The sequence below is a fragment of the Chrysemys picta genome, chromosome 7 (genome assembly GCF_011386835.1).
Source record: "Chrysemys picta bellii isolate R12L10 chromosome 7, ASM1138683v2, whole genome shotgun sequence".
Taxonomy (NCBI): domain Eukaryota; kingdom Metazoa; phylum Chordata; order Testudines; family Emydidae; genus Chrysemys; species Chrysemys picta.
Genome location: NC_088797.1, coordinates 41,939,010 through 42,227,367, shown reverse-complemented (window position 1 = coordinate 42,227,367; position 288,358 = coordinate 41,939,010). Strand labels below are relative to the sequence as shown.

General features: G+C 41.9%; 3 protein-coding genes and 1 non-coding gene across 8 annotated transcripts; 3 read left to right on the top strand and 1 right to left on the bottom strand.

Moving 5' to 3' along the window:
• Window positions 1-45,913: 45,913 nt before the first annotated feature.
• Window positions 45,914-77,448, bottom strand: LOC135972628 (myb/SANT-like DNA-binding domain-containing protein 2). 2 transcript variants are annotated; one of them, XM_065551257.1, is made up of 2 exons: window positions 47,453-49,902; window positions 45,914-46,460 (listed from the first exon to the last, which is right to left on the bottom strand). In XM_065551257.1, the coding sequence occupies exons 1-2, from the start codon at window positions 48,027-48,029 to the stop codon at window positions 46,231-46,233; spliced, it is 807 nt and encodes a 268-aa protein (XP_065407329.1). In that variant the 5' UTR covers window positions 48,030-49,902; the 3' UTR covers window positions 45,914-46,230. The 2 variants fall into 2 exon arrangements, 1 of the variants encoding a protein (XP_065407329.1); XR_010589105.1 differs by lacking the exon at window positions 47,453-49,902 and adding an exon at window positions 77,339-77,448 and having other exon boundaries at window positions 46,322-46,460.
• IARS1 (isoleucyl-tRNA synthetase 1) lies at window positions 50,780-287,927 on the top strand. Of its 4 annotated transcripts, none has more exons than XM_065551253.1 (35): window positions 50,780-51,351; window positions 92,242-92,333; window positions 99,336-99,462; window positions 100,251-100,407; window positions 101,792-101,911; window positions 103,294-103,376; window positions 117,405-117,522; window positions 127,460-127,607; window positions 133,039-133,126; window positions 134,664-134,724; window positions 138,919-139,014; window positions 143,794-143,916; window positions 145,271-145,362; window positions 163,251-163,349; window positions 188,533-188,659; window positions 193,586-193,659; window positions 194,450-194,644; window positions 202,982-203,068; window positions 203,860-203,943; window positions 212,905-213,052; window positions 219,718-219,838; window positions 232,113-232,204; window positions 232,606-232,683; window positions 233,060-233,181; window positions 237,456-237,558; window positions 237,762-237,845; window positions 245,704-245,878; window positions 246,840-246,952; window positions 247,694-247,789; window positions 249,709-249,885; window positions 266,696-266,807; window positions 273,676-273,801; window positions 279,692-279,835; window positions 280,939-281,091; window positions 287,334-287,927. In XM_065551253.1, exons 3-35 carry the CDS (start codon window positions 99,344-99,346, stop codon window positions 287,414-287,416), a joined length of 3,798 nt encoding a protein of 1,265 aa, XP_065407325.1. In that variant the 5' UTR covers window positions 50,780-51,351; window positions 92,242-92,333; window positions 99,336-99,343; the 3' UTR covers window positions 287,417-287,927. The 4 variants fall into 4 exon arrangements, with proteins under 4 accessions (XP_065407325.1, XP_065407324.1, XP_065407327.1 ...); XM_065551252.1 differs by lacking the exon at window positions 50,780-51,351 and adding an exon at window positions 87,372-87,578; XM_065551255.1 differs by lacking the exon at window positions 50,780-51,351 and adding an exon at window positions 87,441-87,578 and having other exon boundaries at window positions 127,460-127,611; window positions 133,043-133,126.
• On the top strand, window positions 95,413-95,547 carry LOC112059184 (small nucleolar RNA SNORA84). Its single transcript, XR_002888438.1, has one exon. It is a non-coding gene; the product is annotated as a small nucleolar RNA SNORA84 (small nucleolar RNA).
• Window positions 121,139-123,259, top strand: LOC135972626 (uncharacterized). Its single transcript, XM_065551256.1, has 2 exons — window positions 121,139-121,719; window positions 122,641-123,259. The coding sequence occupies exons 1-2, from the start codon at window positions 121,173-121,175 to the stop codon at window positions 123,102-123,104; spliced, it is 1,011 nt and encodes a 336-aa protein (XP_065407328.1). The 5' UTR covers window positions 121,139-121,172; the 3' UTR covers window positions 123,105-123,259.
• Window positions 287,928-288,358: the final 431 nt, after the last annotated feature.

Below are 288,358 nucleotides of genomic sequence, written 5' to 3'. Positions count from 1 at the left end.
CTGACCTGGGGGGAAATTCCTTTTCAACCCCACAATCATTTAGCCCCGAGTCTGTGAGCAAGGAACTTCCAGTCAAGCACCTGAGAGAGAGAATGCTCAGTACTTAGTTTTCAAGCAAACATATTAGAAGAATACTAGAATAGGGGTCGGCAACGTTTGGCACGCGGCTCGCCAGGGTAAGCACCCTGGCGGGCTGGGCCAGTTTATTTACCTGCTGACGCAGCAGGTTTGGCCGATCGCGGCCCCCACTCGCCGCAGTTCGCTGTCCCGGGCCAATAGGGGCCGAACCTGCCGCATCAGCAGGTAAATAAACTGGCCCGGCCTGCCAGGGTGCTTACCCTGGCGAGCCACATGCCAAACGTTGCCGACCCCTGTACTAGAATATTAGAATAATAGACTGTCTTTTGGAATAATAGATGTGTAGGCCTGGAAGGGACCTCATGAGCTTATCTAGTCCATCTCACTGAGGTAGGACCAAGCATGCCTAGACCATCCTTGACTAGTACAATGCCAGAGGCATTCTTACTGCTTTATTTGAAGAACTGACAGACCTTTGCCATGTGGTGTTGAATGAGACATCACAAGGGGAGCGATGACATTGGGCAACAGGTGAGGGAATATTACATACGTACAGTTGAGGTTGCTTGTTCCACTAGGTATCCATCGTTCGCTGTTTTTTAAACAATTACTACATTTTAATTAAGTCAAATTAAGAATTTTTTTCTAACTACAGCCCCCCAGACACTCTGAAAAGTGGTCTGAAAGTCAAGATGGATTCTTTCCAGGTCTGCATCTTCACCAATAATAAATACTCTGCAGTGAGAATATAACCATACTCTGCAAAACTAACAGAAATTAAGTTGAAGTAAAAACTCTCCTTGTCACCATTATAAGCAGAGATGACTGTACATAGACTGAAGATGTCATAGACATGTTTTTCTGACCATAAGTGCATTGGTGGGGGGGATGGGGGAGTCATTGTTTATATTAAAAGTTCATCTGAGTCCATGTTCATTATAAAACATAACCCAAAAATTCAACTTAATTAACCCCTACTTAAGTCCCAAAGGAAAGAATTACCTCAACAGAGTTAAAATAGTCTTTAAAAGAACCGTAGGTTTGTCATCTTACTTTAGACTGAAAGACATGTTGCTGCAAAGGGAAATGTCAGTGCAACAACACAATAAAGAACAAATTGAACCTTTAGTATTTAAGGAGTGAAGTCAAGGGCATTGTGCCCTCAAGCTATGATAAACTACACAAAAAAGCAACACAAATTTAAAAAGCAAGCCGACAGCATCTAACAGTTCTGCAAAGCATATGTGGCAAAGGAAAGATCTGCTTCTACTAGTACTATAAAACTAAGTTACACTTCAGTGTTTTATAGAAGACAAGCAAATTGGGAAATAAGATATTTTTCTACCAACATTTTTGATGCTATCAAATTTAGCTATATTACTTTCATACTCTTTTTCTGAACATAAGCCTCTCGAACTGAGAGGTGACATCCATGTGTGTCATATTTCTGTCTGTAGTGACAGTTAGGAGAGTTACAGTAAATCAGCATTCCTCCTGCATAGACTCTGCGCAATTTTTGGTACTCAAAACAAAATCCCTGGTAACTCTGTTATAGCTACTTAAGGCCCCGTTGTCTTTGCTTTTTAAACTGACTGCAGGGTGAACCTCCTTCTGTGGTGTGGCAGGGATGGGTATAAAGTTGCAGGGGGAGATAATCCAAGGCATAAATGGCAGTTAGGCACCTAACTTATTGACATCCAACAGGAATAAGATATCTGCCATTTCTGCCTTTTCACTAATTTGCTTTTATTCTCTGTATTCATGCACTTAAAAACAGTGTTTCAAAATTAATTTCACAATTTAAAACCACTCCACTGTGTCTTGGAAGAAACAGGCTTCTCTCCAACACATCTCTCATATTCATAGCTTTGGCTGCACAGCATCCGCCATCTGCTAAACTCTAGTAAAACTTTCCACTAATCACACGGGGCTAAATCCTGCATCAAACAGTGACATTTAAGTGAGAGTTTTACCTGTGTAAGGACTTCAAAATTGAGTCCATTGTAATCAAAGATTTGTGACCTAATACAACTTAGATTTACCAGGGAAAATAATGTACATAAAGAACAAAACTTTTTTTTTTTTTTGGAGGTCTAAAATAACAAGATGGAGGAACTATCGGACTGTGGGGAGGCAACTGTGGCACCAGCACTGAAGGCAGAGAGCTTGTTTCTTTTCCTCTATTCTCCATGACCTCTCCCAGACCCAGAAATGCCCAGCTAGTGTGGACTGACTGAGAATGGAGATGAGTGAGTGCCGCTGGCTGCCTCAGGGTCTGGCAGGCGTGTGAGAAGGACAGAGTGGGGGAAAGAATAGCAGGCCTCAAGGGAGTGCAGGGTGAAAGGCTGAGGAAAATAAAATGGGAGGGAGACAGGCACTCAAAAGGGAAACATGTGAAGAGACAGAATGGAAGGGGGGGGGGGGGGCAGAGGAAGAAGGCTCCCCTTGAGTCCAAGCCCCATTTTGTTCTTGTGCAGGCTTGTGGGTCATTCCAGGGTCAATTAAGATCAGGCTTTCCACATCTGGATAATCTACATTCACAAAAAGCATGATCATCCACTTGAGACATTCCCTATACTTTAGAATTACATTTATGATTGTTGATATAGCCAATATTCTCTCTAGCATACATGAAGGTAGGGGCCTAAGCTCACTTGCTTTGAATAATGTGCGGCTTGATGGTAAAGATTCTGAGTCATTGCTCTGAATTATGTTACTGCTTTCTCCCCAAAAGAGAGTGGCTGAGTGGGCAGACCCTTCTTTCCTGATGTTTGTATAGACCATGTGTGTGTTTATGGCTAATCCGATTAAAAACCAGGAGTTGGGCTCCACCTCTTTGTTGACAATGCAATACAGTACTAGGACATTACTGTACTACAAAGTTACTGTACTTTGGGTAAGAATTTATCTAGTAATAATTATATTAAAAAGGGGTGTGGGAGGACAGTGACAAACATTTACTACGGCACCTAGTGTCCTCTAGGACAGCTGGGCCCACTGTTTTCAATAGAACTACTCACAATAGTGAGCATTTCAGTCCAGAGTATGTGTTTTTATGGTCATGCCCTTAGCTTAGTACATGTCCCTGCCCTTAAGAACTTTTATTTGAAGGCTCCCATCCAGCAAACAGATCAGGATGGAGGATACCTGCAGAGAACCCTATTGACGTCAGTGGGGCTGTTTGTAAGTGCAAGCATCTGTGCCATGCTGGATAACTTGAAGTTAGAAGAGAAATTCTTGGAAGGAATGAGGGTTAATAGGTGATTTGAGAGAGGATTTCATTTTCTGTTGGAGTGTCATATCTACTAGTTTCTGTTGGTTTACAGGAAAGAATATAGTATCAGAGGGGTAGCCGTGTTAGTCTGGATCTGTAAAAAGCAACAGAGGGTCCTGTGGCACCTTTAAGACTAACAGATGTATTGGAGCATAAGCTTTCGTGGGTGAATGCCCACTTCGTCAGAAGCATGTACATGGACATTCACTCATGAAAGCTTATGCTCCAATACATCTGTTAGTCTTAAAGGTGCCACAAGACCCTCTGTTGCTTTTTAGGAAAGAATATAAAATCCAGTGGCACTCTTTTTCCCTGTAAATGCAGATGTTTATATACAGATCTGCATGAAAGTGATTGCTGAGCACAAAATGGCTGCCCTAACACCCAACTCATTAAGTTGTTTAGGTGTTTGAGATATTTCAGGTGTGAAGTGTGCTGTACAGAGCCACATACTATTAAAATCTGGTAACAGGAAAAAAGCCTGACCTAGCAAGGGTTAATGACCCATTGGATGTAGGATTTGGCTTATTTTAAAATGAAGAAAAGGGCACAATTCAACATCTTAAACCACATCTTGTATTTTTCACATGATAGTTTGTCATACTTGAGCATTACAGACATGGCCCACGGATGTTCAGAGGCTTTATTTGGACACTTTCCCCTTTGTTATAATACTTCTTCCCTCCTCTTTTCTTTTGATCATGTAGTTCCTTTTGCATTATTTTGTAAGTCAAATATATACTGTATTACATGTGTTCACTTGTTTAGATATGCGAACTTCAGATGTTTCATTAGAAACACCTCTTCTTTGTCAATATTAAGATATCAATCTTTTGTTTTTCTCTTCCTGCGAAGTTGGAAGCATTTTACTTGATGGGAAGTTGGTGGGGTGATGTACCAATGTCTCCCTCATGATGGCACCATGGAGCAGTTTTCACCGTAGGAACTGTGATGCAGAAGGAAAACAGATGTCGAGAAAGCAGCAACCAGACTGGAAAAGCAGGAGGGGGGTGGGAGGTAGCCACCAAACTGCTAGAAATAGTGAGCCTAGTATGATGCAGTACGCCATCAGCATTTCCAGCCATAAATTCCAACTCCTAAAGCCAGTTGTTGTTGTTGATTTCTCAATTTTTGCCAGTCCCTGCAGGGATCAGACTGGAAATATGGAGGCACTAGCTTGAAAAGATTCAGCTATGAGTGTTTCAGAGCTGCTGTGCATAAGCATCTCTGTGCCTGGAGCCATCTAACACCATCTTGAGGATTTAACATGTTTTCAAGCAGCCTGTTTGAGTTTCACTTTTAAATTGGCTTTATTGCATCTGAGCTCTGTGCACAAAGACAAATAAGCAATAGGCTAAATTTACAAGATTTCTATATTATTCCCTAAACCTGAGTCTAGTGACTATAAGTCAGGCAGTTAATGATAATAAAACTATGAAAACATTACAATAAAATCCTCCCACTATTAGTTCAGTCCACGTGATTTGTTGTACAGTCCCTAGGTTTTAAGCGCTGTAGTGGAAGATGGGGAAAGGAAAAAACAAAACAGGGTAGGAGGTAGCATGTGACAGCTGAAGAGGGAGGGTCCAATTCTTGCTTGGACATAGGTTCCAGCTCCATGTTATATAATAGTATTTTAAATCCCCCCACCTCCCATATCCCCACCCGTCCCTCACACACATTCTAAAGGACTTATAAATGAAGTGTCATTGTAAAATCAGTTGAGAGCATACCATCTTAGGAACTGTCTCATTATCTGTCTACAGAAGCTGCCAATATTCTCCTTTGGAAAGAAAGATTTTTTTTTTAAACTTGATATTTCAGTACTGCAAATTTATCAACGTGCAGTTTAAATAACCAACAAATTCAAAAGAATTTTATAACTATGACACTAGTAAATACATTATCCTCAGCAAAAATCCTCAGTGTGGTACAGTGGCTTGTACTAAGAAGGAAGATGACAGCTGTAGTTTTGTCATCCTAGAAAGGCTGTTGTTTTACTCTGTACTAAGAGAGCCTTCTGAAAGTGAGAAAAGTGAGGTTAGTCATTGTCAATTTTCTCAAATTGTCATTAGGGGGCTATTGCCATTCACTATGAAATTGTGTATCTTCACACTACAACACATCCAGTGTGATGCAACTTACTGATAAGTTCCACCAGGAGACTTCAGCTTTGTCTTTTCTGCGAAAAAAGGTGTTTTTTAATACGTTAACTAGCATGTTAAAATCTTAACATAGACCAAGGCAGTTGAAGTTTTAATGTGTTAGCTGGTCGATTTTAAACCCTGTGCTCATCCTTGGATTTTATCTCAAACAGTTAGTATGTTTGAACTGCAACTACCGCATCTACACTAGAATTTTAACACACGAGAGAGCCTTTTTCTAGTATAGAAATGGTCTTTATGGGCAGTAGAAACACTGAGAATGGCAACGTAAAGGCAAGAACTGGGGAGATATCTAGATATCTATTAAAAGAGACGAGAAAAGAAAAAAATGCATTTGTAGAATTACCCAAAATCTGTTACCTAAATTAAGCCCCTTGAGAAATTCTGTAAGGATGTGGAATGAGTGAGGAAGGTGCCAATTTCTGTTCAAAGGCTGCAGTCACACAAGGGCAGCTATGTTTTATGTTATTTTCACACAGGTTTTAAAATTTGCTTGCCAACCAAAACGCTGGCACAGAGACAGAACTCCAGCTCCCAGATTTTCCTGCCTCATTTGTAACAGCACCAACAAATTAAACACAAACTGCCCTTTGGAGCAAAACAGAATTGATTTGTTGCTTCCCACTGCCAGAAAAAAAGTTTGGCTAGAAGAAAGGCAGGCGGCTCAAGGGGCTTGTATTTGTTTTCTGAACTTCCTTCCCTTCTTACTGATGGCTGGTGTGTCACTAACTCCCCTCCTTTTTCCATTGGGTTCTGCATTTGCAGCTCATGGCCTGGCTTTGTGACAATTCAAGCACTTCCTTTTCCTCACACCCCCTGATCAGCCAATCAGGTGTACAGAACTAGCATTTGTCAGCTGCCTTAGAACCCAGTTTTACACATGCAGTGCCCTTGTTTATCTTCAGGATGTTGTACTTAAGCAACTCATCATGCTTGCACCAGAGTTCAGTGAAGGAAACCAATAGTGTTAAATCTCTGTTAAATCAGCTTAGATCGTAATGGTGCTAGAGTGAATGCAGAATGGCTTGAAAATCAATACGGGTGGCAAGTTTTGGAGCACAACATCCTGGTGGATAGGTTATACTAAATGATTTATTTGTAAGAACAGGAGCCAAGTGATTTCCACTCCTACGAGCAAATAACTTCAATTATTTCTGTTTCCTGGCATGTTATGTTTAGTAACTTCAAGCCATGGCATGTATCTTCTCCTCCTCTATATATTTGTGGTTTGCATTTTCTGTTACTAGTTATTTTATGAACCAGTATAGCTGAGGCTGCAGCTGCTAAACCTTTTGTGTGCAGCTTCCTTCTAGCCCCCGCCCCCCAAGAATTCCTCTAGTCAATCACCACCTTGGCAAGTTTTGGAATATCTCTGTTCTATAGAAATTAATTTCCCCCGTGGCCACAGTCAGACTATTTATAATGGTGAGTACTGGGATAATAAATCAGTATCAATCCCACATGCTGTAGTTTAGCAGAGGATTGGTTGCATTTTATCATTATTATTTCCATTAATGCTGCATGATTTTTAAAGTGTCCTGCTCAATTTCATACAGTTTCAAAATCTATTTATTTTTGCTGGAGTGATATTCTTTATCAAAACTTTTTAAGGTTCGGATAAATAATCTTCCCTCTGGTCTCAAAAGGCTTCCAGCTTCTGCAGGATTTTATTTGTGGAAATCAGCAGGTCTGACTATCTATCTTGCAATTAGCAGGCCTTCCTAGTGGTTAAGTGGGTAACAGTGCAGCTGTAGATTCTTCTTGATCTGCTGAACCCTAGTAGGGTTGCTGGGTGTTCGGTTTTCGACCAGAACACAAGGTCTAAAAGGGACACTGGCAGCCCTGGTGTGCACCGCTGACCGAGTCATTAAAAGTCCAGTCAGCGGCACAGTGGGGCTAAGGCAGGCTCCCTGCCTGCCGTGGCGCTGCATGGCTCCCGGAAGCAGCGGCATGTTCCACCTACGGCTCCTACGCGTAGGGGCAGCCAGGGGGCTCCGCACGCTGTCCCCGCCCCAAGCGCCGGCTCCGCAACTCCCATTGGCTGAGATCCATGGCCAGTGGGAGCTGCGGAGGCGGTGCCTGTGGACGGGGCAGTGCACAGAGCCACCTGACCATGCCTCCACGTAGGAGCCGGAGGGGGGGACATGCCGCTGCTTCCGGGAGCTGCCTGAGGTAAGTGCTGCCTGGAGTCTGTGCCCCTGACGCCCTCCCAGGCCCCAACCCCCTGCCCCAGCCCTGATCCCCCTCCTGGCCTCCAAACCCCTCAGTCCCAACCCGGAGCACCCTCCTGCACCCTGAACCCCTCATCCCCAGTCCCCCCCCCAGAGTCTGCATCCGCAGCCAGAGCCCTCACCCCTCCCACCCCAACCCTCTGCCCGGAGCTCCCTCCTGCACTCTGAAATCCCTCATTTCTGACCCCACCCTGGAACCTGCATGACCAGCCCAGAGCCTATACCCATTCCAACACCCCAAATCCTGGCCTCAGCCCAGAGCCCCCTCCCATACGCCAAACCCTTCGGCTCCACTCCCCAGCCTGGGAATATTAAAGCTACTTTCCACCATTATAGCCCCTCTATGATACATCTTCCACAGATGTTTCTCTTCTCATCTGGTCCAGTATCTGTAAAGCACCATCACAGTGACAACTATATTACTATGAAAGAAGATGAAGCCACTCCTAGACAAATAGCTTAGGGAGAAATATGTATTGTCAGAGGGGCTGGAACAAGACTATGGAGAGAGGATTTTTTTTTATTATTATTAGTAAAGAAAATCCTTTCATACCACTGAGGACCTGTTAAGGTTCTAGAAGAAGGAATAAGATAGACTCATAAACTTTAAGGCCAGAAGGGACCATCATGATCATCTAGTCTGACATCCTGCACGTTGCAGACCACAGAATCCACTCCTGTAATAGACCCATAACCTCTGGCTGAGTTACTGAAGTCCTCAAATCATGATTTAAAGACTTCAAGTTACTGACAATCCATTCTTTACTCTAGTTCAGGGATCTCAAACAGGCAGCCTGTGGAGTTATTTCCTGTGGCCCGCCATAGGCGCTGACTCCACCGGCAGCCAAGCTCCCCAGGACCCCCTCCCCTACTCCCCCTCCCCCCCACAAGCGCACCAGGTCCCCGCTCCTCCATCTATCTCCCAGCACTTCCTGCCGCCAAACAGCTGTTTGGCAGCGCTTAGGATTTTCCAGGAGGGAGAGGGGAGGAGCGGGGACATAGCGTGCTCAGGGGAAGAGGCAGAGAAGAGTCGGGGCCGGGGTGGGGATTTGGGGAAGGGGTTGGAATAGGGGCAGGGACGGTGCAGAGTTGGGGGGGGAGCTTTGGGGAAGGGGTTGGAAGAGGTGGGGAAGAGGCGGGGCCTCATGGACTTTACAAGCAGTCTAAGGTATGAAGTTCAGCATGTATGATTCTTTGCTGTGAGTAGTTGGGAAGAATGTTTGTTAAAAGTGGCAACGTATTTTGTATGAATAGTTACTTTAAAAAGTTCCTACCGTTACAGCTATGTTGATAGACTGTTAGTGTAGATCATCATCAGTGTTACTGACCACATAAGGAATAGTAGCAGGTGTTTATATTTTATTAAAACCCCTCTTCGCATTACAGTTTTAACAAAGTTAATACATTGACTTTTAATAGCATACTATATTACTCTTCATTTTTTTCATTTTTGACTGTTGTATGAAAAAGTTTCAGTGATGTGGCCCTCGGGCCAATGTACTAGTTCTCATGTGGCCCTCGTGGTGATTTGAGTTTGAGATCCCTGGTCTAGTTTAAATCTGTGCACGACCTGTTCCCCATTCTGCAGAGAAAGGCGGAAAAACCCCAATATCTCTGCCAATCTGACCTGGGGGGAAATTTCTTCCTGACCCCGAATATGGTAGTCAGTTGGACCCTGAGCAAGATGCTGAGACAGAGTGAAGAAGTTGGTTGAAGGGAAGGTAGAAAGGAAACCAGGTTTGAATAAGATTCCATAGTTTGAGGAGGATTATCTGAAAGTTCTGTAGTGTGCACCGCACTATCATTTGTGCCATTTTACTGAGAAGAACCTTGTGTGATGTCTGAGTCTCCCATACAGGGCCAGCTCCAGGTTTTATGCTGTCCCAAGCAAAAAAAAAAAAACAGGTGGGTGCGGAGTGCTGCCGCGGAAGCAAAAAAAAAAAAAAAAAAAAAAAAAAAGGAGGGGGGGCGGAGTGCCACCGCCGAAGCAAACAAAAACAAAAAAAAGTGGGGGGGAGGGGGGGAGTGCCGCCCCAAAGGGCCAGAATGCCACCCCTTGAAAGGTGCCGCCCCGAGCACATGCTTGGGGCGCTGGTGCCTGGAGCCGGCCCTACTCCCATACGATATTTTATGTTAACGTGAATTATAAACTGAAGCTTTTTCCCTTTCTTTAACACAGATGGTACCTCTTAAACTTTTTTTTACCAGATCAAAGTAACTAAGAAGCAAGTAGAAAAAAAGTACAAAGAGGCATGTTTTCAATGCGGTTATTAATGCAGGTTGAAGGGGTAGGGAAATATTAGGATAAGGCATTTAGCAGACTGAATGATAGCTGTTTCTGCCAGTACTGAACATACTGTAGTGCATTGTGAGCATATCAATCCTAAGGTTAATGTTTAATTGGGTAACCTATTTATTTTACTTTCAAGTTGTACCAGAATATATAAACCCTCTCACAGTCAAGGACCTACAGGCTAGGAACAGGTAGCTTTACCATTTGTTTTAGGAATATGATATTATTTTATCATATTCAAGGCTATATCAATAGGCATAATGCCCTTAAAGACTGCAAGCAGCTGAATGAAGATCATTTACAAAAACAATTTTAAAGACAAAAACAAGCTTCAAAGTCCTTCAAGAAATGTAGATAAACAGCTGATCCTTATATGCTGCCTATTACCCAAACATTCAACCTATTGATTAAACAATATATACATTACAAATGCCATCTTTGGGGTAAAGGGAAACAGGTTTAACTCATACATATCGCTTTAGTCAGGAAGTAAAAGTTTTTTTCTAGCTGAAGCTACACGATTTAGTTGGTTTAGTCTGTTTTTTTTTTTTCCAGTTAGGCAGAGTTTAATCAATAGGAATTTGGCCAGGATACCTATTCCTGTGGAAGATGCCATGAGATCCTGTCAGGACCTCCATTTTACACTTCATTGTTAGAATAGCATCTTCAGTAACACAGTATCCTCTAACATTCTGCCAGGGTAGTGGTTCAGAATTAGGCTGAAATAGGCCATTGTTTGAACTTACACTCTTCGAACTAGGATGCACCAAGCCATGTCTTGTACCTTTGCAGAGGGAGGCTTCCATTTATTTGGATTTAGCCCTTGCAAAGCAAGGATATTTTTATTTACTTTTCTGTTTACACTCCGCTTAGGCATTCAGAATCCTTTCCTGCTCCAACATTAACTTAAACTTTTATTTCTGCAAAATTTCCTTCCTAGCACAGGTCTCTGGGTGATTTTTCAGCTCATCTACCCTGAAAACTGGCTATAGCTAGGTTTTTGTGTGGCTCAGATTATATTTTTCCCTTAAGGATTTATGCTTACATTTGATCAAAATACTTCCAAATGGAGAAAGCACTAAAAATACATACACATATTTTTTCAGGGACTAACCTGCACCATCTAGTTCCACAATTATTGCTATATTCTGCTCACAGAACCATATGGATTCCACTGGTTTCAAAGGGAGTCTCATGTACATGCAAGGGCAGAATTTGGCCCATCTAAAACACTATAGTATTATACAATAATGGCCCCTGACACTGTAACTTAGAATAGGGTTATTGAAGATTCAGTTTGGCAGTCCTTATCCAATTATAATTCCCAAGTAGAGTTAGCTCAGTGAGGAATTTTGCCTAAGTAAGGACTGCAGAATTTGGACTAGTAGCAGCATTATTGAATGGAGAGTTTGTGTTTTATTTGCACATGCAATTTCTTATTTTGTTGTTCTATATATGTTTTTTTTTTCCCATGCATACTGGGTGCATCTTTCATATACTTGCTTTGTGTCGTGGGCCCCGGTGACTAAGCTACTTACTGGCAGGCAGGTTACTACTCTTTTTAGGTTAAGGGCTGTGTGGAGAGTCTTTCCTTTGACTGCAACAGGATTGAGCCCTCAGTGCTGAGATCTTGATTCAATCCCCACTCATGACTGATATCTGTATACATGCAATCATTGGTTGTCATACATACATTATGTTCCCACCTTTGAAAATTGACTCCCTAATGCTGTTATGTTTGAAGTGTGGTGATTGATCATATTTATCCAGACATCCTTATTCATTTATTCCCTGGTTTCCATGTAGTTTGTGTCACATTGTCCAGGCTTAGTCACATGAATGTTTTCCTCATGTCAGATCAAAATACACCAGTGACTCTCATGACCCTTCTGAAGGTTCATATAAACAGCCTCAGACATCTGTATTTCTCTTGATATACATTTAGGCCTCTTATTGGATCTTTATGTTGTTTGTCCAACATTCAGACACTCTGAGGGTAGGTCTACACTTACCCGGTAGTTCGGCGGCGAGCGATCGAACTTCTGGGTTCGACTTATCGCGTCTTGTCTGGACGTGATAAGTCGAACCCGGAAGTGCTCACCGTCGACTGCGGTACTCCAGCTAGATGAGAGGAGTACCGCGGAGTCGATGGGGGAGCCTGCCTGCCGCGTGTGGACCGAAGTAAGTTCGAACTAAGGTACTTTGAACTTCAGCTACGTTATTCACGTAGCTGAAGTTGCGTACCTTAGTTCGAATTAGGGGGTTAGTGTAGACCTGGCCTGAGTCTTACTTGATTAGGAGCAGAAGAGGAAGTGTGTTAGGTTTTCCATTTCATAGCTGAACCAACAGCAATGTGTCCCCTCCCCTCGCTAGCCAAGGCATACCCTTGACTTTCCGCAAATATACTAACAGAATAGGGGAAGCAGCAGCAATGTCAGGCACTCAGGTAACAATTGTACCAGTGCCAGTTTTACTATGTGTGTGTCACATGAAATAGGGAGAGCTGATTTCATAAAAGAGTCATTGAAGTGCATTTGCTAAGCTTCTTGCCTGTGTTTTGTCTGCTTGTTAATTTCAATTCAGAATGCTTTGAAATAGTCTTTTCTTGGCCCTGTCTTCTTTCTTTCCCTCTTCCAGTGATCAAGCAGCTTCAAAAGAATTTTATCTGATAATACATCAGCAGGTATTTGAAATGTATTCTTCTGTTGCTCTGGAAACAAGAACTAAAGCAAGATAACTTTGAATGGTTTGACATAAAAGGTCCATACTTCAAGGGTTTTGCTTATACGTAGATAGAGCTTGAATTAATATATTAATGTGTTTTCAGGCAAATCTGTTAGATAAAAACATTTCTAAAAATCAAGGAAGGAAACTAGTCACTGGGTAGTTCAAATCAAGTAGAGTTTGCCACACTGCTGCTTTGTACAACAGAAAGGAAATATGCATTTTAGTTAGCTAGGACGTGTGTGATTATTAGGTACTGCACAGAGACTGAGTTTGTCTGTGTAGCAACAGCTTTTCCAACCAATCAGCATAGACAAGTTAAAGTTGGAAGCGTTTGTCTCACTTCCTTTTCCCCTTATAATCTGCCTATTTTTGTCCCCTCCTCCACTTCAACCTCAAGGAAATTAATTATGGTTAGAGTGTGTTTTATGCTATAGAATTTAAGCATCATATAGAAAGAGCAGTCAACAATTCAAGCCAAACTGGTTTAGTCTTTCAGTTGTGGCCCATGATGTTTGCAAGGTGTAAGATTGTGTGTGACTTACCCCTCCTGCCCTAAATTCCTATGCCCTGGAAGCTGCAGGAGTCAGCAAAGTAAGTACCTAGAATTTCATGCATGCATGTTTGTCAGAGGAGGTAGTGGATGAAGGTTTTGCTGTCCCTCATTGCAGCTTCCCACTCTTCCTGATTTAACAAGGCTACAGTTAGGGGAGAGACAGCCTCACCCCTCTATTGCAGCCTATTGAATCAGGAAATGTGGGAATTTATGTGCCACAAGAACAAACTAATGCCTCACACCATATGACAGTGGAGCATGAGCAGTGAACATAACACTAGCTTTAGTGGGGTGCCCCAACCACGGGGGCTCCTGAGTTCGGAGGGTTAGTGCAGTTGGCCCTCACAGTAATCCTTGCATTGGAAGGAAGTGAGGCAACCTAGGAAGTGAGTAATGCAAGTTCTAAATGTTTGTATTGGGAAATTGTCTGTTCTTAGTGTCACCTGCCTTGTACTCAGGGATCACAGACAGTCATATGCACTCGAGAAGGTGACTGGGGGAGCCCTGAGTCCCTTTACCGAACCACATTAGTTCTCAGACAGAGATAAAGTGACCCTTAGTTTCTAAAAAAATGTTTTCAGTTGCTCTCAAAAATTAACCACATACACCCCTTCACTCCACCCCCACCTTAACTGTCAGAATCATTTGACAAGGCAGGGAGAGCTAAGCAGCAGGTAGCAACTCTGTTGATTCTTTGTTTCAGTAACAAAGTCCAACCTTGAGTAATAGCAGTTGACTTTTCAGAGAAGATCTCCATGTTATCTCTTGAAACAGACAAGTTGTTAAATAGACACTCCCTGTATGCTGCCCGTGTAACATGACCTGCTGTTTTTGGCAAGGGTTTCAGTTCAAGTTTGAGATCTCTTGCCCCACATACCCATTTGCATTTGTTTTTAAAAAGTGATCTGCCCCAGAGATTAAAATGGCAGCTTGCTGCTCAGCCAGCCAGGCTTCAAAGTGTGTGAGAATATCATGGTTGTGACTGAGGGCATGTCTACACTACGAAATTAGGTCGAATTTATAGAAGCCGGTTTTATAGAAATCGGTTTTATACAGCCGATTGTGTGTGTCCCCACATAAAATGCTCTAAGTGCATGAAGTCGGCGGACTGCGTCCACAGTACCAAGCCTAGCGTCGACTTCCGGAGCGTTGCACTATGGGTAGCTATCCCACAGTTCCCGCAGTCTCCGCCGCCCATTGGAATTCTAGGTTGAGATCCCAATGCCTGAATGATGCAAAACAGTGTCGCGGGGGGTTCTGGGTACATGTCATCAGGCCTCTCCCCCTCCGTCAGAGCAACGGCAGACAATCGATTCGCGCCTTTTTACCTGGGTTACCTGTGCAGACAACATACCACGCCAAGCATGGAGCCCGCTCAGCTCAGCTGAGCTCACCATCACCATATGTCCTCTGGGTGCCGGCAGACGTGGTACTGCATTGCCACACAGCAGCAGCTAATTGCCTTTTGGCAGTAGACGGTGCAGTATGACTGGTAGCCTTCATCGGCGATCTGGGTGCTGGCAGACGTGGGGCTGGCAGACGTGGGGCTGCATTGCACTCAACAGCAGCCCCTTGCCTTTTGGTAGAAGATGGTATATTATGACTGGTATCCGTCATCATCGTACTGCAGTGGCTGTCAATCATGGGCACCTGGGCAGACATGCTCAGTCTATCGAACTGTCTTGACGATGATGGCTATCAGTCGTAGTATGCTATTTTCTGCCAGGCACCCAGTATTTTCTGCCAAGCACCCAGAAGATGCCGAGGGCTATCAGTCTTGCTGCACCGTCGTCTGCCAGCTTAAGATGTAAAAAATAGATTTGTTCTTTATTCATTTGCTTCCCCTCCCTCCGTGAAATCAACAGCCTGCTAAACCCAGGGTTTTGAGTTCAATCTTTGGGGGGGGCATTCTGTGTGACAGTTGTTGGTGTTTCTCCCTGATGCACAGCCACCATTGTTGATTTTAATTCCCTGTACCTGTAAGCCATGTCATCACTTGCCCCTCCCTCCCTTCCTCCCTCCGTCCGTCAGATACTAGTTTCGTGCCTTTTTTCAGACCAGACGCCATAGCACTGGGATCATGGAGCCCGCTCAGATCACCGCGGCAATTATGAGCACTATGAACACCACGCGCATTGTCCTGGAGTATTTGCAGAGCCAGAACATGCCAAAGCAAAACCAGGACCAGCCGAGGAGGCGATTGCAGCACGGCAACGAGAGTGATGAGGAAATTAATATGGACATAGACCTCTCACAAAGTACAGGCCCCAGCAATGTGCAAATCATGGTGTTACTGGGGCAGGTTCATGCCGTGGAACGCCGATTCTGGGCCCGGGAAACAAGCACAGACTGGTGGGACCGCATCGTGCTGCAGGTGTGGGACGATTCCCAGTGGCTGCGAAACTTTCACATGTGTAAGGGCACTTTCATGGAACTTTGTGACTTGCTTTCCCCTGCCCTGAAGCGCCAGAATACCAGGATGAGAGCAGCCCTCACAGTTGAGAAGCGAGTGGCGATAGCCCTGTGGAAGCTTGCAACGCCAGACAGCTACCGGTCAGTCGGGAATCAATTTGAGTATAGTGTGCTGCTCCTGATTTGTTTGTGAGAAGTGAACATTCCCCTTCGCTAAAGAGCATGTTAACTGAAGGTTATGAGCAATGTTTCTGGTGTTTAATTTTCTTTAATGTTCTATTCAAATATGCTGTAGTAAGTCCTTTTGTTAATTTCACTCAGTAATATGGGATGTTGTATCACTCTTTCAAAATTTCAATAGAATGAGTAGCCTTTTTTTAAATGCAAATGGAATTAATCTTTCGTTGCTATCATCGTGGTAAAGGACAGGCAAGTAGATTTTTTTACCTGGGCTGGCATGTGACATTTTTGCAAGGCTGCATTTATAGACACATTATTTCAAGCAAGGAAATAGGCTGGCTTGCATTAGTGACCTGTAATTCAGCATGATTGTTGTTGAGAATACCATCTCACATTTCCTTCATGCCATACAGTTCTCAATAATCAGCAAGGCCGCTAGGTGAAGATGAAAAGATATAACCACATGTGATATTACTAATATGCATGAAGCCACACAGTACTAATGAAAAGGAAAACAGCCATTTTATATCCACAGTGAACATTACATCCACAGATGTTGTAAGCCAGACAAAATGCTATTAGTCCAAATGAACAATAATGTGAACTGAGTATCAGAGGCTGCAACATAACATAATATGCCAGGTTTTACTCTGTTACTTTAAGCGAGGTGCACTCTAAGCAATTATTAATCTAGCATCCAGACTTTACATCATGGGGTCTGTAATATTTTACTGGCATTTGACCGATGGGCTCATCAGTGATTGAAGATTAGATCTTTCAGTGTTTACAAACTGAAGTAGCTAACTCCACCGTGCAGAAAAGGTCACTGTCTGTCATATCTCCTGCTCTGGCTGCAGTGTGTCTGTTTTTTTTGTTGTTTTTTTTCCAAAGGAAAGCCAGTTCTGCCAAGTGACTCTTAAAGGAAGGTTGTTTTTAGCATTTTATTGTTTTGATTATTGCAGGTAACTGATGTTAGATTTTAAAAACTAGCACTAAAACCTCACCTGAGTTGTCTAGATGATCCAGCAATAGCATTTATTCTCTTGTATAGGGACCAGTCTCCTCCTCCCTGCGCCAACAGCACTTTGGCAAAAACATATACAGTTCTGGGATGGGTAAAGCTTTTGCTGCACGAGTATTCACCCTTCGGGATGACCACAATCTGCTCTCTCTGTAAAAAAGTGTAGTATGGTGGTCAGACAGAAACAGTCGTTAGTGCGAGAGAAACATGTTGGTACAGAGATCTAGAGCAGTGGTCTCCAAACTTTTTTGATCGCACACCCCTATCAGTAAAAAAATTTTGAGCACGCACCCCCTGCCACAACGAAGCACACATACACACACACACAAAAAAAGTGCCGCTCGGACTCTTGCCTGAATTGCCGAATTGATCTAGAGATCCACCCTGAAAACAGATCAGAGTGTAATATCCATGAGACCTGGGGATCTGGAATATTTGCCTGCTCTCACATACCCTCTGGGCAAGTGTCTCCCACTTCTCTGTACTGGGGTTCCCATTCACCCATTTATCTTTCTCTATTAGAAACCTAGAACCATTCTTTGAAGGGGGGAAATTTTTGTCTCTCCAAACATAAACCTCTTCTTGTCTTTTGGGGGCTCTAGTTCCTGATTCCCCAGAAAGCCCTATTGTGACAGGGTGCTAAGCAGAAAACTGCTTAGCCACTCCTCTGTCACTCCAGCTACAATTAGGGGAAGTGAATTGGAGCTGGGTAGATCACCTGGCCCTGATTGGGGAAGCTGGAACAGCTGCTGCCTCATCAGACTGGGGCTGGATAAGCCAGGAGAGGAGCTGGGGGTGGGGTGGGGGATGGATGGATGCGCCCTCTCTCCTGCTGGTGGACTGTAAGAAGGGGACTATGTGTATGGTGGAAAGGGGGTGGGAACACAACCTGTAAATAAAAGCACCAGGTGAGCACTGCACCAAGGCCTCTATGTGACTTTCTCAGCCCAGCAGGGGCAGAAGCCAGGAGGGCCCTGCAAAGACCCCATTATTCCTATCTTTTTGGGGGGGTCTCCCCACCACCTCCATCCCCAATATGAATGTTAGCCACACTGCTGTTCCAACAATCCTTGTCCCCTGCTGATGGGCATCTTACTTCTCCACAAGGAAGTGGAGTTTTCAGCCAAAAAAAGCCACCCCCCCCTCCCAAAAAAATTCCTTTATAAAAAAATCAGACAATTTATCCATCCTGTGCCTCATTGAGGGTCAGCCAGCAAAAATGTTGCAGGTGTGTTTTAACTGGCTAGAAGATATACTGTTGTGTTTGATCTCCAGACTCCACTAGATTCCTCCCCAGGCAACCATGTCAGCCACACAGAAGCACCCTAAAGCAGAATGTGTTAGTAGACCAAGTTTTGGAAAACAGAGGAGGAGACCAGTCAGAGTCGTGACACTGGGCCAGTTCTCCAACATCCTCCTGTGACCCTCTCTGCCCTGAAGAGCAGAGACAGAAGAAAGGAAGAACAGCAGCAGGAGGATCCACACACGGATTGGCAAAGGACAGTTACCTGTTCCGTAACTGGCGTTCTTTGAGATGTGTTGCTCAGGTGTATTCCACAGTAGGTGTGCGTACTCGCCATGTGCACCGGTGCCGGAAGCTTTTCCCTTAGCAGTACCCGTAGTGGGAGAGCCCCGCTGTGACCCCTGGAGTGGCGCCTCTATATCATGCTATAAAGGGGGCTGCGCGCTCCCCCATCCTCAGTTCCTTCTTGCCAGACAACTCCGACAGAGGGGAAGGAGGGCGGGATGTGGAATACACCTGAACAACACATCTCGAAGAACGCCAGTTACGGAACAGGTAACTGTCCTTTCTTCTTCGAGTGATTGCTCATGTGTATTCCACAGTAGGTGACTCCAAGCTATACGGGATGGAGGTGGGTAGGAGTTTAAGGGTTACCAGGGTGGAGCACCGCCCTACCAAACCCGGCGTCATCCCATGTTTGGGAGACGCTCGCATAGTGCGATGAAAAGGTGTGAACAGAGGACCATGTAGCAGCCCTACAGATGTCCTGAATAGGGACATGAGCCACGTACGCAGCTGACGAGGCCTGAGCTCTCGTCGAATGAGCCTTCACTATAAGAGGCGGGGGAACCCCTGCCAGGTGGTAACGTGTGTATGCACGAGGTGATCCAGCGGGAGATCCGCTGGGTGGAAATCGGTTGCCGCCTCATGTGCTCGGCCGATGCAATGAAAAGCTGAGGGGATTTCCGGAATGGCCTGGTCCGGTCTAGGTAAAATGTCAGCGCTCTACGCACATCTAGCATGTGCAAGCGTCGTTCCACATTGGACAGAGGACTGGGAGGAAAATGTCCTGATCAAAAAGTCGAGACTATCTTTGGCAGAAAAGCCGGGTGCGGGCAGAGCTGGACCTTATGCCTATGGAAGACTGTATATGGGGGTTCAGAGGTCAGAGCCCTAAGCTCTGAGACCCGGCGAGCTGAGGTGATAGCCACCAGGAACGCCACTTCCCAAGATAAGTGGGACCAGGAACACATGGCCAAGGGCTCAAAGTGGGGACCCATGAGGCGGGAGAGGACTAGGTTCAGGTCCCAGAGCGGGACCGGGGGTCTGGCGTAAGGGAATGCCTGATCCAGCCCTTTTAAAAACCGGGATGTCATGTGGTGGGAAAACACCGAGTGGCCCTGCATCGGGGGGTGGAAGGCCGAAATGGCCGCAAGGCGTACCCTGACTGAAGAGGGCGCCAGCCCTTGGGTCCTAAGGTACAGGAGGTAATTGAGGATGAGTTGGATAGATGCAGAGGAGGGGGAGGAGCCCCCTCCCTCGCCCATGTGGAGAACCGATACCATTTGGCCAGGTAGGTTCGTCGTGTGGACGGTTTCCTGCTCTCAAGCAGAACCTGTCTAACATCCTCAGAATACCTCCCCTTCTCCTTGTTTAACCATGGAGCAGCCACGCTGTCAAGTGAAGCGCAGTCAGATTGGGGTGGAGGAGACATCCTCCCTCCTGGGAGAGGAGGTCCGGTTGAAGCAGCAGCCTGCATTGGGGAGGGGCACTAAAAGTTGCAGGAGGGTCCCATACCAGTGTTGACGGGCCCAATCCGGGGCTATCAGGATAATCGGCGCCGTGTCTGCCTTCACCTGCTGTAGGACCTTGCCTATCGGGGAAGGGCGGAAAGATGTAGAACATGTGGCCCGACCATGGAATTAGGAACGTGTCCGATATTGCCCCTTCGCCCTCTCCCACCCTGGAGCAGAACCAAGGGCAGAGGCAATTCTGGACGGTGGCAAAAAGATCTACCTGGGGAGTGCCCCTCTCCAGGAAGAGCCTTTTGGCCACCTCTCAGTGTAGAGACCACTCGTGCTGTTGGGAGAAAACCCTGCTTAAGTGATCCCCGAGCGTATTGCGCTTGCTGGGCAGGTGAAAAGCCCTCAGAAGGATGTTGTGGGCTATACTGAACTCCCACAGAAGCTGGGCTTCCTGGCACAAGGCCACGGAACGTGTGCCCCCTGGCCTGTTGATATAATACATTGCGGTCGTATTGTCCGTGAGGACTCTGACCACCTTTCCCCCTAGGTGCCGGCAGAAAGCCACGCACGCCAGGCGCACCGCCCTGAGCTCCCTGACATTTATGTGTAGGGACAATTCCGAGGGTGACCATCTGTCCTGGGTTTTGAAGCTCCCCACATGGCCTCCAACACCAGATCTAGTGAGGGTGGGGTCTCCTGGAAGGGGATACCGTGAAGCATGTTGCTCGGGAGGGACCACCATTGCAGGTTGGCCACTACACTGGGTGGCAATGTGACGACCTTGTCCAGGCCGTCCCTGGACTGGGAGTACTGGGAGGCCAGCCAGAGTTGGAGGGGCCTCATCCTGAGCCTGGCGTGTCGCACCACTGAGGTGCATGCTGTCATATGGCCTAGGATTTGAAGACACACCCGTGCCGTCGTCACAGGGAAGGCCATGACCGAGGCAATGAGACCTTTGAGCGTCTCAAACCTGTCCTGGAGGAGGGAGGCCGTGGCCCCACCGAGTCTAACAGCGCCCCTATAAAGTTTATGCGCTGAACCGGGACTAACGTGGACTTGTCCTTGTTTACCACTAGGCCTAGACTCATGCAGATATCTAGCAGGAATTTCATTTGCGCCTGCACCTGGGACCGAGACCTGCCCTTGAGCAGCCAATCGTCCAGGTAGGAGAAGATCTGCAATCCGTTCCTCCTGAGGTGGGCTGCCACTACCGCCATGCATTTGATAAAACCCTGGGGGCCGTGGAAAGGCCAAAGGGAAGGACCGTAAACTGATAGTGGTCTCTCCCTACCAGTAAGTGGAGAAAGCGCCTGTGGCCCTCGAAAATATGGATATGGAAATACACATCCTGGAGGTCCAAGGCTGCGAACCAATCCCCCGGGTCTAGGGATGGAGCAATAGAGGCCAGGGATACCATACGGAATTTGCAGCGGACCAGAAACTGGTTGAGATTCCGCAGGTCGAGGATGGGCCTGAGCCCACCTTTTGCCTTCGGGATCATGAAATACCGGGAGTAAAACCCTTTGCCCTGGAATTCGTGAGGTACCCTCTCCACCGCGCCCAGGGTGAGGAGGCGCGTCATCTCCTGATTTAGAAGGAGGGCGTGCTCCGGGTCTCCGGGGACATTGCGGGACGGAGGATGGCGGGGTGCGGGTGAATCGAACTGCAGCATGTACCCCTGGAGATGGTACTGAGGACCCACCGGTCTGACATTATACGGGACCATTGCACTCGGAAGGCAGATAAATGGTTGCCAAAAACCAACTTTATTAACTAGGGAGCTTCCCTGGCAACAGGCCCAGTGGCCCCCCGCAAAGAGTCAAAAACACCTTTTCCCCTGCCTCTTGCCCTTCAAGGGGCCAGGGCGTGGGGCCGAATGGGACTGGTGCTGTGACCTGCGCCTCTGGTCCCTAGGCCTCATAGGCGGGGGCTCGTATCTGCCCTTATGGGGGGAGCCAAGGGCTGCGGCCTGGGTTTGTCCTTGACTGGCGGGACATACAGGCCAAGAGTCTGCAGGGTGGTGCGGGAGTCCTTCATCCCGTGCAGACGAGTGTCCGTTTGGTCCGCAAACAGGGCCTTTCCGTCAAAGGGCAGGTCCTGCATGAGGGACTGGGATTCCACGGACAGCCCCGACAGCAAGAGCCCGTCGCATGGAGATAGCCGAGGCCATCGAACGAGCCGCTGTGTTGGCTGCATCCAACGCTGCCTGGAGCACCGCTTTCACCGCTACCGCACCTTCGTCGACTACAGCCTTGAATTCCTTCCTGTCCTTTTCTTGGAGGGAAAGCTCAAATTTCGGCAGAGACCCCCCACAAGTTAAAATCATAGCTGCTCAAGAGTGCTTGATGGTTTGCCACCCTGAGCTGGAAACTCGCAGAAGAATAAACTTTTTTCCCAAAAGTGTCTAGTCTCCTGGTGTCTTTATCCTTGGGGGTGGGTGCGGGCTGGCCGTGCCTTTCACGATGGTTGACGGACTCCACGACCAGTGAGTTCGGGGCAGGATGAGTATACAAGTACTCATGCCCCTTCGTTGGCATGAAGTACTTCTGCTCTGCCTTCTTAGAAATGGGCAGAAGAGAGGCAGGGGTTTGCCAGAGCCCGACAGAAATATTGGCTACCCCTTGGTGAAGTGGCAGGGCCACACGGCCTGGTGCCGAAGAGGACAGGACATTAAACAAAGTGTCCAGCGGCTCCTCCATCTCCTCAGCCTGGAGCTGGAGATTTGCAGCTATGCATCGGAGAAGCTCTTGATGAGCCTTAAAATGCTCCTGAGACGGAGGGGGGTGGCGCCGCTATGGGCTCGTCCGGTGCTGACGAGACGACCGGTACCGCCCCTAGGGCGTCGGGTGGTACCATCGGGTCGCACTCTGCGTCTGGGTCCGGGCTTGGTGCCGGTGGTTCGGTACCCGAGGACTGCTCTCGGTGCCACAACGGGGATGCCAAGTGGACCTGGGACGCCCCAGCCACTGAATGGGGCCTCGCCGGTGTGGGCGCTTGGGGCCACGGTGCCCACTGGCACCACTGTCTTTGCCAGAGTGCCCCTTGCCACTGGGCCGTCTGAGGTCCTAGGAGAGCTGCTTGCTCTTGAGGGACAATGCGGCCCGGGGAAGCACAGCTGGGAGCCGAGGCCGAAGTTACCGAGGAGTGCACGGTGCCGTACGAGCGGCTGGACCGGTCCCCACCATGTCAGTTCCGACCGCGGGATTTGGACCTCGACAACAAGGAGATGTACATGTTGGAGGATCTATGTCTGGAATCCCTTCGGTGACCGTGGCTACGACGCCTCGGTGCCGGTGCCGATAGGGATGCACTCCGAGTTTGGCGCGCCATGGTATGAGCGGCGGTGCCGATGGCGTAGAGATCTGCTATTACTCTGAGTGGAAGAGGAGCGTCGATGCTTTCTGTCCCAGCGCCTGCGACCCCTCTGGGCAGAGGAAGACTCCAGAGACTCGCTCTCAGGTGACCCAGTCAACGGAGTAGAGATCTGCCACAGGCTATGGGAAGGCCCCTCAGATTGAGCCTGGAAATCAACCTCCGACCTGGCAGGGGAGGGTTGGTGAGCGCCCAGTGGCGGCTTCCCTCGGGACTGGGGCCTGACTCGGGCGGCACGCCCGGCACCGGCAGGATGAGGATATCACACGCTGCCTGAGCTGCCTCCGGCATCCTCAACACCGGAGAGGCACACGCGGACAGGGCCGGACTACTCCGCTCAACGCGAGTCAGAGGTCTGGGTCCCGAGAGGGATCGTGGGCTGCCCAACTCAGGTCCGGCCTCACCCCTGTCCTTGTCTCGGCGCCGCTTGGTCTTGCCTTGTTTCTTAGTGGGAGAGCGGTGCCAACTGGTGGATGGGGCTTCGCTCCACACCAAGGATGCAGTGCCTGGCGCTGGGTTGGGTCGGCGCGCCGGTGCCGGGGCCAATGCCAACTCCATAAGCAGGGCCCAGAGTCGGCTATCTCGTTCACGCTTAGTCCGGGGCTTGAACGACTTACAAATTTTGCAGCGCTCACTTCTGCGAGCCTCACCCACACAGCGAAGACACTGAGAGTGTGGATCGCTTATGGGCATGGAATTGCGACAGGAGTCACACGACTTGAAGCCTGGGGCTCGGGGCAGGCCCCGAGCCAGGCCACTAACTATAGAAAACTATTTACGGTCGAAGATCATACTACTAAGGATAGATGCTATAGCAATGCTGGAGCACAAAGTTCCGACTACCTTCACTGGCGGCAAAAAGGAACTGAGGGTCGGGGGAGCGCGCAGCCCCCATTATGGCATGATATAGAGATGCCACTCCAGGGGCCGCAGCGGGGCTCCCCCACTACGGGTACTGCTAAGGGAAAAACTTCCGGCACTGGTGCACGTGGCGAGCATGCACACCTACTGTGGAATACACATGAGCAATCACTCGAAGAAGAACAATAATGCCCTCAGACAAATATGGAGGGCTAATTGCCAACATTTAACTGACTAGAGATGAGCAGCAGGAACAGAAATGCCAATAGCAACAGACACTATTCAGGAGAGATCTCAGAGTAGGGAGCATCAAGGAGAACTCTTGGGTGCTCGTAGGGATAACCATCTTGACCTAAAACTGGAGCAAGCAGCAGTGAAGTTGGAGCTTTAAAAGTAATTATATATTTTGATACCCCAGTCACATGAAACTTGGAATGACTGGAGCAGCTGGAATCTCAACATAAGAATATAAATTAGTAATCTTTACAACAACTAAACAAACAGTAAGAGAGAGTGGAGGCTGGTAAATTGAAGCATGGTTTCTCACATATACTTTGGTAGATTAATCTTTTAACCCATTTGTCATTGCTCTTAATTCCCCTTCTCTGCTTTAAATTTCAGAGAGATCTTTTTAAAAACCTCCCTTTCACTTTCCCCTCACCTAGTTTTTAGCTGTCCTGCCTCTTGTTTGTGTGCCAAGCACTGCCCTGAACTGCCACTGCAGATATCCCCTCCATTGTTTCATTGACAGAAAGGGGGTTTTTGGATCAGCTGCAGAAAGAAGGGAGTGGTTTCACAAGTGGTCTCTTCATTGTGTTTGTTAATGTCAGCCTAAGGTGGTAGTACACAATGCTGCTCCATATCATTGGTTTAGATGAAAATGAGAGAATCCATAAGAAGCTGTTATCTCACTACCCACTCTGAGACAAGGCTTTCTGCCCTAACATAACAATATGAGTGCATCATACACCCAGTTTCATTCAATCTCATTCTAATAATCTTCATTAACAATTATTTGGACTTCCATTGAACTATGGTAGAGTAGGTGTGTGGCAATTATACAAAAAGGGCCATATTTTTGGAGTTTAATGTATCCACTGTACACACACACACATCATATATAATTTGAAAGCTATGTATGTTTGGATGAGGAATGATATGGAGCTATAAAGTGGTGACATAAGCCTGTAGGCACAATGAAATAATGGTACCCAAAAGAAGAAAATGTCAGTTTTTTGCTCTGTTCCAGAAAGACTGCAACGTGACTATGACCACAGTTTTTATTAAGTTAATTTCAACACCTAAATGTGGTGTTTACTAGTGAAAGCTACCAAACAACAATGAATTAAAAGATTTTTATTAGTTTTGCATGGGCAAGTTTTTCCTCCCAGAAATTATGAAGCTGTTTAGTGCAGGGCAAAAATGGCAAATATAAACATTTTGTAATATAATATGAAATGTTTTCAAATTGCATATTCTTATTGTCAAAGTATCTCACAAATGATTATAATAGTTTTCTATATTTTCAATTGAAATTTGTTGATCAGATAGTCTCACTCTGCACGAGTAGCAGTAGAGTGTGTACCACGGTGTATACTGCATAGTGGATAGATATAAATGTATGTGAATTTCTAATGTAATGCTTCTCCATTTGTAAGCTTTTGTACATACAATGTGGCATCTAGTCTGCCTGGTAGAAGGTTTTAATTTGTAATTGCCTATGCATGCAGTACTAGCCTTAAAAATATTCTAGAAAGTAGTTTAATTCAGTGACACTTATGCACGGGTCAGTATTAGTGTTAGAGATGACAATACACAGTTTCATATTATGAATAGGCAAAAGCTATGATAGAAGTAGCCTAACAAGAAGTAGTGAAGACAAAGTACACAAACAAGTCATTGCTTCTGCACTGAAGAGGGATGAAGAGCATGTTACAGCTCTTTCCAACCATGGCATCAACAGGATGACAAATCCATTTGACCGTGAGTCACATCCAGAGGTGCTTATGAACATATCTGCTGGACTGCATGTAACATCAGACGTACAAGAGTCTCTACTGACAGCAGCAGATGATGGTAATGAACAAATGGAGAGGTTTGTGAGAGGGGCACTTTATTTGTGGACATGGTCAAGAAGACAAAATTTAAATCTGGCAAGGCAGGGACTATCAATCCAGAAATTGTTTTCCGCAGACCCCTGTTCTTAGCAAGATTCAGAGGTGATGTTTCAATGGCAACTGTTCTTATTCACCCAGGTAGGACCTGTAACTATGTCCCTCTGCCATGCTGATGGAACAATGGGAAGAACAGACAAAACTGAATTAGGGCATCAGCTGAAAGCTCAAGCTGAAAAACTCCATAAGCTAAGAGCACACAACAAAGAAAGCAGAGAATACATCAGAGATGCCATGGCTGTCTGTGAAGATATAAGGAAACCATTCCACTGAAGTCAGAGACTGGCAGCTACCTGGCTGGCTGATTAGACCTGCCCCCTGCACCTGGGAAAAGCCCTACAGGCTTAACTGGCTGATCCTCATAAAAGGAGGAGCAAGAAATGAAGTGATTGGGGGGCTGCGTTACCTCCCAGAAGCTGGAGCAATTGCTTGGAGGAACTGCTCCAAGAAACATGGAGTCATTAAACTAACAGAAATGAATGCAAATATTTCAAGTGATCATTTTAACATGTTCATGGTGTGGTTGTTTATTCCCATCTCTATGGTAACGGCACCACTTGACAGCTCCATATCATACTTCATCTTAAAGTAGATATAATAAGCTTTCATATGTGTGTGTTTAGAAAGGGTACATTAAGTCAACCGCATCAGTGGTTTCTGCCACTCACCTAGCATATTGCTTATTAAAGTTTTTTTAAATACTTCCTCCCCGCCCAATATTGCCAAACCTAAGCAGCCAGAAATCATTATCAGGCCCTAATAAATAATGAAATTGATTTTAAAACAATGATTTAATAAATAAAATTTGGGGTCCTTAGATTAATAGATTAGATTTTTCCTTCTGGAGTTCAAGCTTTTCTCTGAAACATTTTTAATGGAAAGCTGAGATTCTCATGTAGTCATATGATTCTCGGAGCTAGGACTTTAAAGAAACCACTACATCAGAGTTGGCAACACTGCACTGGGTGCTCAGCACTTTGGAAAATTGGGCCACTTATTTAGGTGCTTAAATATGTTCTTGGGGAAGCCTTCCTTTCCCTTTCTTGGAGACTACTCCTATGCATTTATGTTTGTGGTTTCCTGTTTCACAGTTTATTGAGATCACTCAACGGTGGTTAATCTGGTGTCCGGTGTCACTGCATTCCGCTTTTTCCTGGCAGTGCAGCGGAGAGACAGCTGCAGAAAGACAAGCTAAGAGTTAGCTTCTACACACACTGGAGCCCTCTTTCACATCCAAAACAGTCACAGCCTCTGAAAAGATGTCAAGGTACAGTTATGGGGAGCACTGAGCTATCTTATCTAAAAACAGCCACAGATAATTTAAGTGGCTAACTTTAGTTAAAGAAACATGTTGTTAAAAATAGTTTTCTAAAGTTCCAGAAGTGCAGATAGCAGGGATAAGCAGCCACACCGATCAGGATATTATCCATCAGTTACAAACATTTTATAAAATCAGTGTGACACTTAAAGAAATGCAATTACCTGTATTATATACTCAATGTGTTAGGTGACTGAAGGGACGTGACCTTTGTCCTTGTGTCTTTCACATGTACTCTTGTGTGTTTATATAGGATGGCCACTTACACTTGCTTGTCTGGGTTTAGTCCCTTGGGCTCACCTGTCCACAGTGCCTGGGCATACAATACAAAGTTTTCCCCTTGATTCTGCCTTTAAATGATTTTACCACTGGTGATGCAGCACCTTTTTTACCACACAAATCTGATCCCATAACAGATATCCAGTATGTAAGGGCTTATTTCAGTGGGTTCATTTACCCTGTATTTCATACAGGGGTATTTATAATGTTGCTTTGTTTATGATTCCAGAAATCAGAGGACATAACACATTATGTGTCTTAAAAATGCCCTGCCTTAGCTGGCTTGCATATGGGCTATGAATACAGACAAGTAGCAAACTGCAGTTATTGCAAGGGAGGAGAGCGTAACAGACAGAGCAGCTTTTGAGCAGAGGGCCTCTGTTCAGGGAATACCTCAACAGGGCTATTTTGTGTGTGACATTTAACTTTATCAGAGAAGTTTGCAGGTGCAGTCTGAAACAGCAAATATATTAATGCTCTCCAAATCTAGCCTTCAGCTGAAATTTAAATTGAACAATAAATTAAAGCCTTGATCCTGCAGCCTTTATTTAAGGAAGGTCTTAAAAGGTATAAATGAGGCAAAATTTGACCCACTTTCTCTAATTGAAAGCAACTCATCCTTTAGATTTTTTTTTTAAATTTAAACCCCACCAGTTTATTTGACATTCACTTTACGTTATTTGTTAGTCACAATAGCCATAAATCCTGCTGTCCCATGTCCTCCCCTTGTGTGTGTGTGTGTGGTTTGTAAGGTCTGTCAGAAATAGGCAAACTAATTCCCAAAGATGTTCGTTTCTACTCCTTTGATCCAGACCACAAGTGTGGATCGAGCATTCCATCATATTCTGCCATTGCATTAGGGATGTACCAAATATCCAAGTCCATACTGTGTGTGTTAATGTTATGCGTCACATATGTAGCGTCAAGCCAAAAGGAAGCACTTTGTGAAACATGCTGTGGTAGCAAAACATAAGAAAGGGAAACCTGTATTCTGGTCATTGTCTTTTTTTAATTGTGAGGGGAATTAGGAAATAATTCTATTACTTGGATTTGACATCGGTGTGATTAACACCAAATACCAGCACTTGGTGTGTTAGCAGATTAAAAAAAATTTTGATCATCAAGTTTACCTTTGAAAGTATACCATTTCTGAAAGAGGGTTGCATTGTTGTCTAGGCAATGACCAATAATTAGGAGAGAGAGGGTAGAAGAGTCAGAGGACATGTTCATGTATACTAACAGACATTGCTCTATAAGTCTTGGTTATAAAAATGTTAAAATTAAAACCTGTTAGCTCGCACAGATCAACAAACATCTGTACATGGTTATGATCTTATCTGGCAAGCTATATTAGAAAATATACTTGCAAAACCTCTCATTTTAGACTGATGCTTTGTTTTAACTTTATTTTAAAGGCCAATTTCCTCTTTTTTGAGGTAGTAGCCTAAAAGAATAAGCACTGTCCTAATTCTCTTTAAGCCCTATCATCTATGAGAAATAGTTTCTGATCAGCTGGGACTAATGATTTCCTGCAGGGCTATGAAAGTATTTAGAGGGGGTTATGCCCTCCAAAGACAGTAATTTAAACACCCAGATACCTGTGTATTGCAGCATTTCAGTCTGAATTATCCAGTGAAGAATATGAAATCTTAAAGCTTTCACACTACAGTGTCATCAGCTGAAACATGCACCAAGAATTCACCTAAGGCTCTTCTAAGGATTTTGTAAAATAACTACTGTGTTTAGCTCTAGCTAAGTCTCCCTAGGCAAAATAAATTCCTTCAGTCCTCTGCAAACTTGCTGAAAACCACGCCTCATATAGCAATGTATACCATTTGTCAAAATGTCTTCTGTGCTGTTGAAAGCTTCATCTTTTGGATAAGAGAGAAAATCGAACACCTGTCCATATGTGGTCATTAAAAATCCCGTGGCACTTTTTGTAGGACTTAGAGAGATGTTATACTGGTGTCCAGGACAAATTGTTAGCCACTTCTGACCTAATTTCCCTTTGCATTTTGAATTGGATATGATTTTCCTCTTCACTTTCTGTCCTACATTTTTTATGTAGTGTTGCTGCATAATGTTGAACAGTTTAAATGTTTCCTATTGCACAGGTAGCTGTATTTTAGAGATTATTGAAATTATTTCTGTATACATACAGAGGTGTATAATTCTGACCCTTCTGAAATCCAGTAGGAATGTTGCCATTGAAATCACTGGGAGCAGCCCTGGATCCATAATTTGTGAGGTGGTTTGAAAGCCCTTGGGATGGCATGTGCTATAGAAATGCTAGTTGTCGTCACCCCCCCCCCCCCCAAAAGGGAATGGGAAAAGCAGAGGGCAAGCTGAGAAAGTAAGAGGGGGCAAAAAAAGGGGGGGGGGGGAGAAGATTGTTTTTTTAGATTTTAGTATATGAGACAGTCACCAACTATTTCTTCATTATTTTGTTACTTGCATGCAATACCATGTACACAGTAGAGCAGTGATAGCTCTTATACATGGTTGTCATCAAGACACCATTCTATGCCAACAAAGGAAAAGGGATTTTTTCCACCTGAAAACTGTACTACCGAGCTATGTGATAGACTGCCTCCTCCCCCTCCATCTCACCCGCCTCTCTTGGTAGTGTATACCACTGTTTTAAAGTATAGTCATATGACAAAAATAAATCTCTTCCATGATTCTGGTATCCTTGAATCCTGATGGCATCAAGCAGTAGTAGCTAAAATGGTTCTGATACCAGTGTACACAAGGTGTCTCTCTCAGGAAGCAGTTTCAGGTATGTGTGTGTGAGACCTATTTTGTTTTGGCTGGTTTTGTTTAAGGATATGCTATTTTCCTTACCCTTATTAAATGCTGTCTACACAAGATATTTTTCTGAAAAGCTTTCCACCAGTGGTATCAGCAGGAGCCACCAGCATTTTATTTTCTCCACAGTGTTGTATGGGGGGCTTTGAGTAGTGTTAGACCATATGGCTAAAACACGAGAGGCTGTGCAAACACTAGCACTACCCCATAGGCAACATGTAGTATAGCTGCCCCAGTGTTAGCCAAGGTGGGAAGCAATTTTTTTTAGAAAGAAGGCTAGGGTGCAGACAGCCTAACTTGATGACTAATTGCAACCTTGCTTGCTGTTCCTAAAATGTTTCTTACTCTGTCCTGTCTCCTTTGTGGTGTTCCTCTTGTTCAGTTAAAAAAAAGCTATATTTAGAAAGCTATACTAAATAACTTACTGTTATAAGAAACCCATTACAACAGCAAGCAAATTAATGGATTAAGCACAATACAAAACCTCTTTTAATTACCTTTCTGCACCTGCTTGCAATGTATTAGTCTGAATTGTGAACTGTGCATTTATTTGTTTTAGTCTCACCCTTTGTATATTTTTTTTTACAGATTTTGTAATATGAATATTTAGTCTAACAACTTCCTACAGATCTCAATGCGTGAGGAATAGAGTGTGGTAAACTAATACTGTAGATCAGCGGTTCTCAACCAGGGGTCCGGGGCTCCCTGGGTGGCTGTGAGCACGTTTCAGGGGGTCTGCCAAACAGGGCCAGCATTACACTCGCTGGATCCCAGGGCAGAAAGCTGAAGCCCCACTGCATGGGGCTGAAGTCTGGGGCCTTGAGCCCTGCCACCTGTGGTGGAAGCCAAAGCCTGAGCAATGTAGCTTTGCGGAGGCCCCTATGGCATGGGGCCACGGGCAGTTGCCCTGCTTGGTACCTCCTAATGCTGGCCCTGGCTTTTACATACAGAAAAACAGTTGTTGTGACACAGGTGGGCCATGGAGTTTTTATAGCATGTTGGGGGGTGAGGGGAGGTGGAGGGGCAGGTCCTCAGAAAGAAAAAGGTTGAGAATCCCTATTGTATGTGGTGGTTACTGTAGAGCAATATCCTAAAACTCTGCTTTGTTTCATGTTTTAAGCTCATAACGGAAAATGGAATTATTAGGTAACTAGTGGGAGAAAGTGAAAAGCTAGTGACATGAGATTAATTAAAGAGAGAATATGGAAAGAGCCTATGCAAACCACAAAAATGTAAGAATGTATCTTATGTCCTGCTTTGAGCAGGGGGTTGGACTAGATGACCTCCTGAGGTCCCTTCCAACCCTGACATTCTATAATCTATGATATTCTGCCTTGAGTGCAGGGGACTGGACTAGATGACCTCTCGAGGTCCCTTCCAGTTCTATTATTCTATGATTCTATGTCCTAAGCTTATGTTGTTACTCCAGTTATGCATGGACAAACTTGATTTGCGTAATTCCAAACCTACTGGAATAGTGTGGGTTGGAAATTTGACTGTATCTCTAATGTTCTCAGTAGGAGAAACTCCGGGAAAAAAGAAGTGGAGAGAAAGCAAAATAAAATATACTAATTGATGTAATCTGTGTATTTATTCCATATAGCATATACCTGGAACCCATTGTGCCAACCTAGCTCTTGGGAAGGGTCTTGTCCATAATACATAGCACAGACTTCTCGTTTGGTATGAAACCCCTTTTAATTTAAATGAATTTTCCATTTAAAAACAGAGATGCTTAAAGCAAAGGAAAAAATATTATGAATTCAAATTAGTTTTTTGCAAACTCTTGAACCCTCTCCCCCCCCACAAATATATTTTGAAGGCCTGACACACCTTTTAACTCCATGAGGCTCAGCCATCCCCAATCCCAGTATTTAAACCAATACTAAATTGCAACAACAAGAAAGGAGAAGCTTCTATGTCTCGTTCCATATTTATTTATTTAGGTAATTCTTTAAGTTTCCTTTGCTTTTCTTAAGTAAAACAAGCTACTTTGCAGGTACTATAAACAGTGATAGTTCCATAAAGAATCAACCCTTCTATTCTGGAACCGTGGTTTCTAGAGTTGATCAGATGGAATATAGCTTTACTTCTACACTTCTTTACTTCTACACTATAGCTTTACTTCTACTTTTCGACACTACAAAATTATATTGACCTAAGTTAGGTTGACCTACAGTCACTGCAGTAATTATAGTACTGAGGTGGTTCACGTCCACTCTACATCCTCTCTGTCGGTGGTGCACATCCTCACCAGGAGCACTTCCACCGACTTCACTGTGTGGGGCACTGACAGCTGGAGCCCCCTCCTTTCCCCCCTGGGGCTGGGGCTCCAGCTGTGCGCCCTGCGCGGGGCTGACAGCCAAAAGGTGATGTAAGTAACGCAGCATCTACACAGACACTCCATTCCCCTAACTACATCGACCTAAGCGTTATGCCTCTCGCAGAAGTGGAGTTATTAGGTCGGTGTTGTGGGTGATTTACATCAGTGGGAGCAACCTAACTCTGTTGGGTAGACCAAGAGTAGATGTAAACAGTCAAAAAGAGGGGCCTTATAACAGCATCAGACATACAAATGTAAATCCTTCATCTACCGTAGTGATTTAAATGCAAAAGGTTACAGGACTTTTGGAAGAGGCTTACTCTTACAAAAGGTGTTCTTTACTATATAAGAGAAAGGACAGCTCATTGCCTTCTGTCACACAGGATGGAATTTACTTAATTAAAAAATAACCTTATATGTCTAGTTAAAGTTTAACTCTGAAAAATGGTAATGCTTGAGTACAACGGGACTACTCAAAGGTATAAGGGTAGTTAGGTATGTGTTTGCAGAATACATTACAATCAATTTATTAGACATGAGTCTGGAGTTACCAGTATTTTATGGTCAACGGAGATATATTTTGTAGTGGTTACAATCCTGTTTTACCCTAGTTACATTCTTAAGATATATTCAGGTTTTTTAAATTTTTAACAAAAGTATGCAACCCCTTATTTAGAAACTTAGGCCTGGTCCACACTAACCCCCCATTTCGAACTAAGGTACGCAAATTCAGCTATGTTAATAACGTAGCTGAATTCGAAGTACCTTAGTTCGAACTTACCGTGGGTCCAGACGCGGCAGGCAGGCTCCTCTCGCCGAGCTGGAGTACCGGCGTCGACGGCGAGCACTTCTGGGATCGATCTGGGATCGATTTATTGCATCTAGACAAGACGTGATAAATCGATCCCAGAAGATCGATTGCTTACCGCAGGACCCCGAGGTAAGTGTAGACCTACCCTTAAAATACGTATGTTCAACATGTTTAAAATGCTAACTCTAACTCATCACAAGCCTTTAGCTTATCCTTCCCAATCACTATAAGAGGAATCTGCTTTTCCTTCTCTTCCAAAGAGTGGGAGGAATGAGTGAGAACAACCACTGAGCTGCACTATTGGTAATTTTATAACACAAGGGAAGATTTAGAGCTTAATCCTGCTCCCACTGAAGATAATGGAAGCAAAAACAGGCTCTTATTCTGTGTACTGGCTGCATGTACACTACATTAATATATTGGGTAAGATAGTGATAGTGAGGCCTTAAGTGATTACCTGCATTAGAGTTTGGAGCTTGGAGGGAGCTCTGCAACAGAAATGACTCCCAGAGCAATTAGGACGGTTTAGTCTTATTTTACTTCCTCATACTTCAGCAATACAAACTCACTGTGCAAAAACAAGACAGAACAAAGCTGGATTGAGAAATACATGTTGTGGGGATATATTTTGTATAAATTTCAGGATATGCAGCATTTTGAAATGGATGCCTCAAAAGTGCAGCAGTGCATTTTAAAAAAGCCATGTCAAGTCAGGGAAAACAAACAGCCACATTCAAAATGTAAACATTTAATACCTGTCAGAGCTGGTCTGAAGCTCTAGAGAGAGAAATCTGTGGCCCACACCCTTTTGGGAAACAGATTAAACAGAGCTCTGTAGAAATGTAATAAGATTGAATAGAGATTACTGTACCTACTGAATTGACAGTCATATCCTTTCTACAATTTTTTGAAATTCCAATGGAATTTGGTAGGGATTAAACCAGTAGGGCTCTGTAAAATAACATTGCATAGAGATTACTTTACCAACAGAGTTTAATAGAAAATAACTTCATGTAGTTTTTAAAAACCAGTGATTGATATTTTTTCTATATTTTCTATATTTTTGAACAGCCCACAGAAATGAATAAAAAATTCTCTCAATTCTATACAACTTTTCCATTACGTAAGGCCGTGCAGCATTTCAATGTTAATTTCATTCTCAGAGAGGGCATCAGGATGTAAGGAGATTATGTAAGAGACGGTTCTTTGCCATATCCCTTGGTAGTTGACAGTAAGATACAAAGGAGAAGGCTGCGCCGGTGAGTGCAGGCCCAGCCCTGCTGCAGTCCTCAGGGGAGTAGGGGAGGGGCTGGGGCAGAGCAGGGGCGGGAAGAAGCGGGGATGGGGTGGAGCAGGGGCAGAGCAGGGCAGGGGCTTTGGGGAAGGGGTGGAGTGGGGGTGAGAAGAGGCAGGGCTGGGGCTGGAGCAGCATGCAGCTGCGCAGGGCACCAGGAAATTTGATGCCCCAAATTTCCTGGTGCCCTACGCAGCTGTGTACTTTATGTATGGGTAGTGTCGTCCCTGGGTCCATGCTTCGGTCAGAGATAGCAATGACAAGGCTTGCATGGGTTCATGGGATTTCTAAAAAAAGCGCAAAAATTATGGGCTAGAGATGACATTATGGGATGGAGATAGTTTCATGCTGGAAAGTTGACCCCTTGCTCCCATTCACCCCTGCACGACTCATTTCTATCTAACCAGGGATTGCCAAAACATTCCAAAAGACAATGCACTCGATGGTGGTAGGTTGCACCTGGGGATACTTACCCATGGTGCACCACACTGTGCATGAACATAAGCACTACTGCTGAGTACAGGCAGCGCTGATGCAATATGCCAAGTGTGCATGCGTACAAATGATAGACTAACTGTGGCAGCTTTATGCCAAGGTAACTTGTGTCGACCAAAGTTTGTAGTGTATACATGGCCTTCGTGGTTTCAGTTCATAGCTTAGTAGATGGGGAAGAAGGATGGTGTAGTGCTGATTAATATTGTCTCATTGGTGCTTGTGCTGTGCTTCTCTGTCTTTTTCTTGATCCACCTGTGGTCTGCTGTCTTATTCTTAGATTGTAAACTCTTTGGAGCAGCAAGGACCATCTTTTTGTTCTGAATTTGTATAGCACCTAACACAATGGGGGTCTACGACTGGGGCTTCTATGTAATTAAAACAAATAATAGTGGATAGAACACTAGACTGGTACTCTGATCAGGGTTCAAATCCTGGGTCAGCCATATACTTCCTGTATTCCTTTGGACAAGTCATTTAAAATACCCAGTGCCTCAGTTCTCCATCTGTAAAATGAGGATAATACTTATCTTCATTACCAAGGTGTTCTGAGCATAAACATTAACAGTTGTGAGATGTGATGATGATGATGAGGGCCATAGACCTGTCTAGATAGATAGGGGTCCACATCCCAAAAGTCACCCCCATAATGGATAACTAACTACCTAGCTGTAGCAGAGGACAGAGTGGTCTGGAGACTGGGCTCCCCACTCTCCCCAGCAGTCAAGATCAAGAGAGAAGTATTGAGTAAACTTTCACTACCATTGCCTATACTGTATCTAGTCCATCGGAATCAGAACTCCAATATCTAAAACTATTAATCTTATACCAGCCCCAAATTCACAAAATAATAAATAGACGTTTATGATGAGTCCAGGAATTTTGTATGGCTGTAAAACAGGAAGGTTATATGTTGAGCTAGAGGGCATGCTGCAAAGCCTGTCTTTTTGGACTGACATTTGGAAAGAACAGAAGCGTATGGGTTGTGAAGAAGGTTGTGGAGACTTCAGGGATGGGGATGTTAGATACGCTTTCTTCAGATGGGCTCTGTTTTGTGGGATCTGGTGTTTTTCTAGAGTTTTTTTAATGGTTATTTCTGTCATTACTTGTATTTTTAATATTTTGTCAGGGTGCCTAGATCCTGGGATAAGTCTTTTTATGAAAATAGATGGATGAATAAATAACATAACATAAATAACAGGAAACATAACATAGCAGGAAAAATGTATTTCCAAAGCCAAGATTTGGGCAGATGTTGGCCTTATATTGAAGAAGTTGTTGATGATTTTGTTTAGTTTTTGTTAGTTACACTTGCATGTCCCTGAGGAACTGGATATTGGACTGAAGGAGACAAGTTTCAGTTGTACACCAGGGATGAGAAGGAGATGGGAACCCAGATGTAAACAGGCCAGAGGAATGGATCTGCTCAATGCAGCATGCTTGAAACTCTGTAGCATTTGTTTAAAAATACCTGATTTTAGAATAACGTATTTGCACTATTCTGTGCTTCTTCACTAATGCATTAGAAGCTTAAAAAAAAGGAAATTATCAGAACAAATGGAAATGGAAATGGCATTAGGAAGGATATGTTATCTGTACCTGCTTCAGAACCAAGATTTATATTATATTCAGACTCAAATGGAAGAAGTGAGAAGTGCAAGATACAAGTCTGTACCTTGTCTTAAGAACTAAGGGTAGGTCTTTGCCATGAAGACAGAACAAGGACAATCTAAATTATTCTCATTGAAACTGCAGGTTATAACCGTGGCAGCTTTATGCCAAGGTAACTTGTGTTGACCAAAGTTTGTAGTGTATACATGGCCTTCGGGGGGGGAGGGGGGAGAGATTACTTAACCATAATGAAGGTTATACTGTCAGCATTTTGCTTCTGAATCCTGTGTATTCAGATGAAAATGCAAGAAACATTTTTTTGATTGTGTGTTAATGTACAATTTGCTCTGTCTACAGTAGGGGGTTTAAAACATGTTAGTTAAAATGTATTAGTTAATAAATAAAATACACCATTTAGCCTACTGTGGACAGGTGTTCACTTTTGGACAATACTCACAAGAACACTTTATAATTCCAGAAACAGACAGAAAGGAAAGCTCTTATAAATATATAACATAATCGACTTAATTGTCAGTCACTTAAACAGGACACTTGGGATGTTTGCTGGAGAATGGGTTTAAATACTGCTAACCTGTAAGGTTAATTGGCATGGGTTTTTTCCTAATTACCCTCTTATCTAGCACAATTGCTTAGCTAGATTTTCTCCATCTGCAGATATGTGCCAAGAAACACAGATTCAACTGTATGTCCCTATTAAATTTGGTATTACAGATGGGTGATTGCTGACAAATTCACAGCTGGAATCTTGGCATGCCATGGATTAGAAAAGTCCTTTGTTTAAATGTGTGTGTTCTAATGAAAATTTACAATATTTTGGCCAAAGGGCTTAATTTAATATAAACAGGTTCTTTGATGTAGTGATGCAGCACTTATTACTGGGTACAAACAGTAACAATATAGTCTATTTAGCACTGACTTCCAGTGCAGCCTAGCAATATCCTGCTGTGACTATGATTATTAGTAGCAGGCAGATAAAGTTCCTTGCTTTGTTACAATGAATGAAAAACAATCCAGGTAGAGATCTCCTTCCTTCACTGCCCTACTGGAAAAAGCCAAAGGATGGGGACAAGAGGGGCCAGAAAAATTAAATTAAACAATGCAAAGCTCCCTGGCCCACATTTCCATAGAAGCAGCTGGGGTTTTTTTTGAGACGGGGTGTGGACTCCCAACTCCTGGATCCTATGTGTGGCAGCTGAGGATTCTGCCTCCCTGCGCCACTGCAGCACACTTCCTTCTGTTGTTTTACTTTATTAAAAACTGGGAGGTTCTCTTATTACCCATTTGAGAGTGACGCTTTGTAAAATACCAAGCTAGTGTGTACAGTATAAATACTTCCTCTTTAATATCCATGTGATAGTAATTCTGCATACAAAAAAGCCCCCATACTGTATTTTCCTAAATCCCCAAAGAGGGTAAGGATCTGATAAGCCACTCTCTTGGTTCCTCAAACATTAATTCTACTCTGTTTTTCCCTTCACTTTCCCCATCATCCAGGCTTCACCCATTAAAACATTATGAATTCTTATTTATACTCTGCCAAGTCAGATGTTGTTCTTTAAAGACAAAATACAGAGACAAAATACAACAGGAATTGGTACAATAAAAGATATTACCTCACCTACCTTGTCTCTTTAGTATCCTGGGACCAACAGGGCTACAACAACACTGCATAGTCAGTAATAACTCATTTAACCCATTTCCATCAGTCTACTGAATTTCTTTAGACTGCAAATCTGTGATCCAGTACACTCTAACTCCATAGATAATGACCAAAGCTAATTATTCAAATGCCTTCTAGCTGACTGTCAAGACATAGAATTTGAAGGGTCCTAGAAATTTCTATGGCCAAATTCAAAATGTTACCAATTAAGACCAAGATTGGGTCCTGTCTGTAGCTCATAGAACTACTGGTTTGGTAGCATATCATTCTGGCTAATCCCCATCCCCATCCCATAGGCAAAGTTTCCATGATTGATCTGTTGTCCTGTGGGGCAAAAAGTAACACTAGGACTTGTTATCATGTATTTTTAAACATCCTGAAAACTGGCCTTGCAACCTGTAGGCTGGACCAGACAAAAAAGGGTAGTACTGCAAACTTTGGAAAAGGTAGGAATCCTAAATGATGGGTCAGCGAGGTATCCAAGGATATTTATTGTATTAATCTGCTTTCTTTAACTTGTTTATATTCACACAAGTTAATTTCTAAAGTCCTGTCCCAGCATGCAGTGGGCCCAATATACAACTTGGGATGGAAATTTAGGAAGGGCTCTCCCATCGATGTCTGTACTCCACCTTCCCAAGAGACGGAAGCTATGTCAATGGGAGAGTCTATGTAACTGAACTAGCGTAACTTAGATCAACGTACAGCGCTAGTATAGCCTAGCTCTAAGTCTTGTGCTGACCAGAAAGCTTTAATAAACTTTTCTGTTTCAGATGGTGGTTATGCTGCTGTTTTAACTCATTGTTAACCTATTAGGTTTCACAAATCCTCCCACTTAGCTGACCAAACACAGGAAAATGTCTATGACACCAAAGGATCCATGGCTGCCAATAGAATTAATTAATAGAGCAATAATTAGGCAAATAGTAGTGTCCAAATGGTCCCAGTAGAAAAATGTTGCATTGTTTGTGATGAGCCATGCCTGTTACATTACCATAAAGGCTAGGCAAATAAGGAAGGATCTCAGTGGGGTGCCAACTTGGGCCTGAAGCAGAGACAATAGAAAGGTTTTAAATTGTCCAGCCTTGTTATCATCATTGAGTCATGGCAGCAGCCTGAGTATCCGCTTAAAAGCCTCTCTTGATCGGATGAGCCATTCACATTGAAATAGGTAGAAGAGGCAGACAAATTCAGTTCAGAGCTAATTATAGAGGCACTGATGTGTGTATGAAACAGACTTAGAATAGTCTGTTATACCAAACCGATAACCAAATACAAAGCGGTACAGAAGCTAAGCCTTTTTTAAAAGCTCTCAGTTGACTTCAACCGTTCATTGGTTTAAATAATAATACAAGTTTTATAGACTGCATTATCCATACTTTCCATGTTAATGTTTATAATATGATGGCACAGAGGAAAACCCACCTAGAGATATCTTATCTCAGTTTTTTAAAATGCTTAATAAGCTATAAACCTGCTTTCAGATTAAACCTAAAATGGGTAGAAACACCAACTTTTTCAAGATATATGATAGAGAGGTATAAATGCAGATCCCTAAGAAAGTGCTCAGCTTTGATTTTTGCAATACTATTTTACAGGGACTAGAGCTGACCCTAAGTAGCGTTATTCCCTTTTTCTCTTACCTCTTCAAAACCCATTTTCCTAAACACCCCGGTTGAGATTCTCTGGGTATGGGATGTATTAGTGGGTAGGGATAGTACCGTAGAAGAGTTTGTCTCTGTGGCATCATCAATTGGCAAAACTATAGTGGCCCCTTTAGTAGTGATTCCTGTTAGTTCCTGCTCTGTGATTCAAACCCCAGAGGAGAGATAAGATGGGAGGGCCTGGAGACACTGCTGCACCTAGGTATATTCATGGTTGGAGGGTCTGGTCCCTGCTCTCCATGGAGGCTAACTCGAGCCATCATGACTATATGATATCTTGGGAGCTTGGAGCTTTTCCAATATTAGCCTTCCTGTAGTATTTCCATGGGATATTTCTGGCCCTGAGTTTGTAATGGAATGGCAACCAGTGTGTAGTAGTTTTACACTAGGGATAGCTGTACAACATAGACCTGATTCTCCTCTCTCATACAGTGGTGTAAATCAGGAGGAATTTCACTGAAGACAATGGAGTCACATCAATGTGAGAATACTCATACTCAAAGAATCTAGCAGTGAGTGAACATTTTGTGGTATAGTAAGAACTGTATGTATAAGACCTGATTTTAAAGTGTTTCGTGTCTGCTTAATTGCCACTTACTCACAGTTGCTACTGTAATGGGAAACTAGTAAGCTAATTTAAAACTTCAGCAGCTATTGCCAATGGCGCAAAACGGGTACATAAATGGAAAGTACCTCTTATGGCAAATAGAGATGTGGAAGTGTTACGTGGATACCTCTGCCTTTCCATGGAAAAAGGCACAATCTGCCTTTAGAGGATATGGATTATTCCAATGTAAACCTGAAACCTTTTCCTCCTTATCAGCGTGATACAGTCGTGTCAAACCCTCCCTTTTTTCTCACCATCTTATTTTTGGCATTTGGTCACATTCTGTTGGTCAGTAGTAGGAACAGTCAGGAGACTGGATGGTTCAAGTGGGATATATTGAGCCTTATACCTTGAGTTTTAAGTGTAGGTCATGTTCTTCAGCAGCATATAGTGAATTGAGTTGATGGGTCTTAGCCCAGCTCCTTGTAGACAGATGCTCACATCCCAAAACACCATTACAATTGGCAGTGTCAACAGAGAGAGCATAGACTAACTAGGCATAGAGGTAGAATTACCCTCTCACCACTAGAGATGCAAACCCTTCAGGCCAGGCTGGAGTACATTGGCAAGGCAATGCTGCAGAAGCTTACAATGCTGCTTCCTGTCCTGATCCAGATAACAGCCAAAAGAGGAGCTTGGTTTCAAGGGCTGTCCACGTTAGGGTGATGGGAAGTTGAGTGAGATGGAGGATACCACGCTCTCAAGAAATACATTAACTTTTTTTTAATGCATTCTTCCTGTGACAATGTTGGTGATCAGGTTGGAAACTAGTCTCTTCCATTCCTCTCTGCCTTTTGCTGCTGCTTCCATCTGCTCTTTGATGTTGAGAATGCCTCCCTGCTAAAAGTCCTTTGTGAGTTTTCTCTTGGGTGCCCTTGTTTCCTCACACCAGTTGATTTTCATGTAGGAGTCTGTGTGTTGGCATTCGGAAAACATGTCCCAAATATGTTGAATGCTTCCTTCTGATTCAGGTGGAAGCAAGCTGTTGGTTGGTGATTTCTCAGATCTCTTTGTTGGTAATGAAGTTTTTCCAACCAATGTCCAGAATCTTTAATAGACACAGTTGTGTTAATTTAGATGGAATAAAGGTGTTAACATGACCCTGTCACTGTCATCATTAGTACTGTGATTAATACAATGGCAAACACATTATAAAAAATCCTTTAAACCTTTTACTAACGAAACAGGAATAAAAGAAAAACAATTAAAGCATTTGAAATGTAAAATATTAAGTAAGGGTTTCATTTTAACAACATTCCTTGTTCCCTTTCCTTTTAGTCGGAGGGAGTCTGTAGAAGGAAAATTCCCCTTGTTTGATGGTCTTTTAAATGGCAATAATTGTCCTTTTCGGGAAAAGAAAAGTGGTTAGTTGAAATGGGCTGGAGCAGTCATTGCTGCTGCTGTTAAAGTTTCTTCCTGCTTCCTAGAAGAAAAAACAAGACAAACAAGACACAAAAGGGGAAGGCAAACAATAAAAAATGAAGCTTCTGTCTCTAGTGTTGACTCAGGGTATGTCTACACTACGAGAGTATTTCGATTGTACTTAAATCGAATATGTGGAATCGATATTACAAAGTCGAACGTGTGTATCCACACTAAGGACAGTAATTCGACTTTGTGAGTCCACACTAATGGGGCAAGCGTCGACATTGGAAGCGGGCAGCTATCCCACAGTTCCCGCAGTCCCCGCTGCCCATTGGAATTCTGAGTCGAGCGCCCAGTGCCTGCTGGGGAAAAAAATGTGTTGAGGGTGGTTTTGGGTAACTGTCGTCATCCAACCGTCACTCCCACCCTCCCTCCCTGAAAGCGCCGGCGGGCAATCAGTTCGCGCACTTTTCTGGTGAGTGACAGCGCGGACGCCACAGCACTGCGAGCATGGATCCCTCTGTGACTATCGCTGCAGTTATGGCCGTTGTCAACACCTCGCAGCTTATCATCCACCTTTTCCAGAGGCAGATGCTGAGAAATCGGGAGAGGAGGCTACGGCAGCGCGCTGAGGACATGAAGTCTGAGAGTGGCACAGATCTCTCGCAAAGCACGGGACCCCACGCAGTGAACATCATGGTCACAATGGGTCATGTTGATGCTGTGGAATGGCGATTCTGGGCCCGGGAAACAAGCACGGACTGGTGGGTAGGGTTACCATACGTCCGTTTTTTCCCGGACATGTCCGGCTTTTCCCGGACATGTCCGGCTTTTCGGCAATCAAACCCCCGTCCGGGGGGAATTGCCAAAAAACTGAACATGTCCGGGAAAATGCCGGCCAGGCACTTCCCCTCCCGCGGCGGCTCTGCTCCTCCCCTGACTCTTCGGCTCTGTTTAAGAGCCGAGCTGCCCGAGCGCTATAGGCTTCAGGCAGCCCCCTTGCCTCCGGACCCCAGCCGCTGGCTGGGCACTTCCCCTCCCGGGCTCCAGCGGCGCAGGGTCCGGAGGCATGGGGGCTGCCCGAAGCCGGTAGCGCTCGGGCAGCTCAGCTCTTAAACAGAGCCGAAGAGTCAGGGGAGGAGCAAAGCCTCCGGCCGTGGCGGCTCTGCTCCTCCCCTGACTCTTCGGCTCTGTTTAAGAGCCGAGCGCTACGGGCTTTGGGCAGCCCCCATACCTCCGGACCCTGCGCCGCCGGACCCCGGGAGGGGAAGTGCCCAGCCAGGGGCGCAGGGTCCGGAGGCATAGGGGCTGCCCGAAGCCCAAGCGCTACTGGCTTCACAGTTTGCCGGGCAGCCTCCAGACCCTGCGCCCCCGGCTGGGCGCTTCCCCTCCCGGGCTCCAGCTGCACTGGGGAAGCGCCGGCCGGGGGCGCAGGGTCTGGAGGCTGCCCTGCAAACCGTGAAGCTGGTAGCGCTCGGGCAGCCCTTTTCGCGTGGCTGGGAGGGAGGAGGGGGCGGAGTTAGGGTGGGGTTGGGGCGGGGAAGGGGCAGAGTTGGGGTGGGGCTGGGGTGGGAAATGGGTGGGGCCAGGGCCCTGTGGAGGGTCCTCTTTTTTATTTGTTAAATATGGTAACCCTACTGGTGGGACCGCATAGTGCTGCAGGTGTGGGATGAATCACAGTGGCTGCAAAACTTTCGTATGCGGAAGGGAACTTTCCTGGAACTTTGTGAGTTGCTGTCCCCTGCCCTGAAGCGCAAGGACACCCGGATGCGAGCAGCCCTGACTGTCCAGAAGCGAGTGGCAATAGCCCTCTGGAAGCTTGCAACGCCAGACAGCTACCGGTTAGTCGCAAATCGCTTTGGCATCGGGAAATCTACCGTGGGGGTTGCTGTGATGCAAGTAGACAACGCAATCGTTGAGCTACTGCTGTCAAAGGTAGTGACCCTTGGAAACGTCCAGGTCATCATAGATGGCTTCGCCGCGATGGGATTCCCAAACTGCGGTGGGGCTATAGATGGAACTCACATCCCTATCCTGGGACCGGACCACCAGGCCAGCCAGTACATTAACCGAAAGGGCTACTTTTCAATGGTGCTGCAAGCACTGGTGGACCATAGGGGACGTTTTACCAACATCAACATAGGATGGCCGGGCAAGGTTCATGACGCTCGTGTTTTCAGGAACTCTGGTCTGTTTAGACGGCTGCAGGAAGGTATTTACTTCCTGGACCACAAAATAACTTTGGGGGATGTGGAGATGCCTATAGTGATCCTTGGGGACCCAGCCTACCCGCTAATGCCCTGGCTCATGAAGCCCTATATAGGCACCCTGGACAGTGAAAAAGAACTCTTCAACTACCGGCTAAGCAAGTGCAGAATGGTGGTGGAGTGTGCTTTTGGACGTCTCAAGGGGAGATGGAGAAGCTTACTGACTCGCTCTGATCTCAGCGAAACCAATATCCCCATTGTTATTGCAGCTTGCTGTGTGCTCAACAATCTGTGTGAGAGCAAGGGGGAGACCTTTATGACGGGGTGGGAGGTTGAGGTGAATAGCCTGGCTGCTGATTACGCCCAGCCAGACAGCCGTGCGATTAGAAGAGCCCAGCGGGACGCGCTGTGCATCCGGGAGGCTTTGAAAGCTAGGTTCCTCAGTGAGCAGGGTAACCTGTGACTATTAAGTTTGTTTAAAGAGAAGCTGAACCTGCCCCCGTTTCTTTACCCACTTACTGTTGACTATCCTCTCCAGCTACATACCCCGTTCACCCCCTTCCAACACACGTTTAAAAATAAAAGACATGGAACTTTGTTAATGGACACCGTTTTCTTTATTACACATTTCACGGTAAAGTGTTGAAAGTGGGACACAGATTGTGGTGGGGAACGGGCGTAGTGATGGGAAGAACGCTTCTAAACTGGAGGAATGACAGGCTTCTGCTCCTAGAGAGGTCCGCAGTGGTGGACTGGTTGTTTCAACGGAGCCTGCCACCCCTCCTTTTCGGGACTCTGTGTGTGGGGGCTATGTGACTTTGTGGCGGGGGAGGGCGGTTACAGATCCCCTGCTGCGTGGCCCTGTGATCCAGGACAAGGACTGTTGCATAAGATATCTATCTGCCCTCCCCCGCCACAAAGTCACATGCCCCCCCCCCACAGAACATGAAAACCACCTCCCAGACTGACCAGTGTGCCTAGTGACTGCAATGTGTGTGTGACCTTCTGCTGCACCTACCCCCGTGTCTGTACCCTGGCAAAGGTGACTATCCTCTTCAATTACCAACCCCCTTCCCTCCCTTCAAACACACTCCTCTAAAAGAACATGATGGATACAGTAATTAACAGAAACATATCTTTTATTAACAACTACACACTTAGGGGATGAAACTGGGACGGGGGCTTGGGTGAGGCAGGAAGGAAAGGACTTATCAGATTTTTGGGAATGAGAGCCTTCTGCTACTTGAGCAGTCTGCAGGGGTGGAGTGACAGTTTTCACGGCACCTGCCGCCCCTCCTTCTTGGGACTTTGGGTGAGGGGGGTATGGGACTTTGTGGCGGGGGATGGTGGTTAGAGATAGACTGCAGCGGGGCTCTGTCCTCCTGCCTCCGGTCCTGCAGAACATCCACAAGGCGCCGGAGCGTGTCCGTTTGCTCCCTCATTAGTCCAAGCAGCGTTTGAGTCGCCTGCTGGTCTTCCTGCCGCCACCTCTCTTCCCGTTCGCTGTGTGCTCGCTGGTATTGCGACATGTTCTCCCTCCACTGGGTCTGCTGTGCTGACTCGGCTCGGGAGCAGCCCATAAGTTCTGAGAACATGTCGTCCCGTGTCCTTTTCTTTCTACGCCTAATCTGCGCCAGCCTCTGTGAGGGGGATGGCAGGGTAGGATGGCAGCTGTGGGATGGGAAAAAGGGAGTGAATTCCTCACAAAGATAATTTTTGGTGAACAAATGAACATAGTCTTTCTCTGTGAACAAGACCATGCACAGCACCTATCACATGCGCACTCAGGACAAGGTCGAATTTTCAGCCTTCGCATTCAGTGCCTGGGGTCTTGCAGTGGAGATCAGACAAGCGGGGCAGGACAGCGGAATTCGGGTAGCAGGCTGACATGGTAAGCCATAGACTTTTGGCTGCTTAAAACTTAAATTATAGCTGTGCCCTCCTTTCAAGTTAAAAGCAATGCTCCTATCGTTGGCCAGTTCCTGCTGCCGGCAATCCGGCAAGCATGAAGTCTGCCCCTGTCCCACCCCCTCGTGGCTGTCCCCGGGAAAGATCCCTGTCTGCTGCCCCTCTCCCGCCTCCACCGCGTGGCTGTAAACCGCTGGTGAGAGTTCTGTAAAGGAACAGGCAGGCAGTCCCAATAGTAACATTCTCCTAATTCTAAGCAGGTCACCATGAGCGACATCACTCTGCTGAGAATTTCGGAGACCGACAAAGAACGCATGCTGCGTGAAAGCCAGCAAAAACCAGGGCCGTATGCCGCCATGCTCTGCAAGGCAATGATCCCAGAGTACTTGATGATAGCCTGGCAAGGAAAAGTTTCCTACTACCGAGGACACAATAAGGCCGCTCTCCCCAGGAACCTCATGCAAAGGCTTTCCAATTACCTTCAGGAGAGCTTCGTGGAGATGTCCCATGAGGATTTCAGCTCTATCCCCGTACATATAGACCTTCTATTCCAGTAGCTGCACTGGCAAGGACTAAAAAGTTGAGTGCCTAGGGCAAACTAATCATGATAAACCGGACATTGTTAGATTCTTTTGCAGTAGTTGCACTGCCAAGGACTAAAACGATAAGCGCCCAGGGCAAACAAATCATGAAAAACCCACTGATAATATTCCTGTTCTGTTCAAAATAAATGTTTACATGTTTAAAACACTTACCGACTGATCCTTCCCCTGATTCAGGGTCCGGGTTAATGCCTGGGGACGGTTGGTAGGGGATCTCTGTGAGGGTGATGAAGAGATCCTGGCTGTCTGGGAAATCAGCGTTGTAAGCGCTGTTGACTGCCTCCTCCTCCTCCTCACCTTCCTCATCTTCCCTGTCCGCTAACATCTCAGAGGAAGCGGCCGTCGACAATATCCCATCCTCAGAGTCCACAGTCAGTGGTGGGGTAGTGGTGGCGGCCGCACCTAGAATGGAATGCAGTGCCTCGTAGAAACGGCATGTCTGGGGCTGGGATCCGGAGCGTCCGTTTGACTCTTTGGTCTTCTGGTACGCTTGTCTCAGCTCCTTGATTTTCACGCGGCACTGCGTTGCATCCCGGCTGTATCCTCTCTCTGTCATGGCTTTTGAGATCTTCTCGTAGATTTCTGCATTCCGTCTTTTCGATCGCAGCTCCGAGAGCACGGACTCATCACCCCATACAGCGATCAGATCCAAGACTTCCCGATCGGTCCATGCTGGGGCCCTCTTTCTATTTTGAGATTGCATGGTCACCTCTGCTGGAGAACTCTGCATCGTTGCCAGTGTTGCTGAGCTCACCACGATGTCCAAACAGGAAATGAGATTCAAACTGCCCAGACAGGAAAAGGAATTCAAATTTTCCCGGGGCTTTCCCTGTGTGGCTGGTCAGAGCATCAGAGCTCAGACTGCTGTCCAGAGCGTCAACAGAGTGGTGCACTGTGGGATAGCTCCCGGAGCTATTAGCGTCAATTTCCATCCACACCTACCCTAATTTGACATGGCCATGTCGAATTTAGCGCTACTCCCCTCGTTGGGGAGGAGTACAGAAATCGAATTTGAGACCTCTATGTCAAACTAAATAGCTTCGTTGTGTGGACGGGTGCAGGGTTAATTCGATTTAACGCTGCTAAATTCGACATAACCTCCTAGTGTAGACCAGGCCTCACTTGCAACCTCACTGCTGGAAATACACAGGCATAGCACATGGTCCTTTCAGCCACTCTGAGACCTGGCAAACTTGTAATCAGTATCAGACTGCTTAGGCCTGCCTTTATGGCAACCGGCTTATAGCAATATAGTAAAATATGCAGTCTTGGTGGGCTAAGCCAGGCTCTTATTAGACAGAAGAAAGAAGGAGAGAAATAGGAACAGGAAGAAATAAAGTGGGGAAGGAATACATTGCCAGGCAGCTCTGGCGGAGCCTTCCCAAAAGTGGGGGGGGGGGATCCAGGACCCCCACCCCTTCCACCCAAGGCCCTGCCCCCAGCTAAGCCAGAAGCTGGAGCAGGCCGGGAGCTACGGACCGTCTACCAGTCTGGGATGGGGCGGGGGGGCCGAGAGCAGCCCTGGGCTTGTGTCCGTGCCCTGTGGGCCCTCTGCCCGGGGCAGGTGGGGGGTTTGCAGCTCCCCACAGCTGCCCATATGGCTCTTGCCCCATTCCCTGGCTGGAGCCGGGTTGGGATCTCAGAGCCACAGCCCAGCCATGGTAAGAGCTGCGGAGCCTCCACCTGCCCTTGGCGGGGACATGGGCCAGGGGTTGCTCTCGGCCCTTCCACCCCTGGCCCTTCCACAGTGTGGCGCCCTCCATTGCCTGGGCTCCCTGGCCTGGTTCCAGCTGCCGGCCTGGCCTTGGGGGAAAGAGGAGGGGCAGGGGTAGGGGGGGCCTGTCGCCCACAGCAAAAACAGGCAAGTCCACTTTCAAAAAGTGGGAGAGCCATGGCAACCCTATCTCACAACCCAGCTGATGTTCAGGATTTAGCTGAAGCCAGGGGAAGAACTGGTGTTTCTGGGTCTCTCTCTCTCTCTCTCTCTCTCTGTCCCAGTCTGGTTAGGACATCTCTCAGGATCCAGGACAAAGAAGGCACAATAGTGTCACACTGGATCATGGGGTTCCTGGAAATGGTGGGGTGGCAGCCATGATGGTGAAGCTCACACCTTCCCTTTTTCTTGTCTTTCAGCCAGCTAGGGTTGCAGTAGCCAACTTTTCCCCTAAAAGTCATTTTTTAAGTACCCCAAAAAGAAGTGATGGGCGTAATAGCCCATCTTCTTATTATTTTGTCCATCGTTTAGGCCTAATTGCCAGCACACCAGTTTGGGTTCATTAATGACTGGTTCCACATTTCTCTGGTTTACCAGGCCTGAGTTTTACACAGTTCTTAAGTTATATTAGTTGGCTTTTTTGTTTAAGCTAATCTAGTCTTTTTTTGTTTTCCTTTTGCACCTTTACCCATTAATGCTTACTGGTATTGTTTATTGTGACACTTTATAAACTTTCTTACAGTTAAGCTTACAATTCAGGTATACTTGTAGGCCCAATTGTTACAACAGCACTTATTTTCAAGGGCGTCTAATTTTTCTTAACACTGTTTTGGTAGATCTCCAGCTTTCACAGATGTATACTAGCAAAAAAAAAAAAAAAAAAAAAAAATGGCCAAAAAGATTAGGAGGGGGATGGAAGCAAAGCTCAGATATTTTGGAAATAAAAGTTATTCATGGTGACATTAGTGGTAAGCTTATGAGGCCATGTCTACACTACAAAATTGTGTTGACCTAACTTACGTCAGCACACAGCGACTGTAGTTATAAAATCGCTTGTGTGTGCGTATGCTTGGCGATGCTCAGCCTCACCAGGAGTGCTTGTATCGATCGTTTTGTCAGTGTGGGGCATTGTGGGATGGGTCCTGAAAGCCACTGACACTGCATCAGCCTAATTATATCAACTGTGACTCTGCACCGCTCAGGGAGGTAGTGTTACTAAATCAGCATAGAGAGGCATTTACGTCAATGGGAGCCAAATTTAAGTGAAGACACTTCCACAGCTAGATTGACGAAAGACCGCTTACTACTTAACTTGCAGTGTAGACCAGGCCTCTGTTTGTGAACCAAAGTAACATGATGTAGGAGGTTCTGAAGAGCTGTATTAGTCAGCACCAAGAGAAGACACTACTTCAAAATATGTTATGAAAAAAATCTTCCTCACCATGTGAAGTCCTGTAAGTGGAGTATGGAGATTAATTGGTTTTGACCAAGATCACATACATAGAGGAACCAGGAATACAATTCACATCTCTTGACTCCCTGTCCTGTTCCTTAACTATATGGCTCTTCTTGAGGGATAAGGCTCTGGACTTAATGGTGCACTGTTCCATATGCATAACATGACTTTTAAATCCAGGACTGTGATGGGGCACCTGCTCCACACTGGGATCTCCCAGGGGTTAATGGAGCCCTAGGGAGGCTGCGCAGGAGGCAGCCAATCACAGAAGGGCTTATAGGAGCAGCCAATCAGGGTCGGGCAGGCCCATATAAGAACAAATGCAGTACAGAGCAGCTTCAGTCATTCCCTGGAGCTTAAGAAGGGAGGTGGATGGGTTGCGTTGCAGGCTGAAGGCAGCAAGCACCCTGGACAGAGCAGTGCTGCAGGCAGAGACCTGGGGAGCTAAAGGCAGCTCCTGGTGTGCTGCAGGGAGCTGGAGGCTGAGGCCCTGAGGCAAGGGCAAAGAGAGTGCTGGGGCCATGGGGAAGTGGCCCAGGGAAATCTACTGAGGAGTCAGAGGCGGGGTGTCGCAGGCAGCGGCCATCTACAGGGTCCTTGGGCCAGGACCTGGAGTAGTGGGCGGGCCTGGGTCCCTCTCCCCCTCCCAACCCCCACTTGCCACTGAGGAAGTGGCTGGACTAAGGGACTGTGACATTCCCCCGGAAGGGGGGAGCACAGAGTGTGGCACAGCTGGGGGCTGTGTCATTGAAGAGGATGCTGCGGTCTTGGGAGTGACATGGGTCCCTGGAACAAAAGTGATGATGGCGAGACATCACCAGAAGAGGGTGCACTGACATACAGAACTAATCCCCAGGACAGCCAGCAGGAGGTGTCGCAGTGGTGAGTCGAACCCCATCACAAGGACATTAGCTGAAGGTTGTGTGTGTTCAAAAAAGTAATCTGAAATACTAAGGAACTATGACAACTAAGGAAACTATGTTTTTGGTATGTTAGGATTTTACCATGTGGTAACTTGGTCTCCCAGCTCAGCTTTTATAGCATAGATGAAGCCATACAGGGCCGTCCTTACCCATATGCAAAGTAAGCAGCTGCGTAGGGCACCAGGAAATTTTGGGCACCAAATTTCCTGGTGCCCTATGCAGCTGCATGCTGCTCCAGCCCCTGCTCCGCCTCTTCCCCTTGGCCCCCACCCCTGCTCCACCCCAGCCCCACCCCCACTCCACCCATTCCCCAAAGCCCCTGCCCTTGCTCCGCCCCCACCCCGCCTCTTCCTGCCCCTGCTCTGCCCCAGCCCTGCCCCCACTCCCCTGAGGACTGCAGCAGGGGTCGGGCCTGCACTCATCAGCGGAAATAAGTGGAGCAACCCAGCCCCAACCTGCTCTGGTCTGCTGGCTTGTGCTGGGGGGCGGTTCCCCCCTGCCCCCCCAAGCCAGCCCCTCCTCCCGCGGAGGCCTTAACACTTTCACACTTATAGCTAATCCACTTTGCTGGCACTTTAAGGGGCCTTATTCCCACCGCCATCCCCAACCTCCCAGCATACAAGTAACTCCCAATGAATTCAGTAGAAGTTACTTGTCTCCTGCTGGAGGAGAATTCTGGCCTCAGGTATTGACTAAATATTACTAATAGTAAAAATGTAGTGGTGGTGACATTTTTTCTTTTTCTGTTTTCCCGGCATTTATTCCACTACTTCCTTGACAAAGTAGTTTCAGACTCTCAGTGTATTGCAAACATCTACATCAGAAAGTAGTTTGGTTCAAATTTCTGTTCTCTGTGCACATACTGCAGTAGGTCCTGGACAGTCGTGCAGCCCTAAAAATAGATCAGTGCTCATGCCAAATTGTGTGTCAGACTCTATCTTTCTCTGTTACAGATGATGGAAGTGTTGTGTTATGCATTTAAACCATGCCCAGCAGAGGTTACATTTGGGCGTATGATTATCTTTGCCTATTTAGTATTTGAAAGTAAAGCACAGCTATCATTGAAATATCAAAATTATTTAAATTGAACCTTCCTTACCTCTAAAATTGATTACACAAATATCTATTCTGTAGTCCCAGTAGCAATTAATTGTGCTATTCAATATAAATTAATTTAACACAAATTAGCTCATTTAATAAGAGACTTTTTATTATAAATAAAAATGAGCTAGTTTGAGCAGCCATTTTTAAATGCATATTTGTCAGAGAAACATTGGATTTTGCTGTACCAGATCATATCATTCGCTCAGCTAGTCTGGTATTATGATGCCAAAAATAGCCAGTACCGGTTACTGCATCCACCTTTCCTTTGTCACTCCACCCTTACATAAATCAGCACGTCAACTGTGAAATGTTGTGCGTGGGATGGAGTGATTAGTGATTAATTCCTGATTACTGTAGTTATCATTTTACTTTGTGAGGAATAAATCAAGAAAAAATAGTTAGTGTAAGCATCAGTTTATTCTCAGAAGGAAACATTTTCCTGCCCAGATCTGTTTCTAAGGCTAGGTCTACACTGGGGGGGGGGAACGATTTAAGATACGTAAATTCAGCTACGCGAATAGCGTAGCTGAATTCGACGTATCCGAGCTGACTTACCCCACTGTGAGGACAGCAGCAAATCGACCGCTGTGGCTCCCCCATCGACGGAGCTTACTCCTACCTGGGCTGGTGGAGTACGTGCGTCGATTCGGGGATCAATTGTCGTGTCCCAACGAGACGCAATAATTCGATCCCCGAGAGATCGATTTCTACCCGCCGATCCAGGCAGGTAGTGAAGATAAGCCCTTAGTCTCCACCTTGAGCTATCAGCTTCCTAACACTCCCAGTTATTTTCACTCCACTGAGATGTGGCAAAGAGCTGAATGGCCAGGCCAATCCATAATGGGAGTGGTACAGACAACTGCTGTGCAAACCTCTAAGATACAAGCTTTTTATAGTTTATTTAATAAATACTCCTCCATCAACAATCCTCTGCCAAAAAACAAAACAACAACAACAAAAAACAGTGTAGGATTTTGGGAAACACAGACAAAGGAAAGCCTCAGGCATAAAGGGACAAAGTCAGCCCTGACATGTGCAGACACAGCTCCTATTCATTTCAGTGGGAGTTGCATTTGTGCCAAGGTTGAATTTGGTTCAAAGTGTTGTTGTATGGAGGTGGAAGCACTAGTGCAGGCCTGCTTTGTTCAGGGTTAGACTATAGAGTAGTGGTTAAGCCTGTTCTTGGTTTACACTAATGCTTCTATCAGAGTTTTTGCGTGGATGAATACTAAACTAGCTGTAGGAGAACTGGTAACAATTCTCAATGTGACAGTGTTGCCAACTCTTGCAATTTTTATTTCAAGGCTAGTGATTTTGAGATGTTTTACCTGTCCCATGAAAATGCAATGAAAAGCTACCAACTCATTAATTTTCTCTTATTCAAAATGGCCACCATGTCTATTTACTGGCAATTAGGCTGAAGCCAGCAAGATGGCTGCTATTTCCCTATGTTCAATGTAGCAGCCCTACCATTTCCAGCTGTTTTCAGTGAGACCAAAGCCCTACCCGCAGGCAGGGCTGCCTTTAAGCCAATTTGGCCAATTCCCTGGAATGGGGCCCGGTGCCTAAGAGGGCCCCGCAACGTCCGGGGCTGCCCGCGGAGTGGGGGGGGGGGGAAAAAAAAGCCGCATCCTGCTTCTCCCCCCTCCCTCCAGCGCTTGCGCCGCCGAACAGCTGATCAGCAAAGGCCTGGGAGGGAGGAGTGAGGAGGAGGAATGCGGTGTGCTTGGGGAAGACGCGGGGCCAGGGCGGGGATTTGGGGAGGGATCCAATGGGGCAGTGAGGGGGCGGGGCTGAGGGCGGGGCCAGGGTGGGGATTTGGGGAGGGATCCAATGGGGCAGGGAGGGAGCGGAGTCGGGGCAGAGTTGGGGCGGGGGAGGGCACAAGACAATTTGCATCCCGGCGTGGGGCCCCGCACCTGTTAAGGCCGGCCTTGCCCACAGGCCAGACGGCTGCCACTGTGTGGTTGCAGGGCTAGACAAGACACTATTAGGAAACAGACTTTGAGGAGCACTGGAGACACTGAAGGTGGATGCGGAAACTGAGGCTATGTCTACACTAGCACTTTTGTCGGTATAACTTATGTCACTCATGGATGAGAAAAAAACATCCCTCTGAGCGACATAAGTTACACTGACAGAAGTGCCAGTTTGGACAGCGCTATATCCATAGCTACCGCCACTCATTGGAGGTGGGTTAATTATGGCATAGAGCAGCTGCATGAGTGATCTTAAAGTGGCACAGCTGCATCGGTACAGTTGTGTCACTGTAAGCTCGCTGGTGTAGACATGGCCTAAGAGGGGAAGCAGGAAGTTGATATAAGGGTTGCAGGGGAATGGGAGGGCAGGGAGATGTGCAGGGCAGGAGGAGACTAAGGAGAATGGTAGGGTTGCCAACTTTCTAATTGCACAAAACCGAACACCCTAGCCCTGCCCCTTCCCTGAGGCCCCACCTCCTGCCCCATACCTTCCCTGAGGCCCTGCCCCCACTCACTACATTACCCCTCCCTTGGTGGCTCACTTTCCCCCATCCTCACTCACTTTCACTGGGCTGGGGCAGGGGGTTGGGGTGCCGGAGGGGGTGAGGGCTCTAACCCAGAGTGCGGGCTCCGGGGTGGGGCCAGAAATGCAGGGTTCAGGGTGCAGGACGGGGCTCTGGGTTGGGGCAGGGGGTTGGGGCTCGGGGTTGGGGCAGAGGCTTACCTCGGGGACTTCCGGTCAGTGGCGCAGCAGGGCTAAGGCAGGCTCCCCACCTGCCCTGGCTCTGTACTGTTCCCAGGAAGTGGCCAGCAGGTCAGGCTCCTAGGCAGTGGGAGGAGGGAAGACGAGGAGGCTCCACACACTGTTCTCGCCTGCAGGCACTGCCCCCCATCTCCCATTGGCCACAGTTCCCTGCCAATGGAAGTACGGAGCCAGTGCTCGGGGCGGGGGCAGCGCGCAGAGCTGTGCGGCCCCCCTGTCTAGGAGCCGGACCTGCTGGCCACTTCTGGGGCACAGCACGGTGCCAGGACAGGTAGAGACTAGCCTGCCTTAGCCCTGCAGCACCGCCGACCAGACTTTTAACAGCCCAGATGGCAGTGCTGACCGGAGCCGCCAGGTTCCGTTTTCGACCAGGCATTCCGGTCAAGTGATCTCTCTCACTCTCTCTCTCTCTCGCCATCCATCACCACCCTCTGACAGACAGAGGACACCATTCCTTACCCATCCTGGCTAATAGCCATTAATGGACTTAATCTCCATGAATTTATCCAGTTCTCTTTTAAACCCTGTTATAGTCCTAGCCTTCACAACTTCCTTAGGCAAGGAGTTCCACAAGTTGACTGTGTGCTGTGTGAAGAAGAACTTCCTTTTATTTGTTTTAAACCTGCTGCCCATTAATTTCATTTGGTGGTCCCTAGTTCTTATATTATGGGAACAAGTAAATAACTTTTCCTTATTCACTTTGGTCAAAAACCAGACACCTGGCAACCCTAGAGAATGGAGTAACATGAGAAGCTGGAAGAAGAGTGAAGTGGCGCAGAAGGAGACTAAGGGGGTCCAGAGGATAATGATGGAGTGGGAAATGAAGAGGGATAGAATGGCAGTGACCCCAACCTGAGGGTGATAGAAAGAGGAATCCCTTGCAAGCGCCATTGGGAAGGACACATTTTTGCATGTGTATTTGAGGCTGGATTTTGACCCTTAGAAGCTCATGCAGACAGCCACTGGGCTTTAGGCTCCTAAGTGCCTAAATCACTGTTGGAAATTAAACCCAGGCTCCTAACTCAGTTAGGTGTTGCACCACCAAGTGCGGCAACGCCTAAATACCCTTACAAATGTGGGACTTAGGTGTTTTCAGGGCCACCCCGGGGGCGGGGGGAAGTGGGGCAATTTGCCTCAGGCCCAGGGGCCCCCACGAGAATATAGTATTCTATAGTATTGCAACTTTTTTTTATGGAAGGGGCCCCCAAAATTGCTTTGCCTCAGGCCCCCTGAATCCTCTGGGCAGCCCTGGGTATTTTCCCCCCTAAAGCTTCAAAAACCTGATGGTAAATAAGAAAACCCAGACATTTATTATTTTTGAAAAATCTCATGATTTTTGAAAGCACAGAGCTGGCAATACTGCATGCATCCCTAAGGAGAAGCACCATATGCTCCCTTGCCTGGCAGAGTGGCGTGCACAACAGTGCCTGGCTGCACTGACCACTGGCAAGGTGGGGTAGTTTCATGGCTCCATCTCCTCCCTGACCCTTTTGGAGTGCCTTGCCTCCAAGGTGGTGTTAGCAGGGAATAATCTCTAGACTCAAGAAAACATTCATTGCTCCTTCCATGCCTATGCAAGGGCCAGCTGAAACTCTGGCCCGGTATGTGTGATTCAGGAATATACAGCACGTGCCTGATACTAAAAGGCATACACCAAGATGTTGCATATATGGATTCTTTCTGATCTATCAGGATACATGAAGGCATTTTAGTATGCTGTAAAAACAGTACCTCTACTGTTGCACTGTTTGGCAAATCTTTGAGAATATTTGTGGATGAGATTTTCATACCCATGCTCTGCCAAATGTATGCAGTGTTTAAAGCAGGGGTGGGCAAACTTTTTGGCCCAAGGGACACATCTGGAAATAGAAATTGTATTGCAGGCCATGAATGCTCACAAAATTGGGGTTGGGCTGTGAGAGGGGGTGAGGGCTCTGGTTGGGGGTGCGGGCTCTGGGGTGGGGCCAGAAATGAGGAGTTCAGGGTGTGGGAGGGGGCTTCGGGCTGGGGCAGAGGAGTGGGGTGCAGGAAGGGGTGCAGGCTACAGCTGGGGGTATGGGGCTGGGGATGAGGGGTTTGGGGTGCAGGAGGGTGCTCTGGGCTGGGATTGAGGGGTTCAGAGGGCGGGAGGGGGATCAGGGCTGGGGCAGGGGATTGGGGCATGGGGAGAGGCTCAGAGGTGCAGGCTCAGGGCGGTGCTTACCTCAAGCGGCTCCTGGAAGCAGTGGCATCTCCCTTCTCCGGCTCCTATGCAGCGGCGTGGCCAGGCGGCTCTACATGCTGCTCTGTCTGCAGGCACTGCCCTTGCAGCTCCCATTGGCTGTGGTTCCCGGCCAATGGGAGCTGCGGAGGTGGCGCTTGGGGTGGGGGCAACATGCAGAGTGGAGCCCTCTGGCTGCATAGGAGCTGGAGGGGGGCCATGCCGCTGCTTCCGGGAGCCGCGTAGAGCAGCCCACGACCCTGCTCCCCGGCTGGAGCGGGGCAAGCCCCAGAACCCGCTCCCCAGCGGGAGCTCAAGGAACAGATTAAAATGGCTGGCGGGCTGGATCTGGCCTGCGGGCCATAATTTGCCCACCCCTGGTTTAAAGGTTACCTGCCAAGGGGGAAAAATGGGTTTGTGCCTTTTTTTCTTTATGACAAACAGAGAAGACCCAAAGGGTATTCCTTAAGGCTTTTTTCTGCTTCTTTTTTTCTTAGAAATATCAGATATGTGAAGTCTTGATCAACGGAAATGTATACTGGGAATTTTCTCAGCCCTTAAGTCAAGGGGTAAGAGTGGCAAAGAGATATTTTCTCACTATGTGTACTATTTAATTTACACAAAAACAAACAAACAAAACTAAGGAACAGTCTGAATAAAAAACATTCCCTCATTTAATCAAGTGTCAAATTCTTGATACTTGTGAGGTCATAATCCTACTAAAGCCTTACCTGTGCTAGTTTTCCATGCTAGTACAGCTACATCAATGTAGCTGCACTAATGCAAATGTAAGGTAATGCAAGGCGTAAAGTGTTCCTTAGTTTTTTCATGGCTGACACCAGTGCAGTAATCTGTGCTAGGAGTTTGCACTCCTCTGGCAGCATAAGTGCAAACAACCAAACCAAAATAAAAAAACAAACCAACCCAAACAAAAAACCCAGCATAAGCACATTACACATTTAGATCTTATTGACTAAGGAATTAAGTCTTGTCTGTGCTGTTTTTGGTTTTGTTTTATTTTCAAAATAGCTCCTTCAGGCTTCATAACCCCATTTTTAGCTCCCAAGAGTGGGGGGCGGACAGAGGTAAGGGGGCTGAGGCTGAGGCTGGGGTTGGGGCTGGCAGCAGGGCCAGATGCAGAGCTGCGGCTAGGCTGCAGTTGGGGGCTGAGGCTGGGCGGAGCCGGGCATGGAGCTGGGGGCGGGGCTGGAGCACAACTGGGAGTGGGGCTGGGTGGCGCTCCCACCCCACCCCCTGTGGGGACTGGCCTGGGCCCCACTGCATCTCCTCAAATGATCCTCCCTGCTGCTGGTGGGGGGGCTGCACCCAGGGCTGGCTCTAGGTTTTTTGCTGCCCCAAGCAAAAAAATTTTGGGGGTCAGGGTTGTGGGGGATGGGGTCGGGGGGTGCCCGGCTTAGAGGGGCTGGGCTCAGAGCAGAAAAATTTTGGGGGTCAGGGCTGTGGGGGATGGGGTCGGGGGTGTCCCGGTCCCTTACCATGCCGCTTATCCCTCTCCCAAACATCGCTGCAGCCGCCTGGTGTCTCCAGCGGGGCCTGAGTTCCTGCCGCTCGGCCGCAGCTTGCAGCCCCGTCCCCTTACCGGCTGAGATGCCGGGGGATGGGGGAAGACGGAGGCGGGGGGAGCCTTGGATATACCCGGAGCCTGGGGCAAATTGCCCCACTTGCCCCCCCCCCGGGCGGCCCTGACTCTGGGAGCCCCTCGCCTCCACCGCAGCCCGGGCTCGGCTCCAGGAGGCGCCGCTTCTCTCCCTCAGCGCTCCTCACACATTCTGGGAGCCCCTCTCACGGCCGCTGCAGCCCGGGCTGTGGCAGTGGCTAGAGGGGCTCCTGGAGTGTGTGAGGAGCGGCGGGGGTGGAAGGGAAGGGAAGACTCGGCGCGGCAGGGGCAGCAGGACCCCATCTGCCTCCCTGCATTCCGGGCGCCGCTTCCCTTCCCGCCCCCCCTGCTCCTCACACACTCCGGGAGCCCCTCTAGCCCCTCTAGCTGCTGCGCCGAGTCTCCCCAGGGCAGCGCTGTACAGGGCGCCGCCGGGCTGGGCAGGGGGCGCGGATCCCAGCTCCCGCTGGCAGGGCGAGTGGCTGGGCCAGGGCTGGCTCCCGGCAATGCCGCCCCAAGCAAAAAAATAAAAAATAAAAATAAAAAAGGGGGGCTGGAGTGCCGCCTCTTAGAAAGTGCCGCCCCAAGCACGTGCTTGGAGGGCTGGTGCCTAGAGCTGGCCCTGGCTGCACCCCACAGTTCGGGGACCTCTGATCTATCTACATTAAACTGAAATTGTGAAATCTAAGCAGCATAATAGTTGTCATGTTTTATGGCTAACAGGAAGTTTTGTCTGTAATGTTTGTCCATGCTTTTCATATCCTATTTATGACTTTTACATTTACAAATTTCACACTATAGATTTGAACAATATGCAGATGTGGAATTTACTTGGAATTTTGGTGGGGGTGAGGAAAGGGATCTGAATTCCTATTTTTCACCTGACCTTTAGCAACCTGAGATTCATGATCCTCTGGCACCACCTTGGTTAGAAGAAGAATCATCCTAGAGTAATCGTGTATCTGGTCTCACATACCTGATTCACTTCTGCCCCCATTCCAGGCTTAGGGCCGGGAGTTGCAGAAAAAACTATCCTGGGCCCTGTCTATATTATTAAAATTAACACGGGTGTAACTAGTACATTTATTACTTCCGTGAAACCCCCTGAGGTAGACATGCTGCACTGAAATAAAGTGGGAGTTAAACTGGTGTGGCCTACTCTAGTGATTCAGACCAGGTCTAGAATTAAAAAAAAAAAGTTTAAGATTTTGTTACCTACCATGTTTTACCTAATATTTTTGAACACTAGTGGAGACAGCTTTTAACACTTCTAAAGATGTATAAACTGGTCATGGTCAACTTTAGGCTCTTTTTTTATATTTTTTAGAATTGAAGGCTTTTTGTTCTCAGTGAAGAATATTTTTAGGAACAAGGTGAGGTTTGATTGATAGAGCTAGTTATTTAAGTATTTGTCCTTAAGTCATAATTCATTATTGGTCTAGTTAAAATTTAATAACTAGGGCTGCCAAGCAATTAATTTTTTCCGCAATTAATCATGCTGTTAACAATAAAATACCGTTTATTTTAAATATTTTTGGATGTTTACTACATTTTCAAATATATTAATTTCAATTACAACTCAGAATACAAAATGTATGGTGCTCACTTTATATTTATTTTTTTTACAAACATTTGCACTGTAAAAAACAAATTGTATTCTTCAGTTCACCTAATACAAGTACTGTAGTGCAATCTCTTTATCATGAAAGTTGAATTTACAAATGTAGAATTATGTACAAAAAAACCTGCATTCAAAAATAAAACAATGTAAAACTTTAGAGCCTACAAGTCTATTCAGTGCTACTTCTTAGTCAGCCAATCACTCAGACAAACAAGGTTGGTTACAATTTGCAGAAGATAATGCTGCCTGCTTCTTGTTTACAATGTCACCTGAAAGTGAGAACACGCGTTTGCATGGCACTGCAAGATATTTACGTGCCAGATGTGCTAAAGATTCATATGTCCCTTCATGCTTCAACCACCATTCCAGAGCACATGCTTCCATGCTGATGATGGGTTCTGCTTGATAATGATCCAAAGCAGTGCAGACTGACGCATGTTCATTTTCATCATCTGAGTCAGATGCCACCAGCAAAAGATTGATTTTTCTTTTTTGGTGGTGCGGGTATTGTAGTTTCCACATTGGAGTGTTGCTCCTTTAAGACTTCTAAAAGCATGCACAGTCAAATTTAATTGACACTTTTTTTTAACGAGCATCATCAGCATGGAAGCATGTTCTCTGGAATAGTGGCCGAAGCATGAAGAGGCATACGAATGTTTAGCATATCTGGCATGTAAATATCTTGCAATGCCAGCTACAAAAGTGCCATGTGAACACCCATTCTCACTTTCAGGTGACATTGTAAATAAGAAGTAGGCAGCAGTATCTCCCGTCAATGTAAACAAACTTGTTTGTTAGCGACTGGCAGAATAAGAAGTAGGACTGAGTGGACTTGTAGGCTCTAAAGTTTTGCACTGTTTTGTTTTTGAGTGCAGTTATGTAACCAAAAAAAATCTGCATGTGTAAGTTACTTTCTCGATAAAGCAATTGTACTTCAGTACTGTATGAGATGTATTGAAAAATACCATTTCTTTTGTTTATCATTTTACAGTGCACATATTTGTAATCAAAAATAATATAAAATGAGCACTGTGCACTTTGTAGTCTGTATTGTAATTGAAATCAATATTGAAAATGAAGGGAAACATTCAAAATATTTAATACATTTAAATTGGTATTCTATTGTTATAAGTGTGATGAATCGCAATTTTTTTTGAGTTAATTGCGTGAAATTAACTGCGATTAATTGACAGCCCTAGAAATAACTAATGAGATACTGATGTCCTAACATTTCCCATTGGAATAATAGCACTGTTCAAATTAAGTGGGTTTTTAAATGTTATACGTGTATATCGCCTTAATTTTTTGAGAGTAGGAGTAGAAGGAATTTAACTTAGTCTATATAAATTAAAAACAAATTAATAATTTGATATTAATGCAGCAGCAACATATGGTTTTTCATAAGGTTGAATTTTAATAGTACTGTAGATATAAAGGAAGTCCTTTTTAATATAAACTACATTGTAACATCGTGTGTTTCAATAAAATTCTAAATTTGAATTTTTTTTGATCAATCCATAGGCCATTGATTCGTTCAGAAAGTTTTGAAATTCATAAAATGTTGTGGTACTTGCATTTTTAAAATTACTACTTTAAGCTAAATATTTATTACATTTCTTGCACAATGAGATTGTGCTGATGTTGTTACCTTAATTTGGGTGGGAAGTGTTGAACTTTTTTGCTGAGATGATTTGAGTGATTACAAGTAATATTTCTGCATTTATAATGGATTGAATATAGTAGTAGTGTATTCTTTTGTCCCTCTCCTTTTCTTCTTGCAATTTGAATTAATGCTTAAGGAAGCTGAAGCTCTGCTCACTTTTTGATATTACCAAGTCCATTCTCCCTGCCTGGACTGAGCAGGTCCCCAACCATCCCTGTATAGTGGCAGGCAAGGACAGTGAAGTTTGCAAGCCACAATTGAGCCCTTAATGTTGTTTTAGCGTATCATCGTTGATGTAGGGATCAGTCTTTGCTCTCATTTTGCCACTGAATACAATGGGTGCATAGGGTTCGTATTAGGCATATAGATATTTTACAATGAACTCCCAGTTATAGTTTTTACCAAATTCCACGTTCTTGTGATATTTTTAATTGGCATTCAAAATGGTGAAGCCCATAACGTCTTCTGTTCAAAAACAAAATCATGTTCAGGAGCTCTATAATAAAGCTCATGTGTGCTTGGAACCTGAATATTTAAAAAAAAATAGTAATGCAGTGGCATTGAAAAACGGGAATGAGGAAGTGAGACTGGAAATTTAAACAACTTGCCATCTTTAATGTCTTTCTCACCAACTAACAAATTTGATTTTCTGATCATATTAAATACTAAAATAATCAAACCAGTTATCAAGAGGAAGAATATCAGAGCAAAATGCATGTCCTAGTAAAAGTACAATGATTAAAGACTGAAACAAGCTGAAACTTGTCTATTCAGACTCAAAAGTGCCTGTATGCATGCTACATCTTATAAAACTTGTCAGTAGTTTTGTGCTTTACCTTAACATTTTGCCTCTAAATTTGTGTATGAGAGGAGGAAAATTGGGAAGAGGCACAACAACTAGGTAATGAAACATACTGAAATAATGTGGTCAAGAAGTTTGTGAATGTGGGTGGGATTGCTGGCTAGTAGTCAGATTAGTGATTTTATGAGGTAAGAACTCCTGGTTTCTATTCCCAGTTTTGCCAGTGATTCACTGTGTAACTTGCTGAATTTCAGCCTGTAAAGTACTTTCAAACCTTAAGATTAAAGGTTATTTGTGGTAGCCTAGCACCCACTATATGCTGGGGGAAATCCAACAGAAGCACATGGTTTGGACAGAGACATCCCTTAAAGGAGGATCTATTAACGGGGAGTCTCTGTCTTAGTAAAGAGGAAAGGATAGAAGTTGATAAAGTACATATAGGAACTGAAGAGTAACAGTCAAATGAAAGACTCCCCTTCAATTATATCACATGAAGGCAGACAGCTAAAAAGTGACAAATTTTGTAAGTGCTTGTATACAAATGCTAGAAGTCTAAATACTAAGATGGGTAAATTTGAGCGCCTAGTATTAAATGAGGATATTGATATAATAGGCACCACAGAAACTTGGTGGAACAATTATAACACTGGTCTACAATTTTTGAGAAGTCTTCTGCTTCAGAGATAAAATGTGCTATTTATTATGTATTTTGATGTTCTGAATTCAAATATGACAATTAAAACAACTGGCTACTGTTTCTAAGATATTTACGTTTTTACATTTTATGTCTATGTATATTGTGTAGATAGAGTTTTAATCATAAATTGTAAACCTAGCTCTTTTCATGTGTTTCTGGTTGCTTTCCATGATAATATTTCACCTGTCCTGTTTATGTAACACTTTAAAAATCAGCAAAAGGGTTATATAAATAAAATTTATTATGAAACAAAAGGCAAAAAACTATTATGTACATAGTTTAGTCCTATTCAGTGTCTACTCGGCGCTTCTTGGCTTGTCTGTTGTATTCATTAAATGGAGCATCTCTTGTCACTGTCCAGCAATAGTCTGCAAGCACTGATGGGCTCCATTTGCCCTGCATTGGGGCAATGTCCTGGTGAAATCGCTCGCCGTGCTCATCGCTCACTGCTCCGCAGTTCGGTGGAAAAAAATCTAGATGAGAGTGCAAAAAATGTATCTTTAGTGACATGTTGCAACCAAGGCTTTTGTATGCCTTGAGGAGGTTTTCCACCAACAACCTGTAGTTGTCTGCCTTGTTGTTTCCGAGAAAATGTATTGCCACTAACTGGAAGGCTTTCCATGCCGTCTTTTCCTTGCCACGCAGTGCATGGTCAAATGCATCATCTCGAAGAAGTTCATGAATCTGAGGACCAACAAAGACACCTTCCTTTATCTTAGCTTCACTTAACCATGGAAATTTTCCACGGAGGTACTTGAAAGCTGCTTGTGTTTTGTCTATGGCCTTGACAAAGTTCTTCATCAGACCCAGCTTGATGTGTAAGGGTGGTAACAAAATCTTCCTTGATTCAACAAGTGGTGGATGCTGAACACTTTTCCTCCCAGGCTCCAAGGACTGTCGGAGTGACCAAGCTTTCTTGATGTAGTGGGAATCTCTTGCACGACTATCCCATTCGCAGAGAAAACAGCAGTACTTTGTGTATCCAGTCTGCAGACCAAGCAAGAGAGCAACAACCTTCAAATTGCCACAAAGTTGCCACTGATGTTGGTGTGACAATGCGGTTCTGGCGGAACCTGAGTGCCAACTCAGGACAAATTGCTCAAACAGGGCAGTTACAGCCCAAGGCTGGGGTTTTTTCCACCTCTAAGGCAAACCAAACCAGCCAGACTAGGAGGACTTCGGTCTCACCCCACTGGCTAACCGCAAGTCTCACAAGCAATCTCCTTAGACACTCCAGTTTCCCAGTATTCCCACCAGTGCTACTCGTTATGGGGACAAATGGTTATGAAAACCAATACCCCAGTAAAAGAAAAAGGTTCTCCTGATCCCAAAGGACCAAGCCCCAGACCCAGGTCAATATACAAATCAGATCTTACCCACAAATCACGCTGTTGCCAATCCTTTAGAATCTAAAATCTAAAGGTTTATTCATAAAAGGAAAAAGATAGAGATGAGAGTTAGAATTGGTTAAATGGAATCAATTACATACAGTAATGGCAAAGTTCTTGGTTCAGGCTTGCAGCAGCGATGGAATAAACTGCAGGTTCAAATCAAGTCTCTGGAATACATCCCGCGCTGGGATGGGTCCTCAGTCCTTTGTTCAAAGCTTCAGCTTGTAGCAAAGTTCCTCCAGAGGTATGAAGCAGGATTGAAGACCAGATGGAGATGAGGCATCAGCCTTATATAGTCTTTTTTCAGGTGTAAGAACACCTTTGTTCTCACTGTGGAAAATTACAGCAAAATGGAGTCTGGAGTCACATGGGCAAGTTCCTGCATATTTTGCTGAGTCTCAAGGCATATTTGCCTTCTCTCAGTGGGTCCATTGTATAGCTGATGGTCCTTAATGGGCCATCAAGCAGGCTAGGCAGAGCTAACACCAGTTTGTCTGGGATGTCACCCAGCAGCATAGCATAAGTTTGAAATACAGACAGTATAGAGCCAATATTTATAACTTCAACTACAAAATTGGTACACACATATAGACAGCATAATCATAACCAGTAAACCATAACCTTGTCTTAGACACCCCATTTGACCCCCTTTATACAAGATTTGGGTGCCACTACAGGACCTTGGTTGCAACAATGATCTATATGGTCCCAGATTATATCAATAACGTCACAGTTGGTCATAGTTTATGCACCTCAAAAGTTGTTTCATGTTGTCATAGGTTTCCTTCATATGGAATGCATGACCAACTGGAATTGATGGCAAAACATTGCCATTATGCAGTAAAACAGCTTTAAGACTTGTCTTCGATGAATCAATGAACAGTCTCCACTCATCTGGATCGTGAACGATGTTGAGGGCTGCCATCACACCATCGATGTTGTTGCAGGCTACAAGATCACCTTCCATGAAGAAGAATGGGACAAGATCCTTTTGACGGTCATGGAAACCCTAACATCACCTGCCAGGAGATTCCACTGCTGTAGTCTGGAGCCCAACAGCTCTGCCTTACTCTTGGATAGTTCCAAATCCCTGACAAGGTCATTCAGTTCACCTTGTGTTATGAGGTGTGGTTCAGAGGAGGAGGATGGGAGAAAATGTGGGTCCTGTGACATTGATGGTTCAGGACCAGAAGTTTCATCCTCTTCCTCTTCCTCTTCCTCGTCTGATTCAAGTGAGAATGATTCTGGTGCATCAGGAACCGGCAGTCCTTCTCCGTGGGGTACTGGGCGAATAGCTGATGGAATGTTTGGATAATGCACAGTCCACTTTTTCTTCTTTGACACACCTTTCCCAACTGGAGGCACCATGCAGAAGTAACAATTGCTGGTATGATCTGTTGGCTCTCTCCAAATCATTGGCACTGCAAAAGGCATAGATTTCCTTTTCCTGTTCAACCACTGGTGAAGATTTGTTGCACAAGTGTTGCAGCATATGTGTGGGGCCTACCTCTTGTCCTGATCTCCAATTTTGCAGCCAAAATAAAGGTAATAGGCTTTTTTAACCATAGTGGTTATACTGCGCTTTTGTGATGCAAAAGTCACTTCACCACAAACATAGCAGAAGTTATCTGCACTGTTCACACCAGTACGAGGCATCTCTGCTCACTTTGGCTCAACAGAAATGTGTCCCTTTGCAAAATCAAACACTGACAAATAAGAGAGCATGACATGGTTTGATTTCTAGAGCTGATATAGGGCAATTTGTTCAGCAGAGTGATGTAAGCTTCATTATGATTACATCATCCATGACTTCTAGGAATAACATGATGCAATTCATATCATGTATGACGCAATACCAGCTTCAGATTGCATCATTCATTGTTTTGCCTAAAAAGCAAGTACTGTCCAAACCCAGTCATAGATTTATTCATTGATCCAGTCAAAGATGTATTTTAGTCATTTCTGGTTTAAATTGAGATCCCTTCCCTTTATAACTCACTTATCCTCCGCCATTCCCAAGTCAAGGGTCGTATATACTGACCCAATAGCTTAATCTTGATGCTTAAAATTGTTGATTGGCTCTAGTTTTCATTTTCGTTCTCAGTGACCCAGAATTAGTAAAGTTTGACTACATTTATTTCAGAAGCATTTTGGCTGTAGAGCAGTGTAATCAATGGGACACAGTAAAACCAGGGTACCAAATATATAGGACAGAGTAGATCGTGCTGGTGGGAGAGTGGCACTATATATGAAAGAAAGCATAAAGTCAAATAAAGTACAAATTGTAAATGAATCTAACAGTACCACAGAATCTCTATGGACAGAAATTCCATGCTTAAATAATAAGAATATAGCAGTAAGAATATACTACCGATCACCTGACCAAGATGGTGATTGTGAAATGCTCTAGGGAATTAAAGGGGCTATAGAAATAGAAAACTTGATACTAACTGGGGATTACAACTATCCCCATATTGACTGGGTACATATCACCTCAGAATGGGATGCAGAGATAAAGTTTCTAGACATCATAATGAACTGCTTCTTGGAGCAGCTAGTCCTGGAATCCACAAGGAGAGAGGCAATTCTTGTTTTAGTCTTTAAGTGGAGCACAGAATTTGGTCCAAGAAGTGAATATAGCTGAACTGCTTGTTAATAGTGACCATATTATAATTAAATTTAACATACTTGTCTCAGGATGTGAGGGGTGGGTGGGAAATACCAAAGAAGCCAACAACAGTAGAATGTAATTTCAGAAAGGGGAACTACCCAGAAATGAGGAAGCTAGTTAAACAGAAATTTAAAAGGAACAGTCAAAAGAACAGGGCCGGCTCTAGATTTCTTGCTGCCCCAAGCAAAAAAATTTTTGGCTGCCCTCCACCCCAGCCCTGGGCTCTCCCCCCCCCCCCCCCCCCAACTGCACCCTCCTGCTGCCCCAGCCCTGGGTCACTGGTAACTCGCTCCCAGGGCGGGTCATTCAGCAGGAATTTTGGATGTGCACAGAACACAGACCGGATTGGTTCCCATATGGTTACAGAACTGCAGTAAAGTGGAACAATTTTCAGCTTGTGTGACTGGAGGATATCTGGATGCATATTATAAGACTGTCCTAGACTCATAGACTTTAAGGTCAGAAGGGACCATTATGATCATCTAGTCTGACCTCCCGCATGATGCAGGCCACAAAGCCGTCCCAACCCTTTCCCTTGACTCTGCTGTTGAAGTCCCCAAATCCTGTGGTTTAGAGACTTCAAGTAGCAGAGAATCCTCCAGCTAGTGACCCCTGCCCCTTGCTGCGGAGGAAGGCGAAAAACCTCCAGGGCCTCTGCCAATCTACCCTGGAGGAAAATTCCTTCCCAACCCCAAATATGGCGATCAGTAGAACCCCGAGCATGTAGGCAAGATTCTCCAGCCAGACCCTCATTGGCCATTGATACTATTTACCAGCGATGGCACACTGTTCATTTGACTAAAATCATGTTATCCCATTAAACCATTCCCTCCATAAACTTATCTAGCTTAATCTTAAAACCAGACAGGTCCTTCGCCCCCACCGTTCCCCTCGGAAGGCTGTTCGAATATTTCACCCCTCTGATGGTCAGAAACCTTCGTCTAATTTCAAGCCTAAACTTCCCCACGGCCAGTTTATATCCATTCGTTCTCATGTCCACATTAGTACTGAGCTGAAATAATTCCTCTCCCTCCCTGGTATTTATTCCTCTAATATATTTAAAGAGAGCAATCATATCCCTCCTCAGCCTTCGTTTGCTTAGGCTAAACAACCCGAGCTCCTTGAGTCTCCTTTCATACGACAGGTTTTCCATTCCTCTGATCATCCTAGTGGCCCTTCTCTGTACCCGTTCAAGTTTGAGTTCATCTTTTTTAAACATTGGAGACCAGAACTGCACACAGTACTCCAAATGAGGTCTCACCAGTGCCTTGTACAACGGAAGCAGCACCTCCTTATCCCTACTAGATATACCTTGCCTAATGCATCCCAAGACCGCATTGGCTTTTTTCACCACCACGTCACATTGTCAACTCATAGTCATCCTGCGGTCTTACCAGGACTCCGAGGTCTTTTTCCTCCTCCATTACTTCTAACTGATGCGTCCCCAGCTTGTAACTAAAATTGTTGTTAGTCATCCCTAAGTGCATCACCTTACACTTTTCACTATTAAATGTCATCCTATTTCTGTTACTCCAACTTACAAGGTCATTCAAGTCTCCCTGCAGAATATCCCGATCCTCCTCCGAATTGGCAATACCTCCCAACTTTGTATCATCCGCAAACTTTATCAGCCCACTCCTACAATTGGTTCCGAGGTCAGTAATAAATAGATTAAATAAAATCGGTCCCAAAACCGAACCTTGAGGAACTCCACTGGTGACCTCCCTCCAACCTGACAGTTCACCTTTCAGTACGACCCGCTGCAGTCTCCCCATTAACCAGTTCCTTATCCACCTCTGGATTTTCATATCGATCCCCATCTTTTCCAATTTAACCAATAATTGCTCGTGCGGTACAGTATCAAACGCTTTACTGAAATCAAGGTATATTAGGTCCACCGCATTTCCCTTATCTAATATGTCTGTTACTTTCTCAAAGAAGGAGATCAGATTGGTTTGGCACGATCTGCCCTTGGTAAAACCATGTCGTAATTTGTCGCAATTGCTATTGACCTCAAAGTCCTTAACTAATTTCTCCTTCAGAATTTTCTGCAGGACCTTGCACACTACAGATGTTAAACTGACAGGCCTGTAGTTACCCGGGTCACTTTTTTTCCCTTTCTTGAAAATAGGAACCACATTAGCTATTCTCCAGTCCAACGGTACCACCCCCGAGTTTAAAGATTCATTAAAAATTATTGCTAAGGGGCCTGCTATTTCTCGCGCCAGTTCCTTCAATATTCTTGGATGAAGATCATCCGATCCGCCCGACTTAGTCCCGTTAAGGTGTTCAAGTTTGGTTTCTACCTCGGATATGGTAATCCCCCCCTCCTGTATCCCCCTCTGTCACACTGCCAATATTCCTAATCCCGTCATTGGCCTCATTGAACACCGATGCAAAATATTCATTTAGATATTGTGCCATGCCTAGATTATCCTTAATCTCTACTCCAGCTATAGTCTTCAGCGGTCCCACTTCTTCTTTCTTTGCTTTCTTCCTATTTATATGGCTATAAAACCTCTTACTATAGCTTTTAATTCCCCTCGCAAGGTCCAACTCTACACGGCTTTTGGCCTTTCTCACTCCATCTCTACATGCTCTGACCTCAATAAGGTAAGTTTCCTTACTGATCCCTCCCCTCTTCCACTCTTTGTATGCTTTCTGTTAATATGTTTGCCCAATCCACTTCCCTTACCAGTCCTCTTAATTTATTAAAATTAGCCTTTTTAAAATTGTAAACCCTAGTCTTTGATTTAATTCTGTTAATCCTTCCATTTAGTTTAAACCAAATTAGCTCATGATCACTGGAGCCAAGGTTGTCCCCTACAACCATTTCCTCAACGAGGTCCTCACTACTCACCAAAACCAAATCCAAAATGGCCTCCCCCCTCGTTGGTTCAGCTACTACTTGGTGATCTGTTGGCTCTCTCCAAATCATTGGCACTGCATAAATGAGGAAAAGTTGAGGTGCCTTTATTATTCTTTTGTTCCATTCTTTGTTTCTATGGGGAATGCACTATCTATCACGGTCTTCCTTTTAAACAAATAAAACTAAAACTTAAAAAAAAAGAAGCAATTCCAGTCCTAATAACCACTGGGAAGCATTTCTTGCTCAATTTATTCTACTTTTTCTACAGCAAGTTACAGTGGATCAGTATATTTGATTTGGGGGAAATGAAGTAACAGCTGCCCAAATTGAGCTTGAGCACTCCTGAATTTTGAGGGTGTTCAAATCTGTAAGGCAGGTGCTAGATTCCCTTTCTGAATATTAGCTATATCTGGAGAGGAAAAGTCAATTTCTGCTTCCATGGCTCAGAAGTGGAAATCCTCCTAAGTGCCTGGCACTGTATCTAAAGCTGCCCAGGTCCAGAGCCTCCCCTCCCTTACTTTTCATTTTAAATTCTAGTGGGATCCACATACCTCCCTTGCTAGGCTTCAGATAGAGAGGTTCACTGTCCATTTAGTCCCCCCCAATTCCTTCTTTGGGGGAGAGCCCAGGGCTGGGGCAGCAGGAGGGTGCAGGTGGGGGCCAGAGCTGGGGCGGCAGGGGGTTCCATACTCCTTTCCCACACCCTTTTCTGTTGCTAGTGGGAAATGTAGTTCTTTCCCTGCTCCAGGGCTGGCTCTATAGGCAGGGAGCTAACCAAGGAACTACAGCTCCCAGGGCACCCTGTTGGTTCTCAGCTCCCATGCTGGATTCTTGCGCCCCTTGCAAATCTGCCGCCCCAAGCAACTGCTTGCTTTGCTGGTGCCTAGAGCCGGCCCTGCAAAAGAATAAAATGCCTGCAAGCTGCATGGAAACTTTTTAAAAACACCATAATAAAGGCTCAGATTAAATGTATACCCCAAATTAAAAAGAATAGTAAGAGGACCAAAAAAATGCCACAATGTCTAAACAAGAAAGTAGAAGAAGCAGTTAGAGACAAAAAGGCATCCTTTAGAAATTGGAAGTGAAATCCTACTGAGGAAAATAGAAAGGAGCATAAACTTTGGCAAGTCAATTATAAAAAGTATAATTAGGCAGGCAAAAAAAAAAAAAAAGAGTTTGAGTCTTTTGCTAGTTGCTCTTCAAATTAACAGCAATTTCTTTTTTAAGCACATCAGAAGCAAGAAGCCTGCCAAACAATTATTGGGGCCACTGGACGATCGAGGTGCCAAAGGAGCACTCAAGGAAGACAAGGCGTTTGTGGAGAAGCTAAATTAATTCTTTGGAGGCAGCAGGTTTAAAGAAAAATAAGAAAGTACTTCTTCACACAAAGCACAGTCAACCTGTATAACTTATTACCAAAGAATGTTGTGAAGGCCAAAACTATAACCGGATTAAAAAAAGAATTAGGTCCATTAATGACTATTAGCCAAAATGGTCAGGGATGCAACTCCATACTCTGGTGTTCCTAGGCCTCTGACTGTCAGAAGCTGGGAGTGGATGATGGGGGATGAACCACTTGATGATTACCTGTTCTGCTCATTTCCTCTGAAGCACCTGGCACTGGCCACTGTTGGAAGACAAGGTACGATATTGGGGTGACCCAGTATGGCCATTTTTATGTTTCTTATGTAGGTACTTTCTAAACACACCAGAAGTATAGTCCCTGCTTCCAGCAACTAAAGACAGACCAGAAAAAAGGTTTGAAGAAAAACAGGCAATTTACAAACAAGTCAGCTCAATTCAGTGCAAGTGGATAGGTTTAGAGGACATACTAAGGAGGTCACTGAGGATGTAACCAGCATGGGGAACTGCCTGAAAGAAGGCATGAAGGTGATTGTGTAAGAAACTGAGAAGGCTATGTGGAAAGATGATATCTAATTTAAAGCATTGTTATTAGTTTTGTTATTTAGCTGTTTATTTTTACTCCTGCCTGGAGCTGATGTTTGGAATCAGTGATTAAGAGATAAGAATAGTGACAGAGGTGATAAGATGAAAAGCAAGCTCCCACTTAAGATTTGAAATTTCAAATTAGAATTGGAATGGATCCTACATGGCATGTTCCATTGATTAGTGATGGGAACACAGAGAGCCTCTTTTATTAATGTGAATCCACCTCTGTAATTCTGGCAGGCAATATGTGGCCTGTAATTATTTCTTTACACTGTTCTACTAATTTGCATTCCAATTATACTTTGTTTTCAATAGATAAAAACTGCAATATGAAACATAAATATAATTTACATTGATTGTTTTGCCACCCTATAAAACAATAATAGAGCAAACCTTCATGTAAATATTACTAGTGAGCTTTCATCATACCATTTAAATGTCAAGTCGGAAAAATCAGACATCAAATCATTCGTTTGAACATGTAGCTGCAGTTCTGGATTAGCCAATAAAATATAAACTTTCTGAAGATCAAGTCTATTCATGCCACTAGTTTCTTTTGATGCACATTGCAGCTTGATTTGTCTACACTAGAGATTTGCATAGGTGCAACTACAATGGTGACTGACCACTCATGTTTGAAGGGGGACAAATGTCCACTGTAGGCAAGGTCTTATTGCAAACCTCCCATTACCAGTTAGACCTGTGCTTTGGATCAAGAGGTTGACTGTATATGAGCCTTAACTTACAGCCACAGCCCATGCTTCATGTAAAAAAAAAAAATCAAGTAATTTTGGCGCTCCTGAAATTAGACAGCCCACCTTTGGGGAAAGACAAAGAGATTCCATTACCATAAATCATACTTTACAGAGCTACAGCTGATGTGTTAAGATTCTAAAAGAATTTACTTAGTTTTATTTTACCTAGTAAATATGATGGTAAAAAATAGCCCCAAACTGTTTCCAAGTACAGGAAGGTGCCATTCACGAACAGACAAACCCTGAACTTCAAATGTCTCCCAGTGAATCTATGAACAAATAGACTGTGATAGATTATGTATGCATGTGCTAAGGTGTTGAACAACTATATTCATAATACTGGAACAAACATAAAGAGTGCAGACATTGTCTTCAATATATATTTTTAAATTTTCTAAATGCTTTTTTCCTATAGTTCAGTGGGAGTTTACCCTAAGTTTAGAGGTACAGGATCAATGCCAAAAAAATAAAATAAAATAAAAAAGTATATTTTTTGTGGTTTGTAAGGATAGGGCTATACACAACACCCCCCTAACAAACCCACTCCTGGAAAACTGAAATAACTTTTCTCATTTGCTAGGTATCTACATTTTTTAAGTGTGCAGAGATCCTTAAAGTATCTTTCTAGGCATTTCTATCACCTTAGTATCTAGCAGAGTAGGACTAAAAGCCTGCTATCAAGCACTTAAGGCAGGCATGATAATACTTTAATTATATAGAGTACAAAAAATTACACTGTGGTGCTAACGTTATTCAGTAGCTCATGCCCAATGTGCCACTTTGCCGTGATTGCCCTCTTTAAAATGAAGGGGATAATAAAAAGCTTCAGAATCAGGCTACACTGTTTACCTTTGCTGCTGTGTTTCTACTGAACATTCTTGCCTGCGCACTGAGCCTTGCACTGAGCTGTGCAATGCCAAGGAAGAACTCAGGAAAAGCTTTCCAAACCTCCTGGAGTTTTGATCTCCAGTAACATGTAGAATTGATTAATCTCATTTTTCTCCTCTTCCCCCACCAAAAATTTGTAGATGCCTCCGTCTTCCATGTTATTCTTGTAGAAGGCCAGCTCTGCTTCTTGTTTTCTTAACTTCTAACTGTACTGTTAATTAAACATTTTATCCTTAAGGAGCCAGAAAACAAGATGTGGGCTGGTGTGTGGGTAAAAATTTCCTTTTTTGTGTTTAGATGTAAAAAGGGTCTAGACAAGCAATATTTATTAATCATAAAAATCCAGTACTCTTTCTGTTTAGAGTCCCCATTTGCTGCTGGTGCTTATTATATTTTTAATAGCTGCAAATGGACTGGGGTATGAGAGATCCTCTGTGTGACATGTGGGCTCGTCTTTTCTCTGTCGTATTAAAATATGTCTCACATCTATTCCCCTGTGTGAGAATGGGGAAGAGGGGATGTGTAGACATTCATTCCTCCCTACTATTCATGGCTGGAATCTGAGAGTGCAAAGATATCTATTGCTTTATTTTCCCCGCCCCCATGTTACCCATCAATCCTGCTCCCCCGGCTCATGATATAAGTAAGATCAATAATGTTTCTGGTCTGGTTTTGTGGTTCACTCTCACAGTAAAATGCCTGTTCACCATTTCACATTCAGTATGATTAAGGCTACGAGTCTGTCATGGAGTCTGTGATTTTTTTTTTTTTTTGGTGACCTCCACAACTTCAGGGCTTTGAGTGTCAGTCCTAGGTGATGGAAATAGGGTTGTCAGCGGGTGGCAGGGTGAGCCCTGGGTGGCGAAGGTTTACCACCTGGCCTGTATTTGACTGACCTGGCCATTTTTTTAAATGGATTTGCCAGTTGCTAGAAAAATAATTTAATCTGCTGGGTTTTTTTATGTGGCTCTCAAGATTTGCATTATCACAATACACTTGGATATCTAATGTTAAAAGTTTCTGTGTCCAGCTAAATATGGGCAGTGTTCCCACTTCTGCAGTTTAAGTAAGAAAATGATGTCATCAGTCTTATCTGTATGTGTTCTTTCTCTAACTACTATAAGTGGCTGTTGAAGCGCAGGCTGTGGAGTTGCCTTGTGGTTGGGGTGCCGTCAGACTTGCCTTGTGTGTGGGGGGTGGGTGCCTTTTTTTTTTTTCCATTTCAAAGGTGGTAACTCTAGATCGGTGGGGCTCTCACTGTCAGCCCCTCTCCTGGGCAGCAGGATGAGCCTTGAGCAGTGGGGATCCAGCTGTCAGCTCCCTCCACCCGGCTGGCAGGGCTTGGGCTGTCAGTCCATCCTGGGCAGCGGGGCTTGGTCTGTCATCTCCCACTGGTGGCATGCTGGGGCAGGAGGGTTGAGGTTTGGGAGGGGGTGGGGGTTCTGGGCTGGGGGGTGGGGCTGAGGGGTTTGGAGTGTGGGAGGGAGCTCCAGGCTGGGCCAGGGAGTAAGGGTGCAGGAGGGGGGTGCAGGCTCTGGGAGGGAGTTTGGGTTTGGGAGGGACTCAGAGCTGAAGCCTGGGACAGGGAGTTGGGGTGGGGGAGAGTGTGAGGGGTGCAGGCTGTGGGAGGGAGTTTTGGTGCAGGAGGGGGCTCAAGGCTGGGGTGCAGGAGGGGGGTTAGGGTGCAAGTTCCAGCTAGGCAGGGTGGCTCCCAGAAACGGCGGCATGTCCGACAGTGGCTCCTAGTCTCAGGGGTGGTCAGGCAACTGTACACCGCCCCTGCCTGCAGGCACCACCCCTGCAGCTCCCATTGGCCATGGTTCCCCGTTCCCGGCCAATGAGAGCTGAGGAGTGGGTGCTTGGGGCGGGAGCAGCGCGTGGAGACTCCCTGGCTGTGCCTCCAATGAGGGGTTGCAGGGACATGCCGGCCATTTCTGGGAGCAGCACGGAGCCAGGGCCGGTAGGGAGCCTGCCTTAGCCCTGTTGCGCCGCTGGACTTTTAGCAGACTAAAATCTCCCGGATTGGCTTCAGTAGCCTCTGGGAGATAAAGCCCAATCCTGGGAAACTCCCAGCCAAACTGGGAGGGTTGGCAACGCTACAGGCAGTGGGGCTTGGGTTGCTAGTCCGCCCTGGGCAGCGGGGCTTTGGCTGTCAGCTCCCCCCCACCCCGGCGGCAGAGCTCAGGGTGTCAGTCTGCCCTAGGGTGACCTGATGACGGGAAGAAAATATTGGGACACGTTGGGGGGTGCCCGCTGGCAGAGCAAAAAAAAAAAAAAAAGCCGAGTCCTACCCTGGCTGAGCAAAAAGGTGGCGAGGCTCAGGTTGCCAGTCTGCCCTAGGCAGCTGGGCTCTAGCTAGCAGCTTCCCCCTCCAGGCAGTGGGGCTCAGGCTACCAGCTCCCCCACCCCCTCCTAGCGGCAGGGTGAGCTGTGGGGGGTGGGGCTCAGGCCATAGCTGGCAACTTTTCCCGGCACCAGTGGGTGCTCACGTCCCCCTGCCCCACCCCCATTCCAACCGCTTCACCAAAGTCCCCATCCCAACTCTGCCCCCTCCCTGCTCCTATTGGATCCCTCCCCAAATCCCCACCCCAGCCCCACCTCTTCCCAGCACGTGCCCCTGCAAAACTTTCGCAGCGCAAGGGCTGGGAGCCAGGGGGAAAAGGTGGGCACGCAGCATGCTCAGGGGAAGAGGTGGAGCGGCGGCAGAGGTGAGCTGGGGCGGGGCGCTCTCTGCACCCACCAATTTTTCCCTATGGGTCCTCCAGCCCCGGCGGACCCACGGAGTCGGCACCTGTGGCTCAGGCTGTCAGTCTGTCCTTGGCAGTGGACCGTGGGCTTTTAGCTCTCCCCCCACCAACGGCGGGATAAAGCCCTTGGTGGCAGGGGTCAGGCCGTCAGTCCATCCTGGGCAGCAGGGCTTAGGCTGTGATCCCCCCCCACACTTTTACTAAAAATAACCGTGACAAAATCTTAACCTTAAGTATGATGAATGCGATTATTGTAGCCGTGCTCATATTCCCATGTACTCTGTAACCTCCAGAGGCTCCCTCTTGGTGGCTACCAGGCAAGATCCTCCCGCACTGAGGCCCGCCCCTTGCACTGAACTGGGAGCGGATTACGTCCGTCCTCTGTCCCATCCCACCTCTATCTCTTCGCTGAAGCAAGCCAAGGAGTGTGTTTTGTGCCACTGCTGTCAACAGCAGAAACAACCCGCTGCTGCGGTGGCTTCTCGGATTTTGCGCAAAACCGGCGCCCCCCCATCCTCCCCGCCGCCCTTGCACTAGACGCGCTCCTCCGCCCTTCTTCCTTCCGCTAGGCGCACACTCCGCACAGCTACGCAGGAGCCACCCTCCTCCCACAGACACATTTTCCCAGATAGAGCACAAACACTTCGCACAGTCGATTTGTTTTAATCTACAAAAGTTCCTTTTATTTACAATCCGGAGCGTGTTTTTTGTTTTTAAATATAAAATGACCTGGCCCCCCTTGACAACAACGCAAAAGGGTGGCGGTAAAATAAATAAAGCGCTCCCACAAACAAGGCCTAGTATGTAATCCCATATCCCTTTCTCCCGGGGGACAAAATGCCGCGCCACCTCCTCCCCTCCCCGGGCTGCAGAGTTCAAATGCCAGTAGATGGACTTAACGTTTGGAAAACCATTTTACTCTTGAGAATCCACATACCCAGCCCGACCGGATCCAGCTGTGCCCCGGAGATACGATCGCCCCCATAACCCAGCCAAGTATAAAACGCAAGGGGAGGAAGGAGGTAATTGTATCAAATAAATAGGTCCCCTCCAATTCAGGCAATCCTGCTACAGAACTCGTGGAAGTCCCTCTCCATGAATGTCTCGCTCTCGATCACATCGTCCTCGGAGGGGAAGTACTGCAAGCTCTCCTCCTGGTGCACGTCCGCTAAGCCGCCACCGAAAAACCGCAGCTGCTGCTGCGAAGAGGGCTCAGAGTCAGTGGCGGCCGAGGAAGCGGGCGGAGACCAGGAGGAGGAGCGAGAGTCCTCGGCAAAATCCATCAGCGCCCCTCGGGAGTTCTCTAGCACTCCCAGGTAAGAGTCCATATCCAGCGGGTTCATCTCACTGTCCGACCCGCCGCTCTCGGTGCCCACCGAGTCTGACCGCAGGTGCATGAGCTGGTACTTCTCCCGCATCAGGAACTGGTTGGTGTTGCGGGGGGCCCGCATGCCCGGGGCTCGCTTGCCCATCATGTTGACGGGGCGCAGAGAGAGCAGCACTCTGGGGCGGGTGGGCCGGTAGCACCGCTGGGAAGCCCTGCAATGCTGCTGCTGCTGGTGGTAATGGGCGCGCGTCCTACTGCCCAAAAGCTTCCTGGAGAAGGTGGGGGTCCTTCCACGCCAGCTATGGTGCCAGCGAGCTCTGCTGCAGCCCCTCCGGGGCGCTCCCTCCTTCAGCTGCTGCTGGTAGGCCTCCGGGACCTCTTCCTCCTTCCCAGCCCTGGCAGGCTCCCAGGGGGCACCCCTGGCTCCTGTGCCACACGTGATCAGCTCTTCTCTTCTCAACATAGTAACCCTCTCACATACTCTTTGCAGCCCTGGACAGCTGCCAACCACCACCAAAGAAGCAAATTCAATGTCGTCGGCGTCTTCTTGGCGTTTTCCCCCCTTCTGGGTTGGCTTGTTCGTTGCTGGTTTGTAAAGCACTGCGGTTTCCCCCCAGCCGAAGGGGCTTTCCTGCTGCCTCTACCTTTTCACAATCCGCTCTGTTTTTTTCTTGACCAGAGCCCTTTTACAGTGCATAGCCTGGCTGAGCTGCTGCAGGCTGGGGGGCAGCTTGACCACCTTTAGGCTGCTGCCTAGAAGAGATTATCTCGCCTCCTTCTGTAGCAGATTGTTATCCCGGTGCAAACGGCCACAGAATAACAACTGCCTAGGACAGTGGGTGTGTTTGACAAAAGGAGAAGGGGAGAGAAGCAGGGAGGTCGCGTCGGACGCTCTTTGTCGCTGAGACTATCTAGTTGCACAGCCCCGAGAAAACAAACACACACCACCCTCCGGATTTTGCCTGCTGACTCTTTTTAGTACTTCTCCAGTCCACACCCCCTTATGTACAGGACATGGAGCAGTCCAAAAGCAGCCACTGTGGAGGGGGTGTGTGCATCAACGAATATTTTTTCCTTCCAAACCCTTGCATCGACATGCAAAACCAACATGCTGCATGCCAGGCAAGGAGGAACGCATCGCCATGGGGTGTCAGTGCTGTTTTTTGCTTCTCCCCCTACATTTGTTGCATTTACACAATATTGGTTTGGCCCAACTCCAGGCGAGTTATTCTGTGTGACTTCCATGCACAACCCTCGCCTACACTCGGATTTTTTTGCGCAGCTCCACCCCGAGCTTGCCTAGATTGCAGCGTGTACGTAAAGTGCTTAACGGCCGGTGGAAGCACAAACAAGCGCTTGCTAAGAGGAAAACAGGGGTGGTGCCTGGGCAAGTGAATCCCTACGAACTGGCAGGAGAGACAGTTAGCAGGGGATCCCTGGGTCTAGCTGCACACTGCAGCTGTGTTTGCAAATGATTGATATGCTGGAGGTGCAGTGTGTGTGAACTCTTTTCAGCCTTCCCCACCCCTTGTAACTCCTTGCATGTCCGGTCTGGGTGGCACACCAGCAATAATTGGAGATAGGAGAAGCGGCCATCCTGCCACTGACAGCTGAGAAAATAGGGGTGGGGTGGGTGATTGATCGTGGGCATTTTAGCTGTAGGTTCCGGTTTGTTTTTATTGGTGGGCGTCCAAGACGTCCCCCTTCCCCCAACATCAGCTGTTTGGACTCTGGCAAATCCCTACATATAGCTCACTGAAGCTATTCATTCTCTTCTCCCCCGAACCATTCTAACAAATCCTGCGCGTTTTACATCTCAAAAAAAGGCAAATGGTTTTTAAAAATATCCCGAGGGCAAGTCTGTCTAACATCCTCTAGCGGGCACGGTTCGGAGTTTGGCTTAATAGCTGTAGAGAAATGATCAGGAAGACCCTTCCTCATTTCGAAAGGTCCAGGATAAAATTGTTTGCATATTCGCGTTTACACAAAGAACACGAAGACAAGATTGATCTCGTTCACGAAACGGCAATAGCAAGGGGAGTATGGTGGGAGTGAAGGGAGGAGTTGCAGGGGCCTGGTGCAGCACTGTCCATACACATTCAATTTCTATTTGACTACAAGGGGGCGGAGTGGAGGACTGGGGAGGATCCGTTCGCAAGGGACGTGCTGGACTTGTTCTACAGCCTTGTTTACAGCCATCAGGTTTAGCCACCCCCCTGCGCTCCCCCTTGGCCTCTAGGCAGACACACACAGACACCCTCCCCCCTTCTCATCGGCTTTTGGGGAGGAGGAGGAGGATTTAAGGGCTGTGTAAACAAACTGTCACCTCAAGAACTCTGCTGGAGTGTTCAAATAGTTAACTATTTGCATGTTGTTCCTTAATGCAGTTTAGTAACCTAGTGTATTAATTAAAATACTTATAGATTATGCCAGATGGATCTGCCACTAGCTAGAGTGAGCAAAATGTTTCCATTAGCCTTGTTTGCACCTTTTGGCCACCTTTTTAATTGGTTTGTCACGTAGATATTACTGGCCTGATTTTTAGGGAGTGCTGAGCATCTATTTACTTCAGGAGGAGTAGTGGGTGTTTAACATTTGAAAATCAGGTCACTTAATTTAGGAGCTTAAATATGCATTTAGATGCTTAATTTTAGGCACATACATTTGCAAGCCTTGGGCTTTGTATTTATGAGTAGATTTTTGCCTTTATTTAGACAACTTCAAACAGCCATGTGATTGTTGGAGCATTTTGAACTTTAGTACCAGAGTGTGGCGTAAGGGCTGTTTAAACAGTTAGCATTTAACTTTGTCTTCTGACACATTGACAGTGACTTCTCTACTCTCCCCAGTCTTGAAGACACATTACTTACCACAAAAATAACTACCATGTACTCAGTTCAGCAGTCAAAATAATTTTCATTAGCATGTGGGCATGAATAAGCACAGCAAGATTGGGGTGCTTATATATGTTGACTGTAGCTGTGGTAAGGGGAAAGAGGAGGGAGAGAAAGATAAACAGAGAGAGAATGAACAAGGGCAAGCCAAAGGTACTTGTGGGAGAAGAAATGGAGTTGAGCAACAGGAGTAGAAGGTGAGGACAGAATTGACCAGACATATGCTATGTTCTATCGAAGATGACAAATATAATTTATTAATATTGCTTGAATACATATTTTAACTAGTAATTTGTTTTAAAATTCTTTTAGAACAGGAGCTAATAAAGTTAACTTAAGCAGTTATGTTAAAGTAATGTTTGTCAACTGTGAGTTAAAGAAACTAGGACTGTCGATTAGTCAGTTAACTCAACTCAAATAAATCATAATTAAAAAATTAATCTTAATTAATCACATTGTTAAACAATAGAACACCAACTGAAATATATTAAATATCTTTGGATGTTTTTCTACATTTTCAAAAATAGTGATTTCTATTACAACACAGAATGTACAGTGCTCACATTTTTTTATTATTCTGTGTTGTAACAGAAATCACTATTTTTGAAAATGTAGAAAAACATCCAAAAATATTTAAGTTGCATTCTATTATTGTTTAACTGCACAATTAATTTTTTTAATCACTTGACAGTCCTAAAAGAAACCCATTTCTAAAGGCATACACCATTTAGAAGAGAAAACTAACGTAAGTAAAAGTCATATTTGGTCATATTTATCTAAAAATGCAACTTCTGTAATTACACACTTAAGTCAGAGAAGAATGTTATGGTAACATTTAGGCTTTATTGATTTTCTAAAAGTTCACTTATTACATGTTTCAGAGTAGCAGCCGTGTTAGTCTGTATCCGCAAAAAGAACAGGAGTACTTGTGGCACCTTAGAGACTAACAAATTTATTAGAGCATAAGCTTTCGTGGACTACAGCCCTCTTCTTCGGATGCATAACGTGGGCTGTAGTCCACGAAAGCTTATGCTCTAATAAATTTGTTAGTCTCTAAGGTGCCACAAGTACTCCTGTTCTTATTACATGTGTGTCTGGTCACATGTGTGTTTTAAAAAATAAAATTAGTTCATGGATAGCATTTGAAGAGGGACTAAATCCAGATTACCTTTCCTAAGTGAATAGTCCCACTAAAGTCAATGAATCTATCTGAATGAGCGAAGGAAGAATGATTTTGCCCAATCTCTTTAAAGCAGGGGTGGGCAAACTTTTTGACCCAAGGGCCATATTGGGGTTGCAAAACTGTATGGAGGGCCAGGTAGGGAAGGCTGTGCCTCCCCAAACAGCCTGGCCCCCACCCCCTATCCGCCCCCTCCCACTTCCCGCCTCCTGACTGCCCCCCTCAGAACTTCCGACCCATCCAACCCCCCTGCTCCTTGTCCCCTAACCACCCCCTCCCAGGACCCCCCGCCCCAACCGCCCCCCAGGACTCCACCCCCTATCCAGCCCCCCTGCTCCCAGTTCCCTGACTGCCCTGACCCCTATCCATACCCCCATCCTCTGACAGGCCCCCGGGGACCCCATGCCTATCCAACCCCCCCATTCCCAGTCTCCTGACCCCATCCACACCCCTGCCCCCTGACAGGCCCCCCAGGACCCCACACTTATGCAGCCTCCCTGTTCCCCGTCCCCTGACTGCTCCCCCCAAACCTCCGCCCCATCCAACTGCCCCCTGCTCTCTGTCCCCTGACTTCCCCCCGGGACCCTCCACCTCTTATCCAACCTCCCGGCCCCAGCCCCCTTACCATGCCGCTCAGAGCAGCATGTCTGGCAGCCGCGCCGTCCAGCCAGAGCTAGACACATTGCCGTTCTGCTCTGCAGGAGCGCGCCGCTCTGCTGCCCAGAGCGCCGCCCGTGTGGTTGTGTGGCTGCATGGGAGTGAGCAAGCGGGATGGGGCCGGGGGCGAGCCTCCCTGGCCAGGAGCTCAAGGGCCGGACAGGACAGTTCCGCGGGCTGCTTTAAAGCATTGCACAGATGTTATCTAACTAGTTATTTCAACAAGTACAATAAGTATTGTAAGTGTATATCACTCTAATTTTCCTCAGATAAGGAAGCTGATGCACAGAGATAAAATGCTTTCCTGAGGCCAAACACAATTCAGTTAGAGGGTGAGGATAACTAAAAAGTCTGTGCCTCAATCACGTACTCATGCATTCCTCCGAACGGTCCGTCTTCTCAGTTGGTTGACAAATGTAAAATATAATAGATAAAGTAGATTTGACCTCAGCTTTCAAATTCAAGGCAGAAGAGACCCACCATCACTGCCTCAGGCAAAAACTTGCCTGAACTGATGGGCTTTGCACCAGGCCCTGAATGTCGAACAACTCAGGCTTTGTTAGATAAATAGAAAAACAAATTTCAGAGAGAAAGGGCCATTGATCAAAACTTCCTATTCCTAGTCTCAAATCTAGGGAACAAAAGTGAAAGAGAATGTAAACATGTTGGTGATAGTTGAAAACAGCTTGATTTCACATTTAAGGGCACATAGGTACGCACAATCATTAACAGCCTTACAAAGCATTATGTAGTCATTCCCTCATCATTGTGGAGATATAGTGCTTCCTAGTGGTTTTTAAAACATTAGCAATGTGCCCTGCTGCAAATGAGTTTTGAGTATATGTTTCTGTTGTATAGGTATTAAATGTGTAAATAAAGAGCACTTTCCGCTTTTTTTTCTCTTTAGTGCAACATTTTAACATACTTCACAATCAGTGGATGATGCCAATATTATAACATTCGTTGGTGGGTGGAGAGGAGTGGTGAATATTTAGATAGAGAAATTACAATTCTCAACAGTATTAAAAACCAAAAACTCTAGTTAGATAGATGGAGCCTGAGGTAGGGGTGGGAACTGGAATACAGCGAAAGAGAAGTTAGTGGTAACCCGGAAGGGAGCTGGAAGTAGCTGAATCATAGTCACTATAACTGTAACATAGTCAGCTGAAACTAAGGGACAGGTCAAGTGGATTTGGCAGGGTAGATTGTCAGGAACAGAGTTGAGGGAGGAAAGGGTAGAGTGGGTGCAATCTGGGAGAAGTGGGCTAGGGAACTGAGAGAGAGACCACCAGGCCAAGAAGGAGCAGCCCACAAAGAGATGGAATATAGGGCTGTGATAGGTAATGTAAGGTGGCATGGAGTTGGAAGGATGGCCAGGAATAGTGGAGAAGAAGGGTTGCTGTGGTTGCACCGCCGCCAGCAGCAGCGCAGACGTAAGGGTAGCAGTACCACAACCCCCTCTATAGTAACCATGTGACCCCCCCAACTCCTTTTTGGGTCAGGACCCCTACAATTACAGCACCATGAAATTTCAGATTTAAATAGCTGAAATCATGACATTTACAATTTTTAAAACCCTATGCCCATGAAATTGACCAAAATGGACTGTGAATTTGGTAGGGCCCTATTTATTATATATAGTGGAGCAGTAATTTCTTACATAGTCATTGACACCAACAATGAACAATGCAGAAGTAATCCCAATATAGCACAGAACTAATTGCACAGGTAGCTAGCAGCAATTTACTACAGGAAACATTTTAATAATTAGCCTCCTCAATATTATAAAGCTAATGAAATCCAATGTAGTATTTCAAATGTTAGTGTCTGTATTGCTTTGTTGTGAGCTATAAGGACAAGATTGTGGATCTTAACAACAAAAATCACCAAGAGGCCATATTAAACACTTTTACCCTTACATTTACTTGGTTCTTCTTTACAAATTCTAACAATTGCAATGTGCTTGCCTCACAGTTACTAGCTCAGGGATCAGCAGCCTGTCAGAAGTGGTGGGTCGAGTCTTCATTTATTCACTCTGATTTAAGGTTTCATGTGCTAGTAATACATTTTAACATTTTTAGAAGGTCTCTTTCTATAAGTCTATAATATATAACTAAACTATTGTATGTAAAGTAAATAAGGTTTTAAAAATGTTTAAGAAGCTTCATTTAAAATTAAATTAAAATGCAGAGCCGTCCGGACCGGTGGCCAGGACCCGGGCAGTGTGAGTGCCACTGAAAAACAGCTCACATGCCGCCTTTGGCATGCATGCCATAGATTGCCTACCCCTGTAGTAGCTTAACTACATCTCTGACCCCTCCTGGTCTATTTGAGTATAACGTCTCAGGCCTCAGGCTGTCACTTCTATCTTGGGTGCAATTGCATGACTTTCCCACTGTCAGGGTGGGCAGTGTGGGTTGAAGTTCCCTAGTACAAACTGTGATTACTTCAGCAGACATCACTTGGCAAAGACCATGTAGGGTGTTCCTTTCAAGAGCAATGACAGAGGTATATACAGTGACCAGACAGCCTCTTTAAAGCAATATTAATTTTTTTAGAACAAAGCATTTCTGAGAAAATATTTTTTAAAATAATAACAGACTATAGTTATATCTACTTTTCCCTAAGGCTTAATATTCCCTGGAACTAGGAAGGCCCAACTTCTTCAGAGAGACTGACTACCTATAGTCTCTCTATATCAGCTTATCTCCCTAGATAGCTTCTGACAAGCGACCCTCTAGCTCCCCAGAGAACTGCTTTTTATATGGTTTCAGAGTGGTAGCTGTGTTAGTCTGTATCAGCAAAAAGAACGAGGAGTAGTTGTGGCACCTTAGAGACTAACACATTTATTTGAGCATAAGCTTTCGTAGGCAAAAACCACTTCATCAGATGCACGTCTGATGAAGTGGTTTTTAGTCCACGAAAGCTTATGCTTAAATAAATGTGTTTAGTCTCTAAGGTGTCACAAGTACTCCTCATTCTTTTTGCTTTTTAACTGTTCCTTTGATCTCCAGGTCCTAGCTCTTGCGATTTGTCAGAGACAGGATCCTTGAAACTAACAGCTTGCCACATTATCTTTCTAGTGAGTGCTGGTAAGTCCTCACTTAGATCTGTTGTGTTGCTTTCCTATTTGTTCCTCCCATGGACCCCTATTAAGTTAGATCAATTCAATCAAACAGGCAATTCTAATAACACACCATACAGTAAGGATATCTCACCAACCAATATATTTTCAGTGTGAATACAATTATTGCACCTCATTTTTAGATTATTCCTAGGACTATTTCATCACAACTCACCACTGAAAAAACTGTTCATGCTTCACCCATTTGCCAATTATTTGGTGGCTTTGAGGAGTGCTGATCTCCATTCACCTAGTATCAATACTGAGAAAAATAAAATTAAGAGGCACTCTTGTAGGTAATCTTAAGAAACCCCCAAAGTCACAAGTGATTTGCATGCAGGCAGGGAAGCTAGGGAAACTTCCACTCTAAATCGGCATTCAGAGACTCAACATCCAGTTTTCCAAATAAGGCTTGTATTTTATTGTATTCTGTATTTCTGTGGCTTGTATGACCATTTGCTAAATAGCAAGCCTGGCTAAGAAACTGGTTCTTGCACACACTCCTTGTGCTCTAGGCAGGCCAATTCAGTGTACGTATAGGAGTCATTAAAAACAAACAAACAAACAACAGGATGGAGAGAACAAAATTCGGATGAAAAGTACAGCAACGAGCAAAACAACCCAGATAGATTGGAGAGGGGGCGGAGGGAAGAAGGGAAGCAGAGAAGGATGGAAATAAATTGCCACTATATCGTATACCTCGGGTGCCTCTTATGCCAGCCTAACTTTTGCGGGTACACACTGTGTGTGTGCGGGGGGCCTGTCCCCCGTGCAGAGCAGAGCCCTCTGCTGAATTAGACCTGTCGTTTAAAATGGAATCCGTGTCTGAAGCTGCGGAGCGCGCGGTTTGCAGATGCAGAGAGCCCCAGCCTGCAAATGCTCAAACTCAGCGCCGCTGCGCCGAACCCACGCGCGGTGTGTCAGAGCTGGGGCTGTCAACACGACTCGGGTGCAGCACCGAACAACAGCCTATTTCCTCCTGTCTCGCGTGGGGCCTCCCAGGAAACGCCCCTACAAAACCCAGGCGTGGTTCCAAGGCCACTTACGTCACTTCTGCACTCCTTCCTTTTCCTCGCCCTATCTCTTCAGTCTTCACATCCCCCATGATTTACAGTTACCAAGAGATCCGCTTGGCCAATCAGAGGCTGCCTTGTTGCGGCCTGTGTATGGAGCGCGGTGATTGGCTACAGCAGGCAGGCGTGTCCCTTTGCTTCCTGTCATGCTTTCTTTTGGTTGCATCAGTTCTAGCCGGCTGGTTGCCGGGGCAGTGGAGGGCGAGGTGACTGGTGAGTGCAGGGAGCTGGGCGAGTTACCCGGAGGTGGGGTGGAGCGGCGCTGTGCAGGGGGGCTCAGCTGCCCATTCACTCGCAGGGATTTGGTGCAGTGATCCCCCCCCAGTGGTACAGGCTGTTGGGGTGGGGACTGAGCATGAGGGAGGTTGTGTCTGGGAGGTGAGGGGAGCGCTGGGCCTTAGCAGTGACTGGAGGGAGGGGTGTGCGTGTGGGAGGGGACGTGCTAGCCCTTGAGGGCTTAACGGGTTGCTTGGGCCCCACGCAGGACCCTGTAGGGGAGGATGTGAGTGCCTGGCTCTTAAGAGGTTCTTGGTTTGTGGTAGTAACGGAAGGAAGATTGGGCAGGGGTATGTCTGAGCCCAGTTCTTGAGGGGGTAGATGATTAACTCCAAAGCAGACTGTGAAGAGTTACAGAGGGCTCTCACAAACCTGGGTGATAGGGCAACAAAATGGCAGCTGAAATTCAATGTTGATAAATGCAAAGTAATGCATATCGGAAAACATAATTCCAAATATATATGTTAAATGATGGGGTTTAAATTCTCTGTTATCACTCAACAGAGAAATCATGGAGTTATCCTGGATAGTTTTCTGAAAACATCTGCTCAATGTGCTGCAACAATAAATAAATAACAAAAAAGCTAACAAAATCTTAGGAGCCAATAGGAAAAGGATAGATAATAAGACAGAAAATATCATAATGCTACTATATAAATCTATGGTACACCCATCCATCACCTTGAATACTGCACACATTTCTCGTCACCCCATCTCAAAAAAGATATATTAGAAATGGAAAAGATTTAAAAAAGCAACAAAAATGATTAAGGGTATAAAACAGCTTCTGTATGAGAAGAGACCAAAAAGACTGGAACTATTCCGCTTTGAAAAGAGATGACTAAGGAGGGCTATGATAGAGGTCTATAAAATCGTGAATGGTGTGGAGAAAGTGAATAAGGAAATGTTATTTACTCCTTCACATAACCCAAGAACCTGGGGTCATCCAATAAAATTAATATGCAGTGGGTTTAAAACAAACAAGGGGAAGTATTGCACACAGTCAACTTGTGGAACTTGTTGCCAGGGGATGAGGTGAAGGTCAGAACTATAACTGGATTCAAAAAAGAATTACAGTCCTTCATGCAGGATAGGTCCATTAATGGCTATTATCCAAGATGTCCAGGATACAAGTCCATGCTCTGGTTGTTCCTAAGCCTCTTACTGACAGGTGCTAGGACTGGACGACAGGGGATGGTTCACTTGATTGCCCTCTTCTGTTTGTTCTCCTTTGAAGCAGCTGGCATTAGCTACTGTCAGAAGACAGGATACGGGGCTAGATGGACCATTGGTCTGACCCAGTATGGCCGTTCTTATGTTCTTAACCTTTATCCCCGAGAGTAAAGGGAAACTGCTAATAATGAATACAGTAGTCCAAATATTGCATTATAAGGAAACATGCATTGGTAATAACTTTTAAGTTATTAAAACTAATATTTTAGAAAGTCCAATTTTGTCCTTATAATTGCTACTTGCTTTATATGTTTCTCTCAGCTTGGAAAGTGAAAATCAATGAAGCCAGTTTCATGGCTTTTATGATCAGTTTCTTTTTGAGGTTCCCAAAACTGCAATGTTCAAGTGGCAAACAATGCACGGATGGTAAAGATATCTGTTTAATATATGGGAATTTTAAATTGTCAATGCCTTTTTAATTTTAGAAATATGAGATCTTAATATTCCTCATTTTTTACTAACCTTCCATGGATTTGATATTGATTCTTTACTCACTGGTATTTTTAAAGATCTGTAGAATGTAGTTACCTGTTTCCTTTGATCTGGAATAAGCATCTTTAAGAATGGCCATACTGGGTCAGACCAAAGGTCCATCTAGCCCAGTATCCTGTCTTCCGACAGTGGACAATGCCAGGTACCCCAGAGGGAATGAACAGAACAGGTAATCATCAAGTGATCCATCTTTCTTTCCCATTCCCAGCTTCTGGCAAAGAGAGATTAGGGGTACCATTTCTGCCCATCCTGGCTAATAGCTATTGATGGACCCATCCTCCATGAATTTATCTAGTTCTTTTTTTAGCCCTGTTATAGTCTTGGCCTTCACGAGATCCTCTGACAAGGAGTTCCACAGGCTGATTGTGTGTTGTGTGAAGAAATACTACTTTTTGTTTGTTTTAAACCTGCTGCCTATTAATTTCATTTGGTGACCCCTAGTTCTTGTATTATGAGAGAGAGTAAATAACACTTCTCCACACCAATCATGATTTTATAGATTTACCTCAATATATGCCCCCCTTGGTTGTCTCTTTTCCAAGCTTAAAAAGTCCCAGTCTTATTAATTTCTCCTCATATGGCAGATGCTCCATACCCTAAGCATTTTTGTTTGGCCCTTTTCGGAACCTTTTCCAATTCCAATATATCTTTTTTTGAGATGGGGTGACCACATCTGCATGCAGTATTCAAGATGTGGGCATACCAAGGATTTAAATAGAGGCAATATGATATTTTCTGTCTTATTATCTATCCCTTTCTTAATGATTCCCAACATTCTGTTTGCTTTTTTGACTGCTGCTGTACATTGAGTAGTTGTTTTCAGAGAACTATCCACAATGACTCCAAGATCTTTCTTGAGTGGTAACAGATAATTTAGACCCTATAATTTTATACATATAGTTGGGATTTTTACTACTTTTTTTTTGTTGGTGAGATGACATGAGGCTATTGTCAGGTGATGGAGGCTCTTTTACCATGTATCAGGAATAGCAATATCATAAGAACTATAGCATTAACCAAATCTTGGCCATTGTTTTTTATCTGTTAGATGGAGTGACTTGCAGTCACTGCAGAGCTGTCAGTCCCTTCAATGAAGGATCTCTCTTGGTTTTGTTTGTTTGATCAAGTTAATATAAAGAGAGAAAAATTTGCAATGGTAGTTGTAGGATGAAGAGATAAATTTAAGTAACTCTATGCAGGGATTTGTAGATAGGTAGGTGTAAACTTTATACATTTCTTTAACAGTTTGGCCTTTATCATAGGACCAATTAAAGAAATACTATGTGTTCTGAGGCATTTCAACATTATTTCTGGAAGGAATGTGGCTATAGTATTTTAGACAAGTTGCATCTTGTGTGATGTCTTACTGGGATGAAATCAAGTGCTTTTTTTTGTTCTTCCCTTTCTGGGTTCTGCTATAAATCTCTGCTTGCATTTCAGTCATTTTCCCAGATTGGGATTCAAAAACTCACTTTAATCATAATAAGTTTAAATCCCTAATTGGTAGAGAGAAAACACAGAGAGTGCTATTTTAGGTATAGCTTGCTGTAGGAAAATTGGGATCCCTAATTTCACTCCTGCAGTTTTACCAGGAGTTGCATTGTTATAAGCTTTAGACAAGGTTTAGGCATATGTACCACCACATGATCTACCTCTGCTCTAAGTAGGGTGAAAAGGTCCACATCCTATACTACAGTCTCCACCATTGCTATCACCAGCCAAGCTGTTTTGAGGAAGGATTGTTTTCAAATTTTTCCTAGTGTGGGTGCAACCTAAATATGTTGGAGTATCACACAGAGTTTCTGGGTGGCTATCTGGAAAGTTCTAGTGCGGGAAGAAAAATCATTTATGGAAAACTTTCTATAAGGTTAATCTTGAATTAGCAGCTATGTGATGAGTTGTGTACAATGCTACTTAGAATGGAACAGAATAACTCATCCAGAAGAGATGGGTTTTATGGTCTAAGCATAAGATTTTAAATACATGCTGGAACTGCATGTTGAGAGCCTGGTATGGGGCTGGCTGAGTCCTTCATTTTGATGAAACAGATACATTGTGTTATTGTTTTATTCTCCACGTGACCCTTTAGTGTAAGACATTTAAAAGCAAGTTGGCTGTGTGGCAATCAAAGATCCTATGATATCCTTTGCTGTTGGACAAATTCCCTCTCCACATGCACATGGTAAATTGTGCTGTTCACAGGTTGTCCACCTGGCTCTTACCCTAAGTTCTAGCAGTGGTGGATTTTCAGTGTTGAGATGTAGTAGTATTTCATTTGCTTAACTCCGAGAATGTGCTCAGCACTGTGATTCAAAGAGTTTTCAGCCTAAAAGATTTTTTTTTTAAAGTAATTTACTCATATGTCAATCTTCAGGAGGTGTTTGTATAAGAGGAAGGTGGAGATTTGAACTAGCCTGGGGAGGGAATTTCATACATGCGGAATCAGGCATGGAATAGAGAGTGGGAGAAGATGAATAGAGCATGAATGATCACATCATGACATAGGAAGGTGATGTGGAACTTGACTCCAAGATAGCTGAAGTCAGTGGGAATCTTTGGATCAGACCTATAGTTAGGGTTCTATAGGACTTTAGAAACTAACTGATACTTTATGTACATTTTTATCACTATTCTGATTGTAATATTTTACTTTTTCCTCATTTTAAATACTTTGGGTTGCAGCTATGGCAAAAAGTGATCTGTAATTTTTTTTTAGTTCACAACCCACACAATGACTGAAATATGTTAAATCCACCATGCTAAATTATTTGAATTGTATTAATTTATGGTATAATTAAATTATTGATTTATTTTAAATAGAATTTTAGTAGGCTCCTGATTTTAATGCTTACGTCATTGTATTTCCCTGTTCTAGGTACAAAGGCTGCTATTTGTCTGTTAGCTGTAGCACCATCAGTACAGATTGAAGAACGCCATTTCCACTGAATGTTGTCTCCTTTTAAAAAAGTATGTTAAAAATTTATTTCCTAGTAGTATGTTTACTGAATAGTAACAAATTAAATGTAATAGCACTAAATAGTGAAGTAAAGAAGACATAAGAGAGACAGCCAAATCATAGTACTTGTACAAATGTGTATATATATATATATATATATATGGCAAAATCTTATTTCTTTCTTAAAAGAAATAGCTTAGTGTTTCGTTTTGTGTGGAAATGTTGTTGTCTCACCAAAAGTAGGTATAGAAAGATTTCCACAATAAAATACTCTCTCATCACTAGCAAAAAACAATAATTTTTGCCTGCAAAGTTACATCAGTAGACTCAGAAAGTAATCATGTCGTTTTTGTTGCTTTGTGTATATCTTTTTGGTTGCTTGGGGTTTTCTGTCCTGAGCTATTTTATCGTATTGATGCCTGACTTGTATTGGAGATTGATGGCATTTTAACTATATCTCTTTTTACTTATATGATTTTAGCAGCATCAGTAGTGGGTGTCAGGTTAAGTTCTTCACTTACGGTGCAAGGTTTCCTCTTGGTATCAGTTCTGAAAGATCCAGTGTATACTGCTTTTTAAAACATTTTTGGAGACGGAAGTAACCTTTTGAAAAGAACTTCTCGTTTAGGAAGTCAGTTAAACTCTGAAAAATTCAGCTTACTTGGTTTCATGCTTTCATGCCAGCAGAATGATAGATCTTAAAAACAGAAACTGTTTTGACCAGTAAATGTAGAGCCAAAATCCATACAGCTTTTATCATCATTCTGGTTAAGACCCTTGTTACAGACCCCTGGGGTACAACCTGGACCTTTGGGACCACTGTTCCCCCTTAACTCTCCAGTCTGGGCTGGGCTGTCCCTTAAAATGCTATGTTAGTGACAAGCAGCAAACTCCTCCAGGTTTTGTGATCACTCAGCCAACAGCATGTGGAGACACTCCCAGCCAAATTGCATGAATGTTCTCGAAGCATCTCATGAACTGCACACAGGGAGAGACCAGCAAACTCCCCCCTCTCGCCCCCTGACCCAGCCTCGCACCTCAGAAATGTACCATATCACACTGCTCAAGACCTTCTCTTGAACAATGCAAACTCATTAATTAGTTCACCACTTCATCAAAAGATAGTGGACATGTACCAGCCTTTGTATTCTGAGCAGATACCCCAAGCACTTAGGACAAACTCACTGTTTAAGGTTAAACATCAAAATAACTTTATTAACTACAGAAAGATAGATTATAAGTGGTAGGCAGAGAGGTCGAGGTTGGTTATATAAGAAATGCAAGATAAAATTACAGTCTAAGTCCTAAACTTTATCAGACTAAGCAAGATTTGAATCAAGCAGTTTTTCTCACCCTCCTGGATGTTGCAGGCTGCTTACAGTTCTTAGTACACAGGCTGAATTCCCTTTTCAGCCTGGGACCAATCTCCCCAGTTCAAAGTCTTTTTCTTCCCAAAGTTCTTGTTGCCTTCAGACTAGGTGGGAGAGGAGAGCGGTCAAGTGGTGATGACATTGCCTGTTCATTTTAAACTCTCTTCCAGGTGCTGGAAAGATCCTTGCTGGTCATGGGAGCTAGACAGCCCCCATTGTGTTCTCTCAGGGGTTTTTGGGAGGGGCCCACTGGGAAAGTAGATTGTCCTTAGTGGCCAAAAATAAAACAATGTAAAACTTTAGAAACTACATGTCCACTTGGTCCTACTTCAGCCAATTGCTCAGACAAACAAGTTTGGTGACAGTTTGCAGGAGATAATACTGCCCACGTCTTGTTTACAATATCACTTGAAAGTGAGAACAGGCGTTTGCATGGCACTGTTGTAGCCAGCATCGCAAGATATTTATGTGCCAGGTGCTCTAAAGGTTCATATGTCCCTTCATGCTTCAACCACCATTCCAGAAGACAGGCGTCCATGCTGATGACGGGTTCTGCTTGATAACGATCCAAAGCAAAGAGGACCGACGCATGTTCGTTTTCATCATCTGAGTCGGATGCCACCAGCAGAAGGTTGATTTGCTTTTTTGGTGGTTTGAGTTCTGTAGTTTCCACATCAGAGTGTTGCTCTTTTGAAAGCATGCTCCTCACCTCGTCCCTCTCAGATTTTGGAAGATACTTCAGATTCTTAAACCTTGGGTCAAGTGCTGTATCTATCCTTAGAAATCTCACATTGGTACCCTCTTTGCGTTTTGTCAAATCTGCTGTGAAAGTGTTCTTAAAATGAACATGTGCTGCGTCATCATCCGAGACTGCTATAATATGAAATATATGGCAGAATGCAGGTAAAACAGAACAGGAGACATACAGTTCTCCCCCAAGGAGTTCAGTCACAAATTTAATTAATTAATGCATTTTTTTTTTTTAACAAGCATCATCAGCATGGAAGCATGTCATCTGGAATGATGGCCGAAGCATGAAGGGACTTATGAATATTTAGCATATCTGTCATGTAAATACCTTGCAACGCTGGCTACAAAAGTGCCATGCGAACGCCTGTTCTCACTTTCCGGTGACATTGTAAATAAGAAGCAGTCAGCAGTATCTCCTGTAAAAGTAAACAATCTTATTTGTCTTAGCGATTGGCTGAACAAGAAGTAGGACTGAATGGACTTGTAGGTGCTAAAGTTTACATTGTTGTTTTTGGGTGCAGCTACGTGTAAAAAAATATCTAATTTGTAAGTTACACTTTCATGATAGAGATTGCACTACAGTACTTGTATGAGGTGAATTGAAAAATACTATTTATTTTGTTATTTTTACAGTGCAAATATTTGTAATAAAAATAATAAAGTGAGCACTGTACACTTTGTATTCTGTGTTGTAACAGAAATCAATATTTTTGAACATGTAGAAAAACATCCACAAATATTTAGTACATTTCAATTGGTATTCTATTGTTTAACAGTGCGATTAATCGCAATTAATTTTTTGTCCTGCAAATTGAGAAAACGGACCTGTAATGAGGAGTTACTATATCACTGATCTTGCCCATTAAATGGTTTTTCTACACAGCTCTGAAACATTAGACTTCCATCAATTCAGGTAAAATACCTTTGTGCTGTTAAAAATAGAAAGTCTCTGCTATGCAGGTGAATGTGTGCCCTGTGGTTACTGGAAACTGTTGTGTTGGTACAGTGCTCCAGTTAGTAAAAATGGGCCAAAAGTAATACTGTGGTTTATGCATGGAGTCTGTGATATCTTAGCAGCCTCCATAGCCCGATTACAGTTACATTTTATTAGTATCTTGTGAACAAAAGACGTTTAAAATATTTACTATAGTGAGTCATGAGGAATTGATGACTTCATTCAGAGAAGATCACCATGGTAGATACTGAGTAAACTTATAGTTTTTAAAGACTGGGTTTCCTGGTGTTAGCAATGAGTGCAGATGCCTAGTGTGTTTGTATTTGCTGCCAATGAGAGGAACCATTGTGTTTGAGAGAGCGTGTGTAGCGGTTAAAGCAGAAGGCTTTGCATTTGGGAAATATTGGGTTTTATTTTCACTTCAGCCACTAAATGGCTGTGTGACCTTGGGGCTGTGAGGAAAACATAGATGATCCGTTCCTCCAATAGTGACATGGAGCTAATTAATGTTTGTAAAGCACTCCAGCATCCTAGGGTGGAAACTGCTGCAGAAGTGTGAAGTATTGTTATTTATATTAATTAAGTCTTAACGTCTAGGCCAGAGGTTCTCACAACAATTTTTTTAGTGGCCTCAAAGTGTGGCCACGAACTCTTGCTGATAACTTCTCAGACAATTTTTCATAAAATACTTTAGAAAAAAACAAATAAATATGCACATATATATGTTCACATCATAGTAATTTATTTATGTAGGGTTGTTTTTTTTTTCAGACTCAGTAATAAAAATAACGTACAGTTGTCTCTATTCTTTAGTGGACCTAAACAGAATAGAAACACAAATAAGGTGCTCTGCAGCCTTCTTGTATTTTTTTATTATTGTTTCTCTTGCTTTTTTTGGCTGCATTTTTTAGACTTGCTAGCTAGTAAGTCTGCTGCTGTGAAAAGTCATATTTGTATGTTTGTTAATATCATTTTCCACAGCAGCAGACTTGTTAGCTAGCTGGGAAGCAGTAAAAAGTGATATTAACAAATATACAAATATCACTTTTCGCAGTAGACTTACTTAGCCCTGGCAAGCTGGGGAATAAATTAAGCCTTGGATGGGGAGGTAGGTAGGGAGGCAGCAGTGGCAATGAGAGGGCTGGTGAGCCCAGGGATTGAGTCCTGTGGCCGAGGGATGGAGCCCAGCGCTGAGTAGCCAAAGCCCTGTGGTCATAGCCCGTGGCAGGCGCACGCAGCCAGAGCCTGCTGCCCGCCACACTAGGGCTGAAGTCAAGACGCCTGAGCCCCACCGCCCTGGGAAGGTGGGCAACTCACACCAGCTGTCTGCTTCTCCGGTGTTTGTGGCTCCAAAGGGGGAGCAAGGCTCAACCGCTCCTAGCAGCCCCAGAGGAGGGGCTGCTGCTTTGCTCCTCCTTTCCCCAAATCACCACTCAAGATACTGTGGCCACAAGAAAAGCCTCTGGTGGCCGCATGCGGCCACGGTTGCTGCATTTGAGAAATGCTGATCTAGGGTTATTGCTAGCCTTGTTAGAATACAGAAAAACATTGCCTTGTTCAAGGCTCCTTATAATCTTCATCTAGTGGTTTCCCTGGTGAGCTATGTACCAGAAGATGACTTTGTGCTACAGCAATAACCAGGGTTAAATTGTGGCATTAAGCCATGTACTGGAGATGGCACAGAGTTGTGCTGTCCCAAGAGACATTTTTCTCTAAGGAGGTACTACACCAGGGTTCTATGGATCTTTGTCAGTTGTCAACTGGCTGGCCAATTGGCTGGCCTTGTTGGGGCGTGGACCTGCCTCCTTCATATGTCCTTTGCACAGAAAAACACTTTCATCATCTCCAGCTCCATGGAATCTTTGCACTCTGAGCACAAGGACTCCCTTTATGTGTCATTGGGTGCTTTAACTCCCTCCAACATTTGCACAGGGGTCAGACACAGTCTGGCCCCAAACATGTGAAAGATATGTGGCATATCTCCTCATAAAAGGGCCATGTATTTCTGAGGAAACATGATTATTATAGAGGAAAAAGAGCCACCCTTAGTGTTACGAATATAGTTCAAATCAGGGATTGAAAAAGTCACCTTCCACCTCACTTAGGTGAGTGGTGCTTGGATGTGTTTTGAGAATGATGGGTGGACAGGCTAAGCTGTCATTTTCTGCAGCATTTAAACTTTCACATTTTAAAAAAATGAAGCTTCTGGATTTTATAGCTGTAAAAACCCTTTTGATCATGAATTGATGCTGTCTTCCTGAGTAGTGCTTCTGATGTTTCTCATTGCTGGTACTTGACAAGACTAAATACAATTAACAAGGCTCTGTCTTTTCAGTTCTGTGATTCACAAACCTGGGGCAACAATGAAAACAAATACTCTGACTGTTTCATTTTTGCTGTGGTTTGGGAAACCCAGAGCAGTAGCAGCAGATATTGGAATTATTTGGGGGTGAGGTGGGGAGAGGACTAAAAGAATAGAGACAGGTGAAAAAGGGAAGAAGCTTTCATCTATCTCCGTAGCCACTTAAGCAGGCAGGATTTCTCCTGAATATCCCTGTGTCATTGGTACCAATATGTTCCATAAGCACGGGTTCCACCCCAGCACTCACTACAAATTTATGTAGATGTTTTGTGAAATCTTTTGTGTTCAGACCTGAATGTCTCAGTCACATACTCATGTATTTCTAATGGTCAAATATTTTAGCACTATTGCATCTCCACATGCTGGAGAAATCTTGTTTGTAAGTGAGAAATAATTGTCCTTGTAGTGAGTCATTGACTCAGTCAGAATTAGAGTACAGCTTTGGGCTCTGACTTTTACACTTGGGTGTTTTTTAGTTCTTCAGGGAATTGCCAGGAATAAGCAAGAATGGGCTGTTGGCTGAAAACTTTGGCTTGATTTTTTCTGTGAGCAGAGAACTCCACCTCTGAAAATTAGGCGAACAGGTTGATTAGAATTTGTCAGAGTCATTCACCAATTCCCAAGGTGCATAGTGGAGGTCTTACCTCCAAATAATGGGGAGCAAAAGGAGAAAAGTAATGAACAAGGGCAGGAAGATGTTACTGAACAGTTATGGTTGCAAAGGCAGATAGAAATTGTTGCTCTCCACTTTTCTTTCTTACCACTGATCTAATTCCCTGTCTCCTTGTCCAGACCCTTCCATCCTCAGCCTTCACCACACATCTATTGTACTCTCTTTTACATTGCTTGCCATGTTAGTTTAAATGCTGATTTGGGAGCCAGCTCAGATCTCTAAATTTAAAGTGTTGAATTTGATCTGCTTTTTGATGCTGGGGAGAATCACAACCTGACTAAAGAGGGAAAGCACAATTTTGTAAGTTTTGCATGGAAGTGTTCCTTCAAATCTGGAAGAAAATTTGAAAAGGCATTTAGTTTTAAGTAGCCAAGGAAACTCAGTGGAAAATCAACAATGAACATAACCAAGAGTAAATGGAGAACCACTTCCTCATACTATTGTATCACCATGAAACATGAAAATACTTCATAGTGTATTTAGAACAGACTGCTACCTTAGTGACTACAGGCAAGCCTCATCTTGCGCGCATGTAACATGTGAATTCAGCTTTGTGCGGTCGGCAAAAAAAAAAAAAAAAAAAGAGAAAAATAACAATTTAAATACTGTACCTGTAGTGCGGGCGATTCCGCCCACCATTACACTCAATGGAATTTTGACTATACACGATTTTTGCTTTACATGCTGGCAGCGGAACTTAACCCCAGCGTAAGATGGGACTCGCCTGTATTTTGAAACAAGATCCTAAGCTGTGATCAAGAATCATACTGTGATATGGTCGTATATACCATGAGATGCTTTTCTAATGGCATAGTGTACTGTATTGAGAAGCTATTTATCCTTGCTTATTCTGTCTTGAAAATCAAAACTCATTTTCTACATGATATTATTTGATCCTTATAGGGGAAAGAATGGTTCAGCAAGTTGCAGAAAACATAAATTTTCCTCAGGAGGAAGAGAAGATACTGAATCTCTGGAACACGCTTGATTGTTTTCAGGAATGCCTGAAACAGTCAAAAAACAGACCAAGGTAAAAAGCGGCATAAAAGATACAGCTAGTATGCATGAAAATAAAGAGCTTATTTACCTGTAGCTCTTCTCCCTTCTGCTTGTTCACTCATACTACAGCTGATGCCTTCTTTTAGAACTCTGTCTAAGCCAGCACCACTTTCCATGTTATTACTTTTTCTTTTTTCTTCCTGAAGGTGTGTGTGTTTATTTTTTTTATATATATATATATATATATATATATATATATATATATATATATATATATATATATAAAAAAAATGGAGAGAGGAGAAGAGGGAGAAAAAACAAACAAAAACAACAACAACACGGACAGAGTTCACATCAGTTTTTAGCTCTGGTGTTGGTATTGTAGAACCCTCAGAGTTATAAACACCACAGATACGAACTGACCAGTCAACCACATACTCATTTGGAACCAGAAGTACACAATTGAGCAGCAGCAGAGACAAAAAAAATTACAGTACGTTACTGTTAATTTTTTTTAGTAGTTTACATTTAAGAGAGAGAGAGCAGCATTTTTCATCTGTATAGTAAAGTTTCAAAGCTGTATTAAATCAATGTTCAGTTGTAAACTTTTGAAAGAACAACCATAATGTTTTGTTCAGAGTTATGAACATTTCAGAGTTGTAAACAACCTCCATTCCTAAGGTGCTCATAACTATGAGGTTCTACTATACAACTTGTGGAGCCATATAAGCAGGAGCAGCACAAGCACAGAGGAATGGTCTTCCTGTTTTGTGAGGGCTGATTTTGAACTAATAATTTATATTGCCTATTGTTTCACAGATTTACTTTCTATGATGGCCCTCCATTTGCAACTGGGCTTCCACACTATGGCCACATTCTTGCAGGAACCATTAAAGATGTAGTAACCAGATTTGCTCACCAGAGTGGCTTTTATGTTGACAGAAGATTTGGATGGGATTGTCATGGTTTACCTGTGGTACGTGCAATAAGTGATCCTGCAGATATTTTTGCTATCTTGATCTTTGAATATGGTTATCTGTGCATCTGGATAATTTGTTACGTCCTCTTCCCTGCCCTCCTCTATTAACCCCCCAGAATTCCTCTAAAACAGCAGTCCCCAAACTTTTGAGGGTCTTGTCGCCCTTCCCCCTCCCCGCCTCTCTGGAGCTGGGCCTGGGAGCGGGGCCATGGCTGGAGGGCGTGGAGACGTGGACCGGGATAAGGGGGCTGCAGCTGGGGTAGGGGCTGGGGCTGGGAGCTAGGCCACAGTCAGGGGCAGGAGCAGAGCTGCAGCTGGGCTGCGGTGGGGGCTGTCAGCCGGGCCCACGGCCAGGTGCAGCTCCGCTCCTGGCCTTTCCCCCAGCCTTAGCCCAGGGCCGGGAACAGAGCCATGGCCGAGGCTGGGGCCAGGAGCGCGCAGGCCTGGGAGCCAGGAATGTGGCTGGGGTTGGGACTTGGAGCAGAGCTGGGGGTGGCGAGGGGCTGGATGGCGCTCCCTCCCTGCCCCTGTAGGGGATGGCCCAGGCCCTACCGTGCTCCCCCCACATGGTCCTCCATGCCACCGCAGCGGGGTGCATGCCCCACTTTGGAGACCTCTGCTCTAAAACCTTGATGGAAACCTCCGTTTGAGTCCTTTTTTCTTTTGTTACCCATGAGGATTTGGTTAGCTTGGGAGCCCGTCAGTCACTTATAATGGGGCTGAATGTTCTGCTTTGTTCGTGACTTTTACATTATGCTGAAATATCTAAATTCCCCTCCTTGTGTAGTGGTTTTGAATTGTCCATGAAAAGGTGCTATAGGAATCCCTTTTGGTTCTATCATCTCCTTTGTACATGGAGTACCTTTGCATGGTATGTATTTTTTGTTTGGCCCCTGCATCCCAAATTTGATCCTGGGAAACTGAATGAGTAATCCCTAGTAATAACTTTAGTGGACTAGCATGTCATTTAGAAATTTGGAATGTTCCAAAGCAAATGATTCAATAAACTGTAAATTTGCTGTGCAAAGTACAGGTAGCTATGCAAGCCTATTGTTAGTAGTTACCATGCAAAGGATGACCGTTTATTGACTGACTGACCGCCCTTATTTCTGAAGGACAGATTCATCCATTACTGGTGTTATTGTGTATGTGAGTACAGATAATGGTTGTGGGAGGAGAAAACCTTGTACGTGCGAAATAGGAGCTCAAATATACATGCTTTTTTGCATGAGAAACTTGCACATGCAGATTTGAGTCTGGGGCTTTGGATGCATTGTATAGGGCTGGGACAAAAATTAACTAACTGGAAAATCCTGAAGATTTCGCACTGCAATATGTATTGACTCTTTTCCCCCCCCCCCCCCCCCCTCCTCCTCTCTAGGAGTATGAAATTGACAAAACACTAGGAATCAAAGGGCCAGAGGATGTGGCCAAAATGGGTATTGCAGAATATAACAATCAGTGCAGGGGGATTGTGATGAGATACTCTACCGAATGGAGGGTAAGTAGAATGTCAGTATTAACTCTGCCTGTGTGTCTAAAATTGCATGCAATTCTTATGCAATTCAGTAGGACATGGTGGAACTACTTTTGCTGCGCCTGAGGAAAAATAGAGCAGAGCTAACAGTGTTCATCTATGACAGCAGCACTCCCAACTCTGCCTTCGGAGATAAAGTACTTAAGCTGCCAGAGTCCCTACTACCCAGGAGGTGGGTCCTGGCATCTGCATTTCAGAACGAGTCATAAGGAATTGAGGCAAGGGATTGTGAAATTGCATGGCATTGTCTTGATGACGCACTATTAAATCGCAATGTCTGGATGTTACTGTGTGGTGACATTAAAGGGAATTTAGAGAGAGCAAACTCTCAAATTGAGATCCACTGTTTCAATGTGAATAAAAGTTGAATCTGAAAAGGACTAAGATTTTAACTTCGATAAAACATTGACCAAGAACATTGTGCGTACATCACAAATTTTGGTCAGTTTGTACCCACAAAACTTGTCAGCATTTTTTGTGCATGTAGCTTGATTGTGAATCTTTATAGATGTGCATCTACTTTATTCCAGGAATACATGTAGTTTGACTCTTACTGTACCAACATATATCAATATCAGGAAAGGTCTATCCTGTTTTTGGTCATGTTGCAAAGTTGGCAGATTGCATAGCTACCCAACCAACAAAAGGATATCACTTATCAAAGTGAAGCATAATGTTCATGTAATTTACTCATTAATTGACTTATGTGCTCTGTGTGAGTAGATATGAAACAAAGACTTGTCAGAGTCCTTGTGGCTTTAGCAATGTGGCTTCCAAGTATAGGGAGGCCAGAGGAGGCAGCTGGTCCTGAAATAATTTTGTACAGTGCCTACACAATGGCTTTTCCAGCTCTGATTTAGATAAATGTTTAGAGCTCTCCGACTATAACTCTGTAGAAATGGAGAGAACTGTGAAGTTCTGTTCTTCTCCCCATTTTGACTGTCGCCATAGCAGATACATGGTTATAATCAAAAACAAAACTAGTGCAGGCAAAGCCAAGTTTCTGGTGAATCATTTGGCAGTATGCTGAGCAAAGGTCTGACCCACCAGCTTCAATACACTCTCAATCTCCAAGTTTAGTTGCAGTGAGTAGATACTTTTATATTGCATGGCTTTGAATTTAAGGAAAGGCCTGTATTCATGACCTTTCCTTAGCATACTCCATGCTAGATAAAGTGCTCTACCCTGAACCATTGTCAGGCTTGACTGTTTTGTGGGCTTGGTTCACTGATAAGGGTAGAACATGTTGCTTTTTAAACAAGCTATTACAAAGAGATAAATCTGGGAAATGTACTATGATCTTTGTTTTAAGCTGCCTTTAAAGCTGTATGTTCATATTTTAACAGATTAGCATTACCAGACTGGGACGCTGGATTGACTTTGACAATGACTATAAAACTCTATATCCTGAGTTCATGGAGACTGTCTGGTAAGTAGTCTTAGCATTCTGTTGATGCTGTTCGAAATTATCTCTCTTTTGAAATGCTCTGGTTATTAAAATTGTATAGTGAGATGTGTGTTTTCATAAAGAAGCATATTTCCTACATTTCTCAAGAGATTTTCGTTTACACTACTGAGTCAGAAGTATGGAAAATGGGCCAGTTTAAGCATCTCCCCTATTATTTCTCTTGGAGCTTATTTCCATATACAATGTGAAAATGTGTCCGGCAAGAGACTTAATTATCTGCCTGCTCTTTGTTCACTTGAATCGAGTTTCTGAAAGAAAAATATAAAGTGGATATTAATAGAAGAAGTGGTCATTGCTAGTCTGGCCCTGAAGTCTCATCCCTGATCTACTCCATTCAAACTTAGTAGGTCTGCAGAATGACCTTGAAGATTTTCTATTGTCTCCTTAGGGTGACCAGATGACACAACTGAAATATCGGGACACGGGGAGGAGGGAAAAAAATGGCGGCGGGGGGGGGGGGGGGGGAAGCCGGAGCGCCCCCTCCCCCCACGCCTCGTCTCCACCTTCCCCCACGCAATCCCCTCAGAGTGGTGGCAGCAGGGGCTTTCACAGTCAGGGTCTGAGGCAAGGCTTTTGCAGCCCCGCTCACACCTGACCTGTCCCTCCGCGTGGGTTCAAGCTCCAGCCATGCACTGGGGAATGGAGCGCAGTGGCAGTGGAGGCTCTGCGCGATTTTACAGCGCACGCTGTGCGGGGCCCGAGAGCCTGCGTGCACCGAGCTGGCTTATGCCCACTCAGGTCCCGGCCGCTTTCGCCCCAGGGCCGGGGCGCACATGGTGGATGTGAAGCCCCGAGGAACCGCAACCCCACTCCCACCCATGGGCGCGTAGGGAGCCAGTTCTCCAGGCTGGACCCGGGGCTGACCCGCTGTAGGTACCGCCCTGCCCTCCTGCCTGCACTCACCCCACCGTCCCCGGGCCTCCTCCCTCCAGCGCTTGCCTGGTAGGGAGGAGGAATGTGTTGTGCTTGGGGAAGAGGCAGGGATTTGGGGAGGGGTCCAATGTGGCAGTGAGTGGTCGGGGCCAGAACGGGGATTTGGGGAGCTATCCAATGGGGGAAGGAGGGAGGCGAGCCGGAGCAGAGGGCAAAAATTGCTTGTTTGTCCAGTGTCCCGACCAAACATTGCTCGGCACGCGGGACAAACAAGCAAATATCGGGACAGTCCCGATAAAATCGGGACGTCTGGTCACCCTATGTCTCTTTAACAAGTAAGGGTATCTAGCCCAGAAAAAAATTCCCTTCTTGATGTTTTCAAGAGGATGAACAATTCAAACTCTGGATAGCTGTAGCTAAAACACTTTTGCTAGGTTGAATTCAGATGCTGGGAATCTAGTTCTCTTGCATTTTGTTTTTGTGGCTCTGGGGTTTGGCAGCTTCTTGTGACTTCCCTGGAAAATCACTAGGATGACTCATCAGCCCTCTGGTGGAATGCCAAGGGTAGTTACTAGATTTCTGAAGGAGAGAAAAAAGCTATTACTTCACCTGCTTTGTCTCTCTAAGGAGAGTAATCCTGCATGGCTGTGGATTCCCGAATTCAGCTAACACGGTGGACAAAATCATATTGGCCTTCAGGTGTTAAACTCATAAGTGGATTTAGATAGCTAAGTTTAAACTTAGCTCTGAGGCTCATTATGAATGATGATGTATTACATTTCTCATGGGTTTTTATAGAATTTTTCTGTTGTCTTTTAGTGTTTTCTCTTGCATGGAAAAAGTAAAACCTATTTAGAGTCAAATTAAATGGGTAAAATAAATTGCAGATTACTAATTTCTGCTTTGACTTTAAGAATGAACCACAGCTAATCCTCTTGAGGTGTTCTGACCTGACTGTGGGAGGAAAATATGTCTCCTATGTCCTACAGGACGAGATGCCAGTATGTTAATATTGGTAACAAATGCACTGTCTCGCTGTCCCTAGTCCTTCAGTTAAATACACTAAGGATTTTTGGCATTAGTTTCTACCTATTTCAGTGACTCTTCTCTTCCATCTGTTCCCAAGACACAAGATCCTGGAGTCTGATCAAACAGCATTTCTAACAGTTACCCATGGTGTGATTGATAGATTGGCGATCCCTCGATTCGAGGATGATCTCTACCATGGATTTACATACGGGTCCTGAGATGACTCAGGAGTCTGATCCTGGAACTGCAAATCAACCTGCAGTAGGTACAGACATTTTGTGGCAGGCCAGAGGCCTGCTGAGACAAAGTTTTATTTCTTTTTCCTTCCTCCTCTCTCTCTTTTCAGCTTCGAGGGCAAGGCGCTTCTCCTCGAAGCAGGCCACTGCCTGATGGAGGATATGGAGCCATTGTTCTTCCCAGCTTGATATCCACATCAGTTTTCTTTAAAATACACTGAAAATGTATCTTTATAGCGTTTTCTCTGACCACCACGGGATCTCTGACTGGGGTGAGCTGAGAGTAGAGGATTTGTTTTGGGAGGTGAGAGTCTGGCATCCACACACAATGTCCAGCCCAGCGAAGTTGGTGCATGAGGATCATTGCTTCAATGCTGGTGACATTGACTTCAGCGATAATGCTGCTGTTAGTGCGGCATTCTTGCCACTTGACACAAAGGATCTTCCGGAAGCATAGTTGGGGATCTCTCTCCAAACTCTTGAGGTGCTGTCGATAGGTCACCCAAGTTTCGCATCCAGAGAGGAGTGTTGGAATAACAGTTGTCTTATAGACGTTGGTGTCCTGCTGCAGGTCATGGTCTGTGAAACGCGTTGGAGCAATTTCCCAAAAAAAGCACTTGCACACTGGATCCTGTGCTGGATCTCTGTCGATCTTTGCATTTTCAGAAAGTTGGCTACTGAAGTAATAAAAGTACTCAACTGTCTCCAAAATCTGGTCCTCGATGGTGATTTGTGGTGGGTCATATGCAAGTCCTGAAGCAGGTTGATAGAGCACATTAGTCTTCTCAATATTGAGTGAGAGTCCTAGGCTTTGGTAAGCTTGTGCAAGAAAATCCAGTATGGACTGAAGGCCATTCTCTGTGTGCACAAGGATGACACAGTCATCAGCATACTGAAGGTCAGTAATGGACGTCCTGAAGACTTTAGACTTCGAGCGGAGACGTTGAAGATTAAAGAGTTGCCCATCCATTCTGTATTGAATGTACACTCCATTGGGGAGAAGATATTTAATGAGGACCCCTCCTCCCCATAGCTGGTCCAAATGGCAGGGCACAGGGGTTTGTGATAGACAAGGAGGCAGGAGAGGTGATCAGGTTGGGTCTCCAAATTTGAGTGTCTTAGATGAATTTCTGTTCCGAAGTGTGTATGCTAGTGAATTGTGAACTAGTGTCCAGATTTAGGACAAAGCAGAACACTGAGGCCTCGAACGTGAACATTAACATTTCTCAGTGCAAATAACATGATTCTAATGATTTGTTTCTATCCCTTTGGGTCTGCTATCACAGCATTTCAGCATTTGTCCATGTTAAATCTGTGGCTTCCTTTCTGCATTTTAACAGAGCTGTCATGGCCCCGGGGTAGTGAGTGGGGGAAGCAGGGCTGAGGCAGGGAGAATTTTATTAGAGATGGGCTTAGCTGAATGGCTGGATAGTAACCTGAATATTAAAAAAACGGGACCACATCATGCCATTGATTCAGTCCATTGATTTAATCTAGGAGTTCTGTAGTGGTGCAAATACGGCAGTATGGTCCGGTATGCTGTACCAGTCAGCTATTTATAGCCAATACACCGTACTGGAAAGACACAGGAGGAACAGAACGCCGGCAGCTCCTTCGGTGCAGCTGTTCTGCCCCCAGCCCATCCACGCAGCTGCATCTAGTGATTCCTGTCTGGGGTCTGTAGGCAGCCCCACTGGGGGAGCTGTCGGCATGGGGCTGCCCAACGTTCTGCTCCTTTTGCCGCTGCGGTTCCTGGGAGAGCCTGCAGCTCAGGGCTCTCTTGGGAACCACAGTGGCGAAAGGAGCAGAACACCATGCCGGCAGCTCCTCTGGCGCGGCTGTTCCGCCCCTAGCTTCGCACCCCCAACCTGTGTCCTCCAGCAGGGCTGCGTGACAGACCCCGGACAGGACGCATAAGATGTAGCTGTGTGAAAGGGCTGGGGGCAGTACAGCCATGCTGGAGGGGCGACAATGCATCCTTGCTTAACCCCAGTTTTAATGATGAAAGGTTCCATCTCAAGGCCATTTCAGAGAACTGTGGCAGTCATCTGATCATGGAGAAGCCTTAGGACCTTGATAAATTTTGGATGGCAGCCAAATCTGGCCAGCACCTTCTACAGGGCTTCACCAAGTTTTTTGGCACGCAACGAAGATCATGTCGGTTAGCCCGAGGGATGATTTAAAACCACACCGAGATTCTGGCAATATTTCCTCAGCAAGGGGAAGTAATCGGTTTAAGAGGATACCGGCAAGAATTTTCCCTGCTGTAGATGGCAAGGCAGTGCCTTGATAGTTTCCACACTCCGACTTATCTCCTTTCTTAAAGATTGTAACAATATTAGGGTTTCTCAGTCTTCGGGAATCTTCTCCTTATACCAGATATGAAGAAAAAGTTTGTGGAGCTTCCCTACCAGTTCTTCACCTCCAAACTTGTAGACTTCAGCTGGTATGCCATCTGGCCTTGCTGCCTTGTTGTTCTTAGTTTGCATAATAGCTCACGTTACTTATTCAAGGGTACGGGGGGCGGGAGGGGTAAGCAAGAGATTCTCTTTCATGTTGAGGTATAGATTTGATACGGACATCAGAGACAGTTGACTCATGGCTCAGGAGTAGCTCAAAATGCTCCTTCCATCTGGCTTTGTTGCCTTCGCTGTCCTTAAAATACATTGACCTGTCTTGGGCTTAGAGTGGTGTGGGAGCATGGGCCGTAAATGGCCCTTATTGCCTGAAAGAAACTCCTCATGTCATGTTTATCAGCATAAAGCTCAATCTCCTTGGCATTTTCTCGACACCACTTATTTTTGATGCCACAGATTTTCCTTTGGGCTTCAGCCTTGAATTGCTTGTATGAGTCTTTCTTCTGCTGGTGTGATATGTCATTTTGCCACATACAATGAGCTTTTCTTTTCTGGTCCAGCAGGCCCGGAGTCTTAGCATCGTTCTCATCAAACTAATCTTGGTGATGGCTGGTGACATAGCCAATGGACTCAGCACGTGCCAAGAGAATGGCAGTCTTTAATCCCTTCCAGAGATTTTTTTTTTATCATCATCAGCTGTAGGCATAGCGGCAAACTTTTCTTGAAGACACTGCTGAAGTTTCTCCCGAGTCACTATATCTTCAAGGGACTTGACGTTGAATTTCTTTCGTACTGATTTTGCCTGCTTGCAATGCCTTGAGGTGATCTGGAAATTCATGCTTGAGCTAACAGGGCAATGGTTTGTCCAACAGTCATCAGTTCTATGCATGGCCCTCATGATGCAGACATCCTTCTGATCTCGAGCTCTAACAATAACCTAGTCAAGAAGGTGCCAATGCCAGGAGAGTGGGTGTCTCCAGGTGTTCTTATACTTCACACTGTGTCTAGAGAGGGTGGTTGTGATGAGCAGGCCATATTCTATGCATTTGCTCAGGAGGAGGATGCCACTGGAGTTAGCCTTTCCTACTCCTTCTTTTCCGATTCCAGAGATCTGACTCCCATGGTGTACTGTAGTAGTGGAAGCCTAGAAACCACCTGTAAGCATTAAAACAAACGTAGGTCCCAGTGGTAACTGGTGAATGAGCATTCAAATACTCTGCACATTTGTTATAGGTTAGGGCTGTGGTTCTCAACCACAGGTCTTCCGGGGGGTATATCGACTCATCTAGATATTTGCTTAGTTTTACAATAGGCTACATAAAAAGCACTAGCGAAGTCAGTACAAACTAAAATTTCATACAATAACTTGTTTATACTGCTCTCTCTCTATATAAATTGAAATGTAAGTATAATACTTATATTACAGTTGATTTATTTTATAATTGTATGGTAAAATTGAGAAAGTAAGCAATTTTTCAGTAATAGTGTGCTGTGACACTTTTGTATTTTTATATATTTTATTTTTACTTTTTTGTAAGCAAGTAGTTTTTGAGTGAGGTGAAACTCGGGGGTATGAAAGACAAATCAGACACCTGAAAGGCGAACAATGGTCTGGAAAGGTTGAGAGTGACTGGGATAGGTCATACTTGCTGAAACTGTGTGTAAGCCAAGCATAATTTTTGCTGGAATTGTCTTATCTTGTAGTGGGGGCTTGAATGCTGTGTTATATCTGTGGTAGGGAAGTATCTACTGACCTTGTCCTGCAGTGGCTGAATTTATTAAATATTACACGTGACATAAACCTTTAGAGCATGCTGTCTCTGTCCTTGCCTAGGAACAAATATTATATCTGTGGTTAAAGAACCAATTTATTTAAAATCTGGCTCCATTCTTCCTACTGAGAAAAGGCAGTTAGGCTTTCTTTCTGTGACTGAATAGTTCTAAATTAGCCTATTTCACTTTGATTCCTATGTCAGGGTTCCCTCCCCACTCTGAACTCTGGGGTACAGATTGGGGACCCCCATGAAAGACCCCCTAAGCTTATTTCTACCAACTTAGGTAAAAAACTTCCCCAAGGCACAAGTTCTTCCTTGTCCTTGGATGGTATCGCTGCCACCACCAAGTGAGTTAGACAAAGATTCAGGAAAAGGACCACTTGGATATTTCCCCAAAATACCCCCAAGTCCCTTCACCCCCTTTCCTGGGGAGGCTTGAAAATAATATACCAACCAAATAGGTAAACAAGGTGAGCACAGACCAGACCCTTGGGGTTTTAGGACACTAAAAACTAATCAGGTTCTTAAAAGCAGAACTTTATTACAAAGAAAAAAGTAAAAGCAGCACCTCTGTAAAATCAGGATGTAAGGTAATTTTACAGGGTAATAAGATTTAAAACACAGAGGATTCCCCTCTAGGCAAAACTTCAAAGTTACAAAAAACAGGAATAAACCTCCCTCTTAGCATAGGAAAAATTCACAAGCTAAAACAAAAGATAATCTAACACATTTCCTTGCTATTACTTACTATTTGTAATCTTGGATGCTTATTTCAGGGAGGATTTTAGGAGATGTGTTTTTCCTTCCCTGGTCTTTCTCTGTCCCGGGGAGAACAACAGAGAGAGCAAAAACAAAACCTCTCTCTCGCTCTCTCTCCCCTCCCCCTTACTTTCAAATCGGGGCGGGGGGGGGTAATATCTTCTTCCCTTATTGGTTCTTTTTGTCAGGTGCCAACCAGGTTATTTGAGCTTCTTAGCCCCTTACAGTAAAGGAGGGATTTTATGCTACCCTTAGCTGTAGTTTGACAGGCTATAATTCTGTTATCTCCTATAACAATACATACATGTTTCAAAGAGAGATTCTAGTAAAATTCCTTCTGCTGCTAGCAGATGTGGAATGGAAAGTTAGGGGAGAGACTCTAAAAGAACTGGAGGGGAAGGGGAGCTGGTTCCAAACACAATCCGTGTCAAATACAAACCCTGTAAATTTCAGGTGTGCCAGCTGTATGTAAATTTCTCTTTTCTTCCGTGTATCCCATACAGGGGTGGATGAATGGTTTCTCTACACCATTAATGGGGGGGGAGGGGGAGGGTTGTGTCTTGGTCACTTTTCTAAGCATTGTCTTGATTCAAGAGAAGGACAGAAAAGCATTTCATGAAGAGATGGAGGTTTAGTATGAAACATGTTAATTGATTTTAAGCACATTTCCTCTGAGCTACATTAAATAGAAGACTGTTTTCTGCAAAATAGTCTTTAGGGACTCGAGCCTTCTTTTAAAAATAAACTAACTCCCTCCAAAAACAACAACAACAACAACAAAATCATTTCCCTTCCCCCCCCCCCCCCAACCCTTTAGTTGTGGCTTTACTTAGTCCTTGTATGGATGAGGAATGGATGAGATCTGCTGGAACCACATGCGGGTAGAGTTGCTTTATACAGCTTTGTTAATGCTTTCCATTCTGATCTTATAGTGGAGGCTGTTTTACAGTTGTGAATCCCTCTCTGAACTTATAATACTAGATGTGCCAAACTGAATAGTCCATTTAAGATTGAATATCCTTTAGACGCAAATTGGGGTGAGTCCCCAAACTGATTTTCATTTGCAAACCAGGCAGGATTTTGTGTCCAGGTCTGCATGAGTGGAAGGCTAGTGTTTGAAGCATTGCACCAACTAATGTCCCTGGTCATGCTATCTTTATATAAATAAAGGCCCTTAATGAAATGTCTGTTCTGTGCTTGACAAAATTTTGTGTTTGTATTGGCATTTCATGCTGCTTGGTGGTGATGGTGGCGGCAGATGACTATTTGTTAAAGGTGAAACAGGCATTTCCAGTTGGGTGACTTTTACCCTTGAACAGAACTTCATCTTTTTTAATATTAAAGACTGAGATGCTTTGGCAGAATCTTTAAAGGACTCATAGGTGTTACTGTTCAGTAGTATTACTTAAATATTAGTTTTGTGCTCTGTTAAGAGAGTTCTGTGAGGGTTTCTGATGAGAAGGTACAGTCAGACCTCTAAGTCTTTTTTAAAAATACTTTTATTCATACTTGTGTGGAATTCTTAGGTTTGTTTCTTTCAGTGCAAGGTTGATTCAGGAGGTAACTGTATTTATTGCCTAAAATAGTGCTGAGAGCACACCATCCTGAGCTATTGAAACAAGTGCTGGCATACAGCATACTTTATCTTCTGACCCAAACAGAGCTGCATTGAGTCAAAGTGAAAACAATTGGTACCCCCTTACATTTTACTGACCTGAGAGACCTGCAGGAAGTGTCTCAGAAAGGGGTAACCGTGATAGACATACATGTGCCAATGAAAGACAGTATGGATTTTTAACACAACTATTGGTGTACCTTTCCAGATAGTGCTGTGGTCAGTTGAGTCCTGGATCTTAAACAGAATTTTCCCTGGTAAATGGGTAAAGGTCTGAAATAAACTTGAGTTGAGGAAATAGTACTCTGCTCATAGCTGAGAGATTTGGTGTCATGTTGAGAAGTGTTAACAGAAAAAATAACTTAATTGTTTCACTTATTATAACAATCAAAGATCAGAATGGTTGCTAGGACGACATAATGTGCCATTGTCTATTCTCCGCTGGCTTATAAGAATGGAGGCAGTATGAAAATTAGAAATAGAGAAATATCCCGATACACCTGTTTGACCCCACCCTATTTATCAGCAAGGATTTTAAGTGTGTTTGTGGCTCTTATATTAAAATCTGTTTTGGATTCCAACATGTCCTGATCTTTTCTTAAATATCAGAAGTAGGATATATTTTGCGGCCTGTTGACCTTGAATGTTTCTCAATGTTTATGTGGATCGGCGCTTTTTTTTCAAATAGTCGTCTAATAGCACCATCTAGAGTCTAATTCTGAAACCTTCAGTCCTGAATATGGCTGAATTTAAAAACAGTCTATAGTAGTGCTTCTCAAAGTCAGGCTGCCGCTTGTTCAGGGAAAGCCCCTGGCAGTCCGGGCCGGTTTGTTTACCTGCCGCATCCGCAGGTTCGACTGATCGCAGCTCCCGCTGGCTGCGGTTCGCCGCTCCAGGCCAATGGGAGCTGTGGGAAGGGCAGCCAGCACATCCCTCGACCTGTGCCGCTTCCCGCAGCCCCCATTGGCGTGGAGCGGCGAACCGCGGCCAGTGGGAGCCGCGATCGACCGAACCTGCGGACACAGCAGGTAAACAAACCGGCCCGGACCTCCAGGGGCTTTCCCTGAACAAACGGCGGACCAGCTGTGAGAAGCACTGGTCTATGGGCATGTCAACATGAGCACTTAGTTTGTGGTAAGCTGGGCTGTAAATCTACTCTGCACTAGCCTGCTCCAAACTAAATGTCTGTGTAGACCCTGATGCTGCACTCTAAAAGACTTTTCTTAAAAAAAAAAAAAAAAAAAAGCCCTAATCATCCCGAGTTGCTTTTTCTATGGCTAATGACAGTACTGGACTCCTTGCCTAAACCTTATTTTTTAATCCTGTTTAAAGCAACAAGGACTTGCCTGTTAAAGAACTGCAACCCCCCCCCCCCCCATGGCTATAATGTTGGCTTGTGATGATTTTGAGAGTCTTGTTTCCCAAACTACCTTGAATAGTGGAAGGGATTGCTTTCCCTTTCTTGAGAGCAAAGAATCCTAAATGGTTTCAGATCTCTGACTCCTGATCCAGAATAGGAAAGATGCTAAACCTGCAACTAGATAAATCCCTAAAGCAATGGGCTTGAGAATAATTCCACAAGGACCTTTTAGATATTAGACTCCCCGTCAGAGTGGTCCACTGAGCTACTTCCCTGTCATGTGGGGTGTAAGTGTGTATGCAGGACAACTTCTTTGCATCTGGGAGGTATGTTGAAGGATGTACTGAGTGGTAGGTGGCCTGCTGGTTGTTTGAGAATTGGGGAAATCTTTGCTTTCAGGATAACAGGCTTCAGGCTCCTCTGAAGCACAGATCTGTGACCGTTTTCTTGGTACCCAGATTAAGGTTAAATGTGATCTCAACTGCCCAAAACTATGGTGCCAAACCCCATTGTGGGTTGTGCTTTGTGATGTGTTGTGAGGGTGGATTGTTATTTTTTTTTGTTTGTTTTTTTTTTATTTGTGAATATAGTGCTTATCAGAATATGGGGCTCAGGGCCAGATCCCAAGAGGTGCTCAGCACCTGCAAATCCCATTGTTTGGTAGGAGTTCAATGTGTCTTTTGAGAATTAGGTCATCAGTTTGCAGATGCTTAAGATGGCAATCAGAAGTGTGGTTTCACCTGTCTAATGTTGTTTATAGAGTGAAATTCAAGGGAATAGATTTTTCTGTTTTAAATATTACGTGAGTGTGTAACCTATTTCCTTTGCACACAGAAGTGACCTGTGGCGCAAGAAGTTTCTGCATGCTTCCCAGTAGTATTGCTGACCTTCCAGAAAGGGCTGCTGTTTCTCTATGCCAGGATCACAAGCCTAATGCCTCTTTCAGACTACCCATCAAATATATCTTGCTTAATTTAGGCACATAAAGATGAATTAAAGGACTGTCCACTTGCAAGTAGTAACTGGCTTTTATTTATTTTTTAGATCTAAGCAAAACTGCTGATGCTTAGTGTGCTGGTTTGGGGTAGGGAATGCTGCTAGCAACAAAAGTTACATCCTGTCTATTTTGTTGTCTCCTAGTGACTGATACTTTATTGATAGAAAGACAGTTATGTGTAGCTCAGAGATGACAAATATATTTTTGTCATGGTAACACAGGCAGTTTCATCAAGCAACAATCTGTTTTTATGACTCTATAGCAGCGGCTCTCAAACTTTTTTTACTGGTGACCCTTTTCACACAGCAAGTCTGAGTGCGACCCCCCTCCCTCTTATAAATTAAAAACGCTTCTAAATATATTTAACACCATTATAAATGCTGGAGGCAAAGCGGGGTTTGGGGTGGAGGTTGACAGATCGTGACCCCCCCATGTAATAACCTCATGACCCTCTGAGGGGTCCTGACCCCCAGTTTGAGAACCTCTGCCCTATAGTGTAGTCTGCTCTGAATACAAATGACTATATCCTTTGACAATGGAAATTTAAAAACAATTTTTTAGTGTGAGATGTAGTAACCTCTGTTTAGAGGTCTCTGAATGGGAATGCATTTTGAAAGCTAAATAGTGTCTACCTGGTAGTGAAAAAAATTGAAGCTTTTAAACTGCAGTTGAATAAAATTACAACAAGAGGAGGCTGTTCATTTGTATTTTAATTTTGTAGCTCCACCTAGTGGTCCCCCTTCTCTGATTTTTTTTGTTAAGGTTACAAGTACATCTAAGCAGTCATTAAATGTTCATAGATGTGGCACTGAACTGTTTTCCTCTGTGGGATTAGTAAGCTATATCTCTTTAGGAAAAAAATAAAAAATAAATTGGACATCTTTTGTGTATCTATCTATCTATAATATTCTAATCAACACTTTTCAGAAGGCAAATACAAGAATATTGAAGAATAAATCCAAAATCAGTGACTTATCACAACTAAGTCATTTAATATAGCTTAAGTTGATAAAACATAAAATGAAAATTTATACTTTTGCTCAGTTGCAACAGAGCTTTCCTAGTTAGAATACTGAAATACCTATGCTTGAAAATGCATATAAATAAAAAATTTATCTCACTACATTTTGGCTACATTATTGCTTGAATGATTGGTAGCTTTAAATTAAGTCCTAGCAATGATGCTCTTTTTATAAACTTAGCAGGTATATCTCCTTTCTTAGGAGTAATGATCAAATTGTAAAAGGAATGCATAGAACAAAACATAAAGGTAGCCATGTCAAGGTGGTCAACTATTTGGCTTTCTCACATTCAGAGCACCTTTATTCCAGACCAGAATTATATGTACTTGGTCAGGGGAAAGAATGTGTCTCATAATGTGCACTTGAATAGTTCTTTGAATTGGGGTGAGAGTGGAGGAATATATGCCTAGGGATCAAATTCTGTGTGGGTAAATAGTACTACTCTTCAGCTCCTTCTAGAAACTGAGCCCTACCAATTTGAGAAGGCACGGTCAATGGATTGTGCAGATGTTCATGATAAGATCCTGCAAGCTTTGCTCAACTCCTCGTTTTTTTGCTCCCCTTGGTTGTGGCTGGATACCCCTCCGGGCTTCTGAGACTTGATTCCTCTTGGTGGTGCTTAGATGCTGCACTTTGCTCCCTGGAGTCGATTAAAGTCCTCACTGAACTTTTGGTCTACAACTGTTGGGTCATGGATGACACTTTCAGTAGATTGTGCAGATCTTCATAATGTGGTCTCTAATTTCTCCTTTCTGCAATGTAGTAGTTGACATTTCTGATTATTAGGTTATCATTAGGCTTCATTGTCAATAGGCCAGTTCATATCTCTCAGTGCTGTTGATTCAGGCTGCAGACTGATAACACTGTAGCTGTTGGAATTGATTTCCCATGTTGAATGGTTATCCTAAACATAAGAGCAAAAGATCTTTGTTTAAATGAATGCATAGATTCTGAAGCACAAAATGATGGCGTCCAGAAAAAAGGACCAATTGCCAAAACAGCGTGACCCAGTGCAGTTTGGTCTCATAAACATACTATTTAACAAGACGGCTCTGTGTTTGCTTGCATGTTAATAAGATGTTCATCTGGAAGGAAACACTGAAAATGTTAACAATGCTTTGAAAACGTAGCTTGGGTGGGAGAGTTCAAGAGTTTTTAAAGTCAGTAGCGATTGCTGAATAGTCTGATCATCCAACTACAAAATAACTAGACTCCCCAGGACCACAGGGCCAGATGCTGGTGTGATAATTTGAGCCCTTGGAAAACTGTGTCACTGAATATGCAAGTCTCTTGAATGAGGCTTTACAAATAAAGGTGTACAGTGTAGACAGTGAAGATCTTTGCCTACTATTTGAAGAGCCATCATTCACCTGGGTTGCCAAAAATCCACTATTTTCTCCCCTGCCAATGATGCATGGTGCCATACATATAGCTGGTGAAGCAAGGGTCTTTTGGGATGGAAAGTGTTATACAATGCTTCATGAATGTAACTCATGGAATCACAAAACTTCTTGTTCTCTAAACAAACCTAGTTGCCTAGATGTGGCCTCTTGAGGAAAGCATTTTGTGTTAATCACTGAAATTTAAGTTTTATGGTCCCCAAGCAAGCAGTTGGGGAAAGATTCAACTGTTACAGTGATTTATATCCCATCTGAATATTGCCATGTGTTGTGCGTGCAAGGCAGAGCTGGCAGGATGACCCAAAGCTGAATCTAACTGAAAGAATATTCACAATAAAAATGTCATAATGGCATTAAGTATTTATATTGTTTCAAGATACGACTTGTATATGTATGTGCAGATGCTTTGAGTTCTGGTGTTTCAAGTAGTAAATATTGTCTGTATTTTGAAAATTATTTGAACTTTTCAGAATACCTTCCCTACTGCATCATAATCCTACACTACAGCTGCCTTTAGTTTGAATCTTAAACTATTAAGTTATTATATGTTCCTTATTTACTTTTAGGTGGGTTTTCAAACAGCTGTACAACAAAGGACTGGTTTACAGAGGCGTTAAGGTTATGCCTTTCTCCACAGCATGTAACACTCCTCTTTCGAATTTTGAGGCTCACCAGAACTACAAGGTATATCATTGTCTATATGTATGTATAATAATCTGACCCCTGTAACTGCTCTGTCACATTGGAGTGAGTGTCTGTTTTGGACCGGAAAGCTTTAATACTTCAGTTGGGTGGAATGTAGGCTTATCGACATACTCAAAACTGATAGAATAGTGCTAGTAAAGAGCTGGCCTAGTCATGTATATGTCCTGCTATGATTTTTTCCTGACCGTTCCTTTGGTCATTATTTGTTGCCCCTTTCACCATTCTCACAGTTTTTGATCTGGGAAATTGCTCCACTCTTCCTCACACATTTTTGTGTACCTCACTGTGTTGGGTTTCTACAGTGAATATTTTACACTGCACCTTTCCTGCTCACCTCAGCAGAGGATTCCCTGTATATTGAATCTGATCTTCTGGGGAGCTCTAGCTGGCAGCTCAGCAGCCACACCTGTAACTTATCAAAGTTAGCAGATGAGTTGTGGGAGGAGAATTGAATTCTGTGATCTGAGATCCAGTATTGCAGCTTAAATACCACTTGTTGCTCCTCTGCCTTCTCTTGTGCCATTAGTAAAGCTACTCCTTAGCCCTTGCTTCAGGAAATGAAAGAAGGAAATGGAATCATGAACTTCTGCAATGAAGCAGGATATTATTAGTACAGTAACTCCTCACTTAAAGTCGTCCTGGTTAACGTTGTATCGTTGTTACGTTGCTGATCAATTAGGGAACATGCTTATTTAAAGTTGTGCAGTGCTTCCTTCTAAAGTCATTTGGCAACCGCCTGCTTTGTCCACTGCTTGCAGGAAGAGCAGCCCGTCGCAGCTAGCTGGTGGGGGCTTGTAACCAGGGTGGACTGGCAGCCCCCCTATTAGCTCCCCCTAAGTTCCCTGTGCTGCAGCTGCCCAGCAGGCTATCAATTGCCGGCAGTTCAGCTGTCCCTCCCCCCACTGCCATGTGCTGCTCCCACCCTCTGTCTTGGAGCTGCTCCCAGAGACTCCTGCTTGCTGTGCGGGGGGGGGGGGGGGGGAGGGGCGGGCTAATGTCAGGGTGTCCCCCTCCCCCTGCTCCTGCACCCCGCTTACCCCTTCTCCATATAGAGCAGGGAGGGGACACCAACCTACGAGACACAGAGCTTGGTGCAGCAGCTGCTGTCTCCACTTCCTGATCCACTTAAAAAGACAATGCACTTAAGAGTGGGTCAGCTTACTTAAAGGGGCAGTGTGCATCTCTCGCTCGCTCTCTTTCTCTGTCTCCCCCACACACAAGATGTGTGTCTGTCTCTGTCTGCTATGCTGTCTCCTGTCCCTCCTGTTCGTGCTGCCTTGTGTGAGAGGCTACATTAACAACAATGTGTTAACCTTTGAGGGCTCAGCTGAGTGGTAGTTCACCATTTAGCAGGAAGGCATTCCCTGGGAAATATCCTTCCCTCTTCCACCCTCTAACTTCACCACCTCAAACAAGCTTCACAATCATCATAGCTGTGAACAGTATTAAATTGTTTGTTTAAAATGTATACTGTGTGTATATCTATATAATATATAGTTTTTTGTCTGGTGAAAAAGAATTTCCCTAGAACCTAACTCCCCCCCCCCCCCCCCATTTACATTAATTCTTATGGAGAAATTGGATTCGCTTAACATCGTTTCGCTTAAAGTTGCATTTTTCAGGAACATAACTACAACGTTAAGCGAGGAGTTACTGTATAGTATAAAACCCCATTTTAATGTGTAACAGAAACTATAAGTGTGCTTAGAGGAAGCCCCCATGTAGCAAACTTTCACAATTGAAAAATAAATAAAATTTCAGTCATTTTGTGTCTGAGTAAAGAAAAGTATATTGTAAAGGAAACTGAGATAACGCAAACAGAGAAATACTAAGCAATTATTTCATTTGTAAATGTAACATGATTCATCTTTCAAAATGCCAGGATTTTGTTGAGTTGCTTGGCATGTTTAGTACTTTGTGAAACATTAGAACAAGCTGGTTAGAAACATCATAGTCTTTGTCTAACAATTTGTAGAGACTAAATTTTATTGCTAGCATAGTCTTCACTGGGTATTGCTCATAATCTAAGCATTACATAACTGTTTGAGTCTGACTGTTGCCGCCCCAGCTGCTTATAGAAAGAATTCCTTCTGAAGCAGCCCTTAGCTGTGACTTAAATAGCTCCCATTCCATAATGGAATTACCTATTCTGAGCTGTGTTGCTGGAGAGGAGCCAGGGATGCTTTCAGTGCACAAATGGCAATGTGACCTAATCTGTTTGAGTGTTCCTGGTTTATGCATATGATGTTAATTTGTTAGGTGTTGTAAAAATGCCCTAAGAAAGCTTTTTAATGCTGCTTGGAGCTTTTCGCTTTGGAAAGCCTTGCATATTTTGCTAAATTTAATGATTTCATAGCACACAAACTAGAGAGAGACTGTACAGTACACCAAAGGATCAGCTTTCTTGCCATGGATGTGGTATCCTTTATGGGTGGAATGCAGGAGCCAATTATTTAGGAGGGAAAGTGAAGAATAAATTGTTCATTTGAAACTCCAGAGAGATTTTAGGCAGGCAGAAGAACATTGCCCATTTACCTTTTTGTCAGGGACTTTACAGATAACACACTTCTCTTGCAAACAAAAGAGGTCGTATCTTCAGGTTTTCATATTTCATGTACCAGGCGGCACCTCTAACGTTACAGGGCCAACTAGTACCATGTTGCAGTGGGGGCTGTTGTTTCACCAACAATTCAGAAAGAAAAGTGCTGTCTACTTACTTGAACAACTTCAGATATCCATCTAGGTTTCACCTGAAGGTTTTTTATTAGAGCACTGACCTTTCCAACCCTTTTTAGTCTGCTATCTATTTAGATCAGAGCACTAATTTGAAGACTTGTGCTTACTAAATATTCAATGTATATGTAGTATTTGTTTGCCAAGTCGTGCAAGCATTAAGTTATTCACACAATACCCTTGTGAAGTAGGTAGGAAAGATAAATGGATGCAGTTTGAGGTTTATAAAGATAATCAAACTCCACATTAAAAATCTATCATGGAGCCTGATAATGCTGTTACTTTTAGTTACAAAAATACCAAACTTGTTCTTTAGTTCTATAACAAAAATGTTACCATTCCTGCAGGCTGCCATTAGGTAACAAGCTCACAGAGCTATAGTAGGTCTGTATTGCCACTTAGATTCTAGCCATAAAACTGATGTTACTTCAAAAGATGTGGGGTTTGAGTAACACTTGCTTTTTAAATTTTGCCTGTTGGAAATATTCCTTACACAACTATGCAAAATGTTAATCCTGTAAGGCCTGGTCTACACTACGAGTTTAGGTCGACTTTAGCAGCGTTAAATCGAATTAAGCCTGGACACGTCCACACGACGAAGTCCTTTTTTTTACTTAAAGGGCCCTTTAAACCGGTTTCTTTACTCCACCTCCGACGAGGGGAAAATCGGCCTTTGCGGGTCAGATTTGGGGTAGTGTGGACGGAATTCGACGTTATTGGCCTCCAGGAGCTATCCCACAGTGCTTCATTGTGACTGCTCTGGACAGTGCTCTCAACTCAGATGCACTGACCAGGTAGACAGGAAAAGCCCCGTGAACTTTTGAATTTCATTTCCTGTTTGCCCAGCATGGAGAGCACAGGTGACCACGCAGAGCTCATCAGCACAGGTAACCGTGATGGAGTCCCAGGATCGCAAAAGAGTTCCAGCATGGACTGAACGGGAGGTACGGGATCTGCTCGCCATATGGGGAGACGAATCAGTGCTAGCTGAACTCCGTAGCAGTAAACGAAATGGCAAAATAGTAGAAAAAGTCTCAAAGGCCATGAAGGGCAGAGGCCATAACAGGGACGCACAGCAGTGCCGCGTGAAAATTAAGGAACTAAGGCAAGCCTACCACAAAGCCAGAGAGGCAAATGGAAGGTCTGGGGCAGAGCCGCAAACATGCCGCTTCTACGCGGAGCTGCATGCCATTCTATGGGGTGCAGCCACCACTACCCCAACTGTGTGCTTTGACTCCATCAATGGAGAATCACGCAACAGGGAAGCGGGTTCTGGGTACGTGGAAGATGATGATGATGAAGACAATGAAGATAGCTCACAGCAAGGAAGCGGAGAAACCGGTTTCCCCAACAGCCAGGATATGTTTATCACCCTGGACCCTGTAACCCTCGAACTCACCCAAGGCGTGCTCCCAGACCCTGAGGGCACACAAGGGACCTCTGGTGAGTGTTCCTTTGTAAATATTACACATGGTTTAAAAGCAAGCGTGTTTAATGATTAATTTGCCCTGGCAATTGCAGCCAGAACAGCTGCTGGAAAAGTCTGTTAACATGTATGGGGATGGAGCGGAAATCCTCCAGGGACATCTCCAGAAAGATCTCCTTCATGTACTCCCGTAGCCCTTGCAAAAGGTTTCTGGGGAGGGCTGCCTTATCCTGTCCGCCATGGTAGGACACTTTACCACGCCAGGCCAGTAGCACGTAGTCTGGAATCATTGCATAACAAAGCATTGTAGCGTATGATCCCGGTGTTTGCTGGCATGCAGACAACATCCATTCCTTATCTCTCTTTGTTATCCTCAGGAGAGTGATATCCTTCACGGTCACCTGGTTGAAATGGGGTGATTTTATTAAGGGGACATTCAGAGGTGCCCGTTCCTGCTCAGCTGAACAGAAATGTTCCCCGCTGTTAGCCACGCGGTGGGGGGGGGAGGGGTGAAGTGATCATCCCAGAGAATTGGGTGTGTGGGGGGAAGGTAATTGGGTTTGTGCTGCATGTTAACCCAGAAACCGCAGCCCCTCCTTTTACATTGCAAACCCATTTTAAATGGCCAACCCAACGGGTTCTTGGTTTGGGAAATGAGAGCGCTGCTGTTTGAAACCATTCCCACATGTTATGAAGGTTAAAAAAGCCAAAAGACTGTGGCTTACCATGGCTGCCTGTAAGCCGAATTCTGTTGCCTGGCACTGCATGAGTGATCTCTCACACCGAACCGGCAGGCCCTCAATATAAGAGGAAAAATGTGACTTTATAACGAAAGCACATGTACTGTGTAATGTGAACAGCAAAATTTAACGTGAAAGAGTGTACCCATTGTTCTCTAAAATGTCTTTTTTAATTACCTCTCCCTTCTCCTCCACCAGCTGCAAATGTTTCTCCTTTGCAGAGGCTAGTGAAGATTAGAAGGAGAAAACTGCGGACTCAGGATGATATGTTCTCGGAGCTCCAGATGTCCTCCCACGCTGACAGAGCACAGCAGAATGCGTTGGGGCAGTCAATGTCAGAATGCAAACAAGCACAATATGAACGAGAGGAGAGGTGGCAGGCTGAATCGCGGGCTGAAGAGAGCAAGTGGCGGGCTGAAGAGGATAGGTGGTGTCAGCTTGCAGACAGAAGGCAAGAGTCGATGCTCCGGCTGCTGGAGCATCAAACTGAAATGCTCCAGTGTATGGTTGAGCTGCAGGAAAGGCAGCAGGAGCAGAGACCGCCGCTACAGCCCCTGTGTAACCAACAGTCCTCCTCTCCAAGTTCCATAGCCTCTTCACCCAGACGCCCAAGAACACGGTGGGGGGGGCCTCTGGCCACCCAGCCACTCCACCCCAGATGATTGCCCAAGCATCAGAAGGCTGGCCTTCAATAAGTGTTAAAGTTTTCAACTGCAGTGTGTCCTTGTCCTTCCCTCCTCCCTCACCCCTCCTGGGCTACCTTGGCAGTTATCCCCCTAGTTGTGTGATGAATTAATAAAGAATGCATGAATGTGAAGTAACAATGACTTTATTGCCTCTGCGAGCGGTGCTCGAAGGGGGGAGAGGAGGGTGGTTAGTTTACAGGGAAGTAAAATGAACCGGGGTCGGGGGGCGGAGGGTTCATCAAGGAGAAACAAACAGAAGTTTCACACCGTAGCCTGGCCAGTCACAAAACTGGTTTTCAAAGCTTCTTTGATGCGCACCACGCCCTCCTGTACTCTTCTAACCGCCCTGGTGTCTGGCTGCGTGTAATCAGCGGCCAGGCGATTTGCCTCAACCTCCCACCCCGCCATAAATATTTCCCCCTTACTTTCACAGATATTGTGGCACAAGCAGCAATAACAATTGGAATATTGGCTTCACTGAGGTCTATCCGAGTCAGTAAACTGCGCCAGCGCGCTTTTAAATGTCCAAATGCACATTCCACCACCATTTGGCACTTGCTCAGCCTATAGTTGAACAGGTCCTGACTACTGTCCAGGCTGCCTGTGTACGGCTTCATGAGCCATGGCATTAAGGGGTAGGCTGGGTCCCCAAGGATAACGATAGGCATTTCAACATCCCCAATGGTTATTTTCTGGTCCAGGAAGAAAGTCCCTTCCTCCAGCTTTTGAAACAGACCAGAGTTCCTGAAGACACGAGCGTCATGTACCTTTCCCGGCCATCCCACATTGATGTTAGTGAAACGTCCCTTGTGATCCACCAGGGCTTGCAGCAGCATTGAAAAGTACCCCTTGCGGTTTATGTACTCGGTGGCTTGGTGCTCCGGTGACAAGATAGGGATATGGGTTCAGTCTATCGCCCCACCACAGTTTCGGAATCCCAATGCAGCAAAGCCATCCACTATGACCTGCACGTTTCCCAGAGTCACTACCCTTGATATCAGCAGGTCTTTGCTTGCGTTGGCTACTTGGATCACAGCAGCCCCCACGGTAGATTTGCCCACTCCAAATTGATTCCCGACTGACCGGTAGCTGTCTGGCGTTGCAAGCTTCCACAGGGCTATCGCCACTCGCTTCTCAACTGTGAGGGCTGCTCTCATCCTGGTATTCTGGCGCTTCAGGACAGGGGAAAGCAAGTCACAAAATTCCATGTAAGTGCCCTTACGCATGCGAAAGTTTCGCAGCCACTGGGAATCGTCCCACACCTGCAACGCGATGCGGTCCCACTAGTCTGTGCTTGTTTCCCGGGCCCAGAATCGGCGTTCCATGGCATGAACCTGCCCCAGTAACACCATGATTTGCACATTGCTGGGGCCTGTACTTTGTGAGAGGTCTATGTCCATGTCAATTTCCTCATCACTCTCGTCGCCTCGCTGCAATCGCCTCCTCGCCTGGTTTTGCTTTGGCATGTTCTGGCTCTGCATATACTCCAGGACAATGCGCGTGGTGTTCATAGTGCTCATAATTGCCGCAGTGATCTGAGCGGGCTCCATGATCCCAGTGCTATGGCGTCTGGACTGAAAAAAGGTGTGAAACTATTGTCTGACGGAGGGAGGGAGGGGCGAGTGAGGACATGGCTTACAGGTACGGGGAATTAAAATCAACAAAGGTGGCTGTGCATCAGGGAGAAACACAAACAGCTGTCACACAGCATGGCCCCCCCCAAAGATTGAACTCAAAACCCTGGGTTTAGCAGGCCGTTGATTTCTCGGAGGGAGGGGGAAGCAAATGAATACAGAACAAATCTGGTCCATCTATTTTTCACATCTTAAGCTGGCAGCAGACAGTGCAGCATGACTGATAGCCATCGGCAGCTTCTGGGTGCTTGGCAGAAGATACTGTACTACGACTGCTAGCCATCATCGTCAAGACAGTTCAATAGGACTGCCGCCAGGACTTAGTCTCCAGGAGACAAAACATGTCTGCCCAGGTGCCTCTGATTGAATTCCCTGAGGAATACACCGATGACGGATACTAGTCGTAATACACCATCCACTGCCAAAAGGCAAGGAACTGCTGCTGTGTAGCAATGCAGCCCCACGTCTGCCAGCACCCAGATAGCCAATGACGGCTACCAGTCATACTGCACCGTCTACTGCCAAAAGGCAATGAGCTGCTGCTGTGTAGCAATGCAGTACCAAGTCTGCCGGCACCCAGATGACATATGGTGACGGTGAGCTGAGCTGAGCGGACTCCATGCTTGCCGTGGTATGTTGTCTGCACAGGTAACCCAGGTAAAAAGGCGCGAATCGATTGTCTGCCGTTGCTCTGATGGAGGGGGAGGGCCCTGACGGCATGTGCCCAGAACCCCCCGCGACACTGTTTTTGCATCATCAGGCATTGGGATCTCAACCCAGAATTCCAGTGGGCGGCGGAGACTGCGGGAACTGTGGGATAGCTACCCATAGTGCAACGCTCCGGAAGTCGACGCTAGGCTTGGTACTGTGGACGCAGTCCGCCGACTTAATGCACTTAGAGCATTTTATGTGGGGACACATGCAATCGGCTGTATACAACTGATTTCTATAAAACCGGCTTCTATAAATTCGACCTAATTTTGTAGTGTAGACATACCCTAAGACTCTGGACTCTTCATCAGGGCATAACTTCATTTAAAGTCTTCCACAGTCCAATAGTATTGATAATACAGAAACTATAACTTGTGCAAGTGCTTCACTCTCTCCAGTGGTGTGAGGAGGTTTTAATTCTCACCGGTATGCATAGGCAAGTCATGGGATGGACACAAAGGGGGGCATGAGCTAAAGGGGGGGGGGCACGTGACACTCTCCCCCTCCCCCATTTGACCCCTCCCAGCCTGGGGCCCCCACGCTCTCCCCGTCCCCTCCCCATCCCATGTTACCTGGGGGCCAGGTGGGGGAGCTCTGTCCTTCCGCTGCACCAGATACTGATTTCGGACCCACAGGGCTCTCCCGGGAACTGCAGCGGCCAAAAGAGCAGAACATGGGGCCGCATGGTGGCGCCACGCAAGCAGATCCGGGCTGTACTGCCCCAGCCCTTCCATGCAGCTGTGTCTCTTGCCTGGGGTCTGTACATCCTCACCAGAGGACAGGGCTAGGGGAGGGGCTGAGGGCAGTACTGTTACAGCTGCGCCAGAGAAGCTGCCGGCACGGGGCACTGGCTACTGGGAGTGGCAACCCCACATTCTGCTCCTTTCACCGCTGCGATTCCCGGGAGTGCCCTGCGGTTCTGAAACTGTCTTTCCAGTACGGTGTACTGGCAATAAATATCTTAATGGTATGCTGTATCTGACTGTACCTGCTTACTTGCACCACTGACTCTCTCTAATGTGTCTGAGACAATGTCTCTTAGGGCTTGTCTATACTTACGCGCTGGTTCGGCGGCAGGCAATCGAACTTCTGGGTTTGATTTATCGCGTCTTGTCTGGACGCGATAAATCGAACTCAGAAGTGCTCCCTGTCGACTCCGGTAATCTTGCTCGCCGCGAGGAGTACGTGGAGTCGACGGGGGAGCCTGCCTGCCGGGTCTGGACCGCGGTAAGTTCGAACTAAGGTACGTCGACTTCAGCTACGTTATTCACGTAGCTGAAGTTGCGTACCTTAGTTCGATTTGGGGGTTTAGTGTAGACCAAGCCTTAGAGTAACACTGATATTAATAATACAAAGGGATTCCTTTGACTTGATTGAAGGCAGGACTCTTGGAGGCTGAGGTAGAAAACCATCTGTCAGTTGTGCAGTATGTTTTAAACATCCATGTACCCCTATGTTTAAGAACATATAGTTTATGTGCCTTGGTTAAAAATAGTTGCCTGCCAGGAGAAAATTTTCTCAAGTGATAGCTTGTCCTCCCAACTCCTGGTCCCCTAGGACAAACTAGGTGAATGTTGAACTCCAGATATCAGCAGCTGAAAAATTATTAAACTATGAAGGAAACCTTTAACCAGTTATGATCTTGGATTATTTTTTTATAATCTTAGGTTGGGATTATCAAAGGCATCTGAAGGAGGCAGGCACCCAACTCTCAGCCTTTAGAAATAAACTCTGACTATGTTGAGGCAGTTGTGTCCCTCGTGATTTGGTCAAGTAGTCTACACGGGGGAGGTGGAGAGACATGCTTAAATTGGTTCTCATCTGCATTCATTCTTACTGAGTTTTTTGACAAGCCAGATTGCAGGGCACTAAAGGAACCAGGTAACTGAGTGACAACAGCTGTCACTGCTTTTCCTTGGAGTGTGTGTTCTCGCCAACTATCAAGAAACCTTTCATATCCGTCTCCCTATCTCTATTTCATTTAAGGATGTTCAAGATCCTTCGGTGATTGTGAGCTTCCCATTGGATGAAGATGAAAACGTCTCTCTTGTTGCTTGGACAACTACCCCCTGGACCCTGCCTAGTAACTTGGCCCTCTGTGTTAACCCAGAATTGCAATATGTGAAACTAAAAGGCAAGTGCTAACTTGATATGAAATACAGTGAAAATGTAGTTCCATTGAACTCATGCATGTGTATGGCAGTTTCTGTGATAGACAATTCTGTTTGACTTTCAACATGTAGCATTTCACTGGAGTTGACTGTATACTGTTCTGAAGGAGGAGTCCAATTTACCGTGTTGCTAAAATCTCCATTCATTTTGTACTCTTTTATTGTATCGTAGCTTTATTACATGAGTACTAAAGGACTTGTGGTTACATACTAAATGCTCATACTACACTACTACATAGTGAGCAACAGCGGGTATGCAATATGGGTGTTAGTTATCTCACCAGTAAATCCCCCATCATTCCCCAAAGAGTCTCACACCAAGTGATCCTAACTCTTTCCTTGTCTGACAATTTCTCTGCTTTGCCCCATTTCCCAACCATTTCAGACCAAACTGTCTCATTGCCTTTGGTGAGGAGAATCAGAATGTATTAGGCTAGTTCAAGTCAGTGTGTAAGGTAGCCTGTTCCTCAAGGGCCCCTGATACATTCGGAGACGCACTGCAGCACGTTCCTATGGTTGAAAAGGTGGGTAGGATGTATGAACAAAATAGATTTATACCCACGTATAACAGGTGGGTAGGATGTATGAACAAAATAGATTTACTTTACTTGCTACTTCTCCCACCATCTTTCAGAACTTTACAGCTCCAGCTTCTCAGCAGCCAGAGGAATGTTATCTTCATCCTTTGTTCCTCGTATCATTTTCAGAAAGGAATTTTTTTAACTGAGTATCGTGCAATATCCATACAAGAAATGCAGTTCCTCCTAATGATTCCCTTGTTCTGATAAGTTTAATCTAATGTATATTTTAATATTTATTGTAGTTAGACTATGTAATACACTAAGATCATGTTCACTGACTTGAACGTAAGCAGTCAGTTTTGCTTTGAACTTTTCAGATTTTATAAAACTGCTGACCTTTTCTAAATTTGCAGCATACATAACCAAATACAGTGATTCAGATTATCTCTGGCATTTTTTTAATGCAGATGAAATGGCACAGTTAGTTTTCACTTTAATATAGATTTTAAAATGTAATTTATGCATGCCTAAGGTAGTGGCACATGTAAAACACTGGGAGACAAATCAACCGTTTCTTAAGACACACAGGCTTTTGGATAAATTCATATTTGTTCATTAAGTCTTCATTCCTGAGCACTTCCTCAAGTATTAAGACGCACAATCATCTTGAAACCTATGCAGCTCAAAAAGAGTTAAGCGTAGTTTCAGGCATAACACCTACCTTCTACCAGTTATTTTGCAATCACATTTCCCTATTGTCTAAACTTCTTTCTCACCTGTTGCTTACTGACTATACTGGAGGAATAGTGACACTGACTACACGTAATGTGCTGTCAAATGCACTAAGTATGCTAGAAAAAAGTCCCCCCCCCCAACATTTTTAAACTGAAACGTTTTAAATTGTTGCTGCCTCTAAGCCCTTTGAACAGCTGTATGTACAAAATTAATTTAACTCAAGGATCACATTGTCCCCAGAGGATGTATGGCATTTAACTCATTCTTCAGGAACATCTAGTTCGGGAAATATTGGTTCATCATTATAACTAGAAACCAAGCAAACTTGTCCTCAGTTAGAATAGTCTTCTACGGAATATTATAAACAAACAACTGTTTGGAACTTAAATTCCTAAAATGAATGAGCACTAGAAAAACATTTGGCTTTCAGATGCCATTTTTTCCTCAGACTGTTCTTAAAGCACATCTAGCTGAACATGGCCACAGCCTCTCCCATAGTGGCAAAACATTGGTTGATCTTCAAGAGTAGGTGCTTACTGCTAGTTTCTTCCAAGTGCAGGACTTCTAGGATTTCCACAGGCCTCTTCAAATTAATAAATTAATTTAGGTGAAGGCAACATGGCCTACTAGATAGGGCAGGTACTGGACTGGGAGTCAGACTTGTTTTCTATTCCTGGCTCTGCTACTGATCTTTTGTTTGACTGTGGAAAAATCACCTTTGTGTTTGTATCCCCATCTGTGAAATGGGAATAAAGATACTTATGTTCCTTTTATAAAGTATTGTGATATTTCGGGATGAAAAGTGCTATATAAGAGCTTAATATTATTTATGGAAAAAAATCTCATTGCCTCCTGCATGGCAGCATCATGGCTGATTTTGGTGTTGGATAATAATTAATCCAGTACAGAGTAGTAGACCTCTGCTAATTTGGGGAGAATCCTAAATTGATTGGCAAACTATAACTACACCTTTAAAGGTAGCTGGGGTGAGGAAGAATAGCGATCTGCTTTAGTAGTGAAAATATTCCATGTTGATATAAGGGTATGGGAGTTAGTGGTGGGGTGGTGGGGAGGAATGACGCTATTCTTGATAAAGGTTCAACTTCGATTATCTAAAGCAGGGGTCTCAAACACGCGGCCCTTGGGCCGCATTATTTCCTGTGGCCCGTCAAGCTCCCCTTCTCCCCCCACCCCGGGAGTTATTTCCTGCAGCCTGCCAAGCTCCCCTCCCCCCAGTGCGCCGCGTCCCTGCTCCCCCGCCTACATCCCTGCGCTTCAGGCTTTCCAGGAGGGAGGGGGGAGGAGCAGGGATGCAGCATGCTCAAGGGAGGAGGCAGAGAAGAGGCGAGGCTGTGGTGGGGCTTTGGGAAGGGGTTGGAATAGGGGCAGGGAGGGGATGGAGTTGGGGCGGGGACAGAGTTGGGGCAGGGACTTTGGGAAAGGGGTTGGAATGGGGGAGGGAAGAAGCAGGGCGGGGTGGGGCCTCATGGAAGGGGTGGAGTGGGGGCAGAGACGGGGGCAGAGTGGGGAGCTTTAACAGAAGTACTTCTAAAAGTAAATGAGTGTTTTGTCCTTTGAGTGAGGTGCATTACTGAGTGTTTATATTTTATTAAAACCCCCTCGGAAATGACTTCATTGAAAAAAAGAACACTCATGGAAGAAAAGAGTTTTCCAAGACAAATGGGAGAATTTATATTTTTTCACAGAGGTAAAAGATAAAATTCAATGCCTCATTTGTCAGCAAATGATTGCTGTTCCCAAGGAGTATAACGTGCGTTAGCACTACGACATGATGCACCATGAAAAATATGATGTATTCACTGGAAAAATCCGAGAGGAAAAACTTTGGCAGCATTTGCCAAGCAAAGAAATTTCTTTTCGGAGATTAACAAGTCTAGCGAAGATTCAGTAAGAGCAAGTTTTGTGATAAGCGAAATGATAGCTAAATCATCGCTGCCTTTTACAGAAGGCCTATTCGTAAGAGAATGCCTTGTGAAGGCCAGCGAAATTTTATGTCCTGATAGGGAGAAAGTTTTTGAAGGCATAAGCTTGTCTGCCAATACAGTTGCCTGCAGGATAATGGATTTAGCAGATAATGTGCAAAAACAATTAATTCAAATGGCAAAAGACTGCAAAGCATTTTCAATTGCTCTTCATGAGAGTACAGATGTATCAGATACCGCACATTGTGCAGTGTTCATTAAAGATGTGGATTGCAATTTGAATATAACTGAAGAATTGCTAGACTTAGTGCCACTGAAGGGACGTGACATATTTCAAGGACTGGAAGAGTGCATTGAAAAAGCTGCGCTGCCATGGAACAAACTCATATCTTTTTGGCTACGGACGGTGCCCCATCAATGTGCTCTGAAAACATTGTTGTGGTTGGATTATTGAAGACCAAACTGAACAGTCTCAATATACCAGGAATTAGCTTCACCAGTATACATTGCATTTTGCACCAAGAAGCCCTGTGTAGTCTACAGTGTCTTCAAATGAAGGAAGTTATGGATGTAGTTGTTAAAACTGTTAATTTTATACGTCCATGAGAGCTGAATCACAGACAGTTCACTTCTCCATATTCACTGTCCATACTTGCTAGAAAAGAACTTCTGTATCACACTCAAGTTAGATGGCTGAGTCATGGAAATGTTTTGAAGTGTTTTTTGCACTTAGGGAGGAGATTGATTCCTTCATGAAAATGAAAAACAAGGAGGCTCCACAGTTTGCTGATTCCACTTTTATCTGCAACCATGCTTTTCTAACAGATGTAACTGATCACCTGAATGCACTGAACTTGAAGCTTCAGGGTAGAAAACAGGTGATAACACAGATATGACAATGTTAAGTCATTCAAAGTCAAGCTTACTTTTTGGGAGAAACAGTTGACTACTGGCAATTTGGTCCATTTCTCGACTCTGAATTCCTTAGGAAAAGCTGAACCCAAATGCTTGAAAGAATATGCAGATATCATTTGTAACTTACACAAACAGTTTGATGCGTGGTTTAAAGATTTCAAGGCACTTGAACCATATTTTCAACTTCTTTCCACAGCTTCAGTGTGATACCATTTTTAAGCAGAAGTATACAGAGGTTGGAATTCTGGAATTCTACCGGTTTCTTTTACAAGAAAGATTTCCCATGTTATTCTCTGCTTCCGCAAGGGTAATGCCAATGTTTGGAAGTACAGATACAGATATATATATAGATATATATGAACATGAACAGTTTTTTTTTTTCTTCCATGAAGATTAACAAATCTGTGATAAGTTCAAGGCTCACTGATGAACATTTGAAAGCAACACTGAGATTGGTTTAGTCTCAGGATATCAAACCTAATATTGATGCTTGGCTTGATGCAAAACGCTGCCAGCTAAGTGGCCAAAAATGAAATGACTGTCAAAATTAGCACTGACTTTTCGCATTACAGTTTTAAAAAAGGTAATACATTGACTTTTAATAGCATACTACATTATTCTTTTTTTTTTTCATTTTTGACTATAGGTTTTTATCGTTGTATGAAAAGGTTTCAGTGATGCGGCCCTCGGGCCAATGTACTAGTCCTCATGTACCCCTCGTGGTGATTTGAGTTTGAGATCCCTGATCTAAAGCTTCCCATTTACCTTCATTTTTTTTTTAAATCCAAGAAAAAAGGAGCTAAGAGTAATTTCATGTTGTTGTTCTAATAAATCTCAGAAATGCAGCAAAATGGGATAGTGTGTGATTGTTATGTAAAGCATTGACCCACTAATTCTTGCAGCTCCTGTTTAATTTATTATAGTTTAGCTAAGTGTTTTGCCCTCAGTTTTACCTGGCCGGGCTGCTCCTATCTGGTTGCCTTCCCTTGCCAGAAAGAACGGTGGAAAAACTATCTGTTAAGGCAACCATGGCATTTCAATGCAAAGGCTGCTAAAAGTCAGTTGAGTGGGTCAGATCCTGAAAGCATCAGCTCTGCAATCCGGGGAGTTTGTGATAATGCTGATGTCAAGAGGGTGTTTTCTAAATTTTAGCTCTTTGCACAGAATTATTCTGGGTAGTTTTAGACCTGCTGTCTTATTGCTCTTATGTAAAATGGGAACTTTTGTAATGGTGCAAAAGTAGAGTGTTCATTTATGTTTTTTTTTTTTTTTCCTTTTAGATAGTGCCACAGGGAAGATTTATATTTTGATGGAAGCCAGGCTGGTAGCACTGTACAAATCTGAAAGTGAATATGTGATACTTGACAGGCAAGTACATGAATTATTGCACGCTTTTGAACTTCCATTTTTTTATAAATAAGTAATGAACTGCTGCAAGAAGTTAGATAACTGCAGAATCCAAGACTGCCTTCTTAGGAGAGTGGTTTAACACATGAGTGCCTTTTTATGTACATCCTGCTACAGCCTGTCAAGGGGTTTGAGATCTGTCGCTGCAAATTAGGCTTGGATGGAAGTTTTTGTCAGAGTAGAATCTGCATCTGGGTTTATTGTAGCTAAGGAAAAGGTTGTAAACACAATATCTTTGGAAGCCAGAGTAGGAAAAAATTGTCTTTAGTATCTCAGTATCCTTCCCATATGGTAGTCTACCTCTTCCGCTTGTAAAGCTAGTGTCAGCACACATTTTTAAGGACTTTTTATTTGTTTTATTCATCCCAATACAGTTTAGAATAGCAAATAAAACCTCATAATTCAAATGCTGCTGTAAAGAGATATACCTTTTTTATTACCCTTCAATAAAAAACATAATTTTTATAAAAGGCATACAGTATGACAGAAACATTTATGCTCCCTCCCCTTCCCGCCCATCCTTACCTTTCCTTTTGCAGTGATACCCTAACCACTCTTGGGTGTCTTCCAAGAACTGGAAACTTCCTGCACCTAGATAAAACCAGTTTTTACCCCTTTTTACAAAATAATTGCATTTTTTATAACATTAACATCTTTTTGAGAATGAATGCAGTTCCCTAGAAAAATCTTAAGCAAGTTATGCATCTGTCTCTCGTATATTGACTCTTTAGTATTTACGGATTTTTTTTAATAGTGGAAGATTTATTAGTTTCCCAGATTTTCCTCCCTGTGTTACTGTTCTTCACCTGTATAGTTCACACCTTCATGTTTTCTGTGCTGTTTTCCAGCATGTTAAAATTTGTTTTTTTCTGTCTTGGAACTAATCTCTTTGAAGCTTGGGACATTAATTGTTTCAGTCCTTTTTTAGAGCTCTAAGTTCTCATCCTCTTCTGGTGTTGTCAGGAGACTACATTTCTCAACTTGGAGTTCTAGACTTACTTTTCTACACTTCTACAGTTCTAGACATTTCTACATTTCTCTAGCTTGGAGTTAGTAATTTTTGGGCCAATGTTTACTTAGTTTTATTCATTCTTGTAAATACCAGAAGACACTCTGCTTATACTACAGAGCGCCACTATAACCAGTTTATTTTTTATTTCCTGAAGGTCCTATCATAGCTTCTTATGAAGTGGATTACTGATTTATGCTTTGCTACTGCATTAATTTATAAACGTGTACTTTATTGTGGGGATAATGAATTTATACTAGTGGCAAATCGTTAACAAATATCTCAGCTTTCATTTAGTGTTAAAGTTGACAAATAAAGGTAGAAGTAGGAAGCAAACTATTTGGAAAACAAGTGCTTTTCCTCATATCAGATTTCAGTATGAAAAATATTTAAAAAGAGAAAAATAGTACTTCTATATTTAGTCTTTATAAGACAACTAGTGCAATTTACAGTGTTAATGTGTGTACATATAAATCTTTTTCTACATAGGTTTCCTGGCATTACTCTTAAAGGCAAGAAATATAAACCACTATTTGAATATTTTATTAAGGTAAGATAAGTCAGTCTTGTGTTTAGAGACAGAACCAAATGACAATGTTAAAACCAAGAGACTGCAATTTTAAATAGTTGTACATTTTTTGATCAATATTTCCCCTTGATATGATGACAAAATGAATATTGTGCTTTCTTTAGAATTTGCTTTCATTTATTTTAAGACCCATACTTTGACTGGATTTACTGATAATACTGGCTATATGTTGAAATAAAATCCCAACTGTCAAGATGTCGTGGGGAAAATAGGTAAAATACCAAGCAAGTTAAATCTCAGGCCTCCATTTCCCCAAACACAGAGAGCATTGTCACTTTGCCAGAAAGTTGGCTGCTTCTGTTTTTACCTTTCTTTCTTATGTCCTTTATGCTCATACTTCATATAAGTACACACCCTGGTGGTGATGAAGGTTGAGAGTAGGGATGACCAGCGCCGGCGCTTCCACTAGGCGACCCTAGGTGGTCACCTAGGGCGGCAGGATTTTGGGGGGGCGGCATTTTGCCATTCTCGGTGGAAATTCGGCGGCAGGGGGTCCTTCCGGTCCGGGTCTTCGGTGGAAATTTGGAGGCGGGTCCTTCATTCACTCCGGGACCCGCCGCCAAAGTGCCCCGAAGATGTGGAGCGGAAGGACCCCCGCCGACGAATGCTCAGAGGAGTGCTGTCACTTAGGGTGGCAAAAACCCTGGCGCTGCTCCTGGGGATGACTCTAGGTTTTCAGAGGACTCTTCATTGAACAGTCAGTATTCCCTAGTATCTATGACCTAGCTCCGTTCAGTTGAAGCCAGCATCCTCATTCTCTGCCTTCTAAAACCATAAATTCCATATTCAGAAGTGGAATTATGATGACATTGAAATTGGAGGTTCTTTGTGCTTTTACATTTGGAGTATTAAGACCCTATATTGCTGTAACTGTTCGCATTTCCAGTCTTTATGGATGTCTTGTTATGCTGCACTTAAAGCAGGAGTACATATTTTACTGTACTGAGAACATAGTTTAATACACATCATGGGAATGAGTTATGGAGAATAGAATAGGTGTATAAACATTTTGATAGAACTTGACTGAATGATATAAATAGTTAAAATACTGAACTGCTGATATATAATTACTTTACATAAAAGAATAGTTGGTGTATGCAGTCAGTTCCTGAAGTCAACAGAGGTAAAAGGAGTTCATCAACTCAATAGGGAGCAGACCTATTTTTGGAAGAAGGTGGGAATCACAGTTGTAGCCATTAACTGGACTGCAGGGTATAAAGATAGGATCTACACTAACGTGTTGGAAGGTTTGTATGGTAGCCTCTCTGCATCTAATACAGTAAAAGCTGTGTTATCTGGCCCTGTACCAACCGGAAAGCTCTATAAACGGGCATTTCTAATCTTCATAGAAAGTCTGGTTTATATTCCGGTTGCTGCAGGGCCGGCAGGCTCCCTACCTGGCTCTGGGTGGCTCCCTGGAAGCAGCATGTCCCTGCTGCTCCTAGGCGGAGAAACAGCCACAAGGGGGTCAGAGTGTGGGAGAGGGATCAGGGGGTTGTGGCAAAAATTGTCAGACATATAGAAAAACATAAATTGTTGAGCAATAGTCAACATGGTTTCTGTAAAGGGAAATCGTGTCTTACTAATCTATTAGAGTTCTTTGAAGGGGTCAACAAACATGTGGACAAGGGGGATCCCGTGGACATAGTGTACTTCCAGAAAGCCTTTGACAAGGTCCCTCACCAAAGGCTCTTACGTAAATTAAGCTGTCATGGGATAAAAGGGAAGGTCCTTTCATGGATTGAGAACTGGTTAAAAGACTGGGAACAAAGGGTAGGAATTAATGGTAAATTCTCAGAATGGAGAGGGGTAACTAGTGGTGTTCCCCAAGGGTCAGTCCTAGGACCAATCCTATTCAACTTATTCATAAATGATCTGGAGAAAGGGGTAAACAGTGAGGTGGCAAAGTTTGCAGATGATACTAAACTGCTCAAGATAGTTGAGACCAAAGCAGACTGTGACGAACTTCAAAAAGATCTCACAAAACGAAGTGATTGGGCAACAAAATGGCAAATGAAATTTAATGTGGATAAATGTAAAGTAATGCACATTGGAAAAAATAACCCCAACTATACATAGACTATGACGGGGGCTAATTTAACTATAACAAGTCAGGAAAAAGATCTTGGAGTCATCGTGGATAGTTCTCTGAAGATGTCCACACAGTGTGCAGAGGCGGTCAAAAAAGCAAACAGGATGTTAGGAATCATTAAAAAGAGGATAGAGAATAAGACGGAGAATATATTATTACCCTTATATAAATTGATGTTACGCCCACATCTCGAATACTGCGTACAGATGTGGTGGTCTCATCTCAAAAAAGATATACTGGCACTAGAAAAGGTTCAGAAAAGGGCAACTAAAATGATTAGGGGTTTGGAATGGGTCCCATATGAGGAGAGATTAAAGAGGCTAGGACTCTTCAGCTTGGAAAAGAGGAGACTAATGGGGGATATGATAGAGGTATATTCAAATCATGAGTGATGTGGAGAAAGTGGATAAGGAAAAGTTATTTACTTATTCCCATAATACAAGAACTAGGGGTCACCAAATGAAATTAATAGGCAGCAGGTTTAAAACAAATACAAGGAAGTTCTTCTTCACACACAGCGCACAGTCAACTTGTGGAACTCCTTACCCGAGGAGGTTGTGAAGGCTAGGACTATAACAGCGTTTAAAAGAGAACTGGATAAATTCATGGTGGTTAAGTCCATTAATGGCTGTTAGCCAAGATGGGTAAGGAATGGTAGCCTCTGTTTATCAGAGGATGGAGATGGATGGCAGGAGAGAGATCACTTGATCATTGCCTGTTAGGTCCACTCCCTCTGGGGCACCTGGCATTGACCACTGTCGATAGACAGGATACTGGGCTAGATGGACCTTTGGTCTGACCCGGTACGGCCATTCTTAGGTTCTTATGGCATAGGAGGGGTTTCGGGGGGCGCTCAACTTGGGTGGCTCCCTGCAGTTCCTAGGCGGAGGCGTGACTAGGTGGCTTTGCATGCTGCCTCTGCCCGCAGGCACCGCCCCCAAATCTCCCATTAGCCACTGTTCTGGCCAGTGGGAGCTGCGGAGCCAGTACGCGGGGCGGGAGCAACGTGCAGAGACGCCTAGCCTCGCCTCCGCCTAGGAACAGCAGAGACAGGATGCTACTTGTGGGGAGCTGCCCGAGATGAGTGCCCCCTGGATCTGGCACCCCAAAACCCCTCCCACACTCCAACCCCCTGCCCTGAACCCCCTCCTGCACCCGAACTCCCTCCCAGATCCCACACCCCCTCCCATGCCCCAGCCCCGCACCCAAACTCCTTCCTCCTTTATTTAACCGGAATTTTTCACTTACTGGCATCCCCCATTTCCCCAACATGCCGGATTACAAAGCTTTTACTGTATTACAGACCAAGACAAAACTTAATACAGTACTGTGACAAATCATTGCTTCATTTGTGATCACCAGGATAGTTCATTTTAAGTTACTTTTAAATTATGTGAGGGATACGAAAATGGCTCATTACTCTTAATTATCAGCTTGCTGAACAGATGGCAGATAATTGGTTCCGTTATCTTTCACGGTTTTCTTCCACCATTAAAGTTAAAACTTAATGTTAAATGTCATCCCAAACTTTTACCTTCATGCTTTCCTTTGTGCTTATCATCCTGTAAGGTGACTTAAAATAATTAGTAGCAACCCCCCCTATTTTTATGGTAATAAGAAACAATGGAGATGTGGAAGCTGCTTTGTTTATAAAATAATTATTATATGTATGTGTGTGTATATATAGGTCTATAAATGGCTGGAAATTTCTTTTATTATGTATCTTGTTTATAGGATCCTATTAATTTGTAGTCTCAAGCATGAGATTGCATCAGTGCAAGGATATGTATTAGTCAACTTTGTGAAGTTGTCAACAGAAGTCTTAGATTTAGTCTTACACTCTTGGTGCTGTGTAAAAAGAATGGATTGGCTTGGCATTTTAGCTGAGATAAGTGGTTAAAAATGTCCTATGTATAAAGCAAACTAAAATATAGTTCTAGCTATTGCAGCTTTTTGACTTAACAGTTGACCCGTTCAATGTACATTTTCCAATCATTTTGAAAAATGCTACTTTCCTGTACGTCTGAAAAAGAATATAATACTTCAATATTTGTGTGTTGCAGTGTAAAAACAATGGTGCTTTTACTGTGGTCACAGACAACTATGTGAAGGAGGAAGAAGGTACAGGGGTTGTACATCAGGCTCCTTACTTCGGTGCTGTAAGTAAAAACTAACTTTTATTATATGTTTCGTCTGGAGCATGTTCCCATGGCCTCCAAGGGCTCTTACAGATGTACAATGCTGACTCTCTGCAGGCCAAGAAGGGTAATCAGCTGCTTTTAAAACATTGCGTTCTGGTGAATGCTCAAACTTCTTTTTGTAGATGCAGTTGCCCTTTACTTGCACACCAGTGGGGAGTTAGTTTAGATGTCCATAACTGTCATCTTTACTATTCATAAAATGTCCATCCCTGTAGCATCTGAGTGCTCTAGCTCCTTCTCTTCCCTGAAGATCGAGAAATGCCAGCTTCATCACAAAGAAGAACTGAGTACTCTACTGCTAAGTAGGGACCAGCTGTTCTAATTCATAAATTGAACAAATATCAGGACTGTTCAGCATGCTATGCCTTTCAACATTTTATCATTTGTTAATTTATATGTGTTGAGCATATAAAATGACTTAACATGCTTCTGTACCTTCTCTATGTCCCTTTGGGCTAAAAGAATTCTTTGCACAATGGTCTTTTTTTTTTTTTTTAAGGATGTTTTATTTCCTTTTCCTTTCCCCAATTTGCTTGAGATATTGAAGACTAGAAAAGTTGGACAGATTCTCTTAAGAGTTAATCAGTTGGCCTTTATAAACCCAAGAATTACCATACTAGATCAGACCCATGGTCTGCTTAATCCGCTATCCTGTCTCAGTGGCAAGCAACAGATGTCTCCAAGGAAGATATGAGACATTTCCTAACCTCTGGTAGTTAGAAATTGGTTTAATTCCTGAAGCATTAAATATATGCTCTCTTGCAAATTGTATGTTGGCATGAACTACTGCTACTCAGGATGTTCTTGTTATCCATCTAAATGTCCAATCCCTTTTTTGAATCTTTTTTTTTTTTTTTTTTTTTTTGCCTCAGTGACGTCCTATTTAGTTGTCTCCTTTTGAAGAATGTGTATATTCCTATGCTTTATTTCATGTTGTCAAGATGAAAATTCTTATACAAATATTACACAGGAAAACAACCTGCTTTTTACTTTTAATTACATAAGTAGAATACACTGGTTAGAGAGGCAAAGAAGGTTCACAATTGCCTTAATTTAACAATTGCCTCACCATATCTACAAATAAAAGACGACTGAGGATCAAGTGTTAACTGAAAAGTGATGAACCCACACAAGGAGTGTTAGTGTTAGTGTGATAAAGGAAGTTTGAAAATTTCACAGAACCTGTTACAGTTGTTAGTACACAAGGACTAAGCAGTAAAATATAAATTAACTTAGAAAAAAAAAAGTTGTCTGCTATGAAATAATTAGCAGTCTGTTAGTATCTCTTAAAAACTTTGATTTTATCAGTTTAATGCATAGCAAATAGTGCATATGTTGTTGTATGGCTCTAACTCCACAGACCAAATTTTCTGTTACTTGCCTGTAGAGTAGACAACTTCATGATATAGCAAATTGATATGTGAATACATGGATATTTTGTCTTCAGAAGGAATTATTTAAGGACATATTTAAATAACACATTTGATTTGAATGTTGAAACCTTTTCTTCTTTGGCATCTCTGCATCTCACCTCATCCCCTCCAGTTAGTTCAAAAAAGCAATAGCTCCCAAAGGCTGCCGTTAGGATCAGGGCTCCAATGACCTAAGTGCTGTTCAAATGCATAGGAGAAACATGATCCTTGTCCTGAAAACGCTTTCAGTGTAATTAAAGAGAAAAACAGGTAGAGGAGAGAGAAGAGAGATACAGCCTAAAAAGCCATGTGACCGTAGTTCTGATGAGCACATTTTGTAGTTCAGTTTCCTCTCTATCACTTCATTTACTTTTTTTTGTATTAGGAAATGAAATGAATGGCGTTGGGATTGGGGTGGGGGAGAAGAAGGGGTATACAAGTAGCAACAAGGAGGGAAAAGAGAGAAAAGTGGGGGTGTGGGGGGGAACTGAGGAGAATCACACCTTCCATGAAATATTTAAACATCTTAAACAACCACTCATTGCTTGTTCTGTTACCTAGTGTACTGTCTCTGAATAAAGAGAAGTCCCTTGAGGGAAGGATACATAATGATGTAAAATGTGGCTTCAGTATGAACCTTTGGTATTATATAGATGTGTTCTGCACCATGAGATCTCAGAAATCCATCCTCCATGTATTACTGTGAAAAGGATTCTTAACCAAAACTTAAAGGGAGAAAAAAAAGATGCAGTTAGTTCTAGAACACTTCTTAATCCAAGACCAGTTTGCGGTACTATCTTTCCCCCAACTTGAGCTAGTATGTCCCCAAATAGCTCACAGATAGCCAGCTCATGAAACTAAATATCACACAATTCAAAAAGAACATAGATCAGAAAACAAGACCAGCCTGCATAAACCTTGCATTAAATTTCTGATCTTTGTTTATCTGAAAGTACGTGCTACTAAAATTCAGCATCCTGGACAGTTCTTCATCTACAGTAACTTACAGTGGTTTTGAGTTTTTTTTTTTTTTTTTTTTTTTGCTAGCTATATAGCAGATCTTTTGCATCTTATAACCAGGGTTTGCCCCCATCCAGCTGTTTATCATGTAAGTGTTAATACCAGCCCCATACCTGATTCCATGCTTCAAATGGCAGATGCTATAATGCCGCTAAATGCCTAGCCACTGAATGATATGGGCTTGAGATAGTATAGCATCATTATTGAGACGGTATAGAATCATGGTTGTTGCATCACAACCTTTATTTTAGTTGAATTTTAGCTTTTAGTCCTAAGTTTTCCATAACATTTTTTTCCAGTTATTTTCTTTGTAATTTTTTTCAAAGAAGGAAACAACTGTTGGGAGAGACTTAGTTTCATATAGATTTCCCCCCCCCCCTTTCTGTTTCATTTTGTTTTTTTAATCTTTTTGTACGTCTCAGTGTCCCAAGTGTGGACATAAAGATATCCGTCATGGACATACATGATCACTGCCTTACTTGTTTTCTTATGGAGCTTGCTATCATTGCAACTCCGATATCTATGCCTGAATTCAGGCATGCTCACCCAAGTAAGTTTTCACTAATTAAATGGTAGATCAGTCTGGAAAGCTTCAAGTCTGAGTTGTTCAGAATCAAGGCACCCAGCAGTTGAAAACTGGAGTAATTAGGTCATTATATATTTCGTGGGCTGTGTTGAGGATGCAAATACCACAGTGCCACCTCTTAGCCCAGATCCTATAATGCTGAGGGGTCATAGTCATATATAGGACAGATGTCAGTATGTTAGGCTTTGATGTGCTCTGCATTGGCTCTTTCTCTGAAGCCTTTTACAGTTCATGATATTAGCCCTATTGGGGTAACTCCAGTTCTTGCTTTGTTTTTTTCATCTGGTTTACACTAACACCACAGTCTGCCTGCTATATGTAATGATAATGGATGATGGAAGACTAACCAAGGAATTGATCTAATAACCAGATGAGCTAAATCACACAGATGAGGTCAGATAGATACTGTACATGTAGTAGGCTGAGGAGGAGAAAGTCAGTAGTGTCTTTAGAGCCAATTGATCACTGAAACCTGAGGGTGTTTTTTACATGTAAAGCTTTAGTCCTTGTAACAGTTGATTTTTGTGCTTACTGTGAGTGAGCTTCACCATTTCATCCTGTACCATAACACTTGATTGTAGCATGATTTCCTTGACCAATATGGACAAGGATATAATAGCTGTGCTAGCCAAACAAATAGAAGCTGTTCTGTAGTATGATTTTATAACGAGCTTTGTCTGTGCTACAAAATAGAATTGCTGCTGACAAAGATTGGATCTGAGGAAGGCTTAGCAGCAAGTGTAAAGGAGGACTGACCATGTTCAGCAACAGTTCAGCTGCAACCATATCTAACGAACATTGTCAGTAGTGGTTTCTCAAACCCAAAGTCCATGCCTGGTTTGGTCAGAGAAAATGCAATAGCCTGCAAGTGTCAAAAGGGGACCTCACCTATAGCACAGTTCTGATCTTCGCATGTACAAAGGCCTTGCTTTTCAAGAAAATGAAATGATGCTCTGGTTTCTTCCTGTTTCCTCCTGAAGGTGATGTCAGAGTTTTAGTTGCTAACTTTTTTTCTGTGCTCATGTGCCTTTCGTGGCAAGAATGTACTTTCCAACTCCAGTAGGAAAGCAACACTTAGCTTTTAATTTGGTGTGACAGTTTCAGGTTTGGCTGCTGTTTGGGATGAGTACTCTAACTGTCCTGTCCCCCTCTTTCCACTCCTCCCCCACATTTAAAGCATGAGGGTATTTGATGTGTCTGATGCTTAGTTTTATTGATTAAAAGGTTTAAAAGGCTTGAGAACTGAGGCATTGGGGGAAATCATATCAGTTAAATGTGGAGAGCATGGACCAAGGAGTGGAGAGCTCTTAAAAACGACATGTCGTCTGAGAAACAGAATTACAGGCACGTGCTTTAAGGAGATACCACAACTTCAGTGTACCCTCTTAATTCATACAGTAGCATGAAATGTATTTCCCCAGCCCTTTATTTTGAAATGATGGGCAGAGGCTGCAAAATAGAGCAAATTTGTTCCCTTCCCTAGAAAACTGGCACAACCCTAAGTGATAGGGAACAAGTGTGCCCTACATCATCCTTTTCATCTTGATGGATGAAGTATTTTGCTTAAAAATGCTTTCAAAAGTGTTTTTGGGATTATTTGACTGTTTGTTTTTTGTATAATTATGAAGTAGCTTTATATTAAGTTTTTAATCCCTTTTCCTAAGTCTTGACTATTGAAAGCTACATTTAGGAATAACATATTTTGTACTTCTGTTTTAGGATGACTACAGAGTCTGCATGGATTTTAATATTATTCAGAAAGATTCAGTTCCAGTTTGTCCTGTTGATGCTTCAGGCTACTTCACAGCAGAAGTGACGGACTTTGCTGGACAATATGTGAAGGTTGGTGGACTTGGGGAAATAGTAACGTTTTTTTTTTTTTTTTGATCTAGCATTTCCATGTGGTAGAAACTCATTTTTCTTTCCCCAGGTGGTTTTGTCTTCAGTATGTTTTTGACAGCCATGTTACAAAGACTTATATTAAAAAAGGTTATCCTTCTCCAGTTGGGACTACAACAGAGAAATATGGATTTCTTGTGTACTGTCACTTCACAAAATGTTAATTACAATGTTAGGGAAATAAGTAACTTGATATGTTAACAATGATGTAAGTCTTAGAAAAAGGAAAGGAGAGTGTACTCTAGTGCCTACTCTATATGCCTGTCATGGGAAGAATCAAGTTTTTTGTTTATTATTATTTTTTTTAATAAGGATCTCCCACTTGTAACATTGATAGCTAAACGAGTTGTTTTTTTTTAAAAAGCGGGAGGGGGGAAATTGTATGAAAACTGTGAAGCTGAAACCCAGGATGCGCATACAGGATAATGCACACAAATTCAAATATTTTCCAGGTACCAGCTAATAGGTATAAGGCAGTAAGAATAATAGGAAATATTGAGGATCTTATGTTTAGGATACTGGTACTGTAAGCCAGAGTTTTATGCTCTTAAAAAATAGTTTCATGATATTGAATTGTCTTTTCGCCATGGGAGCACTGTTCTATCAAACTTCCTAGCACATTTTTTTTAATCAAAGGAATAATTTGTAGCAATTAACTAGTCCAGCAGGCTTTCTTTGAATATCAGTTACTGCTCTGACTTGGGGCCTGAATCTAATAATAAAGATTCAGTTGGTGAGGTATTATAAAAGATGATAAAATGTCTTTTATTGGTTTCTAGGCCTTCACATCTAAATTTAGAATCATTCCACGTCAGTTTCACGCTATAAAGTAGTGCAAATTTAGTGAAGAGGTTCAAAGATCAGGTTTGAAGCAATTGCATAGATACGTCCCAAAAGACTTAATGTTATGGTATCAAAACAGCATAGCTGAAAACATAACTGAATTTGTGTGTCTGGCTGGTGTTGGGTATGCATAAATATTTGTGACTTTATTTAAAAGTTATATTGTACACACACAAAAAAATAAGGTGAAGTTAGAATTGCAGGTATGTATCCCAGTTTGGGGAGCATGTTCTCTTTCAAGAATATTAGAGTAGTTGTTATGGCACCTCCACAGTAGATGCACATCATTGAAAATATACAAATTCTGCAACCATAACATTGTTTCACATCATAGCATGTAAATACTGATTTAAAAAAATATATATATATATTTTTAAATTGAGGACCCAACCTTGAATGAATATTCCCTATAATAGTTAAAAGTTCTGTTCAGAAAACCTTTTTTTCTCTTTAGGATGCAGATAAGAACATCATCAAATCTCTGAAAGAACAAGGTAGACTGGTTCACACCAGTACTTTCAAGCACAATTACCCTTTCTGCTGGAGGTAAGAAGAGAAATACATTTGACTTTCAGATTGATAGAGAAATGCGAGGGTTATAACTAGTAATTTCTTAAGTGAGGTTGTTTTTCTTGTGGTGTGTTTTTTTTGTTTGTTTGTTTTGTTTTTTTGGCAAGGATAGTGAAAGTACAAGAAATAAAGTACAGCTGAATTGCAATTAACTTGTGGCACTGAATTAAATCTGAAAATGTAATTTAGTTCTAGAAGTGATTTTTTAAGCATTTAAAACACATGGTCATTTAATTCCAAAATTGAGAGTAGATGCCTGTTCTCCTTCCAAATGACAGCAAACCTTCGAAGGGTACTAAGTGTCCAAGTGGTTTGCCCTGGTAGTTCTTTGCTCCAAATTTGGGTGGACACGTACGTGGAACGTGTTCATTCATAACTTTACTGAATCTGCAAAACTTCTACCCAACTTCTGTCTGAAAATGCTACCAGTCAGAAGTGGTGCTTTGGCAGAATTATGCTGGAAAACTTGCTCAAGATGAGCTTGCAGTATGTCTTGTGCTAGGCTATGCTGCTGGTTTCTCACTTTAATGGACTTCATTGTTTGTTAGATTTTTTTTGTTTATTTAATTAACATCAAAGGGATTTCTGCCTGGAGAACTTTAAATGTTGACTGGATGACATTCTTAGTGGAGGCTCTTTGAATGTTTTCTTGACAGGTATATTTTCAAAGTGACTTAAACTCTATTTTTATGTTTAACCTTTCAGTGTGTTGGATTAAACAGTTTTTTCCATCTCTACTACAGTTACTGTCTTTATCTAATTTAAATTTCACAGATTTCCTCAGCTTTTTAGAATCCCATGAGACTTTTGTTACTTAGTATCTTCGAACTGAGGCATTGTACTCCTACTAGATATTGTTGATTAAAAAAATAAATAAAAAATAAATAAAGCTGATAAGCAGGTCCTCAAGGAATCAATTCTGAAGCACTTAGAGAAGAGGAAAGTGATCAGGAACAGTCAGCATGGATTCACCAAGGGCATGCCTGACTAACCTAATTGCCTTCTATGATGAGATAACTGGGTCTGTGGATGAGGGGAAAGCAGTGGATATGTTATTCCTTGATTTTAGCAAAGCTTTTGATACGGTCTCCCACAGTATTCTTGCCGGCAAGTCAAAGAAGTATGGGCTGGATGAATGGACTATAAGATGGATAGAAAGCTGGCTAGATCGTTGGGCTCAATGGGTAGTGATCAATGGCTCCATGTCTAGTTGGCAGCCGGTATCAAGCGGAGTGCCCCAAGGGTCGGTCCTGGGGGTGGTTTTGTTCAATATCTTCATTAATGGTCTGGAGGATGGCGTGGACTGCACTCTCAGCAAGTTTGCAGATGACACTAAACTGGGAGGAGTGCTAGATATGCTGGAGGGTAAGGATAGGATACAGAGGGACCTAGACAAATTAGAGGATTGGGCAAAAGAAATCTGATGAGGTTAAACAAGGAAAAGTGCAGAGTCCTGCACTTAGGACAGAAGAATCCCATGCATTGCTACACACTAGGGACTGAATAGCTAGGCAGCAGTTCTGCAGAAAAGGACCTAGGGGTTACAGTGGATGAGAAACTGGATATGAGTCGACAGTTTGCCCTTGTTGCCAAGAAGGCTAATGGCATTTTGGGCTGTATAAGTAGGGGCATTGCCAGCAGATCGAGAGACGTGATCATTCCCCTCTATTCGATATTGATGAGGTCTCATCTGGAGTACTGTGTTTGGTTTTGGGCCCCACACTACAAGAAAGATGTGGAAAAATTGGAAAGAGTCCAGCGGAGGGCAACAAAAATGATTAGGGAGCTAGAACACATGACTTATGAGGTGAGGCTGAGGGAACTGAGATTATTTAGTCTGCAGAAAAGAAATACGAGGGGGGATTTGATAGCTGCTTTCAACTACCTGAAAGGGGGCTCCAAAGAAGATGGATCTAGACTGTTCTCAGTGGTACTAGATGACAGAACAAGGAGTAATGGTCTCAAGTTGCAGTGGGGGAGGTTTAGGTTGGATATTAGGACAAACTTTTTCACTAGGGGAGTGGTGAAGCACTGGAATGGGTTACCTAGGGAGGTGGTGGAATCTCCTTCCTTAGAGGTTTTTAAGGTCAGGCTTGACAAAGCCTGGCTGGGATGATTTAGTTGGGAATTGGTCCTGCTTTGAGCAGGGGGTTGGACTAGATGACCTCCTGAGGTCCCTTCCAACCCTGATATTCTATGATTCTATGAATCCACATAAATGTTTGCATATTGTATGAATTGATTTTACTACAGTAGATGCTCATTAGTAGCGACATATCGGAGTCCTCTTGCTATGTTCCTCCTAAGTGGCTGTTCCTGTTATGGGGAGTGTTGTCTGACCAGCCTGCTTTTTATGATACGTAAAACAGTACAGTACACCAAAGGCAGTGCGCCCCATTGATGCTCAGCACCTTTTCCCTTATTGAGCCAGCTGCAAAAGCCTTCACCGCACCCCTCAAATCGAGCCAAAGCTTCAAGTCTCCTCCTCCCCCTATTACCATAAGTAAGGTCCCCCTGACCTCTGCCCCATAGGTGTGCTGGTGGGGGTGTGGCTGAGCTCCCTTGGTGTTGCCCATCACTGGTAGCAGGCGTATCACATTCCACTCAGCCCTGGGACTGCCACAGCGCGAGCTCAGCCCGCAGGGCCCGGTTCTCTTCCAGCAGGCTGGAGAATGCTCACTCCAGATGGAGAGAGATTTGTGGGGGGCAGAGAAAGGAGACAGAACCTGTTATCCCAGTCAGAGCAGGGGTTCAGTCCCAGAGAATCCAAGCCCTGGCCCGGGGGCAGAGGCGTGAGTGGGTTGACACTGAGACTAGTTTGGTTCAAGATGGCACATGGTAATGATGGCTCATGAGGTGGTGGAAGGTGTGGGGTGGGCTGTGGTATATGAAGAGTTAAGGGTGTTGGAAGGGATGGGTTAGCCAGGTTGAGGTGAATGAGTCAGGGGATTCCCCAGTGAGCAAAATGACTGAGTGAACTTGGCTGTAGGGTACAGGCTGAGGATGCTCCCACTGACAGTTTCATGCTCCACCCTGGTGAGGGCTGGCTGGGGAGGGCACAGTGCACAGCCTGCAATGGTGGGGAGTGATGGCTCCTAGAATGGACAGCGGAGACAGAGTGGAGAAGGAGACAGGTCAGTGGCCTGGGGAAGGAGGAATAGCTCAGTGGTTTGAGCATTGGCCTGCTAAACCCAGGGTTGTGAGTTCAATCCTTGAGGGGGCCACTTGGGGATCTGGGGCAAAATCAGTACTTGGTCCTGCTAGTGAAGGCAGGGGGCTGGACTCGATGACCTTTCAAGGTCCCTTCCAGTTCTAGGAGATGGGATATCTCCATTTATTTATTTATTTAAGGGGGTCGCCCGACCTCCTACTGCAAAACAGCACACCTACACCCTGCCGCCAGCAGCCGAAATACTCCCAACTCTAAAATAGCAACTTCCCCAGCCGCCCCCTGCCATCTGCAAGCCAGATGCTGAGGAAGGGAGGAAGAAACATTCTAGCTGTGCCTCTGCTGCTTCCTCCACCCCATCTCTCCCCTCCCCCGAAAAATCCTTCTTCCAGACCCTCTCCCCAAACTCCCCCCTACACATGCTCTCCACACAGGCTGTCAGGCAGGGCAAGTGGACTGCGCTGTGTGCCCTGAAGCTGCGCTGAAGGCCAGGGTTGGGAGGGCAGTGGGATGATGCAGTTTGGGGAGGCCATCCCTGTCCCCCAAAATCTGCCCCTGGTGTGATGTCACAAATCTTGGTCATATGCGGCAGTTATGTTGTTGTTACTGAGGCGACAATTCTCGGTAGGCAAAGTGTTCCCAGGAGAAATGTTGCTCTTAAGTAGTGATTGCTCTTACAGGGTGTTGCTGCAGACAAGTGTCTACTATACTCTATCACCTATTGCTGGGATTCAGCTGGATAAAGGTATTGGTGGTTATGTCATTTACCAAAAACTGCAAATAATGTGATATTAAAATTTACATTGGCCCCCAAAAATGCACATTTTGATCAATGTTAACAGAAGAGTACAGCATCAATTTGTCACTTAAAAGCGGAGATACTCGGCAGTTGTTCAAACCAATTGAAGCTCAAGTTGCCTGTAAGTTTTACTCACCTTTTGAAAGCGTGGATGTGATAACCAGACTTTTTTGTACAGTGAAGGACCTTCAGATAAGCATCATTAATCTAATATATGTAAATATGACTTCTCCCAGACTACAATGACTCTGATATTTAAAAAAAAAAAAAAAGGGGGCGGGGGATACATTAGCTAAGCAGTTCAGGGGCAGATTGTTCACCTATTCAACATGGTGGTGTGTTGCTACCCTCACTTTTTGGCATGAGTTATCATCTCCTTAGAAGGATTGGAGAAGAAGTTCATCACGGCTGGGAAATTCCATCTTTCCAGCTGTTAGTGTTGACTAGGTCTGGGGAGAGCTACAATTTTTAGCTGGAGGAAGGATCTTACTTATTGAGCCTTTGATGATGGCTGGTGGGCAGAAGTAAATAAGTTTTGTTTTGTTTTGTTCGGTTTTTTGTTTGTTTTTCTCTCCCTAAGAAACTTTTTGATACCCAAAATATATAAATTGAACTGCGGAGCCAACTGCAATTCTAACTGAGTTGCATTTGTGTGTTTGTATAGAATATATATTACACAACGCAACACATAGTTTCCATCCTTTATTCCAGTTTATTCCTATTGGAAAAAGAGGTGTTGGTGGAGGGATATTGTGGGAGGAAACATGAGTTAGAAGCTTTGGAGGCTGCTAAAATTAAGACTTTGATATCACTGTTCTGTTTAGGTTTGTGCTAAATTTGGAGTGAGTAAAAGCAACAAAAAAGATAAGTCCACTTGAAAAATCTATAACTTTTTCACACATAGAATTAAGTGTGTGAGGCCAGTCATGTTTTCCTTTTACAGTGAGGCTGTATACTGGTAATCATGCAAAGGTGAATTGTGGACAAGTTTTCATATGCACATAGTTACCTTCGACTTGCTTAGTGTGGAAATGAGTGCACTGCCATAGATAAGTATCTTTACATTTTATAAAATGAGAACTACTTACTGTATTTCTAACCATATTTTTAAAAAGTTAGTTTTTGGGAATCCAAATGATGACTAGGAGTTTTTTTTGAAGGCTGTAGCGTATACAGTAACCCTCACTTAATGTCATCCCGGTTAACATTGTTTCGTTGTTACGTTGCTGATCAATGAGAGAATGTGCTCGTTTAAAGTTACGCAATGCTCCCTTATAACGCCTGCTTTGTCCATTGCTTGCAGAAAGAGCAGTGACTGACATATCACCGACAACATTGCCTGTTTTATTCACTGTGATGATTAATCTAGTAGTGTCAGTTGCTGTGATTCTTCAACCTCTAGAATTGTGTGTTTGTAGATAAATCATAGTCAGTCTTGAGTTAAAGAATTTTTCTACCACTGTGGCTTTCATCCAATGGCCTGTGGACCTCTTGGTGGTCACATAGTACTGACTGTCTTCCTAATTTCAAGTTGTTAAATCACATTAGAAGTAGCTAAAAATATTTATCCATGTCATAAATTCTTCTAGCTGCCATAGGGACATTATGCAGTTGTGAATGGGAGGATAGTAGATGGCTATCACAGATGGGAGGGGTGCAATTAGACAACTGCAGGCCACACTTGGGAAGAGTCTTGAGAACCCTTGTGTTGTGATCACTGCGTGAAGCCTTTCTTTTAAAAGTGTCTGAAATTTGCCTTTTTTTTTTTTTTAGATTTGTTACGTAAGGCAATAATTACCCCTTACTGTTAGCTATACAAAGTTGGAAGGCTTTCTCTAAAGCAGTGGTTCTCAACCTATTTACCATTGTGGGCCACATCCAGTACTACCTGTATGGCCCTGAGGATGTCACATGGGCTGCAGCTCTGTCCTGATTGGGTTGCAGGTTGAGAACCACTGAGCTAAAGGGACATCTTTGTGCTTTGCCACTGAGTTGTAAATTGTCCAGAAGAATACGAATATTGAGCTACCAATTATAGCGCTAATCAGCTAGTGAAAGCAAGTTGGTTGCAAGCCTGTAGCTGGCAATAAGCAAACTGCCTGGATCATGAGGGCAGAATAAAAGTCTAGGCAAGGGGCTCATCCCATCACATGGCTTCTTCCACCCCTGCTCAGTCTGCTTCCTCCCACCCAATACCAGAGAAGCTCCTGACCCTGTCAAAACAATGATCAGCTCCAGCGCCGGGGAGATACTGCTTCACTGGGCTCCTTAAAAGGGGAGGGAGAACCACTTCCACCTGCCCAGCTCCCCATCTCATTAGTTCACTCTGTCGTGACTCCAACAGCCTCCCATTTAGATTGTCCCATGACCTGAATCGCTCAATCCTTTGTGACTGTAAAAATAAATAAATATATATACACATATACACACAAAAAAGAAAAAAAAATTGATAAAAATCTGAGAACCAGTGCTCTATTGTAATCCACCATGCAGATCTCTAAGATGTGCTGACAGTTAGTTCTTTGCCCAGCTCAGCCTAATATAAAGCTAAAGACTTCAAGTCATAATGCATCCAAAATCTGTTGACAAATATGACCTTCTGTTTTCTTCCCAAAGACTACATATTTGAATGCGTTGGAGTGAGGAATAAAATATATGGGGAAAATTGCATTATATGAAGTTTATACACAGGATTGTTTGTGTTCAACCACTTGAGAGAGTCAGACATCTAAATCACTGTTGAGTTAGATTTGATCTGCTCTTATAATATTGATAAAACCCTAGACCAGGGGTTTTCAACCTTTTTCTTTCTGAGCCCCACCCCCAACATGCTAAAAATCTGTGGCCCACCTGAGCCACGACAATTGTTTTTCTGCATATAAAAGCCAGGGCTGGCATTAGGGGGTAGCCAGCAGGGCTATTGCCTGGGGCTCCGCGAAGCTAAATTGCTCAGCCTTTGGCTTCAGCCCCAGGTGGCAGGCCTCAGGACCCTGGGCTTCAGTTCCATGTGGTGGGGCTTTGGCTTTCTGCCCTGGGGCCCAGCAAGTCTAATGCTGGCCCTGCTTGGTGGACCCCCTGAAACCTGCTCGCAGCCCCAGAGGGTCCTGGACCCTTGATTGAGAACCACTGCCCTAGACCAGTAGAAATGTATCAATGATGTGAAATGTTGGGAGCCCAAAAATGCAGCCAAGTGAACGAAAACCAGTACACCTCTACCCCGATATAACACTGTCCTCAGGAGCCAAAAAATCTTACCGCGTTATAGGTGAAACCGCGTTATATCAAACTTGCTTTGATCTGACGGAGCGTGCAGCCCCGCCCCTGGAGCGCTGCTTTACCACGTTATATCCGAATTCGTGTTATATCGGGTCGCGTTATATCAGGGTAGGGGGTACATAAAAATGACTCAACACTATGCATTTCTCAGATGGACAATGAAAAAGTAAATAAAGACCTTAAACAATGAAGAACACAGTTAGGTTTTTAAAAATTTAGTTCAGTAATCTGGTAAGAATATTTGGTTTTAAACTGTTTTTAATCCAAGTCTGTCTTTAAGAAGGAACACCTTTTTAATGCTGTTTGATTTCTGAAAAAGCTTTAAAATTGTACTAATCCTACTCAACACATTTTGGCAGCAGCATTGATATAAGGACTAGATAAATCTAGATACGTAGAAAAGTACAGACTTCTTTTAATGCCACTAGATGGAATCCTTGGGCAATGAGCATTTCTTTTGCTCTGTATCAAGGATAACCTTTAATTTTCCTTGAACAACATCATTATTTTATCTAGGTTGGGATTACCCTGGGAGAAGGGAAAAAATGCCCTTCATGTATTGTTTCCCTGATGAGTTGGCAAATCACTGTGTCTGGGAGAATTTATGCTAATAACTAACGTGATCTAATTTTTCTGATGTAGCAAACGTTACAGTGCTGGACGTTAAGCCAAACCAATATTATAGGGGTGCCTTAAACGAGACAGAAATACTACTGCAGTCTGTATTTGCTTTTCTACTGATGATAGTAAGTTGCAAGCAATACTTAGAGGCAGACACTTGGTTGGAAGGAAGCAATAACAGATTTCAGTCACTTATAAACTTCATTTCAGTGCCAACAGAAGCAAAAACCATAGTTGGGATGTGTTCTAAGTAGAGGAATACATTCTTGATTTATCTCTTTCCCCCCCAGAGTTTCATAGTAGGTTTGGTTTGAGCAATATAGGGTAACGTAGCTGAGGCTGAGCTGATTTATTGAAGGCATGTTCTCCAGATTTTTGTGTTTAAGTTACTTAACTATTCTTCCTCCTTCTCCCTGAGAGTGGGCAGCTCTAAATTCCCTAACAGATCAAGCAAAGGTGAATAAAAATTGATATTAAAAAAAAAACAACAAAAAACTTTACAAGTTTTTATTTAAATCAGATACTTTAATTTAAATAAAATATTAAATCAAATATGGTTTTACTTCAAAAAATAAGCTTGTTTGAAATGAAGACAGCCTTTTTTAAGACCTACATTTACTCTAATCTTTTCAAATTAAATAAAATATTAAGCAGGGTGGGTTTGATTTAAATCAAATTGATTTAATTAATGATTTAAATCACTAGTCAGGAAGACTTGATTTAATCATGGATTTCTGCATAAAAGTGCATTCTTGTTGGTTGTTATAACCTTACTACATATTCTTTACAACTTAGAGATAGATGCAGGTTTTATTTTTAGAAGGTACACACTATACATTTTTAAAGTGATTTATTTTGAAAACTTTTCAGATTAGTTTTACAGCTATATCAGAAAATGAATGATTGTTTGGTTATTTCATTTACCAAAGGTAATTGAAGCAGATATTTATAAAGTCATTGGGAGGTGCAGCTAACTCAGTCGTCTTCACCTTCATTTTCCTGTTTGTTCATCATCTGGAAAAGAAAAACAAGCTTTCCTGCTTTTTCAGGTCCCAAACGATGTCTCTATTTCCACAAGTTCACTAGTGTGATTTTCTTTAAAACTTCATCAGCAAACATATATTTCTTGAATGGTTCATCTTTAGCTCTGAAGTTTATTATAGTTGGCATTATGGAGGGATGATTGCTGGATGTCCATGTAATAGTCAGTGAAGGTTTGACCCTGGTACTGAATATTGAGAATATTTGCAAGAAAATGAGCTGGAGATAATGCTTGTCCCATTCATTTTTTAATGCTTGTAATTTAACTCTGTCATTGCATATTTCTCTTTTTAAGATCTCGCTCAGTTCCTTCCAAATTTCAACAGTGTCAGCAATAAAACCGCTATTTCCCTGTATTTTGTTCAAGGCTACAGAAATAGGCTTCAGGGTACTCAGCATGTGTTCAATATTTCGCTTAAGCCCAATGTTGAGAACTTTGGCTGTGAAGTATTTTGCAATTTCAACAACATTAGCCTTTATTTCTGGAACACTGAAGTCTTTGGTTAGGAGTGCATCAAATGAGCACTGCAACCGTATGTCATTAGCTTGGGACTCTCTTCACTCTCTTCTAAATAATTTCTTCTCATCTTGGATACATTTGCAGCATTGTCTGTGACCAAGCTGCATACTAGGCATTTGAATTTTTTTTTCCACAGTTTGTTATAGCTTTTACTGCTACTTCTTGTTGGTATTCTGCTGTGTGTTCATTTCCTGATGTATCAATTGTTTCTGTAAGGAAGACACTCCCTTCTTCTGTTGTTACACAGGCATTTACAACAGAATCATTGTGGACATCGCTCCACCCATCAAGACTCAGGTTAACAATTTTACCTTCTAGACCTTTTGCACACTGCTCAATTTCTCTTTCATACACTTTATCCAGCAATTTGCCTGAGACATCTGCTCTATTGGTTGGACTGTATCCTGGTCTTAATGACTGAACCATGTTAATGAAGTGTGGATTCTCAGTCAACCAGAAAGGAGAGTTTGTTGCATAAACAAACCGGGCAATTTTTTCATCAATTACTTCTTTTTATTATCTGCTGGTTCTTATCAGAAACTTATTTTTGTTTGTTTCTGGATGATGGATATATATATAGATATAGATATATATATTTTTTTGGTACAGGTGATATACTGTGACTGTGTGACGTGCATGATGTGACTGAAACACTATCATTGGCAGATAACTCTGAAACTATAGAAAATGATGGTGATCTTGAAGGTGATCTGAAGTCTTCAGAATCCTGTATGTTGAGGATGGATTCTCCTAAACAAAATAAGTCAATGCAGTTATTTAATTATTACCGTACTACTCATTTAGTATTACTCATTGTATTCACTGACACTCAGTAGTACTTTAAAGGTGAAATTGCAAAAGGAAGAGCTGCCTATTTCAGTTATTTATTTTTTATCACAACTGCATCTAAAATGACAGTACCATAGAGTAACAACTATGGTATATTTTTTTGCTCAAGCATGAGAATTCAAGAATAGTGCAGAAGGAAGACAGGCAGTCCTTAAGAAAGAAGTATGAAATAAAAAAGTTTACCAACCTGAAGATCCTGCATGTTCAGACATGTTCCTTTCATCATCTTTAACACAGTCTCCTCCTGAGAAGGAACACGTCTCATGATGTTGTTTCATTCGGGCCATGAGGCCTTGCATTTCTTTGTTGCACTGTTTGCATTTTGCATGCATGCCTGTCTTACCCACAGGTAGAGGAACTTCATTAAAATATTCCCAAACTGGGTCTCTTTTACAGCCTGCTGCCATTATAGGTTTTCCCTTCTAGTGAGAGAATGGTATGGTAGATCTCAAATCAACGAAGGCTACTCTCAGAAAGACCTCAAGACTTCTGGAATATGCTGCTAAGACAGTTTCACTTTTGTTTCTGCTGCGTGTCCGTCTCTTCTCACATTTATCTCCAGACTTCTTCTCCCTGTCTAGATCTGTTCCGCTCCCAACAATCTTCTATTCATTGAACTTTTTGAAACTTGGCACTTTTAGAGAGAGGTAAGGGATTGATTCTGTGTACACAAATTTGCAGAGGGACAATAGGGTTGAGGTCTGTTATTTCTCACCTCTCTATATATTTATTTAAAAACATTTTTGCTGTTAACAAGAATGTTATCTTTGGAGAGACAAATTCACAGTTCGAAAACTGCAAAACTAAGCATCTCTGATGGTATCTTCTAGACTGAGCACTGAGTCCCATTGGGTAGATAGAACGATTAACCTAAATAATCTATACAGAAGCCCCTGGAACCCCATAATATTGGGTCCCTCATCCATGAACTATTGGAATTCATTTAAAAAACTTTTCTTAAACATTACATGAATATATTGTTTCATACCATAGAATTAGAATTTATAATCCTATTCCATGATGAGATATCTTTGAGCTATAATGTATCTTAATTAAAACTATCTTTAGATAGGTTTTTCCCCTCAAAAAAGCATTTTATAAAAAAAAAAAGTTTTAAATAAAAAATTGGATTTTTTTTTAAATCATTGATTTTTATCCACCCTGATATTAAGCAGTACATGCCATCTGCTGAAATTTTGAAGAAAGTCAAACTACTGAACCAGAGTTAGCTGAAGTTCTAAAGCAGCTTTTGAGAGTAGTAGCTTCTTCTGTAGGTGCAGAGAGAATATTTTCTTCATTTCAGTTTATTCAGCTAGTTCAGCTCACTAACCTAGTATATTCAAAACTGAGAAACCAAATAGGAAGTTTTAAAAAGAAACGAAAATGGCTTCCCTCTTCCAATCTATAAATAAAACCTAGCTGTGAGAGGAGATAAAATCTATTAGTTCTAAAAATCTGAAGCACATGGCAACTAGAAACAGTTAAATTCACTAAATAGAGATTTTTTAAAAAAATAAATCAGTTAATTTAAAGTGCAAAACATGTTTTGATAAAGATTCTGATAATAAAAGTTTTTATGTAACTAGTACATTTAAGATTTTTTGATAAGTTTAAACTATTTTAAAATGCTATTTTTGTTAATTTTTAATTGAATTTGAGTTTCTGCACAAATAGGACTTGTTGTAAATTACAAATAAATTATAAAGCAAATAAACATATTCACCATTTTCTAACATAAATGTAAAAATTAAGAATTTGAATAAATTAACTATATAATTGTTTAGGTAAATGTATATAGCTGTAGTGTATCTTCATGGTTAGCAGAAAGAAATTCCAAATTTAGTGTAAACGCTATATTTAGTTACAAATCAACGTTTTAATGTTATCAACTAATTTGCATCAAGCTTTCTTTAGGAATATAGCTAAAAAGTACAAATGCAAAACTAAAACTCAAACTCAGTTATTTAAATCAAGGTTTACTGCTTGCTGATGTCAAGAGTTCTTCCTTTAATACATGATCAGAACTAGGGTCCTTTGTATGTTGTCATCCTACTGCTATGATACACATTCAGATAAGTCTTAAAAGTAAATCACAAACAATAGGGAAAAATGGTGACAGCTTGGAAAGTGCATATAAAATGGAGCCTTGCAACGTTCCCTTAACTGACATTGTGACGCGTTGGATCACAGAAACCCCCTTGGGAACTGCCAATTGATGTGCCAAGACTACTACTGCCCTGCATTCTCTGCCAGCTCGGGACTCCAACACCCTGGCTTGTTGAGCCAAACACCCAGTCTGCTCCAACACAGACCCAGGGTCTGAACCACGTGTCCCAAAGCTGCAGACTTAACTGAAAGCAACTTACAGAAGTGTTCCTGTCTTTAACACTCAGATGCCCAACTCCCAATGGGGTCTAAACCCTAAATAAATCAGTTTTACCTTGTATAAAGCTTATACTCATAAATTGTTCGCCCTCTATAACACTGATAGAGAGATATGCACAGCTGTTTGCCCCCCTCTCCCCATAGGTATTAATACATACTCTGGGTTAATTAATAAGTAAAAAGTGATTTTATTAAATACAGAAAGTAGGATTTAAGTGGTTCCAAATAGTAACAGACAGAACAAAGTGAATTACCAAGTGAAATAAAATAAAACACGCAAATCTAAGCCTAATACAGTAATACAACTGAGTACAGATAAAATCTCACCCTGAGAGGTTTCAATATGTTTCTTTCACAGACTGGATGCCTTCCTAGTCTGGGCACAGTTCTTTCCTCTGATACAGCCCTTGTTCCAGCTCAGGTGGTAGCTAAGGGATTTCTCATGATGGCTGCCTCCCTTTGTTCTGTTCCACGGACAAATATATCTTTTGCATAAGGCAGGAATCCTTTGTCCCTCTCTGGGTTCCCAACCCCTCCTTCTCAGTGGAAAAGCACCAGGTTAAAGATGGATTCCAGTTCAGGTGACATGATCACATATCACTGTAAGACCTTATAAGCCACTTGCCAGCACACAGGTATACGGGAAGACTTACAGGTAAAACAGAGCCATCTGCAGTCAATTGTCCTGGTTGATGGGAGCCATCAAGATTCCAAACCACCATTAATGGCCCACACTTTGCATAATTACAATAGGCCCTCAGAGTTATTTCATATTTCTAGTTTGCGATACAAGAGTGATACATTTATACAAATAGGATGACCACATCCACATGATAAGCTTTGTAACGATACCTTACAAGAGACCTTTTGCATGAAGCATATTTGTTACATTATATTCAAACTCATTAGCATATTTTCATAAAATCATAGAGTGCAACGTCACTGACATTAGTGACAAATGTGACCCCACATGACCTTGATAGCCTAATATCAACAGTGCTCAATTTGATAAAAGTGTCAGTAACAGGCAATCTAAGAACTGTGAAAGATAAGAGATAGAAGAAAGTCCAGCCTTTCTATGCACGTCTATAGCTGTAGCAACATCAGGAACCTACAGCTGTTGGTTGGATATTTTGTGTCATCAGCCACAGTGAAAGCGAAGGTAGAAAGCTTAAAGGATGATGGGTTAGAAATCAGTTTCTTAATTTAAATTATTTCTGGTTTATTAAAATGACAAGAAAATGGGAAGAGTGACAGGTGGGTGAGGTAATATCTTTTATTGGACCAATTTCTGTTGGTGAGAGAGATGAGCTTTTGAGTTTACACAGAGCTCTTCTTTAGCTCTGGGAAATATGCTCAGGCTTTGTCTACACTACCTTGCTTTTAATGACATGGGTGTGCCGCCACAGCTGTGCTGCTAAAAGGCACGCAGTATAGCAGCAGCTTTGTTGGCAGGAGAGCGCTCCTTCCGACAAAGCGCTGTTCACATCGGTGCTTTTAGTTGGTAAAACTTTTGTCACTCAGGGTGTGTGGGGTTTTTTTTGTTTGTTTGTTTTTTTAACACTCCTGAACAACAAAATTTTGCCGATGAAGTTCCAGTATAGACGAAGCCTTAGTGTCACAGCTAAATACAAGGTGGAACAGATAGTTTAGCATAATAGTTAATGCATTTGGAGGGACCATTCAAGATGAAGTGTCCCGTTAATATCGATCCAGTCATGGGGAAGGGGGGAATGTAGGGGGGTTACAGATTGTTGTAATAAGCCATAAATCCAGGGTGTCTATTCAGTCCATGATTTTGAGTGTCTAGCAAAGTTATGAGTTTAAAGTTATGAGCTCCCAGGCTCTTCTTTCAAATGTATTGTGCGGGTTTCCCTTGAGGATAAGGCCTGAGAGGTCAGATATAGAGTGATTGCTTTGTGAAAAGTTTTCTCCCACAGGTGATAATGTCTACCGCAAAACTGCATAAAAGAAAATGAAAAAGTAGTAAGGATATCCAGAGTTAAATATGGACAGCCAAGTTAAAAGTATTGTAGCCATGTTGGTTCCAGGATATAGGAGAGACAAATATCTGATCTGAAGAAGAGTTCTGGTTAGCTCGAAAGTTTCTCTTTCATCAACAGAAGTTGGTCCAATAAAAGATATTACCTTACCCACATTTTAATTTGGCTGAGACAATGCGGTCCAAAAACATACATTAGAACAGTGGTTCTCAACCAGGGGTACATGTACCCCTGGGGGTACAAAAAGGTCTTCCAGGGGGTACATGAACTCATCTAGATATTTGCCCAGATTTACAACAGGCTACATAAAAAGCACCAGTGAAGTCAGTCCAAACTAAAATTTCATACAGACTGAGTTGTTTATACAGCTCTATATACTATACACTGAAATGTAAATACAATATTTATATTCCAGTTGATTTATTTTATATTTATATGGTAAAAAGGAGAAAGTAAGCAATTTTTCAGTAATAGTGGCTGTGACACTTTTTTTGTCTGATTTTGTAAGCAAGTAGTTTTTGAGTGAGGTGAATTTTGGTGGGGGGAGTACACATGACAAATCAGACTTCTGAAAGGGGTACAGTAGTATGGTAAGGTTGAGAACCACCGCATTAGAAAATTACTGGAAATATGTATTGGACACACAACAATCCATTACCGAGGCAGAGAGGCAGTCTTTCCAGCCTTCTTCTCCTTATGTACAAAAATATCTCATGGATTTGAGGGGATGCTCATTCCAGTATACAGCTAAGTGATGTGTAGCTTCTATTTCTCCAACTTGATGAAATAGAGGAATTTTAAAGAGAGAGTACATTTCGTAAGTGTCCAGAGAGCATGTTACCATTATCGTTTCTACAAAAGAACTACTGGTGCTGAATATCAACAGTAATCTACAGTTATTGCTCCTTTAGATTTTTCTTAAAATGTTTATATAGCTTAGATATGTTTTGACATTTGCTACATGGCTCTGTCAGGCATTAGCATGTGCAGAGAAATTTTTCAGCAAAGCAGAATAACAAATATTTTAAATGACTGAAATAAAGTTGATTTTTTACTTTTGAATTAAGTTTGGTTTAATAATAATAGCTTCAGGATGGTACATTCTTACTTCTGAATCACCCTAGGGTTTTGCCTGAGCTGTTTTACTGTGTGATTTTTTTTTTCTTTACACATTAATTCTTTGTTATTAGCTTTACATTGCTGTAAGATACTCAGTTGATGTTTCACTTTGTAGAAACTCCAAGGATTCCATGTGGAAAAGGTATTTCCTGAAATTTTAACTATTATCAGACAGAAAGGGGTAATCCCAGCTGATATTGATTTGGGTGTACAATTGTTGGTGGGGGTTAGTAGAGGGAAAAGTAAAGGCCTTATTCTTTTCGGTGTAAGATTATACAATATTATGTAGAATATCAAGCTCTATCATTGAATGCTAGAATAAGATTTCATCCCCATTAAATCCCCATTAATGCAAGTTAACCCCTTCATAGAGAGTCTTTTGTTCAGTTTCACTAATGAAGATCCAGAGTTATAATTGACTACAATGTACATATAGTCCTACAGCTGGTTTGTATCCTATTTCTGGTCAGTATTGTATACAGTAGAAGAAAATAAATACTGAGGAATTGGTTTGTAGTTACATGCAAACATACGTTGCTGTTTGCATCTTAGCAGGATGTCTTTAAAGTGTAACAAGTGAATGGCTAGGATTAATATGACCTACTCTGTACCTGTATCCTGGTTTAACACATGTTTGTCAAATAAGTGAGGAAAAAATACCCAGTGACTGCTAAGTGAAATATCTGTTGATGTTGTATATGAAGAGGACAGAGATTGGTGTGTGGAAGAGACTGTCCAGTGGGAATCTTACCTTTATATTTCTGGTCTTTTTTTGGATCTGGTTCTGCTTTCTGTTAGGTCAAACAGCATAAGTGGATACACTTGTAATTTATGAGGGTGTAGGAGAATCAAAATCTATATTGAAATCTTATCTTTACTGTTTCACGTACAGAATTTATTTTCATTTAATAAAAATGAGATTTTTAAATATAGCAGTGAAGAAAGTCTACTAATTTACATGCAGGCACTTGCAGAAATTATTGGAAAGAAAAGGTAGTATACGTCCACAGGTGTCTTAATTTAGATAGCAAGCTTCTACCGAACACCCTGTCCTGCTGGGGCGGCAGGGGAGTGCGGGTGGGGGGGGGGTGAGAGCCCAGGGCTGGGAGTGCAGGTGGTGGGGGAGAGCCCAGGGTTGGGGCAGCAGAGGAGTGCGGCGAGGAGCCCAGGGCTGGGACGGGGAGCAGCCAAAATTTTTTTTGCTTTGGGCCAGCAAAAAACCTAGAGCCGGCCCTGCAAAAGATACTAAGTATTAAAATCTACTGGAGAAAGACATAACATGAACTAGTAGTTGGAAGCTGAAGTCAGACAAATTCAGACCAGAAATAAGGCATATATTTTTAAAAGGTGATCAACCATTGGAACCAACTACTAAAAAGTGGTGGATTCGCCGTTTTGAAGTCTTCAAGACTGGATGCCTTTCTGAAAGATATCCTTCTCTCAAACACAATCATTGGGCTCAATACAAGGGTATCTGTGTGAAATGTAATGGCTTGTGTTATACAGAACATCAGACTGGCCTTAAACTTTATGAATCTGAGTGTTAATTTTTAAAATTTTCATTACTAATTGTTTGTAGTATTTTACACTGCTAGTTGAAACATGCCTAAATGAACTTGTTTCTGTAATAACATTTCAGGTTGATTTTATATGTGGTGGGAAGTGCTACAACATAAACACAGTTGGAAGGCTTAAGAATTTGACTTGTTTTACATTAAAATCAGCATTGATATACATCAGTCAGATGTAAAATAAGGTGTAGGAATATAAAATGAATCCCCCACAAATAGTTTCTCTTGTTTATTTTCAAGATCGAAAATAACTTGCTACATTTTGTTGTGGGTTTTGAAAATATGGAACTGTTACAAAAATAAATTGACTAAGTACAATAATTCCTAACAAGTGTGTGTTTTGTGCAGAAATTCATCTGTCAGTACATTAACTAAATATTGACCATTGAAGTGTTTGGTTCTGGAGAGAGGAAGTTGGCATCATAACAATATATTGTTTGCTAGGTAAGAAGATATTCAAAATATTTAAAACATATCTGTGTGAACCTGTTTGTGCACTCTTTTCTTACAGGTCAGATACCCCTCTAATTTACAAAGCTGTACCAAGCTGGTTTGTAAGAGTAGAACACATGGTGGAGAAGCTGTTGGAGAATAATGGTCAATGCTACTGGTACTGTATCTTGCATATATTTATTATTTCACTTCTGGTTAGTAATACACTGTGATTACTGTCTTGTTTCCTTTCTACCCTTCTGGAGTAAAGTTAGTGAGATGGTGCTAGTGACCAAATCTCCAGGAGTAACTAACCACCTCCAATAATAATAAAGGCTTCAGATTGGGTCATAAGATTGAGGCAGTGCTGGCACTAATAAACCTGTTTCTTTGGACAGAATAAAACTCTACATAAATACACACAGTCTCTCAGCTGTCTGAAATACCCATATGTCTTTACCCACATATACATTTCCAGAGAAAAACTAGTTTTAAATGAATTTTTAAGGTTAAGTACCGATCAGTAATTTTGGACAAAATATGTTATAGTGATACTGCAATTATCCCCAAAACAAGGAAATCCAGAGTAAACCTTAAGCTTAAAAGAAATCTGAATGTGTTAAGGTATGGAAATGCACCATTAAGGCATAACCTTAGCTTTGTCCGGTAGAGATACTATGCAGTAACCTAGGATTATGATTAAGTGATTATGTTTATGGTTCCAAATCAAATTAAATTAGTTTTTGGACGGTTGCTTGTATGTTGTCATTACATTGCAGAGTTACAGTTGTTTTTTGTCTTAAGTGTGCATTTCAAAAATTTTAACAAGAAACAAAATGACAACTCTGTGATCATATATATAACACACTGAATTAATCATAGGACTGGAAGGGACCTTGAGACGTCATCTAGTCCAGTCCCTGCACTCATGGCAGGACTAAGTATTATCTAGACCATCCCTGACAGGTGTTTGTCTAACCTGCTCTTAAAAATCTCCACAACCTTCCTAGGCAATTTATTCCAGTGCTTAACCACCCTGACAGGAAGTTTTTCCTAATGTCCAACCTAAACCTCCCTTGCTACAATTTAAGCCCATTGCTTCTTGTCCTATCTTCAGAGGTTAAGAAGAACAATTCTTCTCCCTCCTCCTTGTAACAAACTTTTATGTACTTGAAAACTGTAATCTTCTCCCCTTTCAATCTTCTCTTTTCCAGACTAAACAAACCCAGTTTTTTCAATTTTCCCTCATAGGTCATGTTTTCTAGAACTTTAATCGTTTTTGTTGCTCTTCTCTGGACTTTCTCCAATTTACCCACATCTTTCCTGAAATGTGGTGCCCAGAACTGGACACAATACTCCAGTTGAGGCCTAATCAGCGGGGAGTAGAGTGGAAGAATTACTTCTCGTGTCTTGCTTACAACACTCCTGCTAATGCATCCCAGAATGATGTTTGCTTTTTTTTGCAACAGTGCTACATTGTTGACTCCTATTTAGCTTGTGGTCCACTATGACCCCGAGTTTGTTTTCCACAGTATTCCTTCCTAGGCAGTCATTTCCCATTTTGTATGTGTGCAACTGCTTGTTCCTTCCTAAATGGAGTACTTTGCATTTGTCCTTCAGTTTGTCCAGATCATTTTGAATTATAATCCTATCCTCCAAAGCACTTGCAACCCCTCCCAGCTTGGTATCATCCGCAAACTTTATAAGTGTACTCTCTATGCCATTATCTAAATCATTGATGAAGATATTGAACAGAACCAGACCCAGAACTGATCCCTGTGGGACCCCACTCGTTATGCCCTTCCAGGGTAACTGTGAACCATTGATAACTACTCTCTGGGAATGGTTTTCCAACCAATTTTGCACCCACCTTTTAGTAGCTACTCATAGGTTGCATTTCCCTAGTTTGTTTATGAGAAGGTCATGTGAGACAGTGTCAAAATTAAATAAAAAAAAAAATTAATTAATGGAGATATCCTATCTCCTAGAACTGGAAGGGACCTTGAAAGGTCATTGAGTCCAGCCCCCTGCCTTCACTAGCAGGACCAAGTACTGATTTTGCCCCAGATCCCTATGTGGCCCCCTCAAGGATTGAACTCACAGCCCTGGGTTGAGCAGGCCAATGCTCAAACCACTGAGCTTTCCCTCCCGCCCAAAAGCTTTACTAAAGTCAAGATATACCATGTCTACGGCTTCCCCCCATCCACAAGGCTTGTTACCCTGTCAAAGAAAGCTATCTGGTATGACACGATTTGTTCTTGACAAATCCATGCTGACTGTTACTTGTCACCTTATTATCTTCTAGATGTTTGCTAATTGATTGCTTTATTATTTGTTCCATTATCTTTCCGGGTACAGAAGTTAAGCTGACTGGTCTGTAAATTCCCCAGGTTGTCCTTATTTGATTTTTTTTTTTTATAAATTGGCATTTATATTTCCCCTTTTCCAGTCTTCTGGAATCTCTCCCATCTTCCATGACTTTTTCAAAGATAATCACTAATGGCTCAGATATCTCCACTCCTTGAGTATTCTAGGCTGCATTTTATCAGCCCCTGGTGACTTGAAGACATCTAATTTGTCTAAAGAACAGGAGTACTTGTGGCACCTTAGAGACTAACAAATTTAGTTAGTTTGGGCTGTAGCCCACGAAAGCTTATGCTCTAGTAAATTTGTTAGTCTCTAAGGGTATGTCTACACTACGGGAGGTTTGAAAAACAGGTTGTATAAAGTCGAAATGTATGCGGCCACACTAAGCACATTAATTCGGTGGTGTGCGTCCAAGTACCGGGGCTAGCGTCGATTTCTGCACCGTTGCACTGTGGGTAGCTACATAGTTATCCCATAGTTCCCGCAGTCTTCCGCGCCCATTGGGATTGTGGGTTAAGATCCTAGTGCCTGATGGGACAAAAAACATCGTCGCAGGTGGTTCTGGGTACAGCCTCACCTCCTTCCTCCCTCCTCCCTCCCTCCCTCCCTGCATGAAAGCAACGGACGGCAGACAACCATTTTCGCGCCTTTTTTCCTGGGTGGGTGAACACTGCAGACTCCATACCACGGCAAGCATGGAGCCCGCTGAGCTCAAGACAGCAGTCATGAACATTGTAAACACCTCGCGCGTTCTCGTGGAGTTTATGCTCAGCCAGGACCAGAAAAACGAGGCGAGGAGGCAGCGGCGGCAGCGCAGCGACAAGCATGATGAGGACATGGACATGGACATGGACATGGACACGGATACAGAATTCTGTGAAACCACGGGCCCCGGTGCTTTGGAGATCATGTTGTTAATGGGGCAGATTCTATCCATGGAACGCCGATTCTGGGCAAGGGAAACAAGCACAGACTGGTGGGACCGCATAGTGTTGCAGGTCTGAGACGATTCCCAGTGGCTGCGGAACTTTCGCATGCGTAAGGGCACTTTCATGGAACTTTGTGACTTGCTGTCCCCTGCCCTGAAACGCCAGAATACCAAGATGAGAGCAGCCCTCACAGTTGAGAAGCGCGTGGCGATAGCCCTGTGGAAGCTTGCAACGCCAGACAGCTACCGGTCAGTCGGGAATCAATTTGGAGTGGGCAAATCTACTGTGGGGGCTGCTGTGATGCAAGTAGCCAAAGCAATCACTCAGGTGCTGCTACGAAAGTTAGTGACTCTGGGAAATGTGCAGGCTATAGTGGATGGTTTTGCTGCAATGGGATTCCCTAACTGTGGTGGGGCGATAGACGGAACCCATATCCCTATCTTGGCACCGGAGCACCAAGCCACTGAGTACATAAACCGCAAGGGGTACTTTTCAATGGTGCTGCAAGCACTTGTGGATCACAAGGGACGTTTCACCAACATCAACGCTGGCTGGGCGGGAAGGGTTCATGACGCTCGCGTCTTCAGGAACACTACTCTGTTTAAAGGGCTGCAGCAAGGGACTTACTTTCCGGACCAGAAAATAACCGTTGGGGATGTTGAAATGCCAATAGTTATTCTTGGGGACCCAGCCTACCCCTTAATGCCATGGCTCATGAAGCCGTACACAGGCACCCTGGACAGGAGTCAGGAGCTGTTTAACTACAGGCTAAGCAAGTGCAGAATGGTGGTAGAATGTGCATTTGGCCGTTTAAAAGGTTGCTGGCGATCATTATTGACTCGCTCTGACCTCAGCCAAAGAAATCTCCCCATTGTTATTTCTGCTTGCTGCGTGCTCCACAATCTCTGTGAAAGTAAGGGGGAGACCTTTATGGCGGGGTGGGAGGCTGAGGCAAATCGCCTGGCTGCTGATTACGCGCAGCCAGACACCAGGGCGATTAGAAGAGCACACCAGGAAGCGCTGTGCATCAGAGAAGCTTTAAAAACCAGTTTCATGACTGGCCAGGCTACAGTGTGAAATATCTGTTTGTTTCTCCTTCATGAAAACCCGCCCCCTTTATTGACTGATTTTCTGTAAGGAACCCACCCTCCCCCTTCCCCCAGCTTTCTTTCAAACCAAATAAAGTCACTATCATTTAAAAATCATTTATTCTTTATTAATAGAATAGAAAAAGAGGGAGGGAACCCGGGTGGTATTTGGGAGGAGGATTGCTGGGAAGGAAAAAGCCACAAAGAAAAGGTTAAAAAAATGACAGCCTTTTGCTTGGGCTGTCTACTGGGGTGGAATGGGAAGGTGTACGGAGCCTCCCCCCCCCCGCGTTCTTACACGTCTGGGTGAGGAGGATACGGAACATGGGGAGGGGGGAGGGTGGAACAGGGGCTGAAGCGGCAGTCTGTTTTCCAGCAGCCGTTCCTGAAGCTCCACCAGACGCCGGAGCATGTCTGTTTGCTCACGCAGCAGCCCCAGCGTTGCATCCTGCCTCCTCTGGTCTTCCTGCCGCCACCTCTCATCTCGAGCGTCCCTCCTGTCCTCACGTTGGTCCCTCCTGTCCTCACGTTCACTGGCTTCTTTCCTATACTTTGAAACTGTTTCCTTCCACTCATTCAGATGAGCTCTGTCACTGCGGCTGGATTCCATAATTTCAGAAAACATCTCGTCTCGCGTTCTCTTCTTACGACGCCTTATCTGTGATAACCTTCGGGATGGAGGAGGGAGGCTTGAGGAATTTGCAGCTGCTGTAGGGAGGGGAAAAAAGAGAGACTTGTTTAAAAAGCTACGTTTTGCAGAACAATGCTTATACTCTTTCACGGTGACCAACACTATTCACATTACATAGCACATGTGATTTCTGTGCAAGGTCGCATTTTGCCTCTTAATGCTGAGTGCCTGTGGCTTTGCTGCTAGAGATCACAGGTCTGGGCAACAGAATTCGGCTTGCATGCGGCCATGGTAAGCCATTGTTTTACAGCTTCTGCGCCCTCCTTTCCCACATACCAAGCATAGCCTGTAGAGTGCTGCGGTTTTTCTGTTAACATTCAGCAGCAGCAGAAAACAAACTAACCACCCCCCCCCTCTCGCCATGAATTCTCTGGGATGATCGCTGTACCCCTCCCCCCCACCGTGTGGCTGGTATCAGTGAAGATCCCTGCAGGCACCAAACTAACCACCCCCCCCCCGCCGCCGCCCCCCTCCCGCCATGAATTCTCTGGGATGATCACGGTACCCCTCCCCCCACCGCGTGGCTGGTAACAGGGAAGATCCCTGCTAGCCAAACGCGAAAAACTCAGGGCCAATTTCCCATCTGCGCTTGGCTAACTGCAGGGAAGGATTTATTTTCCGCCACAGGCAAACAGCCCAGTAGGAACGGCCACCTCTGTCCCCTTAATTAAGTTCCCGTATTTCAACCAGGTTACCAGGAGTGATATCACTCTCCTGAGGATTACACAACAAGATAAAGAACGGATGTTGCTTGAATGCCAGCAAACACCGGGACCATATGCTGCCAGGGTTTGTCAGGCAATGATACCAGATTACTTGCTGCAAGCATGGCGTGGTCAAGTGTCCTACCATGGAGGAGGGAATAAGGATGCACTGCCCAGAAACCTTGTGGCAAGGCTTTTGGAGTACCTCCAGGAGAGCTTCATGGAGATGTCCCTGGAGGATTTCCGCTCCATCCCCAGACACGTTAACAGACTTTTCCAGTAGCTGAACTGACCGCGAATGCAGCCCAAGTCCTCAGGGCAAAGTAATCATTAAAAACCGTTTGCTTTTAAAACAAGTTTTATATTTTAAAAGGTAAACTCACCTGAGGTCCCTTCCATGGGGTCAGAGTCTTGGGTACTGGCTTGGGAGGCTTGGGAGGGTACTTCAGTCAGGGTGAGAAAAAGATCCTGCCCGTTGGGGAGAACGGAGTGCTGTGTGCTCTCTGCAAGCTCATCCTCATCCTCCTCCTCCTCCTCTCCCGCATCGGCAGAATCCTCAGGCGTCGCTGATGAGACTATCCCCGACCCAGAATCCACGATCACAGGTGGGGTAGTGGTGGCAGCCCCCCCCCTAGAATTGCATGCAGCTCGGCGTAGAAGCGGCATGTCCACGGCTCTGACCCGGAGCGACCGTTTGCCTGCTTTGTTTTTTGATAGGCTTGTCTGAGCTCCTTGACTTTCACGCGGCACTGCTCAGAGTCCCTATTGTGGCCTCTCTCCATCATGCCCTTGGAGATTTTTTCAAAAGTTTTTGCATTTCGTCTTTTAGAACGAAGTTCTGCAAGCACTGAATCCTCTCCCCATACAGCGATCAGATCCAGTACCTCCTTCACGGTCCATGCTGGTGCTCTTTTTTGATTATCAGCCTGCATGGTTACCTGTGCTGATGAGCTATCTGTGGTCACCTGTGCTCTCCACGCTGGGCAAACAGGAAATGAAATTCAAATGTTCGCGAGGCTTTTCCTGTCTACCTGGCCAGTGCATCCGAGTTTAGATTGCTGTCCAGAGCGGTCACAATGATGCACTGTGGGATAGCTCCCGGAGGCCAATACCATCGAATTGCGGCCACACTATCCCTAATTCGAAATGTTAAAATCGATTTTGGCGCTACTCCGCTCGTCGGGGTGGAGTACAGAAATCGATTTAAAGGGCCCTTTACATAGAAATAAATAGCGTCGTTGTGTGGACGGTTGCAGGGTAAATTCGAATTAAAGCTGATAAATCCGAATTAAAGTCGTAGTGTAGACCAGGCCTAAGGTGCCACAAGTACTCCTGTTCTTTTTGCGGATACAGACTAACACGGCTGCTACTCTGCAACTTGTCTAATTTGTCTAAGTAATTTTTAACTTGTTCTTTTCCTATTTTACCTTCTGATCCTACCTCAGACAAACAAAGAAGTCATTAAGCACCTCTGCCATTTCCACATTTTCTGTTGTTATTCCTCTTCCCCCCACCCGACCCCCAATTGAGTAATGGGCCTACCCTGTCCTTGGTCTTCCTCTTGCTTCTAATGTATCTGTAGAATGTTTTGTTACCCGTTATGTCTCTAGCTAGTTTGATCTTGTTTTGTGCCTTGGCCTTTCTAATTTTGTCCCTACATTCTTGTTATCTGTTTATATTCATCTTTTGCCAGAAGGAACCAGCAGCCAGTGTCCTCCCTATGAGAGAGCCATATCCTCCTCCCCTAGGTGGTGTGACAGCAGTCCTCTGTAGCTGGATAGCTTGCTCAGCCTTGGAAGTCTCCATATGAATACTGTCAATGAATTCCTTGTGGGCATGGATGCTTCCTAACCATAGCAATTATATTATGACTCCCTCCCAAACTCTCCTGTTTTGTGGTCCCTTAATTGTGGTCGCTTAGCCTCTGGCTTTTAAGGACTTCTCTCCTCGGTCAGCCCTACCGCCTCGTTAATCACACAGAGGGAGGGTGATCACAAGGCTGATTGAGGCTGATCAAGGATGATCCAGGGAACAAAGGCTCAAACAATTCCCCAGACACACAATCCCAACTGACCCAGTAACTGAAATAACCTGAAAGAGAGATTAAAAACACAAACAGCCAAGCAAACTCACTCACCCCAAGGTTAGTACTCACACCTTGTTTCTTCAGCAGGGGGATCTTTGGTTAAAAATGGGTATCCATGGCAAATAAACCAAATAATACTTTTAATATATAAAATGATGCCGTACGGGGAAAAATATTAAATATCCATGTACTATAAGTAACTAAGACTTGATTGAAGGGATAACAGAAGAGGGAATTATTGGAGATGGCAGCCATTTTGACAGGCTGAGATTTTGTGACTCAGCTGTGTGCTGACAGCACTCAGGTCTGTCATTCTGCCCACTGATACAGCATTTATTGTTCCAAAGATTGTTGTAGTGCCTGCCTTCCTTCTCCCACCCCAATATAAGTCCATGATAAGAAGGTTGAGAGGAAAAGGGAAGAGAAGACTAAAATGTACCCTCACAAATGGGGGGAGGGAAGAGGAGCAGAATAGAGAACCTTTTGGGTGTACAGTATTTAAATACCCTGGTGATAAGACAGCTCAGAGTGAAGGCTTTAGTGCTGTATACTCTGGGACTCTCAAAATGTAGCCAAGTTTGAGGGGCGACTTGAATTAATTTCTGCCATCCCTGCGCTCCTTTTTAGCAGGTGGATAGCAATTAAGATAGCCCTAAATAGCTCTTATGAAACTCGGCTTGCATGGAAGATTTTTTTTAAAGTGATATGCCTGCTGTGAATATTAATTGACATGAGAGAATTAAGCAGCTCCTTGTTGTAGATTATCCAAAATGCTTCAGAGGTGGCTCATTAAGTGTGCAGTAAGAAAATGAACAGCTTGGATTTATAAGGTGGTTTTATACTTAATGTTGCTTTCAGTTTTTAGTAGCAAAGCATACTGCTGTTCCACTTTTGGGAAAAATAATGGAAAGAGGGGGTACAAGTGTTTTGCCCTCTGCTTGAATTACCTTTTACAAGAAGTTTTTACTGTTCTGATGACTGAGAATGAGTATACACGTTGATTTGCCTGATGTTAATGTGAAAACTACAGTTGTTTATTCATTAATAAGGAAAAGGAGTGTTCCAATAGTAAAAACAATATCAGTCTAATGGGCTTTTAATCTTGGTATGGGAGGACATGTAGAGGTAGAACTTGAAGGTATATTCACCAACGGCAACATTCATCCTGATCCAGGAGATCTCCACTTGAATTCTACTTAATCATCATGTTGAGGATTTAAGTGATGACTACAGCTGTATGTACATCATTTGCACTGGAGATAAACTTGACCCCAAATGTTGACAGCTGTCATAGAAAAGATAGGCTTATGCTAATAGTATAAGATACTGAAGAAAAGTATGCTTTTCTTCCCCCATCCAATGATTTTGTTAATTGACAATATTCATAACTCTTAATAATTAAAAGAAAGTAGTTTGTTTTATTTGGGAAAAATTGTCTGTTCAGACGACACACATGCCATGACTTAACTGAACGCCTTTTTTTTTTTTTTTTTTTTTTTTTTTTTTTTAAAGGCATCCTGTAAAAGCAATGATGTCTTATGGATTGGCATAATTTTATTTTTGTGGCTTCACTGACGCAGGGAAGCTTGTACTTTTATAATGTCTTGTAAAATTATGCTGATTTCTCTAGCATGTGATTTCATAAAAATAAAAAATTTAAAGGCATCCAAGATATAGTATTAAAAAAAAAAACTTTATGTAGCAAAAACAATGTGAGTTTTAGACTCTCTCAAAAAAGGCTGCTCAGTGAAAACATTTCCCTTCTGTGTACCATAAGTCTCACTTACATGTACGACAGCCTTGGGGCTTGATTTCAGAGGTGCTGCCGTCATTTCCTGCTGACTTCAGTTGTAGGTACTCAGCATGTCTCAAAATCAGGAGCTTTGTATTGGAGGGATTTGGCCATTTTGTTACGGTCCTGGGAGTAGGACCTAACTTTTTAAATTCTGATTTGGGTTCTTGAGGGCTTCAGCATCTCCTAAAAACAGGAAAACTGGAGATGAATGCCTTTGGGGCTGTATTAACCTTTGCAAATGAGTTTTATGACTGCCTTGCTTTTTTAATTCAAAAAAATGACTGTTAAGAATATTGTCCCTTAAGAATACGCTCTTCTTATAGATGTTGCTTTTGACAAAATAGATTAAATTTTAAACATAGTTTGACAAACTTTATAACCTAATTGAATTCCTAATTAGTTTTTTAATGAGTTAACTTACCATTAATACATTTTTGAACAGGCATGGCTTTAAAGCTAGCAACTGTCTTCATTTTGAAAAATGAGCTAGTAATATCTTGAAAGAATGCATGAGCAAATGGAAAAGTACTACTTTGAAGTTAAGTAGGAGCTCAGAGCTTTACAAAAAAGCTTCTCAATTTCCTATGACTGAAGTTGGTTGTCTACCCATTTTACAGCTAGGGAGGTGGAAGTACAGACGTGTGACTTGCCAAATGTCTTGGAGCAAGTGTGGTAAAACTGGTAAACAAAACTCAAGAGCCCTGATCCCCAGTGCCAATAAGTCACGGTCCCTTACCTAAGACTCTGCTCCATGAACTTTTCCCCTATGTTCCTATACAAGGTTAGAATTGCTGGAATTACAGTTCATGTTGTAACCTTGGTCAAATCACTTAATCTTGTTGCTTCAGTTTCCCCATTGTGACAAAGTTCCTCCTCTATCTTGGTGGGTCCTGCACTTATTGGCAGATTTTCTTGCCTCAGAGATTCACCATGTGGGTTGGGGAACAGACCAGAGACCTTCCCCTCTGGAAAAACCCACAGTCCAGGTCAATTGGGAGGTTTGGGGGAACCCGGGCCCGCCCTCTACTCCAGGTTCCAGCCCAGGGCTCTGTGGACTGCAGCTGTCTATAGTGCCTCCTGTAACAGCTGCATGACAGCTACAACTCCCTGGGCTACTTCCCCATGGCCTCCTCCAAACACCTTCCTTATTCTCACCACAGGACCTTCCTCCTGGTGTCTGATAATGCTTGTTCTCCTCAGTCCTCCAGCAGCACACCCTCTCACTCTCAGCTTCTTGCTCCCAGCTCCTCACACTAGCACCACAAACTGAAGTGAGCTTTTAAAACCCAGGTGCCCTGATTAGCCTGCTTTAATTGATTCCTCAACTGGTTCTAGCAGGTTCCTGATTACTCTAGTGCAGTCCCTTCTCTGGTCACTCAGGGAACAGAAAACTACTCATCCAGTGACCAGTATATTTGGCCTCTACCAGACTCCTGTACCCCACTGGTCTGTGTCTGTCACACCATCTATAAAAGAGGGATAATACTTCCCTACCTCACACTGGAGTCGGAAGTGTCTGTAATTTATATTTGAGTTGATGAGGACTGTAGAAAAGTGTGGAAATAAACAGAAGAGATATGCTGAGTCAGCTGTTGCATGTAAATTTCAGTTTTTAAAAGGTCTCTCTTTCTCACCCTCTCTCACCTACTGGTAGTACTGTGATTAAGTTTGGCCAAAGAGTCCCCACGTGACTAGTTATCAAAAACTCTACCTTCAGGCAGGACCCACCAACTTCCAGATCGGGCATTCTTTGTATCTAAAGTAAAAGCCCCATCATAGGGGGGAAAGGAAGAATGATGGAAGGGGAGACAGACAGATGCAAAAGACAATAAGTAACTTCATTTTATTTTTAAAACCATCCTAACCTGTTACATTTCCCACCTGCAGGAGGCTTGATTGCAAAAAGCATTAGATCAGGGGTCAGCATTGTTTTCAAAGAGGGGGAAAAAATATGACCAATCGGAGTGGTGGCCAGCATGACCCTGTGGCCCGTGGCCACATTGACCGGGAAGGGTAAACCGTGGCCGTTTAAGGGTAAACCGTGGGAGCTGCAGGAGGCCGTGCCTGCGGATGGTCAACGTAAACAAAATGTCTCGCAGCCCGCCAGTGGATCACCCTGATAGGCTGCGTGCCGAAGGTTGCCGACCCCTGCATTAGATAATGGGAAATTCTGAGAGAAGACTGGTCAGCTAGTTCTTACCTTTTCTCCATCTTGTCCTCAACTAGAAGCAAGGTCCCCAAGTCATATTTTTTTCTCTGAAAACAGTCCCATTGTCTATTAAATCTAGTGCAAAAATCTATATTGATAATTTTGCAACATTAAAAGCAGAAAGTCAAGTTCTAACAATAATTGCTTTTCATGCTTATAATGCATACCTGATATTTTTGATAATTAGTGATTATTACAGTAATTAAGTTTATATTCAACTTAATCAAACATACTATGGACCAGATCACTAGCTGGTACAAATGTAGTCTGGGCTAACTTACACTAGCTGAGGATCTGGCCTCCTGAATGTGATAGTATATTACTGTAGCTATATACTGGTTTTGCACTTTTTGGCTTGTGAATTTTGCAAATTCACTTGTTGCAAATGTAACTTTCAGTGTCAATTTGATGTTTAATACTTGAAAAGATAAAAGTTTGTTTTTATGGATGAGAAAGCTAACTTGTTTTAACCCATTGATTTAACTTGAAGGTTTTTCTACATCTCTTTCAACTTCTAGCAATAAAATTAATTCCGTAAGTCCTTTTTTTTGCTGTCTATCAGTGAAGCTTTAGTTAAGAATAACAAATGGATATTTTCCCCCATGTAAGCTGTTTAATTTTAAATGTGAATGTTATATTTCTTTTATTTGGCATAAGTAGAGACTTTTTTAACCAAACACCTGTAGCTTCCTACTTTTTCTAATATGATAATAGAATTGTCATTTTGTGTCTATATGACTGAATATATCTTGTGGTTCATGTAATCTAAATGCCAATTAAGTTTCCTTTAAGGCATCCACAATTGGCTAAGCATATAGCAAGGTTCAACACTAGATGGTAGCATTTACTGGGGATAACGCAAACTTCCTTCTGTCATCTAGGCTGGGATGCAAAAGAAAACAACTGCAAAAGTAACTCATTGTATGTGTTGTTTTAGCACAATGTAAGTGAGAGGGCATTCTCACTGGTAAAAATCAGATTTAGTGTAGATTAGAGTAATTTAAGGTATTTTCTAGCAATCCTGACATGCACCTGGATTCTGATTCAATATATCTGCTATTCCTGCTCAAGGACTCTAGAGCAGAGATTACCAATTGTGACAATCTGTGGCAAATGTTCTTTCTCCCTAATGAAGTGGCCACAAAAAAATTCCATGTCACTTGCCAATTAAGGGATTATTTGAAATAAGGACTTCAGATTTGGAAGACTAATTGACTAACCTACTTTTAACACCAAGTCTTTAGAGAATTTACTAAATTATCAGTAAATACATTATGTTGAATGTCTGTCCTTTTATAAGTCTGTAAAAATATTAATGTATATTTGTTAAAACAGGCTAATTAATTTGTACTCCAGTGTAACATACTTTTGCATGCAAAGTTCAAAACATTTGAAAGAAAATGGTGTGGAAAGAGTAGGGTGAAGGCTTTATTTCAGTAAGTGAAAGGTTGCACTTGAAAATGCAAAATTTTCAGCATCATTGGCCAGATTAGGATGATAAGAGTAATTAGCATAGTGTCTGCATCGTGCAAAGTAAAAATCTTTGAGGCTTGCTTGTGTATGCACTTTATATAAAATGAGTCGGTTCTCAAACTTTTTCTTTCTGAGGCCCCCCTAATATGCTATTTAAAAACTCCATGGCCCACCTGTGCCGCCACAACTGGTTTTCTGCATATAAAGGTCAGGCCCGGCATTGGGGGGTAGAAAGCAGGGCAATTGCCTGAGGCCCCACACCACAGAGGACCCCACAAAGCTAAGTTGCTCAGGCTTCAACTTCAGCCCCAGATGGCAGAGCTCAGAGCCCCGGGCTTCAGCTCTGCACAACGGGGCTTTGGCTTTCTGCCCTGGGCTCCAGTGAGTCAAACACTGGCCCCTGCTTGGTGGACCCGCTGAAACCTGCTTGTGGCCCCCCAGACCCCCCTGGTTGAGAACTGCTGCTCTAAAGTGTTTGTTGCTACGAGAAACAGGGTAGGATACAAAAAAGGCTGAAAATACTAATAACTTCAAAAATTAGCAGGGCATATATGGAAAGAATACAGTTTCCTTTTACTGAGGTGACCCTAACTCTTTGTGTAGGGTAGATGGCATGTGGACTATTGTAATAAACTTCCATGTGTTGGAGGGGAGAGATTCTTTTCTTGAAAATTCTGCATGTCTTTGCAAACTGTTGATTTTTCTTTTTTGTCTCTATTAATCCCCTCGCTGGCAGGTTAAATTAGGCCTATGATATAGAATTGGAGCTAATTAGTGTCACTTACTTTTCTCCTTGAATTAAAACAATTAAAAATTAATTTGAGGCACATTGAGAGTTGGTTATTGTAGGATAAATTAACATAAAGGAGATTTTAGATTCTAGAGTTTTGAGGTCTAGATGCCTGTTTAAAAAGGCAGTGACTGTAAATGTTATACTAAGTTCAGACTATTTTTTCAACCAAAATGTGTTTAGATTTTGAAGAAACGTTGGTGTTTGAAATTGAGGGACTAGTGCTATTTTTTAGATTTTACTTACCCCTCCATTAATATAGCTTATTTGTGATGTGCAGCAACCACATTAGTTTCTGGTTTTATGATTTGCTTAAAGAGAGAATTCCCATTATGCCAAAGGGCAGATTAGTTTTGGGCCCCAGATAAGATTAAACAAATGGACATTTGAGACCTAAGCTAGGATTTGTGCTTGTAGAAGAGGAAGAAAACTAGTGCAGTAGCTTACTCCTCCATCATACAATCTTTCTTATTCTAGTTAAGGTAATTCCCTTTTTTCCCCTCTAACTCTTAAAATAGTGGATGGTTAAATGTTTGGCTGCCGCACTAAATTTCAGGATGTTAAAAATGTATATCTTAAAATAGCTCATAGCCCAAGGAGCTTCTTTTAATCATTAGAAATTTATCAAGTGAAACTTGATTAACTATAGCTAAGTTACTGTGGCTTTCAGAAGAATGTAGTGAATAAAAAATAGTTGATGGATGAAAAAAATTAGTATATATTAAATATTTAATGTACTTAAAGCTATATAATCAGACACATAATTTCATCTAACAGTTAAAGTTGTTTTAGTGGTAAAGTAAGTGACATTTCTGCTATAGCAATATTTGACAGTACTATTTACTTAAATATTTACACTGTTGTCTTCAGCAAGACATAGAAGAAATAGCGATGAGACAGTAGTCCTATATCTCGTGCTGGGAGGAAGAAATGGAGAAAAGTGTAGCAACTCATTTAGTGCTGCAGTGCACGTATGAGCTCTGGAGTAGAATGAGTTTAAATCAATATTTAGAATTACAGTATGAGCACTGTAGAAACATTTCAAAGTAGGCTTGTGAAAAAGGAACAGCTGTCTGTCTTTCCTGTCAATCATTTTTATTTTATCATTATGTACTTCTTTATAGTTTTTACCCCTGCCCATCAATTTTGAAAATAAAAAACATGTTGCATTAGAAAGTACCAGAACTGAATATTAGTCTTCAGAATGTTTGAGTGGGGATGCAAATTCTGACCAGATCAGCAACAATGAGTTAATTATTTCTATGTTAATATATAATTCAGGGCTGGAGCCACTCTCTGCTCTTCTTCCCATCCTACACATAAGGTCACACAGGCTTAGACACCTTATATCTTAGACACTGCAGTATTTAGACTTGGAGGACAGGGGAAACAATTTTCCTGTAGAACTCAGCTGACAAAGATCCTGTTTGAAGGACTTTATATCCCATTGGCCCTCATGGCTTGCTTTTTGCCAGTTTAAATTTTGGCATTAGATTCTTAACTTGGGAAAAGGATGTGTCAGACAAAGAAAAATGATAGTTCACAGTGAAAGACTGAGGGAGAGTAAATCTGGTTTCCATAGAACCTTCTTGCAGAAGCCTGAATTAAAATTTCACTGAAGAAAAGCCTACTCATGTAATTTATAAGGTTTTACATCACTGGCAATGCTGGGGCCTTAAAACTTTTACAGGTTTTTATGTTCCTGGGGGAATTGTCTGAGAATGGGAACAGTTAACTAACAATAGAATAATTAACAATGTTACTATGCAGATAGGTTGCTACATGTCTGCCTCAGAGAATGAGATCAATTAACCATCAACAGCAACATTAACAAAATGTGTTTGGTTTTTTTTTTACAAAAGCTATTTTCTTTAACTTAAAAACAAACAATTTTCAGTAACATGATACTAATGTTTAAGTGGTTTTTTTTTTTTTTTTTTTTCCCCAATTCTCAAGAAGTTAAATTTTTCTAGGCAGGCTGCTACATTTCTGCCTCAGGGACAGAGCCTTCCTCCTGCATAACAAAAAGACCTACCCTCCTCCACGCCCCTCGAGCCACAATATCGAGAGAGAGACAGTGTCTCTCGCGCTTGTTGGCTATCTCCACCCCCTGATGGTGATCAACATCTCGCCTGCAGGCACTCATGCCCAGTCTCCCTCCCGCTGCAGTGATTTGCATCTCTGAAGCTGCTCCAGGAATGCTGGAACAGACGCACTTCTGGGGAGGAGAGACGTGTCCCCCTGCAGATTTATTTTGTGTTTTTCTGCGTGGGTGGCACAGAAGTATGCAGTCCATATTTTGGGGGGCGGGGATGGAAGAGCAGAGATGAGGTCTCCAGAAAGGGAATGGGTATCTTGGACAGATAGTCTTGATCTTTCTTCAGGAACTACAGGAAGAACATTGAGTATCTTTTCCCTTTTGTGATTGGAAGAGCATTATGTGTGGCCAACAGGCTGGGAAATTAAGCTTTGGAAAATTAACTCAAGGACTGTTGCTATTCCCTGCAACACAATAAACAAATATTTGTATAGATATTATTTGGAATAGTTAGTATTCAGTTCACCATTCTTGTAAAAGTTCTAAATAGAAGGTGCTCCTGATATTTTCTGATGTGCAGAAAAGCCAGATGTGTCAGACTGAAAAATCAGTAGCTATTTCTGTTGAAACAAAACAAAGGGACAGAGCACCACCTGGCAGAACGATTAGCTGATTGGTAAGATGGTTGTTAGGATTTGGCATTTGACCAGTCCACAAATAATTAGTCGATTGATCAGTCACATATTGTCCTTGTTAAAAATGGTCAAATATTTAAAGCACTATTTTATTAGAACAATAGCAACAGTAACAAAAAAATAAGGGTCACTGATTAAATTAATAGGCAGCAGGTTTAATGCAAACAAGGAAATACTTTTTCACACGATGTACAATTAACCTGTGGAAACTCATGGCCATGGAATGTTGTGATGGCCAAAAGTATGACTGGTTCAAAAAAGGACTAGTTAAGTTCATGGAGCCTAGGTTTATCAATGGCTATTAGCCAAGACGGTCAGGTCTGTAACCCCATACTCGGGGTACCCCTAAACCTCTGACTGCAAGAATCCAGGAAGGGCAGACATGGGTTGGTCTCTCCATAATTACCCTGTTCTTTACACTCCCCTTGAAGCTCTGGTACTGGCCGTTGTAAGAGACAGGAGACTGGGCTACATGGACCACTGGTCCGACCCAGTATAGCAGTTCTTATGTTCTTATTATACCAATTGATGACCCTCATGTTATAAATCCAACAGAGCAACATACCATTGCTGTTAGTGAGCCCCATCTGTAGCACATGACATGATCTCTAGTGTTGCACTAAAGGCTACCATCAGGCTCAGACAATTTCTCTAGAAAAAGGAAGTATGGCTTTATAGCTCAAGGGGAGAGAGAATTCAAATGTTTAAACTTTCCCGGTTATTGTACACATTAAGGGAAAGAAATTATTTATATATACATTTTGAGGCGGCTAAGAGAAAACTCTTAAGCATTTTAATGTCCCGGGGGATTGTACCAACCTCTGGCTATTTTAAATAGGACTAATAATTTAAGCTAAACACAGTGTCTAAGAACTTCTTAAAAAAGGGCAATTAGTTTCTGTAAGAGCAGTGTAAAGAGAAGTTTTCCACATTGTTGGTCTGATAGTCACATGCTAATGATTGTAATACAGTTTCCACTTGTGATTGGAGAGATGGTCTCTGCTGAAGGTCAGCATGAAGAGTGTTACAGTAATAAGTTTCAACTCTAAAAGAATCCGTGAAGCCTGAATATTCTTAATTTCGGTGCAAGAAAGCTTAACTGTTCGATTTCTTTAAGCTATTTCAGCCATAATTACTTGATGTTGGTAGTTACACAGAGCTTATATTCTTAGCACAAACAAAAAATGATAGTTTAGTGGAAGATAACTTTTGAAGTTAAAAAGGTCAGAAAAAATTAGCAAAAAGTTACATCATTTAGTTATCTGTCTCAAGTATTTTTGATGTCTGATGCTTCCTTAGTTGGCTGAAGAAGCTTTCTGGCCTAGTAGTAATCACATCCATTGAGATTTCCAATGCACCTGTATCCGCATAAATGAAACTGTTTAAAGAGCCAGTACGTTCAGCAGGCTGCAGAAGAGGTTTTAAGTGCTGCTGTTGTAGGATATGGCTTATGGACCAGACTGCCTATACTCCAAGAAATGCTGGATGAATTTTGGGGTGGGAAGGGAAAGTGACTGGAAGAGGCAAGCAATGAATGGCTTAGATTGTTTTTCCCCTCAATATGTTGAAGGTGAAGAGAAAACCACTAGGTCTTTTTTGCAGGTAATGATAAAAGAGATTCAACATCATATATATTTAAGGCCAGATCGGACTCTTGTGATCATGTAGTTTGACCTCCTACCTAACACAAACAATAGAACCTCACCCAGTAATTTCTGTATCAAGTCCGTAACTTCTGTTAGAACTATAGAATGTCTTTTAGAAAAACATCCAGTCTTGATGTTGATACGTCAAGTGATGGAGAATCCATCACATCACCAGATAAATTGTACCAATGGTTAATTACCTTCACTGTTTAAATAACACAATTTTTTTTAGTCTAGGTTTTTCTAGTTTTGGCTCCCTATATTTGGATCTTATTATGCCTTTTTCTGCTAGATCAAAGTGCAGTCTATTATCTGAAATCTCTTCCCAGTGTAGGTACTTGTAGATGATGATTGTCACTTTTTAACTTGTTGGATAAACTAAATGAAATTTCTTGAGTCTCTCACTATAATGCATGTTTTCCAGATCTGGTATTGTTTTTGAAGCTCTTTTCTGAACCTATCCACTTTTTCAATATCCTGCTTGAAGTGTGGACACCAGAACTGACTACAGTAGTCCAGTAATGATTTCATCAATACCATATAGAGAGGAAATATCACCTCCCTATTCCTCCTAATTGATTTTCCTTTGCTTATACATCCAAGGAGTGCATTAGTCCTCTTAGCTACGGGATTGCACTGGGACCTCATATTCAATTAGTTGTCTACAGTGACCCCTTAATTCTTTGTGTGATTATATTTGAGGAGAAATTTCCCCTTCTTTTGTGATCTACGTCCTTTGTTTTTAGACCTTGCATTTGATTGTGTTAAAATACAGGTTGTTCAAATGAGCCCACCTTACCAAACAATCCAAGGGTGGTCTGTATCTATCACTCTTTACCACTCCATTAATTTCTTTGTCATCTTCCAGTAATTATCTTGGGGTTTTTTTTCGGTGACTGAAAAACATACTGAATAGTATTGTGTCAATAACTGATCCTTCTGAGACCCCACTAGAAACACCTACACTGGATGAGCATTACCTGTTTACAGTTACTCTGAGATCTATCTGTCAAGTGTTTTTAATCTATTTAATATGGTCTCCATCAGAGTTTTTTTGGGGGGGATAATTCAGATTTTATGGCAATGTGAGTGCTAAGTCAGATACCTTACACAAATCTATTATTTTAACAGAGTTACCTTTTTTAACCAGACATTTGATCTAAGCAAAAAACATTACCAAGTTTGTGTGTTTTACAAGACCTATCTTCCATAAAACCATGTTGATTGGCATTAATTATGCTACTGTCCTTTAATTCTTTATGGCAGGGGTGTCAAACTCAATTGCACAGGGGGCCAAAACTCAAAACTCGCGGGCCGAACAGTATAACCATTTATTTAACAGACTAAATATTTATGTTTTTTAACCATTAATATGAACCAAAATACAGGATATCATTCCAAAATAAATACATTTCAACTTAAAATATTTTGCTCTTCATAAAAAAATATCCTGTCAATACAATACATTCAAAATCTGTACATGCTGGAATATTAAAAAATCTGAAAATATAAATAAAAAATTGAATTTAAAGCAGAAGTATAATCATAACAAATCATAACATTCCATTTTCTTGTCCTATTTAGTCAGAGCCTGATACTTGGAGTCTTTTCTTTGCAACAAGTTCGTTTATGTTTGGGGTTAGGTTCTGTGTTGTGAAGATTCTCAGGATCGATTGCAGGTGTTCATCAGTGAGGCGACTCCTGTGTGACGTTTTGTTAATTTTCATCACAGAGAACAGCTGCTCGCACAGATATGTGCTGCCAAACATGGACAGGATTCGAGCCGCATGTTGGCGGAGCTGCGGCATCGCTTCAGGAATGAAGTGAGTGAACTGTGCTGGCCCCGCAGTGTCGTACTTTGCCTTCAGTGTCCCGTTACATTGCAGTTCTATCAGCTCCATCTGCATTTCTACAGGTGCGGTTTCCACATCGACTGCAAATGGGTTGCGAAGCAGCTCGAAGTTACTTTTCTGTGCCTCAAAGTCACTGAAGCGCCGTGCGAACTCAGTGCGCAGCGCGCTGAGTTTTTCAGCAAAGGTGGCATTTGGGAAAACTGTGGCACTTTCTTGGTTCCGTATTACTTGGCAACAGGGAAAGTGAGACAAGTTGCATTGGTGCATTTGTGTCTCCCATAAGCGCAGCTTCACTTGAAATGCCTTCACTGCATCATGCATATCGGTTATTATGTGCTCCCGTCCCTGGAGTTGAAGGTTTAAAGCGCTAAGATGCGACGTTATGTCAGCCAGGAACGCCAACTCACATTTCCACTTTTCATCCCGCAGAACTGTGCAGTCTTTCCCCTTACTGTCCATGAACTGGCAGATTTCCTCTCGCAGCTCAAAAAGTGTCTTTTGAGAACTTTTCCCCGACTTAGCCACCGGACCTCCGTATGATATGGCATATCGCCAAACTCGCTATCTATTTCCCGCAGAAAAGACTGGAATTGGCGGTGATTTAAACCGTGGGCTCTGATAAAGTTGACGGTTTGTGTTACAGTGTTCATCACATGATCCATTTTTAGGACTTTAGCACTCAGCGATTCCTGGTGTATGATGCAGTGATACACTGTCAACTCACCGGCACAGTTCTCCTCCCGCATCTTTGAGCGCATCCTTCCCACCAGTCCATTTTTTTCACCACACATAGCAGGTGCGCCATCTGTTGTAAGTCCAACGAGTTTTTCCCACGGCAGTTTCATGTCGGTTACACTTTGAAATACATTTCCAAAGATGTCTTCTCCTTTCGTTGTCCCGTGCATCGATTTAATGTCCAGTATTTCCTCTGTTATGCACAAATTGGAATCCACACCACGGATAAATATCGCCAGCTGTGCAGTGTCAGTCGCGTCAGTAGTTTCATCCACGGCAAGGGAGTATGCAACAAAATCTTTTGCTCTTTCAGTCAACTGTGTTTTCAAATCAGTCGCCATCTCACAAACCCGATTAGCAACAGTGTTTCTGCTGAGGCTTACATTTGCAAACGCTCGCGTTTTATCTGGACAAAGGACGTCGCACACTTTCATCATACAATTCTTTACGAATTCCCCCTCGGTAAACGGCCGTCCTGATTTGGCGATCTCTTCGGCCACAATGAAACTTGCTTTCACAGCAGCTTCACTTTGTGATTTTGCTTTGGTGAAAAACGTCTGCTGGGATGTCAAATTCTTCTTCAACTCCTCTACCTTTTGTAGCTTCTGTCCTGCGCTCAGGTTTTTGAATTTGTTCTCATGTTTCGTCTCGTAGTGCCGTCTTAGGTTATACTCCTTCATTACAGCGATATTACTCCCGCAAAGGAGACACACTGGTTTACCTGCAATTTCAGTAAACATATACTCATTCTCCCACCGGCTTTGAAAGCCTCGGTTTTCAGAATCAATTTTTCTCTTGGCCATTGTTGGGGTCTAGCTTTGATTTGATATTAGCGTTGTATACATCAACAGACCGCGAACTTGAACCGCGGCTTGCCGTTGGCGGCAATTGCACTGCATCATGGGATTTGTAGTGTGTGTTATTGGGGCGTCATATCACAGGGCCATTAAAAACAGATATATAAAACGATTTCGCGGGCCGGATATAATTGTATGGCGGGCCGGATGTGGCCCGCGGGCCTTGAGTTTGACACATGTGCTTTATGGCTTGCCCACTAAGTTCTCACACCTGTGGTTCTTCAGTTTGGGAATCTGTGATCAGTGGTATACAATGATCAGGCAGCCTTCTTAAAACAAGAATTGTTGGGTTAATAGTAGGAACAAAGCATTAGAGACTCTCAACAGGTCCCTATATCTGTCTGGTTCCCCATAACAGCTACTGCCCCTTTCTCTTTAAACCCTGCTATAGTTCTTTTGTTCTTCTGGTCAAAACCAGTCCAGTAGGCTCAGTAGGAGGTCTAGCCAGAATCCATAGGGCCAGTAGTTCTGTATGTTAATAGCTGAGGAGTGGCTTAGCTTGAGTTGTGTTCCTTCTTACCTGTTTTTCAAGACAGACCCTTGCTGAGAGAAACCAATATAATCCTATAGAAAATACCCCAATAACAAGGTCAATATACAGTATCATAATTTATCACAAGATGGCTCCCAGTCAGTCAACCTGATACACATTTAAAGAATTCCTTCTTATTGTCCTTAACCCTGTTGGCCGTAGGTTTTTTAATTGTTACTTTTAGCTTCCATTATCAATTGTCAGAATTTCCTAACTGTTGACTTGTACTAGTTGCGATCAGCTTCTTTGTTTTTCCATTTGTTAATTAATTTTTTTTATTGTTGCTTTCATCTCACCATTTAACCGAGATGGCTTTTTAACCAGTGAAGCCTTCTTTAGTGTTTGTGGAAATATTTTTTGGAATCTAGCAAAGCATATTTAGACAGATACACCCTCAGATATTATGGTGATGAGTACTATAGAAAGTCCCAACATGGTTGCTTGAAGGATGCCTCTGGAAGAGTTTCTGCTTGAATCACTGGCTGGATAGGCGGGTAAGAATTAGGAAATTCACAATACTGCTCGATTGCATACATCTGCATTATACCTGGCTATTATATTTGGACCATATTTGTATCACCAAACTGATCAATGTTCATACTCTTTGGCAAATTACTCATTTTGAATTGAGTTGAATTTCATTAAATATTTTTTGAGACTCATAAGTATTGCAACTTGAATTTCATTAGTTTTATTTTAATGTTTTGCTTTTCTTGAATTAGTAGACTTCAGAGTTAGCATTTTTCCATACCATTTTGCATACTTGCATGCAAGTACTTTTTTGAGGCATGGCTACTTCAAATCTTAGAAAAATCAGTAAATAAAATGTTCCTATGGATAAGTCAGGCTCTTTTTACCCACTTCTGTTTTAAATAGTTTGGTGGGGTTTGGGGAGTCGAGTTACTGGAATATTAACACTGGTGCTATGAGGGGTGTAGGTAAAGTCAGTGAGGATAAATAATTCAAAAGCACCTAAGTCCCCTTGACACTTTACAACTTAAGACTTGGTCTATGATCACATGGGTGCTTTTGACATTTTAAATCTCTGAAGTCTTTTTGAAAGTCAAAAATAATTCTGGATATTTTTCCCTTAAATTTTGTACACTCTTATTTGTGTATCTGTGACATTGGCTTAAAGCAATATATCACCAGCTCTCAGTAATGCTTATAAGCCTATGGCAATACGGGGTCTGAAAATGTTGTAGTGCCTTGATGTTCAGTGAAACTTCAAAAAAAAATGCATTGACTTCCTAAGGAATGTGCATAATGAATTTTAAATTCCCAGGGCTGCTTCCTACAACCCACCACTTCTTTTATGTGCTGTGACTTTTAAAATGTTTCTTTAGGCATGAAAGTAATATGCTGTTGACCTCAAAAGTTATCACTTTTTCTAGTACATTGTATAGTCACTGAATTGAATTAAACACAGTTATGTCTTAAAATTCTCTTCAGCTGTAACTATATGTGTATAAGCTATAAAGCCGCAAATGAATTATGTAAGTGAATCCCATAATCCCAAAAAAGTTCTCCCTAAGCCTGAAAGGTTGTCTTTATATCAAGATTTAGCATGCAACTCTTTTTATTTTTGTATAGGTGCTTCTATCAGTTACAAATAATTCTTTTTTAAAAGGTTTTTTTTTTTTTTTTTACTAAAGAACTGGAAAATGCACAAGTTCTACTTTGAGTGATAGTATATGCCCATTTCTAGTGTAGGTGCGCACCCACCTACAGCAGAATGGATGTGTGCAACACAGCTCAAAGAACAACCGTTACAAGAAGGTAACTAACTGAGGTTTGGGTTTGTTTAGTTTTTTAACAAATACAGCAGGCTGTGGCTTGTGACTATGTAGAGAATGTGAATAACCAATTGTTAACCAAACGATCAGATTAATTAGCCTTGATGGGGTATAATCCTCAGCATTGTCTTTGATCTTCAAGATATTTCATATGGTCAGATCTCATAGTTAAACGTCTCTCAAAGCCCATTTAGCTAGTAATGAAGTCTTCAAAGAGTGCTGCCATTAACTATATATATATATATATATTTTTAATTTGAGACCCATGAACAGTTTTACCAAGAACAGGGCAAGAGCCATGACCTTGTGGGAGAGTGAGTGGATCTGGAACTTTGTTTATTCTCAAGGATCCATGCTCTGGAATAGTCTCTAACTCATGCAGTATTGATAGAAGTGATATCCATGGAGCAAAGGCTGGTGATAGGTGCTAAACAGTGGCCCACAGTGCCAACTTAGCCTAGTCAACTGAACTTTTAACTATTGTTGTCTTATAACCCCGTTATAAGATTTTCATGCATTAGCCAGAAACGGGTGGGTGGGTGGATGTCTGCAATATCAGAATCCTCAGTTAATGTCAAAAAAGATTGTTTCTTTAAGAACAGTTTTTGTAAGATAGTGATCATGTGAATTTTTCTAAATCTTTATCTCAACTTTTAGTAGTAATTTTCTAAAGAAAGGTATCCCAGTGAAGTGTGAACATCATTATTACCTTTTGTATGGGTATAATATGCATCCATGGGCACATTGTAGATATTTGTCTAATCTAACACAGATGTTGATTGAATTACTTTGAGAATGAACAATAAAACATAATATTCTTGCACTTGCATAGCACATTTGAGGATCTGTAGGAGTCAGAAGAAGCAATACTATTATTTTTTTCTCCAAAGGTCATACAAGTAATAAATGCAATTCCTAGCAAATGGCCAACACAGAAACTACACCAATTAATGCAAATATCAGAAAGTAAATCAATTTTGTTGTGATATGGAGGTATGAATGTAATGTCTGCCTATCAGATGACTGAAAGGTTTCGTTTGTAGATAATAATGTAATTGCTTTTAACTTTCGTAACAGGGTTCCTGACTTTGTGAGAGAGAAACGTTTTGGAAACTGGCTGAAAGATGCACGTGACTGGGCTATTTCCAGGAACCGATACTGGGGAACACCTATCCCTTTGTGGGTCAGCAGTGATTTTGAAGAGGTACGTAAGAAAACAAAAATCTCCAGTTATTGACAGAAGAAATCCTGCTATGTTACCAAGTTGGTTTGCTTCATTTCCTTGAGCACAGAACGGTCTTAGTGCTTTGCAGTTTGAAGTACTCCGCTAATAGTTCTTAAAACTGCTATGCAAGTAAAGGACAAAAAGTAGTGCTTTTTTCTTCATCTCTGTAATGTAAAATTTCAGATGTATTTTTCTTTTGTTTTTTATGTTTTAAATTAAGCTCTATCCTGGAAGAATCTACACAGTCAGGAGAACTAGTGAAACTATAACATCATAAAATAAAACTGAGAAGAGAAGGATTTTTTTTTTAGTCACTATTTTTCAGCTCTTGATTTTAATTTTTAACACTCAAGAAAAAGTCTGTGTATAACTGGTAGATACAAACTGCCTGAAATTTTCTCTTGCAAGTTAAGCCTACATTAGCAGAAAAGCTGATATATAAATATATGGTATTGGACTGGGTGAGTTGTAAGGTGTCTCAGCATTAGTAGCATGAAGTAAATGTACAAAACTATATACCAAGGTACTTGGCAGTGCCCAAGTTCCTGGTTTCATAAAACACCCAGATGTTCAATTTTTTTAAAGGTAAAATACTGCTACTCTAGGGATCAGCTTGATTAGTCAATTCTGATAACACAATTAGATGGAAAAAGAAAACAAGTGAAGTTGTCAGGATGCCCATATAAGCCTGAATGGTGGTGATAGCATTCTGAAGCTTCTTATCCTTTCTACCCCCCTTGCTAATAAGGAGGTAACACATATTATCACTCTGGGCTGAAGCAGGATAACAGAAAAAATATATGTAGGTAAAAAGTAACTTTTATGCCTCACACCCTTTCCCTGTTCTTATGTTTAAAAACATTTCTACTGCCCAACAGAGCAAGATCAAATTATTTCTACCTTGACCCACTGTTTACTTTTATAAACAAAAAGGTGTGTTTTCCATAAAAATTTACACAAATATTGCTGTATTGTCCAAATATGTTGGCAATCTCTGCTGTCTTACTGTACTATAAAAACTTAAATTTGAGAAGCTACCGTTTATATTAACCCATCTTGCTTTCCTGCTTAGAGATGCTTCAGGCTCCTGTTATGGTGTTTTGCTGATTTTGACATGATCGTCCTAAGGCCACCGATGAGTCAGGTTTCATCAAATGAGGAGAGGTTTTATACAGCAAGGAGGTGGTGGAGACTCTTAGGCTAAGTGAATCCTGACCTGCATCCAACAGCTGTATATTATCCTTCCCTTGCAGTATTATGTCCTTCATGACCCTTGGAAAAACTAGGACACAGATTCTCAAACTGATCCCTGGACTATTTGTTGGTGGTCCATGGAGAGTTGATTGGTTGCTTTATGCTAACAATGTTTCCCTGAAGCAGATGTTGTACTGCATTAAGATGGCTAAAAATAAAACAAACATTTTCTTATATTACTCTTCCTTGGAAGCAATTGCTGTAGTTCTCTGAGTGCCCACCTGTGGATTAAAATCCACTTCCATGACTGATAGTTTTGTACCTAATGGGTACAGAATGGCCAAGTCAAAATGAAAATACTCTGTACTGACTAGTAAGGGTTTTAGTACTAGTACTAGTAAAGGTTCAGTACTGTATCATGCTAAAATATTTCAAGTTTGGTCCTGCAGCTGAAAAAGACTGGACAAAAGACTACAGTATCCATATTGGCCTCTGGTAATGCTCCTTACAATCTCTGTCCCTCTTTTACTGATGAAATTTTTACAATTCCTTTTCTAATTTGGAAGATTGAGTTTAGTGTCCATGCAATTTAGTGAAAATAGCCTCCAGGAATCAGACATTGGGGAAGAAATGGTCTAATGCATACAGACATCTTGCATTTCTCCTGAGGCTGCATGTACCCACCGGCTAGAAAGCAAGTGTTGAGGTTTGGTAATCTGGTATGGCCACTGGGCCACAGTAAAATCCAAACGGAGTGTGCCTATGTTCACTCATATTTTATATGAAAGGGGATGTTGTTTAAAAATTAATATAAAAGGTTAACATTGAAACACTCAAACTTTTTAATTTTACTGTGGTCCAGTAGCCATACCAGACTACTGAACCTCAACAATGTGCCCTTCAAAAAGGAACACTTAATGCGTGCAATTATATTGTTCATGTTAAAATCAGAAAAAAATTGTGGATTTATTATTTAATATATAGAAAGATTACTAATTGCAAGTTAAGTGAAAAAATAGTACAAATCAATATCTAGTCTCCCACAGTTTTATTTTAGCTGCACTAAGTTTTGGTATAATTATAAGGTAGTAGAAACACATAGTGGAAGGTGAGATTTGAAACTTATGTTTTTTATTACTCTGTGAAAATCATTGATTTGAGAGCTTAAACCTACAAGTTTCTGAAGAAAGGACTAAGCAGAAAAGCACCCATTTCAACTAGATGTAAAATCTTTTAACGCTGCATGATCAGGTTCATAAAGCAGGAAGATAAAATGTTTAAGTTCTAAAGAACTGGCATACAGTTTAATTGAAGTTGCTCAATATTTAGTGAAGATGTGGTTCAGATGCTTTAGTGTGGCTTGGAGCTCCTGTCACTCAACTAAGGCATTTGACCAACTAGTTTTATTGCCAGTAGTCTTGTATAACAGCACTAACCACAGGAAATCCCTGGCTATGCTGTTTTTAGTCTGTGAAGAAATCTTTTCTATGTCTCGTGCCCAGTCTGTTTTGTTTCCACTTGTCCAGTTCAGGGCCGGCTCCAGCTTTTTTGTCGCCCCAAGCAGCAAAGTGGGAGGGGGGGGGGGAAAGTCGATCAGCAGCACTTCGGCGGCAGCTCAATCACGCCGCTTCATTCTTCGGCGGTAATTCGGCAGCGAGTCCTTCGCTCCCTCTCTTCCTCGGACATGCTGCCCCTTTCCATTGGCCGCCCCAAGCACCTGCTTCCTTGGCTGGTGCCTGGAGCCAGCCCTGGTCCAGTTGCTGCTAGTCTGCCACCTCTAGCTCACCTTGTCAAGTGTTCTTCATATAAATCATTCCATGTAAGTTTCTTTTAAAGCTCCTAGGTGGTTTGCTTGGTACTGATAGGCAGGTGGGAATCTTCTGTTCTCTCTTCTCATAACACAAGGACAAGGGAAACTGGCCCACCATTAAATGTAATTGCCAATCCGGGTTCCCCACCTTTGTCTACCCTGTGAATCTGTTCTAGCTGCATCAGTTCCATGGAAGGGTCTCCTGGAGGTTTGGTTGTGCAGATGTGAGTTTTCTTCTGGGTACAGGATGCTTTAAGGACACACATTTTTCTTCCTTGATAGATTACTCTGATTTTCACTTTAAATAAGATATGTCTCACTTAACTCTTTCCAGGACCCAAAAATCCCAATTGAGCCAGATGGTAAATTATGCCCTCATGGTAGTCCTAGCAATTTAGTATAGTAAAACTCTTTCATGAGCATGAATTGACAGCTCCTGGGATGGAAACAATGGTTGGTAACTCAGATCAATTTTAAGATGGATGGAGACCATGTATTAAAGGAGGCTTGAAAACTTCTGAAAATCCGCCTGCCTTGACTGTCAGAAGTCATTTTGGTGGTGGGGGGATTGCCTCTTCCTTGGTCACCTCTAAGCTGGTCAAAACACTTTTTGAGTCACTTCCTTTTCATCTGCTATACCTCGAACAAATGTAATGTGGAGTGTCCAACTTCTGCTGAAGCAAACGTTGGTAGAAGGATTGAGGCAGCTCCAGTCCATGGATAGGTATGTTAAAAAGCCCCTTTGCTGCTCTTTTATATGGAGTCAAAACGCTACTTGTACATTGAAATACCAGCCTCTAAAAGCACTAATAAATAGGGAGCATTTTATCTAGACACATAGTTTAAAAGTCTGATAAAATGCTAATTGTTGCTAATCTGAAGTGCTAAATCCCATTTTTCTTAGACATGTGAAAGGGATGTTGTCAACTCTCAGGCAAGGACAGAGAATGACCCTATAGCCTGGTAGTTAGTGCACTCACTTAGGATGTTGGAGACCCAAGTTCAAGCTCCTGCTCCAGTGACTAAGCATTTATACACAGTGTAACAGCTTCAATAGGAGAGACTGCGAGAGACCTGCTCCAGAATATCCCATAGCCCAGTCATTAGTGCATTCTCCTGCAGTGTAGGAAATATAAATTCAAATTTCTGCTCCACATCAGGAAGAGGGGGGAATTGAACCTGGGTCTCCCACATCCCAGATGGGTGAACCACTGGGCTAAAGGTGATCACTTACACATTTTTAACTCTACTTTTATATAGTAAATATCGGGTGTTGTGGAAAGTTTGACTTAGAAGGTGTCACCACCCAAAAAAGTTTTGGAAATACTGATTTAGAACATGAGTGTCACTTCTGGATCTTAGCTAGTTCCCATCTAACCATTTTGCTAATGGTTCCAGTTTAAATGGTTAATGACATTATGCAGCAGTTCATGTTTGTAGGTAAAGACTATTTTGACTCCCTTGGAAAGCAGCATTTTCTAGTGGTCAGAGCAGGAGACTAAGCATCAGCATATCTGGGTTCTGTGCCAAATTTTACCACTGCTAATCTCTGTGATTAGGCAAATTATTTAACCTCTTTGGCCTCTTTTTCTAAATATAAAATGAGATAATTAGGTTTGTAAAGTGATTCAAGATATTTGGATGGAAGGCGTTGTTGAAGTGCTAAGTATTGTGTGTTTTATATAAATAATATATATTGGGTTTTGGATTTAAATAATTTTTTCCCAAAATGAAAACAACTATAAAATGTTGCAGGGTTTCCGTGTAAAAGGGTAAATTTAACTTATAGTTTGTAGGTCTGTATTGTACTTGAAAGTTGATACATGATAGCACAGTATTATGGAATATCTCTTAAAATATCCATTCAATTGGTTCTAAAGTATTTTACTATCTTTTAACAGGTGGTTTGCATTGGGTCAGTGGCAGAACTGGAAGAGCTGTCAGGAGTGAAAGTCACTGATCTCCACAGAGAAAGGTCAGTCACTGAGAACATATACCAGCATGAACTGCTCCTATAGTTAATTAGCAACTGTTAGGGAGTATCACGCAGAAATGTTAGTTATTATTGTCTTAAACCTGAATAACCATTTAGATTTTAGGAGCATATGGAGGAAACTAGAATGGCTTTATGTATACTGTATTAAGTATACAAATGTTTCTTTCTTGGAAATTAATAGGCAGCAGGTTTAAAACAAACATATCAGAAAGTGCTTCTTCACAATAACGCACAGTCAACTCTTGGAACTTGTAGCCGGGGATGTGATGAAGGCCAAAAGAATAACTCGGTTCTAAAAAGCATTAGATAAATTAATGGAGCTCAAGTCCATCAATGGCTATTAGCCAAGATGGTTAGGGATGCAACCCCATGATCTGGCTGTCCCTAAACCTCTGACTGCTGAATCTGGGACTGGGTTACAGGATGGATAACTCGATAAATTGTCCTGTTCTGTTTATTCCCTCTGAAGCATCTGGCACCAGCTGTTGTCAGAAGACAGGATACTGGTCTAGATGGATCACGTTTGGCCTAGTATGGTCATTGTTATATTCTTATGGAACTTCAATTTGAGATTGATACTAAATGTACAAAGCCATTTTAAACTCTAAAATTTTTTATATGAAATCTTGGCCTGTTGGAAATCACGGTGAAACTGAGTTGTTGTTGTTTTTGTTCTCTATCTAATGCATAACCATAATATGGATTAAGTTCTATTATATCAAAGTTCTTAGTATTTGGATTAGCGTTTGTCCATCTTTTTCTCTTACAGCATTGATCATCTAACCATCCCTTCACGCTGTGGAAAAGGAATGTTGCACCGTGTTTCTGAAGTCTTCGATTGTTGGTTTGAGAGTGGGAGCATGCCTTACGCACAAGTCCATTATCCATTTGAGAACAGAAAAGAATTTGAAGATGCCTTTCCTGCTGACTTCATTGCTGAAGGCATTGACCAAACCAGAGGATGGTAATATACTCTCTTCAAGATTTTAGAGAGAGAGAGAGTGCATTTAACATATGAACCATCCCTAAGTGATGTGCAAACTACACCTCTACCTCGATATAACACTGTCCTTGGGAGCCAAAAAATCTTACCACGTTATAAGTGAAACTGCGTTATATCAAACTTGCTTTGATCCGCCGGAGTGTGCAGCCCCGCCCCCCTGGAGCACTGCTTTACCACGTTATATCCGAATTTGTGTTGTATCGGGTCGCGTTATATCGGGGTAGAGGTGTATAAGCATACAGCTTTCACTAAAATGCAGCTACGTCAGTGGTGGGAGGGAAGTAGTCAGCAAATACCAGGGCAATCTCTTATTATTTCTGAGACTTGCCATTGGATATTCTCATTGAGAAATTTGCCACAAAGTAAACTGCGCAGAATTCAGTTTATTTACCATAAAAGGAGGAAAGACTGAGTTTACTGAGCTGAGACAAAAACTTTTCTGGGGATGGTAGGTATTTCATACCTGATGAGTAAGCCAGTAAACCCCATGCCCTAGATGCGATTTAACTTTTCTGTGTTAGTTTGGGAAAGGGCCAAAAGTGTAACTAAGTCAACCCTTATGTGACTAGTAGGAGACACTCCTTTTCAAAAATATAAACGTCTAGACTTAAATTTGCTTCCACAATGTTGTGAACTGCTCCATTTACTGATATTTCCGTGGCCAAACATACCTTTCCTGATGTAAAGCTAAATTTTTCTCTAATCTCAGGTTTATCCCTGGTAATTTCTGATGTATAATATTTAGTTTTTGGTCTTTTTGTCCCATTTAGTAATGTCTGTTATAATTATGTGTCCTTGAAGTCTTAGTTTTGAGGTTGACTATGCTTAGTTTTACAAACCTTACTTAACTAGACTTTCCTTCCATCGTCCCAAATTAGCATAGTTCACTATATTGAAGTGGTACTTGCACAGTAAACAGATCTGTTACATTTCTAAGTCAGTCAGGACTAAGTGAGCTAAATTCAGCATTATTTTGTATATAATAGACTTGTTTATTCAATTCCAGTCATTTGTATTTTTGCAAATCTCTGAGATTAGAGAAAATGAATTAGGTTTAATTTCTAAAAGGTAGTGGAACAGGTATCATTGAGGGCATGATATGAATACAGAAAAGTTGCATAGGTATAAATGAAGGCCTAATTTAACCTTGCAATACTTTATTTCTGGTGGTGATGTGTGAGATGGAAAGAACCAAACTTGATTGCCAAATTCCAGGTTTTGCTTTGAAGGCTGGCAATTAAAAAAAACAACAACACATATTTTATTTGCCAATTGAGTATACTTAACACAAAATCACTGAGACCAGAACCTTCACAGAAATTTGGTTCCTTTGCAGAGTAGAACTGTACTTTGAACTCTGTTCAAAGCAGTGGATAGTATTTTAAATGGATCCTCACCAAAACTTTATACACCGTCAACACTCTTTCAACATTACTACCCCATATTTGCAGTCTCACACTATATGTAAAGTTCTATTAATTATTTATTACAATTCTGAAGTATTCTTCTTCATTAGTCCTTTCTAATTTTGTTCCGTTAATCCTAAAATTACTTTTACTATTTTGTTCCTTACTACATTAAACTCCATTTGCCACCTGCTAGCCCACCTGATAAGATCTTACTTCAGTTTGTATTTCCCATGCTTATATATGGATTTATTATTCACTGTACACTATCAGAATGATTATTAATAAAGAATATTTAATACAGTGAACCCCAACATTGAAGAGAATCGATCCCTTGTTACTTTGAGACACAACTTCTTACAGGTCATGATTATTCTTCGCACACTATTCCTCAAGTAGTTTTCTAGACATTGTTACTAAGCACTGATCCCAGATTCCCTAATTTAATTTATTAGTTTTTATGCAATACTGTATTTCGTAAAAGTCCTAGAAATAGATCATATATATATATGGAATATACATTTATTTTAAAACAAAGGTTTCTGTATTAAGTGTCAGTTTAAGAAAGGGACCTGGGAATCATTGTAGAGAGCTCAATGGAAATCTCTGTCCAACATGCAGCTGTGATCAAAAAAAGCTAACATGTTAACACTCCTATGGAATTAGATGCAGCATGGACAATATGCTAACACTTTTATATAAATCATTGGTGCGGCCTCACCTGTCATAGTATATGCAGTACTAGTCGCCCCATCTCAAAAAGGATATTGCAAACCTAAATGTGGTTCTGAGAAGAGCAATGAGAATGATCAAAGGCCTGGAAAAACTCTCATAAAGACGGATGAAAAAGCCTGGGATTGTTTACTTCAGAAAGGAGACAAATGAGAGGGAACATGATAGAAGTAGATAAAACAATGAATATAGAGAAGATAGATTGGGAGGTTCTGTTCCCTGCCTCATAATACAAGAACAAGGGGACAGTCAATTAAATTAAAAAGTGCGGAAATTAAAAACTGACAAAAGGAAATACTTTTTCACACAGTGTGTAACTTAGCTGTGGACTTCATTGCCACAAAAGTGGTTGAGGCCAAGAATTTTACAAGATTTTAAAAAGGGATGTGGTATCAATATGGATATCAAAAGTGTCCTAATTAATGACAAAATATCTGGAAGAGGAATTAAGCCTTGTGCTTCAGATTTTAGGCCAATCTGACTATTAGAGAACAGGATGAAACCAATGTGGGGAGCAGATTATTCCACATATGCTTACTTTAGGGTTCTTAGGCCATCCTTTTAAATATCTGGCTGTTGCCACTGCTGGAGATAGAATACTGGATGAGGTTGACCACTAGTCTGATCCAGTAGGAAAGTTCCTGAAATAAAATCTGGTAGTATCACTGAAGAACATTGGTACACTTTTACACAGGAAGAATTTTTATATTGTCAGGGTAATAATCTAAATGTGAGGCCACTATAATTTACAAACCTATTTTAAATTAGCACACTTCCTAGTTTCTCTTCTATTTTTTTTTTTAAAACACTACCACAGTATGATTAGTGTTCATGAAAGGTAGTAAATATGCAGCACCAAACACTAAGTTCTGCCATCTGAGCAGCACTTTTACAAGCTTTCTCAGATTAAAGGCTGTAGAGCCTGATCTGGAGAGAGCATTTTTTGGAGGGAGACTTGGGGGGAGTTTATGGGTGGTCTGTCTCCAGACTGAGTCTGTCTTTGTCAATCTCAAAAGAGAGGCCACCTGTAATGCCAATTGTGATTTGATTTTTGTGATATGGACATAGATCCATTGGGTATTGGACTGAGCCTGCCAATTCACTTTATATTCTGTAGGCTACATAACTGCTGCCAGATGGTGGAAATTTTCAAACTGTATACGCCTGGGTAGATTGCTTCATGGGGTTAGTTTTTATTAACAGCAGCATAAAGTTCACCTCAAGCCTTCTCTCCAGGCCTGGTTTACTCTTAAGGTTCCTCCCTCAGAACCACTGAGCTGCATCTTAGATCCTACTCCCTTGAGAGCTGCTGTCACCTTCCTTATATTTAGGAGGCTATTAAGCCAATTGCTTCAGAAAGTCATGAGAACCCACAAACATTTCCCAAGATGATGATCTGCTAACAAGGTGGTGTTTTTCGAATAGGCAGTGCTAGCCTGTTACCATCCCAATAAAGCTATTAATTTTCAGACAGAAAAATGAATTAAGATTAGGATTGTTCCTCTGGAATGATGGTGACATCAGACTGTACTAGACAGTTGCTAGATTTCATCCTCATTATAAAGCTGGATTACACTGAGGCCATGTCTACTCTAGGGGCTAGATTGATGCAGCGGTGTCGATTTAGCAGGTCTGGTGAAGACATTCTAAGTTGGTAGGAGAGCACTCTCCTGTTGACATCTGTATTCCACGTCCCTGAGAGGTGGAAGCTATGTCAACAGGAGTTACCTTGACCTCAGTTACGTAACTGAACTAGCGTAATTTAGATCAATTTACCTCTTTAATGTAGACCAGCCCTTAGTTAACTTTTCCCCAATATCTTCATTATACTTGTGAAAGATTGAGATTCTGGGAAATGCCAATGAATATATCCTTCTCTAGTTATGACGTGCTAAAATGACAACACTGCTAAATGGCCAATGGTCCAGTCAACTCTGAAATATTGATGCTTTAAATAGACTGTATTTGCAAAACCTTGTAAAACTGTTAGAACGTAGATATCTTTAAAATTGTGATTTCTCAGTCACAAGCAAACAGTTATTTCAGGCAGAATGCTGCCCTTTGTCATTTAACATTCTTTTTTCTTTGAGCATTGGTAACTCTACTTCATGTATTAGACATGGAAGCGTCTTTCTCAGTTTGGCTAATATTTAAAACAGCACATTTTGTACGACAGTCTTGGCCCTACCTGTAGGTCCTCATACCAGAATTAACTGCTTAACCAGGCCTTTAAATTCTGACAGAGGTTTGTTAGTGTTGGGGTAATATGGAACTTTACCCCAACCCCACCCAACTTGTACATGTTTATACAAAATGTTTTACCAGCGTTGGCTGTCTATTGGCTGTTATGAAAGGCATGTTTTTAATTGGTTTATAGATGTGCATATCAAAAGCATCTTATAAATGTAAAACTTAAAACCACCAAGTAATGTCTATAAAGCAAATCAAACCACAGAATGATCATGAATAGGAATATGTAGATGATATTTTGAAATGACAACAGTGGTTGTCATTAAAATCATAACATTTACTACTGCAAGCAATTAGTATTAGCACTATATTCCCAACACTATACACCAGGCATGTTTCAATTAATTCCAGATACACTGTCCAGTATGATTGTGGGTATTCTTCTGTTCATCTTTTTAAGAAACTGAACTATCTAACTTAATGTCTCTGGAGAAGTTTCTTCAGTCACTAAAAAATTTCTGCATGTGCCACCTCAAAGTGCGTAACCCTCATGTACCAGTCTCCTATAAAAAAAAAACAACAACAAAAACATTGAAGCTCCTTCTAGTCAAAGTCAGTTTTTGCTTTTAAAATAGAAATGCCTTACAGGCCTGGTCTACGGTGTGTGTGTGGGGATTGATCTAAGTTACGCAACTTCAACTAGGTACTTAGATCTACCTACCACGGTGTTTTCACTGCGGTAGGTCGACTGCTGACACTCGCCTGTCAACTCCGCCTATGCGTCTCACTCCGCTGGAGTACCAGCGTCGACAGGAGAGCGCTCGGTGGTTGATTTATCGCGTCTTCACTAGACACAATAAATCGACCCCCCCCGGATCGATCGATCGCTCCGGAGGTAAGGGTAGACATGCCCACAGTGTTGTTGTCATTCCATGACAATTGCTGTTGTTGGGATCAGTTTGTTGTTTGTTTTTGCATGTATATTTACATGCCATAACCCATTACTGTTTTGTCAGTTGGGTATTCATACCAGCTGAGGGAAGAATCAGCTAGTATGCAGTCTCTTTAGTTTTGATTTGCCTTGGTCATATGGGCAAAAGCTCAGGATTGAGGTTTTTTTTCTTTTGAAGACTAAAGATGAGGGAGGAAAAAAGGGTGGGGGTGGGATGTAAGGAGGAGGGTAGAGAATTATGGACAAGGAGTAAAGAATGGGAAAGTAGCTTAAAATGGCAAAGATTTGTATTTTACTTTTTGTGTATGTGTGAATGTTTGATAAAGGTTTGTAAGTTACATTGTAATTTGGTTGGTTATGAGGTTTTACAGCCTAGAGGGGTGTGCGCCCTGAGATGATAATGTGAGTTGAAAGCCTCTCTAGGGAATAAGAATCACGGCTTTCATCTAAGCCGTTTTATAAATGCAATAATGCACCCAAGCAACGTTTACCAAGTCTTGGATACTCAAGTGCCACAGATGTGTTTTCAATTCTATGCAGCTTTTTGAGATCTAGCCACTTCAGAGGATACAAATGAACCTTTCTTTCAGCAGAGTATTTCTTCTCTAAATCTTATGCTAATAAACAGTTTTGAAGCATAACCTTCTGTGGCTTGGTCTGAGTCAATTAGTTTTCATAAAATCATCTTTCATTTAAAGGCTGTGTTAGCTTTAGCTCTATAGATTGCTGATGTATTTGATATTCTCCCTTAGCTAACAAGGCTGTGCCACACCTTCAACTTATTTAAAAATAAAGAGTTGCACAGGCCCAGGCCTCTGACAAGAATCCTATTTGTGAATAGGTTTCTGTGGATTAGTGTGCTGTTCAGAGGTGTGTTGGAAATATTCCTTGAGTCGGAGACTTCGAAAGTAGAATTCCAGGTCAACAAAAAACTGTATCATGTTCATGGGGGTAGAGGGGCAGAAGGGGAGGCCCCGAGATAGGACAGACTCTTCTGCTGGGCTAAGAGTATAGCTGGTTAGATTAACAATATTGTTGGGTGAGTTAAGGGAACCACTGTTGTGGCCCCTTGTGGAATGTAGTAGTTTAGATAGTTTAGTGTCCTTTTTCCTTTGTCCTCACCCGCAACTATTTCACATTTGGGGACAATGTATACCTTCAAGTCAGTGGCACTGCTATGGGTACCCGCATGGCCCCACAGTATGCCAACATTTTTATGGCTGACTTAGAACAGCACTTCCACAGCTCTCGTCCCCTAACACCCCTACTGTACTTGCGCTACATTGATGACCTCTTCATCATCTGGACCCATGGAAAAGAAGCCCTTGAGGAATTCCATCATTACTTCAACAATTTCCATCCCACCATCAACCTCAGTCTGGACTAGTCCACACAAGAGATCCACTTCCTGGACCCTACAAGTGATGGTCTAATAAGCGATGGTCACATAAACACCACCCTATAACAGAAACCTACTGACCGCTATACTTATCTACATGCCTCCAGCTTTCATCCAGACCACATCACATAATCCATTGTCCACAGCCAAGCTCTAAGATACAACTGCATTTGCTCCAATCCCTCAGACAGAGACAAACACCTACAAGATCTCTATCAAGCATTCTTAAAACTACAATACCCACCTGCTGAAGTGAAGAAACAGATTGACAGAGCCAGAAGAGTACCCAGAAGTCACCTACTCCAGGACAGGCCCAACAAAGAAAATAACAGAACGCCACTAGCCGTAACCTTCAGCCCCCAACTAAAACCTCTCCAGCGCGTCATTAAGGATCTACAACCTATCCTGAAGGACGATCCCTCACTCTCCCAGATCTTGGGAGACAGGCCAGTCCTCGCTTAGATAGCCCCCCAACCTGAAGCAAATACTCACCAGCAACCACACAACAAAAACACTAACCCAGGAACCTATCCTTCTAACAAAGCCTGTTGCCAACTCTGTCCACATATCTATTCAAGGGACACCATCATAGGACCTAATCACATCAGCCACACCATCAGAGGCTCATTCACCTGCACATCTACCATGTACATTGGCCAAACCGGACAGTCTCTACATAAAAGAATAAATGGACACAAATCAGACGTCAAGAATTATAACATTCAAAAACCAGTCGGAGAACACTTCAGCCTCCCTGGTCACTCAATTACAGACCTAAAGGTTGCAATTCTCCAACAAAAGAACTTCAGAAACAGACTCCAACAAGAAACTGCTGAATTGGAATTAATTTGCAAACTGGACACCATTAAATTAGGCTTTAATAAAGACTGGGAGTGGATGGGTCATTACACAAAGTAAAAACTATTTCCCCATGCTAATTTTTTCCCCTACTGTTACTCACACCTTCTTGTCAACTGTTTGAAATGGACCATCCCTACAAAAGTTTTTTTTTTTCTCCTGCTGATCATAGCCCACCTTAATTGATTAGTCTCATTAGAGTTGGTATGGCAACACCCATTTTTTCATGTTCTCTGTGTGTGTATATACATCTTCCTACTGTATTTTCTACTGCATGAATCCGATGAAGTGGGTTTTAGCCCATGAAAGCTTATGCTCAAATAAATTTGTTAGTCTCTAAGGTGCCACAAGTACTCCTCGTTATTTTTGTTTATATAAATATATATATTTAATTTATATTTTGTGGATTTTAAAAATCTATTACTTAAAGGGAAAATTCTCCACTGTCTTGTCTCCCAACCTTGCTAATTATTCCCAAAATGTTTCACTGTCATTTATTAGTATTCTATTACTTGTGTGTAATATTTGGAGAAATAATAGTATATACTGCACAGCAAGAAAACAATTGTACAATAAGCTGATTATAATGGATATTTTCCAGTTATATGTCCACTCAGATGTTTTTTAATTCTAATGTGCTAGAGTGAATAAATCCAGCTTAATTGAAATTTGATTTGTAATTGACAGCATGGTGCTTTTAGCATAACGTGCCTAGAATATGGTTTGAACTGTCTGATAAAGTTATCACTTTTTTGTTTCAGGTTTTATACTCTCCTGGTGCTATCCACAGCTCTTTTTGGGAAGCCGCCTTTCAAGAATGTAATTGTAAATGGGCTGGTTCTTGCTAGGTTAGTATATTAGTTTTCTTTACTGAACAGCTTTTTATTGTCACCTCGTTGTAATGGGTTCAGATATGTTACTCTAAATCACAAGTGAGACATTTGGTAGCCTAGGAGTACATAGTGGTTATAGTTAGGTCAGTTTTGGCTACCAATGAGAGAGAAACTTGTCACAAAGTAGCAACGTTACAGAAGATGAATTTAACTGCCTGTCAGAGAGGGACATTTGTGTCTCCTATCCGGGAATTATGCCTAGTTCTTCACAGGAATATCTGCCCTTACTTATCGGCCACAAAGCTAATTAAAACTGGATGGAATTGAGGAAAGAAATGATATGCCATTGTACACAAGGAAGGATACCCTGTTGTTTAAAAGCTACATGTTGATTTGGAGGTTTATATGTTTTTTATAACAGTAAATATATTTTTCAGTGTCATAACTTGCCACATCTTCAGGATGATGATACTTATCCAAAGCAAATGTTTTGTTTTTATCCTCTTGCACCTTATTATGCACCTTAATTTCTCAGAGGAAGATGGAATCTTCTAATTGAGTCTGTAATTTAGGAGCCTATTGCTTCCAGATTTTCTCAGTGCTCTGGAATTGTCCGTCATGCTGAAATAGTGTGCTGAGTGCATGACAGTGGCATGGGTAACTGTAAACATATTGTGACAATCAGATTTGAGTTTTAATCAATTATTTGGAAAGGAAGCTGGATGTAAAAGGATACTTGGTTGCAACTCTTGTGTTGTCAGAGTCCTAAGAACTCATTCCCCACACTTGGCATTTGTTTTTTTTAGTGATGGCCAAAAAATGAGCAAACGCAAGAAGAACTATCCTGATCCAGTGACCATTGTAAATGGTTATGGAGCTGATGCATTAAGGTAGGAACTGGCAACTGTCTGTTTTTTTTCTGTAATGTAGATACCTAATACTTCAAATTCCTATGAATAGTTATATCAGACATGTATACCAGAAAGGATGTAATGGGTTTTGACAGATAGCGATAGGAAAGAACTTCAGTTTAGAGTATTTCAGAACTCTGTGGCAAGGAAGTAGTTGCGGGAAGGGATGACCCAAGGGATTGATAATGGGTTATGGAGCCTTGAACTTCTAAAACATTGGTTCCGATCCTAACAAGGCTGATAATGACTGAAGCTAATTGCTATCTGATGGCTTTTTGGTTAGGAAATGAGTTGTGTCCAGTTCCTATTATATAATATGTCAATTTAAGCTGACACTAATTGGTATAATTGCTGGCTTTATAAGCATAGACGCCAAGTATTTGAATGGTCATGAAAACTATGATCAACTCCTCCTCAGAGCTAGTTACTCTAGAATAGCATATCTGCACATAGGCTGCATGGTGGAGGGAAGCTTGTGCAGTCGCTGCTTGTGCAGTCGCTACCTGTGCTATATATTACCTATGGAGAAAAGATTTGGTCTACATTGCTGTTTAAGGCAGCATCTTTCATAAGCACTATGTTCAGTTAAAATTGGAGACAAAAGTGAAGGGGCAGATCTGAATATATTCATGTACAAAAAGCACCTTACTGATCAAACTATCTAGGGCTTTGGGCAATTTAAGTTGTTTCATTAAAATAATATAAATGCTCAAGTATAAGAGGCATTTAATTTGGCGGGGGGCAATAAAATCTCTTCATAACCTAAAGGTGGAATATGGACATTGAATATCTGAATTAATATCTTATTTATGGTTGTAAAGAGCCATTTGAATGTTGTTCTATTCAGGTTTTTATAATATGTCACCAGGCATCATGATTGCATGCTGAGACTATGGCAGATCAAATAATAAGTATGTGTGTCTGTGTCTGTTGAAAACTTTCCATTTGCCATAACTGAAACTTGCTTTAAAATTAACATTTATTTTAAGAAGACTAGACTTGTGTTTGAATACCTTGAAAAATGGAACAGAGGTCTCTACTTTGATACAACTTTAAAATTTAAGCTCCCCCCCCCCCCACACACACACATTTCAGAAACATTGAAATCCCCTTTTGGTAAATACCTTGTATCTCGTCAGTTCAGGAAGAAATTGTCATAAAAAACTAGATTTACTGTGAAGGCTTGAATAGAGTTCTTAAGTTGATCAACAAGATCAAACTCTTTTATAATAGTCTAACCATGGTCAGCAGAATATGAAGCACCATGACTGCAGAGATTCCCAGTTGTTATAGAGGCTTTTAAACTCAATGTTCAGTTGTTGTTTTTTCCTAATTTTTTTCTGCCTTAAAAAAAAAAAGGGTAAAAGGTACAATTCCATTATTTCCCCATTTTTGTTCAATAAAAGGCTAATTTCATTTTTCTGCCTGACATTCACTCTCTAATGTCATATTTATTTATACACACACCCACACACAGAGTATAAAGCAGTACAGACTAGGTTCATTTAAGGAAAGACTTCTGTGATTCAGTTGTTTGTGCTTATCCACTGAAGCACTTCTTGTATACTGTTTATAGAATAAGCTACTTTAGATTTTCTTGTCATTTTGGCACGGTTTCTATGCACAGTTACTTTAGCTTCTGTGAAGGAAGTTCTCCCCTCCCCCTCAGGAGAATCTTTACGAATGGTAGCTTCAAATTAGTCTCAGCATAGCAGTATGTTAGTAAATACAGCATCCCCAGCAGTTACACACATAAGCTGCTTAAATGTATAATAGGATGAGAACTCCAGATGGAAGGAATAGCTAGGTAGCACAGAGAGTTAGCACACTGGTCTCTGACTTTTAAAATCTTTAATTCCAGTGTTCTTTGAATTGTATGTGAAACCATTCAGTGTCTAAGAGCTTGTTTACACAGTGCAGCAATGCACATCAGAAGAGGTGTATAGTTGTAGAGCACCTTAAAGTATTGAGCTCTAACTGCCCTGTGTTGACCCAACTGATGCACTCTTAAAAGTATGTATTATGTTTTGTATTGTTTTCAAACAGGACTACATTCATGCACACTAGGAATCTTTTAGAGCATATCAGTGGGGTCAACACAAAGCTGTTAGAGTTCAACACTTCAAAGCCCTCTACAATTTTACACCCTTTCTCGTGTGCATTGTTGCACTGTGTAGACCAGTCCTAAATGTTAAAGCTACCATCACACTTGGGCAGTCTTGACCACCTTAACTCAGATGAGCTGTAAGCCAAAGATGAAGTCGTGCAGTGAGGGAAAAAGTGTGGTGTTCTCTCTTTCTCCCCATTTAATTTTCCTTCACTTCCATGAGCTCCAAAGAAGGTCCTCACATTAAAGGGAATGTATTTGTGCTATACTCTCCACTCTGCCTGCTTTGTATTTCCAAAAGCAGGGCAACAAAAACTGGTGGGGACTGCAGGAAGGGATGGGGTCAGTGGGGAGAGGAGGGAAATACTTATTTCTATGGGCGTCACATAATTTTTTGGAACCAGTTTAACTGTTTTGGTTAGGAGTGATATTTCTGCCAAAAGCTATACCAATACAGCTACTGATGTGGACATAGTTACATTGGTACAGCTTATTTCTTCTTCCCCTGTCTTAGTAGAAGCATCTTTATACTAGAATAACTGTGCCCACACTAGGGGGACTGCACTGACTTAACTACAGCAGCATAGTTAATGCAGTACAATTTTTGTGTGTAGATGAGCATTTGAACTCAGCAGTTTTTTCTTGCTTAACATGCTAAAAACCTATCCTATGGGGATTTCTATGCTTCACATGCTACAGTTAATATTTCTACTGTGCTGATCTGGATCAAAAACTGCAACTTCAGTAAAAATAATTTCCAAATATCAGTTGGTGATAGTTTTCTCTGCACCTTTTTGGAAAGAATGAACATGTAGACTTTGCCCTTCTTGCCATATCAATATATTTGTGATGGGGAATTGGCTTTCCTCAGCCTGATATCTAGTGCCTGATAAGGGTATACTAAAATGTTACATGAAGTTAGATTGATGGTGAGTGTGAACTTGCGTCAGTGATTGTGGAGTCTAACAAAAATGCTAGAATTTCAGAACTACATGGCAATAAAGGCAATGAAGATTTAGTGGCCAAGAAATGCAAGTCTAAGGGCTGTCTACACCATGCAGCTTTTAGCGACAAGGCTGCCTTGTTGCTAAACGTCAGCATGTGTAAACACTTGGGTTTGGTACTTTTGCCGACAAAATACTTCCAGCCCCGCAAGCCTCATTAGCGTTGTCAGCAGGAGAGCGCTCCTGCTGACAAAGCCACGTTCACATGGCCACTTGCGTCGGCAAAACTTTTGTCTTTCGCGGGGGGGCTTTTTTAAGTACCCATGAAGGACAAAAGCTTTGTCGACAACTTCACAGTGTAGACAGGCCCTTATAAGAATAAATGATTAATAAAAGTATGCAAGTTTTGTCCCTTTATTTGGATTGGTTCCAGAGTAATCAATTTCTTCCTACATTACCTTGACAGTAATGTTTCACTATTGTTAATATAATCAAGTGACCTAAGCCCCCATCTGCCAACACAGGTAAACAAATAGACTCAGCCACTCCTGCTGAGTGTCTGCAATTCTGTCACACTTTTTTTTTTTTTTTTTTTTTTTTAAATCAGAGGGCAATAGCTTCTACAGCTGAGCTTTTGTTTGCTTCACTGAGGCCTTATCCCTCAAAGTTCAGACTGGTATCCTAGCAATACAACTCTGTGAAAATGTGCTATTTGCATTTGGCAACTAATTTTCATGGCATGAGGTGCCAGAAGAATAAATTATGTATTCAGGAAAGAATATAGCAGTGTTATTGTTAATTCAGAGGTCGTCCAAGACATACATCTTTATCTCCTTATAGAAGATAGTCCATTGTGCAACAAAATCAAACCCCTATACTTTATACCACTTACCTAGACAATGTTTAACCTCAAGTATCATCTGCTGTCTAGGTCATAGAATCATAGAATATCAGGGTTGGAAGGGACCTCAGAAGGTCATCTAGTCCAACCCCCTGCTCAAAGCAGGACCAATTCCCAACTAAATCATCCCAGCTAGGGCTTTGTCAAGCCTGACCTTAAAAACCTCTAAGGAAGGAGATTCCACCACCTCCCTAGGTAACCCATTCCAGTGCTTCACCACCCTCCTAGTGAAAAAGTTTTTCCTAATATCCAACCTAAACCTCCCCAACTGCAACTTGAGACCATTACTTCTTGTTCTGTCATCAGATACCACTGAGAACAGTCTAGATCCATCCTCTTTGGAACCCTCTTTCAGGTAGTTGAAAGCAGCTATCAAATCCCCCCTCATTCTTCTCTTCTGCAGACTAAACAATCCCAGTTCCCTCAGCCTCTCCTCATAAGGTCTATCTTCTCTCACTCATGAGATAGGAAGGATCTCCAAGAAGATCACCTATATTTTCTTCTCTAGAAACCGGAGGCTTTTGATGATCTGCAGTGTGTTTTTTGAGACAGTCTCATTAATGCCAATCACTGTAAACAATCAGTCTTTCTCATACTTCTATTCATAACGAGTCAGGCCATTATTCACCATGATGTCTTGCTCACACACCAGGGTGCCAGGTTTTCAAAGACCTACGGTGTAGGTGTTTAGGGTTGGGATTTTTTTTCCCTAGGGGAATTGGAGAAAAGTTGATAACTGTCTTTTTGTGTCTTGGGTTGGAGTCCGAGAGTCCTATATGACCAAATGTTCAATGTGGAGACAATACAGGTGTAAAATGATTAAAAATGTTAAGTCCTGTAAAAATAGGTAAAGCCAAAGCACAGAGAGTTTTGTATGGCTATAATATGGACCATAAATAAAATGTCAAGGTTGTAAAAGTTAAATCTACTGCTTCGTTTTAACTCTTAAGGCAAAGCTTTTTCCCCCTCCTTGCACACAGAACTGATGTAAAAACACCTGTACACAACATTAAATACCAAATACATCTGAAGCAAGTCAGATAATTTTCTGCTTCAGTAAACACAGGCCATGTTGATTTTGAGGTAAAGATATTATTGCAAGCTGAGCAGGCTCAGTATAAACTGCTTTAAAAAGGCGTTTTACCATAAGCAAGTGTCCTTAAAATGACTGAAAATAAAATAAACTCTTGTTTTGTGCTAGTTTCTTTTCTTTACGTTCAGAAGCATTTCATTCTGACTAGCTTTAAAAACAAATTTCATTTGAAGATGCATTTAGTCCATAACAGTCCATGCTTCTGGTACTATAAATAATTTATTTACAGTGTCTTCAGTGTCCTGTAATTACACAGCTGCCAGTACACAAGGACACCAGATAAAACCAAGAGAAGTGCATGTTTTCTGAAGCCTGCAGACAGTAGTGTTTGTTACTTTCCTAAGTTTATTTACAGGCCATTTGCTGTTGTGGTAACTTTGGAACACAGTGGGTAAAGATTTAAAATGTCATTTATGTAAAATAAATTAGGAAAATGTAGAGACGACAGTATTATTGGTTTGCAGTGTCTGTGTTATACATTATTACCAGCCCTGAAAGTTCAAAAATCTCCAGTCACACTTACAAATCATGTGAGACTGGCTCACAAATTATGAGATTAAAAAATTATGTAGAGTTTTTGGTCTGTTTGAAGATCTTTGTATTTCCCCTCCCCACCTCCACTGTATGTGAGGCAATTAGTGTCGTAAACTCTGCCAGATTTATTGAGTAAGGTAGCCTGGATCTTCCAGCTTATCCCCCATTCTAATGAATTAATTTTTGTGTCATTCCCCCCTTTCTCTTCCCCTACCCCATGTCCATTCTGCCAGGCCTGGGTGGGCAGCTGCCTGGGGTCCTCTTCACTCCCTTCACAGTGCTGGTCCCTGTGGGTACTCACTGTGGGTGTGCATGTGCTCCATGCCCCTCAGACTGGAAACTTTTCAGTTGCAGTGTCTGTTGGTCCATGCCTGCTCCCTTTGCTGCCTTGTGCTCCCAACCAAGGGTATAAGGGGCATCACGGACCAACCACCTTGCTCCAGTTCCTTCTCTAATGTGAATAGAAGAAGGTCTAAGCTACTCTTCCTCAGGAGGCAGGAAAGTGGGTGACTGGGCTGAAGTTTGTGAGGGGACTGGAGCTTCTTGTATCATTTTGAGACTGGTTCCAGATCCAGCCAAAATCCTGTGACTTGAGAACAAATCGCAAGAGTCAGTGACAGCATGTACAAAGACTTGTACAATGAGATTTGCTATACCAAAAAATAAAAAAAATTGGAGGTCAAATTGCTGTTTCATTTATTTAGTAATTAGACATAATACTGAACTATTTTACATTGCCACATATGAGTCATCTAAATTCAAAAGCAAGTTTCTTCTATTTTTAAACATGTATTGAAGTCCAGCTTTTAGAGTTGAATGTTAAATTCAAAGTAGTACACATTCCTGTACTGCTGACATTCATGCTTTACCATCTATTTGCCCAAACAGCTGTATTTCATGTATTATGTTTATGTGAGAAGGTCTTTCAAGAAGAATTCATGGTCCAGTATTTTTGAATGTATTCTGTCAGCCCAAGTTAGGGTTTTCAAGTGCCCTAAAGGAAATCTCTGTATAGATTCATTAGTTTAGAAATTTGTGTTCTAAAAAGTTTATAAAACATGACAAATTGAGTTCTGAAATAAATCTGTTACTGACCATGTTGAAATCTTAAAAAGAAAAGCTTTTTGGCAAGTTGAATGAAGTACTACATACATCTTTATTTTAAATAATTGTATAGGTTAAGTTAGCTGAGTGAGACACTAGTTCTGACCTACAGTAGTCTCTGTTCTACTTAAGCTAGTAGAAACCAAGTTGTCTCTGTAGTTTAAAATACTAGCTTAGGGCAGTGCATATATAAGGTTTTAAAAGATAAATTTTTTCAAACCGAATTGGATACATATTATGATGCACTGAAAAAAAGGTAAGTGAATATTGTTCTCATTATTACTGCAAAAATATAATATATATCTATTTATATATTTATATTTGTGTGAACTACTCTTCTCCTTTGCAGCAGATTTACAGGCTAGAGGCTTCAAATCTCATTCTAAATTGTTTCAGATTTCACTGCTTACTTGTAGACGTATAGTAATTTTTAACCAAACACAGAAACATTATGCATTATTCTAGGTACCGGTGTTTTTATTTGGTACTTTAAAAAAAAAAATGTTGGCACACTGAGTGCCTGGTGGAGGAAGTTGACTTGTTTTGTTCAGTAAGGACACCTTAAGTTCTGTATTGTTGGCTCTAGTGGGGTAACTGGTTAAGAGGAATAGTGGCTCAATTTGACTTCATGTGGCTATGGAAATGGATACTCCAAAAACAAGCACCCACTATCCTGTCCTTAAGATGAGATAACGGGGGGGAAAGGCAGGAAGTGAAAATCCCTTGTCTAAGCCAACGTTAAAAACTCTTATTTGCTCTTCATGCAGTATGGGAAAATCTCAACTGGCAGCTCTTAAAGTAGTCTGTTCTGACTGGCAGAGTTGAGCAAATAGTGGGAAGATATTTTCCCATCAGTTATGTTCTCCTTAATGACTTTGCATCTCTTGAGCCACACTGTAGGAGTTGTGAGCCTGCCCATGTAGGCCCTGAATCTTTTTGTGCAGTACTGGCATTTAGCCGGCATGTGCATAACATCCCTCAAGACCAATATTCTATTGAATCAGGTTGTAAATACCTGGTTTCCACCATGTCTCCATTCCTTTCTAACCACTAGCCAGTGCAGTCCTGGTACCTTACTCCCTCTACTTCTATGTGGGAAAGTTAGCTTTTTGTTACAAACCTTTCAATTTAGTTAATAGGATTAGTACAGGGAAAGTTGTTGAAAATTTTCTTTGTTTTTTCCCTCCTTGTTATCTGACTAAAATATACCGGGGGCCTTGTCTATTGTGGTGGAGGCAGAGAAAAAGGCAGGGATCAGTTTCCCTTCCAAAACATCAGTTGGATGTTTGCATGGCTAATGGTTTTCAGTGCTTTTGGGAAGGGCGCTCCTCCAGGGGATATGCTGTTTGTGAAGTCATCTCTCCCAAGATCCAGAAAGGAGATTGGGTCAATAGGGTTGTCTTTCTAATTAGATGAGACCTGTTGGCTCAGGAGACACTGATCTGAGAGAATGCTTCTTGGACCAAGTAGATCCAATTTGAAACCTTCCTTGGTATTGAACTTGGGATCCTTTGGGCCCCATGCTGTTAGAGGAAGCCCTAAAAACAAACCGTTCATCTAAGTAGTATCAATTGCTAAAGGACGTAAGACTTTCAGATTGTGCCAGAGAAGAGCTTTGTCTTAACATGGATTCTTGAAACCTAGAACAGTCAAGAGACACTTTCTGAAGGATCCAGCAATTGACTCTGGCCTCAAGGCAGCCAGCCTCCTTGGATTCCAGGTGCAAGCAGGAGCGATTCTGAAAAAGGAGTGGCCTTCCTTCCTGCTGAGCTGATTGGATCACTCCTCAGCATCAGGACAGCTTTTGAATAAATCACAACAGCAAGAGCACTTCTCCCTTATGGACTTTAAGGAGAGGATATATTAGTATTCTGATTCATATTTGGTTCTTAGTCCTGACTATTTTCCTTTTGAGTTCTACCATGTTAATACTGGTAGTATTCTAGCTGGAACAAGAATATGACCAGGGTACAAACCTTCATATTTTCAGCATGCTGTACCTACTTACAATTTTGTCTTTTTATGGATTTTCTTTTCTGTGAATCCATCCCCTCTAGTGTTTTTCTAACACTGTGGCACAATGTTTGGAATTTGCTATGGTTTGTAAAACATTTTGATAAGTATTTGCAGGTAAGCTTTTAGAGAATGTAATTTTTTCTGTTAGAATGACAAGCTTTCTAATATGAGAAATAGAGACCATAGGGGAAATGTCATTAAACTTCTTCCTAGTTGACCCTATTGCACTGTTTCTCTGCAGGCTGTACCTCATCAATTCTCCTGTGGTAAGAGCAGAAAACTTGCGGTTTAAGGAGGAAGGAGTAAGAGATGTGTTGAAGGATGTCTTCCTGCCCTGGTACAATGCGTATCGCTTTCTCATTCAAAATATTGTGATCCTGCAACATAAGGTATGAAGTTTTGAGACACTGAGAAGGCAAAGACTAGTTTGTACACCTGGTACTATTTCTTGGTGGATTATGTTATATTAATAACATGCCCTCTTGCCACAAAGCTAACCCCACCCCCTTAATCTTCTTTTATTTTCTCCATACCTTCTCTTGCTAAGATCCTTAAGCCTGGAGTATGGTTCTCTGACCCAGTCCACCATGCTTCCATCCTGTGCTCCAAAAGCATGAGCCATAGTTCACTGAAGTCAATACAAGTCATTTGCATTGACTTCAACTCATTTTGAATCAGGCCCCAAATGCTACAAACGTTAATCTTCCTTTCTAAGCCATAATGAGTGCATGTATGTGTATATCAAGGAAAATAGAAGGTACAGAGGAAGGATAAGGATAAAAAATGAGGTTAACTCTCAAGTTGCATACATCAGCAGCCAGAGTTAACTTACTGCTGTAGCTCTTTAGTCCTATTCTTCCCACTCCTTATGGCTTGGCTACATCCCTGTCATAAATTACATTGTAAACATCATTTTTAGTTGTCTGTAAAGCACTGTGTAGGTTTATGATGTTATAAAGGAGGTGGAAGTTTACGGACGTCTGTAGTATGTTAGCTTTCTTGCTCTTACAAATATTATTCCTTTTCAAGATATAAACATTTCTTACAGTACAAAGGTGCTTTTATTTGGTTTTGAAATAAACTTTATGCTATAGCAAGGTTATAGTGTTGGAACTGAAATAGAAAAATTGAGCTGTGGAGTGAACCTTCTGTAGTACGTGTTCGTTTTAAGCCTGGCTTCAAATCAGATCAATGTTGCTAGCATCACATTTCGACGAGGAGTAAGTTCACCAACCAAACGCTAACTACTGAGGACACCAGAGTTAACACCTAAAAGCGAAAGTTAGTTCCCACTGATTTAGTTGCTCTTTATTTCTGTAAATCTAACACATCTGTACACCAGATTATCCTAGTGCTTCTATTGGACTCTGGGATCAGGAGTTGGTTTGATGTCAGGGTCTTATTTTGAAGAAATTGAACAGTGTTGGAAATTGCACCATACCCTGTCTTGCACCCTTGTTCTCGTACCGAGCCTGTAAATCTGTCCCTAATTGAATAATCTGGACATGTTTTCTAGTTTAAAGGCAGCAACTGCCACAAATCCATCCTTGCCTCCTTGAGCGCCAGGGCATGTTTTGCTTCATAGCTCACAACTAGGTAATAGGAAAGGAGGGTTTGAAGCTTTGACTCTCTCATCTTGCTGACTTTTGACTTAAGTTTGGAGTGATAATTTCTCAGAGCTTCAAAAGCACTCTTGATAGCATACGTACCAAAAAAATCAATGAAGTCACCAATAAATAATAAAAAAAAATTACGGAGAGTAGTCTAATCTTCTCAGGATTACTGTAAGAACTCTCATACTGGGTCAGACCAAAGGTTCATCTAGCCCAGTATACTGTAAATCAGTAATACTGAATAAAGAAATTCATCATTCCTAAAAAAAGTCACACATGCCACCTAAGATAACTGCATTCACTGTAGATTTGCATAAAAATATTTAGTAGTCAAGAATACTTGATACTAGACATTCATGTACAGAAAAGGAGGATAGGACAAGAAGCAATGGGTTTAAATTGCAGCAAGGGCAGTTTAGGTTGTACATTAGGAAAAAATTCCTAACTCTCAGGGTGGTTAAGCACTGGAATAAATTGCCTAGGGAGGTTGTGGAATCTCTGTCAATGGAGATATTTTTAAGAGCAGATTAGACAAAGACCTGTCAAGGATGGTCTTGATAATACTTAGTCCTGCCATAAGTATGGGGGACTGGACTAAATGACCTCTCAAGATCCCTTTCAGTCCCATGATTCTATGAATCACTTAGCAATAGGAAGAGGACAGCACCATGTATAACCTATATTGCATCTTTGTAAAATAGTTACTATCTGCAATAGGTCTTTGAATGTAACCAGTAAATGTCAAGAACTAATGAAAGACACTGGAGTAAGTGATATGTGTTTTGAACGCTTCCTGTTAATCCACAAAAAAGATCAAAATGTCTTTCCTCAGCAACACTATTATTTTGCCAGATGTTGAAATTTTTACATATGTGGAGTGTGGGATCCTTTGAAAGCAATTTCTTCCTTTCAACAAAGTCATCATATAACAAGTTACCACTTATTAGTGCAGACATTTCCAATAGGCTGGAAACTAAGCAAAAACTAAGCAAAAAGTTCAGACCTTGTAGTACTCTTGAAATTATGGTAGCCACTATTAATAATCACTTTGGAAGACTGCCATTTGAAGTGATAATGGCAGCAGACTTCAGTAAATAGTTGTGCAAATGGTTTTACCTTTTTAGTAGTAATCTTTTCAAGGAAAGTTTGGTAACTACCTTATAATTAACGAGGCTTTTCTGAGGATCCTCACAGCCTTCATAAGAAATTTCTCATGTTCCCTAAAAACATTCAATTTTTTTTTTTCACCTGTGACCATGGAATTAGCTGAAATGAGCTTTGCAGCCAACCATTTTGTGCTGTCATCCCATTAGATTTTTGCAAGATCAGCAGAGCTGGGGTTAGGAGACGTATGTGGAAAACCTGGACCCTTCAGCAAATAATTTTTTGATTCAGCAAATGTAATTTTTCTTTATGAGTCAGTAATGAAACAATACCTCAGCATAGAATTAGAAGATAATATGCTGCTGAAGGTGTTATTTTTTGGGTAAGACCTAATATAGAGGCTCTGGCCACTTGTTAATTTCATTATACTTCCTGTAAGAGAGAAATACCTAATCCCAGTGTCCTGGCTGAAATCTGGTAATTACATTCTGCCCCTTAAAATTGCCATTGCAGTTACAGTTGGGTAAATTATTGTTCACTTTCCCCACCCTGAGTTGTTGTGTAATCTTGTTGTGCACTATTAAGCAGCTTGCACTTTGCACCACAGAGGTGGTTGCATGAATAGTGGACAAAGAGATCCATATGTAGTTTCACTTGTCTGGGCAATCAGTGGAAGAATCCCAGTTCAAAGATGAGCTCCTCAACTGAGGGTATGCCTACATTACAATTAGACACCCGCGGCTGGCCCGCACCATTGACTCAGGCTTGTGGGGCTCGGGCGAAGGGGCTATTTAATTGCAGTGTAGATGTTTGGACTCAGGATGGAGCACGGGCTCTGGGGTCCCAGGCCTGAACTTTTACACTGCAATTAATCAGCCCCTTAGCCTGAGTCAGCTGGGACAGGCCAACCGTGGGTTTTTAATTGCAATGTAGAGAGGCCTATGGCCAGATGTGGTGTACTGACTTAAATTCTAATGGCTTTTGCTTTCCAGCCTTTAACAGCCTTGATATGGTATAGGTTGGGACTGTGGCCACACAATATTGCTTTAAGTTTGCGAGAGAGAAAAGGTGGGTGAGGTAATGTATTCAGCTGTAACATTCTGAATACAAGGTGGAACAGATTATTTAGAGTAAGTAGTTAACACATATTTCAAGGGACAGTGGCCCATTAATATCCCAGCAGTCATAGGGGGAAAAGGGAGGAGGGGGGGAAAGCCAGGAGCAGGGGATTACCGGTAAGTGGGTTACAGATAGTTGTAATAAGCCATACATCCAGTGACTCTGTTCAGTCCATGATTTTTAGTGTCTAGCAAAATGATAAAATTAAGGTCCCAGGCTTGTCTTGTGAAGGTATAGTACAGGATTTCTTTGAGGATGAGGACTGAGAGGTCAGACCTAGAGTGACAATTGTTTCCCCACAGGTGATATGGTGTTTTTGTCTTATTTTTCTGTGAGACTTCATTCGAGAGCATAGTGATTGTCTGGTTTCACCCACATTGTTATTATTGGGGCATTTTGTGTACCTCGTCCAGTGCACCACATGCAGTGATAAGTATGTGTAGGATCTCTGGATCTTGAAAGGTGTGTTGTGGGGGGGTGTTGATCATCAGCAGTGGAGAGATGTCTGCAGGTTTTGCATCTGTTCTTCTGGCAGGGTCTGGTGTTGCTTTGAGTTGGTGTGCCCTGGTCTGTGGGGAGCCTGTTGGGGTCGGGGGGAGGGATAACTCAGCGGTTTGAGCATTGGCCTGCTAAACCCAGAGTTGAGTTTAATCCTTGAGGGAGCCACTTAAGGATCTGGGGCAAAAATCTGTCTGGGGATTGGTCCTACTTTGAGCAGGGGGTTGGACTAGATGACCTCCTAAGGTCCCTTCCAACCCTGATATTCGATGATTCTATGCTTCTGATGATGAGGTTGTTTAAAGGCCAGAAGAGAGCGTTCAGGAAAGATTTCTTTCAGGGTGTGCTCCCTATCAAGTATGGGTTGTAATTGTTTGATACCCAGTATGGGTTTCCAGTGTGGGGTGGTAGGTAACAGCTAGTGGTGATGGAGTTTTATTTATGTATTGAAGCAGGTTCTTTTGGATTATTTGTGTGGCCCGTTCCTTGATACAATCTGCTTCTCTGGTGGAGTGTCCTTGTTTGGTGACGGTGCTTTTAAGCATGTTAAGGTGTACATCATGGACTTTCTCCTCAGAGCATATTCTATGGTATCTGAGTACCTGGCTGTAGCTAAGATTTCTTGGTGTGTTTGGGGTGATAACTGGATCTGTGAAGACAGGTATGTTAATCCGTGTATTTCATGTAGATAATTGTTTTAAGTTTGCAAAGCAGTTTGGGATCTTTTTGGATGGAAGATGCTGTACGTGAGATACTATTTCTTTACTATACCATTACAAGAAACCTTGTGACAAAGGCAAGCCTCCTATATAGAAGAAATGTATTTCAGTGGCATTTGGAAAGAACAGTTCTTATTATTAGGAAGCCTACTGTAATTACTTTCAACAAATAACAGAAGACTTCCTATTTCATATTTTCTAAACAAGATGCACTTGCTTAAAGGTCACATAAAAACACATGTGTCTTACCATGTCTCTTGCTAATTCTATGGTTGGATAAGTGTGCCTGAAAATTAGTGCAACACATTCTTGTCCATTTTTTCCTTGTCTTCAGACCTAACCCTCTCAAACTGATTTTTTTTTTTTAAATTAGATTTTTCAAGAATGAAAATCCTCACAACAGGGATAGCAGGCCTTTAGGGAAAACTTGTAGGGAGTGGTATAGGGGATTCAGTAGGGATCTCCACTGATCATTGTTTAAAAGCTGCGCAGTTAGAAGTCAATGTGATATTCTCCCTCCCTCCCTGAAAGAGCAAAGTGAATGGATAGATTACCAATTTAGCACATATACTTCTAGCCTTTTCCCACCTTCTCTTTTGCAGTGTATAATACATTAGAGTCCAATGTTCAGGGGCAGTGGACAGTGCTGCCTCTCATGAAATGCTAAATATGTACAGTAATGACATGATGCCTGCCTAAAATTCCTCCGGCAGTTCCAGTTGGGTTTGCTATCCTTTCCACCTACCCTTAACAATTCTTTTGGGTGTGCTGTTGAACAACTGCTGCATTTCAAAATGAAAGTTATTTATATACATCTCTACCCCAATATAACGCAACCCGATAGAACATGAATTTGGATATAACGCGGTAAAGCAGCGCTACAGGGGGCTGTGTGCTTCGGCGGATCAAAGCAAGTTCGATACAACGTGGTCTCACCTATAACGTGGTAAGATTGTTTGGCTCCCGAGGACAGCGTTATATCGGGGTAGAGGTGTACATGTCCTATATCTATCTATATAATTTTCACTTATGTATATTTTAACACACACACACACACACACACTCAGAGTCAGTAAAGTTTGTTACATGCTTTGGATTCCAGCTGGATGAAGGGGATGTAAAATCAGTATCATTAGCCTGTGTTTATAAATTGTGATTAGACTACATGTAAAAGGTGTAAAACATGGGATTATTGAATTCCTTTGTGTACTGTACTACTATTTCTGTATTCTAATAAATACAAAAAACTGATCCCTTTTGTAGTTTACATTGTTGTGTAATGAAACCGGGATCAGTGCAAGTCAGTTTATCTTGGCTTTTTCTGTTAATGTGTCCCAAGAACAAATGTGTATCTGACACTGAGTACTCTTACTAACCAATGTAATGGAGAAGAGCCTGGACAGGAGGCTTTTTTCAATGGATAACAAATGGGCTTTTAAGGTAGGATGGTCATGGGAGACTTGGATTCAGTTCCCTGCTTCACCACAGACTGTGATCTTGGGCAAGACACCAAGGCCTGGTCTACAGTGGGGGGCGGGATCGATCTAAGTTACGCAACTTCAGCTACGTGAATAACGTAGCTGAAGTTGACGTACTTAGATCGACTTACCGTGGTGTATACTCTGCAGTGAGTCGACTGCTCCCGCTCCCCTGTCGACTCTGCCTGCGCCTCTCGCGGCGGTGGAGTACAGGAGTCGACGGAAGAGTGCTCGGGGGTCGATTTATCGTGTCTAGATGACATAAATCGACCCCCACTGGATTGATCGCTGCCCGCCGATCTGGCGGGTAGTGTAGACATACCCTTAGTCTCTGTCTCAGTTCCCCATCTGTAAAATGAGGTTAAAATGGCACTGACCTAACTCTCAGAGATGTTGTGAGATAAACACATTAAAAGATTGTGAAGCGCTTTGAGATCTGATGATAGATGTTATTTTATAGGATTTAATGTGTTCAAGCATTGACACGCTATACTACTATTCATTTTTCCAATGATGTTTATAGGAAGATGGAAAGGAATTCCTGTACAATGAGAACACGATGAAGGAGAGCAACAACATCATGGATAAATGGATTCTTTCCTTCACACAGTCACTCATTCAGTTCTTCAAGGCCGAAATGGCAGGTATGTGCATCTTTTGCTTTTTGTTTCAGTTCAGAAAAAGATTTCATTTGAGTAATTTTCACTGACTGGTGACTAGGGAGGGGCTTGCAGAAAGGATGCATTTATCCAGGGATTTTCAGATTTCAGATCAGACTGCATGAAAGGGGCAAAAAAATCTTAAAACAATAACACAGGGAAATGTGCAGCTACAGAATATTAATTTAATTGATGTACATGCAATTCTTGCTGTTATAAGAACTTAGTTCTGGTGATACCGTGGCCTTCAACCTGGAGTAACTTCTCCCACAATGAAGTCTGTAAGATGACCACAGTTTTTGAAATACTCACATTCATTTCACAGTGCTGTTGAACTCGCCCATCTGGGCTCAGTAATAAAAGTTTATTGAGTTTACCTGGAGCAATAGAACCTTTCAGAGATTTCGGGCAATTAACAAACCTATTATGAAATACTAATGAATCTGGAAGTAGTGATTGAACGACAGTCTTAAACAAAAATGCGTTCCTCCTCCTCCCCCAAAAAATTGAGAGTTGTGAGGAAGATCAAAATGGTAAAAGATAATTTCAGCCAGATAAAATAATCTTGAGAAATAACCATATTGGGTAAATTTCATCCCACACTGGGCAAATCGCTTGACATTGTTTCTGAGGTCAGTAACCCTCTTGGATATGTTGAAGAGAATGGATTTCTCTAGTTGCTTCTTAAATCACAGCACCATGAACACATTAAAAATATACTATTTATCATTTTTATGGCTTATTTATATAAAATATCTGTTTCATGCTGTCACATCTCTTCATATGCTCATGTTGTATTGGTGTGCCATTTAAATGTAGGAGGAAGGTGCAGGAACCCACTGAAGCAAGTAGTCTGGTGCAATGAACTATATGCCCGTGAGTCAAAGCATATTTTAAAGGGCACTGGACACTTAGGCTATGTCTACACTGCCCTGTAGTTGGGACTACAGAGTTGTGAATAGCAGTGCACACCAAAGTGCTGCGCTGTGGGCTCAGACTAAAAGATTCCTAATTCCTATTAAATATTGTCTTGTTTGAAGAGGATTCCATTAATGCGAACTAGGAATATTTCAGTTTGTGCCCACAGCGTTCACACGCAGAAGTTACAGTATTGCGCTTTGTTGAATACTACTATTGGCAGCCCTTTAGTCCAAACTGTGGGTCAGTGTAGACAAGCCCTCAGAGATATTTGCAAAGGAGGTTGGCTTTCACCATCATAGCACTTGTTAAATCCCAAGAACTTTAGCATAGCTTGGAAGCCTATGAATTCTTCAGTTGTCCAAGAAAGTATTCTAGAAATCCTGCACTGAATTATTGAGGCTGCAGTTATCGGAGCTGTTCACTGAATTAATTCAGCTTATGGTAGCAGTAAAGATGTTTAGGGTGTGGCACAAATTGCACTTGAGGGAATCTGGTACACAACTATTCCATTTATTAGAAATTTGTTGTAAAACTCTGCAGAGGCTTTCCTCTGCTTCTATAGCTTCGTGAACTCCCTCTGGTGGAACCTTGACTGCCACGAGGACAGCTCTAATGAATTTGTTCCCTTTGCCATGGTAAAGCGATTCTTTCATCATTGCCATGATGAAATAGGCTTATTGGTTGAATATCAAGTTCTGAAATTGTGACCAGAATGGGAACAAGCCTCATGTTTCAGAGCTCTGAGTACGTATCAGGTTAAAAAAGAGGAAAGACCCCCTAGGGCCATCCTTTCCTTGATTTGTAGAGGAAAGAATGCAGATATCTGGGAGAAGAGTGGAAAAGTAAGTTTTTTTTTCTTTATATGGTATCGTATTTGTGCACACATTGAATAGGAATTGGTTAGAGTTCTAAAGAGAAGAGTGTTGATAGAAAAATGCGGGGAAGAGATCTCTTCTTATGCGTCAGATCTCTCCACCTTGGGTTCTTAATGGGGGAAAAAAAATCTAACAAAGAATGAGAGAGATGTTATTGACTGGCTTTATAAAAAAGAAAAGTGTGTATTTTGCTAAGAAGAAGAAAAACTTTCACTTAAAAGAAAAACATAAGAAAAAGGAAGTCAAGAAGCTGCTCTGCTGTAGCAATATATTGATGTTAGATGCTAATGTTTATTTTTAGGCTGGATGAAAGTATGTTACATTCCCCTAATGAGTATCACATCTCATGTTGAGGTGAATGTTGATGAAAGCAATATTTTTACTTATACTTCTGCATAAAACATCTGAATCCATTTAATTTGCAAATACATTACTGGATTTCACCAGCTTTACCTTGTCATAATCTGCTGTACTTTTCAAAAAATTAATATCAGCTTGTTTTTTTGATGAATTTTCACATTTATACTTTTATATAATCAATTAGATCAAAGAGGTGAGACTTCAAAAATAATGAACAAATAGACATAGTAGCATTTATAGTTGAAGAGTGACTGGAACTAAACTTGATGTATGTCACAGTGGTCACTCTTGGCAATAAATGCCCGTGACGTCATAGTTACTGTGCTAAAGATCTAACTAACTACCTGGATAAGAATAACTGAACACAGAGGAACCAAAATCAAACCAATTACAATGGAATCCTTGTACTTAAAAAAACTGTGTTGAACAACATAAGAGGCTATTTTATGTGTGTGTGTGAAACATTTTAAAAGGGCACGAAATACTGCACTGAATGAAAAGGTAATTCACTGCACTTCAGCTTTATTTCTCTTTTGGCAATTTCTGTATTCAGAATATAGCTAAATTTCATATCAGTTGGCCACCTACAGTACAGTATCTACTTGTAGTCCTAAAGCACCATTTAACCCCTTGATAACAGCTGAATCTGTCCACATTTTTAACCAGCAGTTTAGGTAGCCAGCATCTAGGCTAAATTTGATTCAATGACGGTTGTCCCTATTTTGTGTCATACTTAAATTGGGTGGCATTGGAGGAAAGGGAAGAGAATAAGAACACTCCAACTTCTGGGTGATTGGAGCCTAGAAAGAGTTATGAAAAGTTTATAGGGTAAGAAGAAAGTTGACTGAAAGTCTCTTGACATGGGAGCACTCCTACGGACCTGTTTAGAAGTGGCGCAAACAAGTTCATTAAAATGTGGTGGTGTTTTTTTCAGTGACTTAGAGCAAACTCGGTCACTGGAAATATTTGAAATAGCTTCAACTTTTTTTTTTTTTTTAAAGGGAGAAAATCATGCAAGTGCTCTGATCTTAAAAAGTAGATCAGTCTGGTTCCATCTTATTTGTGTGAACTAAAATGTCACATTTTTAGAAAAAATGGGAATAACTTGTATAACTGCTAGTGCTTTAAAAACAAACGGTTGCCACTGTTAGAGCGGGAGCCATTTTTACCACCTGCAGTAATTTAACTTATTGTAGTATTTCCCAGTTTATACCTTGGTAAAAGTAATATTGTGGTAAATGTTTTATTGACACCCAATGAATACTCTCACTCCTAGTTGCTCACCAGGGTGCTGTGCTGAACCAAAACTTGGTTCCTGCATGCTCTTGACTTCCTGGAGCTACACAGAGTATAGGCACTTTCTCTCTGGGTCTGAGTCTCTAGGCACACACTCCATATCCAGACCCCATGTCTGGCACTCCTGATGGCAGTGGAGACCCTCCAATCCAAATGCCTAGGCCCTGAAACTAATCTCCCCCAAGTTTGTCGAGAAGCTGCTGCATTCGCCTAGAGTTCCACCAAAGCCAGGATCACAGGTAACCAAACAGTATATATTGTTGTAGCTATAATATAGCCATCAACGCTGCATAATATTGTTTGTTTTTAATGCACTTACGAATTTTAAACTGGGTAGTACCAAACAACTGGCCACATTGCTTAACAAATGCCAAATTAAAATTAACCAAGTTAAACAAAATTTTAATCAATAAAAAAATGTTTTATAATGAAATTGTTGGTTAAACTTTTTTTAAGCTTATTGTTAATTTTAATGTTTAACCAAACATATCATATTTATGACTGACACTTGCAAAAAAAAATTAGTATATTATAATACACGAATGATAGTTATATCCTAATTATTACAATGAAATAATGTGGTGGTATAAAAAGGTTTAATGTTGTTGTTCTTTCATACTTTTGCATGCAAAAAATGTTTTTGTTGCAACAACAACAAAATAAAACCCCCAAATTAAAAAAAAAAAAGTGGTTAAGTGAAATAAAACATATAACCAGAGACAAATAATCTCAACATCGTTATGTATAAGCATATAATATACAATACCTTACAAAGGTTTAAATAGATAAACTACTATACAATGAATTAGACATTGCTGTTTAGGGCGGGTCCAGAAAACCTAAGGGTTAAAACTATTAATTAATCAGTACTTAGTTGACACCAACATTGACCAATAAGGCAGATGGTCACTGAAAACTTACCCATTTTTAAACAGAATAAATAATACCTAGAAAAACTACTTGAGTTAACCTTCTTTTAGCTAAATTACACCTTAACTTGCCTATAAAAATAGTTTAATTAGGCTATGAATGTTCAGGGGAGACACTTCTGGCTGTTAAAAACAAACAAACAATAATGATTTAACAAAAAATAACAACAACGCATGCTTTAATTACCTAGATAAAATAAAAGGAAATTATAAACATTTTATAAGGAGTGAGTTTAGACACTTTTACTAAAACGGTGAATTGAGACCTGTAATAATAATCATCACTGCTATGTTGTGTGAAATAGAGGCTGCTACATTTATTTATGTATTTATTTATATATATATATATATATATATATATATATATTTTTTTTTTTTTTTTGATAGAGGCTTCAGTAAAGCTTTAGTACATCCTTAAAAATGATTTCTGTAGAAAGCAAAAAAGTTATACATTGCTGATTTCCTTTACCACAGCCATGGTGTGTCCAGAATCATCATTAACTTGATACCAATATTTGGGATAACACACAATAGCCAATTAGCTACATTAAGAATATATTCTTTAACAAACAAAACTTTAAACCAAACAAATTTTGTAGGTATGGTAAATTAGTTAATGCAGTTGTGCAGCAACAGAATATATATATACACACATAATACTTTAATTTACGTAAGGGTTTTACTTTTGATCCTTTTCCTTTCTCCATGCTGTCATATGTTACAGGTTAGAAGAGTAATGAGCAGTGTTCACTTTACCCCTTGCATTTATATTAGGCATATCCTTGTTTTAAGGTTACCTTATATCTTACTGATATTTTTGAAGAATGCTAAATTAAATGTCCCTATATGACAGTTTATTTGAAATAAATATTATAACTTGGCTGTATGGAATACCAATTTTAATTTCATTAAGCTGAATGTAAATGCAAAGCATTTGCCTGGTCGGTTTTTATTTTGTTTTAAACAGATACAGACCAGGGAAGTTGCTCCCCTTTTTTATATACAGCAGCAGATTGGCTGCTGGCCTAAGAACTTGATTTTTTACTGATTTCTGTCAGCTTTGACTAAAGAAATCACTCTAGCAGAGCTACAATTTAAAGGCACAGAGGTATATATGCCTAAACACCCTTGACTTTAATTTACTTTTAAAAAAATCATTAAGGCAAACATATTTTTATGGAATCCTTTTAAAAGATAAATTTTATCTTTTATTTATTTCACACACACATTTTACATAAATCTTTCTACCTACCTGACATGGAGGTAGAAAGATTACCAATGAGTGATCGAAGGTTTGGCAGGTTCCAGGAACTCTCCGATGGTTTACGAAATACATAGCTACAATGCCTTTGTGAGCAACTAAGCTTTTGTTATCGTTTGATAAATAGAGGTTCCTTCTTTCGGTCCTTTGAGACATACTCATTTGACCATTTCTTTGTATCATTATTTAATTTAGTCTCCTGGACTCTTAACACATTACTTTGGTGGAAGTGTCCCTTCCACAATTTCCCGGTTAAAGGCTTTCAACACACTTTCCTTAATCCTCCTACAGGGAGTATCTGTGATTCTCTCCCTCATTGACCTTTATAACAGGGAGCACCTTACAGTGCCTCTCCCCACTTTGACCGGTTAACAACCTAAAAGGAGGGCCAGCGACCAAGGGACTTCATACAATACCCTTGATCTTCCATCCGTGTCACAGTCCAGAGGAGTTTGGGGGATAATCAAGGTTAGCTCGTCTGAGCCTTTCAGCTTACTAATGGGTTGAATTGTTTATTAGCTCCCTCTACCATTTACACAGAGACCTCTGATTCATAAGTGGGTGCATTTAATATGTAGTAGTATGTATTTAATAGCTAGCTGAAACATTTTTGGTTGAAGCATAGTTAATATAATCTGTTACAAATGTACAATCGATGCATACTTAATCATTTTACTGTTTAGTTGGATACTGGGTGTACCATTGCCCTGTAGTTCATGCTCCATCATTTTAATTTACTGTAGCTAGCAAGCAAGCAGTGAGTCAGTGGCTAAAAATAGGTTGGTTTTTAAAATCCAAAATGTGAATTTGCTGGTATTCAGGTATAGTCTGGCAAGCCACAACAGCAACGTAAATGTCACAGACAAGCATTAATGCTTGCGTCTGATGTCTTAAAAAAGCTACAAAGCAAATAATAAAAAGAATTTACCCGTCAAAGAGCACAATTTCAAATGCTACTTCCATAGCTCAGCTCCCAATACCTTATCACTATATTGTAGAAAGGAATATTCCATTGGGTTCTCTCTGTTTCTCCTACAAAACCACCCAGAGAATTGCTGAAGACTTTTCCAATCTGGTATAAGTAGGTATAGTATTATAGAAAATAAGTAGTTAGGACAAGCTTACGTTGAAATACAGTAGCATTCGCAGTAGAGAGAGAATTGGTTTCAGTTTTGTATTTACTGGATTTTTGTTGATTTGTTTCACAATCTAAACTCTTTCTTTAAGCATAGATTTCCCCCCCCCCCCCGCCCATCTCTGCTCATTAGAGGTGCAGAACTGGAAAAATGGAGATGAATGGCCACTATTTGAAAAACAAAACAAAAAAAACAACCAAACAAACCCGAAGTTGTTAGTTCTGTTACAAATTGATGTTTCTCATGCTGGTTAAACTTGAGAGAATGGCTTCGTTCAGTGGTGTCCAAACTTCTCCTGTCGTCGTTCCACCCCTCCATCCCCCCTGCATTTATGGAATCTGTCGCGTCTCCCCTCCATTACTGCACAGCCAAGGCTTCCTCAGCAGAGGCGTTGGGCTGAAGGTAGAGCTGGGGACAGAACTGGGGATGGGGAAGGAGCTGGGCTAGAGGCAGAGCTGGTCTTGGGGTGGAGAGGGAATGAGGGTTGAGCTGGGCTGGGGGTGGGGTGGAGTGGAGTGGGGCTGGAGCTGGGCTAGGGGCAGAGCACAGGGCAGAGTGGATCTGGGGTTGGAGCAGGGCTGGGTCGCGCTCCCTCCCCATCCCCTCTGGGGACTGGCCCATGCTCTGCCATGCACCGACCTCCAAAAGTTTCTCTGCACCCCCTAGGGGAGTATGTCTCACAGTTTGGGAACCACTGACTTAGTGTCTTTCTTTTTTTCCCTTCTGTCAGCTCAAAGTATAATATCATTGTACAGGTTATAACTGGAGATTCTAGACTATTAAAAGTGAATGAAATGTAGTTTCAAAACAAACAAATATCTCACTGTAAAATATGTAAGTACGTTGGCAAGCTTTTCTTGTGCATCGTAGTTACTTTTCAAGCAGGGTTAGTAGTGGGGTCTCTATCAGAACATAAAACCCCATAAATAGTTTTTATTTTACTTGACACATGACTCCAGAAAGTTTCCTTTTTAAGTTGAAATATCTAGTGCTCTGTCTTTGAGTATGTTTACACTACGGGATTATCCCGATTTTACAGAAACCGGTTTTTGAAAACAGATTGTATAAAGTCGAATATATGTGGCCACACTAAGCACATTAATTCGGCGGTGTGCATCCATGTACTGGGGCTAGTGTCGATTTCTGGAGCGTTGCACTGTGGGTAGCTATCCCATAGCTATCCCACCCATTGGAATTCTGGGTTGAGATCCCAATGCCTGATGCGGCCAAAAACATTGTCGTTGGTGTTTCTGGGTACATCCTTCCCTCCCTCCTGGAAAGCAATGGCAGACAACTGTTTCGCGCCTTTTTCCTGGATGAACAGTGCAGACGCCATACTGCGGCAAGCATGGAGCCCGCTCAGCTCAAGACAGCAGTCATGAACATTGTAAACACCTTGCGCATTATCATGCAGTTTATGCTGAACCAGAACCTGCAAAACCTGGCGACGAGGAGTAGGCTACGGCAGCGCGGCGACGAGAGTGATGAGGACATGGACATGGAATTCTATCAAACCGCGGGCCCTGGCACTTTGGAGATCATTCTGTTAATGGGGCAGGTTCATGCCGTGGAATGCCAATTCTGGGCCTGGGAAACAAGCACAGACTGGTGGGACCGCATAGTGTTGCAGGTGTGGGACAATTCCCAGTGGCTGTGAAACTTTCGCATGCGTAAGGGCACTTTCATGGAACTTTGTGACTTGCTTTCCTGCCCTGAAGTGCCAGAATACCAAGATGAGAGCAGCCCTCACAGTTGAGAAGCGAGTGGCGATAGCCCTGTGGAAGCTTGCAACACCAGACAGCTACCGATCAATCGGGAATCAATTTGGAGTGGGCAAATCTACTGTGGGGGCTGCTGTGATGCTAGTAGCCAAAGCAATCACTGAGCTACTGCTACCAAAGGTAGTGACTCTGGGAAATGTGCAGGTCATAGTGGATGGCTTTGCTGCAATGGGATTCCCTAACTGTGGTGGGGCGATAGATGGAATCCATATCCCTATCTTGGCACTGGAGCACCAGGGCAGCCAGTACATAAACCGCAAGGGGTACTTTTCAATGGTGCTGCAAGCACTGGTGGATCACAAGGGACGTTTCACCAACATCAACGTGGGCTGGCCGGGAAGGGTTCATGATGCTCGCGTCTTCAGGAACACTACTCTGTTTAAAGGGCTGCAGCAAGGGACTTACTTCCCGGACCAGAAAATAACCGTTGGGGATGTTGAAATGCCTATAGTTATCCTTGGGGACCCAGCCTACCCCTTAATGTCATGGCTCATGAAGCCATACACAGGCAGCCTGGACAGTAGTCAGGAGCTGTTCAACCTACAGGCTGAGCAAGTGCAGAATGGTGGTAGAATGTGCATTTGGACGTTTAAAAGGTCGCTGGCGATCTTTACTGACTCGCTCAGACCTCAACCAAACCAGTATTCCCATTGTTATTTCTGCTTGCTGTGTGCTCCACAATCTCTTTGAAAGTAAGGGGGAGATCTTTATGGCAGGGTGGGAGGCTGAGACAAATCGCCTAGCCACTGATTACGCGCAGCCAGACAGCAGGGCGATTAGAAGAGCACACCAGGAAGCGCTGCGCATCAGAGAAGCTTTGAAAACCAGTTTCATGACTGGCCAGGCTACCGTGTGAATCTTCTGTTTTGTTTTTCCTTGATGAAAACCCACCCCCTTGCTTGACTCGTTCTCTGTAAGCAACCCACCCTCCTCCTTCGATCCCAGCTTGCTTTCAAAGGAAATAAAGTCACTATAGTTTAAAAATCATGCATTGTTTATTAATTGATTATAAAAAGAGGGAGAGAACTGAGAAGGTAGCCCGGGTGAGGTTTGGGAGGAGGATAGGAGGGAAGGAAAAGGAAAGGGAAAGGCCACTAAAAAAGTTCAAAGTAATGACAGCCTTTTGGTTGGGCTGTCCACTCGGGTGGATTGGGAGGGTATGGAGCATGGTGGGGGGGGAGGGAGGTTATACAGCGGCTGCAGCGGCACTCTGTGCTCCTGCTGCCGTTCCTGAAGCTCCACCAGATACCAGAGCATGTCCGTTTGATCACACAGCAGCCCCAGCGTTGCAGCCTGCCACCTCTCATCTTGAGCGTCCCTCCTGTCCTCACGTTCACTGGCATCTTTCCTGTACTTTGATACCGTGTCCTTCCACTCATTCAGATGAGCTCTTTCATTGCGGGTGGATTCCATGATTTCCGAGAACATTTAGTCTCGCATCCTCTTTTTTTCGACACCTTATCTGAGATAGCCTTTGGGACGGAGGAGGGAGGCTTGAAAAATTTGCAGCTGCGGGAGGGAGGGGAAAAAGGGAGAGAAGTATTTAAAAAGATGCATTTTACAGACCAATTCTTATACTCTTTCACGGTGAACAACACTATTCACATTCCATAGCACATGTGATTTCGGTACAAGGTCGCATTTTGCATCTTTTAATATTGAGTGCCTGCGGCTTTGGTGTTAGAGAGCACAGACGCCGGTCCAGACAACAGAATTCGGCTTACACGCGGCAATGGTAAGCCATTGTCTTTCAGCTTCTGCAGCTTTCCTACAAGCAGCGCCCTCCTTTCCCACATACCAAGCAAAGCCCCTTGAGTGCTGCGGTTTTCCTGTTAACGTGCAACAGCAGAAACCAAACTCCCCCCCCCCCCCATCCAATTCTCTGGGGTGATCGCTTTATCCCTCCCCCCACCACGTGGCTGGTATCAGGGAAGATTTCCTCCCCGCTCCCCCCCAACTCCCCCCCCCCCCTCCATGGTCAGAGGTGGGGTAGTGATGGTGGCCCCCCCTAGAATTGCATGCAGCTCAGCGTAGAAGCAGCATGTCTGCGGCTGTGATCCGGAGCAACCGTTTGCCTCCTTTGTTTTTTGATAGGCTTGTCTGAGCTCCTTAACTCTCACGCGGCACCGTAGTGAGTCCCTATTGTGGCCTCTCTCCATCATGCCCTTGGAGATTTTTTTCAAATGTTTTGGCATTTCGTCTTTTGGAACCTAGTTCTGCTAGCACTGAATCCTCTCCCCATATAGCGATCAGATCCAGTACCTCCCGTACGGTCCATGCTGGTGCTCTTTTTCGATTCTCGGATTGCATGGTTACCTGTGCTGATGAGCTCTGCATGGTCACCTGTGCTCTGTACGCTGGGTAAACAGGAAATGTAATTCAAAAGTTCGCGGGGCTTTTCTTGTCTACCTGGCCAGTGCATCCGAGTTCAGATTGCTGTCCAGAGAGGTCACAATGGTGCACTGTGGGATAGCTCCCGGAGGCCAATACCGTTGAATTGCGGCCACACTAACCCTAATCCGAAATGGCAATACCGATTTCAGTGCTACTCCCCTCGTCGGGGGAGGAGTACAGATACCGATATTAAGAGCCCTTTATATCGAAGTAAAGGGCTTCGTTGTGTGAACAGGTGCAGGGTTAATTCGGTTTAACGCTGCTAAATTCGAGATAAACTCCTAGTGTAGACCAGGCCTTTGAAAGATATTACTAGCTTGTGAAATGCAGTTGTAAAACGTGTGCTGAGGAACTCTCAAAGGAAAGGTGTATAATTCAATAGCTGTTTGAGTACTAAAATAAATGCCAGAAGCAAAAGACTATGCTATTCATAGCAGCTCCTTATTTTTAACCAAGCTGTCTGCAAGTTAGTAACTTTTGTTTATAAGGACTAGTTTATCTAACCTTTCTAGAAAACAATTTTTTGTGCATTAAAAACATTTGAGTAATTAAGGTCATGTTTCCCTTTGGTTGGACTTTGATGTTTGTGCGAACCTCTTATTTGTGTTAGCAGTTCTTCATGCATTTGAATTACACAGAACCTAAGAAAATGGCTGTGCCTAGCTTTTTATTTTGTTAATATTATTCATGAGATAAAATAAAATCTGTTTGCATGAATGACTTTATAGCCTTTAGTCTACTCTATTATTTAGAAGAACTGTACAAGAAACTCTCCCAGGGAAAAAAAGTTTAAAAAAGTTGCAATAAAAATTAAAATGGTTCCTGAATTGGGTAATTACATCTCCATTCATGTTTCTCCCACAATTTTTGGTGAATTTAAGTACTCAGCTGTTTCTTTTAGCAGTATGTTCAAATTTAGGAATTGCCAAACCATAATAGATCAATGGCCCATCTTGTCCATTATCTTCTTCCAGTATGCTTCAGATTAAGGCATAAAACGGCCATAATGCACCTCTGTGCAGTACTAGACTATGGGTGACAATTTATTTCTGACCTTCAGCTGGTGACATGCTTAAGCATGAGAATTGATTATGTTTGTAATTTTAATTTTATGATATAGTTTAAGTTCAGATTCTAGTAATACTAGTGTGCCTAATCCATTTTTTAATCTTATGAAGGTATTTGCTTCTGTAAAGTCATGAGTGTTAAATTGTCAAGGCTTTATATTACTGTGTGATTCTTTAAGTGAAGAATTTGATGCAGAAGGCAAGTGTTTTGTACACTAAGAAATTATTTTTCTTCCTAGCCTACAGACTATACACTGTAGTCCCTCGACTAGTTAAGTTTGTTGATGTACTGACCAACTGGTACGTCAGAATGAATCGCAGAAGATTAAAGGTAGGTGCTATTTCTGTTGCTAACCTTTTACTGTAGATAGAGCCCAATGTAGTTTAAATAGATTAATTAAGCTAATAAAATCCTTTAGAATCTTTGTGTGTTATATAAAACTGGGTAGCTTTCAGCTGAATAGCTGAAATTGCAAATAAATATGATTTTCCCTTTTTACTTCATTTATGTTCTTACCCCTTGTTTCTTCATAGGGCCAGTAAAAATACACAGTAGCCCATAATTTTTGTTTTGTGTGGTAGGATTGAACTGTAATTGTGGATCTTGGAAAGCTAGCATTTATTTGGTGAAGGAGTACAATCATGTATTACAGTGTGAGACTGTAGTTCATGATTTTAAAAATATAGATGTTTTTCTAATCCTTTCCCTTTCTCCATGGATACTTTGAATAGGGTGAAAATGGGAATGAGGACTGCATTATGGCCTTGGAAACCTTATTCGGTGTTCTGTATGCAATGTGCAGACTCATGGTAAGGGTTTTACACTCAATTCTAATTATTTAAAGGCAGACATCAACTGAGATTATAAAGAGATTTGAATAATAATGGGTTAAATGCAAATGGAAGGTGAACAACTGGCATCAATTTAATTTGTTCATCATGGCCTATTCCTTGAATTAGTGTTATACTTTGTAGTGTTAAAACGCAAAGTAAATATTCCATTTTTGCAGAGCTGTCTGTTGGACAGTATAATCCTGTAACATAAGGATTCCTGATTAATAAGAAAAAAGGAACACACACAAAAACTTGTGTTTTGATGATGATGATGAAGATAATTGGTTGAAAATATAGACGATACAATTCAGTAAGAGTGCATTCATGAGTAATAATATATAAAATATTGCAGGCACCTTATACTCCCTTTATCACTGAATTGATGTACCAGAATCTGAAGACCCTTATTGATCCGGCCTCAGTTCAGGAGAAGAACTGTGATAGCATTCACTATCTGATGCTTCCTCAAGTGAGGTAAGAAACAGTCTCTATTGGTGATAGTGGGCAGGGTTCTCTTTCCTGTAGTTACAGAGAGAAGTTCTTCATACCTTATTCACATATTTAAACAAAGCAAAAATACCAGTCTTGGGCATTTACAAGCATGCAAGGAACACATTTTTTGATACAAAGGATGCCTTTTGCAACCAGAAAATGATCTTGCAGTCGTGCTTATTTTTTTTAAACACTTCTGTTTTCCTTAGGCAGGCAAAATATGTAATTGAATCTTCAAAAAGTGTTTATGAAACTATTTTACTCCTGTATACCATTTTGCTTTAGGGGAGTGTTTCCTTTTAGTCTTTAACACACTTGCCATTGCTGAAGTGTGTTACCTTGACAGGTCTGGCTGCGGCAGTATTGATAAGGTGCTGTGGCAGTATTGGGAGGAAAGGTGCAGAGTTAGCACTCTTTCTAGATCCAATCTCTCCCCTTCAGCAAAGAAGCTGGCTACACACTTGGGTTTCTCTGCATGCTGAGAAGGGTATACAGCTTGGGTATACAGCTTGCTGGGGCAAGAGAAGAGGGGTCACACAGCTATAATGTTCCCCATTTCTCATAGGCATGAAGTGTCTCTTTCAAGGTGGATGCTTAATTGGAGGCTGCAGTGCCTGCCTTCTCCAAAAAGACCCCCCAAAGGATCGTAAAACTCTGTGCCAGAGCCTTTTCATGTCTGAATATGTCTGGCCATAAGCCTTCCTCAGTACCAGTCTGGTGTTAAATCTCAGGCTGAAAGAGGTTGTTGCCTTGAATGGGCTCCGTAAGGAACTGTGAAAATGATTTCCACTGGCTAAGGGTCTGTGTTCTTCAGATGGAGCCAAGGAAAGCTCCTCTTTACAAAAGGATACATGGTAAGAAAGATAAGGATCCTGTCACTGAATCTGCTTGGATTTTGGTGTGATCAGTGTCCTGTAACTGAGGGGTCCCAAAAAGGGTTTTCTTGGATCCAAGTTGGTCACATCAGTCTGCCTCATCAGGTCACCCATTATATCAGTCTGACCATATATGAGGAGTCTACAGCTTTTGAAGGCTGTGGAGAGCTTTTTCTCTGAAACTGTCTTCCCCCTAGCACCGTGAAGGTGAGCCGTTACAACCATGGCGGCCCCTGTTCTAAAGTAAGCTCATGTCATTTGCAAATCCATGGGGTCCTTGGTTCCTGTGGATCCAAGGTAGTACTGGGGACTTCTCAGAAATGAGAAGAAAAAAGGTTCTTTCCTGTTTTACTGCAGCTCAGCCTCACAACCCAGCAAGAACGACACAGGAACATATTTGGGACCTCAGATGTCAGCTTGGGCCACCCAGAGTTTAAATCATACCTAGGTTTTTCTTTTTATGCATATTGTGCCTTTTGGTGTCTCTGACCAAGCAAGAGAGCTATCAGTTGTGTTCCTTCTGATGGCTATACAGTGTACACTATACAGTATACACTAATTGGAAAGTATTGTTACAAGAAATCTACTGAGATTCATTTAGCAATGCTGCTGATTTTATGTATTCTAGAAGTGTATTTTCTATGGCACAGAATGTGAAACTGATAAGTTGTCATTAGGAATGCCCTTGAACTGGTGGTGTATATGGACAAATAGAAGGAAATTCAGTTATTCATGGCAACTTAATTTGTGTAACTTATTGGGTCCCATGTGCATTCCTGTTCCCTTATACTAATCAATTCAAAGATAGATGTGATTTTAAAACTAAATTACACTTGAGGTTTTATAGTGGCTAAAAATCAGGCAGTCATTTTTCTTTGTTGGTGCCTTTTTTGTCTTAGTGTTATGTTTAAATTAAGCTTTGATTGTGATAGTTAATCTGTAATGAGCTAGCTTTTCCAAGGGCAGTAGCACAGATAGCAACAAAGACATAATCTTTTTTTGTGGCAGTTGTAAACTGCTGTGTGGTGTGTACTTTCACAGCAGTATGATAGGTTTATACAAAAAAAGCTATATGGCAAATATCATGGTTGTCAGATTAAACTGACTGTGTCATTTTCAGGGTTGGACATAAATTTGTATTCGGCTTTTAAAACTGCATGTGTGTAAGAGAATGAATTGGTTCTGTGACACTTAAGCAATATATTGATATATACAACTAATGGTAATAGCTCTGAGTTCTTGGGAGTCCACAAAAATGTGATTTCATTTTCCCTTTAAGTGCTATTCAGATTAGTGATTTGGGGAAATTCTGATAACCTTCAAGACGGCCATCAAGATGCAAGAGATTAATCCAACTCTTTTGCCCTGCCTTGACTCCCAGAATTCTGAGCTCCAACTGTGGCTCTTATTTCCTGTTCTTCGTTTAGATGCACAGTCTCCTGACACATTGCTTGTTGCAGACCTTTATATGCCCTGGAAATCCAATAAGTTAATACTTTTTATAGAAACAGTTGAATTTGAGTTGCTCTAATAGATCTGTACTTCAATTACAGTCAAATAAACAATAGATCTGTAAACTTTGACCCTGAAATATTGGGATTTTTTTAGCAATGATTTCTGTTTCAGGCTCTTTGTTTTCAGTTTTTACTGATTTTTTTTTTTTTTTTTTAAGCAAAAATTCCTGGGTTTTATAAAAGCTACTATTTGGTTTTCTATTGTTTTTTTCCTACCTGAATTTTGGACCCTGCAGTACATGAAAATACTGACGATGATAAGAAAATCCAGGACATTACATGAAGTAGATATGTTTATTTTAATAATAAATTAGTCTAAATTGTAAATATGAGGCTGTCAGCTCAAGTAAGGCAGAGTTGTGGAATGAACAACACACATGCATGTGCAAATATGTATGTACTGTAAATGTGCAGTTCATGAAATAAACCACACCGTTAAACCGCTTTTACTTTTAGTACTCTTACTTTTCTCTATTTGCTGCTTTTTTTTCTGTCCTAACCTCTCCCAATATTTACCCAGAAAACTGCTCAATTAGTTTTTTTGCATCAATTTTCACCTATTCTAAAATGTTTGTAATAAATATTGATAAATTCCCAGGAAATTTTCAAACAAAGTAATAACTGAAAATGAAGGCCTTACTTATGCTGTATGCTAACTAGATTCTTCTCTGTCCAAAGTAACAGGTAAAATCAGAAACATTGTTTTTGTAATACTTCATTGAGTTTTATCATAAATCAATGAAAAATATTCTCACATGCAGTTTCACAATAACACTTTAAAGTCTTAGTGGAAATATTTCTTACTATGAACATTTATGAATGAAAACAAGAAAACTTTATATTGCAATAAAGTACAAATTTAAACTTTTTTTTTTTTTTTTAAGTCCTTCCCTGGGAAATTTGCTTGAAGAAGCACAGAAACTTAGAAATAGTCAATAACTTTAATCCAAAACTACTTGGTACCACAGATTAGGGCATGACAAGTCTTAAATCTTACTCCACGGATTCTTCTCCCTTCTGGTAAACCTTCCAGACTACTCTGTTTTACACCAAGAATGTTTCCACTTAAAATGATATAATTAGCAACTTCACATCCATAGTATACTTTTCCTTTGTTCACAGCTTTTCTGACACAAATCAATACCAAAATAGTAATGACTGTGTGCTTTGCTTGAAAATGTATGTAGTTTTGAAGGAGCTGCCTGAATTACAGATACATTCAAACAGTCAACAAAGAACAAGAACTGGCATCGCTCATAGAACTGGTGATTGCTTTTACATTTGAAACAAGCTTTGACTCTGTGCTTAACCTGAAAAACAAGCTGTCTGGAAACAGAGAGGTGTGGTGCGAGCTTGTTATCAAGCCACAGAGAAAAGCAAAAGGTTTGAAATACATAAGCTTTCTGGAAAATTCAGGTCTGAATTCTGGAAAAATGCACGTGGCCCATCATCCTTTTAACCCACACTTTCAAGATAAAAAATTATGGAGATCCCACCAGTTCACTGTGTGTGGGTATTTCAATAGCAATGTAACTGTTTCATTTGTTATATATTGTTGGATATTCATTTATATAATAAATGTAAATCCTGCTCTTCATTGGATACTTGTAAAATAATAGTTTTGACAACTATTTCACATCAGTCAGTCATGTGAAAGCTATTAATGACAGCTAATAAGAATAATTCTTTAATAAAAAAAAAAAAAAAAAAAAGAAACCCCCACACAAAATTGCTTCTTAGCATTACCAGTAAATGGATATGACCAAATCTGCTATGGGAAATTTTTGACAGATGTGACGATGGGTTAAAGGTTCACTTAAATAAATCTAAAGAGATGAAAACATTACATTGTTTCTTCCTAATCTAGGGAGGATCTGATTGACAAAAAAATTGAAAATGCCGTTTCCTGGATGCAATCTGTTATTGAGCTTGGCCGGGTAATCCGAGACAGAAAAACCATTCCAGTAAAGGTTAGAAGCTCTTAATATCTCTTACATCAATATTCCATGAACATATAGCAGCTCTGTAACTTTCGGAGAAGGGGGAAGTAAGTGACTAAATCTGTGCTAGCAAGCAGAATTAAACAGAATTTAGTTTAAAATGGCCAAAATAATACTTTCTGTAGCCCTTTATTTCTTCTCTCAGACTGAACCTATATTGATTTTTGTTGCAGTATCCACTGAAAGAAGTAGTGGTTATCCATCAGGACCCAGAGGCTCTGGAAAATATCAGGTCTTTGGAGAAGTATATACTTGAGGTAAGAACATAATCAACAGAGGAGATTAATGGAGTTTTACTGTGCAAGTCAGTTTGAAAGAAGCTCTTCTATATCATAGCTATTGGCTTGGTTAATACCTCACTTACTGAAATTCAGTTAAGTTACATATACTGCTCTTTTGGGCCACATTCCATATTTGGTCAGTATGCAAATTTGTGAGTCGTATAAATGAGAGCTGTGTGCAAAGGGTGGATTATGACCCTAAATCTACAGACTACATTTATGAGAAACACTTCATCTCTGAAAGTGTCTGACCACACAGCATGACTTTGGTAATATACAAGTCATTCAGAGAACTTTAGAAATATACTTTTTCATGTTCATTGTGGGGCAGAAATTAAGTTTGAATGAAAATGAGGCATGCTAAATCACTCAGGATTGCCAAAGTATATTATAGTCAAATCTTGGAGGTGAAATTGTAGGGGTAATCATTATTTATCAATAAATAATTCAAGGATATTAAAATGCAATGACTAGAGTATATGCTGAAGGGTTAAGGAAGTATACAGATCCATAGCTTGCTTAGATGGAAAGTTCTGTGAAAAGTAAGAGCAGAAAACAATTGAGTATGTTCCAAAAGTTCTCAAAGCTTAACCTGTTTTTCCAAAGTTCTATAGAAAATAAAATGTCAAATAGGTAAGATTTTATGGTCTATATAATTTCTTGCAATTATCTTGAGCATCCCCTGTGATATGCCTTTGTAGTACTTTCTCTTTTATGTGGATCCATTAGAGAAAATGCACTCTGCCCTCCTTTAATACTTTACTAGGATAAAAACCCTGCCATTCAAAATAAATTAACCTTTTTGGTATTTGACATATTTAAGTTAACTGTCAAATTGTCTGGGCATCCTGCTTTCAGCCAGTCATCTAAAAATTAGTAGTTTCAAGATGTTCTTGAAGCTTTTAATCTCTGTACCAAATTCAAGAAGTTGGGGTGGGGAAACAAACTTATTTCTTTTTACCTTTAAATGCTGGTTGTGGAGCTGTTGTTCATTGTCTCTTGAATTCAATTAAATGCTATTACAAACAGCTCATTTTAAAGTGTGTATTCTTTCACTTCAAAGATATCCTGCAGTAGAAAAGTCAAGTGTGTGGGTAGAAGGGGAGGAAGCTAACATTTGGTAAGGAAGACTGTTTTTCAGCCGGAGTGGCTAGTTTTAGGGGTACTTTGAACTCTATACTCATGTAATCTACCTTGGTAAAAGGATGATATGGAGATTGCCAGGTGTTTAGAATTAATTAAGCAATATACAGTTGAATTGTTTAGCTTGATGATTTAGGTGGATTGTCACGTGAAGTCTATAGGAAAATGTGTGTAATGGTGAAAATCTGATTAGTGTTATAAAATAAATATCCAAATTAAAGCACAAAAATTGCATAGGATCGTCATTGAGCATGTGATTAAATCCTCCATAGGGAATGGTAACTGCACATAAACATTGAATGTAGTATTTCCTTCATCCAGTCATCCTTTGCATGAACTTGATTGTTTTGTTGTAATATAACTTCATTTTGTGCATCATCTTGGTAATATTCACTAAAGAAACAGATTAAAATGTACTTGAAAAAATCTTTTTGTTTTTACCAAATAACAAGGGAGATAGTTCAAGATTGGAAAAGATTTTAAAAATGAATTTATTTTTTCTTTGCTGTTTAATACTTGTTTCTCTTCGATTAGGCAATATAGATGGACTAATCAATTTCACTTTCAGGTTCATATCCACTAGCAAAATTCTGCCAAGTTTGGGCTACAAGCACTGCAATAAATGTTTGTTTATAAAAAGTGCTCTCATTAGAATTTTGTTTAGTGATAAAATAGAAAATAAAATTATAGAAACACTTCTACCAGTGCTTGGTTTTGTGTACACTAGGCCAATTTTGACTGGTCTCTTTAAATGTGAAAATATAAATTCTTCCGCGTAGCATTGTACAGTCTGGTTAGATGTACTGAGAGTGTTTCACTTTTTCTAGAGCCATCAGACACTGACTGATACCAAACTAGACTCCAGAGGACTGATAAAGTATCTTAACTAGGAATCTCCTATGTCCTTCATGGCCATACAAAGATAGCCTCCCATTCTGGCTCTTGGAGTGGTAGAATGTGTTGAATAGCCACCCAGTCTTTGATAATATCTTCTCTCCAATTCTTGGCAGTTGGAGATTGTGTGGTCCAGTGGTATGAGTATTGGGCTGGGAGCCAGCAACTCCTGAGTTCTAATGCTGGTTTTGTTAGCACTGACCCTCTTGTCTTCAGCATGTCATTTAGCCTCCCTGCCTCATCTGCCTTTCTTCATCTGTAAACCTAGGAGTAATACTCAAGGCACAAGGGAGTTATGAGGGTTGTTGTAAAGCTCTAAAAGTATTGGTTAATTTACATTTGTATAATGTAGCATTAACTTACATTGGTTTTTGGGAACACAGACAGTTGTATAAAAGTAAGGCTGGGTTGACCTCTCAAATTAAACATAGGAAAGTTTGTAATAAATGGTGTTAAGGATTAATTAAAGTTCCGCACCTATGACAAAAATAAGAGACATCTTTTTTCTTAAAAACATCAGGCAACACACTCAATAAGACATTTCTTAGGGTGTATTAATTTGCCCCTGGGTTAGAGTTGTGCTGTGTAAATCTTAGTCTTTCAGGTTGATACCAAAACCCAATATTTGTTTTGCTACTTATGGAAAGTTTTCAAGTTAGTTACTGGAAAGGAGAGCACAGACCTAGAGATATCTATGTGAACTCAGCCAATTTGCTCCATTTTGATTATACTTCTCAGCTTTGTTGTTCATCAAACTTGATAATGTAATCAGAGTATTTGTGACTTTTATTTTTTATTCTTTAGCATTAATGCCAGAAATGATTTTTGGTAACTTTGATAAAGTGGGATTTCTCTTGTGATTTACCTCTGTGATGTCACTTACAGTGTAAGCTTTTAGTACAACTCCTTACAAAAGAAATTGAGAAGTACAGGAGATGTCAATTTTTGTAAAACCTCATTTATTAGAACAACTTTCTTCAGCAAGCTCTGTTTTAAATTGACTTGCTTTGTGAACTGCAATCTTTGATTCTTTATTATGAAAACTAAGCAATTATTTTAAACAAATGAAACTTAAGACTAATGGTAGGGCTGTTAGACTAGGCAATCGATTCCTTGCCAAAAATGGTTTAAGTGCTAGTGCACAAAGGACCAAGATCAAGCTCACAAGAGAAACAAGTCTTAAGAAAGCTTTTAGTAACAGTGTCAAAAATGGATTTGTCTTGTCAGCACTAGCAATTAAGCCATTTCCAGCACTGGTTTGAGGGACTTGTTGCAAACCCCTTTCAGTGAAGGATCAGTGTCCTAACAAGGTTTTACACAGTTTTGAAATCCATCAGATAGCCCAACATACTGTATGAGCAGGAATGTTGGGTTCTATGTATTAAAGTTTTTTATAGCTTTATACTCCAAAAAAGAAATGTGCAATTCTTCACCCTACATATTAAAATGGAACATAATCTATTCAATATGGGCCATATCCAGGATCTCCCATGGTTCCATATTAATTGTGATGCCACAGCATAGTGCATGATGGAGCATTAGATTGGCAAAGGAGTTGGCTAGCTAAAACTGATTTGGATATTATGGTCTTAAATTTTTTTTTCTGCCAATGTAATATGCTGAATACTCATCTTACTTTAGTTATTGGGAGAATTCAGTCCACATTTAATCAGTACACAACTTACTGCAAGTATCATAGAAGTGTAGGTCTGGAAGGGACTTCAAAGTCCTCAAATCCAGCCTCCTGCCCTGGGGTAGAACCAAGTAAACCTAGACCATCCCTGACAGGTGTTTGTCCAACCTGTTCTTAAAAACCTCAATGATGGGGATTCCACAAACTCCCATGGAAGCCTATTTCAGACCTTAACTACCCTTACAGCTAGAAAGATTTTCCTAATTTTTAATCTAAATCTCCTTTCCTGAAGATTAAGCCCATTACTGTTTGTTCTACCTCCAATCGACAAGAAGAACAATTCATCACTGTCCTCTTTATAATGACCCTTAACATATTTGAAGACTGTTATTAGGTCCCCACTCAGTCTTCTTTTCTCAGGACTAAATGTGTCCAATTTTTTAACTTTTCCTCATAGTTCAGGTTTTCTAAAACTTCTGTCATTTTCATTGCTGTCCTCTGGACTCTCCAGTTTACCCACGTGTTTCTTGAGGTGGAGTGCCCAGAATTGGATACAATATTGAAGCTGAGGCCCCACTATTGCCAAGTAAAATGGGATGATTACCACCCCCTGTCTTACATACAATGTTCCTCCTAATAGCTCCTAGAATTATATTAACCTTTGTTGCAGCTCATCACATTATTGACTCACATTCAATTTGTGATCTTCTATAACCCGCAGATCCTTTTCAGCACTACCACCACCTTGCCAGTTATTCCCCATTTTGTGGTTGTGCATTAATTTTTTTCTTTCTAGCTGGGAATGGACGAAGGGATGGATCACTTGATGATTACCTGTTCTGTTCATTCCCTCTGAAGCACCTGGCATTGGCCACTGTCAGATGACAGGATACTGGGCTAGATGGACCTTTGGTCTGACCCAGTCTGGCCATTCTTATGTCCTCCTCGAGTTCTCGAAGATAATTGCGAACAGTTCTGAGATTGCTTTAGCTAGTTCCTTAAATAGCCTAGGATGAATTTCATCAGGCCTTGGAGTTGTGTGCAAGTTTGTCACAGAGGTAATCTAATTGGTGTTAGATAGGGTGTCAATTGTATTATGTGAGGAAATCCTATTGGTTAATCCCTGATGCAGAATTTATCAGATTAAATATGCTTAGCAAAACAAAAATTACATAAATAGTTATCAGAATAAAAAAAACCACTCAGTTTCTATAGGAGCATTTACAGTTTTTGCTACACGGAGGAAGAAGTAAAATGCTTTATAAATACTCCAGCAGCAGACGTCCACCCTTTCAAAAAAAGATGTTGGTGTTATGCTAGCTCTACCTGTAATTCTGTTATTATAAGATGTCAGCAGAGCTACCACCTGAAATGACAGCACACAGCCACTAATCCATAAATTTAAAAGGCAAGACTGAAAATAAAGTCCATTATGGATGGATACTATCCAATAAAGATGTCTGCAAAGTCCATAGCCATTTTCTTCTGTGTCAGATCGTGCTGCTGAAATCTCTTGTTTCAGACAGACTGATGCTTCACTTCAAGAACCATTTGATTTCATTTCATGAATTTTTTTTGGTATATGAAAACTGCAGATTCTGCCCCAACAATGAAAAATAAAGGTTTTGACGCAGCAAGTACTATTTTTAAAAGTTGGCTTTTCAGGAGAAAATCTAACTTTTTAAATGTCGTGAAGGAATAAATATTTAGGAGGACAAGAATTATATTACATACATTATTTTAGTCACTTTATTAATCAAATACCTTCTTGAAATTATTATTTATTATTGCATTGATTAAAAATATAAATGAAGGTCATTATTAATCCAGGATGAAAGGACCTATGCCATGCTCACTATTGGATTCTGGAGAGAAATGCTGAGTCTAAGCATTCAGTACAAGATAATGTAAATAAAATGACTTAAAATACATATCCATCTCCTAATATCTCTAATAAAGGATGGGGCCAAATTAGAGTGCTGAGAGAATTTTTAAACAAATGCAATGGGAAAGTTTAATGGCATTCATGATATGCTATTTTCCTGGTAAATTAAATATTTTAGTTAATTCAATATGTATTTATTTATTTTGGTGTAAGTTACTTAAATTTACTTTAAACTAACACATTTTTTGAAAACTAGAGCTTTTGCTTTGTGGCTTTACTTTGTGTACTGTAGATTGTTAAAGTATTGAGATGCAAGTATTTAAAATAATTGTAGTACAGATGCACATTGTAACGTTACATGGTGTATAGATATCTTTGTGTGTAATTGTACAGATATAATTACACGTTCATGCACACAGTATAATGCCTTAATTTTATATTGAGAAAATTAAGGATGTCCTAGTGGCAAAGTCAAATAAACCAACTGTTTTTTCTAATCAAAACAATATGTTGAGACTAATACACAATTAAACCTATGCTATCCTGCTACTTGATTGTACAGGCAACTTTGCTTAAATAATTCTACTAGTATTATCACTAACACTATATGCAGAAAACTAGTTTTTAATCTGATTATTCTTGAACATTGATTGGCTAGTATGGCTAGATTTTGGATTTACCTTGTTAAAACTCAGGCAGAGATGTTGTATAAACTTGAGCTGTGTCTTATTTGTTATGTCTGTCATTTGTCACTTTCCATATGGGTTTGTGTCTTAACAGCACAGAGTTAAAACTTAATTACCTCTGAAACATTTAATTCCAGTTCAATTTTCTTTCCTAAGCAAGTTTGTTAAATGGGACAGTGTGTTAAATGAGTATTCTTCTGAGCTGTTCTCTTCAACAGGACTTCCTTAGAGATGAGTCTGTGGTGTAGAGAGAATAATTAGCCATCATAACCCCAGTCTAACTGTTTCAGCTGTTGGTCCTTTCATACCGACATGGGTGGTATTTTTCTAGTTTCCACATCTTATACAAATAGATTGCTTATTAAATGCATTAGGTGATTCTATCGCAACTCGTGTGAACTCTGCTAACCTGTCAGGTACTAAAAGCAAAACATGTAGGTTATTCAACAAATTCAATATAGGTAGTCTTGGTAAGTGCATAGAATTTTACAACCAACAGTGTCAGTAAAAGAGTTAATGTATGGTATGCTGGGGGCAGAAGTTGTAAAGCACTGTTGCAAACAAAAAATGAAAGAAGATAGAGCAAGATTCTGCCTTAAGCTCCAATTTTAGATACGAAATTGTGTGTCTTGAGTGTGACATTCTTCTTTAATTTTACAAAGTAGACAGAATAACCACAGGCTTTCTATAAGACTCAGAGCACTTTTAGTGTAGTCTAAATCTAGATACAGTGCTTTCCTCTTTAGGAGGAAATTCCTTAAACCTACAGAAATTACAAGTGGTGCATGTAGTGATCTCTGGTTTTCAATAGAGTTGAATGTAGAGTACAAAAGTCTACAATGGTTCTTGAAAATCTGCATCACTTCAGGCCAAAATATGTAACAAGGGTAAAAGTTCGGAGGCAACTTTTAATTTAATTAAATGATGAGGAAAACATCTGTAGTTCTGCATCAGAATTTACTGGCAGAATTCCAGAACCACAGGCCATTAATTTAACTTGTTCAAAATGCATCCACATACAATGAGGTGGTAGGAAAACCAGAAAAGGAAAAAGGCAAAATGAGGTACTCAGGTTGATGTTTGGTCCACTGAAGAACTAAAACTTGTAGTAGTTTGTTGGCTACAAATAAACTGCAGCCAACATCTTAACACAATCCTGAATATGTTATGCATCCTTTTGAGTCAATGTCTGGCAATATAATTTATTGGACACACAAAGATCCTACAGTCCTATCTCTTCATGTGGTAGAAAAGCATCAGAGAAGTCTAGTCTGATTTGAGGTTAGAGCTGCACAGAATCTTTAGATTGTAGTGAAATCTTTACCCAATAGGCCAAATGGACTGCGGCTGTAATATGGGAGTGGGATCTGCTCCTAAAGAATAATCTACATGTCATTGTTTTGTTTATACATTGTCACACTGGTGTAGCAGATTACTATCTAAATGTCCTTATAAATAAAAGGATTAAACTCTTCGCTTTCATGCTATAATCCTCTTCCCACCCCTTTTCCCTATTTTTCCAAGTATAGTATTATTTTTGTGATAATTGTTATTTTGCTTATATGTTTATTTTCTTTTGGCAAATTTATACAGGAACTTAACGTACGTCAGGTGACATTGTCTACTGATAAAGATAAGTACGGAATCCGTCTAAGAGCGGAACCGGATCATATGGTGCTTGGGAAGCGCCTGAAAGGGGCCTTTAAAGCTGTTATGACTGCCATCAAGGAGCTGAAGAGTGAGCAGCTGGAAGAATTCCAAAAGACAGGTGCATAGTGGGACTGTATGCATTGATCAGCAGTTGATGGTCATGATGTGGACCTTGCAAAGAAGAGCCAAAGGATTTCAGGCCTCTCAGGCTCAAGCCATTGCTTTTAGTTTAAATTATAATAATCAGTTTAACACATTTTTTGTAAAAAATAACCACAAATACATTGTTACATCAAAATGCAAGAGATTTTAAAGGCCCAACCCCCAGCTAACATTCCAGGCAAACTGGTGAACTTTCTAAGTGAATAAAGAGAAGCTGCGAATTGATACCGTGAACCTACTTGTCTAGAGTAGAAATAAATGGCTTTATGTGCTTAATTTACACATTGCTTTTATGTACTGTGGTGAAAACTATTATGTAGAACAGAGTAGACTGATAGATTCTTGTATGGAGTACAAGAGCTGGATTGTTCGATGACTCTTAAATTCATTTATGAAGTAAACATCTAGCTGAAACTTTTTAAAAAATATTTGTTTAATAGTTCCCGGTGGGTGGGATTTTTCCAAACATCTTTACTCTGTCTTGTATGTTTAACTTTTATTCAGCTTTAATAATAGACAGCTATTGATTCCAAATGGTCTGCACCAATCGTGGTGCTTGAGCTTAAATTCTGCTGCTTGTAGTGACTTTACTTTGGAAAGTCTAAATTTGGAGTAGTTTTAATGTTCCTGAGAATTGCTTAGCAATGTTGGACAGCAGTGCTGGATTTCAAATAACATAGCTCAGGATTTCTATCAATTTAGTTGCTTATAATCAGTTACCTATATTAATACAATGAGGAAACTGTCTTCCTGTTGAAAGAAATGTCATAATGTGATGTATTTCTTGTATTTGAAGTTTGATATTAATGTATACTTAGTTCAAGAGTTAACTGCAGGATGCTCACTGACATGACTAAGAGAGAAAGGCTTTGTTTTGTAATAAGCTAGTGTAAATAATTGTCTTATTAATTATATAGGTACCATTGTTGTGGAAGGTCATGAATTACATGAGGAGGATCTCCGTCTCATGTACACCTTCGATCAGGTCATGGGCGGATCTGCCCAGTATGAAGCACATTCTGATGCTCAGGTATTAATTGTAGTAATTATTTCTCTGCTTTAAGCAAAGTGTTTCCCTAGAAAGCAGGGCCGGCTTCAGGCACCAGCCCAGCAAGCAGGTGCTTGGGGCGGCCAAGGGGAAGGGGCGGCACGTCTGGCTGTTCGGCGGCAATTCGTTGGCGGGTCCCTCTCGGAGGGAAGCACCTGCCGCCGAATTCCCACCGAAGAAGAAAGCGGCGCGGTGGAGCTGCTGCCGGAGTGCCGCTGATCGCAATTGCAGTCGCGCTTCCTCTCCCCTCTCTCCCCCACCGCTGCTTGGGGCGGCAAAAACCCTGGAGCCGGTCCTGCTAGAAAGTAAGCATTTAAATATTTAAGTGAAGTAATTGTGACACAGTGAGTGAGTTCAAATCATATTTAGTACACAACTAGAAATGAGCGCTGTCGTCTTAACCTAGTTCTTACCGGACACTCATCTATGTCAATGGAAATGCCAGTACTCAGGATAGTATCATGGATAGCTCACTCTTCTCCAGCGGTATTGACTGTGCATTTGTAACAGGAATAACAGCAGTAAAGGCTGATCTTTGTCACTAAAGAAGCTGTGACTTCAAATCCATACGTGGAGCTGATCTGTTGAACATGAACACACCTTATTAAATCTGTCTCCTCGCCATAACCAACCTTAAGTAAACAGCTTTATAAAAATGAAACCGTGCATGTTAATGCAATAACTGGTGTATTTTACTAATGCTTCTGCTGTACATTCTTTCAGGTTTTAGTTCTCCTAGATGTCACCCCAGATCAGTCAATGGTTGATGAAGGAGTTGCTCGCGAAGTGATTAATCGCATCCAAAAACTTCGCAAGAAGGTTAGTAAGTGATGGAATGTGATATCATTTTGAAAAATCAGTTTTATATATTATACTGAGGATGTTAAAGTTTCCAAATTGATTTAAAGTGCAGCTCCATGTACTTTAATATTGCTTGGTTAGCTGTAGAAATGTTTGCAGCCTACAGGTCAAGACATAAGTGGAAATAAGCTATGTTGGTCACTCCTTCTTGGTCTCATAGCAGCTAGCAGTCTAACCAGACCCCATATTGCTTGCATGCCTATATCATTTATAGTGGAGACACATCTTCCAGAAGTGGAGCAAATACAGCTTATACCAAATCTTCTGATTTCTTTCCCCACCCACTAGCATCAATTCAGTCTTACCTGGTTTGAGCCTCAGCCTGCTAACCCTCATCCATGCCCCAGTTTCTACCAGACAGTGAGTGTGAGATCTCTGCCCCAGTTTGGGTGAGTTAGACTGCATCAGCTGGATCAGTGACAGAGAGATGAGCTGGCTGCGATCATCATACTTGAAGACGCCACAGCTCGTATGTCTTCATTCACACAAGCAAATGTGTGTTTTACCAAAATGTGCGAGGGAATGGCTAACAACATTGTGTTGACAGAAGTATTTTGCCAATTTATTTCTCTCTTCCTGGTTGCATGAAACATTGTTTTTGGCTTAGTTTCCCAAACCACAGCCCTGTCTATGTTAAGGCAATTTGAACCAGTATAACTGTTAATATAGTTAGCGTGGTGCCACGCCCCTAAGGTATATGCACTATCTCCACTCAATGGAAACTCCACTTTGCACCAATGTACATTAGGCATATGCATCAGTGTGACTACCCTGGTTCAGATTTTCTTAATGTGGACAGGACCTATAGTACTGTATAGCCCGTGCAAGAAAATATAATGGCTTCAAAATCCACAAGTAAAAGCTAATTCTCCACAGCCATTGTGGCCAGATTGTACACGTATCTACACTGACTCCCATTTGAAGTCTTTCCTGAGTGTAGGATTGAGATTCTGTTATTCATGGGATAGGTTCTGGGGAATCAATCTGTCTGATATGTTTAGAGTTAATTCTTTAGAGAGCATCCATAAAGATTGACACACTGATATCAATGATGGTACATAATAAAGATAGGAAAGAATACAGGCAAGAAAATTGCCCTTTAACAGAAGCTATTGCAATTCACTATCAGAATGTTCTAGGGTCATAAATTCTTCCCATTTGGTCACTAAACCCCATATATTTTTTTTATCTCTATTTATTATAACTGTCATTGCTAAAAAAAAAATGCTACAACTTCCATTGCTTCATTCCTGTTCCTTTTGTTAAAGTCTGGTTGTTTTTCCTAATGAATTATTTAGAAACATCCTAAGCTTTCAAAAACATATTGCAGTACGATGTAGCAAGAATGGTACTGTTCAGAGGCTTGGGGAGTTTGAGTCCCTACCCCCAACAAATTGTAACTCATAATTCATGTGAGGTACTGGTCCGAAACACTGATGTGCATCCAGCACTATGTGTGCAGGTTACTGCCATATCTTTTAAGATATCTATATATACATTTCAGTGCTTGATTGTGACAGCTGCAGAATCACTGAATTTAACTTGTTAAAAGCTTTGGTCTGAGACTAACATGTTGTTTTAATCCTATCTGAATTATTTAACATCATGAAGAACTGAATATCTATAAATTAGTTCATTTGATTCAGAAACATATTGTGTTTATTTATATTCATTCCATTGACTGAAAGGATACTTTCTGCTTCTGTCAAAAGAATAGCCTGGTTTTCAGGAAAAACTTTTAGTTCCATATTAACAGAAATATGACTGATATTTTTCTAAAATACTTTTAAGTTTTAAGTTGCATGTTTCTTACAGAAGTTTGTATATGTACATATAAACTTGCTGTCACTGAACTGAAATTCTGGATTTTGTTTCAGCGCAATCTAGTTCCTACGGATGAGATTACTGTATATTACAGATCACATCCTGAAGGTGACTACCTGGATTCTGTTATTAAGGAGCATACGGATTTCATTTTTGCAACAATAAAGGCTGCCCTGAAGCCATACCCTGTGCCTACTTCAAGAGAAGTGCTCATTCAAGAGAAAACCCAAGTAAGAATGATACATTGAACTACATGCTTGAAAGTATTTTTTGTTCAGATTAAACTGAATGATACATTGGACTACAGATGATGGCCTACATGTTGACATTCCGTGTTTGTTTTATCAGATGGCTGTAAGCATTTCAGACCTGCAGATTGCCATAGCTAGCCTTTTAAGTACAAAATATCAAGGGGCTCTGCTTGGGTGTTCAGTATCTTTAAAAATCAGGCCACTTAGGGTGTATCTACACTGCAGTAAAACATCTGTAGCTGGCTGAGTCAGCTGACCTGGGCTGTGGGTCTAAAATTGCAGTGCAGACATTTGGGCTCAGGCTCCAGAGCTATGAATAAAAACTGGGTAATAATGATTTCTTCAGGCCTTATAGAGGATCTTATGCCACAGTACTCTACTTTAACTGAAGTTACCCAAACAGTTCAGTTTAAACAAAGCACTGGATTAGCTTTGATTTAAATAAAAGTTTATTCAACTACAGAGAGAGAGTTTAAGGGAGTACAAGTATAAGACATTAAAGCTGGAAATGATTACAAGAGAAATAAAAGAAAAAATGCTTTCTGGTAGTTAAAATTTAACAAGCTAGACTTTGTTCAAGGAAAAATCCTTACGACAGGTCCCCAGCAGCACTGTGTGACCAAATTCTCAAGTCAGGAACTTCCCCAAAGTTAAAGGGTTGATTCCTTTGTCGTCTTAAATGAGAGCAAGAGAGCAAGCTTGGGGTGTTGTTACCCCTCGCTTTTATAGTCCAGTCACCCTTTGACATGCATTTTCCTGAGCGTTACCCTTAGATAAAGTTCCTTCCTGATGTGAGGACAGAGATGGAGTCTCATGAAAGAGGTTCCATGTTGTTGCTTACTAAAATGCAGATTGATCTGTTCCTGGCCCCCTTCATTGCCAAAGAATGGCCACTTGACAAGTGATTGCTAATCAACTTTGACAGTTGTCTAGAGGCATCAGCTTGTCCTTTGTCTTTGAGAAACCAGTTTACCCCCTCTCCAGACTTGTCTGGTAAACACATTACGGTCATAATTTCAGCTAATGTTCATAACTGTTAATGCACATTTTGTATATACATTACACAAAAATATTGATGTCTATGTGGTGTTAGTTTTTAAATGATACCTCACTAGGCGTATTTTGCACAAAAATATTATAATAGCGTGTGAATCCAGGGGTATTTTGCCCTTGCATGTGTGATAAAGATGGTATTACATTAAAATTAAGTCTAATTTTTATTAAGATCCTTTATAAGGCTTGAAAAAACCATTTTAACCCAGTTTTTAATGATAGTTTTGGAGTTTAGCCTTGCATGATCATACAGAGCAGGAATTTGGTATCTTTTGCCAGGTGGCTTACATTTTTCAGCACCAAAGTCGAGCTGCTTCCTTTGCTTTAGTAGATATTTGGCCTCCTTGGCCCAAACCTTGTCTTGAGCATGCCTTTATCTCACTAGTCTGCTCAGAATGTGCTTGTGTGTCACATTAAACAAGAGTGACAAGCCCACATGGCGGAAGAGTCTAGACATAAAATAACTTACTGATTTGATCTGCAGAATGATGTATGCCCTGGGAATATCTGAAAACGAAGAGGTAGATATTCGTGAATCATTTTTGACCCTGTACTGATACAGAAGGACATATTTGTTTTTCTTATGAATGAATTTGTAATGTCAGAAGAGTTTCAAACAAGGCGATCTCTTGTCTTTGTTCAACACAGTTAGTTATCCCTTGACAAAGGCATTGGGCAATATTTGACTTACAATTAGAGAACATGCTGATGTAAGAGTTGGTGAGAACACAGTAAAAGACTGAGAACTGGCAAGTAGTTTGTCATATTCCTGTTAGATATTTGCTTGTTTGTGATGAATATGGAGCTAGATGCTGCTTGACTGGAGATTTGACCTTAGAAAGTTGAATCCAAATCTGAGCGCAAACACTAGAGAATGTAGGACAGCCGGAAATAGTGAATTTAGTGTGAATGAAATTGTATTCTTAGTAGACTATGTGCAGATGGTTTGTAAAAATGGGATGAATGAGGCACAATATTCTAAAATGCTTTCCATAAGATCTGATTTTCATGGCCTCATGGATAGTCCATCTATTTGCTCAGACTTTTGCTTGAGGGTATGATTGTGGGGCACATTTGTGTTTACGGCATAACTGCGATGTTGAGTACTGTATTTAGCTTAATATTGGTCAACTTATTTTGTTTTTAGACTTTTGTGCATGTGCGAATATGAAAAACCAGAGAAACTTACCTATCCATCTAAAGAAGAAAAGATGTATCGTAGAATATCTAAGGATGAGCACAAGAGTATTTTTTAAATTTCTCTATCTATGTGATGTTGAGAGGTGATCCTGGCAGAAAAGTGCTGGTTTCTTTGTAGATGTGCTGTGTTGAACATGTTCTGCAGATAGCAGAAAGAACAGTCAGCTATTTTTGAAATTAACAGCTAGTTAGTTACAGAGCACATGTGAGATGGTTATGTTGGGTAGTGCTCGTCATGTGAAGATGATGAAAAGAGATCAGACTACAAAAACTAAAGCATTTTAGCAGAGATAAAATTTTATATGGGAAAAATTGAGTGACTATTGCAAATGGTGAATGGGCCAATGGAAGCACACAACAAAATCTTGATCTTTGTTGAACTGAGTTTTGACAGCTGTTGTTGACTTAAAATCTATAGTCATGGTAGGTCACTCATAAACATTGGCTAAGAATTGATGCAAGTTTCAAATTTATACACTGAAAAAGCTATTTCATAGTAAACATTTAAAAAATGCAAACGTTTTAATAAAAGAAAAAATCAGAGTAATAAACAGACAATCTTTAACAAATGAATCACATTGAAGTTAATCTGTGTTTAGTTTTCCTTGATGTATGAATGTTCTATATATTTAAGTTGTTAATCTGTGTTTGGTTACCATTTACATTAGGGCTGTCAAGCGATTAAAAAGATTAATTGCGTGATCTTTTTAAGTGCGCGATCTTTTTAAGTGTGTGATTAAACAATAATAGAATACCATTATTTAAATATTTTTGGATGTTTTCTACATTTTCAAATATATTGATTTCAATTACAACACAGAATACAAAGTGTACAGTGCTCATTTTATATTTATTTTTATTACAAATATTTGCACTGTGAAAAATACTATTTCTTTTGTTTTTTAATTCACCTCATACAGGTACTGTAGTACAATCTCCTTATCATGAAACTTGAACTTAGAAATGTAGAATTATTTACAAAAAACCCCTGTATTCAAAAATAAAACAATGTAAAACTTTAGAGTCTACAAGTCCACTCAGTCCTACTTCTTGTTCAGATAAACAAGTTTGTTTACATTTGCAGAAGATAATGCTGCCTGCTTCTTGTTTATAATATCACCTGAAAGTGAGAACAGGCATTTCCATGGCACTGTTGTGGCTGGCATCGCAACATATTTACATGCCTAAAGATTTACATGTCCCTTGATGCTTCAATTTCCTTTCCAGAGGACATGTGTCCATGCTGATGATGGGTTCTGCTCGATAACAATCCAAAGCAGTGTGGACCAACACATGTTCATTTTCATTATCGGAGTCAGCTGCCACCAGCAGAGGGTTGATTTTCTTTTTTGGTGGTTTGGGTTCTGCAGTTTCTGCATCAGAGTGTTGCTCTTTTAAGACTTCTGAAAGCATGCTCCTCACCTCGTCCCTCTCAGATTTTTGGAAGGCACTTTAGAACGCCTGTTCTCACTTTCAGGTGACATTGTAATTAAGAATGGGCAGCATTATGTCCCGTAAATGTAAACAAACTTGTTTTGCTTAGTGATTGGCTGAACAAGAAGTAGGACTTTTAACATAGTACTGTACCATATTTGCTTTTTTTTTTTTAATCTGATGCTGCCTGATTGCGTACTTCTGGTTCCAAGTTTGCTGTGTGGTTGAGTCAGAGTTTGTAACTCTGGTGTTCATAACACTTAAATTCTACTGTGTTTTCATTTTGCTGTAGGTGTTTGGTCATCTTAACTGTCAAATATCAATAACTACTTAAAAAAAAGTTGAAATCCTTTCATTGTAGAATGTAACCTTAAGGTGCATGGTGGTTATAGATGCATTATTAGTTTTGGTTTCACATTTTAAAATTTACTGTATATTAGAAAAAGTAATGTCAAAGTCTTCATGATATTTTGGGGGTACAACTCATAATTTCTGAAAAAATATGAGTTTTTTTTTTAAAGTAGTAAATGTTGGCTTCTTTTTATGTTGGTTTTTCAGTTTTGAGCCTTTCAGACTTGTGTTTTTGAGGTCTTCTCATCGACCACGAGGGCTAGAAACTTGAAAGTGTTTTTTTTTTTTTTAAATGAATGTTGAGATTTGTGCATACTCAAATGAGTCCCAAACCTGCGGCTTTAAGAGAAAAACCAAGTAACATAAGACTGGTGATAGTATCAAGAGAATTGGCAACACTGGGCCACAAGCAGTTGCTGCATTTTACATTGAGCAGAAAAATCCAGCTTCTAGCTAAAGGTAATGATTTTCTTCACACGAGGAGCATACCCACTGACATAGTTCTTCTGAGTGTGGAATTCTCATTATAGTCTCTGGAAGATTTTAAGGGGGAGCAAAGTAGCTTAATTTCATTTAAATTTTTTTTTTAAACCATGCTGCTCAACACTGAAAATTAAATAATCTCATGTGAATCCCGATGAAAACTAATTGCAAAGGGAATTTAGAAATTGGTAACACTCCAATGCTTTCTCCTTAGTTTAGATTTTGAACTCCAATCACAGTAATGATTTTATTTAGAGAAAAAAATATGGCTCCAATCTAGTCCCCATTAACATTTGTGAAGTTTCCTGCTTCTAGAGTACCTGGTGGTAAGGAGAGGTTGGAGACCTTTTATAAATTAAAGAGAAATTGTTAGCTGTGCCCTAAATGAAAGAGTACCTTGGCATTCATTGCGTGTTAAAGCTTTTACTGTAGATGTGCACAACTGTATAGTACCTTTCTTTTCACAAGCTACTGCTCAGTGTGTGTGTGTGTGTGCAAATTCTGTTACACAAACTGCTACCTACCACAACCTGTATTCAGTATTCAATATTTTCAAATAATGTAGTTTTGTGCACAAAATATATCCCTAATTTATACCTATAGATATTTTTGTGCATACAGCAGTTAAGTGGATAAATACAGGTGTTAGCAAATCAGGTCCAATATGAATTTGAAACTATTTTATACATAGACTTTCTTGTGTGTTTGTTGAACTCACTAAGTGCTTTTCATGTCAACACTGATATAGATTAAGGTTATATAACTTTAAAATGCTTAAAGTGGAAAAAGCAGATAAATTTTAAAGAACAAGGTGCATATAGATCCCCAAAGCACCTTGCAGATTAATTGAAAGCTAGCAGGTTGGTTTTTACCAAATTTTTAAACAGTTGAGTGCAATTTGTTGTTAAGCCAACAGTTTTGTATGAACTTGAATTTCTATGCAGACTCAAGATGAAATCAAGTTTAACCTCTTTTTGTTAAAAGTATTTTGTTTGAACTAACCTCATCCCTTCTCTGATGTTCACACTGATCGTCAACTCTTTATGTAGGCCGTCAATCTCACATCTCATAGCAAACTGTCTTCCAAAAGGCTTGTTCTAACAAATGGCAAAATTTAATATTCTTATTGTGAAAAATACTATGGGATGGACAAGTACATGATTCAGTGTATTGATTCTTTAATTGCTAATAGGAGAGAGCTGTCCTCAAGAGCTCCTCCTCCTGCTTTCATGACTGACAGCCTCTAGACTCATGATGGACAAGAAGCCTCCCAGATGAATTTTGTTCCCTTCCTTGGGCCTCTAGTCATCTAATCAAAATGTTCCTCCTCAAAACGCATCCCTGTGCTTCTTATCAGAAAGGCAGTTAAGTTAGGCTCTCATACCTCCTATATTAGAACCCAGCTCTTTGAAAAGAGAAGCCACCATGTAAATAGTAGTTCCATGTTTGTCTCTATTTCCAGATTATATTTGTTTCCAAATAAAAGGATCTCTCCAGAGCATTCTGCATCAGCATTAATTTGAACACAGTTTGTGTTAAGAATTTAAAATGTCACCCAGCATGGCCATGCTATAAATCATAGATTATGAGAACAACATTGTTCACAATGATGAAAACAATCCCAGTTGCAATACCTTGGATGATAATCCATCCTTTCAATCCAATTTCCTCCCAGGGAGAATCTACTTCTTGGCCTTCCCGATCTAATAACTGGACAGTTGCTTGTTTAGCCTTATCCATGTCATTTGTTATTTGGATAAGGTGGGTTTCCTTTCGGGATACCAATTGTTTTAATTGTAATCCCAGAGAGGGAATATGTACCAAAAATGTTGGGGTATGTAGGATAGTCAAATCCTGATAGGAGGAATCAGATTCCAAAATAATTGTGTTTTCAAAGGCAGGAATAGGGGAAATTACTTGATTTCCAATTGAGGTAAACTGCTTAGGAGTAAAACAGAAGTTTGAATCTGTGACCTGACACACCAAGGAACCATATAGGAAACTTTCCTGGTTCGTTACTATGCAAAATTGGCCATTTCCAGCATAAGTCACCCTCTCCATAGGTGTCTTCCATCTGGTTAGTTGGACCATACACTCTAACGATGATTGATTCTAGAGCTCTCCCTGCAGTCCACACAAGATAGTATTTGCCTCAAACACATTACATCTGCAGATATACTGAGGCCCTTTTTTAGAGCAACAGGCCATCTGCAGAACTTTCCATGTTTGGGTTGCAGTGTGATAGACTACCAAGGGAGGCACATTGAACGTTCCTTGTAGGTGCTGTCTTCGAGGTGATCTATCGACTGTACTGCAGCAAACCGCTTATACACATCCTTGTCTGAGTCAAACACGGTTAAAGAGACTGTGAATGAAACATACAAGGATCGTGCTACAACACAATTTTGAGAAGATAAACAACTGTCTCTGGATGTGGTGTCACAGACCCCATTTGTCTCATAGTTTCAGTGGATACATGCGGACACGCATTCAAACATACAGATCTCTCCCCTTCAGGCCTTTCAAAACATTTAGGGCAATACCAATTTAATAATTGCTCATCTTTGATTAGATTGGGGATCCTTCCCAATTCTAGGGATTGTAACGCCTCAGCGATAGTGTTGATAACATAGTCCCCATATGCAGAACAAATAATTTCCTTTCCTAATGATTGGTCCTTTTGCCAATCATTATTATGAGCAATTAGTTGGTTAATTTTGGATTGAGTGTCATTGAATAGTTGTGCTATGTCATGCATGTTATAAATAGTAAAACATTCCTCTTATGATAGCCCTTTTATGCCTTGCAACATTGAATTCATCACTTGATTAGCTTCCTCTTGTAACACTTAATTTATGTGTTTGCGGATTTTCCAAACATCTATACGGTTCCACATTGACATCCCTGAACCAAATAGTCCTGATATGGATCCCAGACCTCCCAGCGGGTTTAAGCTACTTTTTTGCCTGGAGGTATATGATTTTGTTTTATTATCTACCCCCAACATTAATACGCCTCGTGCTTGTTGCTGATAACTTACAATCTTATCCACAAGGAGTACTGAGAAAAAGGAAGCTACTTTGGTATGTTTGAAGTATTCAAACTCCCCTAGTTGCCAGTTGGACAAGTTTAACACCACAGGAATATTCATAAATCGAACTTGATTAATTAATACACCAAACATGGGCATTGTGGTGAGACCACTGGCTGGTCCTGGATTGGTTGCTGGACAAATCAATACATCACCAATGATGTTGTCATAGTCATAGTCAATTATTGGATTGCGGACCTTAAGTTCAAAAGTCATATTCAATATGTATTTCTTATCTCCCAATTTAGTTTGAAAGGTAGCTATGAGACAGACTTCATATAGCTCTTCATCTTCATATTCTACTTTGTGTAAAGTTAGACTTCCTTGGTTACAGAGTTTTCACAATTAGCCTTGTGTTTCCAGTCCCCATAGGGAATTCCATGTCTGAAGGATGTGGAATTGGTTAATCTGAAGATATAGGTGTTACATCCTCCCCCCTTTGACTCCTCATCTAATGGCTGAATTTTTTTTCCAACCACTTGATGGCAGTGATGTCACCCCTGTTAATTGATACTTAAAGGTGACTTCTTCCCCTCTAATTCCTGTAATGTACTGGATTGGATGGTTGCTGAATTCAGGATGGAGATCCAAATTTACAATTTCTGGAAACTAATTTACGTGCGGTGGTTGAACAATTAATTTAGTATGGCTCTACCAAATGCAGTTATTAGGCAATGGTTGGAGAATTGTACAAATTCCTGCTCTATATCTGTCGGACATATATGTGGGTACATTATGTATTTTTAATATTGTATCATTAGTCCAGGAGGATAGTTTGGTGCGCCGTTTTATCGCTGTGACCAATTTTCCCTGATTTTGTTTGTATTGCCAACTTATGATTACCTTGTATCCTTTTGACTTTGAATCATGTGAAGGTGAAAATCTATTCTCCTCTTTCCAACTCCAAACAATATTCACCATCGCATCAACACTTACGATGTTTACAAGATGTGGGAATGAGTCCGTAGAGCCATTTTCCAGCAAATTGGCATATAGCTTTAAAGTAAGTTCAATGGTTCATTCAGTCTCTGGTGGTGGTGCGATACGTTTCAAATGCTCAAATACCTGAGTGTGGAGGCGTCATTGGGTATTATGGTCCTGGGCAGTCTTGATTTTGGCTTAGTCCTACCCTCAGGGCAAAGATGAATGATCAGAAATCTCAATGTCCATTTCATGGCTGCAATCTTCTGAACTCTGATTAGAGGGGGTTTTAGGAGATGATTCAGCTAGCTCCTGGGAAGCAAGCTGCTCCTGGGACCTAGATGATTGATATAGCTTTAACTGATTAGCATGGTAGATTTTATCTTTAGTACGCTTGCCTCCTGTTACTCTAATCTTGTACACTGCTGAACTGAGTTTATCCATGATTCAGAAAGGTCCGATCCACCGATTACACAGCCTGTGCTTTGTAGGATAACAGCATTACTAGATCACTAACCTCGCAAGTATTCTCTCTTTGGGTTTTACTGAAGTAGGCCTTAGCCTTGGATTTTGATTTCCCCAATTTTGCGGCTACCTGCAGATGGATCTGATTTAAATGTTCCTGCAGATTTTGTAGGTAGATATCCACACTCTGGCATGACCACTAGCAGGCAACCCAACTCTTGTCCTACAGTAAGACACAACGATTGATTAGCCGAATCAATAACGCATTCCTGCCTACCTAGGAAATCAGACCCCAACAGATTTACTTTTTGGGTCTGACAGTGTGAGCAATGCAAAGACATGGGTCTTGTGCAGGTGACCAATTTGTCCTTCGATAGGTTTAGATAGCATGGCCATAACTTTGTTTTCCCAGATGCCAAAACAGAGGATCTAGGATCCTTCACATGAATTATACTGATTGCTGCTCAGGTATCTACAACAAAATTTAGGTGGCAGCCCCCTACCACTAAAGATATCCTGGGTGTTCCACTTGCATCTCTTCCCAAAGAGGTTGTGATGCTCCTTGGGGCCGACTGATGTCATGCGACGTAATCTATGGGATGGATAGGCAGGTTGCCTTCAGGATCTTCCATCTCCAACTCTTCAGGGGTAGCCGACCCTGCTTGAGAATAAGCCACCCAATCAGGAGGAGGGGTTGAGTCCATAGAGGCCACTGGTTGGTTTAAAGGATTTGGACGTTGATCTCCCAACACCAACTCATTCAGACGTGTCCAGAGTTCTCTGATATCCTGGCTGCACTGCCTTGAACATCGACACCACTGAGAGGTCCTCCTTCTGATGAGGCAGTGGGGATCTAGAACCCTGAGGATGAGAAGAGTTCTGTGCAGCACCTGCAAAAAAAGGAACACTATCTCGAGGCCCTCTTTGGGGTCCAAATGCATACCCTTGTCAATTGTTTCGTGAATTGTAATTATTGGCCCTGCGCTGAGATTGAGGGGACCTAGGATTCATCCGGTTCTGCCCTTGAGGTGCCCCAGTAGGACCCTCAATCCTTACTATAGGAATAGACTGTGGCTCTTGTAGGGTTGTAACTGGGGCTCCACGTTGATCTGCTTTAGGGTTTCCCTGGATATGACCCTTGGCCAGCAAATCCAGGGCCTCCTCCAGAGAGGTCCCATCATGGATAAGCATGTTAACAATTTCCCTTAAATAGGGAAGAGAATTATTAACCAACAAGCTAACATATTGTGTATCCTCTGTGTCCTCTTTTATGTGACTGTGCCAGGTTACACTTAACCAAAGATGAAATTGGTGGGGAGACTCATTTGGCTTTTGCTTCAAATTAGACAGGATAGCCACTCCAGCTTGTCCAGGATGCTGATTACACTCAAGCACGGCCACTGTTTCTGAAAAAGACTTTTCGCCCTTCCTAATCTCTGGGAACAAAGTGCTCCATAAGGCTCGATTTACTGTAAGCTGTAAGATTTTAACCCAATCATCACTTGGCAAACCAAATATTTGTTTCAGAGTAACAGCCGTGTTAGTCTGTATCCGCAAAAAGAAGAACAGGAGTACTTGTGGCACCTTAGAGACTAACAAATTTATTAGAGCATAAGCTTTCGTGGACTACAGCCCACTTCTTCGGATGCATATAGAATGAAACATATATTGAGGAGATATATATACACACATACAGAGAGCATAAACAGGTGGGAGTTGTCTTACCAACTCTGAGAGGCCAATTAATTAAGAGGAAAAAAAAAAAAAAAAACTTTTGAAGTGATAATCAAGCTAGGCCAGTACAGACAGTTTGATAATAGGTGTGAGAGTACTTACAAGGGGAGATAGTCAATGTTTGTAATGGCTCAGCCATTCCCAGTCCTTATTCAAACCGGAGTTGATTGTGTCTAGTTTGCATATCAATTCTAGCTCTGCAGTCTCTCTTTGGAGTCTGTTTTTGAAGTTTTTCTGTTGTAATATAGCCACCCGCAGGTCTGTCACTGAATGACCAGACAGGTTAAAGTGTTCTCCCACTGGTTTTTGAGTATTTTGATTCCTGATGTCAGATTTGTGTCCATTAATTCTTTTGCGTAGAGACTGTCCGGTTTGGCCAATGTACATGGCAGAGGGGCATTGCTGGCACATGATGGCATATATCACATTGGTAGATGTGCAGGTGAACGAGCCCCTGATGGTATGGCTGATGTGATTAGGTCCTATGATGATGTCACTTGAATAGATATGTGGACAGAGTTGGCATCGGGGTTTGTTACAAGGATAGGTTCCTGGGTTAGTGGTTTTGTTCAGTGATGTGTGGTTGCTGGTGAGTATTTGCTTTAGGTTGGGGGGTTGTCTGTAAGCGAGGACAGGTCTGTCTCCCAAGATCTGTGAGAGTAAAGGATCATCTTTCAGGATAGGTTGTAGATCTCTGATGATGCGCTGGAGAGGTTTTAGTTGGGGGCTGAAGGTGACAGCTAGTGGTGTTCTGTTATTTTCTTTGTTGGGCCTGTCTTGTAGGAGGTGACTTCTGGGTACTCGTTTGGCTCTGTCAATCTGTTTTTTCACTTCAGCAGGTGGGTATTGTAGTTTTAAGAATGCTTGATAGAGCATTCTTAAATAAACACAAATATTTGTGTTTGTTTCCTGAATCCACTGTGCCTATACTGCAACAGAAGAATCCTCCATCATTCCTACTTGTTTAGCTACCAAATCTATAATATTTTAATATCTATAACGATTGCTACGGGACAGTCAGGAGTTACTGGAGAGTTTGGTCAACTCTCACTGGAATCAGTATCTGAAGTATCTCCCCCAAAACCTTGAGGCCTTCTCCTACCCGAGTCAGTACTTCCTTCATCAGAACTGTCAGATATTTCCCGTGAGCGGAACCTGGGAAATATATGGTTAGTGTAGTGTTCTGGATAACTCTTATGTAAGGTACTCTCATACCATACTGACATTTCCACTGGTACACGTGGTGACGTTAACACGTACCATGGAGTGGGAGTTCCCAGGTATTCCATGAACCTGGGCGGTGCCGGTGACTGGCCTGGTTGCTAGGGCAAAGGACCGCCCCCCTCAGGGAATCCTGAAAACCTCCTAAACTGGATGGTGCTACCACATTAGGTGCGGGAATGACATCCCTAGGCTTCTCTTTCTCTCTCTCACTCTCTCTCCTGAATCCTGGTGATTGTATCACACACATTAGATACCTGAACTACTTCTGATACAGCATGCTCCATTTCCTGCGCAATTTGAACCTCCAAAGGCACTTCTCCTGCTCTACTAAGAGCTGAGACAGTCTTTTCCTCAGAATCACCTTCTCTCTCTCCCTCTGCAACATCTACTTGCTTTTCTAAGATGATACTTTCTGGTTCACTTAACTCCTCCTCCTCAGGCACTATGGCCGGAGGACTTCCCTTTTCTGCTGGCACGCTGGCTCCCATCACTTCACCGTCAACTTCCTCTTCTAACTCACCGGGTTGTTCCTCTGTGTTAGCGGCTTCAGAAGCCACCTCCACACTAGCTAGTTCTCTTGCTCTCTTTCTTGTCAATGGCCCCATGGGCCGATCAATTTCTCTTGGTTCCACTAACCCGATAGGGATAGGAACCGTTGCTGACTCATCTCCTGTCTCTCCTAGCTCCTTGGCCATAATCTGTGGGGGCGCTTCCTTATCTACAATCTCTGTCTGAACCCAGGTGCTTACAGTTACAGGTGCTCCTGTGGTCTCTCCCATACACCTTGCCTTATCCTTTCTGAGTGAATCACAACTGCCTTCTAACTTTCTGATCGGATCCAATAACCGACCACACTCTAGTTTATAACGTTCCAGTGACTTTAAACTGGTAGCTGCTCATTTCTGCCATCTGTACACTTCCTCACACAACTCACGGTCATGATGGTGACTCCGTTCTAACTTTCTTTCCAACTCTTTTCCTTTATAGAAAAGAGGAAAACTGCTCGTCAGAGGCAGTGTATAACTGCTCCTTTAATTCCTGAATTTCCCTATCCTCCTTCTCTACAACTTTCTTTGCCTTATTGAGCAGCTCCATTTTTGCATTTAACTTCCGTCCTAAAAGACCACATGCTGTCAACAAAAACTCCATTGCAATCCCTTTCATTTCACTATTTTTTCTTTTCTTTCTCTCAGTTTCAGTTTCAAATACTCAACTCACGAGACCACACGGGTTACTATGCCCGTAGAGAACTTTTCTATCTTTCCATTGCTCCAATCCTCCTCCAATTTCCCTAATGTATCTTCTGACAAAAATTTCCAAGGCTATGTCGCAGGCAGCCTCCACAGGCTCTGCCGTCTTTCTCTCACTCATTTTTGCTTTTACACTGAATATACTTAACTTTAAAATAACAAGGAGGGAAACTTAACACTATAACTTAACTCTAAACCTTAAATCTAAATTAAGAAATCTAAAGGCGCCTTACAAAACCAATAATAGTAATAAAAAATATACCCCAGACCGGTCCAACAATACTTTAAACAAGTTCCAAAAGAAAGAATGGGGATAGGATCCTTCTCTTCCCTCGATGGCCAATGTGTATTAGGAGATCGAGAGGTAAAACCCCTGGCGGTACCTACTGAACAGAGGGGCAAATACTGCTCAGAGATGGCTCAAGGGGGGCAATCCGGGGGAGTTGAGGGGACTACCAAGGGGGTAACTGGAACCGTATAAGTTCTGAGCTAACCACGTTAATCAACTCTGCCGCCACCACGAGTGTGGGTCATTGGACCCAATGCAATTGCCTAATCAATACTCAAAAAACATCCTTTATCACGTGTACACTACCATTACTCCTAATATTTGGCCACATAAAAGAAACAGACATAAAACAGTTAAACCTTTTAACCCACAAGCTGCAAGGAGAGAAAAATAAAATAAAAGGAAGTAGTATAAATTCTCTGGGATCGATGCCCAGAATTTCTGTTACAAAGGAAACTGTTACCAGACTATGCCCAGTGATTAGGTCACACAGAGTTTTCCTTTTTAACCTCTTAAGTAAGTATTTGCCACGCACACCTTGAGACTCCTGGCTGGCTCGCCAATCTGTTGACCTGAATTTGATGGGTTAGTTGTTATGGCTCGCCACTGATTGCATCTGACCAGAAGATTTATAGGTTCTTGTCCAATTCAGACTACAGAGTTCAAGAACTCAGAGAGTTCTGTATCAGGAGAGGACTCTTGGGGTGCTTGGCAAGAACACATACACTGAGGACAATACCAAATTGATAAAACCTTTATTGAGATTGACATAAAAATAAGAAATTCAATGAAACTTATAACTCCAAAACATTAAAAGAATTCCAAAACTCCTGGTGGTAACATTTCTATTATAAATACCTTAACCTAACATACTCACACCCTTTCTTGAGGACCCGGTAATAGGAGGTGGAGGACCAGCCTCACTCCTGGCATGCCCGATTACACGATGGTGCTGGCTTCCCCAATGGTTAGGAATGTTGAGTAGTTATACTATACTGCACAAGCTGAGCTGGTAGCGTGATAGAATAGCTAGATAGATGAAAAGGGTATAGAGTATAAGAGAACAGGGAAAAGCACTCAAAGAAACCGAAGCTTCAGGAATTAGAAGAGCCTAGAACTAGAACTTAGAAAAGCTCTCTTACAAGGTATTTTATAGGATCCTGACCTATGTAATTCAGGCCCAACCTACTATACCCAAATTTTATTTCCGTACCCTAAGAAATTTATGGGTACACTTCTCCTATAGGTTAGTGGATTATGACACTTACTTTCTAAATATATTAATAAGGATTCTCTCACTCCAAAACTGCCAACCTAGGTTCTCTTGATGACCTCCGAGTTGTGGTGTACCCTGCGGTTACCAATCGGAGGTAGATGCTGGATAAACCTGTGATGTGATGTGGATAGTTCCTCCCTTTGGTTCCCCAAAGTTCAGGGACCATTCTTATCTGTGCCAAAGGTTGCGAGCTTTTATGCTGACATATTCATAACTGATTATACTTTTTGCTATATAGCAGATCTTACCGGATCTTACAGGCTGGTAGGCTTCTTGCATTTCAGCAAAACTTCTTATTAGGAAACACACGCCTCAACACATCCTAAATTCCCAGGAATTAATACTGATAAAATATAAGAATAAAATGGATTAATTTCAGAAAAAGAAACATTAATTGATACTGCTGGCTGGATTAGTAGGATATAATAGCTAGCAAAATAATCCTATGGGCTACAACTATAACTTTCGTGAAAGTTAATGGTTGACTGAGACTACAAATCACATTTTGTTTTTCCAACTCTGTCACAGACTTTCTGTATGATGATGGGCAAGTCACTTAATTTCTCTATCCCTCAGTTCCCCATCTGCAAAATGAAAATACAATTATTTCCATTTCTCACGGGGGTGATGCAAGAGCAAATTAATATTTCTGGGGTAGTCAGATGCCTCTGTGAGTGCCATAGAAAAAAGCAACAAAGAGTCCTGTGGCACCTTATAGACTAACAGATGTATTGGAGCATAAGCTTTCGTGGGTGAATATCCACTTCGTCAGACACATGTGACGTATACACCCACGAAAGCTTATGCTCCAATACATCTGTTAGTCTATAAGGTGCCACAGGACTCTTAGTCTGGATCTGTAAAAAGCAACAAACACGGCTACCCCTCTGATAGAAAAAGGTTGGCTTGTAACGAAAACCTTAGCTCTTTTCGAATGTATGCATTAAAATACTGTTGATTTACATGATTCTATACTAGTTCTCAAGTAATATAATGTATATTATTACATGGTTATTTTTATACCTGCTATAGGATATCAGTTATATTTTTTTTAGTTATTGTCAGACAGGTGTCTGAATAAATTTCAGACTGGGGGAGTAGGTCTGGGAATTGTTAAAATAATGTGCTTCCAATGACCATAAGGTTCTGTATACCCCAAAAGAACACACACCTGCCTTCTTTTTTACCCTGTCCACTTCTGCAAATTTTATTGTGGAAGAATCCTGAACTGAATAGGAATAAAGAAAAAACAAAGCTTTAAGCATGTGAAGAATCCATTACCAGAAAATGCTGACTTTTCTGCTGTCAAGAAGAGAATGCTCTGCGTCATTGCTAGGCGTTACTTAAATAGCATAGTCCATGATTAAGGTGTTTTTGCTTGCTTAGAACTTGCTTTCTGACTAATTGCAGGGTGTTTCTGATTTTAGGGTATTGGGGGAAGAAGCAGGAGAACAAAACCAGCCCACAGTTCATGTGTCTCTCTCCGTATTCCAGGGGGTTTAAGAAGTTTTTACATAGCACTTCACAACAAGGTGGAAAGTGGGGTTAGGTGTAGGCTTGTGGTTTGGACATGGGACTGAAATTCAGGAGATGGAAGTTTTTCTCAGCTCTGCCTCTGTCTTGTTGTTTGACCTTAGGCAAATCATTTATGATTTCATTTTCAAAGGTGTTCGAGCACTTGCGGTTCCCATTGACTTCAGTGGGATTTGTGGACCACAGCATTTCAGAAAATTAGGGTGTTCTAGCTCTCTGTGTTCCAGTTCTCACACCCTCCCACCTTCTTTATCTCAGAGGCGAAGTAAGGGTGAATTTATTCATATTCACAACACTGTCTCAGATCCTCAGAGAGAGAACACTATAGAATTTACAATTATGTTCTCGTGTAATTATTTTTTAATATAATGATCCATAGAAATGTCCTAATGTGTGCTTATTTTGAGGCATATGTTTTGTTTTTGTTTTCTATCTTAATAGAGTACTACTGAAGTAAAAATACTCTTGTTTTTGTTTTGTTTTAGTTGAAGGGGTCAGAACTAGAAATCACACTTGTCAGAGGAGGCTTACATCATCGTGTTGACCCAGCCTGTGCTTATGTCAATCTCAACATCTGTATTAATGGTACAGAGCAAGGTAGGAGATTTTTGTTTTAACTAGACATATTTAATGTTTCAGAGCCATCACCACATAAGATGAATTAAGGAATAATATGATGGATAACAGAACAAAGAGATTATGTGCACAAGGTGGTGCTGACTTCCTTTACATCGTAGTTGTAAATAATATTTGATAAAGGATTATTGAGGAAATCTAACTTTCACTGTTCTAACTAAGTCTTTAAATGAGAGATGATACTCAACTGGGTGAAAAAAAATAGTGTGTATAGTGCTTTTTAATTTATGTATATATCACTACATGCACAAACAACAAAGAGTCCTTGTGGCACCTTAGAGACTAACAAATTCTAAGGTGCCACAAGGACGACTCCGTTGTTTTTGCTGATACAGACCCACACGGCTACCACTCTGAAACTACATGCACATAATGTTTTACAAAAGGGACAGTGCCCTGCTGAAAGAGTTGACAGCCTAAGTATCCAACCCAGAAATCCTTTTACTACGGTGTGTAGCACATAGTGCTCTGAATATCCAAACAAACTACTCAGAAGTAAGCATTATGCTTGTTGATAAATATATTGCAGGATTGGATGCTAAATTAAAACAAGAATGGGGGTCTAGCAGGTGGCCTGTGCCTGAAAGAGCCAGCAGTGTCAGGGAGCAGCAAGCTCTTGCCTAAGGAGAAGCACAACCAGCAGGTGATGGAAACCAGCTAATCCAGTTCAGCAGCAAACATTGACTCTGAATAGATTCCCAGGGGATTTCCCAAATCAGAAGAGAGACAGCCACATTCTTGTAGCTCCATACTTACTAAGGCAGTTTCGACTGTTTGACCTACTGCAGATGTCCATTCAAGCACAGATCCAGCTCCTGGACTGTTGAGACCTGATCTCCCAACACCACAGCCAGATACTCCACTCAGACATGAGGGCATGACAGTTGGCTGGTACCATAGAGAAGGACTGCTCCCTGCAGGTCCAGGAAATCCTGACAGAGAGCAGGAAATATTTAACCAGAAAGACTTATTCTTCTTCGAGTGATTGTTCACGTCCAGTACACATTAGGTGTGCGCGCGCTGCGTGCACGGACATCGGAAACTTTTTCCCTTAGCGGCTCCCGTCGGGTCGGCAGGGTCCTGCCAGAGCGGCGCCCTGCTCTAGGGTATATATATCCCTGCAGACCCGACCCCTTCAGTTCCTTCTTACCGTCCATGGCGGCATTGGAACAACTCTGTCTCTCGTCTGAGAGTGTCCCTTAGCATAGTCATTAGTGTTATCTCAACAGTTATCAGTTTTAGTTGTTAGTGTTAAGCTTAGTAGTTAACAGTTCCTTAGGAAGTACTCTAAGTTCTTGTTGTAGGTGTTTGGTCAACCCCGGCCCTGGGCGGCGGGGTATGCCGCACGCCCAAGGCTTCAAGGCTTGTGCCACGTGCCGTAAGCCTATGCCATCGAGCAACCCCCACGACTCGTGTCTCCGTTGCCTGGGGGAAACTCACCAGAAAGAGTGCTGCAAGATCTGTAAGGCATTTAAGCCCAGGACTAAGAAAGAAAGAGACTTTCGCCTCAAGCAGCTGCTCATGGAGATGGCGTTACAGCCCTCCACTTCGACGGCACCGTCTGCCTCAGTGCGGAGCGCCCCGGCATCGGTTTGGGACCCGGCGCCGGCGGGTCACCCGAAGCCCACGGCACCGACCCAATGGGGGCATTTACGGCACCGGTCGTCTTCGCCGGCAAAATCGAAGGGCCAACCCAAGGCCCGAGGACGCTCCCCACATAAGAGGGCAGCGCCAGCGAAGACCTCGAGTGCGCCTAAGGCCGTTACGGCCCCGGCACAGGCCCTGGTAGTGGCTCCGGCGCCGAAAGGCCCGTCGAGCCCCGGGATAGGCGCGTCGAGCGAGGAGGAAGGGCTGGAGGAGCTCTTGGAACAGCCCTCCACTCCGGACACATATGAGGCAGCAAAAGACCTCATTGAATTGTCTGTTGAGGGCCCTCCACAAACTAAGGACGCTCTGCCGAGACTGCCATCCAGAGGCAAGCCGGCGATGGTGTGCCCTTCATGGTCGCCATCTCGGCACCATTCACGGCACCGGTCCCGGTTGAGTTCCACTTCGGTGGACTCCCGGTTGCCCTCCGTGCAGAAAGCGCCACAGCTGTCGGGCCTCAATAAGCGGTCGGCACCGACTCAGCAGCCATACTCGAGTCGGCACTGGGACGCGTCGGCTACACGTTCCCTGAGACCGACCACCCGTAGTCGTTCCCGGTCCCGTGGTCACCGGTACCGATCCAGGTCCAGGTTGGCGAGACACTACTCCAGGTCCTGGTCGCGGAGACACTACTCTCCAAACCCGGACCAGCACCGTTCCACGGCACCGCCGTGGCCTTCAAGATCACCGTCTGTGGTGTCAGAGACTGACTCAGGCCAGTACGGCGGGTATGCCCACAGGACACAGGCCAGTAGAGACTACGAAACCTCTGGTCACCCTCAATGGGGCCAGCCAGGCCAATGGCCATTCTGGACACCCTGGGCCTACCACCAGCAAGGCCCCCCATCTAGGGCCTCGAGATCTGGGCCATCAGGGTACCGGTCCCGTTCTCCGTGGTACCGCCCGCCCTCTCACAAGGAGGCAACGATCTCTAGACTGCAGGAGCAGGAAGGAGTGGACTCGGCACAGAGCACGGTACCATCTCAGTCCCATGCCGTGGGACAGGCCCCAGAGGAACAACCAGTCGATGACTGGTTGCAGGAAGGCGAGGATGGGCAAAAGGCCCCGACCTCTTCCTCGTCGCCGGACGAGGCCGTGGCGGGCACAACAGTGTCTGGCCCTCCCCCGATTGATCATCGGGCACACCAGGACCTGCTCTGCTGGGCAGCCCTCAATCTGGGCTTGCAGGCAGAGGAGACCGTAGAGCAGGAGGACCCCATGGTCAACATCCTGATCCCGGAGGGCCCCTCCAGAGTCGCTCTCCCGATTATACGAACAGTCCAGTCTAATTATAAGACGGTATGGCAAACGCCGGCTTCCAGTGCACCAACTGCAAGGGGCGTGGAGAGGAAATACTTTGCCCCGTCTAGAGGGTTTGACTTCCTCTTTTTGCACCAGTCTCCTTGTTCGCTGGTAGTCTCTGCGATCAACGAACGGGAGCGTCATGGCCAGCAAGCCCCTGCGCCCAAGGGCAAGGAGGCGAAACGCTTAGACTTATTCGGGAGGAAGGTCTACTCATCTGGGAGCCTCCAGCTGAGGATCGCTAATCAGCAGGCGATTCTAAATAGACACAACTTTAATTCTTGGGCATCAGTCTCCAAGTTCAAAGAATCCTTACCTCCGGACGCACATCCAGAGTTCATGGCCCTAGTGGACGAAGGGATGGCGGTGGCCAAAACTTCGTTGCAGGCCTCCCTTGACTCAGCTGACGCAGCGGCTAGGACAATCGCGTCAGGGGTAGTGATGAGGCGCTCGGTATGGTTACAGGCTTCAGGCCTTCCGCCAGAGGTGCAGACCACCCTGCAGGACCACCTGTTTGAAGGGTCAGGCTTGTTTTCAGACCAAATGGACGCCAGGCTACATAGCCTCCAGGACTCACGAGCGACCCTAAAGACGTTAGGAATGCATACCCCGGTGACACAGCGGAAGCCCTTTAAGCCTCACCCTCCACAGAGGCAGTATCACCCTCGCCATCGGCACGAACCGTACCGCCGTCGTGGCAGGGATAACAGGCGGAGACGTAACAATACGCCTAACCAAGGCCAAGGACATGGCCAGGGCAAGCCGCAGCCAGGGAATAAACCAGGCTTTTGAAGTTACGCTCGAGGCCAGCGTACCGCATCCCATTCCGGATCCACCTCTGGGGTTCAAGGACCGCCTGTCCCATTTCTACCGTGCATGGTCACGCATAACATCAGACCGCTGGGTCCTGCGCACAGTGAAAACGGGCTATACCCTCCAGTTCTCCTCGCCCCCTCCCTTCCATCCCCCTTCCCCGTCCCTCTTCAGGGACCCCTCTCACGAGCAACTTCTCATGCAGGAGGTGCAGACCCTCCTCACAGTGGGAGCAGTGGAAGAGGTCCCACCAGACCTAAGGGGAAAAGGATTTTACTCCAGGTATTTCCTGATTCCCAAGGCAAAAGGGGGCCTCCGTCCCATTTTGGACCTGCGTGGACTAAACAAGTTTCTGGTCAGGACGCGTTTACGTATGGTCTCCCTTGGAACTATTATCCCATCCCTGGATCCGGGGGATTGGTACGCTGCCCTCAATATGAAAGATGCGTATTTTCACATTGCCATCAACCCGGCCCACTGACGGTTCCTGCGCTTCACCATCAACCAGCGCCATTTTCAATTTACGGTCCTGCCCTTCGGCCTAGCATCGGCACTGCGAGTGTTTACGAAATGCATGTCCGTGGTAGCAGCCTTCCTTCGGAAAAGAAGGATGCATGTGTACCCGTACTTGGACGACGCTCCTTGCAGGCAGGTCGGAGGCAGAGGTCCGCTCTCACGTGACGCTGTCCTTACAGATGTTCGGCAGGCTCGGCCTACTGGTCAACGTGCCCAAGTCCACGTTAACTCCTACACAGAGACTAGACTTCATAGGTGCAGTCCTGGACTCGGTGGCTGCGCGGGCAAGTCTCCCAGAGTCGCGGTTCTTGGCAATTCAAGGGGCCATAAGCTCCGTCCAGAAATTTCTCACGACGACGGCAAGGTGCTCCATGCACCCACTACGCGATCCATCATCAGGCCAGAGAGGACGCAGTAGTTGGCAGGGCTGTTCTACAATCAGTTGTACCTTGACTCCTACCCACCTCCAACGGTAAGCTTGGGAGTCACCTAATGTGTAATGGATGTGAACAATCACTCAAAGAAGAAAAAACGGTTACTTACCTTCTGTAACTGTTGTTTTTCGAGATGTGTTGTTCACGTCCATTACACTTCCCACCCTCCTTCCCCTCTGTCGGAGTCACCGGCAAGAAGGAACCGAAGGGGTCGGGTCTGCAGGGATATATATACCCTAGAGCGGGGCGCCGCTCTGGCGGGAGGGGGGGCCCTGCCGACCCGACGGAAGCTGCTAAGGGAAAAAGTTTCCGATGTCCGTGCACGCGGTGCGCGCACACCTAATGTGTAATGGACGTGAACAACAAATCTCGAAGAACAACAGTTACAGAAGGTAAGTAACCGTTTTTTCATCTCAGTGAGAGTGGTTTTCAATATGGATAGCCCAACATGGTCTGAATCTGATTCAGACCTCAATACCACAGATCTTTGACTACCTGTTGCACTTAAGAGATTGGTATTTCACTTCTAAGGTCCAACTTGCAGCAATTTCACCTTGACATCCTCTGGTACAGTCATGCTCTGTCTTTTCTCATCTGATAATGACAAAGTTCCTCAAAAGGCTGTTACATACTTACCCACAGATCAGAGAACCTACTTCTGCCAAGAACTTCAACATAGTCATCCTGAGGTTCATAGAGCCTCCTTCTGAACCTCTTTCACAGTATTCCTTATATCAATGTGCTGACTCTGAAGACAGTCTTCCTCATGCCAGGAGTGATTGAGCTTCAGATGCTTGTGACTGAACCCCCTATACAACATTTCAAAGAGACAAAAGGGTACTAAAATCTTACCTGAAATAGGGAAGTACACTAATAAATCCAATACAAGATTAAACATTGTTTTTTGAAGACTTCCGTTCTTTAAAGTGTATAAGATTTTTCTGAGTTCAAATATGATGTCAGTCTCCAAGGGACACAGAGATTCACCCTGAGAGGAGCATACCCAAAATGCCAGCTGGGATATTGCAGCTCCCATAAGATACTGAAAATAATTGGATTTTGGGTATTGAACTATTTTGTTTTTGAAATGATAGCAGTATTTTGAGGTGATAGCTTAAATCTCCTTTTAAAGGTCTCTGAGAGGGTCTTTTCTGTTTTAATTGAACTTAAATGCTAAATTTGTGATGGAACACCGATTTAACTTTTACTGTATTCATGTTGACACTTTCTTAATAGAAATCTGTAGCATAAAACAGTGTCTGTATACAGGACAAAATACTGTATGTCTATAGAGCATCACTATTTAGGACTTTACCCTGTATGTGTTTAGAAGAGTGATCAAGCTGCCAGTTAATTGTAAACCACTCCTGCATTTGGCACATCAGTTACTTTCACTTAATTGCAAATATAATGCACCATGCCATCATTGAATATATACATAAATAATTGATTTGATTTGATTATAGTCTATTTAATTTGCATGCATGTACGTCTCCCTGGTAGATTAATATGTAAACCAATCTCCTGCACGTGCTAGATTTTAATGAGTGCATATTGCATTTAATGTACATTCAATGTATATTTTTGGGTTGTACATTGATTTATCCAATACAATATAAAACATTTGCCACAGGATTTTGATGTAGCAAAGGAGCACATTTGTATTTACAGTTTTCAAGAAATACCCAAATTGTCTACATCGCATACAAATAAGTATGTCTCTGGACTGTGATTTTGTTACTAAGATGACATCATGCATAAATATTTGCTTCCTTTAAGATTTAAATTTCTGTCAAAATTTATAGGATTATTGCAGCTGATTAAAGCTACTGAAAGACACCCACACAAATTCTTCAATGGAGATTAGGTTTCTTTTAACTAAACCTATCCAGAAACAGGTTTTTTTTCCCTCTTATAATGGGCTTAATTTAAGAAAAGAGGAGAACCATAGTTCATATTCCTGGGATAAAGAAATGTGAGAGACATTTTTTCATTCACTATAATCAGTATTGGTTTTACATAATATAGCAAACCAATTCTAAGTAGTTCATCATTGCAACAGACAAACTCATTTCTTAAATTACATTTTAATTCTTCATTTTTGTTTTTATTTTTAGATGGTGTGTTGCTGTTGGAAAATCCAAAAGGAGATAATAAATTAAACTATACTAAACTTGTAGATGCTGTGTCCTGCATTTTTGGCCTTAAAAATTCAAAGCTGTCAGTTTTCAATGGAAAATCAGGTACATGGTGTTTGAGGATGAAAGCTGAGGAAGTGCATACAGTAGCAATTCAGTTGATTTTCGAAGAATGTCATTGGCAGCTTGTATCATTTATTGTATCATTTTCTCAGATTGTGTGTATGAAGTTTCTAAAAAAGAGCTCCTGGGAAGTATGCCCAGTATTCTAGGGCTGATTTTTACTAAGCATATGAGAATGTGTTTATAGATAGTTTACAGTTATAAACAATCTAAATGGTTTTAAAAGTTCCTGTTAAATGGTGTTCATCACTTTTGTTATGCTATCCATTTCCAATTTGTATTTCTTTTTCAGTTCTCATTAGGATGAAATTTCATCTATTTCAGAAAGCATTTTCATCAGTTTAGTACTGTACCATGAGTTGGCAAGCTGCCATGAAATATAGTTGCATGATTTTGCAAATACACTAATAGATGGAGTTAGAACTTAAATTGAGTACAAACTGATTTTCCTTTTTTGTCAAATTCTTTGCTGTTGCCATATTTTTGTATTTTACAGCAGAGCAGTTTGAAGATCTCCAGACTTCTTCTGTTAGAGAACAGTTTATTTTGAAAATATTTTTGTAGGATTGAATTTGTGTTCCGACTCTGTAAACAAATGAAAATGTAAAGTGCACTTTATGGGTTACGTACAGAGCACACATAATTTAGCAAGCATAACAGAGATAAAGTGGCTGATACAACTGAAAAATGTTGCAATTCGTGACCATGATACCTTAGCAAACAAACTAGCTTTATTTTCATGTCTGTGAGATCAAGATTCTGTTTTATGATAAGATTACATTTTGTATTCTGTTGTATTAGAATTAAGGGACAATTGATTGGCTGGTAGTGTAAAGACCCTAAGTAACCAAACCACTCAGTGAATAAATCAAAAAAGAGAAAAGTGGTGGCTGCAGCGAAGTAAAAACTTTGATTAGCAAGAATTGGAAATTTATTTTTATAGTATATTAGTGAGTTCTTTATAGACATGTCACCTTGAGTAGTATTGCTCTAGAGAGTTTTAAAAACTGAAGCATTTAAAGTTAATATGGATTCTACAAATTAGACAATTCAAGGTTCAACAGGTGTGGATATAAAGGAAACCTGTAGATAGTGTTTGCAAAATTGACAGAGGTCAATGGTTATGGAAAGCTTATTTTGTATCTTTAAAATACAAGGGGGAGATGGAGGTAATAATTTGATCATTGTGAATGGAAAGTATGAACAGTTGCCTTAAAATTCCTACAGGGCTATTAGGAGCAGAAGTTTGTACCCATACATTACATCACTGGACCAGTAACTTGCCTTAGACCTGTATCCCCACCATTTTTTTCTTACATTTTTGCCTTTCCTGTTTCTCATTCCCTGAAAAAATATTTTTATCTTCATGTCTTTAGTAGAATGTCTTTGGGGTACCCACACTGAGCCTCTCTATCTGACACACTCCATTTGCCTTATTCAGCTTGTTAATAGCCAGGATGCTTAAAGCGGTTGGTTGCACAGAACCAAGTGGAATATTTCTACCATATGAAAAGAGTACTCTGCTGTTCAGGATTGCTTAACAAGACCATCTAAAATAAAGTTGGCTGTGGAAGAAAACCTTTCCTTAAAATAATTTTCCAAATAGCAGTAATGTGGTGTATTTGGAACGAGAACAAAATCAAAGTAGTCTGGTGTGAAGTTGTAGAGATAAGTAGTCGGTAGAACCATAGTTTACCAGAATGCGCTCCCTCCCGCCCCCCGCTTCACATCCTATAGTCTGAGGTGGTTGTGCGGGCTTTGTCTGGGTCAGCAGAGGAAGGTAAACCCTTGGCTCCTTCAAGGATTGTGCCTGCCTCTGGGCTTGAGGAGGGGGGCTCTGTGGCTGATTGGTTGGACAGAAGGGTGCAGCATTCTATTTGCTCCCAAGGGGAGGATTTATAAGCCCTTCCCCTTATCCAAGGGTACCATTCTGCTCAGGGAAGATACCCTCTCCCCATCTCTCCACGATATTAAGGTAGGGCTGGGTTTTGTGGCAATGCTCTGGGCATCGTGCTAACTGCCTTTTTGGAGTTAGGAAGGAATTTTTCCCTCACTGCCAGATTGGTCTGGATAGGGTGGGTTTTCTTGCCTTCCCCTCAGGGACTTGGTGGGTAGATTAGACTGTATAATTAATTTTGTTGCTACTTGACAGGAGTCCAATTAAGGTGATTGTTCAGTGATGGGTCTGGTATCTCCTAAAGAAGGTGGGGAATGGGGTTGGGGCACCTTATGTCTTGTACAGCAAGGACACAGCCCTCTCTTCCCCAGACACTTAATCCTTGTCTGAGGCAAGGGTGGTGGGGCCCCAGGACAATGCTGGGATTGAGGAGGGTGAGGGCTAACAGCAGCCTTCAACCACATGGAATAGGTTACAAAGAAAGGTGAACTGGACAAGTTACTGCTGGATAATTCTCAGATGTGTTCCTTAATGAAGCTGTGGTCTAGTTAAATCACATTCCTGATTATCTAGTCTTTCTTCCTGTGGTGTCCGGGACAAAGGGCCTCAGCAGAATGAAGCTGACAGCCATTTAAAATGAAAAGTATTTTTTTTAACAGTTAAGATAAAATGTACACATTGTGCAGTTGTGGATAGGTAAATTTTGCCCCCTGGGGGGTGGTTTGGCCTAGAATGAGAAGAACTGTGGTTTTGGGAAGTCCATCTTACTGCCACTCCCAGTTGAGTGGCTGTGCTTTCCTACTACAAATCTCAGCTCTCAGGCTGAACTGAAGGTTTTTTAAAAGCTTTAATATTGATGTACAATGATGGTTTGTGATTTTTCACACTTTTTCACAAGTATGTGACAATATTGGATTCTGTCTACTCTGAAAGACTAAAAAAAAAGGAAATGGTGACAATATTGCAGATGGAGAGTTGTCTCTGTGTTGACATGGCAATGGCGCTGTGATGCAAAATACTAGAGTTACTTGAAAGATAAATCACAGTTTCTGTCACTCATGCTTGTCCACCTCCTACCTGGATTATTCCAGCTATCCAATATTACTGTGAGCTCCTTGGGCCATGTCTCTTACTTGTTCTGTAAAACACCTTGCACATTGAAGGTGCTATATAATTAATACATAGTAATCATGGGTTTAGTGCATGGCAGTGCTAGGCAAAGCTGTTCTAGCTTCATGCAGCTTAAAAATAACTGCTGCTAGGTCTCTCTACGTTATAAATTCTTTTCACTAAGTATTGTGCATTAGTGACTTGATTTTTTTTTCTTCTTTGTTTGTTTGAAAAATAACTGTTAACTCTCTAGAGACAGCAGACACATACACATGTAACCACATCCCCTTCAGCATTCAGTTTGCTGGAATATGCTAGCATAAAATTTAAGTTTAGCTTTAATCTGGCCCTTTATTCCTGAAATCTGCCAGTTTCATGAGAAACCAGGGAATTTTGTGCATTTCTTTATTGCCTAATGATCTTGTGGAATATTTTGTTTCCTTATATACTTGCTGTTGCATCAAATATTCCCCCTGATCTTTGGAGTAAGATGTACCATACCATTAGTTCCACATTAAAATGAAATGAAATGAGCCGACAGAAGCAATACACTTGTCGGAACATATTAACCAAGAGGAATACAGCTGAAGGTGCTGTCTCATCACCAAGTGGTGAGGGTCATTGGTAAGGTTTGTCATTGTCTGATTCAGCATTTTGAAGGGAAAACTTAGCCATATCAGCTTTAGTGAAATCCACTAACTTAGTGTTCTAAATTATTTATCCCTTCTATGGTCTCATTTTACCAGTGTCAGGATGTTTTAGTATCTTAAAATCTTTGATTTTTCAGTTAGTGGCTTAGTTGGGAAAATACTTTTTTTGTTCCAAGTGTTATACCCATAAGCTTAGGTATTTACTATGAGTAGCTGAAAGCCCATGCTGTCTCATAGGTGTAATTTTAAAGTTATATATGATATTTTTAAAGCCAAAAATGGCTGAGAACTTTAAATAATTGGATAGTAACAGACCATGAAGCCCAGTGATGATTGAACCTGGTGATGTTCTAAGCAAAAAGAGCTCACAACCATGCTTGTAGCTCAAGGGTTCTCCTTTTTTTTTTCTGAGCCCCTCCTCTCACTCTCTCCCCCCCCCCCCCAACATGCAATAAAAATTCCATGGCCCACCTGTGCCACAACAACTGTTTTTCACTAGATTAAAAGCCAGGGCTGGCATTAGGGGGTAGCAAGCAAAGCAATTACCCAGGGCCCCATGCCACAGGGGGCCCCGTGAAGCTAGGTTGCTTGGGCTTTGGCTTCAGCTCCGAGGAGCAGGGCTTGGGATTCAGCTTTCTTCCCTGGGCCCCCGTGAGTCTAAAGCTGGCCCTGCTCTCTGGTTTATTTTGGCGGACCCCCTGAAACCTGCTTGCGGCCTCCCAGGTGACCTCAGACCCCTGGTTGAGAACTGCTGTTGTGGCTGTTTCCATCACTTCACACCAATTCAGCAGACATTATGGGCTTCAGAGTGATGTTCAGGGTCATTGTTTTGCTGGTTGTGTTCATGTGTGGATGGCTGTGTTTGATTTATGTCTTGGAGGTTTGTGTTGATTTATGTGGGCAGCTTTAGGGTGCATGGGTGTGACAGTTGGGCCAAGTAATCCACTGTTTGTGCAAGACTTCCTCATACAACTCATGAAACTTTTGCATGCAACTTAGCTCAACCAATCACCACCCTCACTCTACAGTTATCTCTGATATCATAATAGTTTAGGACTCTTGGCATGTCATAGATTCTTGTCTTACAGTATCTGTACACTGCATGAGTGTAATTCATTAAGTCAAAATGGCTGAGAACTAAAAAATTGGAGGGTAGCAGAAAAGAAAACACAGTGATAATTCAACCTGGTGATATTCTGCACAAAGAGAGTTCTCAGCCATGCTCGTAGCTGCTTCCATCATTTCACACTGACACAATAGAAATTTTAGGCTTCAGAGTGACATTCCTGGAATCTTATTATATAGCTACGTATATGGGCTTGTCTACATGGAAACAATGCACGGCATGCTAGTGTACTGTTGATTCACAGCCCAACTTTGCTACACACTGCGTCTCCATGTAGTCAAGCTCTGCTTGTTAAAAGCTTGAGTGACATGTGAGTCACCTCTCTCTGAGAGATGCCAGCTCCATCTCGCCAGGCCACGTGCTTCTCAAAAAGGGGGCATGAGAAAGTAAACGTTTTAGTTGTTGCTCTTTGACTCTGTTTTGGGTATTGCATGCAAATGCCAAGGGCTTCATACACGATCAAATCATTTTATTAGCCACTGCCTTTGCATTAATTGGCACCTGGAGCATCAGAAAAATATCTTGAATAAACTATTGTCTAAAACATGTTCTATGATGCTTCAGCTAACAAAATTGAGATAGAAGCAAAGACTTTAAAGTTTTAATTTGATGATTTGGAAATGGCTGGTACAAAGGAATCATTGCTGGCTTATTATAAACTATCAAGCAAAATTTTTATTTATTGTATATATAGTTATGATTCTAGAAGTTGACCTGCTGAGTGAGTGAGTTTCCTGGTTTTCCTGTACTAGGGCTGCACTTCTAAGTGACATCATCTTAACTTCCCAGCCTCTTATACAATCTTCGAAGTTTTTTGCACTATAGTGCTGTTGTGCATTCGGAGCCCATTATGCTTGACATGCTAATTTCCATAGCAGATGAGATACTTTGTTTTATGATACAAAGTATCTCTTAACTCACTGCACAAGTTCACTTACGCTTTTCAGAATGAAGAAATATATCTCTCTTGAGAAAGGAAATCATTTCTGTAATGGAAACAGTAGCTAGAAATACTCTGTCAGTTAATCAGATGAGAGCTAGATGTTAGTTAGCCTGTAACGGCCTGACTGGTTTCATTTTTCATTTCAGAACTGTTAAGCAACACTGACTTACTGAGTCTCAGTGGAAAGACTCTTCATGTGACATCAGGGTCAGCCCCTGCTTTGATCAATACCCATGATACCCTCCTCTGCCAGTATATCAACTTACAGCTAGTGAATGCAAAACCACAAGGTACAGTATGTAGGATATTTCTCATTTCAGTTACCGGTTTTATCTGCTGTAATTTAAGTTTTGGACAACAGTGTTCACTTGAGATCTATACATATGTTTGGGTTGGTAGTTGGTGTGTTCTACTTATTGTATTCCATATAATAGAAACTTTCTAATGTACAAAGTGGAAGTTGAGTTTTAGTTTTTCCTCACTTTTGAAAAAGGGGAAAAGATAAGTTGAGAGAGGGGATGATGGTCTTATTGGCATTTAAATATGAGTTTCAGAATTGTTCTCCTATTTCTAACTATTGGTTTGCATATGCAAAACTTGTTCTAAAAGGCTACAAGCCTAAAATTGACTTGAAAAGGCCAGCTTCTCTTGTAATGGGATTATCACTGAGTGCATGATGCAGGAATCACAACCACGGCTTATACACGGATTTAAGAACTAGGGGAATTATTTCATTATCAATCTAGAGATCAAGATGTGTGTATAATTTGGTTTCTTGTTCATTAATCCCATTGTACGTTCATTACTTTGCCTCCCCTCCCTCATTACTTTGCCTCCAAAAGACTTGCCTTTCCAGTGAAGGGTTTGTTTTAGGCCTGGTTTCTGTGCAAAGAACTGTCCTTATTCCTGCATGGACTCCTTTTGAAGTCACTGGAAATCGGCGTGGGCTGACCCTGGGCAGAAAATAGGACCATGATCAGCAATTTATTTGGTGTTTTTCCTTGAGCATTTATGATCTGTACTTCTGTGAAAGAGTAGATCACCTGTGTCATACTGAAATATTTGTTTTCCATAACCCCTCTTCAGCAACTGTGGCCTGCCCATTGTAGGGGGGCTAGTGATTTCCTTTCATTTGTTGATGTGCTCACAGAGTTCAGTGTTTATGGATTTATCGCTCAAAAAGACAACTTTCCAGCGATGACTCTGTGATAGATATTTGTTGTTGTATTTTAGCTTATACATGGGTAAGTGAATGCTATTAAGGAATGCTGTTGAGGAAACAGGTGAGTTGAAGGAATAAGTCCTAAGCTTATGGGTCAAGACAAATGCAAATGTGTAGTAGGAGGCAATTTCCTCCGCTCAGATTGCAATAATACACAATTTGTTTCCTTAGAGTGTCTGAAAGGAGTGGTGGGAACTCTTCTAATGGAAAACCCAGTTGGTCAGAATGGACTAACATATCAAGGTCTTCTCTATGAAACAGCAAAAGTGTTTGGTCTCAGGAGCAGGAGGCTAAAATTGTTCCTAGATGAAGCACAAACACAGGGTAAGTTACTTAATGCCTGAGTGTACTGTGGATTTTTTTGCTTATGTACTTTTTTTCTCTTCAACAACAGCGACATATCCTTTTAATTGGATTCCAGTGGATTATTTTAGTTGCCTACAGTCTACATTTCTTTCTAATTATCTTGCCTGACAATTCATTGTTTTCTACTTAGTTTTTAAAATCTTTAGATTAGTATGTAAGTGTTTGCAATATCGGGGCCTTAGTGTGTTAATCAGACTTGAGTGCATCTGATCTGGGGTCTCAAACCTATATTTAATCAGTGTTAAATTTATTTCATCCAAAGTACATCATATACATACCAACAAAGAGTACTTTTCATGTAGTAAAATTTTGCATGAGTAGTGCAATTACATGCATTGGCTGAAATGGCTAAAAATAGTTCTCTAGGAGCCTCTTCAGTTGAAATTGAAAGGTCAGTCAGTCTAATGAAAATGTCAGTTATGTACTGATGCGATGAGTACATTTAAAAAGAAGTCTCTACTTAGAGGAAAAAAATAATTTAAATGGTAGCAGATCAGATTTTGAGAATCTGTTCTGCAGTAAACTGCACATCATTAAAGCACTGCAGAAGACATAAGAACAGAATATATCCTGCACAGTTTTAATTTGTGTAAATGTAGCTGTATATGAAATCTTGCTGACTAGAGAGAACACTGTAATTTGGCAGCAGTTGATGTTACACTTCTTTGTTAAAACCTCATCTGTCGTTGGTTTCTTTCAATGTTATTGCAGGGCAGAAAGATCTCAGTGCAACGAATGATCAGTGTAGCTGCGCAAATAATTATCACAGAGAAAATACTGGCTTGAAATAGTAAAATAAATTAGAAAAACAATGTAATGTACAGTTATCCAGTATTGGAAGGAAAAAAATGAGGAATGACTTTAAACTTTTTTTTTCTCTGCAGCAAAATATACCAGTACAGTAGCTAGTACATTTTTATACTATAATTCCTACACAAATGAAAATGGATAGATTTACTCTTAAGGTTAAATAAAGTATAAATTAAGTTAAGGAAAGTCATACCATCCATCGATGGATAAACCATAATTTTTGCATAACATGTAAATTTAAAATGTGCTGCAGTTTCTGTAAATACTCTTCTTTAAAGGCTAAAAGCCCTGATTGGAATACTCTCTAAATCATACCTGAGCCCCAAGAAGCATAGTACTTTCATTTGGTTTACAGGCTGATTTGTGTAGCTAACACACTATGTGTGTAATGGTTACAATTCTATTGTCTTGATTCAAGTTCTCACTTTCCTTTTCTCTATTAATATGATGTAATATAGGAAGTGATTTGGCAACACTTTTTATAGTATAAATACACAAATTGAGTTATGACTCTTAATTCTTTTTTATGACATCATTACATTAAATTATCTGCCACAATGAGCCAAGATCAATATCTTGCAAATGTTTTTAGAGAAAATAATTATTTTGGAGTAAATTATATTTTGGGGCTTCTGTAAATTTTTTAGTACAACTAATGGAAATGCATATTTCTGCAATTTTACTTATTTTTTTAACCATCTTTTTATCCATCTATCATTATAGCCACAACTCCAGAAAATGTTTAAAACTTTGAAATGGCAAACAGCAGCTGTGGTATTTCATAGTCTTGGAGATTCTATTTTTTTTTATTAACTCGTTAGGGCTACTTCTAATACAAAATAATAATTTACTCATTGGTAAATAGTTAAAGAACTTGATAAAATATCAGCTGGAATTGTAAAACTGCTGGTGCCAGGTGTTGGACTGTTTCTCACAGGCTGAAATGAGTTTTGAAAGTCTTGAAAAACTTATTTTTTTTTAATGTTTTTGTGTCAAAGGAAGTGAGGGCATGCAGTTTCTTTTATAATTTTTTCGTTATGGAACTCCTGGAAAAATCTCTCATAAATGTTAGAATGGTAAGTTTTGCCTAAATAAGGCTTTCAGTTTACACTGATGGGCAAAGTATCTGAGACCTTAGAATTTCAACAGAGCTAGGAAAAGATTACCATATACAGTTAAATGTTAACAGTTACAGTAAATCCTAATTGAAATATATTTGGTTTAGAACACAAGCCCTATCTAGTGTATTTTTATTTCATATTCCAAATTAAAACTATCTTACAATAATAAAGGGGAAGTTTTTTGACTATTTCTTAATGAAGTTATGCATAGAGTAAGGTTACAGTGTACCTTTAACCATGTGATGGTGATAATAAACCCATCTCAAGCAGGTATTATATAATCAATCATGTTCAAAAATAATTTAAAAAAAACTTTGGGACCAAGTTCACAATTTGAGTGACTTAGCAGTGAATTTGGCTTTACTCTGCTTCAGAATAATTCTTTTAAATTTTTTTCTTAATGAGAGAATCTTTTTTGGGGGGGGGAGGGGGTAAGGGAGCTATTGAGGGGAAGAAGTGTTAATTGCTGAAATGAATTAGTGCCCTGACCCTATACCTTTCGTAATTTGGATTTAAAATACTTAAAACGGAAGTCTGCTCTGAAGAGAGACTGTAAAAATGGCATCATGCAGGTCCATGATTTGTCTTATTAATTCCATACAAAACTGGCTCAATTTACAAATAAAACATTTTTTAAAGACAGCCCTGCAGAGTCATCCTGGGCTCCGAGTGTTGAGCTTGGTTCTTTTCTTCCTGTGTGTCACCACTGGTAAAACAGAATCGGTATATTAGTTGCTCTGATGCAACTAATTATGTTGAGAAAAGCTCCCCCCTCGAAGGCTAATAGTTACCCAGGTGCACATCTAATTTGACCTGTGGCACGTGTATTACTGATGGTGATGCATGAGAAGGAAAGAATCCAGTTTGACTTTCAGCTCCCCGGGCAGTTATCTAAGCAAAAAGTAAATTTTAGTTGTAAAAGAAGCGCATTTGATGTAGACCAAGTGAGAGAGACAAACTGAAAACCCCACAATCACCACCAGAAGTGATGCACCTGTGGAGAATAACTGCCTGGAAAAGGATGGAAATTAGTCTTAAAATCAATTCAGAGACTATAGTTAGAATTTACAGGAGCATAAAGCAATCCTGTTTCATAGATGCAGCAGAGATATTTGACAGGCTTGGCAATGTTTGTGAAACATCTGGCAAGATCTTCTACCATTCTGCTATCTGAAAGACCTATCCTTAGGTCAGGTAATATGCCTGCTATCTCCATCCCTCCCCTACACTTGGGCCATAGCAAGCCACCACAATGGAAGAGCAGCTCTGAATTGATTTTAAGACTAATTTCCATCCTTTTCCAGGCAGTTATTCTCCACAGGTGCATCACTTCTGTTGGTGACATATATCCTCCTATTGTTCTCTGATAACAAGCACTTCTTACCATGGAATTTTGAAACATGTCCTCCTATCTTTGGAACATTCGTCACCAAATAATCCTTAGAACTCCATGTACATTGTTTTGGAAAGAAGATTTAAATTACCAATCTGGCACAGTGTGGAATACATTATTACACCTCTACCTCGATATAACGCTGTCCTCGGGAGCTAAAAAATCTTACCGCGTTATAGGTGAAACCGCGTTATCTCGAACTTGCTTTGATCCGCCAGAGTGCACAGCCCTGCCCCCCCCGGAGCACTGCTTTACCACGTTATATCCAAATTCGTGTTATATCGGATCGCATTATATCGGGGTAGAGGTGTATATTTAACAAGACCGCTACACTAATCTATTTTAGCAATTGTTACTATAATCCCTGCCTTAAGTGTAAAACTCAGCTCTGATTTAGTTGTGGAGTCATAGTCCGGGAGTGCATAATAAGGCACTTAATTTCATTTGGTGCGCTTAGTTTTTCATGGAAACCACCAACCTAGTGCAAAAGTTTGGTGGTTTTCAGTCAGCTTTGGTAATGAGGACCATCCCTGCACTAATATTTTTTGACACCATTTTTAATTGATCCTAAAAAACTTCCAAAATGTTAACTCTCTAGGCATGCCATCATGTAATGCCATGCTTCATGAAAACGGTGTAAAAAAGTACTGCTGCAGAAGATACATATGGGGTGTGGTATCACAGTAATCTGAATCAGGTGAAAGCAGCAAAGAGTCCTGTGGCACCTTATAGACTAACAGATGTATTGGAGCATGAGCTTTCATGGGTGAATACCCACTTCATCGGATGCATGTCACCCACGAAAGCTCATGCTCCAATACGTCTGTTAGTCTATAAGGTGCCACAGGACTCTTTGCTGCTTTTACAGATCCAGACTAACACAGCTACCCCTCTGATACCTGAATCAGGTGGCTCAATATTATTTTTTCACATCAGAATGGTCTTAGATTCTTTTTCAAACAGGTAAAAATAGCCACTGAATCGTCAGGTGAGTTGTACCTGTGATACTGAGAGAAACTGATGTTCATCCAGGTAGCAGGACAGTGAACGCTGAACATGTATAAAATACAGAATATAAATCAAGCTGGTTTCATCACTGTAATTTTGCCCAGTTATTGCGTGTAACTTATATTAAGTGTATATTATATTCTTAATCATTCAGAATATTAAATAGCTGCAGATTTTAGTGTGGGCATTCCTTCTAATGTTCCAGAATTGAAAGCTGTTTAGCTCAGCTGTCTCCTATGCTGAGGAGAATTGTTGTGGTGCGTTTGACTCTAGATGTGGCCTCACTTCACTGCTGCAATACATTCCCTATATGCTCCTGCGAGAGAGGCCCTCTGCCTGTGCAGAGTCCCACTGAGCTTTATAGAACTCCACAGAGAAACAACGGTCCTGCTGTAACGAAGTGGGCTCTGACGGGACACTACTGAGAGTATCAATTGAGGACAAATTGCTTAGAGCAGGGAAGTCAGAGCCAGAAGCTGGGTGTCCTTTATTACTAAAGTGGTACAGAAGAAATTAATCCATCAGACTTCCATGAGACTTTGTTTTTTCTCTTAGTTTTGGTCACACTAATCCACCTCTCAAGTGCAGAGAGTTAGATAAAATGACATTTTCATTCTTTGTTCTGTGCTGTTTTTGTTTTCACTTCATCTTACAAAAGGAAATGGAAGACAGTGTACCTGTAGCATATGGCATATTTAGGAATACTTCGCCACATGTATTTATAACTGACTCTTCTATTATTTGTTAAACTCTTTGTTTTTAAATATGTAGCAGGTATTATTTAATGGAAGGAGACTAAAATAAACATCTAAATGTGCTCACGTACAACTCACTTTCACTCTCTGACTACAGATTTTTTTTTTCCACCTAGTTTTCTCCCACCCCTTTTCTCTTTCTCTGAATGTTGTGTTCTTAGTAGCACTAAGCTCAGCTAAAGCTGCTTGGAGCAGGCAGCCATGTGGAGGAATGAATGTAAACACCTGTCAGAGTATTATGTCTATTGAAAACTTCCCAAATATCCTTGAACACTTTATGCTGCTCAAATAATTTTATTTGGAAGACATCTAGCAGGAGAGGTGATTTTCTATCAGGATGAAGTGAAAAATCTGTACTTCACATGCAGCCCAGTATGCTAACACTCTCTGTTTACGTTAGTATCTATGGAGTTGGGAGTCAGGATTTCTTGTTCTTCCACTGAATGCCACAACCAGCACAGTTCAGAATCTTTAATGCTGCAGAAAGATAAGATGGAGAGAAGCATTTGTGTACCAAAGTCTGAGAGTCATGGTCGATGAGATAATATCTTTTACTGGCCCAACTTCTGAGACAAGCTTTTGAGCTACACAGTTCTAGCATATAAGTGATGAGAGACTAAGAAGAAATAGAAAATGGGGACTTTGGTAACATTTAAGGAATCCTACAATTTCATCATGTTGTACTGTAACTTTTTCATAGTGGACTCCTGATCTCATATTCGTGCAATGTAACATCTTCTTCCTGTTGTCGTCGTCATCATCCACATAACACTATGAGGCCTTGAAACTGCTGAGGGCTTTGTCCCAGAACATATTTTGGGATGTGTGTGTCCTTCAATCTTAAACTGCTTGTTAGCTTTGTTGAAATCATACTAGTACCTTGAAAATGTTGATGAGTGGCAAGCTTAATGTATGCTGATCTCTCCTTTGACTTTATTGCATTATCATGACAGGCTCTGATTTCAGCTGAGGATTTCCTGTCCAAGCATCATTTTGGCTGAGATAAAGAGAACTGGATTATTATTTCAGAATATGGAAATAAGAGTGTTGACAGTGTTCTGTTGTATAGAGATTGCTAATTCTGTTCCATCTTTTCTCTTGCCTTTTGTTCAGAGATTACAAAGGACACCTCCATGAAGACCCTGAATACGAAGACACTGTATGTTCATGTTATACCAACAACAGCTGAATGCTGAGGATTCCATTTTTATTAATAAGCCTCTGTAGACTTTTTTCACAGAAGAGAGATCTGATTCTGATTAGTATGCTTTTTAATGAACATCCAAGTTGTGTACTGTATTTTCAACATCAGCAGTTGTACACCGATGATGTTTTCTACCAGTGCATGTGTAATATGTTGCTTTCAGTTTCAAATACAATGTATTTTCGTTGTTATTATAAGATACTATAAAGGCTATTCAGAGTAATGTCAAATCTTAAGCCTAGATATCTATGCAGTAATTTACCTAAAAGAAATGGACTCATACCTCAGTGATGCCGTTCTCTGCCTGTCCTTTATGCAGAGGCCATCTTTAATTTTCTAAGCCGTGTCTCCAAGGGTGTGTTGTTACAGCTTTGAAACTAATTAGGGAGGAGTTACCCAGTTCTGTGCTTTCACACTAGTTGGGTTTTAATGAAGTGTGGTGTTGATGAAAATACTTCCTAATTTCCATACTTTGGAACAATAAATTTTCTTTATCTCCAAAACAGTGTTTTCCTAATTGGGTGGTAATTCAGTTCCCTACATCCTTAAAGAAGATTGTACTTTGTTTCCTTTGGGATCAGCAAAATCTAAAGAAAACATGAAACGTGTACAGTTTGTCTAAGTGGATGTTATGGATGGTTAGGTTGTAAAATTTGCAAAACATTTTTGTTTTTAGTTTTGTTTACAGTATTCTGCTTGATAACCCAAACGACTAAAACCCTTAATTCATGAACTTTCCTAAGGTCCAAAGAGGGAAGAGAACAAATAAATCAGACTATTTGATCTTATCAAATTGACACTGGATTTGATACAGGTTCCTTTTAGAGATGTGATATGGTATTGGAGTCTGTACTCACTATGAAACACTGGCATAAAAGTTACCTTCACTGTTTTACCACTTAGTTTTTGACGACAGCTAAGTAAATTGGAAACA

What these genes read in the sequence shown, in the direction of transcription:
- LOC135972628 (XM_065551257.1), bottom strand. Translation starts at nt 48,029, where the DNA reads ATGCAGAGTTCTCCAGCAGAGGTGACCATGCAATCTCAAAATAGAAAG. An exon ending in ATCAGGGGAAGGATCAGTCG is followed by an intron (nt 46,461 to 47,452) that starts GTAAGTGTTTTA and finishes CCCATCCCACAG; the next exon opens with CTGCCATCCTACCCTGCCAT.
- IARS1 (XM_065551253.1), top strand. Translation starts at nt 99,344, where the DNA reads ATGGTTCAGCAAGTTGCAGAAAACATAAATTTTCCTCAGGAGGAAGAG. An exon ending in GCAATATGTGAAACTAAAAG is followed by an intron (nt 127,608 to 133,038) that starts GCAAGTGCTAAC and finishes TTTTCCTTTTAG; the next exon opens with ATAGTGCCACAGGGAAGATT. An exon ending in TATTAATGGTACAGAGCAAG is followed by an intron (nt 266,808 to 273,675) that starts GTAGGAGATTTT and finishes TTTTATTTTTAG; the next exon opens with ATGGTGTGTTGCTGTTGGAA.
- LOC135972626 (XM_065551256.1), top strand. Translation starts at nt 121,173, where the DNA reads ATGGAGTCCCAGGATCGCAAAAGAGTTCCAGCATGGACTGAACGGGAG. An exon ending in GGGCACACAAGGGACCTCTG is followed by an intron (nt 121,720 to 122,640) that starts GTGAGTGTTCCT and finishes CTCCTCCACCAG; the next exon opens with CTGCAAATGTTTCTCCTTTG.